Source organism: Typha angustifolia, chromosome 15 (genome assembly GCF_048772165.1).
Source record: "Typha angustifolia cultivar Huaian chromosome 15, ASM4877216v1, whole genome shotgun sequence".
Taxonomy (NCBI): Eukaryota; Viridiplantae; Streptophyta; class Magnoliopsida; order Poales; family Typhaceae; genus Typha; species Typha angustifolia.
Window position 1 is genome coordinate 14,354,904 of NC_133253.1, and position 288,358 is coordinate 14,643,261.

General features: G+C 37.0%; 8 protein-coding genes across 16 annotated transcripts; 6 read left to right on the top strand and 2 right to left on the bottom strand.

Moving 5' to 3' along the window:
• The first annotated feature begins 5,861 nt into the window (after positions 1 to 5,861).
• LOC140779692 (transcription factor bHLH162-like) lies at positions 5,862 to 9,266 on the top strand. The gene is made up of 3 exons (XM_073124905.1): positions 5,862 to 6,221; positions 8,346 to 8,681; positions 8,871 to 9,266. Exons 1-3 carry the CDS (start codon positions 6,081 to 6,083, stop codon positions 8,937 to 8,939), a joined length of 546 nt encoding a protein of 181 aa, XP_072981006.1. The 5' UTR covers positions 5,862 to 6,080; the 3' UTR covers positions 8,940 to 9,266.
• Positions 9,267 to 29,283: 20,017 nt separating this feature from the next.
• Positions 29,284 to 52,057, bottom strand: LOC140777739 (ubiquitin-like-specific protease 1C). 2 transcript variants are annotated; one of them, XM_073122067.1, is made up of 14 exons: positions 51,616 to 52,057; positions 51,088 to 51,139; positions 47,955 to 48,049; positions 47,588 to 47,865; positions 46,521 to 46,569; positions 41,889 to 41,965; positions 41,761 to 41,790; positions 41,574 to 41,669; positions 38,149 to 38,251; positions 36,924 to 37,018; positions 35,291 to 35,413; positions 31,931 to 32,045; positions 30,466 to 30,573; positions 29,786 to 30,382 (listed from the first exon to the last, which is right to left on the bottom strand). In XM_073122067.1, the coding sequence occupies exons 1-14, from the start codon at positions 51,916 to 51,918 to the stop codon at positions 30,236 to 30,238; spliced, it is 1,671 nt and encodes a 556-aa protein (XP_072978168.1). In that variant the 5' UTR covers positions 51,919 to 52,057; the 3' UTR covers positions 29,786 to 30,235. The 2 variants fall into 2 exon arrangements, with proteins under 2 accessions (XP_072978169.1, XP_072978168.1); XM_073122068.1 differs by lacking the exons at positions 29,786 to 30,382; positions 30,466 to 30,573 and adding an exon at positions 29,284 to 29,550.
• Positions 52,058 to 69,698: 17,641 nt separating this feature from the next.
• LOC140779929 (proline-rich receptor-like protein kinase PERK8) lies at positions 69,699 to 75,907 on the top strand. 2 transcript variants are annotated; one of them, XM_073125274.1, is made up of 9 exons: positions 69,699 to 69,905; positions 70,065 to 71,260; positions 71,494 to 71,910; positions 72,017 to 72,103; positions 72,198 to 72,268; positions 72,368 to 72,444; positions 72,538 to 72,685; positions 74,775 to 74,936; positions 75,566 to 75,907. In XM_073125274.1, the coding sequence occupies exons 2-9, from the start codon at positions 70,351 to 70,353 to the stop codon at positions 75,755 to 75,757; spliced, it is 2,064 nt and encodes a 687-aa protein (XP_072981375.1). In that variant the 5' UTR covers positions 69,699 to 69,905; positions 70,065 to 70,350; the 3' UTR covers positions 75,758 to 75,907. The 2 variants fall into 2 exon arrangements, with proteins under 2 accessions (XP_072981375.1, XP_072981374.1); XM_073125273.1 differs by having other exon boundaries at positions 69,699 to 71,260.
• An 11,123-nt stretch (positions 75,908 to 87,030) lies between these two features.
• LOC140779859 (probable isoprenylcysteine alpha-carbonyl methylesterase ICMEL1) lies at positions 87,031 to 123,180 on the top strand. 2 transcript variants are annotated; one of them, XM_073125155.1, is made up of 12 exons: positions 87,031 to 87,410; positions 96,043 to 96,119; positions 96,330 to 96,399; positions 96,751 to 96,831; positions 96,938 to 97,012; positions 97,280 to 97,381; positions 106,765 to 106,905; positions 118,048 to 118,113; positions 118,237 to 118,380; positions 119,982 to 120,072; positions 121,412 to 121,602; positions 122,800 to 123,180. In XM_073125155.1, the coding sequence occupies exons 1-11, from the start codon at positions 87,070 to 87,072 to the stop codon at positions 121,571 to 121,573; spliced, it is 1,350 nt and encodes a 449-aa protein (XP_072981256.1). In that variant the 5' UTR covers positions 87,031 to 87,069; the 3' UTR covers positions 121,574 to 121,602; positions 122,800 to 123,180. The 2 variants fall into 2 exon arrangements, with proteins under 2 accessions (XP_072981256.1, XP_072981257.1); XM_073125156.1 differs by having other exon boundaries at positions 87,204 to 87,410; positions 96,048 to 96,119.
• A 31,199-nt stretch (positions 123,181 to 154,379) lies between these two features.
• On the top strand, positions 154,380 to 161,427 carry LOC140778977 (protein Dr1 homolog). 2 transcript variants are annotated; one of them, XM_073123901.1, is made up of 5 exons: positions 154,386 to 154,592; positions 156,286 to 156,375; positions 158,384 to 158,478; positions 160,834 to 160,902; positions 161,001 to 161,427. In XM_073123901.1, the coding sequence occupies exons 1-5, from the start codon at positions 154,538 to 154,540 to the stop codon at positions 161,154 to 161,156; spliced, it is 465 nt and encodes a 154-aa protein (XP_072980002.1). In that variant the 5' UTR covers positions 154,386 to 154,537; the 3' UTR covers positions 161,157 to 161,427. The 2 variants fall into 2 exon arrangements, with proteins under 2 accessions (XP_072980003.1, XP_072980002.1); XM_073123902.1 differs by lacking the exon at positions 156,286 to 156,375 and having other exon boundaries at positions 154,380 to 154,592.
• Positions 161,428 to 182,787: 21,360 nt separating this feature from the next.
• LOC140778411 (peptidyl-prolyl cis-trans isomerase CYP26-2, chloroplastic) lies at positions 182,788 to 184,200 on the bottom strand. The gene is made up of 2 exons (XM_073123110.1): positions 183,283 to 184,200; positions 182,788 to 183,014 (listed from the first exon to the last, which is right to left on the bottom strand). Exons 1-2 carry the CDS (start codon positions 184,179 to 184,181, stop codon positions 182,912 to 182,914), a joined length of 1,002 nt encoding a protein of 333 aa, XP_072979211.1. The 5' UTR covers positions 184,182 to 184,200; the 3' UTR covers positions 182,788 to 182,911.
• A 25,029-nt stretch (positions 184,201 to 209,229) lies between these two features.
• Positions 209,230 to 224,005, top strand: LOC140777766 (protein decapping 5). Its single transcript, XM_073122107.1, has 8 exons — positions 209,230 to 209,504; positions 212,807 to 212,907; positions 213,338 to 213,406; positions 213,483 to 214,439; positions 215,071 to 215,136; positions 223,014 to 223,211; positions 223,338 to 223,448; positions 223,532 to 224,005. The coding sequence occupies exons 1-8, from the start codon at positions 209,360 to 209,362 to the stop codon at positions 223,679 to 223,681; spliced, it is 1,797 nt and encodes a 598-aa protein (XP_072978208.1). The 5' UTR covers positions 209,230 to 209,359; the 3' UTR covers positions 223,682 to 224,005.
• A 12,413-nt stretch (positions 224,006 to 236,418) lies between these two features.
• On the top strand, positions 236,419 to 243,688 carry LOC140777713 (putative AC transposase). Of its 5 annotated transcripts, none has more exons than XM_073122019.1 (5): positions 236,419 to 236,660; positions 240,797 to 240,981; positions 241,070 to 241,317; positions 241,679 to 242,541; positions 242,632 to 243,688. In XM_073122019.1, exons 3-5 carry the CDS (start codon positions 241,101 to 241,103, stop codon positions 243,520 to 243,522), a joined length of 1,971 nt encoding a protein of 656 aa, XP_072978120.1. In that variant the 5' UTR covers positions 236,419 to 236,660; positions 240,797 to 240,981; positions 241,070 to 241,100; the 3' UTR covers positions 243,523 to 243,688. The 5 variants fall into 5 exon arrangements, with proteins under 5 accessions (XP_072978120.1, XP_072978122.1, XP_072978121.1 ...); XM_073122021.1 differs by having other exon boundaries at positions 240,902 to 240,981; XM_073122020.1 differs by having other exon boundaries at positions 240,902 to 241,317.
• The last annotated feature ends 44,670 nt before the right edge of the window (positions 243,689 to 288,358 follow it).

A 288,358-nucleotide genomic window follows, 5' to 3' on the forward strand; every position in this document is an offset into this window, starting at 1 on the left:
TGGCTTAAAGGGTTATTTTTTGGAATATTGATGTCGAATTGGGATTAGCATTGGGGGTTAATGAAAAAATGTGGCAAGATATGATATAAATTGTTGATTCATTTTTGTATAACTGATCAAACAAAAAGCTGCTGTCCGACTTGCAACTTGTACCGAACGTGTATTTATTATTAGATTCCAATTTGTAAGCCTTACGACCTTCTTTGTCAACCGATAAATTGCGGCATACCAACTCTGTCAGTCTGCATTCATACATTTCTTTGTTTTGTATGCATTCAGACAAGCACCGCCTTTGAGGCGTCTTGCCTTTATTTATACTATATATATATAAACTCATAATTTAAATTCCACACACTTAGTGCAATTTGCATAATTTAAAAGATCTCTTGGTTGGGAAGTACGCCCCCAACTAAACTGTATATGGACAACTGATATTTTCATAGCCAGGATTATTAATTGATAGAAGAATCATAAGTAAAATGATTTTATATACATCCTCTCCATTCTATTAAATAGCAAGGGATATTTTGTCATTTTAAAAAAAATTGTTATGTACAGAATAATTTTTAATTTATAAAATACTATTCTCCAAAAGATCTTATCACTAACATAAGTAGCTAGGACCTAACCTAGGAGTGAAAATGGATTAGATAGTATTAAATTCATATTTGGATCTATATTTTTTGTTCGGATATGGACATTGAACAAATAGTAAAATTTAAAATTATATCCTAACTAAACATATACGGATAATTTCTGAATGCGGATCAAATAATTTTTAGATATAAAATCAAATCTTAAAATAATACAAATCAAATTTTAAATGAAATATGATATTTTGAGATACAATTTGTTATGTTTTGTAATTGACAAATTAGTGATTCAACAAAGTTAGTCGTATTATACTTTCCCTAGTTTTTACTGAATAAGCTATAGTATAGTGCCTATGGAGTTTTGGAATGGAAGATAGCTGGAGTGGCAAAAATTAAAGTTTGGTTGAAGATTGTTCAAAGATTGTTTGAAGCCTATTTAAAGTTTATTCGAAGCTTGTTCGAACAACTTCGAATGAATCTTACTTGAGAGCTCCAGAAGATAAAGTTGAGTAGTTTGTTCAAAGTTTGTTCGACGTTGTTTGAATAAGACTTACCTGAGAGCTCTAGAAAATAATGTTGTGTCGTTTGTTCACAGTTGTTCAAATAAACTCCAAACAAGATTTGTTTGAGAGGTTTAGAAGTCATTCAAAGTAGTTTTTAATAGGTTTGTTCAAACCTATTTGAACATATTGGAAAAGGTTCACCTTTTTCGTCCAAATTAGGTTTTGAAAAGCCTACCTTTTTTTGGAGCTATAAAACGTAAAGTCTTGAAGAAAAAAGACAACTCCTAGAGGCCAAAAATATCTTGGAGATCATTCAAAGAGGGAGTTAGGAGATTAATATTTCATCTTGTTAAAGTTTCACAATATTAAAAATTTCATTAGACATTGTCTCAAGGGTTATAGAGGCAAGCCTATAATCTTAAGGGTCACCAAGGTTAGGTACTAAGCACAGGAAACCAGCGTTGAGAGGGAGTCAAATAGAATGCCATTAATAGAATCGTGAGTAATGACAATTGGGTTGTAAGTATTTTGTAACTGTTGTTTTTATAGTGTTTGGTTCGATCTCATAGAATAGATTCGTGATATTTTACCTTTGGTTAATAAGGGATTTTTTCATGTTAAAATTGTTACGTTTGCTTGTGCCAATGTGTTTCGTATCTTGGTTGTCTCTTATCACTATAAATGAAATAGATTATTTAGAGGTAATTTAGCTAAATCCAATTTTGCGCAGTTTTAAAAAAAAATATTTGTAAAATATTCTACAAATATTCGAATAATATCAAACTAAGATTGCCAACCTCCAAATCTACGACTTTGGTATTCACGACTTCTTCAGATTCAAAATTTGTCTACGGCAAACCAAAGGGTTAATTCAAGAAAATAAGGAAGACTGGTTTAGTTATATTTGTTTTAGAATTTTTTATTTAATCTCTATAAATAGGGTCTTATGGCTTGTGCTTGGAATAAAAGATTAATTGGCTTTTGCCCTAGCATCTCTCTCAACTAGGCCGCTGGCATCTACACCTCCCTCCTCCTTTACCAATCAGCGCTACCTCTTCTAGTGCCACGATCTCGTCTAGCTTCTAATCTCTCTCTGTCGATCCCCATAATCCTATAGGGTAAGCCTACTTCTCCCCGTCGTCTCTCTATCTTAATCGTCTCTACCTCCCGTACGGTTTTTATCTTTACCCACTATCACAGTTGTAGGCTAATCATAGCCTTCAATCATCTATCGCATTCACATCCGCAAATCACCACCACCATCATCTAAGAATTTTTTTTTAAAAAAAAATTTGCATGCCTAATACATATAAAGTTAGCAAATCAAGCTCTACAAGCAACATAAAACACATTATTAATAAGAATATACGTATTCATATCATTAAAAAAATATGCGAGTAAACGGATATCCTTTCAGTATCCATATTCAAAAATTATACCCGATCTGTATCCGTATCCGAATTTCTTTAAAAGACCTACCTGTATTCGTTTTGTTTTCTCGAAGATTCTACCCATATCCGAATATGTTTCTGAGTCAGATAAAAAGTTTTTATCCAAATCGATTAATATAGCGAGTCGGGTTAGAATTAATCCGATCCATTTTTCACCCAGTTCAAATATTTCCCGAATATTCATATTATATAACATTTGTAAATAATGAAATGGAAAAAAAATATTATATAAGAATTAAAGTATCATTATCAAGTGAAGGCGTAAAAAATCAATCAATTATGCGTAATATTACACTATTATAAAAAGTGCAAAAAGAGGAGAGAAAGAAAGAAGTTTCGTAGTGCTGCAGATGGGTGAAACCGCACGTGAGTAATTGTGGTTGATAGTGTTCAAGATCCAATCCTAACAGTTGGTATCAAATTTAACTTTGATGGGTCCCCAGAACCTGCTCGATAAAACTGGAGGTTTCGGCATCATCCGTAGAGACGATCAGACAATCATAATTAGTTTCACCGTCATTGATGCTTTTAAATACCTAAAAGATACGAGACCCCTTGGCCCACTCATGAAATTATTTGCCAATACAAATAGTTATCATCAAATTTCATTTCCTTTACTTTTGTTCACACCGATAGAATTTGTAACAGTGTAGCTGATTGGACTGTCTGTCTACCAATACGTCAACTTTACCTAAATTTGATTATGTCATCTCTGTTGTCTCCTTGTGGGCTTTCACTTCCCGCTGTTTTTATTAAATTCTAGCTAGCATAGACCTTCTTTTTGCAATGAAAAATAACTAGATAAAGTTGATATATATTATGTTAATTTAAAAAAAAAAAAAATATATATATATATATATATATATATATATATATATATATATGAAAAACACCTCAATTTGATTTGATCACTATTCACACCTTACTGTATGTATTATAATAATATTGGACCACTATATTTTGCTTTTAGCACCTCAAAAGTATTGTGAGTTAATTTAACCTAAAGTATTTAGAGGATATTCTATTATTTTTGAAAATAAAAGATTAAAGTATATCTCTTAATTAAACTCTGATTTCTATTCAATTTTTAACCTTAAACAGTTTTTAAGGGTATTATGTTTCTTTTATTAAATGAAGATTTTCTAATACTTTTAGAAATGTTTAAATATCTTTTGAGCCATTCATTTTTGTCTCCATATATTAAAAGTCAAAACTAAAGGAGAGGCTTGGCATACATAGTTGCAATTAAGTCGTAATTATTAGTAAACCATTAATGAGATCATAAAAAACTTAATTATCTCCTCATAAATAATAATCTGATTTGATAATAATATTAATAGTTTGATCGGTAATATAAATAGTTTGGCGCCAAAAAATACCATAACATAAATACTTAAAGTATGATTAAATATTACCGATTTGCCCTTGTTCCTTGGTTGGACCTCAAAATTTATAATTAAACTTTTTGATAAAAAAAGTCTTCACTTTTTTTCATAATTTATATACAAGGATTTCTATTGTCCATCCTCTCACTTTAGACTATCCACTCCTTTATAAATCGAAGGCATTTTTGGCATTTTAAAAAAAAATTTGAGGTAACAATTTTTTACTCGTATAAATTATTTCCCTGCCCAAGCCAAAAGGTTAGAATTCAAATCTTTGACGTGGAGTTAGGTAGAGACTTAAAAGTAGAGCCCTCATAAGTTGGTGTTGAGTACTCGGAGTTGTCTTAATATGGTATGTTTTTTATAGGACCAATTATTCACCCTTGACGCGCTCTTGAATTACAGCGAGAAGAAGAAGAGAAATAAGGAGAGATTATGAAAGAATTAAATCATCATTATCAAAGTGCCGAAAGAAGAACGAAACAAAATACTAAGAAGGAGCTGCTAATACTCTTTCACTCAGAGCTATTTATTATCATCTCTACTGACGCCCCCTGATTATGAAAGAATCAAAGCGTCATTATTAAAGTGTCGTATTAGAATTGTCAAAAGAAGAAGGAAACAGAATACCAAGAATGAGCTGCTAACACTCTTTTACTCGGAGATACTTGTTATCATCTCTACTGATGCTCCTGATATGGTAGTCCTCTACTGACGCTCCTGATTATGAAAGAACTAGATCGTCAGTATCAAAGTGTTGTATTACAAGTGCCAAAAGAAGAATGAAACAAAATACCAAGAAGGAGCTGCTAATACTCTTTTCACTCGGGACTGTTCGTTGTCATCTCTACTGATGATCCGTATCTTGTGGCTCTCTTCTAATTACAATAGGAAAAAAGAAAACTCCAAGGACAAATGTGTAAACGTCTCTTTTTCTTGGGTGAAAATGAAACATATAAAAAATTATTTGGTGGACCACGGCCCATGTGACGCTATATTCCAAGAGAAACCCATGAAGAGAGCGAAGTTTCGTGGGGCTTCGGATAATCGGATGGGTAGAATCGCACGTGATTAATTGTGAACCAAGAATCACTTACTCACTGATCCAATCCTAATAGCAACAGTTGTAATAATCAAATGAAATGACAAGATAAGATAAGGTAGACAAATGTTATATTAAAATTTAGAAAAAATATAAAAAAAACACCAGGAATCTTATCATTTTCACTGTCATTCACACTTTATTTAGCTTTTAATACTTTAATAATATGCTCAGTTAACTACAAGCAGCTGGCAGAACTCTGGTTTCTTTTTAATTCTTTAATTAATGTTATTTTTGTATTTATAGTTAATTTTTAAAAAATCTATATTTAATAGGAAAACTAACATCACGGTGTTTTCGAAATCTAGGGATGAATGATAAAAAGATTGTGTTTTTAATAAATTTTTTATTAATAAATTTCTTTAAAATGTTTAAATATCTTTTGAGCCATATATATATTTTTTTTCCATATGTTAAAATCCACAAAGTCAACTATTAATTAAAACGTAAAGAAGAAGCCTTCAATTATTCTCACAGAAATATAGTCAGATGATATGAATAGTTTAATTATTTTTTAGTTAGGGTGGAAAGCATGGACGCTAGTTTAGTATAAACTATATAGAGAAAGACAGGTGCTTAAACTTGAAGCAGATAACGAATTTTTTTAAAATTATTTATTTTAATTTGTTTGGTAATGTCTGCCGTCCAATACTATGGCTGAATACTATTGATATACACTTGTGCCTTGGTGACTGACCACAATAAGGTCCGTCAACTCAACGGTCCGTCCTGGCTTTAAAGGACTCCTCCTAGCCGCGTACGGACCCCGTCGAGTGGGCCGCCACACGAAAACACGGCTCCTCAGACTCTCCTTTATAAACTCATCTCATAATCCACCGAAGATTAAATCCCCCACAATAAGAAGTAGAAGTAGAAGAAGAAGAAAAGAAGAAGAAGAAGAAGAAGAAGGAATTCTCTCCTCCTTTTCTTTGCCTCCTATCTTTTGATAGTCTGAGGAATACTGAGCTCCTCTTTCCTCTTTGGGGTCCGTCTTAATCCCTTCGAGAAGTGGGTGGTTGATTAGTTTTGTGAGCTTACTGGGAGATATGAAGAGCTCCAGAAATGGTGGTGGTGGGTGTGCAAAAGTGGAGAGGAAGACAGTGGAGAAGAACAGGAGGATACACATGAAGAGCCTCTGCCTCAAGCTCTCCTCCCTCATCCCAAAGGATCACTACACTTCCTCAAAGGTACGTACCTAATTAATCCTTTTTGCTTATTTCGTCTTACTGCGTTGATGCTCTTGCAAGCCCACAAAATCCCAAGATTTTGTTGATAGAGTTGTGGATATCTCTTGTTTAATTTGAATCCATTGATTAATTATCCAAATCCAAGGTGGTCATAACTTCATTACCAAGGGAAAATATTGCCAAAACTTATTACCGCTCTACTGTAGTTTTTAAAGTATTAAACGACAAAGTCTTCTATTTTCTTTGTTTTTTTACTTTAAGCAAGTCACTTACGGAGAAACCCGTGCTTTATTACAAAATTGGTCCTGTCAACTCAAGATAACTTTTGTTTTAGGACAGTAAAATGTTTTATTCAAAAGCTACTCTCTTTTATGATTTTGACCAGCAATTCATCTTGACTCTTATTTGCTAACGTGGTAATCAACAACAGTACCCCTTTGATAAATAATTTAGAAACTACAATACAATGATAATATTTTTTCCATGATAATAAATTAGTCAAACTCTGAAGCCTTTTGAATTTAGTTTCTTAAAATTTTATATAAATTTAAGTGTATATTATATTAGAGTGTACAAATATAATTATATTGTAAAAGCCCCTGTCAAAATATGTGAGTACATGTTTGGGGACTTAATTTATATATACTTAATATATGTTATTATTTTGTTGCCACTTGTTAACCAAGTTTATTCACGGTTAGGTCTGGCGACCATTATTTAATATTATCATAAGGTCCAAAATATATTTTGCGAAGATTCATGGCGGGCTATAGACTTGACTGCTTGGACTCTTTCGGCATTTACTAATAAATTAATTAAAATCCCCTCGTGCTATTTATCAGCTTTGAGTACTATTTAATTTAAGCAACATCCCATGTGGATTGCCATCAAATTAAAGTCTGGTAAAAAAGTAACGTTTTAGAAAGAGTTTCCTTTTACCAAATTAGCTCACTTCCATTTGCTTTCAACTGATATATATCACCCTCAAAGCTTAATATCAAGAGGATCCTGTTTAATTATAGATGTCAATAAGATGCTTAATTTATCGGTGTTTTATTTGCGGCAACAAAAAAAAGTAAAATTAAGGCAAACTTAGTTAAATAAATTCAACCTTTTATATATATAAATCGTTGATAATATTAGTATTTTATTTTGTTAACTTATAGGTAAACATATATTATCAGTATTTTATTGATAAGAAGTTGGAAATTGTTTATTTCAATTAAAAAAAAAAAGATTGAGGCAACTACTTTGGTCCACGTAGATGTGATGTACAAGAGGACGACTTTAATAATTCATATTAGTATAAATAGCTAACTAGTTCATCGGTTTTACTTATGAACATATACAGGATTGCTACTTTCCTAAGTACAACCTCAACCAGTTGGATACATTTTCTGATATATATCCCCAGTTTGCTTAAAAAAATAAAACAAAAAAACAAATAAATAAATAAAACTCACTATCTTCTTAAAATTGATCTGTGTGTGAAAGGTTAAAAGAGGAATAAGGTTTTAGTTCAACCTCATGCTAACTGCAAATTCTACGTAGGAATCCAATTCCAACTTCATTGGAGGGTTCATTTCAGGGAATCACTTTCATGCCCACTCCATAAACATAGAAAAGGAGTCACTTTTCACTTTTCATTATCTTGCATGACATTAGATTCCTTGTGAGCTAGTGGAGAGAGCAAGGATAATCAGAAAAGCCAAGAAGCTGGCAGCCCTTTAAAGTTGATAACTAGTGTGTGATAGTGGCCACACAATTAGATATATCATTCATGTGATAATATACTTAGTTGTTCAATAAATACAATCTGTAATTCATTAATAATGGTGTTGTTGTTTAATTAGGAAGAAACTTACATTGATATATATATATATATATATATATATATATATATATATATATATATATATATATATATATATTACTAACTAGAAGATCTCTTGGTATATGTTTTGAAAACAAACTATAATGAAAAACATTAATCTGTCAAGCAATCAAATTTTGGTAGTATATAGCTACTTAATTATATGCAAATTGTTGTATTTTATGAGCAGTTCTCTATAATAGAAACTTCTACAATCTAATGATTCATCTTCCTTTTTTTTCCCTTATTAGGATGTATTAACACAACAAGATTTCTTGGAGGAAGCTGCATCCTACATCAAGAAGCTGAAAGAAAGGATCGAAAAGTTGAAGCAGAAGAGGGAATTAGGAGCAAGCATCAGAGGAATTAGCAACGATATTAGCAGTGGGATGATGATAGGAACTAAATTGCCCATGATCGAAGTACGACATCAAGAAACCAATTTGGAGGTGGTTCTGATAAGTAGCACTGACAAGAGGTTCATGTTCCATGAGGTGATTGCCGTTCTCGAGGAAGAAGGCGCAGAAGTTGTTAGCGCGAGCTTCTCCGTCGTCGGCGATAAAATATTTCACACTATCCACTCTCAGGTATTCACGTTAAATTTGTTTCTTCTTTACTATATACCTTCAGTAGTTCTTTATCATCCATATGAGGTAGGTCTTGAGAATAGACCAGCAAGCGAAGTTCGAATTTATTTGATTGCATGTCAATTATATCATCAAATATGGATTCCAGAAGGACTAGTTGTAATATTTTGTTTCCTCTTTTCTTTGCAGGCCCTTAGCTCTAGAATTGGCTTGGAGGCTTCAAGGGTGTCAGAGAGGTTGAAGGAGTTGGTTAGATAAAAAAATTTACCACGAGGAAGCCCTAATCTAGTTAGCATAGTAAGAACCCTAATCTAGTTATCTACGTATGGTTTGGAAACAAAGGATTCAATTTTGAGTCGCATCTTAGCTGCAAAAGAGGAAATGATTATGAAGACCAGGAAGAATCATTGCGTGGATTGTTTCACTAGGATAGTTATTAAGTAGAAGTGATTAATATGAAATACTTTTTTCAATTTCTTTATCGGAATTTAATATTAAGAGGTTTGATTGCTATGAGGTCTGTTTTCATGCTTTCTTATGTATTTTCTAGCAAGTCATAATAAAAGCATGTTCAGTCTCTGCTTCTGATGGCATAATTCACAGCCTGAATTTGAAATTATGGCCGGTCATGTACTTCATTAGAACTTGAGATACAAGAAGTTTTAACATTAAGTTCTCAATCCAAAATATAAAAGAATTAAATATATATTTGTCAACAACTCATGTAAGAAAGAAGTTCGATACTAGACGAGCAATGCCTTCTGGTATAGCTCTAAAACAATAGGCAACAAAGTAAAAAACAAAGTCCTAAGTAGAGGTTAAAAGAGTACTTGGTGCGCTACATTCATTTGCCACATTGATCATCATCTAAAAATATTAGAAGACTTTTATGAGCTAATAAATTAGCTTGGTGGGTGAACTTACTCTGTATAGATATAATACGAAATAAAAATCATAATTCATAAAGCATGACCTTGAAATTCAGTATTTGAAATACATGAATAATATACGACACAAAAAGAAAAAAATCAGACATGAACAATAAGGCATGAGTACTAACAGTCAAGTAACAAATATTTTATTACGTGGAACCTCTTGTCCTCCATAAGTGTGATATGACTCTTTCTTAGGCCTACGCTCGTTCTTAGATTCACATCAATAAGAGATCACCCTTAAGATGATGCTTATGTCTTTTCTTAATTGCCAATTCGATTACGATCACTCAGGGATATCACTAAGTGATAAACGCACCTTATCTTTTTATGCATTCTAGTTAACCTTAATTTAATTGTCAGCCGGTTAAATTAGTTAGCTCAACTGAGTTGTTTTGACTAGCCCAAGTCGATTGCGTGAGTTTTAGTTCAACATAACTCTTTGCTTTGATTCCCAAATAATTGTCTCTCTCTCTCTCTAGCTCTCACTATATATAGATATAGTAACAAAAGAGGCGAGGCATGATATAGAATGAATTATTTCCTTCTGTCTCTCTCTCTTCTTTCAACCATTCTCTCTAACCCTGGTCGTCAACAGCTTCAATAGCCTAATCAACAACCATCTTTCCATATTTGCTCTCTGCGGCCAATCCTAAACCCCACCCAACTCTACCTTACGGCAGAGTTGTATTGGTGTTATCTAGGGGTGTTGAATATTTACCAATTTGCTCTATTTTGACATTTCTCTACTATTTTATTAATATCTTTTCATCCAGGCCTCTAATTTTTGTGAAATGAAAGCTATTAGAACTCTAACTCATAAAACTATCACCACAAAATTGTCACAATTTTCTTACATCCATATCAGTCTAGATTTGGTTCATAACATTAGTAACGTAATTGACATTCTTCGAACAATAGTTATCACACAATCCGAGATGAATAAGGAAGGATCAAAAACTCATCCCTATTTGCATTGGAGTTTCTCCGGCATCCCCTCCACCACCAGCAACGACCAACGACAAGCCACCAATGTGGGCGAAGACGACATTAAATATTTTTCTACTAAATTGAAGGAGAACTTAAAAAGATATTCAAACATCCCTCGAGGACTCGATTTAAGTCTTGGTAGAGGTCCTACTAGCTGCCCTCCACTGACTGGCACCGCTAGTTCCACTGGCTATCTCAGAAACTAGTCCCCATGGCGAGAATAATTCAAGCCGTGAGGGAGGGGACAAGCAAGGCCAAACTGTAGCCTCAACCCCTCCTCTAACCACTATGGAGACCCCCACAAGCCTTGCAGACCCTCACAGATGTCGTGCCATATCGGAGCCACCTGTAGTAGTGACGGCAAGGTCATCTTCTCCACCTATGGTGGAAGTTAGGACCGCTTGTAAGTTAGGGTTCTAATAGCTCTTTTTTCATATGAATCGAAGATTGGAATGAAAATATGTAAATAAAACAATAGAGGAAGGTCAAAATCGGCCAGATCGATAAGAAAATTGTGATGTAGGAGAGGAAGATCAGTCCAGATTTAGTTCATAACAAATCCCTTTCATTGGGTCGGCATTTGCTACAAACCAAGTGATGGAGGAGAAAATCTAGTAATTGCGTCCATATGGACGATAACCATGGTAGCCCTTGGACAGAGGAACTCTCTAGCCACCTAAGACTTACCTGTGATTGCAATATCGGCTACTGATGGGGCACGACCTCCTTTAATGGCATCTATAACCAATGGTGGACAACCAACTCCACTTATCTGCCACTTGAAGGCTGCTCAAGTGGAGGATCATCACTTAAGAAGTATTTTGCTTCTATTGCGATGAAAAGTTTGCTTCAAGACACAAATGCACCAAGCCAACCATAGTTATGTTCATGGAACATCCAAAGATAGTGGACGAGGTGGATGATAACCCTGTTGATAAGAACAAGAGCTTGTCACTGAGATATCTCTTTATACATATTCAAGGGTTACAACTTCATGCACCATATGTATTAAAGGATTCCTCAAGTGCCAACAAACCCCGTTCTCATTAACAATGCAACATACAATTTTCTAAATAAGAAAAGTGTCAAATATTAAACATGGAGTCATCCATAGGATTTGATGTGGTGATTGGGGATGTGTCAAAACTGTTAGAGGTAAATCAACTTTGATTTCAACAACGTCACAATAGATTTTCACAACTATGCTAATTAGGTGCACCTTGTCAGACAATTATTAGATTTCACTATATCCTTGTAGCTACTATTTGGCCTACCTAACAACGGCAATCATGAGATCCTCATGCAGCTAATTGCCTCTCCTTTTATCAATCCCTTAACTAATTTTTCAGCAGACTTAGTTACTCTTTTACAAGAATTTACTTCTCTATTTGAATATCCTCATGATGTTCTAGTTGAAAGAATCCATGACCGTCGGATCAAGATTATAACGAGACTAGGGCTAGTTAATGTTCGACCATATTGTCGCCTTCACTCTAAAAGGAAGAGATCACATAGTGATTGAGATGCTAGCCAATGGCATTATTCACCTAAGTCAGAAAACATACTCTTCTCTATCCTTTTGGTACATAAAAAATGTAGAACATTGCGATTTTGTGTTGATTATCAGGTTGAATGTTATCACTATCTAGGAATGGTACCCTATGCTAATGATTGAGGAGTTGCTCAACAAATTTGTGAAAGTGACCTATCGTTTTAAAGTTAGATCTCTGATTTAAAAACCAACAAATCCATCCACTCAATAGATGTCTATGAAATCATGTTTCTTGCGCATGACAACTACTATTAATTTCTGGTCATACCCTTCAGGTTGACTGATTTTGTGACCACCTTCCAAGGACAGATGAAAGACATTTTCCAACAATATCTTCATCAATATGAGTTGGTATTTTTTTATGATATTATTATTTATAGCCCCACTTGAGAGTCGCATCTTTAACATTTGCATAGCATGCCTACATTGCTACAACACGATGTAAAGCATTCCAAGTGGTAATGTTGTTTATCATTGTCGTGTTACAAATTATAGTCATGCTAACTCGATTTATGGTAATGTTGTTCATCATTGTCGTGTACAAATTATAGTCTGCTTGGATGCGAGATAGCTTATTCAAGTTATAATATTATATAACGCTTAATGACATGTATATGAAGTAATACCTTGCATTATTAAATAATAGGGAACTAATGGGGTAATAGAGCTCATAAATTCATTTATTACAGATTGCAAAATTGTCTTAAATATTTGCATGCTAACTTGAATTTAATATTTTGAAAAGCTGAAATTGGGGCCCATGCAACTTTTGACAACACTTATCGATAGCCATACTCGATCTTCTCCATTCATATTTTCTCACTTGTCACTTGTATCACACCAGTGAGATATGTAAAATTACACTCGATGATGAAGGACTTGGTGAAGTCTAGTAGGGCAAGGATTGACACAGACATCAATATTGTCTTTAATAAGTTGAAGGCCAAATAGGCTATCGCCATTCATCTAAACTTGCATAGGAGTGATCTCAAGGGTGTAGAGATTTTCTGTAGCCCTCCATAAAGAAACAGTAATACCTAAAGAGATTGAGGAAGCCTCTCAACATTTTTGAATTCTTAGGTAATATTCATTAATTCATGCTCTTAAGTTTGCAGTAAGTGGGAGTGGGTGGAGTGAGTGAGTGGGACTAGGCGAGGGAGAAAAGAACAAGGAGTTTATTTGACTAGGAGAGTCAAGTGGAGTCAAATTGAGTTACTTAGTTAGATTTATTTTATTATTTTAAATTTTAAATAAATTGGATAATCCTTATATAGATCTGATTTGCTAGGATTTTTACTCCTATAAATAGAGTGAACATGTGTTGATTATTAATCTATTGTGGAATGAAAATTGAATTAAGTTATTTTTATTATCTTATTTTTATCTTTTACCGTAATCATTAGATCATCTTTATCTTTTTAAAAGTAGATCGTAACCATAGAAGCTTTTGATCTTTCAAATCCTAGCTACCATCTTCCTCCAACAACCACCACCCTTGACCGTCCACATCCTCCGACAACCGTCGTAATGTTAGATATTTATCGTTCTGCCCCATTCTGATCTTACTCCACTCTTTTATTTTTATCTTTTCATCTCGACTTCCAATTTATATGAAACCAAAACCATTAGATCTGTAACTCATGAGACTACTACCACAAAATTCCCATAATTTTCTTACATTCAGATCAATCCAGATCTAATTCATAACATTAGTATTAGAGGGAGATCGCTGCCAAGGAGGACCAAGAACTCATCTCCCTACTGACTAGGTCTTCTTTGACGCCATCATCACTTGCAACCATCGATGACAAGCTATCAACGTGGGCAAAGGCACTTTTTAAAGAATTTTCTAACGCGATCACTAAATCTATTGAGAAGAGCGCCGAGCGGATGGAAAAGGCTATTCAAGCCTTGGCAATAGCCATCCTAATTTATCACGACCACCTCGCGTTGCCAGCCACTATGGAACTGGCGCTACTTCCACCTTCAAGCACTAATAATGGTGAAATCATGGATACCATCAAAACCACATCAACCATCCCTCCTCCGATTGCAGTAGAGCACCTTCCATTCTATCAACATTAGAGCATCCCGTAGCAACGGTCGTGATGTTGTCTTCCCCACTCCCGGTAAAAGCCCAAACAACATTAGAGCATCCCCTAGCAACATTAGAGCATCCCCAAAAATTCTAGCTTTCCAACAACGGCGATCTAGGCCCTATCAGCCCAAACAATCATGACCAGTGACGTTCTTGGATCTTCTACACCTGACCATGGCCTAAACTGCATGTGCTAAAACCTTGGCTCTAACCACCTATGGCTAGGACTTGGTCCAAACCACCCGTAGCTAGGACAGACTATGGCTCGAATAAGTAGGCTCTAGAGCAGAACCCACCATGGGCCTATCTATATGGCAAACGAGACCCCACACAAAGATTGAAGACATGCATTTCACGAGTGATGAAAGGTATGGAAACCACCATGGACACTTTGAGGACAAGGTGGTTGGAAGAGTAGAAGATTATTATAATCTGATCACATGGGTTAAGTCAGTCTGGTTTGTTGAGTTAAATTGAGTTAGTTAGATTTATGTTATTGTTTTGAATTTTAAATAAATCGAATACTCCGCATGTAGATCTAATTCAGTAGGAGTTTTACTCATATATAGAGTGAACATGTGTTGATTATTAATCGATTATGGAATGAGAATTGAGTTAAGTTATTTTTATTATTTCATTTTTATCTTTTACCATAGTCCTTAGATCGTTTTTATCTTTTTAAAAGTAGATCATAATCATAGAAACATTTTGATTTTTCAAATCCTGACCACCATCTTCCTTCAACAGTCACCCTACTTTACGTTCATCCACCACTACCCTGGACCATTCACTATCCTTCAACAACTACTGCAACGTTGGATATTTATCATTTTACTTCGTTTTAATCTTGACTTTTAATTTGTGTGAAACCAAAACCTTTAGATCCATAACTCATGAGGCTACCACCATAAAAAATTTCATAGTTTTCTTATGTCCAGATTGGTCCAGATCTAATTTATAACAAAACTCCATAGATTGTAGATTATCTAAAGAAGAAGAGCAGTGTGCTAGTTGACATCCATAAGTAAACAACTGGATAAAATGTCAAATCAAACCCTAATAAGAGTTCTTAGACTCCCATTGTTAAATGACTTAATTGAGGGTTATTTTTATAAGAAGATCAACTAAAATGAGGCAATTCACATATCTTTTGATTACTCTAATCTACACCAATGCTCACAAATAATGAAAATGCAAAGAGAAGAGCAGAAAACCTTACTTTCACTTTTCTATCGATCAATATAGGTATCTTGTTTTCGTCACTTATGCTAAATTAAGTTTATAAACATTAGATTAAACAATACTACTTGGCAGGTAAGATTATCGTATAATTTTGTTTGCAAGCTTATTTTGGCTATAGCATATACCAAGGTTTCCAGTTTTAGTCAACCCGGATCTTACCTTGAAATCAACTAATTTACAAGTTTTGGGTTAGTTTTCAAATCAGCTGGAAGCCAATTTGTACATTTTTGGTGGAATCGACCGAAACAACCCAATTAGAGAGTATGAATTGCACAATATTTCTCGACAAGAAGAGGGGGAAGAAGATTTTGTGTTAGGACAATTTTGATGCAAAAGGGATGCTCAATCACCTACTTGAGCAAGGCACTATCTCAGCGTTCACAACAAATATCAACTTATGAGCAAAAGATGCTAGCAATCATTCATGCCATTACAAAGTGCAACCCTACCTTATCAGTTGATACTTCAATATGCAAGGAGCAGCAAAGGTTACCTTAATTCATCAACTAGGAAGTGCATACTTTGACACAACAACAATGGGTGCCCAAATTCAATGGTTACAATTATGAATTAGTATATAAACGGAGGATGGAAAATGAGTAGTGGATGTGCTCTTACATAAATCAGATCCAGTAAAATTAGCTTCATTTATAGCATCAACCTTCCCTATTCTTTGAAGATCTATGCAAGGTATATTCCACCAACAAGGTAACGACGAACTTGAGTCACTCCTTATTGTTTGATCTCAATAAGCCTCCCTATGTGTTGTATGGCTGATACACAAATTCACTCGAGCATCATTCGATATTTTCATGACTACCCCCTAGTTGGTCATGAAGGAGTCTTTCATATATACAAACAAGTATTCAAAATTGTGCATAGGCCAATTTGTACCATGATGCTCAGCAACAATATTTTGAAAGGTGACTACGGGTGGCAGGCGGCCACTTCACTGTCTAGCGCTAAGACGAAAAGCAGGTCACAACACGATCTATCATTTTATATAAATAATTAAAAAAAATTATATATGATATATTTTATATTTTAATAATAATATAGTATATGTAGAATTTGTAATGATGCACTACACTAAAATATTAAATAACATAATCATAATTCACAGTTAACAACCATAATAAGTTCACAAGAATCACAACTAAATGTCCAAAACAAATAACATAATCAAATATTCAAAATTATCAAATTTATAACAAATTAACAAGAATCACAACCAAATATCTAAAATAAATAACATAATCAAATATTCAAGAATTTTAAATTCATAACAAGTTCATAATCATTGATCTAGAAAAGTAAAAAGAGTCATCTTCTAAACTTCTAGTCTTCTTCAAATTTTTTAGGGGAGCTTCATTTGTCATCATATTATTATCTGAATCATTATTAAGCTCTAGCTCAACATCATTATCATTATCTATTTTCTCTCCCAACTGAATTAATTGCTCATCTAGAGAAATGGAAGGAGTTCTAGTAGTAGTAGCTTGGGCAACTCTAGTGCTCCTCCTTGATGTTAAAAATTCTTCTGCCCCTGATGCTTCTATCACTATCTCCCAAGTTAACCCTTCACATAGGAAAACCTCTTGATAATTATTATCTAATCAATAATGCATTATTCCTCTCTTTTGAAGTCGTATGATCCTTCTTTTTTTGCTATCTTTTAATCTTTTATTCTTGCATTAAATTATACATAAAATAAGTCGTTCAATCTTTTCACTTTTAATCTATTTCTTTCATTGAATAAATCTGAAAGCAAAGACCAAATTAATATGAGTATTATGGTAATAAAATTTATTAGTTAGAATTTAGAATTGACAACTCAATTAATACAATGATACATTACCTATTCAAATAAGCTCCAATTTCTTTTACATCCTAATGAGCTACATGTCAACTTAAGAATCTTAATTGTCATATTTTTTAAGTAAGAGGCACCAGCTCTATATAGGCTCCATCAATGAGCTAATAATCATAAAAATTAGAAAGTAACTTATTATTAACGTACTAACATACATAAGACTAAAAGACATATATTTTATTACATATGTTAAAATATTAATATACCTGAGTTTAATTTATCATTATTAACTTCTTTTGCTAATTTTGCTAGTAGTCTTCTAAAATTTTCAGTAACATTTTTATATGCTTTAATCTCTACATTTGTAATATGTATTTGAATTGACGGATATAGAGTAAAAGTTCTCAACAACACTAAGTACACCATCGGTTATCTTTCTATCAGTCTCTGTTTCATCATAATCTTTATAAAAGTAGCATGGATTTAAATAATATGCAACAACATAAAGATATGTATCAAGTTTTCTATTTGTGTAGTGATCAATAGCATCGAGAAAAAGCTTGGAATAAATCTCAATATTACTAAAAATATTCTTAATTTTTTTTAGCATCTTTCAACCCATATTATATATAAATCTCATTGGCGGCTTTCTTTCACCATCAAAAATTCGAAGCAACTTCACCAAGGGAGTGAAAAATTTAACTATTAACAACACTTGCCTCTAAAATTGATTAGAAATAAACATAAGCTAACATAAGCCTTAAGCATAATATTCATTAGAAGTAAACATAAGCTAATATAAGCCTTAATTTTTCTTTTTCTCTAAAGACTCTGCAATGTAAGAAAAGAAATAAAAAATCTTGTTATCCCGGGTCTCACGATCTTTCTTTTTTTATATATAAATTGACAAATCATACTTAATATCTTATGATGTTCATAAATGAGTACTGTGACTTTCCTCCCATGTTCAATTGCATATTTAATCCTTCATTCTTTAGATATCTTCTCCAACATTAAATTTATAAATTAACGGCACAAGATGCCCATTATATGCGAGAATATTTATCTTTTAGCAATCGTATAGTTGCTAAATTAGCAGCAACATTATCAGTCATAACTTGGAGAATATTCTCCTGTCCTACTTCTTTGATATCATTAGTAATAATATTATGGATGTATTTACTTGTATGCAAGTCTTTAGAGCAACTAATAGAATGTAAAAAACAAACTCTCAACTCACAACTAACACTTAAATTCATAATGTTTCTTCCTTATTGAGTAGCCATTTTTTCTATGTAACCCTATGATTCTCCAAAATCATCATTTGTTTTAGCCACTTTCTTCTTCAAAAATGGCTCACATAACTCATACATAGATGATGGTTTATATATTGGGCTATACTAATCAACTATTTTTATCAGTATATGAAATGCTTTATAAGAAAAATAACTAATATGCCTTTTGAATCTACTAATTTCTTAATTAGTGATCTTCCCACAGAATTTACATTTCATTTTGTTGGCATTATTTTTATTAGGACCATATTTCTACTCTGGATCATTGGGGCCAATAGGCATAAAATATTTAGATGATGTAGACCCAGCCATAGACGTTGTTTGAGAGGAATTAATAGTCATATCTGATTATCTGTACTATATATATAAAATAGAGGTTATTAGGCAATTCACAAACTAATTAGCAAGTATTGATTAATTCACAAACTAACTAGCGTATCAGATTAACATTGAAAGATATCTATATTTCAAAGTTCGAATCAAGATTCAAGACAATAAAAGAATTACAGATAATATTAATTAATTTCGCTAGCAAACTAATTAACAAACTAATTAGAATTGATTCCTCTATCATAATATATTAACAATAATTACAAATTAGAAAACTAATACATCAAATTTGTCAAAATAGTGAAAGAATTTAAAGAAAACTATTATTAACTTACTAATTAGAAAACTAACACTGTCGATTTTCTCCAGCAAACTAATTAGGTCAATAATCATTATTTATTAATCAATTATCAAGAATTAGAACAGTGAAACTATGAAAGAAAATTAAAGTTGGGAAACAAAGCATGCTTGCTGTAATTACCTATTGCTCTTAAGTGTTAATTATTGTTTGATTTTAAGTGTTAATTGTTGTAGCAGTGAAGAAACTAGAAAGAGAAGAAAGCTGATAGTGAGAGGGAGAAAGAGAGAAGAAAAAGCTGCTCAATAGCCTTTCACTCTCAATAGGAAGATGGTTGTCGAGAGTGAAAAGGGAAGAAATTAAGAAATAGAGGAAAGTGAAAAGGAAAGGAAGAGAAGAAGAAAAGGGTTTGAGGGGTACCTTGCTTGCCACTGGTTGAGGGAGTCGATCAAGAGAAACCAAGGGAGGGAGATGCTCAAGAGGAGAGTTTTTAGGGCTCAAATCAAGTGTGATGAGAGAAAAGAATTGAGTTTGCTTTTAATGGTTAACGCGGTTAGCAAACAGTGAAAGATTTGACCCAAAAATTCTAAACCCATTGCTGTAGCGGGATAACCTTCAATAACATTTAGCGGACCACTCAGCCTACTAAGTTTGCTTAGGCTGCTCTCTTACGGCATCCACCCTACCAAAGCAGATGGTTGCTTTTTTATAACAATGCTCAATTGTGATTCTTGTCAAATGCGCAAAGCCCATCTCAACCAAGCCCGCTAGTCTTCTCCAAATTCCAGCATATGTTGGGGATGTAGCCATAGACTTCATTACTACCACTGGCTCAAGAAAATTCCATCATCTTGGTCATGATAGATTTGCTCTCAAAGTATGCTCATTTTTTAGTGTTGTTACACCCATACACTACTCTCAATGTGGCTAATTTACATTCACGATGTAGCTAAACTTTACGACATGCGACATTCAATTTTGTTCGATCTAGATTCAGTGTTTGTTAGCTAGTTTTGACAAAATAAATTTCCTTTAGGGTACCACTTTTCGCATGAGCTCGACATACCATCATCAAACAAACGGACATATAAAAATCCTCAATCGTTGCTTGATAGCAGTATCTCAACTGCTTTATAAGGAGCAACCTTGGCAATGGCTATATTACTTGTCATGAGTTGAATGGTCCTATAATACCGCCTATCGCTCCACTATCGGCATGACTCCCTTTCAAGCAATATAAGAATGGCCACCTCTGATATTGCTCTCTTTTTCATTACTATTGCCCACATGCTCTATAAAAGTTATGAGACTAAGATGAGATACTCCCTCTGTATTAATTACACCTCTCAACGGCCCAACATAAGATGAAACAACTCTATAACTAACAATACCAAGATTCCCATTCACAGTGAGTGACTTGGTTTATGTACGGCTTCAAGCATACCGCTTAAGCTTTGTCCGCCCTATCTATAAGAAAAAGATATCACATTGTTACTTTGGTCCATACCAGAAGAAAGCTTTTTTTTTTATTAATAAGAGCTAAGGACTCAGCTAAGGTTTACATCCCGGGCTATTCCTTTGCCCAATCTATCAGAATATAATATAGTTTTAAGTTCTAGAGGAACTACATCTGAACTATTCCATACTCTCCTCAAGGTTGTCTGTCTCCCTAGTTTGGCTAACCAATCGGCTGCTCTACTCCCTTCCCTGAGGAACCTAATCCTCTTGAAGGACATCAGTATCTTCCGTTTCAACAATCACCTGCTCCCATCTCCTATATGTTTCTCTTAACCCTGCCTGCAGCGCCCATACCTCACTGTAGCTGGCAAAATCGGCAATGATTGGCTCTGTTGCTGCCCGCAAAAGGTCACCAAACTCATCCCTAATTATAAAGCCCCCTCTAATACTCACCTGCCTTCCAAGAGCCATCAACATTAATTTTAATCCACCCCTCTAGAGGACGTTCCCACTGAACTTTAACTGTGTTCTTTTTGAATTCCACCAAAACCTCCCTATCCTTGAAGTATTCTTGAGCTAGCATAATAGCCTTACTAGCCACCACCCTTGCCGTTGCACTCTTCCCTTGAAAAATTCTTAGATTGCGTTCTTTCCAAATCCCCCAAATCATAGCCACCATAATCGACTTAATTCTAATATCAGATTTCGAATATGTTTCCCATTTTTGCTCTAACCAATCTGGACCGATCACAAAGCTTGGCTTTCTACTTGACTCAACCAATTCAGCACAGTAGGCCCACACTTCTTTGGCAAACCTGCAAGTATAAAATAGGTGTGTAGCCACTTCTGGAAAAAGCCCACACATGCTGCATGGGTCATTAGGCTCACAATTGAGCCCATGTAGATATGCTTTCATCGGGACCCGGTTCCAACACAGCTTCCAAACAAATGCACGGATGCGAGGTGCCGTGGTCAGCTTCCAAAGCTCAGCCCACCCCTCCCAATGCTGCCCCTCGCTCCCCCTCAAATATTTATAAATGGACTTAGCTGTTGCTTCCCCATTGGTCGCTGGAGCCCATACCCATAGGTCCTCCATTTGTGCACCCCCTACCTCCAACGTGGCCACGTCGAACGCTAGATCCCTGCTGAATGTAGCATGCACCTTCACCTCATCCCACGTTCCATTCGCCATCAGCGAAGCTACCCGGGATCTGCTCATGAAACTATTCACATTCATTAGACAAAGCTACCGGCCAAGCGGGATCGACGACACCCAAGCCTCATCTAACACTGCGGTGCCGCGCCCATTGCCGATGCTCTTCCGAAACCCTTCCTTACGCTCGGCTGCAGTTTGGCTCAATGTTCTCCATAGCCACAAGTGCTTAGGGGCAGATCTGGCCTCCCATGGGTTGAGCATCTCGTACTTTTTTCGGAGGATATTAACCCACGGCGTTGCTCGTCCGCGGAGGACACTCAGTACGTGTTTACCCAATAGAGCCCTCTTCGCACTACGTAGACACCGCAACCCCATCCCTCCTTCAACCTTGGGTTTGATCAGAGTATCCCAGCTAAGCAAGTGTAGTCCTCGCCGATTCTCCCCTTTTCCCCATATAAAAGACCTCACTATTCGCATGATGTTCTCAAGAATAGAGTCTTGGATCCACATGGACCCCATCCAATAGTAATGGATGCTCATAAGAGTTGCTTGAACCAAAGTGATGTGGCCAACCAGCGACAAAGTATTCCGCTTCCATCCGACAAGTCTGCTCCTCACCCTGTCCACCACTTCCTGCTGCCCAACCACCGTGATCCACTACCCCGAGATCTTTACTCTAAGATACATGAATGGCATCTTACCCTTTGAGTTGCAGAATACCACCAATGTCCTTCCTACCATCTTCATGAATCCAGGGAGGGAGGTACAGTTCAGACTTCTCTATATTCACCTTCTGGTTCGTCATCCCGGAGTATTGATCCAATGCATCCACCAACGCCTTTGCATTCTCTTTCGTCGCTCTCGCCACTAGTAGCAAGTCATCAGCATAAAGGAGGTGTGTAACATCCCCTTGGTCCGTCATGTAGCCTTCCAATAGACCTACCTCCACCTTTGCATTCAGGATAGATGATAGAACTTGTGAACAGATTATGAACAGGTACGGCGATAGTGGGTCGCCTTGCCACAGCCCTCGGTGGGGCATGATCCACTCCGTCAGAGAGCCGTTAATTAAGATACCAAATCTGGGCGACTTAATGCAGGCACAGATCCAGTTAATCCACTTTGTAGGGAAGTTCATAGCCTTGAGTGTCCAAGCCACCGCCTCCCACGATAGACGATCATAGGCCTTCTCCATATCCATCTTCGCCATCATCAATGGAGCCTCCGCTCGGTCGTTCACCAAGGAATGCGCTAGTTCTTGAGCGGCTAGCGTGTTGTCCTAAATGGATCTCCCTGCCACGAATGCCAACTGCTCCGGACCGATGAGTTTGCGCAGAAGTGGCTTCAATCTCGCAACAAGGATTTTGGTGATGACTTTATAAGCAGTGTTGCACAATGATATTGGTCGGTAATCCTTGACAGAAGTAGGAGCCTCCTTCTTTGGGATAAGGGTGATAAAGGTCTCCCCCCACTTATTTGGCAATCTACCTTTCTCGAAATTAGGTCTTATTTGGTTCCCAGATTTGCATCCAAGGGATAGGGCCATTTGCGAAAAAAAAAACATACTTAAGATTTTAGTAATAGTAAGATTGAGCTCTGGAAACTAAATGTGTTTACTATTATATTAGATATTTAGATGCATGCCTTTATATAATAAAATTAAGGCAAGCTACGACTGGCGTGACTTCGACGGTTGGAGAAGAGTCTTTTCATTGGTTGTAAGTAAGTAATCCTTAACCTACCCACCAGTACCAGTCGGGTGGGGTTCCTTGTTTGGGCACGAGTAGGACCCTCGATCTGAAAGGCTATACCAAGCAGCAGAGGAAGAGGCCAACAAGACCCAAAGCAGCTTTTTTGCAGTTGCCGCCCGCTTTCTGTTTCCGGACGTTAGCAGGGCCCCCAACATATGAAGGCTTTTACATAATCTAAATAGAAAAAGCGGTACTCCTGGAAGTGAAATATCCCACTAGTCACAGAGAGTCGTGGTACCAGTCTTATGGGTAATATAGGACCAAGAGAGTAGATAGATATTTGTATTCGATATCAACAATGGAATGGAATATAAAAATATATAGACCCCTTAGTCTGCGTCATAACTATCATTGGCCCTGTTACACCGATGTTAGGATCCAGACTAGTGATAGTTATATCTAGGCCACTATATTGATTTCCGGCGATATGCCCCACTAAGATCATATCTACTATGAAAAGAGAGAAAGTTGACGTGACATACCAAAATAAAGATTTACATAGAAAGAAAGAAAAAAAATAGAAAAATGTGTGCCCTAAAATGAAAAAGAAATAGGGGATTCAATAGAAAAGATATTTCGGCAATAGACCACGGCTAAAGACGTACCGAACAAAAATGTATAAAATTTATATAAGAGATACGCACAAAAATCTATTTTTACTATTTTGAAACCTAAAAGTTTCTTTCTTGAAAAATGCTAATCCTCATTATGATATTATTCCTCAATAATTGTCTAAAAATATTATAAGATCTTGTGGAATTCAAATGTATGATATTATGACTAGTATCACTGGTGGGCTTTGTTATTTCAACAATATATCCCACAAATATCCTCTTATAATAGAAAATGATAAAATGTTATTGGTGGGGATAGTGGGATAAATGCGCCTGTTCCTTTTCTTAATCCCATATTTATTGACCATCATTCAAGCCTACCAACCATAATCATCAGAAATTGTTTGACAGAGTAGAAGGCACCAAAAGCTCAAAATATATCATTAAGAGGTCATATGACAATTGCACCAGTTATTCAAGTTCAATTCCATATTGAAACGTAGATTACACAATTGATTGATTATTAAGTATCTGCACGAATAGATCATCAGAAAGCTCTGAACATGTAAATGAGGGGCACCAATGGGCTTTGCTTGGTTTGATTCCTCATTTTGCTAAGTTAGTAAATTGACAACATATATCATGTGTGGTGTTTAATAACACATTTCACACTAGCCCATGAACACGGTTCACTTGTTAGTAACTAAATAATATCTTATTTTATTCTAATATATTAATCCAATATTTTTTCTCATCTTATTTTATACAACTTTCTAAAATCCAGCATAATCATCAAAATTATAATCATCAAGCGCAAAAGTGGCTTCAATCTCGCAACAAGGATTTTAGTGATGACTTTATAAGCAGTGTTGCACAACGATATTGGTCGGTAATCCTTGACAGAAGTATGAGCCTCCTTCTTTGGGATAAGGGTGATAAAGGTCTCCCCCCACTTATTTGGCAACCTACCTTTCTTGAAAAAAGCTAGTACTGCTTTACAAAGATGGACGCTGATGGACTCCCAGTATGTAGTGTACACCTCTGCTTGCAATCCGTCTGGCCCCAGAGCTTTGCCATGCGGTAAGCTCAACACTGCTTGACGTATCTCCTCGACTGATACTAGCGCGATTAGCTGCAGTCCGTCTCTATGAGATATAGCTGGTAGTACTGGTAAATGGTTCCACAGTTCTTGCTCCATGCTACCCGGCTCCTGATGGCCCCATAGCTCCTTGTAATGGCTTTGGAAACACTTTCTAATCTCCTCTTGTTCTGTAACCCAAACTCCGTCCATCCTCATCACCCCAGCAATACGATTTCGACGGTTCCTAATAGTAGCCGACAGGTGGAAGAACTTGGTATTTAAATCCCCCTTATTGACACATTGAACTCGGGATCTCTGCATCCATTTAATGTTAACTTGCCTGCTCAAGGCGCATTTTTTGTTATACAAACTACGGAGGAGAGGCACCTCTTCACTGTTCAAGCCTTCACTAACATCCTTCTTCTCCATCACTTCAATAGCCTCCTATGCCTCCTTCAACTTTTGCTCCACTGACCCAACACAGACTCTACTCCACGTTCGAAGTGCTTCATGCAGTAGCTTGACCTTGTGGGTGAATGCATGCAGTGGGTTCCCGTTGCTTTCTGAGCTCCAAGTTTGTATCATTATGTCTTTACACTCCTCATATTCCATCCACCACTTTTCGAACCAGAAAGGTCGCCTTCCTAGTCGCGTCTCGCCTCCACCTGCTCCCACCAACAGTAACGGTGCATGGTCAGATCCAGAACGGTCTAGGTGTATCACCTTGCTATGGCAGTTTGCATTGAGCCATCTAGCATTAGCAAGCACTCTGTCCAGCCTTATCCAAATTCTATCCTCCCTAGGCCTGTTGTTGCACCAAGTATAGGGAACCCCTTCACGGCCTAAATCACAGAGCCTGACTTGGTCCACAAATGTACGGAATACTCTGGGCTTCGCCCCAAGAGTCGCCAACCCGCTACACTTCTTTTCATGAATGGAAAGGTATGCGTTGAAATCCCCGGCTACCACCCATGGAAGTTCCGCCGGAGCAATGGCAGCTAATTTACCCCATAGTTCACACTGATTCTCCAGCTCACTACTAGCATAAACAATGGTCATCATCCACGTTAGTCCATCTGGCGGGGTGATGACCATATGAGCAACATATCTGGATGCCGCAATAACATCCACCCACCCCAAGTTGGGTCGCCACAGGATCACAATCCCGCCGAATGCGCCAATTGCCGGAATACATAAATGGCACCACTGTCGCCCCAGTTCTCTAGCCACCTTATGACCCCGATCCCAGTCCACATGAGTTTCCATTAAACATAGTATGTCTAGGTTATGTTCCCTATGAAGATCCCGACACCTATCGAGCACCTCTTTCTTCAAGCCCCTCGACAGTTCCAGATAGTACTCTTAAACATTAATATGAATGAGAAATAATGGGGAGAAGGGTTGCTAATCCCTCTTGCCTCTCTTCAAAGACGGCCTATCCTTTCCCGGAGCCTCATCCTCTTCCATCACATCTGGACCCATCACCAGCTGAGATGTAACTGGTACCAGCACTAGGTTCTCCGACCGGCTGTGTAGCAGTCGCCCAGCCTATTTCTCCATTACCTCCATTTGGATATTGCTTTTGAAGACTACGACTGCATGAGTATGTTCTTTCGGAGTTTCCAGCTGTTCATTGGTTTGTCAACCGATCCTGATAGAAGCGACCCCTTCAGCTACCACTTCCTTCGGGGTAAGCATTGGCAAGAGAGAAAACCCTAGGTTTAGGAGTTTTGTTAGTTTTTACGTAGGCCTTGTTGCCACCTCGATTACGTCCATCCCCACAATGAAACACAAACCCTCCTACTGAGGTAGTTTTTCTCCAGGAGGGTACCACTTTATGGCCACGATCCACGTTGCCAGTTGTCCCATCACCACTATCATCAAGGCTGTCCTATCGCCCGCTTCCATCAACTCTGACAATATCTTCAGCTTCAGCATTTAATACTAAGCCAAGAGTATTGTTGGCTACGTTAATGCCTTCCTTTCTATTTGCTTGGCTGCTCTTCTGATGTAAGTGTATCCTCTCATTCATCCAGGCATCAACTCTCCCCGTCGAAGTTTCACCCTTCTCCCACCTGCCATATGGTGTCTGCTCCCCATGCACCACCTCTTTCCCTTTTTCAGCTTTCCTTGGTAGCATACTACTTGCTCCCCTCGTACCCTGTGCACCTATCTTCTGCATGGATGGTACGTCATATGTGAAGATCTTCACACTTCCCGAGTTCTGGCAATTTGCACCGCCTCGGCCGAGCGGCTCCCCCTCTGACTCACCGGAGCTGGTGTTCTTTGACTCTCTCCACTCAGCCGAGCGCCCAACCCCCTTGGCCACTTTGCCCGACAAATCTACCTTTCATGTACCCCTGCTTAGGCTTCCTAGTCACCTTCATCCATGGACCAAACACGAAGCTATCCATATCCGCCACATTCTCTTTGCCATCTCCCGGCCTCCGGTTTGCCACAGCACTGTGCTGATCCTCCTATCGAACCTCATCCTTAGTTTTTATCTCTGGTTGATGAGCAGTACAAGTGGCTTTGTCATGAATCAGTCTACCACATTTGAAACAAATTGTGGGCACACCTTCATACACCACTTTTTGCTCAAGGTTGTGTTCTCTAGGTCCCAACCAAACCACCTGCTTCAAAGGTTGTCCAAGTCCACCTCCACACACACTCTCACAAACCTACTCCTGGAGTGATCGAGAGTGGTTTCATCAACCCGCAGTGGCTTGCCGAAATATGCATCGACCGGAATCAAGGATTCGAGCTCCCAGTATTCCTGCGGAAAGTCGTGGAGTTGAATCCAGACCGGGGCCGTGGTGAACGCTTCCGGCGATGGTCGAAAATTATCTCTCTATTTGGTGAGGTTGAGCACCATACCCCCTAGCGTCCACAGCCCATTTGTGAGCACATACATCATATCTTCCTCCTTATCAAACCGGAATACATAGAACCCCTCAACCATGTCCGACACCGCAAAGCGATCTATCCCATTCCACAACTTGGCTAGCATTGCCTTCAGCCTGGGTAGTGGGACATAAGCTCCCATGAAGCGTCCAAATAAGGACAACTTCCATCTTTCCCTGCACTTCGCCAATACCGCGGGATCTATTATGACACAGTCGTCTGTTTGCTCCTTAAGTTTAGTTAGGATCTCCTCCGAAATCCTCCCTTTGGTGCCTCCCAGCTTATCTCGGCCAGCTGCCACCTTTGCCCATGACCTACCTTTTGCAGGTTGGTGGATTCCATCCTTGCCCTGGTTGTCCCTTATTTCAGGTTCCGCCGCTTTCGAGGAGGAAGCCCGTCGGAGTTGGACATCTTCCCCTCCCTCAAGTGCTGGAGGTGATCTCCCTCCAGCGCTCTCCATCAGTTCCTCCTTCTTGCAGGGGGAGGAAGAAGTTCAAAGAGTGGGGGTGCAACACCTACCCGCTCTCGTTCTCGGGCGATCATACCAGAAGAAAGCTTGTGTCAAGCCAATTGGTCGAACTCCAAGGCTCATCCAGTTTTTCATGTTTCTAGTCTTTTGCATGCAAGTCCGTGCAACCTAGCCAATCTCTTCCATCTTACCTCCACTCACCAGTTATCTACAAGGGTGCTCTGGCACATATTATCCAAGCGAAGGGTACGACGAGATGGCCCGTTTGATCACTGAAAATTTTGATTGAGTGGGCTAGAACTTTGATTGAAGCTTCAACTTGGATGGACAAACCGGATTTCACAGAGTAATTTTCAGATAATTAGTTAATTAGTTGGCTCAACCGAGTTGGTTTGGTTACAAGTCGATTGCATGAGTTACAATTTAATGTAACTCTTTGCTGTGAGCCCTAAATGATTTTATCTCTATCTCTCACTATATATTAATATATATATATATAGTAGAGAACAACAGAGGCATGCTATAGAAAGTAAACTCTTTCCTTTCCTTATCGATATCTCTTTCTTTTTTTTCTTTATTATTATTATTATTATGGTTATTACAATCAGCAATAAATGGTATTTTTACTTCAAATAAAAGAAGAAGATAAAAGAGAATAAATTCAATGACTCGGAGTGGTGCAAACAAAATTTTACTTTATCTGATATCTCTCATCTATTCTCTCTGGTAAACTATCCAAATAGAGTTTAACAGCAAATAAGAAGAGCAAGGAACAAGCCAAGCTCATTAAATCAACTACACATTAATAAACATTACTCGACGGTGCAGCTTGTAAAACAAATCATACTTGTGAGAGAGAGAGGATACGTAAACCGGGGGGAATACTCCTCACTGCATAAGTACAATTGAATGCACCATCACAGGATGACAGGAAGATCAGAGAGACCTGAATCAAGTGACGAAAAACATGAGATACCAGTCGCAAGGATTTCAAAGCTATTAGATTTAGAAAATATACCGATAAACAAGCTTTCCAGGGAACACTTGGTGCAAATGCACCGTTAAGAAGAAAAAAGACAAATGACAAAAGTAGGTTCATAATCACACATCTTATTCATTAAACAATGTAGATTAGGAAGGAAAATATTGACATTTCAGGAATTGAGGACATGAAGTAGGGCTTTACTGTTTCATGGTATTCCATTTACATCATATAATTGCCCCTTATCAATGTATGAACTACACAGAACTGTACATTTTCAAAATTTCTTTCCACAACCTGTACTCGGTTGAGATGGAGAAAAAGGATAATTCCAAGAATGGAAATAATAGGATTGTTATCATAAGCTACTCAACTCATCCTAAATGAAACTTATCCTCTCTTTCATTACCATAAAATTTTATGCATATTCTGGAAACAGGGTTGCAAGATTCCAAAGCACATCTTCCTATGATTTATGGAGAAGTTATGCAGTTCTCATATTTGGATAGAGCCCTTGAAGCTGGTAATGTTTAGTGATGCTAAACCTCGTATTATCTCCAACCAGTTAAGCATGCAGCCCCAGATTGCGCCCAATAAATAATCACAATAACACCGTCGCCAAGCCTGCTCACATATTCACTTAGCATTTTCAATCATCACCAGAGGATCTTGGGGAGAATGTTAACTCTGTTTTGCCATTCTCTGACTTAGTTGTCTCAAATACTTCAAGAAGCAGTGTGCGTATTCTCTGTCTCAAAGCAGAAGCTTCTTCAGGCTGAAACCACTTGCTACCAAACTGCATTGGTAGAAGGGTCAGGAAATGGAAATTTTCTCAAATCATTGGATAGTAAGATAAGATAGAAGCATATTTTGCCTAACCATGGCGAGATCCTTTCTTCTAAGCCTTTCAGGGGCCTTATCAATAAATCGTTCCATAAAGTAGAGCACAAATAGCCCGCAATCAAACTCATTTTTCTGCTGAGGAACCTGGTGCAAAAGGGTCGGTAATACCACATGGAAGTGTATAGTTGCCACCATCAGAAAGAATGCAAGTTTACATAGTAACTAAAGCAATATATATGGATCTGGTAACAAATATCCTTTCTAAATGTTTGGAGTAATGAGGAAGAGGAAAAGAAAGATGATAATAGAGATATTTCTATTGGAAACTATTATATCACCCAACATGAAAATAAAGGCAGACCAGACAGCAAGTAGGCGTTTGAAAGACAAAAGTGAAAAAGTTTCTTCTACCAAATTATATACAGCTGCAAATTGATTTCTTGAGTTAAAAAAATGTATTATATGAGTTATAAATAACTCTTTAATACTTTTTTCTGGACTTGTTCAATTACCAATATTTGTAGCAATTATCAGATCAGTCGCATCTGAGATCAGAACAGAAGAGTTCAACTCTTATAATACTGTTTACAAAGGAAAACACATGCACAAAATGAAGAGTAACGGTGTCTCCTAATTACAGATTATTTTATCTCCATATGTATCAGCAAGTAAACACATCCTCCACAAAAGAAACAAGAACATCGTTCATTATTTATTTGATTAAAGGATACTCAGCGACAGAAGCAGCTCTAAAATAGTAAATTCTTAATTTCAAATGAGTTTCTGTTAGCCTCTGAATTTCTTGACTGCAAGCATTCATTTGTCAACAGTAAGAGAATATGTATTTCAATAGCTGTCATGATTTGATGGTTTTCAGAAGCAATTCATATATATAAACATTTCAAGACTAGCAACTCCTAAAAACAGCAACAGTCAGATATCAACCCATCGCAGCAAGGCCTTTGCATGTTGAGGAAATGAGTGCTTGCTTTTGGGGAATATGTCCAAAGAAAATATGAGATTCCTCCCCGAAAGATACCTACCTCTCCATTAACAAGTAACAAAGGCGTCTAACTGATGCATACATTTCAACTTACGTAAGAAATTCTGACTTTGCTTCTCATGCGTACAGAGAAACATAAATGAACATGTGAACATGTGCAATTATTCAGAAAAATATTCTTATAGACCACAAAAGTATGTCCCAGTTTCATCCTAATTGAATAGAACAGAGGTATCAGACATGAACAGATATGCTTAATGTCATTCTTGTGTAATGCATCAGATTATGACCTATTAAACAAGTACTGAAGTGAACTGACAGTACAATAACAAGATGTGGGAGATGATGTAATGCTTAGTAATATTTGTGGCATATCACTATGATATGAGATTTTGCAAATAGGGGGGAAAAACCAGTGCAGCATTAACAACCAAGCTGTATCATGTAAATATGTAATGCAGATAGAATTTTGAGCTGCATAGTAAATTAGAGGTTTACCATAATTCTTTTTTTCTCAATCCTACGAGGAAGATTCTTCCATATCCTTTCTGATATAGGGAGTTCTGGGATCGGAGCATTTTGATTCATGTAATCCCATTCTTCTTTTAAATATCTACAATGAAAAATAGAGCATTAGGCTCTAAATAGAGAAGTATATTAATAAAATCAAACAATGCAATCTGGTCAGAAAGTTGAACTTAATATTAAATAAATGACACCAAAATTGGAGGGCAGCAAGCATATATACTTCTATAGCCTAGGAATAAATATCAGACACTGTATCGCAAATGATACTTATTTGATACTTCACAAAATATGTATTGCATACTTCCTTTACATATTTGACGTTATCCAAAATAAAATAGAAAAGCAGACATCATTGTATAGCAAAAGCATGTGCCATGCCGCTGGCAGGCTCTCAGCATGCCTCGACATGTTAGTGACAGTCTTTAACATATTTTTAACAAAATTTTAGAATATTTAGAGATATTTTTAAGTCTTTGACATGTCAATTTTTTTGTTTTTGGTTTAAATATATGTATTAAAACCTACATTGTAGTCTTTTATCTTTAAATTATTTTTATAAATAATCTATTTTGTTAAAAGGTATAGCAGTAGTCAAATATAAATATTATTCAACACATAATATAATTAGATACATTCATTAAAACTAATATTAATAATTGAATATTCTATAATATGATTAAATACTCTATAATATAATCAAACATATAATAATATTCAATAAATAATATTAATTGATAATAGTTCAATAATTAAAACTAATATCTAGTTAAACACATAATGTCAATGTGGATCAAAAACTTCATTTGTCGGCACAAGAATAATATGCGAATATTATATTAAATATTGTCGATAGTCTTAAAAACTCATCTACTGATAGTATTACTCATTGTAACATCTCACATAGTCTTAATATAATATAAATATTGAACATGCACAAAAATGACCAACACCAGTACAAGTACACCATAAGCATATACAAATTATGGATATAGAGTATAATAAGGGTATTGTAGCTCTAATTTGTGTGATTGATATAATAATAATGATGAAAACTTATATCATCCTATGAGCACACATCTTCTAATGTCTCGCTATCTATAGATTCAAGTCCTCTAATCTGACTATAATCATGTTGAGTTTGAGATGGTCATTTTTTATTTCTTGTGTCACTAATAAATTCTATTTCATGGTTGATTGGTGAATAAAGTTGTCATTCTAATAGGAATATACATAATAAAAAAAAAACTAAAGTTGATTGATAATGATTGATGAAAATATTAAAAAGTTCTCAAGAAAATAAGTTTCACATGACATATCATATTTGTTAAAAAAATAATTTATAGTTGATTGATGATAATTGATGAAAATATAAAAAAAAAATAGACTCCACGTCGGCACACACTCATGCCAAACCGACATAGCTCGGCACGGGGGTGTGCCACTGGCATTGGCTAAGTGTCGTCCTACCATCAGCACGGCAAGTGTCGATCGACATAGGGGTGCCGTCCGACACTACCATTTATTGCTTCTATAAGTCTTTTACAATACTTCTTTGATACTTTTGAGAGTTTAAAGTTAAATCGAATTGACGATCTCCTATTAGGTAGAAAAAGTTATTTATATAAATGATGACCCTAAAGGTTTACATATCAAGAATGATCTATAAATTTGGAGACCTATATTAGGATTTCGTGGCATAGCCAACTCATGATTTATAAATCAAATTTCTCCAAATACTAAATGGTTAGTCTTGTAATTAATAGGCATTATAAGTTATAGATGTGCTTATGTACTATCACCTGTCAACAATAATCTTAGTTGTAGAGAAATTTATATTATATATCATACGTATTCTTAACATATCATATCCATGTTGTCAGAATTCACCATATCGGCCTTGTAGATGATTTGCCTAAACCACTGTAACAATTATTTGTAGGCAAAATACTTTGTAGAGTGATGTATATCTTTGTCATGACTATTAGTAAGATCTTAGATATACTCATGCTACAGTATGCAGTATATCCTGATGACAAATACCTACATATCAAGACAAAAGGACCAGTTAATGCTTGATCCATTCTGTCTCATATATCATTTTTGCCTAGTTGCAGAGCTATCAATTGTCTTATTGTTCTTTCTCCAACACCTCCTATTCCATGTTGACAAGATGCTTGGTTCAAGAATTGAGCAAAAAGGGCAGCAGAAGCTGATTGCTAGGAGGAAAATGGAGAAGACAACTAAGATGGGAGGTAGCAGGAGGCAGAATAGATGAACAGGAAAGGATGACAACTGGGGGAAGTGAGGAAGATGATGCATTTGGCTTGGGTCAGGTGAAAGCAAGTCTGAACCCACCTGCAAGACCAGGAAAAACATGTGGATACTTTATTTTGGTCTTGCCTCGACACCAAACCCAACTGGAGACCTATAACTTAAAAACATTAACTAAAGTTTAAGGTCTGAGATGAGTGTGGTATACAAGGTTCCGAAAATCGATATCGGCATCGGCCATCCAAGAAAACAATACCTATCTGCTGTATCGGCCATATCGGCTGTATCAACCGCCTGTATCGGATCGGACTATTTTAATTAAATAAAATTCTAAATATTATTTAAAAATATTGAGAAATTTCTAAAAATTTAGAAAATAATTATAAGAAAATAAGAAATAATAATTACTCACATATAAAGCCTAAAAAGTAAAAAAAAATCTCTGCTGCTACTTCTACAGACTAGTTTCGGCCCGGATTGAGATTGGCCATAGCCAATCCGTTTCGGCTGATCCCACTCGGGATCAACCGAAACTGGAAACTACGGCAGTATATGATAACTATCATTTTCCTCATCTGCAAAATCCTCATAGGAACTCTCCAAGGACTTTTCTCTCTCCCTCTCCCTTTCTTTTCCCCCCTCCAAACACAACCCCCCCCCCACCCACACCCCCGTGCAGGGCACATTCTTCTCTGCATATATAGAATACCAAGTAGACATGATGAATGCAAGTTTGATTATTAATTTTTTTCATACTTCTGCTCTTGATATTACAAGATTTTAAACAAGAAAAATGGCAATGGTGACATTTTACATCCAATTTTAATTCTAAGAATCCTCAAGTTTCTTTTGAAGACAACTACATTTAACAAGAAAAGAATTTTTAATTATGGAACTGATGAACAAAGAGAATTGACACATTACATCCGAAGCACCTTGTTAATTATTATAAAGAGCAACTAGGGATGCACTCTAAGTCTAACTACACAAAAATAAGACTGAAAAATATTGACCATACAATCAGGGTTACAAAAGGGACAATTCTCACAGAACCCATACCTGTCAATAACATCAAATATTAAATTACTGCTGTGAAGACCCAGTGAATCCAAATGAAGTACAATGGGACCTGATTCATCTTCCTGTGATGGTATGCAAATAATCACCAAGCTCCAATGCAAACTGATTAAACAAAAATTATAGAAATTTAGAAACTCAATGGAATATCAATACCATCGGCCAACGGAAAAAGGTTAATGTATCTTCTCTTCATTAATGTACATATCTTCTCTCCGTAAGTGTACCTTGTTCAACCAATTTGAACAAGGTAGAGGAATGAAAGTAAAACTTTAATAAAACCAGGTTTGATTTTAATATTTCAGCTAAATAAGATGATAATCACTGGAATGGGAATATTTATAAGAATTTAGGGGAAAATTAACAAAACAATTTTGGACGATTGATAGAAGGAAGGAGGCTTGTGAAATAGTCTGAAAACATATTTGGTGCACTATGAATAGGAACCTAGTAACTATGCAAGGACAATGTTGAAAGCATCCATGCTTGCTCTACAAGGTACTTCAAGAGAAATAGACATAAACTTTAAGAAACAAGAACCTCCAATTTAGTATAGCTTTGGTAGCATATATTCATTAAAAATCCAAAAGAGACAACGTGGTGTTTGCAGCAAGAGGGTTGTTAAGACATGGGAGAAACTAAAGGAAGTGAGTTCAAATCAATGTGAATAATCTAATAAGGGTACTAGAACAGATGATTTCCTGAATAAACTGCCATTCTCATGGCTAACTATGCAATGATACTAGCGTAAGTATTTCATGAAAAGAATTAACCATAGTTCATGCATATCTGCCAACCATCTAGTTAATGAAAACAATAAATATAATAGTAATGCAATCCATGGAGAACAAACAAAAAAATTGAGGGTTGATAGCTCCAGGAAAAGGATCTGCCGTGACAAAGATTATTTATCCTCTTATTGTTGCTGGTTGGGACATATGGACCAGGGTTGGTGAAAAGACCCCAACCATACTACAAGGTTAGTAATTGATATACTGAACTAAGATACCAAAAGGACCAAGAGGACCTGGATGACAGCATTCCCTTTTCTTGTAAGGGCATGACAAGCCATATCCAGAGCAAGCTTAACAAATATATAGACCACAAGAAGTCCAAACTAAAGTCTAAAGGGTTAAGTTAAACAAGAAGCAGATATATCAAGTCAAGGACTAATAAGAGACGACTTCAGCGGACATCAACCCAACCAGCCAAGGGAAGCCCATGGAACTGTGGTAGTAGCTTAAATCATCCAAGACAGCCGCCAAGCTTAAAATCCACCATAGGGGCAGATACTTGTCTACCTTATATCTTTACTTCTGCTCTAAATCTCATAACAACAAATCAACACTCCTTGAATTATGTTTTATGTAATTATAGTAGAACTATTCACTGATTTAAACGGCAACCACATAAACCACATTTGCTTGCAGCCACATAGGGGGTGGTGGTGAGTTAACTGCTCGGCGTATGCAATATGCAGAACAACCATATATAGGTCGCATATGCAGACCGCATATGCCTATGTGCCCCAGATATTGACTGCCAACAACTGCATATGCATATGAAAGTGAATTGTTACAATATTGAGATATCTACAGTAAAAGAAGAATCATACTCTCCATGAACTGGCAAGAATATATATGCCTTTTGAAATATGTTTACACCTTTCCACCATCTCCTTAGTCTCAAGAAACTTGCCTTCCTATCTCCCTGCAAATACATAACAAAGCAGTTCAAATTAGGATGTATCTTTTTGCAAGTAATGAATAGCATTCACGATGATTATTATAGGGAAAAATAGGAAGTTCAATCTTGGTTCATGATAAAAATGTAATAATTTAAAAGTCAGATGGGCTTATAATCATCCGTGGTTTGATGTTCGAAGAACCAGAAAGACAGCTAGAGGGCTTACTTGAGCAATGAGCATGAATAAAAAGTAGTTCTGATTCCAAACCTAGCTATTCTACAATAACTATGTAGGAACTAGGAAAATGTAAAGTAATAATATGATCCCACAACTAGACTGCTTCTCTGCATGGTTAATGGCACATTACCAAAAAATTATAAAAATCTGCTGTCAAAGGTTGCCTAATATAAAAAAAAAAAGGACAAAAGCACCTAACAATGACCAAATATAGTGTTCAAGGTCAAGAAAATTGACCAATTTAAAAACATCCTCCTATTGAACAAGAGGAACAGTTCTGGACCTATATCATGGAAATTATGTGACAAAAATGATGGTAAAGAATGAAATAAAAAGAACTAAATCCTCAAAAATTTCTCGAAGAATTAGGAAAGCAGACTGATTGAATAGATCAATCAAACAATTATCTCCATGTAAGAACAACAATGCACAACAAATGGAAAATTTTTAATGTAAAGGGCTAATAATATAGAAAAAAATGGAAGAAAATAATTATAAAGTAGGTATACACAAAAAAGATAATATAATCTACACAGGGTAAGTTTTAAAAGAAATAATCTGACACAACTTGGTTTAAACTCTATAGTATGCAAAATTCTAAGTTACCCTAAAAGGAGAAACTTTGGTTATGCCTAAGGATTTAATCCCTAATTAAACATTATACCAGAACCAATCTTCATTAATTTGCATGACTGGAAATTTATAAGAAAATTGCACGCTAGACTTTTTAAGTTAAATTAAAAAACAATAAGGAATAAGGATCAATATGCTAATTGAGTGATTTGTTGAACTATATGTTTACATGTCTTTTCTTACAACTATTCATTCAGATAATAAAAAAATTGGCTAAGAAACTTCATACTATTGAATCGATGCTGCAGAAGTCATCAACACTCAAAGCATTACATTGCCATACCTTGCACGACATAGCTTCTTCAAGTTTCTTATAGAAGTATGTATTAAAAAAGTAATATTCGCCTCTTGGTCTACCTGTCAGAGATTGTGGTCTTTGTAGATACCTGCCAAAACAAGTATTAGCTGAAAAGAAAATAAGCATGCATGTACAAATGCATGTGCAAAGACCAAAATATGGAAGTCTCAACAGAGTAAGCAGCACAGATTCACAATCCTATAAACAATGCTGAGAGCTGACAAACAGAACAACTTTAGTGTAACAGAATTAAGCATCTCATGATATTAATTAGAACTACAAGCACTTAGATTATCTAATAGTTGTAAGTTGGCTTATCACCAATAAAATATTATAATGTGGCATATGCTAACTGCCAAGTTGCCCCAACTCAAGTTTGATATTAATGGTGTGAATTCATATTCTACTCCATAGGCTTGGATGAGTTGGTTTAGCTTCACCTATGGTGTAGAAAAGGAACAGAAGAAAGCACAACTTTTTTCTTAATTTTCCTATTAATTATACCTAATAGTTTATTCCAGAACAATTAGGTGGCATTTGTTTCGATTTTCGAGTATAAGAATTTCCTTGAATTTGGCTAGGAAATACAAACCAGATTTAGTAACCAAATGGTAGTTTATCCCTAACCAAATGCAAAAAGTGAGAGGATAGAGAAAAAGAATATGTACAAGTTTAAATGATGGTAAATGAGTTCATAAATTACAATTTACCCTTGAAATTACTTGCACTTTTACAAATTTAATAATAATATTTTGGTACTAACTACAAAAGGCATTTTGTTTTATTTACATGAGATATCCTCAATTTTTTTTAAAAAAAAATGTTTTTTACTTTTTCATATCACATCAAAAGTAATAATAAAACCCCTATTCAATTTTTCTCTCACATCCTCAATTTTCCTCCATAAGGAAGATTTTTTTCACTTTTTCACACCACATTAAAAGTGACAATAACATTCCCACTCTAGAGTACTCTCAGCATTGCTGCCTTTGGAAGCTTACTAGGGCAACAATGCTATCTTATAAGACCATTGTTATCTTAGAGTTGTGGTTAGCATACTTGGTTCCCTAATCATACAAAATTACCATAATACCCCTTATAATACATTGTGCTATGCCTTCCACGATGAAATCAATGGCATTCTTATCCATGGTTATGGTTACACCCTCTAATTCTCTATAATGCAACCAACCACAAAATGTTATTGCCCTCTAAACAGCACTAATCTTGGATTATCTTATTCTTCAACCAAATGATGCCAATAGTTTTCTTCCCCAGACTATCTTATTCACTAACACGTCTAAAATGGTGCAAGAATTTTAATTACATACTACCACATCCAGGTGAGGCTTGTATTCCACTCTTCATTATCACTTGTTCTGCAAGTGCAACATTGGAGATACAATGCACCGGAATATCCATTGTCCATGAAAACCTGAAAGCTAAATATTTTGTTGGGATCCACAATCATAGTTTGCTTCATGTTTCGCCATATCAGCCAATCCGAATCGGAATTGGCCGAACCCAATCCCAATCCAGGCCCGATCCGAATTCTTTCTCTCTCTCTCTCTCTTTCACTCTTTCTTTTCACTCTCTCTTACTCTTTTGCTTTCTTTTACTCTTTCTTTTTTTTCTCTCCTTACATATAATCATTGTTTCTCTTACGAGAGATTTAGCTCAGGTGAACTTTGACAAACTCCGATATATAAATTTTTAATTTTTCTCTCAGTTTTTTCATTTCTTCCACTTTCTCCCTTTTTCTCCTTTTTCTTCTTCCCAGCATCATGATTTTTTTTTGTTTAATTTTCTTCCACTCACACTCTTTCTAATCTTTTCTTCTTTTCAATTTTTATTGCACCATAGTTTTTTTTCTAATTTTTGGTGAACTTTTTCCTAAATTTTTTGAAGTTTTCCCGTATTTTTAAATAATATTTAGAATTTTATATAATTAAAAAGTCCGATCCGATCCAAGTGACCGATCCAGCCGATACATATTGTTTTTTCAGAAAGCTAATCCCGATCTCGATCCTGATTTTTCAAATCTTAGTTTGCTTAACAAAGGCTTTTCACTAGACAGCAACCAGAAAGAACGGACACTTCAAAGTAGCATGTCGTGTACATGTTGAATACTCGTCAGACATTCATTGGACATATGTAGGACAATTCAAATAAGTATCTGATATTTAAAAAATATAAAAATAAAATGGATTTTTATATAGTTGCCACTGAAAGTTTTCAAATTATCATAATTTGCCACTACATTTTTAAATATATTTTTTGCAATCGAAATCATTGAGCTCTTTCAAAAATGCCATATCATACATTAAATCTAACTAATCACAATTAAAACTGAACTTAGCTTAAAAGAATACCATTTCCGCACATATAAATTGCTTAAAATGATTGGAAAGCTATCTAATATTACCTAATATCATAGTACAAAAAATAATATCTTATCTTTTGCAAGAAAAAACTAGTGACAAATACTTTACACTCCAAACATAAGAAAGAAGGGCAGTTCAGTCATTTAGAATTTTAGATGCATTTTTCAAAGAATGTAGGGGCAATTATGATATTTTAAAAGTTTTCAATGGTAATTATATAAGAAAAAAAAAACTAGGGCACTCATTGGACATTTTCGGACACTGTCAAAACACGTTACAGATGATATTTAGCATATGCTGCAGAAATTTATAAAAGGAAATCATCTATTGCAACCTAAGCTGAAGAAATGTGATGTCGAAATCACATAAAAAATAACCTTAGTGCAAATTAGTGCAAAAATCACAGATTTTCCTATTTCATTTACTGTAATAGTAATTTGCAAACGTACAACCTATGATTGTAATATCCAAAGAGAAAAATTAATGTCAGCCATTTATTGAATCGTATTATACGTATTAGCATAATCATTTGTGACTTGTTATGATATTTTTTTGTGCTTTTGTGCAAACTTGATTATCTCTCATGAATGGACCATGCTAGTGTATTTACATTATAAGTTAGCAAAATATTTCTTTAGATGCATCAATAATATATAAATTTATATAAACATATAAAGTATGCTTTTGTTTTATTCATTCCTTCTGGCATGTCCTAAACATGGTGTATCATGTCATATTTGTGTCCTGTGTATGTAATTGAGCTTCTTAGGACACCAAGCTACCTAACTCAATCTACTTAAATCACTCCCTGGGGTTGATGGTTGGAAGATATGAATTAACTATTAAGCATAAATAAGTAGGCCTTGCCTAATGAAAAGGTAAAATGAAATTGTAGGATATGCATTACATCTTACTATTGAAACAACATGTGATAATAGCCATTTTTGTGTTATTATTAGTTATCTGCAACTTTATTAACAAACTTCCCAACCAGAAAAACGTAAGGAGTTAAGATATAAAACTTACTGAATGTAAAAATTCATAATAGGTGATGATAAGTATGACTCGGGATCTAGACATCTTATGTCTGCATAAGAGAGTTCCACAGAATCAGGAAATTCCCTGTCAAAAAGTGATAGCAAATGTAGTGGTTTCAAAATTTGCAGCAGTGACTAAAGCAAATAAAAGACCAGTATTTAAAGAGAAGGTGCACCTTGAAGGATAATATATCTTCACCTCCTTCCTAAAACAAAGTTTAGTTAATGAACTGATAGGAAGGACAGCAAAATATACAGAAATATGAAAAGGCAAAATAAAGTGACTATATTAAAAGCAAATCACCATTTATTGGAGTTATCCTCATGTTTTGGCGGTGATGGATGCGTGTCTTCTTCATCCAAAAGAACCACTTCCTGAATCTGCAATGTCATCAGAAACATAATTCGAATTACAGGTTGCTATTGTACAAACTTCAAGCAATGCATGCACTGAAAATGCACAAACTCCTGAACTTTGTGAATTATGTATACGAGATACTATGGGCATATTGGGAACTGGTCCTTTGATAGTAAATGTAACAGTAATTATTTTAAATAAGCAAAAATACACAGATCAGAATAATGATGGATATGAAGCATTATTAAGCTTTAGCATGATTTTACATAGTAGCATTACAGAATTTCCGAAAGGAAAATGATACTTCTTCCTAAATCAAGAGATCTAAATTCAAAATTAGCAGCTAAATTGAGGTAACAATATCTCAATGAACCTCAAAACTCTCATACATATGAATATACAGTATCTGATATATGTATAAAACTAGTTTTAAGAAGAGGTCATGGCAGCCACCAATGACAAATTTAGACCCTCCCACTAGACTATGTTATTTGGTTGCCTTCAAGGTTTGAACTTTGAAGTTCAAGTTTTGATTTCAGATTTGGACACTGGAAAAAAAAATGTTTCAAGAGATTTGATCAGTTTCAACATTTCAGATCTCCAAAAATGCTTTGATCTTTTATGTTCGGGTCATTTTTAAATGAAAATAATAAAGCCCTAGAAAATCTAAAAAATAAGCAAAAGTTCAAAAAAAAACATTATAAAAAAATCCTAAACAATGTCAGAAATTGAGTTTTCATAAGTGCATAACCTTATATCCATCAAGATCACAACATAGTGAATTAATTGACAGAAAGATCAAATTAGAGGTCGGACCAACTTTGCTGTGTTGTGGAACAGTGGATATGAGTAAAGGGGTGATGACAGACCAAGGACAAATAAACAAAAGAGATGAGAGGGAAAGAAAAACAGAAAACATTACCTTGATAGCGAACTTCGTTGAAGATCAATGTGGTCAGAGAGAAGGAAGAGAGCAAGATAGAGTCACAGAAGGTCATCACCAACTCGCCGCCGAGATTGCTCGAGTTTTTTTAGGTTGGAGAGGAGAGCGATTCAAGGTTGTGTGTGTCTGTGTGTGTGTGTGTGTGTGTGTGTGTGAGAGAGAGAGAGAGAGAGAGAGAGAGATCATGGCCATTGAGATCATCCAGATAGAATACATGGTAGGGTTTCTCAAGGTGGAGATGTGAGAGAGACATGAGCTTAATCTAATGAAGAGAGAGATGTGAAGTTAATCTAATGGGGAAGAGAGAGAGAGAGAGGTCCCACATGGAATTAGTCAGTAGATTAAAATCATGAGATCCACGGAATTTGTACTATGATGAAATTAGGGTTCTAAAAGGTTACAACCTGTTTCAGCCAAAACTTCCAACCACCCCCCATTTCAGCCAAAACTCTATAGTTTTGACAAAAAAAGAAAAAAATTGTTCCATCTCATACTTTCATATCACCAATGGCCAAAATAATTTAGGAACATTTTCAATAGTTCAGGAAGTTTATGTGTCACAAAATAAAATTTAGAAGAGGTAATAAACCCATTTTTTTGCACCAGTATAAGATGTTGAGAATTTCTTTTTTTTTTTAATGAAAGAAGTCTACAATAACTTATAAGATAGTATTGCTGTCTTAGTAAGCTTCTAAGGCAACAATAGTGAGAGAGGACTAAAGTAGAATAAGGTTGTCATTCTTATCTTTGATATGACATGAAAAAGTAAAAAAGTCGTTCTTATGATTTATCTTACCTTTTAAACTTGGTTAGGGATAATTACGAGCTTGGTAGTAAGTGGATTAAGATGGTTTGTAGGTTTATGGGCTTGTAAGCCCACAATAGTCCATTGAATTTTTTGTGCACTGGTGTAAACTGTTGAGAATTTCCCATTTTTTCATGCTATTTGTTTATACATCAGCCATAGTGCAAGAGGAGCACTTCTTTAAAAAAGACTGAGCACTAGCACAGTTAGAGAGAAAAGAGAGGACATTGATAAGACATGATAAAAGATAAATGTAGACTATTTCAGGGGTAAATTTATAATGTGAGAACTCTTTTACCATTATTTAAACTAATTCAAACTTATACCCTTTTTATTTTTCTCTCCTCTCTCACCTTTTAAACTTGGACATGAATAAACTACCGTTCCCTTCTGTCTCGTCCGCCTTTCCAGTCCGTCCTTCATAGGAAATTGACTCGGGAACGAATTTTGTTGGAAGCTCCATTGTAGAGTTCGGAACTAACCATTAATGGAGAAGCTATAAGAACGACAAAACCTATGGTTTACTAGCTATTCCTTCTAAATATTTCTTTTCTGTTGCCTAAGCACTTACACATCTCGGAGGCCTTCCAATTCTAGGTTTAGATCCATCCTATAGTCACAAAACACGAGCTCGTAAGTCAAGCATGGAGCGAACCTTGTCTACGAAGCTTCGCTTCCTCATCTTGCTTTTTTCTAGATTTGCTTAACGCATTATAACATAGGCATGATGGTATGGTAGGAAGACTCCTTTTAAGGCCGTCGCTGAAATTAAGACACTCTTTCCTAGACCATTCCGTCATATTGTTGGCACAAATGGATCCCCTACCTCTTATCGAAACCTCGGCCATGAATCTCTTGAAAGTGCTTTTGCTTTCCTTTTCACTAAGCCCTCTAAGGAGAACTAGGTGGGGTCTTCCCCTTTTAAAGGGCGGCTACCTAATGCCCTGGCCTATCATCTAAAGATAGAATAGATATGGATAGAGAGAGATTCCATTGATTCACGAAATGGCTTGTCAATCAAAATTCATAATTCTTCTGGTCTCTCTCACACGTGGTCTTGGTGTAATCAGTCTCATGGGAACAGAAGAATCCGTTGGAGGCTGGATAGATCCATGGCTAATTTTTTCATGGTTCCAGCAGTTGGAGCGAGATAGGATCACAAGAACTGTTCAAGCACACATACGCTAACACCCCCCAAGTTCATTCCCAGCTTGCTCATTAATGAAAGGCCCTGCCTCGTCCCTTGGTGAGGATGTCGGAAATCAGTTTTTAAACTAATTCAAACTTATACCCTTTTCATTTTTCTTTCTTCTCTCTCACCTTTTGAACTTGGCCCCCAACCCCACACACACACCACGAGAGACATATAATGAAGAGATCATATCTAAACAAAACCACCTAAAGGAGGAAGAGAGAGAGATCGCTGCAGAAGGGAGAAAGAGAGAGTTGGAAGAGACTGAGAGAGACTATTTTAACTCTTCATATGTCAGTTTTCCTATTTTTCTAGCAATTTGTCAGATTTCTATGATGCTTTTTCTTCATTTTCCTAAACAGCCAATTCCAATTCCAACACCAAAACCTACAACTTTTCCTATATCTCATTTTATTGCTCTGTTTAGCTTTTCTTCTATTTTTAGATATATATTACCCTCTTAGAGCATATATTGCTTCTGTTATTCTCTATTAATTCAGAAGTTGTATTGCTTCATATTGGAATGGCTAGTAAATGTTTAGTGCTTAAAGATCTTATATTCTCCATTGAGTACATGGCAATAATTTTCTTTTAAGAATTTATCAAAAACACCATGTCTTTTACTTTTATTATCGTTTACATTCTACTAGATGGGTATTTATAATTTGACCTCTACATTTTGCTTTAAATGCCTCAAAAACACCCCTGAGGTAATTTTATCATAACCGCTATCAATGGAATAGAAAATATTCCATTACTCTTTTACATAAAAAATGTTAATACCTAAAATACCCCTCTTTTGAGTTTAAACTATAGTTCTCAATTTATTTTTACTTTAATCTAAAAAAACTTATCTAAGGTTATTATGGTCATTTTGCATCTATAATTATATTAAGTTTTTAACTATCTATATGATAACTAACGGATAACAAAATTAACAATATAGTGTTTTTTAATCATTTTAAGCAAAATACAGGAGTCGAATGATAAATATTCATACGATAGGATATAAATGATAACAAAACCAAAGGGTATAGTGTTTTTGATCAATTTCCCTAATTTTTATGATGCTTCTTTACGTAATTGTTATATATTCGGAAGCCCACTTGAGGTTCAAGGCACCCGCCATGTCACCACCAATCATTGAATGTCGTAAGCCCTGGTATCCTCCATGTACTCGGAAAAAGTTCTCTAAAACACTGTAAAATGGCAATAATGAGAATGATAACATAGGTGTCACATGTTGGCATGCATGACATGCCAAGCCAAGTCAGCATGCCTCATTCCTCTGGGATGACAACCTTTAGGAGGCACAACCCCAAAGTAATGGATTAACCATTGAGGACCAATATGTGATAAGACATGCATTTTCTATGTCAAATTGCAACAGACATAATTGCAATGCTAGCTTTTGCAAATAACCATGAAGAGATTAGAGACTATTAGACTAATACACTCCGGGAAGAATAGCATCACCAGCTAGTATCTAATTCCAACACAATAAAGTAGAACATCCAATGTAGGAGCCTTAAGTTTATAAAGCAAATTATTCAAGTTATCCTACTGGATACAATATATGTATCCTGCTAATCAATAACAAAAGGGGCACATATTATATCAGATAGAAAGCAAACTAACCTTTTTAGACTTGAATCCCATTGAATCCCGAACTTCTAAAGATCTCTTCCTACAAAAGTTTTGTAGTTGATAAGCAAAATATATGAGCAATAACATATACCCTACTACATTTATTCTTCTTTAATAAGAATCATGAGCAATGCAATGTAGGCTTTAATGCAGAGCCTATTTAAAGAAAAATACTAAATATATCCACTATATATGATGTCAAGAAATACATAAAGGATAAATTAAGATGTAAAACATAGATATTTAAGTCTTCTATAAATGATAATTTATGAAGTCATGGAAATATGCCACAATTTATAGATCTGCTTCCACCTATCAAACCTTTATGGACTTCCTTCTCTTCTCCCTCTCTTACAACTACCACCCCCACCCACCCAAACCTTGGATGATGTATATGTACATTTCTTGATGAGAAAGAACCCTAATCGAGTGCCTAACAGCAATCATCCTCTTGGACGGAAACCACATTTAAAACATTGAATGAGAACAAATTGAAAGAGCAGAAATTCATTGGTTCACATTTTCTTATTCTATAGCTTAGAAAAGGAAATGTTTGGCTCAAGGCAAACCATAATGTGCAAAAGTTTGCAAAGACATTAGATTGCAAATAGAAATTCCAACAAGAAAAAAGTGAGCAAAGAAAATTAATTTCAACCTAGTTCTTATTCCTTACAATGGACTGAAGTTTTAGCCAATTCTAATTCGTACTGCCGTACTGCCAAACAGATCGGCTGATCTCCGATCTGAGTCATTCAAAACAGACAGCCATACGTATTATTTTAATATATTTTTTCAAGCAACCAATCCCGATATTTTGAACCTTAGTCCTTACTTTCAAATTAACTTGACAAGCAAGATAAAGAAGTTTAAAAAGCTATGACTGAATAATGTTTGGTTGTCTACAGCATTATTTAATCAAAGTGGTAAGCTTTAAACATATCATTAGATATAGCATCAGGAATGATACTGAAAATGGAAGTGATTAAAACAAGTGTCCTTCGAATACCTAGAGAAACCTTTACAAAGAATCCAAGTAGCAAATGACTAAAACGACTTACCTTTTAGCAGAGAGACTGCAACGTCTTTTGCCCACGCTAGAGGAAATGCTGGATGACTCAGTAACCTTACAATCACAATCTGAAGATCTCTTTCTTCTTTCTGTGTTAGAAAAGCTGCTAACACATCTAAAAGGTGATCGTCTGACGGACATTTTCCCCAGCTGTGAACATAGTTTAGTAGGCTCTTTCTCTTCGTTAACCTTTAAATCATTTTCTGATATATTTCTGGACTTGTCATTGCTAGCAACCCTCAAGTCCTCAGAAGATGCAACATCTTCCTGATGAGAAAATATAAATGCCTTTTCTAGCAGAGGTACCAGTGTACCAGAATCAAAGTCTCTCATAAAATTAATTATTAGTTCATTACCTCGCCTTCTAATCTCTGTATAAAGCATACAGCAAAGGAAGACTGTGAGTCAAATTCTTTTGTTGCTTGGTCTCCAGCAGAACCCTTAATTGACCCTGAATGTCAATAAGGAATCAGAAGCTTCAAAACAACAACAACAACAACAATGGCAGCAGCAGAGTAAAAGCTGTACAAATAATAATTATTATTATTATAATAGCTAATGGGATGGTGCTTAGATAGTTAAAAGGACTCATCGTATATGAGTGTTTCCGGGCTCAAATCCCAGCAATATAAGTACACTATTAAGTTCCCGCTTCTCTCAACATGCACAAGATAATTTCAGAAGTTCTGAAATGAACATCAGTAAGTACATCGAAGATTAATGACAAAAGGCCAGACAAAATTAAAAGAGAAGAAAAAGAGATGCAACAAAGTAAAGAAAGAAAGAGAAGAAGAACAGATTTAGTAACACTGGTAACTTGTTCAGTGGTCAGAGGTCTTGGTCAAAGAGACAAAATGGAAATAAATGATATGCTACCTCATTTCAGCAATTTCAAAATCATTGGAGTATAAAACTATGAATAATCATTTTCAGCATTTTCAAAGCAACATGCAGGTTTACAATAACAAGGAACTACAACCGGTTGCACCAAAAAATCATGACCAGCAAGCCAAAGGAAGTAAGCCAGAAATTTCAACATATGTCAATTCCAACAAAGGTACCTAAACATAGAGAAGAACTCATCACATGTAAGAGTTATCAAAAGCTAAGGCTTGTGAAATCTTCATCCAATGAGATACAGGCTCAGATAAAGGTGAGTCATGTCAGATTGCATCATGGCTAGCAAGGGTAGAACTTCTGTCAACCCACAATGATATAATACATTAGCAGGAACAATGTTACCCTAGATTACATTCATTTTCTGTAAACTTTGTTGCTACCAGCGATGGGAGAAAAAAATAATTAACAGAAAAATAACTGTGTTCTCAAAGGATAAGAAAGTATTCTTGTGCTGTGCTTAATTAGTGTGACTAAAGCAGCTAGTTCGTGAAGTCAGGGATAGAGCAGAGACTTCAGAATTTAGATATAGTATTTCTCATCATAACATGTGATGGAGTTCGTTCTGCCATACCTAGAAGGTGAAAATCTGTAGAGCTTAAAAGAGGAAAAATATGGTAGAAGAAAATTTAAGAGAAAAGAATTGAATACAAAGTTCAATGCACTAAAAATGAAGGATTGCTGCAGTGACCTGAAAATAGCATGCTCGTCAGTCCATATAAAACTAGTAGAGTACCGGTAAGTATTAAACAAGAAGAATGCTGGTCGGATGTGTAAATCATCATATCACGTGAACCAGTCAACATCACTGAAATCACTCTTTCTGGTACTGACAAGTAATAAATGTTGATATTGTACACATTTCAAGTCTAATAAAAACAAATTTTGTACGGATAGACAAAGAAAAATTCCACAAATTTTATCTATTTGGATTGAATTTCAGATTCATTTCCAAGAAAGGGAGAATCTACAATTCCAGCCAAAATTTTTGAACTTACAATCATTATGTCATGCAGGATCACATTCTCAGAAATGAAATAGATTGTTAACTTGATCCATTAGATGAGGTAAGATTGGTTTAATTTTTCCAAAACACAAACTATAACATGATCTTTGATCCTTCAACAATTTGACTTTCTTGTGGATATTAATACTTAACAAAATAAATGGCTGAACCACTGAAGTTACAGATAATAGGAAATATAGCAGAAATATTTGGATTTCTGAGGAAGATATTGATGTACTGGTAAGTGATTGGTCAACTCATGCTAAATTAGATGATACCTTAAGATAATGGAATTAAAAAGGTCAACTACAACATATGAAAGTTGTTATCTTAATGGAGAACATTGCACAAAATGAAGTTAGATAATGAAGAAGTTGAATTTAACCTCCTGAATTTTTGGATATAAGCCTTCAATTACTTTTGTTGTGATATAGACCCATGGTAACAATGCTTTAATGTCATCACTCATTCATTATCCATAATTTATGATGTAACCATGATAATACTGTTTCCTAATTTTCTATAAAGTGAAATTTGATCTACATTGGTCATTAATCAGCTTAATCTAGCAAGAAACTCATCCAGTACAATATGTGCATCTTGGGGGTTCTTCCCTACTTTCATCAATACACTGATCCATTGTTTCGACATCTTCTAATGTTGAACTTGAAATGTTATACACCAAACTTGCCATAACTTAAAAACAAAACTGGCACCTTAGTCAAAAAAAAAAAAATTTGCCCTTATATGCTTCACAGCCATCTAATTGAATCAAGTAAAAGATGCAATCTAAACAAATATTGGAAGCACTTCTATATTCTTTACTGGCATCTAGCTCTACATTAATCTACCTTGTCTACTTGCTTCACCTAATAAACCTCCCATCAGAAAAGAACTCAAAAAAATTTTAATCAAAGAGGAATTCAAAGACATCTCATCTCCAAAAAGAATGATAGAAATGTGTCCGTGCATTTCCAAGTATGAGTGTTTACATGAAAAAGAATTTGAAATCCAAACAAGGACACAAGGTCTAGGTTAAGTTGTTTAACTAATTGAGGCCCCATGGTTACCAATTTCAAACACTTTCCACGAATATATTATAACATCAGAACATACAAGAATGCACAAGGCAATAATATGTAGAAACTTGCTCGTGACATGAGTCTTATATGCAATAAGCAAGAAGTGACTGATAATAAAACCTCATCTCTGCCACCGAAATAATGAGTTGAAGATTGAAGTTAATAATGATGATTGAGATGGCCAATACAAACACAAAATGCTGATGTAAAACATATGTAGATCAACAAAACCAGTTGATTAGATTAATATTAAGGAGTATAAAGTGAGAAAGAGCACAAGAGGACATTCAGTTTTTTGACCAACAGAGAATAAATGAAGTGAAGCTCTTATTCTTTTTCCAGTTGGTTATCAATTCAGCAATGACCTCTAATAACATATGGACATCATTCGTTGATCCGCCCACATGACACTTAGCTTGGAGCTTGCTGGGGGGAAGGAATTCATATAGGAGATCCATATAATTAATACTAATGGTCAACCATTTCAAGAAACATAAAGCCCACCAGATGCTTCTGCAGTTCTTGATTCCATGACCCTATCAGATTTCCCAGCATCCTGCAAAACCAGAATTTAATCAATAAAATTTAAAAACCAATTATGACATGACATACAAAGAAGATAGTATGTTTTCGGTTCTATTGCCTAAAGATAGAATCTCTTCACGATTCCCTTTCTTCTGACCTATTTCAATAGAGTTTTCAATATTTATATATTCTTATGATCCTACTTATTCCATTCCATTGAACATTCCACTCAGTTCCTTTGCATCGGATAACACAGTTCACAAAAAACTCCTGCTCTTATGTCCTTTGCTTATTGCCTCCCCAATATTAACTCAAAAACCCTTTTTTCTCCTAAAGGTTTTCTTAACTCATTAAATGGCATAGCCTACTATTCTTCACCCTGCATTTCCTAGAACAGAAGTTTTCTCTCAAATCTCCATCTTGGTATCACCGATTCTGATCCTAATACAAAAAGAACCTTTTTTTTTTCTTTGTCTCTATCTTCTCTCCCTATATATCTCGCCATACCTGTAGCCTCTGCGCGACCTTTCGGCGATCGAGCTCCTCCTGGAACTGCCGGAGATAACGGCGGAGCTTCTCGCCCTTGTCAGAGAGTCTCGATGCGACACCCGAGGATAAGGTTTCCAGAGCCCGTGCGATCTTATCCTGGAGCTGGTTATCAGATAGCTCCGCAAGGTCTTCTCTGCGACCACCGCAATCGCCACCGCCTCCAGCGGCGCCGCCGGCTGTCACCTCCACCTCCGGAGAAGCCGCATCGTCTTTTCCTGGCATTAGCTCCTTCCAGTCCAGGCGGAGAGGAAGCTTCGCCATCTCTCCGCCTCCCAGAAAAATAGAAAACTTCAACACCGACGAGAAAGGGAAAGGGCGACTGGAGAGAGAACCTACATAATTTTTTTTTTAAAAAAATAGAGAAGAAAGAAGGGCTGGGTTTTGGGACTACGGGTTTACTCGGCATGAAGTGGGGAGTAGCACTAAAAGAGGAGCACTGGGTGAAAACGAATACGATTTTATCCCATCCTATCAGCTATCCAACTAGGATTGGATCATACATGCGTTAAAAATATTTTACCTGTTCGAATTCGAATATAGATATGGATAGCTATTTATCAAAAGATTTAGATCCGGATTCGAATATGAATATATTATATTTGCTGGGATACGGATTTTGATATCGGATGTACAAATACTCGTATACTATATAATACTAACAAACATTTTACCCTTAAAAACTAACCCAACTCGTGAACATAAAACCTTCACTCACGCACCACAATTTACTCTAACTTGATAACTCCTAAACCCTCATCTCTTCGCCATCAAGCTGCCGAATTCTCAAAAACTCAAACTAATCCCCATTTCTCTCCCTCACTCTCTTTGGCGATCCATCGACTCTCGCGACCCCGCCTCACCCTTTCCGACAAATTGCATTGGTCTACTCCATAGCCATCATGGTGTCACCTCCTTTCCACTCTCATTCAATATCTTGTAGCAACTCTTGGGGCGAATCGAACCCTCTGATCACCTCCTTTATTGCTGGGTACCTCCACCTCGTTCTCTGCCTTCTAGGCCGTCACACACCGCCAAGTGGTTTTGGTCTAATCATTTCAACAAGAATGTCACTTTCTGTCCTATCCACCGACAAGCAGTGCTCCCCGAACCATCAACTTCGGTGTTATGAACCAAATCTGGGATGATCTGGATGTAAAAATATTATGATATTTTTATGGGAGGAAGCCTCAAAAGTCACAGATCTAATGGATTTGGTTTCACATAATTATGAGGTAAACGACTAAAAAGATAAAATTAAAATAGTGGAAGAAGGTTAAAACTAGACATATTGGTAATTATTCGATATTGCGATGATCGTCGGAGGGTAGTAAATGACCAAAAATAATGGTGAAGTAAGGTGGGGTGACTTATGGAGGTGATAGTGGCTAGGGTTTGAAGGTAAAATTAAAGTCCTAAATTAGATATACTCCTAAAAAAATAAACAGCTATTATTAATTTATTTCTACCCCTAAATTATCTTACTATTAATTCTAAAATAAATTCAAAGCTAAAATAATTTCTCAATATTTGGATGCTTAAATAAAGAAGCTCAACCCCTCTATATATAAATGTCGGATATAACGAGTCATACTCAAACTATCCCTAAAGACTTATATGACTCGAACTAAGATTTGCCTTAGAGGTAGTATACATGGCTTAATTAGACTTGCATCAGTAACTTACATAATTTAACTAAACTTGTCTTAAGAGCTTATATGACATCACTAGACTTGTTTTAAGAGCTTACATCATGAATTCAATAAAAGATAAATAGACTCGATTCATCGAGTTTAATGTCCCCAAGATTCGACCCTATCAAACCTAGATCATATCATCTAGTACTTTGATGCCTCCGACATGCCATCCTCATCTTAGGCAAGCATTTTTATTTAGTTTTCATTTACATCTTATATATACATATTATTTCTTCGATGACTATTTTTAATTTTTAGTAGCAGTTCTAATTTAATCTCATAGGTTGGACTTACTCGTTCTAATATTTAGAAGTAGTTCTTTAACTCTTCTCAAGTTAGATCTCCATGATTCTATTTGATATCAAACTTCATCTCATTCACAAGAAGTATTAGATTCAACTATATTCTATTTACATTATATTATCACCTGTTCTATTGGCATTTATACTATACTTGGACATTATATTATAATTTTCTACAATAGTTGAAATATTTTTTTGAGAAATTTATTTCTAAGATAATGTAATTGAGAATTTTTTTTTAATGGCATCTATAATTTTTTAACATAGTAGAGAAATTTTCAATGTCATCTATATTGAGTATGCATCTCTTGGTAGTGTTAAGGAACTTGAGAAAATTTTCATGTCCTTTGTCCTTTTGGTTGTGATAAGAACATAAGCATTAGTGAAAATTTTCAAAGTAGTGGGGCTGTTCTTGATGAGTTTGATGAGGATAAAAATAGGAAATTTGAGTAATTTTTAATTGAAAGATCTCAACATCAACCTCCTAAGACAGATTTGGATCTATATATTGAGGAGGGCTTACTTTTATAGCAACGTAATAATATTAAATTTGATACACTATCTTGGTGAAAAACAAAAGGTGCAAAGTATCATATATTATCATGAATTGGTCGTGAGCAATTCCAGTTGCCTTTGAATCTGCTTTTAGCACAGGTGGTCGAGTAATAGATGCTTATCATAGTAGATTAGATCCTAAACTCGATCTAGGATTTGGTTATCTAGGAGTTGATTCATGTTAGTTGTTTGGTTTATTAGCTGGTTGGATTTGTTTGCTTATTGTCGTTGGGTTAGTCGGAGTCAGACCAAGCGAGGCTATGTGGTCACCTGAGTCGTTTGGTCAATTGGGTAGCCTCTAAGTACTATGGAGTGCACTCGAGTTGGATTGGCTTTCAATGAATCTACTTTCTCTTTATCTCTCTTCTTCTTTTCTCTCCTCCTCATGCCCTAACTTTCCCATCCACCTCTAGTCGACATTGGCTAGACCCTTCGCTTCCTCTGTCACCACCCTACTTCTTCTAAGAGTGACCCCTTCTTCTTGTCCTATCTCTTCCCTAAGTCGCATTCATCTCCATCTCTTCGCACCCCACCTTCATTTCCTTCCATCACCATTAACCGAGCTACCTTCAATCCAAACACCCGACCTAATCCTCTCCTTAATCTAAGAACATAACACATTCATTTATTTTTGCACATCCTCTTTGCTCAATTGGCTTGATTGAAGATTAGAAATATATAAAATGTTATAAAATTATGGTGGAATTGGTGATTACTTCAGAATATTGGTCTTTTTATTATATCTAAGTTTAATTATTATACTTGCATTATATTTTTAAGTCTTGGTGTAGTAATGTAGTATGGTTATTATTACTATGTGAGTATGTTGATCCTCTTTTTGTTATATCTAAGTATGTATGTCATGAAATATCATGAAATTGTAGTGAAATTGGTGGTCTTATGTTGTTGTAGTGAATTATAGTGTTATCATCTTTTTATAATGAATTGTAGTTAATTGTAGTGCTTTTCTCTTTTTGTAGTGAATTGTAGTGCTATTATCTTTTTGTTATATTTAAGCATGAATATAGTGATCTTATGTTTTGTGCAATAGATGCTAGTTTGGAATTAGTAGCCTTATGTTATAGTGAATTTTAGTGTTATCCTCTTTTTGTCATATCTAAGCATAAACTGGGTGATGTTATATCTTTGCAATAAATGCTAGTTTGTTATGTTTTTGGAATTTGTATCTTATGTTGTAGTCAATTATAGTTTTATTCTCCTTTTGTTATATCTAACAATGAACATGGTGATCTTATGTAAAGATGCTAATTAATAGATTTTCATTTTGTATTTGATAAAAATTTAATTTTTTATCCGATTTATATTTATATCTGATTAAGATTTGATTCGTACCCGATTTGTATTCGTATCCATTTAATATCTGTAACATCCAACAAAAAAAATTAACGTGTACGTGCTCGACGTGCGCTAAGCTTAAGGGCGCGCATGAGCGCAACACGTGTGCCCCTTTTCCTCTCTTCCCTTATCCTGTTCTTTCTTCATCTCTTTTTTTCCTTCTTTTATCTTTTTCTTCTTTTTTCTTTCTTCTCCTTGCGAGTAGACAATTTCCCCATCCTTCTTCTCGCCGTGTCGGAGCGCCGTCGAAACTGTCGAGTAGAAGCTCCCTCTCTCGTCGGGTAAATTTAATTTAAAAATGTGTTGGAGTTTTTTATTTTCCTATCCAAAGTTTCCCCCTCTCGATCTCGCCATGATCTGGCCAGCGACCTCGTGCCTTCCCGCGTTGGTCGGTGAGCTTCCCTTCTTTGTAAGGATGCCCTCAATGGCTTCCTTTGATGCCCCCATGACTGGAGCCGCCGGATGGCCCCTCATCTAGGACGACGGTCGAGGCAAGGTGGATTCTTGCCGCCAACCGCCTCTGGCAACTAGGCTTCCCCTTCACTAGCTTTTGCTTGCTGAGGGGAGCATGTTGATGGGGTCAGCAGGGTTTGTCGGCGATCGGGTTCATCGATAGCTCTTTCCCCCTACCCACCGATTAGGTTCTTGCCATCAGTGGGTGGTCGTTGTCTTCCCACCGCCCAGGTAGGCATCGTGGGTGCCTTCCTTTGTCGGCAAGGTGTCACTCAGCCTTTAGCCATCTTTCCTTCCTCCCTCCTTTCGATCGAGGTAAGGAAGAAGGGAGGGGGTTATCTCGGGCTGGGCTGGATGTGGCCTAGGCTGAGCTAGGTGCAACCCAACCCAAGTTTGGGGTGTGGTTGGGTTGCATGCAGCCCAGCCCGAGTTTGTTGTGGGTTTAGCCTACAGGCCTAGGTTTGTTGGTGGGTTGGGCTATGGCCCAGCCCATGAGACCTTTAGGCCTAGTTTTCTTGGGGCTTTGGGCCTAATTTGATTGGATTTGTACTTGACCTTGAGCTAGCCAAGTTAATTGTTGCACCATAATCATTTTAATTATGCTAATCATCTTATTCTTTTATTTTTGTCAACTTGAGCCTTAATGTTAATTATCGATAAAGAGTGGTTTAGTTAATTATAATAATTGCTCTTAATGGGGATTTAGTTCTAGGCAGCATTTAGCATGGTTGATTTTTAAGTTTGGTTAAATTAATTTTAGCAAATGAGTCGGTGATCTGGATGAATTTGTATTAATTGCTCCTGCTAGAGAATTAATACAAATTTTTGTAGGAAAATTATTCTAAGCAGATTGTCTTATTTAACGAATCAAATTAACTTAGTGTTGCCTATGTGATTTACCTAAACAATAATAATCAATGGAACGAAAATTTGAGGTAAATTATTTTAAATTATTTTTAATAACATGTTAGGTGCTAGTACAGCTATACTAGCTCAACCTAATTAATAAATATGAGAATCAGTAGATGGACCTACCCAAGCCTATAATGAACGTTAGTAGAGTTATTTAATTAATCATAGTGAGCTATATATACTTATATTTTTGTTTACTTTTCTTATCAAGGTAGACTCCACCCGATGAGAATGATTCCGTGGTGTAGTTCTAGCTAGTATTAAGAAAACAGTTCAGGCAAGTGAAACTTCTATAATCTAGGAGTAGTGTAGAAAATAAAATGACTTACCTTATGACATCATCACATTCATAGCATATATGTGCATACGTTTTCCTTACTATTACTATTGCATGTCATGCATGGTAATTTTATTTTATTGTTCGGTAAGATTTCGCATATTATGATTTCTATGCATATTTATTAGGCATGAACATGTGTGTTACATTATGTTTGTTATGTTGTATAATATCATGTCAGTTGCACACGTGCACAACCATAAAGGGAGTGACTACTGCGTCATGACAATATCCAACACCTCCCTAGCCAGGGTTATATTAAGACCCACGCCTGAGGTCTCAATCTATTGATCATAGACAATGAGGTAACCGTTTCGCTAGGCGATAGACGATTTACTATCGATCGATGAGAGTCATACTCTTTATGGTATTTAAGATAGAGAGAGAATAATAAGGTGACGTAGACCTAGCGGTACCTGATGACATAAGGTGAGGGCGTTCGTGAGCGACAACTCATTATTTTGCACGGTGGTGTAATAATGTAGAGCTGAGGGCTCGAATAGTAGTATTGATATGCGATATGAATTTATGTGATGGCTAACGATTGAAGTCCTTAGTCTGCGATGGCAAACAATTAGTCATGCTGTTCGCTAGATGATAAGCTAGCGATTCTATCGCTAGGATCTACCCCCCCTTGGGGGTATGCGTATGGTCAAGTGTGAGTGATGATGTGGCCTATGGGCGTAGCTCTATAGAGCCTAAGTTATAGACTTAGTAATCTGAAAGGATGCATGTTATGTGGTATAGCTTTGACATGACCTTTAGGTGGAGCTCGGCGTGAGCTTGAGTTTGAGGATTGGATAATCTAGATTGATGCATGGTAGGTTATCGATTGCTAATGCATATGCGTATTGAATGAGCATGACAAGTATGTGATATTGATGTATTCTATTTGATCATGATGCACATATTCACATTTACTTATATTGCATCTTTCATTTCACTATTTTTATATTATAACAATGGATACTTGCTGGGCTTTATACTCACTACTGTCTGATAGAATTATTTTCAGATTAGTAAATAACCTCGAGCCCATGGAAGATCTGGCAAAGACTGGTGTTTAGTCTTCTACTTCTTATCTTATTCTATTCATGTAAATAAAGCTAGATGGCATATAGCTCCTATATGGGCCTTGCTTTATATTTTCATGGATATGTATTCTAGGCATGTTGTTATGGGTTTTTTTGTCTGTATTATTTATAAAAATTTGAGCTTTTTATTTGTATATTGTGTTGAAATATTGATCAGCAAGTCACGTGGGTTCTATCCAGGGGCACATATTTGGTGGAAGGTGTTACAACATTCAATCCATATTTGAAAAATACTGTATGTCTTTAGTTAGGATATGGTTCTATATTTTGCACCCATCTAATGTCATTATCTGTATCCGAAGCAAAAATATGGATCTGAATATGGTTTAAGCATTATCCAATTTATATCCTAATAGTTTTCACCCCAAAGAGCACAAAATTACTAGACAACTATTGAGATAATTTCTTTTTCATCCCCCGCTCTTTTCTACAATGACCTTTTGAACTTCTTTTTGGTACATAATAACCTTGTAATTTTTTTTCGTACATAATGACCCCATAATGGAAGAGGCCAAGTGAGTTAGAGAAGCTATTAGCCGCTAAAATCCCCTGAGGGGTGCAATACTCTTTATATAGATAATGCAAAAAATATCTTTGTGATTCTATACAATCAGAATTCTATACAATCAAATCCTTTTATCTATATATAGAACCAATCCCTACAATTATGCTATGCATAGATCGCTATCTACTATAATTATAATTCTCATGCCTAATAGATTGCTATCTACTATATTTACATTCCCCCTCAATCTTAACCGTAACAAGGTTCAGATTGCGTTGTAGACAATCAAGCATATAGCGTGTAGCCGGTTTGGTGAAACCATCTGCTACCTAGTCATTAGATGATACAAAGCGGGCATCAACTGCACCCAATGCAACCTTCTCCCTAACGAAGTGGAAATCCACCTCTATATGCTTTGTCCGTGCATGAAAAACCAGATTGGCTATTAGATAGGTAGCTCCAAGGTTATCGTACCAAAAGACTGGAGGTCGCGGTTGGCATATACCCAATTCTTTTCGCAAAGATTGTACCCATGTTGCTTCAGCTGTGCCATTCACCAAGGCCTTATATTCAGCTTCAGTGCTAGACCGGGACACTGTGGGTTGTTTGCGAGAACTCCATGAGATCAAGTTAGGGCCTAAGAATACTGCAAAGCCTCCCATAGACTTGCGGTCATCTACACAACCAACCTAATCTACGTCTGTGAACACACTTAGGAGGGTGGAGCTGGAACGCCGAATGCTAAGTCCCGTAGCAGTTGTGCCCTTGATATATCATAAGATACGCTTGACTACCTCCCAATGCACATCAATGGATTTGGAAAGATATTGGCAGACCTTATTTACAGCAAAAGAAATGTCTGGCTTTTTTAACGTAAGATATTGCAATTCCCCAACTATGCTTCGATAATTGAAAACATCATCATCACCAAGAATTGTACCATAGTCGCGCGCAAGTTTGTGATATGATTCGGACTTCATCAATGTCGTCTCGAGCATGGATTCACTTTAGGAGTTTTTTTTGTTTCATATTTTAGTGTTTAATTTCCATTAAAATAAGTTTTCTGTAAGTCGCGTTTGAACGCGGGTGGAGTGAGTTCGAACACGGTTTGTGAACGGGGTTGTGAACGTGGGTGAAGAGAGTGCACTGTGCGTTCGAACGCACTGTGAATGCCTGCATCGCGTTCGCAATTACCGACAGGCGCGTTCGATCGCGCGTTCGAACGCCTGCAGCGCGTTCGAACGCCTGCATCGCGTTCGCAAATCCAGATGAGCGAATTCGGTGCGTTCGAATGTGGTCAGGCGAGTTCGAACGCGGTCAGCGAAAATTGTATTGTTAGGGTTAATTTTGAGTTATGGTTAGCCTCTAAAAGGATGTGGAAGGCAACCAAAATTATTATTGATTATTGAGAATTGAGTTTGCCTTCCCTCCTTCGTCGCCTTCGCTCTCGTTCTCTTAATCCCCGGCGACGCTGCTTCTAACCTCCCTCGACCGGCCAATCACCCTAGTCCCTTAGGGGTGGCCCTCTCCTCCCCCTTCTTCCAATCTATCCAACACTTACCCTAACCCTTCCATCAACCATAACCCTTCCACCACCACTTTTCACCGGTATCACCCCATTAACGTCGGTCCACCTTCAACCACCATTACCTAGGATCACATACCTCCATCCACGGATCCAAAACATACCATCCTGACCTTTGCCCATTAATCGGACGATATCTTGAGATCGCCACATCCGATTCGCTTGAAACTAGATTTGTTGGAAAACTCTTTTTTGGGGCTACAATATATCATATTTAACGTTGATCCAACGGTAATATATTTCAGGATCTTATTTTAAATTTCCGTGCCAGATTTAGTCCAGATCAAAAAAATTGGAAGAGATCGAACCTTAGCCTAAAGGGGAGATCGTATCAATCTGGTATCAGAGCTCCATAGCCAGAGACGAGATCGTATCAGTTTGTTTGTAACAGACATAGGGGTTGAGACGCTCTTACAATTCTCCATGTGAGCTCGGTGAATAAGGTCGGAGGCATACTTGTGTTGCATCAAGGTGATTCCCCATGAGTTGTAGGTGACTTCAATCCCCGGAAAATAGTGCAACCGATCAAGATCTTGATCAGAAAAGAGGAAGACAGGGCGCACAACAAATGATCAACAGCCTTCTGGGAAGAACCAACAATAACAATGTCGTCTACGTACACAAGCATATAGATGGTGATGTCCCCATGGCGAAACAAAAAAGGGAAGTATCTGCCTTGGAGGATTGAAACCCAAGCGGATGCAAACGGTCACTGAGATGAGAAAACCAAGCGCTTTCTGAGAATCTTCAAAACCTAGTGGCTGCTGTATATAAACATCCTCATCCAAAAAAATCATGAAGAAAGGCATTACTCACATCAATTTGGCGAAGATGCCATCCCTTAGAGATAGCCAAAGCAAGGATCAAACGAACAGTGGCTGGCTTAATAACAGGGCTGAAAGTATCCTGATAATCGACACCATACTGCTATGTAAACCCCCGAGCAACTAGACGCGCCTTATGTTTATCAATGGAACCATCTGGACGTTGTTTAAGCTTGAATACCCACTTACTACCAACAATATTGATGCCCGGTGGACGTGGTACAAGTGTCCAGGTACAATTCTTCTAAAAAACAGCAAACTCATCCTCCATAGCGGAGCACCAAGTTGGATTTAAAAGAGCAAGCCGATGAGATGTAGGCTCAGCAAAGAAAGCACGACGATTTGGAGTGTACTGAACAGTGCCATCTATGAATTTCTTGGGGAAGATCTTGTTGGCACGAAGGCGAGTAATCCTCTGATGCACGGGTGGAGCATTAGTAGGAGCAGCATCTGGTGCAAGCTCGATATTGGCGTCACCTGCTGTGTGACCCAGCGAATGTGCATCAGGCTCGAGCGCAGTAGGAACTTGGGCCGAATTCAACCTAGGAGCGGGTGCTGAGGTCGCCGCACTGAGCGATTGCTGCTGCGGAGGATTTCCTGGGCCAGGAGTCGAGGATTTCCTGCCACGCTAATCGTCTATCGAAGGCACGAGATGTGGTGCTACTACAACTGCATCAGATGTGTTAGACAACGAGAGCGATAAGTCATAATTTCGCATATGATCATTCATAGTTGCCGGCTCAGACTGAGGAAAACAAACAGCATCAGAAGAAGGGATGGCCGACCGAGAAGGAGTAGAAAAGGGAAAAGGGATTCATCAAAGACAACATCTCGCGAGATATACACCCGGCCAGTGCTTTTGTCAAGACACTTATATCCCTTATGCATGGAACTATACCCCAAGAAGACACACAGTTTGGAACAAAATTGCAACTTATGAGAATTATATTTTCGAAGGCTAGGCCAACATGCACAACCGAAAGTGCGAAGAAAGGTATAATCTAGCATAATGTTGAGAAGACGTGTAATAAGGGTAGAATTATTGACAGTACGGCTTGGCATACGATTAATTAAGTAGCATGCGGTCAAAAATGCTTCATCCCAAAATCTAAGAGGAAGAGAGGAATGCGCTAATAAAGAAAGGCCGGTTACAACAATGTGTCGGTGCTTCCTTTCGGCTACACCGTTTTGCTATGAGGTATGGGGGCATGACACACGGTGAGAAATACCATAACGCTGGAAATACTTATGGAGACGGTGGTACTCCCCTCCCCAATCGGATTGAACAATGCGAATTTTGGAATTCAAGAGGCGCTCAACATGATTTTGAAAAATATGAAAGATTTGCTCAACATCCGATTTATGCTTAATGAGATAAATCCAAGTGTAGCGACTATAATCATCCAAGAAACTTACATAGTACTTGAAACCTCCAACAGAAGCTTAAGCAGGTCCACACACGTTGGAGTGGATAAGTTCAAGAGGAGAGGTGGTGACACAAACAGAATTATTATAAGGAAGTTGATGACTCTTTGCACGTTGGCATGCATCACAAACTGAGGACTCTTATTCAAAGGAACAATCTAAATTATTAGATTTCAAGATAGACCTAGCAATGGATGAAGTAGGATGCCCAAAACGTTGATGCCACTGAGAGGATGACACCTTGACACTGGACAAAGCATGATGAGGAGTGGTGGATGTTGAGCGACCAAACGGCACTGGGTAAAGACCCCCTTTGCTTCTACCGAGTAGAAACGTTTTCTTCGTGGCCTTGTCCTTAATAAAGAAAGCATCGTCATGAAACTCAATGAAAACATTATTATAAGAAACAAGTTTGTGTGCAGAAAGAAGATGTTTATTTATGTTAGGGACATGAAGAATAGTTTTAAGAGCAAGAGAACGATCTAAGCCGGGAATTATAGAATGACCAATATGTGAAATATGCAAACCTGCTTTGTTGGCCACTTGAACCTCATCCTTGCCGTGGTAGCGTTCCTGAATAGTTAGCCAATCAAGATCACTCGTCAGGTGATCTGTTGCATCAGTGTCAATATACCAGTTCGTGTCCAACATTGTATCCTCCTCCAGTCGTGGCGCTGTTGACGCCGTGGTACTCCTCCGGCTAGTACGCATGGTTGAATCTGTTACGACAGTTCAGGGCTATATGTTAGAAACACACTGCACAATAAAATAACATTTGCACTAATGCCTTTGATGACGAGCCACTTTTCAGTAGAATATTAGCAAGTCATTTTTCTAGTGGATTATCATCAAGCTTTTATTTTGCATCTAGACTGCACTACGCTATTTGTTCCATGTGAAAGTTAAATTTTCGAATATGATTTTACAAAGCAATCATGTGAACATAGTTATATAAACTTTTATGCTTGAATTTTTTATTGAAGTTGCCAACCATATATCAAAGATAAAAATGTTGTAGGCTAATAACTCATTTCATCCATTTCTTTTGTCATTGATTATTGCTATAATTTTGGTGTGATATTTAAAACCCAACATCTATCTCTCCTCTAAAATCTAACTCTATTACACAAGAATAAAAGAAACTAATCCTAATTATCAGTATTCTCACTCTAAATAACAATAATATAAGAGGAAACGTACCATCATTTGCTTCAATGACGACAATAATAAGCAAAGTTCTATTGTATTTTTTATAAATGTGTGTGCCATCAATATTTAACGCTAATTTACAATGTGCAAAGCCCTCAATAGAATGATTATGAAACACCCACACCTCCAAATACACGTGTAAACTGCGTGAGTAAATCTCCCCACGCGGTACATTACATGATCTGTCAGTAATAAAATTTCACAAGTCACAAAGCAGCATAAATTCATACCATAAATAAACTTAACCATAAGAGTCCGAATACAAGTTCCACAGGCCACAACAAGTCTTGAAGATACACATCCAAAATACAACTCTAAAGTCCAAAATACAACGTCAATCATAACACTCTCGCATGGGCTCAATACAACTAATAGACATAATTGAAATAAAAAGGCAACTACTCCTCGCTACCCGCACTTGCGTCCCTTAGCTCTGAAATGATGCCACTAAGAGGTGGTGAGCACACAGCCCAGTAAGTAAAATCTATACAATTTATAACAGTGAAATCACAGGTGCATATCCAAATGCATGCATATAGTTGCTAGCAATAATAATACGCTAGTTTTAATAACTTACCATGAGTTACTAAATCAATGCAATCGATAAAGATTATCAGTCACTATCTTGGAACATGCTAGTTTCTAAACGTATTAGGATAAGTCCACACAAATATAAAGCTTGATACAATCTCTTATTCATACAAATCTCAATTATAGTGTTTACATGTTATGCATAGTAATAAAAGAGTAGTTTAGTCATCTCGTGCCTACCAAGACATTAATCATGTTTAACATAGCTCATCGAGCTATTCACCACAGGGTAAATACTCTCAAGAAATAATCATCCATCACATAACCATCCATCATCTCATACATCGAGGGGGGAATATATACACATCTAGCGGTAATGCCACCTATACGTGTATAGCAGCACTATATGTGATCGGTTGTTTATGGCCATCAAACTAAGGACCCCGGTCGTAAGCCCATATCTCACTCTCTCTAAGTCATCACCGCCCTTAGTGGAAGAATCGGGAGCCCTCGGCTCATCAATCGACGCCCTAACCCTACGTCGTCGGGTACCGCTAGAGATATATCCCCACCTCACAATCATGTTCTTCTATCATCATAATCTAGTCTTGACTATATAGTATAATTACCTGAATGCCACACAGGCTCCCGATCTCAGGTGTAGGTCGCTAATAGTATAGTCATATAAGATACACTCTACCCTTAATCCTGAGTTGAGTGATTAAGGGCATTGCCTAGTCAGAACCTGACTACTAATGATAGATAAAAGTGGTGCAGTGTCTATGAGTGTATAAAGCATGTCATAGTCATCATTATCATTACATTCTATATTCACAACAAATATTTATGTAAGGGTATATCATACAGGATATATATAGAGCATCATTACACTAATGCTTATGCTACATTAACATTCTCATAATATTATGATGAGCAAATTATCAATAATTGTATATGTAAAGATATATCATGGTATACTAAATGCATGTATTAATACCGACATTTCCTACAGTGTCATGATAAGTATAATGACTGTAACTACATTATTCTAGACTTGTATAAACTCTACTCGCCTTGGGGGTCTTCACATTACACTAAATCTCGTCAGCTAGCCAGCTCCTCCGGAATCCCAAAATCTTCCTCACGCGGTGTTAATCCTATTAATTCACGCAAGTAAAGTCATACGTAAGATTAGCGAACTAATAGAATTAATTATCTTATTAGAGAATTTATGTTTAGGCATGTATATGAGTTAAGGGTCTCCTAGGGTGAGTCATATATTATCCTAAAATTCACATGATAATAAATTGTCATTACAGGAGTTAGGCTAATTAATCAAGTGAAAATAGATAAACAGAGTTATAAGGTCTAAATGACGCTAAATAAGCTAGGTTGGAGGTATTGGGTTAGGCTCAAACCTAACCCAATAGGCAAAGGGGGCCTTGGTGGGCTAAGGTGGGCTGGGGCCCAACCATAGCCCACCAAGGTTGGATTAGTGGGCTGCAGTCTGCAGCCCACCCAACATTTGGGTTAGTGGGCTGTGGCCTGCAGCCCACCAACACCTATCCCCCCTATCTCCTTCGAGGGAGGGACACAGAGGGTACAAGAAGCGGAGGCTCGGCGCTGCCGGTGGTCCACGCCACCGGCAGCCCGCCCTCGGGTCGGCGGCTTGCGACCCACGCCAGGGAGGGAAGGGAAGGAAAGCAAAGGGGAGGAAAAGAGAAGGGCTCGGCTTGGCTCGACGGGCATAACCCATGTCGTGGAGGAGCCACCGCCCGTCCTCCCCGCCTACGGGGAGCGGGAGAAGCTCGCCCCGCGGTCGTGGTGGTTGACGAGGCAGCGAGGCAAGCTCCATGGCCAGCGGCCATAGAGGTCCCTCCTCCCAACACAAAGGCCCGAAGCCTATCTAGAGAGCCCCTTCCTCGGAGCTCTCGGATCGACGTCCGGACGCGGGGTCGTTGGTCGCCAAGGATGATGGCGAGAGGGAGGGGAACTAGCTACCGAATTTTAACGACGAGGTTGAGGCTTACCGCGATCCGCGCGCTTGGCTTCATCGGCTCTAGGGCTTCGGCAGCTCCGACGTCGGCAACCTGAGAGAGAGAAGAGGGAGAGAGGTAGTGAGGTTGGGGAGAAGATGGGGGTTGGGATGGCTGCGGTGAGGGGAAGAAGGAGATAATGGAGGTGGGGAGGGTGGCGTGCACGGCAAGGGAAAAAGAAGAAAAAGAAAAGAGAAGAGAGGACGGGGGGAGGGTGGTGGCAGGCTCTATGGCACACGCGTTTGGCGCATGCGTCACAGGGGTCTTTTTTTTTAAAATTGGGGTGTTACATATAATAACTGTAACTCCATTATTCTAGACTTGTATCAACTCTACTCGTCTGGGGGGTCTCCACAGTATACTAAATCTCCTCAGCTAGTTGGGTTCTCCAAAATCTCAAAATTCTCCTCACGTAGTGTCAATCATATTAATTCACGCAAGTAAGGCCATACGTAAGATTAGCGAATTAATAGAATAAATTTTTTTATCAGAGAATTTGTGTTTAGACATATACATGAGTCAAGGGTCTCCTAGGGTGAGTTCTATGTCATCCTAAAATTCATACTAATTAGGTTATAATAATGATTTATCTTTAGGGGAGTGGTTAGACTAATAAAATTAGGTGGAATTAAGGAATGGGGCTATAGGGTCCAAATGGCTCAAATGGGCTAGGCTGGGGTTAGGCCCAACACAATAAGGCAAGGGAGGTTTTGGTGGGCTGCAGTCTGCAACCCACCCAAACATTTGGGTTAGTGGGCTGCGGTCTGACCGCAACCTACTAGGGGGTTGGGTTGGTGGGCTACGGCCTACATCCCACCTCGAATCTGGGTTGGTGGGTTGCGGCCTGCAGCCCACCAAAAGTTGAGTTGGTAGGCTGCGGCCCGCCAACACTTATTTTCCCCCATCTCCTTCGAGGGAGAGAGACATAGGGGACGAGAAGCGGGGGCCTGGTGCTGTTGCCAATGGTCCATGACGCCAGCAGCCCGCCTCTGAGGTCGGCGGCTCACGACCTTCGTTGGGGGGGAAAGGCTAGTTGGAGGAAAGGGAAGGGAAGAAAGAGGAGGGCCCGGCTCGGCTCAACGACGGCGGAGGAGTCATCGCCTATCCTCCCCGCCTACGGGAGCGGGAGTAGCTTGCCTCGCGACCGGAGTGGTCGACGGGGCAGCGAAGGCCCCTCCTCCCTACACTAAGGGCTAGAAGCCCGACTAGAGAGCCCTTTCCTTCCACCAGAGCCCTCGGATCGGCGGCTAGATGTGAAGTCGTTGGCCGCCGGGGACTCCGACAACGGTGAGGGGGGCGGGGGGGTTAATCTACTAAATTACAGGGAGGTTTAGGGGCTTACCGAGATTCGTGCCCTTGGATTCGTCGGCTCTGGCGTCGGCAACCTGAGAGAGAGGGAAGGGAGGGAGAGAGAGATAGCAGGGTGGAGGAAGAAGAAAAAAAAGGCAAGGCGTCGGTGGCATGCACGGTAGGGGAAGAAGAAGAAGAAAGGGAGGATGGGGGTGGTAGGGCTGTGACGCACACGCTCGGTGCGTGCGTCGATTTTTTTTTATAAAATTTTCGGGTGTTACATATTAAATGACCAAAATATGCGTTTAAAGAAGTTTGTATTTGGTTGATCTAAATAGAATTTCTTTTACAAGATAATTATACTCGGATTCTTATGTTACAATTCAAATGTAAATGATGGCAATTGGTTATAAGAATCAATCTAACTACTAAATACATTTTTAATGGCCTTTTGTTTTACTTTTCAACCTTTTCGATATAAAATTTGATCGTAGTATTTTTCAAGAATGTGCATTTGCAACCAAGCAATACTAACTACTATGTCGTTACTAACAATTCTTTTAATCTCCTACACAACAAACTTTATGATCATTCGTTTTTAAAGAGGATTGAGGCAAGTATATGGATTATTATATTTAGTAAATTTTAATTATATTTCATGGCTCTTTCTTAATAATGCTCATAACCTTCATTAGCATATATCATCTTATTTGTATTTAACAAATAAAATGTTAGATCAGAAATTTTAACTTAATGATGTATGCTAATCATATTTCTCTTTAGACATTTAAATTCCTCCTTTGCTCATAAACAATACTCTAATATGCAAATCATTGCCCGTATACCTCGAAGGAGTATATAGGCTAGCACATGGATTAATAACATCAATATTTTATGTCAAATCTATATTGTACAATTGAATCATAGACTCAAAACTATTGCCTGTGATGTCTGCAATTCTATCAAATGCATCATCAATTGAATCACCCTTTAACAATACATCGATATCTTCCTTGTTAGATGTTTTAAATGGTTCACTATGTCTTTGTATATTGTATATCACATTATTATTTGTTTGCTATCCTCTGTGTTCACCTTCAATAATGTGCCCAATAGAATAGACTCACAACTTCCATGTGATCGTTGACTAGGGCAGTCAAGAGGCTTACTAGGACCTTCAAGATATTGACTAGAGCATTCATGAATATATCAACAACTTTAATACTAGGGCTTTCAAGCGATTAACTAGAGCTTTCATTGCTTGGTAGACTAAAACTTTCGTTGATCGGTTGACTATTAAATGTCTATATGATATCATCTGTTGAAAAAAATATTAACATTATATAGTGGTACTTTAATTCGTGAATCAGCATAATTGAATCATTATCAATTGTACAATATTACTATCCCAAATACATATAACTGTTATAAACCTCTGAGTCATATTCTAATTTTTTCTTTTGCCTTCACACAACATTTATAATCAATCTAAACAAAATTTAAAAAAATAAATAAATTCTATATGTGGAGAATATTTATTAGGTAAGTCAGTTCATTTCTAAATAAAACACGAAGAAGATGAACGACACAGGAGAAGATGCTAAATTGTTTGGTGTTTTACACCCAAGACTGATAATAATCTTTTATTCCGATAACTTAAAAAAATAGAATTAAAGGAGTTTAATTCATGTAAATAAAACACTGATAATTTTAGCGTTTTAGTCACATATAAAAATACGGAACTTATCGGCGTTCATCTTCTAAACATAATGCTTAACACTTCTACATTTTACGAATGACCACAGGAAAATAGACATTTTTAATTTTAAATTTGAGGTAAGGCCTATTTTACTTAATAAAATTTGGGACAAGGGTAGTTTGGTAAAAGAATTCCGTTTGAAGCTGGTGGCTCTCTTCTCCAACCAACCCAACAACGTTTTCTCAGTTTCTTCCTGTATTCTCTAGTAAAGAGCATCGATGTGCACGTTCCTCTGGGACCCGAAAGAGAAGAAGGATGACTTACGAGCGAGGAGGAGGAGGAGGTGAGGTCTGAGCTCTGCTATTTCTGCAATTCTACTCAAAGTTTTCTGAGGAGGTTGGTGTCTTGAAAGCTGCATGAGAGCTGTACTTGGGCTGGCAGGTGCTGCGTTTCATTTTCTTTTTCCTTTTTTTTTTAAAAAAAAAATCTTTAGTTGATTTGGTTCTTCTTCGGTTTGACTTTATAATACTTAATTTTTGGGAAAGTTTGGATCTTGACTCTTTAGTGCTCTGTGTGTGTACGGCTATGAATGGTTGGAAGATCTGGTGGTGAGTTGGGCTTTTCTTCTTTGGAGATAGTGAGAGTTCTGCAGCTTTGAGCTAATTTAAGTTGTGTGCATCTTTGGTATTTGCTTGTTTGGGTTTTAAGATTACTGCTCTTGTACCAAAAGAGATGGATTTTTATGCGCTAGAGATTTAATGGTTGTACTCATTTGGATCATATTTGGGTAAAGAACATAGCTGTTGGAATTTGGTACCAATTTGGAGATTTTGACACTGAGATCTTTTGAAAGAGAAGAGAAGATCTATGTCATGGTGTTTTGACCATGGCCTCGTCACCTCCCGCTGCATTTGCTCCAATTTCCTCCAATTCTTCCCCACCACCACCACCGTCTTCCCTCGCACCACCTCCTTCTTCAAGCTCTTCACCACCCCTTTCTCAACCAAATGGCGTTCCTGATCAACCCAGAACTTCCAGCACACCGCCTGCTTCATCCCCTCCTCCTTCTCTCCCTCTCCCTCCAGTAGCCTCGCCACCCCTTCCGTCAGCCAATGCACCTCCGCCCGCTTCATCCTCTCCGTTGCCTCCGGTGGTATCATCGCCTCCACCACCTTCTGCCCCTCCTCCTACAATTTCATCCCCTCCGCCACCAGTGCCTTCCCTTCCTCCACCCTCCATTGCCTTGCCGCCTCCTCCAGATACCGTTGCATCTCCACCACCTTCCATCCCTCGATCACCGCCCCCTCCATCACCTACACGACCTAGCATTTTACCTCCACCTCCTGCCACACTGCCCAAGAACTCACCTTCGCCACCCTCTCTACAGTCATCTCCTCCTCCTGATTCCTCACCGCCGGCCCCTTCTCTTCCTTCTCCTCTGACTCCTAATAGCTCTTCTGATAGTAAAACTCCCTCTATGCCTTCTGCACCTTCCCCTATACTGCCAGATAGTCCTCTAGCTTTACCCTCTCCTGCCACTCCAGGTGATCAAACTGCTCCACTAAGTCAAAGTTTGAATAAGTCATTGAGTTCTGGTGATGGACAAGAGAGCAGCAGCTCTCCAAGTGGTGGGCTTAATGCTGGAGCTGCTGCAGCTATTGGTGTGGTGACAGCTCTTTTACTACTTAGTTTGGTAGGAGCAGCTGTGTGGTATGTGAGGAAGCGAAAACGACCAACTGATGGTTATTACTCAGGGTTTGTCATGCCTTCACCTTTTATGTCTTCGCCAACATCAGGTAAAATCCACAGCTTTCCTGTAGGATTTCAAGTTATCAACTTTGTGATTTTGATTTATGATTTTATGAGACTTCTGCTCCTGGAACCCAAAGATTTTGATTCAGTAACCTTACCCAGAAATTCTTTGCAAACTTCTTACCCCTCATACTTGACAAGAAGAAACCTTTATCTTGTTCAAATTACAATAATATTTTGTACTCTGGTCTGACCAACCCAACACGGTTTTCCTCAGGCGAGTCACTGGATCCAAGGTCTTCATCAATTCCTCTTGTTCACAACAAATATAGTACTGGAAGTCGAGGTTTTAAAGGATCAATGAATGACATGAACTTGGGGAAGTCAAATTTGTGGTTTACATATGAAGACTTGTATGATATGACTGATGGCTTCTCATCTCAGAACCTCTTAGGTGAAGGTGGATTTGGTTGCGTCTACAAGGGTCACTTACCTGATGGAAGAGAAGTGGCTGTAAAGCAACTGAAAGCAGGTGGTGGGCAGGGGGAGCGTGAGTTTCAGGCTGAAGTTGAAATCATTAGTCGTGTACATCATCGGCATTTGGTCTCACTTGTGGGATATTGCATAGCAGATAACCATAGATTGCTCGTCTATGATTTTGTGCCTAACAACACACTTCACTATCATTTGCATGGTATGATGTAACTGTTTAACATACTGCAAAACTAATCATTGCTGCAAACGAAAATTACTGACATTTGCAAATTAGAGAAATGTCAGATTTGAATTTCCGTGTACAGGGAAAGGAAGGCCAGTTATGGAATGGGGGACTAGGGTTAAGGTCGCAGCTGGTGCAGCTCATGGAATAGCATACCTACATGAGGATTGTAATTCCTCTCTTGTTCTATTGATTTTGTTTATTGCTCCATAAATGTGAGCTTTCTTTATTTGCTTAGTTTGCTCACTTTTTATTATTCATAGGCCATCCACGAATAATACATAGAGACATAAAGTCATCAAACATTTTACTGGATAATAACTTTGAAGCTCAGGTAATCCTCAATAAGACTGATATTGGAAATTCTCTTTATGCTCCATTTTTTTGCATTTTGTTAGTCTTGTTAATTTACTAAGTTATTACCATGAATTAGGTGGCTGATTTTGGCCTTGCAAGGCTTGCTATGGATGCTGTTACACATGTAACTACACGTGTGATGGGAACATTTGGGTAGGCGACTCATTTGAAACTTGCTAACGAAGACCATAGTAATTCTTCGGAGCTTGTGACTATAAACAACTTTACATGATTTTCTCTTTTCAGATATTTGGCTCCAGAGTATGCATCGTCCGGCAAATTGACTGAGAGATCTGATGTATTTTCTTTCGGGGTTGTGCTACTGGAGCTTATTACCGGTCGAAAACCTGTTGATGCATCCCAACCTTTGGACAATGAGAGCCTTGTTGAGTGGGTGAGTTATAAGAACTTCCAACAGTAATTTATCCCTCTCAAAATTTATATGTTTTTCTTTTAAAGTTCCCCTTTCTATATTACAAGCTGTGAGTATAATACAAGAGAATATCTCCTGATAGATGCTGCCATGCCATTTTATGATATAGTTTGAGTATGCTGTGAATTAGCTAGTCAAGCTTGTGGACTAAAGAGGATTTGCTTATAGAAGTTGTTAATGTGCAATAATTGATGTAAAATTCTTCACAATTCATATAGTAGCAAACTGGAATGCAGGGAAAGATCAGAAATACAATTTGTTTTTCCTTTTAAGTGAAATCTTTCCTCATTATGCTTTTTGATATTGATATATTTTCTTGATTCTAATGTATTGTATAGAAACTTACCTGTTAAAAATTAATTTTTAATTTTAGATACTCATATTGGACAAGTTTGCAGCATCTTTTATTTTTTGCTCTACTATCTGCCGTGGAGTTGTTACACCTTCTTAATGGGCACAGCAACAAACAGTACTAACTATTCAAATAGAGATCTCAGATATAAACTCTAGTGGCATTTTCTCCATGATTCATCACTTTCAATTTCCTCGGAATCCGAATATGCATACTTGTATAGAAGTATCCTAGTAAAATACTATTGTTCTTGTAAAAAGGAATAACTTTTATTTTTTATTTTTGGGGAAGACCTGTGGATGGTGTCTAATGGTTTTCTGTTCAAACTATTAATTCAATTCTAAGAGAAGTTTTCATTGAAGGATGGTTGTAGTGAGGCATGGGTGCTACAATATGTAGGATGGGAAACAACATAGTTTACTTTTCGCTGCATATTACTCACAAATTCTATATTGCATAACTTGATCAAAACTGGAACCTTGATTCCCATAATGATGTTCTGTTATTTTGGTATGGGATTAAGGTTTCCCCAATATTATCTCTTTCTCAGAGTACCCGTGGATCAGTTTGTTATTGGAGTCATAAGTTACTATAGTTTGAATTTTTTATGTTAGATTGGACGTTAGTAATCCCCTAAGGTTTGGAGTGGTTCTGGTCTCTAGAAATCTACCAAGGTTAAGACTTCAATTTTCCTACCATGATTAGACCTAGTTGGATAGCCCCTGCAGCATCCTTTTTACAGAGTTGAGGATCAATCTCTGCAAGTATGATGCACATCATCAGACCTTGTTGCAATTTGGTGGATTTCTATGTTCAACACTGTAATATCTGATGTTTGTTAACACATGAACTGAGATGGCAGAAAGCCAGAAACTAATGGTGGAGTTGTGGTATCATCTGGGAGCTTCATGGATGTTTGCCATATTGTCTGATCAGTTGCTTAATGGCGCACCTTCACTACTCCCATTGATCACAGAAATTGTGCTATTTGCAGCAAAATTTGGTCATTTAGCAGCCCCATGTTGGTCTTGGTTGCTCAGAGAGTTTAATTGCCTCTCGGTCTCTTCTGTCCTTGAATTGTACTATGGTTAATATATAATCCATCTTTAAGGTATCAGAGATTGATGGTCTCTCCTTAGTGTTTCATAGAACATAACATATCTCGTATAAATCAAATGGGATCTGGAAGACATTGAGAAATGATGTATAAAATGAGTAAAAAGCATAACAAAGCCCATTTGCTATTATTAATTTATATAGTAAATCATTATTCTTTGCTGAAGTTCTTTCAGTTGAGGATAGAACATTTGCCTTGTAGATGTTACTGTGCAATACTTCTCTTGCAGGTAAACTGCAGATTTTCCCTTTATTTCTCTTCCACTGATGTTGAATGTGACCTTTAAAATAGATGGAAATTTTGATCTTAGTATGTTTAGCTAAGTATAGCAATAAAGATAATAACCTTAACAAGGTGTTGTGTTTCCTCTTTGTAAAGAAAGTTTCTGAGTTTATATAGAGGAACTTATTGCTCTCATAGAAGAACAAATAGCACAGAATTTGAAAATACCTGTTCCACATCTCCAGTCCCACATAGATACTTTACCCTGTACCTCACATACAGATTCTTCAACCTTTAATGTTGTCTTATCTCTTTCTGAATAGTATTCATTTGTTGACTGTCATTTTAACTTATATTAGGCAAGACCCCTATTGAGTCAGGCACTCGAGACTGGAAAGTTTGAGGAGTTAGTAGACCCTAAGCTTGAAAAGAATTATAATGAAGTTGAAATGTTCCGGATGATTGAAGCAGCAGCAGCATGTGTTCGTCATTCAGCATCAAGGAGGCCACGCATGGGCCAGGTAAATACTAACTTTGAGGAATCAAATATTTGTCGAAAATTTTCAATTTTCAATTGATATCTTACATTTTATTGTTTTGTGATTGACACCCCATCTTTGAGTTATTTGTAATCAGATCCCAATTTTTTTGCCTATCATTCTCATACGACTCATTACTGTTACTTTGACTAACTATTCTTAACCTTTGAATTTAGGTTATTTAATTTTATAAATAAAGTTACAAAAAATACCCCTTAGACTTTCTAATCCCACTCTAACCAGATTTACTAAAATACCCTTGAGAAAAATGTTTTTGAAGAAGTATGGATTTTATAGGATTACTTTAAGCAAGGGTATTTTAGAAGTCAGAGAGAAAAGGAAGACAACAGTATTGCCAGTGCTTTAAAAGGCATTAATGTCTCTAATGGAATATTCTTATTTAGATATCGTTTTATTTAGAGATTGGTTAGTCTAAGTTAACCAGGGCTTGATATGCAAATTATAGATAAATAAGTTCATGCGGGGTTACAAATAACTCAAAAATGGGTTATTAATCACAAAATCACTCAAATGTAGGGTGTTATTTGAAAATTCCTTACATTCATTCTATAATGAAGTTCATTATTAATACACCTTATACTCTAAATCAGGTGGTGAGAGTTTTTGATAACTTAGCTGAAGCTGAAGTTGATATCAGCAATGGTGTTCAACCTGGTAAAAGCGAGCTATTTAATGTGGCAAATACAGCCGATATCAAACTCTTTCAGCGGATGGCATTTGGTAGTCAAGATTACAGCTGTGATTTCAGCCAATCTAGTTTTGATAGTAGAAGAGACCTTTAGATAAATTCTTTACCATGAAGATGATATCTTTTTTTCCTTACTTTTTTATAGCTATTCTTTTATAGCAATATCAGGATGTATCATCTATATGCATTTATGATTCTTTTTCAGTGAAATAAATTTTACATTTTCCTCGTCCAATTATTTACAACTCTTATGACATTGCTTCTGGAATAAGTTCTCTTGTTATAACATATGATCGAAGAATACTACTACTGGCTAATTGAGCAAGAGATTGGGCATCCATCCTCTTCTATCAGATCAAACCATTTATTATACTTTCTGCATACTCTCTCCTTTTTACGAATGATTGTTGAATTATTTCCCCTAACTTTTAGCATGGAAAACTCTGTTATATGCAATTGTTGGCTAGAAAATTTTTCTGGTATGCTGGACATAATCTCTAAAATTCTGTAGGTTTTTCACTTTACCAAGCTTCTCAGTTTTGGTTTTATTTGTTCTGAAGTTTTAATTATTTGTGATAAATATTAAAGTTGTCTCCTGAGGGAGCTGCTTCAGAAAGGCATGCAATTTTCTGTGTTCAAACATAATTATAGTTTTATCTTGCTACATATAACTGCATTATTTTTCTCAATCAGCTGATCTTTGTAGCAAATTAATGAGAAATCATCAATTCCCTTCACGCCATAACCTCTCAAATTTTTGCACTCTAGGTGTAGGCTTTTCCTCTAGGCTTCAAGACATTCCAACAATTATAGTGTCTACTATACAGTTGAGCTATCAATAGTTTTGGTTTGTATTTTGAAATTTTAGTTGTTCTGATTTCTGAAAGGGTTCATGGTTAATAGGGTGAAAACTGATACGAATTGGTTAGTTGTAAAATCATATCCATATCTATATATTTTTTTTTTCTGAATACAGATCCAAATACAAATAGTGGATAAATAGTAAATTTAATTATCATATTCATTAAGGACAACCATAAATGCTAATCGAATATCGGATATATCTATATTCATGTTTTAATACATAATAACTTGTGATATAATTATTGAGATCTATAGCACAATCAGTAAATGACTGAATTTTTCTTCATGTAGTGCCTAATTATATTACTTGTCAGGTATAATAAATGCAAATTTAGATCAGAGATCCATATAAAACAAGAATACAGAACAGTCTCTTATATCTTATTTGCATAATACTTTAAATTATATTGATATTCGGATACCATTTTTCAATTTCATGTCTATATCCTCTGAAATATTTGACTTAATTTGTAATAGAGGTTGTAATCGATCAATTGCACCTGCAACCAAGATGGCTGTAGGTTCGAGCTCGAGCATGGGTAGTAGAAAAACAAATTTATTTGCTTGCAAGGTAGAAGTGTATTGGTTTGGCTTGTGTCAGCAACTCAAAGCGATGCAATGCCTTAAAATTACAAGCTCGCCGGTATTTCGCTAGGAGCTATGGTTTGATAGCATAGCGGCAATGCGATAGTTGACCCATATGTGGTCCGTTCAATGGGAGGGTTTAAAAAAATAGCAGTGTACTGTAGGGACATTCCCTTGTACTTAAAATTAATAATTTGATATATCTTGTGAATTGAATTATAATCAAATTTATCATGCTGCGAGTTCTTCTGCTAGAGAAGAAAGTCATTGTCAAGTACTCAGATTGTAGGAAATTCCTGCCGTCATAGACTCTGTAGTTTCTTGTACTCTCGTTAAAATGATGATAAGAGCTAAATGACTAATTAAAAAGTTAGATCATCAATTCACTGTAGCATAGTGGTCAAGTTCATTCTAACTTCGCAATAGAAGGTGACTTTGTCTGCGCATAAACTTTGCTATTACGCCTTATTTTCCTTGGAAAGGTTGTTCAACGTAAATATCACAAAAGTTTGTTCCATTGTATAGCCTATGAATATAGGCGGATGAATTAACGTTGCGGCAGTTGTTGGAGAATGGTGGACGATCAATCATGGGAGTGGACGACTGTATAGTAGGGTGGCTGCAGGAGATGATAGTGGTTATGGGTTGGAGGTAGAATTCGGGTTTCTAACGTAGATCTACATGTAGGAAAATAAATGGCTATGATTACTTACTTCTACTCTTAGATTATCTTACTTTTACTTCTACGATAAACTCAAGACTAAAATAATTTTTAAATGCTTGGATGCTTATATTCATAAATAAATAAGCTTAGCCCCTCTATATATAGAAGTCGGGTATAATGAGTCATACTCGGACTTATCCCTAAAGACTTATACGACTCGAACTAGGATTTGCCTTAGAGGTTTACATGACTTAATTGAACTTGCTTTTAGTAGCTTATGTTACTTAATTAAATTTATTTTAGTTATTTACATGACTTAACTAGACTTGTCTAAGAGCTTACATAAAAGATAAATATAAATTATTTAAAAGATAAATAGATTTGATTCATCAAGTTAAATGCCCTTATGATGTAATTCGGTTATACCCGGATTGTACCGCATATAAACACACGTATCACATTCACTAATGTGAAAGCCATTTGACACTATATCTATGTCAAAAATTTCATGACATTGTTTAGGTGCTTGCTTAAACTTGTAAAAAGACTTAATTAGTTTACACACTTTTCTCTCTTATCCTAGAACCACAAATCCTTCGAGTTGTTCCATATATATATATATTTCATTTAATTCATTATTCAAAAATACCATTTTCACAATCCATTTGATACATTTTCAAATAATATAATGCAGCAAGAGCAATTATTAATCGATAGAAGTTATTCTCATAACTAATGAATATGTATCAAAGTAATCTATTCCTTGTCAGTTTATACCCTTAGGCGACCCATAAGATAATTGTCTAAATTTATGTCCTAAAAGCTTGCTTTGCATTTTGTCGATCACAAATTTAAGAGAGGGAAATTTGCATATAACATTTTGCCTTTTAGCTAAATTTATATTTATACTCTATATTTTTACTATTTATAAATTGAGCCTATAATTTAGGGAATATATGCAGAAAATACCCTGCTGTTAGATCTGTTAGTTAAATTTAACCAAACCTTTGGGTTAAGTTAACTATACTTTGAAGATTACAAAAAGTAATCAGGGGTCAACCTCAAGGACGTGGTTAAGGCTCAAGGACGCCGATGAGGGGCGAGGGTTGAAGATGCCGACGAGGATTGAGGATGCCGACGAGGGGTGAGGGTCGAGGATGCAAGCGAGGGTCGTGGCCGTGCTCTCTTCCCATGGGTCAACCTCAGGGTTAACAGTCAACCAAAGGGCATTTTAGGTATTTAAGGTATTTTAGAAATAAAATAATTTTAATTAATGAAATATTATAGTGGTGTTAGTTGAAATCTAACTCAGGGTGTTTTTCTGTACATATTTCCTAAATCATAGGTCTCAATTTACAAATAGTGAAAATATAGGGTAAATATAAATTTAGTTAAAAGGCAGGGTATTTATTATATACAAATTTTCCTTTAAAAGATTATATTTTGGATTTAGGCATGAGAAGGGTGCTTTCTATGTATTTCTCACCGGTAGCTAGGGGCTTGACTTTGAAAAGGGAGATGATCAAGCTTTTTTTGGGCTTAGTTAGTGTATATGCTGAAGTAAATAATTGATTTATTTAGATTAATAATTTGGTCGAAAATTAGATCGTACTTATCGATAACGGTTTCAGTGGAAATAAGTTAGACAATAATTTTCTAAATTAACAGTTTTTCACCAGCCTTGCCAAATAACAAAAATTATCAGCAAATACCATCTTGGGGAGAATTTGCCTGAGGAGGTGGGCTTCCGTTTTGTTTAACCTTCAAATTGATCATCATAATATAAATGTAAAGTTTATTTTCATAGGGAGTATCTATTATCACATACAACTAAGCATACGATGACAATGCTATTTTTTTATGTTTTGTATAAATTTAGAGCACTATTACAGAGCCTGTCGATACAAATGCAACCAATATGAATAACCAGTAATAAAGATGTTAAGCACCATACTTCACAATAATTTTGAGACATCAAATACTTCATAGGGCAAAAGAATATTTGATGAGTTCTCATACTAATTGATAGGCTCTGATACCAATGGTAGGTTCTAATACCAAATTGATAGGCTCTGATACCAAAAGATCGGCTATGGAACAATTCTTTAAGATATGAATTTATTGCATTAAGTAGTCCGTACAACCGTGAAAAAATATTTGTCAGATATTCTCTGGTAGTTAGAAAATTACGAAACTAATTGGGTTGGATCCGTAACTTCCTAATCTACAACTTTCTTATTTATGCCCTTCACAGATTCGAACTGTAGTCTAGAAGAAAATATGGAATAACGTGGGTGATGGTGGTGGTGACGGGTGGAGTGGATGTTAGGGTTATGGATGTATATAGAGATAAGGGTGGATTGTGGAAGTGATTAAGGGAAGTAGACGAAGGGAACAAAGTGGTCGAGATCCCAAAGAAGAGGGGTGACTCAACAAACTAGGGAGATTAGAAGCTACGAGAAACCTTACCAACGATAAATGTGGAAGGATAGTGAAGATGGAAGAGGGAGGAGTCTAGAAAGAATATAGGAGGCAACAAATTAAGAATCCAATACATAATGAAGTTGGTTGCTATCCACATATTTATAGAGGCTAGCCAACAAGTTCTAAAACAATATGAAATTCTAATTCTAGAGGATTCCCATCGATCGCGTTCGAACGCACTCAAAAAACCCCTTCTTTGGATTTGCGAATGCGACATAGGCGTTCACAAAGCGTTCACAAACGCAGGCGTTCATAAGTGTTCACAAACGCGGGCGTTCACAAGCGTTCACAAGGGCGTTCGAACGCGACTCCACCTGCGTTCGAGTGCGACCTACAGGAATTTTATTTTAGTGAAAATAAACACCTAATGCAATAAGAAAAAAAATCCTAACTAAGTGTATCAGCCCACCACGCTTTCCCTGCCTTGCCCTCAAGGTGAAAAGTCAGGGAAACGCTCCAAGATATCAGTCTCCAACTCTTATGTCGCCTCATCAGATGGCTTGCCAAGCCATTTAACTAGAATCTCCATCTCCAATCTGGTATCATGTCATCGTCAGCATCTAGCAAGTACTCGAACTGGCTCTACGATCTCTATTTTCTCCAACGGCTCCGGTAGAACCGATCCAACAATCTCATGATCTCGAATGCGCTCTCTCAACAATGAAATATGAAAGACAAGGTGCACTTTCGACCCCTCCGGCAGCTCCAAACGATATGCAACTGGACCAATGCACTCTAACACCTGAATGCATCCGCGGTCTAGTAGCAAACCATCTCGATTCTCCAACTCAGGATGGCGCTCTGGATCCTCCATCAGCTCCTACAATAATCTCAAAATATCTAGGTCAAATGTACATGCATACCTCAGCTCGTCAAGGAAGGGAAAGGTAGGAGATGAATAAGCTGCAAGCTCGTTAGTATCGGTTTGGCGCGATAGTGCATCCGTCGCTCTATTTTCCGTTCTCTTTTTGTATTGAATTTCATAATCATACCCCAGCAATTTTTTGTTCCTCCACTTTGTCACTGCATGCAGAATTGCCAACATCTCTCTCTTATAAGTCGATAATTGCTGAGATTTTTGTGATAAAGTCTTACTAAGATAGGCAATGAGACATCCCTTTTGCATTAGTACAGCTTCTATGCCAACACCCGATGCATCACATTAACAATGAATTCTTTGGTGAAGTCCGGTAGCGCTAGAACGGGTGCCGTCGTTATTGCTATTTTTAATTTTTCAAAGGCTGAAGTGGCTTCATCCATCCATCTAAAGAATCCTTCTTCAACAAAGAAGTGAGAGGAGCAACGATCTTGCCATATCCGATGATAAATCGATGATAATAACTAGTCAGTCCCAAAAGTTCCCTCAATCCAGTGGTAGTAGTAGGAATAGGCCAAGTCGTCATACATGCAACCTTTTGAGGATCTGCCGCTACACCTTCCTCTGAAATGATGTGGCCTAAATACTCCACTTTTAGTAGTCCCCATAGGCACTTGAACTTCTTGATCTTCAATTGGTTTTGCTCCAACAAATTCAGCACGTCCTCCAAATGCCACCAATGCTCCAATTTAGTCCTGCTATATACCAAAATATCGTCAAAAAATACCAAGACATACCTTCGCAAGAAAATCCAAAATATATCATTCATGAGGCCTTGAAAGGTAGCTGGAGCATTAGTGAGACCAAAAGGCATCACTCAAAACTCGTAATGCCCGTCCGGAGTCCGAAATGCAGTTTTGTACACATCCGCTCGGTGAAATCTAATTTGATGATACCCGGCCCTCAAGTTAAGCTTACTAAATATAATCACCCCTACAAGCTTGTCCAACAACTTCTCGATAACCGGAATGGGATACTTGTCTTTGACAGTAATAGCGTTTAGTGCTCGACAGTCGACCCAAAAACACCATGTTCTGTCCATTTTTCGCACCAAAAGCACGGGGGATGAGTATGAGCTATGACTTGGTTGTATGAGGTCTTGCTCCAACATCTCGGCTACCATCTTTGAGATAACTTCGTTTTGCACATGTGGATACCGATATGGCCTCACGTTCGTCGATGCAACCCCGAGTATAATCTCTATACGATGGTCTACCGCTCTCCTCGGTGGCAACTTCTACGGCTCCTCAAACAGTCTAGAAAAGTTATCTAATAAATTAGACAATTCAATTGTAGTACCTGAACTCGTTTGAAGCTCATCTCCTGCTGGTCCTAACTGAAGAAGATAGGCCAAATCAGACGCACCAAGCAGCCCCACCATAGGCTGCATCGCAGGAATCGACGAAGTTCACCATCAAGCCACACATCTTTGTTTCCTTGTTTATATTTCATCCACATGCTCTAGAAATCAAATGTGACGAGTCCCAAACTCTGTAACCACTAAGCATCAAGGACAATGTTCGCTCCTCGCAATGCCAACGGATATAAGTCCACAATGATGTCGTGTCCTTACACCCGTATACCGAATCGGCGACACAAGCTCTGTGCCCTAAGCTTCGTGCCGTCTCCAATAGCAACGTCAAACCTCATAGTTGGTTCGGCATCCAAACCCAATCTCCTCACTAGCCTCTCATCTAGAAAGTTGTGTGTACTCTCCGAATCGATGAGAATGTGCACACATTGCTTTCTAACAAGTCTGTCTACCCGTAACGTCCTCGGAGCGGAAGTACTCGAATATGCATGCATCGATATTTCAGCTTGGATATCTTCCTCCACACCCTCCTCCACAATGGTCTCATCATGGGTCTCCTTTGGATACTCTCCATCATCGTTAATCTCATCATCCTCCTCAGGACCATCGATAAGCATCACACTTCTGATCAATTTAGTACATGACCGGGGGTAAAACGCTCATCATATCGAAAGCAAAGGCCCTTCGCTCTTTGCTCCTCCACCTGGGCAGGTGTGAGAGTTCAAACGGGGGGTCTAATGCCTCCTCTAACATCGGAAGAAGGTCTCAAAAGTAGTCGTGGTTTAGTAGTCGCAGTCGCTGTTTTTGAAACAGCAGAATTTTCAGCCGGCGTTCTAGGTGCAAACCGCTCATCTCGGTTACCCCAATTGGTTTTCGCTGCCAACTTTAGAGCCATATGATTTTGTTTCATCCTCACGGCCTTCTCAAGGCCTCCTCAAGAGTAATAGGACATAGAGCACGAACATTCGCTTGTATCTCCTCTCGCAGTCCTAAAATAAATGTACTCATCGATGTATGTTCGGGTCACGGTGACTCACAATGACTACTAACTCTTTCAAACTCAGCTTGGTACTCTAATACGATAGTTTCTTGAACCATCTTGCTTAATGTGGCAGCAAAATCTTCATAGGTCGCTGTCCCAAATCTGTATGTAGTTCTCCTATAAAAATCAGCTCATCTGGTAAATCAATCACCACGAATAACCGATCTAAACCAATGAAATGCCATTCCTTGGAGGTGAAAGCTTGCCATATGGACTTTTACATCTTCTACTGTATATTAACAATCAAAATATTGTTCAACTTGAAACACCCAATCTGTTGAATCACCGCCTTGGAATTTTGGAAAGTCCAAGCGTGCGGTTCTCTCCCAAATAGCATTGTTGGGTTCGCAAAAGATCCTTGGTTTAGGTCTAGACCTTTGTGCATGTTGATCACATTCTCTAAATCCTCGAGCACGACCATCACCAACTCCATAGGGATCAACCTCATCCTTATAGTGCTAATTCTCCTCATCGACGAAGCGCATCGGTGCTGCACGCTTTTCGGGATCCACCACCGCCGGTTTTAGGTTTTGTAAAGGAGGTGGGGGATGATGTGAAGGCATCGGTAGGAGGGGATCATTAACACTCATATGATGCACCTGGACCTATGGGGTATCGATTTTATGGGGTCTCACCGTTGGTCATTCTTGAAACTCCGTTCGTCGTCAAGGAGATGACAAACCCAATCGATTCATGACATATTCTTTGAATTCATTGTGATCCTTTTGTATGTTGTCAACTCTATGCAACAATGTTTGAAATATGCCCCTTCTTTCATCCATATTCGAACCTATGGATGTTGGTTGACTCAGTCCTACCGTGGTCACGTTAGAATGCGTCTGATCGCTTTCGTATGCACTCAAAAAGCCCCTTCTCTGGATTTGCGAACGCAACACAGGTATTCACAAGGTGTTCGAATGCGGGTGTTCACAAGGGCGTTCGAACGCGACTCCACCTACGTTCGAACGCGACTCCACCTACGTTCGAACGCGACCTACAAGAATTTTATCTTAATAAAAATAAATACCTAATGCAATAAAAAAGATCCTAACTAAGTGTATCAGTATTATACAAAGACATTGTGACTGTCACAAATCATGTCTTATATGTAGGTGTGTAAAAGAGTCAAGCTTAAGTGAGCCAGCTCTAGCTCAGACTGGCTCAGCTCAACTCGACTCGAGTCGAGCTTGAGCCTAAAATGAGCCTATTATCAAGTCTCATTCAAGTCGAGCCATATCAAGCTGGATCGAGCCCAAGCCGATGGAGGAAGAGGATGAGGCGGCAACTTGGCGAAGGAGGAGGAGGACGAGGAAAATGAACACGAGGCAATGACTTAAGGAGGAGGATGAGGAGGAGGAGGAGGAGGTGGTGGTGGGTTAGAGAAGGAGGAGGAGGCGGGCTAGAGAAGGTGGAGGAGGCGGGCTGGAGAAGGATGAGGAAAATGAACACGAGGCAATGACTTGAGTAGGAGGATGAGGAGGTGGCAAGTCATAGTGGAGGGGGAGGAGGAGGAGGAGGCAGAGGAGGTGGGCCACGGTAGAGGAGGAGGTGGAGAAGGCGGGCTGGAGAAGGTGGAGGAGGAGCCGGGTTAGACTTAGAGATGGAGGAGGAGGAGGTGGGTCGAGCGGCGATTGATTTGGGTCAAGAAGTTGAGAATTTGAGATGGGAAAATTGGGATTTAGGGTTTGACAATTTGACTTATCCTTTTACACTGAGCCTAACGAGCCGAGCTTGAGTGAGCTGACTCCAGCTCAGGCTCGGCTCAACTCTACCAGAGCCAAGCCCGAGCTGAGCTTGAGTCACCTGTTTATTTTGACAGCCCTACTTATATGCCCTGCACCATAAAATAGAAGCCCAATAATATGGAGCAATATGCATTTCTGTCATCTATAGGAAGGAAGAGAGCTCAAAGAGCAGGTGATCCTATTTTTACCAATTTAACCTAATATGTTATATATATATATATATATATATATATATATATATATATATAGCACACAAGGAGACTCAATGCTTCTTAATTCTTAAGATGCAGTGATCATTGGATGAAAGATGATTTTACTCAAATTTTTAAGTTGGTTGTCAGCTGCTATAACCTGTACTAATATATCACAGATAGAAACCCAAAAATGAGAATAAACTATAATCACATAAATAAGTAAAGATAAATAAATATAGAAGCTGTAGCTCGGCAGTGAGAACACAAATGAAGAAATCAAACTCCAAATTATTGTATATGCCACTGTCACCATCCAACTTCGGGGAGTCTCGAGCCTAGAAATAAAATTGAAAAATGGAAGGGAGAAGATAAGGAGAAGAAGAGATTATTAAATCTTTGAGGTCTAAAATCCTCATCTAGTACATGGATAGGCAAAAAACAATCTCCCTTCAAGCTCATCTCCTCTTTTACTCGTAAGAGGGAGAAAAAAAATGAGGAAGAAAAGAGGAGGCAATGAAGACAAGTAACGCATAACACTTAACTGGGAGGGCCTCCCATTCCTCTTAACCGATTACTAGATCCATAGGCATGAGGCAACTTAGAGCATTCCTTTCAAGCAGTGAGAAAGAGAAGTTAAGGGGATAGGATAAGATGAGAGATAAGTATGAACTAATCAGATTTATGCTCTTTGGTCTATATTTGTTCCATAATCAATTAATATATGTATTTTATCAATATAAGTTTTCAAAAAGCCCATAAGGTTGGGATTCGTATGCAAAATTTCTCAAAAATCTAATTATCATTTTCTTTGTTACACTTTCAAACTCCACCACTCTATGTTGCTCTTACTCACCATCGCAACACTGATCTATTTTTAGCCTCTTTTTTTTTTTTCTCACTTTGAGCAACTAAATAATGAGTTAGTTTTTATTAAATTAGTAATCTTCTAAACTTTGTTTGCTAAAATAGACTACTCCTCAAATATAATATTAAAATCAATCTATTTTACTGCAAGTTGTATGTAAAATATTGAATTAATCGATGTTTCACTTTTTAGATGAAAACACCAAAAATTTATTTTTAGAAATCTCTAAACTATTAATATTTTACTTTAAAAAGAGCTGAACAATTTAGTATTTTTATCTTTAAAAAATAAGATAAAATATAAAATTAAATCTAGATGAGCTATCATTGACAAATTTAAGTGTAGTTAGCTGCAAGGACCAAAACAACTTTAGCCTACATCCCACTACCGTAGGTCTCAAAAGTACCTTTCGCAGCGGGCACTTGGTCTTTGTTTTTACAGACGCATAAAAAGTATATTTAATAGTTATACCATTTCAATCAGATCTTTTTGTGATTCTAAGTGAGCACAAAGTTATGATATTCTAAGCATTTTATATATATATATTTTGTTTGAGATTTAATTAAGCTTCAATCAAAATTATTACGGTTGTTTATATATTTGTACCGACGTATAATTTGGCCAAATTGAACTATTTGTTAGAAAGATATAATTCGAAAGTGTGGTATATTTTGGTAAATAAAGTTTAGAATGGTGTTAGTTTGGTAAAAAATTCAACAAATAACAACGCAAGTACCCGTCCTCGGTCCTCCCTCTCTTTTTCTCCGTTCGGAGATGCAAACCGAGCTCCCTCCTCGCTCCCCTTCTCAGAGGGATGGAGCGAAAGAAGCGGAAGCACTGCTCTCCTCTTCGTTCTCGTCCTCTTCTTTGCGCATGGCGGTGGTGGCAGAGGACGCGAATCCCGAGGCGCCTATCCTTCATCTCCTCCGGTCGGCGACGACCACCTCCACCGGCGGGGGAGGCGGCGGGAGAAGGATGAGAAGGAGGGCGGTGAGCGACCCCTGTATATCCTCCAGTGCCTCGCACCGCCGCTCCTTCCGCGGCGATGTCACTCGCGCCGCTGCCGAGACTTTCCTCCTTACGCGCCTCGCCCTCACTCTTCTCCGCTATCTCGGGTAATACTCTTCCTCCTCCACTCATTGTAAAATCGGATACGATCTGTTTAGTATTGAGATTGTAATCTTTTTTGACAAATAGCGCTCGTTTCATTGAAACTTAAAAAACATTAATCTCCAACGAGATTAACGCACAAAACCATCACCGCCAGTTTTAGCATAGAAACTCCAAACAAACAAAATACACCACCAAAGTTCCAGGAGTTTTACCACCACCTACCATATCCTAATAGCAACAAAACAAACGTTCACTAATGCTATGACCACCATAAGTCCACACAAACAGACACAGTTACACAGAGATAAATTCCCTGCAGTTATCCCAAACAACATTAACGAGCAGTTAAAGCTAACAACCCTGAAAAACCTTTCATCTAAAAAAAATAAAAAATACAACCCTGAAAAACCATTGAACCCACAGATACGCCTCCGTAGCTCCATCTCTAGCTCAGGTCAACTGGATTGTCCTCTACATCTCCCTGCATTAGCTTCCTTGCTTTCTTCACAGCTTCTTTACCTTGAATTCCTGCCCAGCATAGGAAGAGGCCTGTTATTTTGTAAGACAAATTCTCCCAGGATTTAGAACAATTGTTGAAATTTCTGTTATTTCTTTCTAGCCATATAGACCAGATCAGAGAACTCAATTAAAGTAACAACCATTTAGCATTTCCTTTCTTCACTTGAAATTTCTCTTTATACTATTGGTCACTCCACATACTTTCCTCATTTACTCATCATATGTTTCGCATAGCCACATCTAATGAATAGATGATCTACAACTTCATCCTGAGCACAATAAGCATATTGACTATTACCCGACCAACCTTTCCTTCTCAGGTTGTCCCTAGTCAAAATCCGATTATTACAAACTAGCCAAACAAAGCCTCTACCTTTAAAGGTATTTTCAATTGCCAAATCTTAGCCGACCCTTTTGTGATAACTCCACCATTATTCTAAAACCTATAAAGTGATTTCACCGTGAAGATACCACTCTTTTCAAACCTCTACACCCATTTTCATTTAACTGTACATTACTGTTACTAATCCAGTTGATCATGCTTAATTCTCTTCTAGAAGTTGTTCCGTTAAACATCTCCGATACTTAGACACCAGCTTTGCCCATCCCAAACTTCCTGAACAGTCACAGTCTCCTCCCAAGTGATCTTAAATAGCCTAGGAAAATATTTTGCCAAAATGCAATCTCTAATCCAAATGTTAGTCTAGAATTTGATTCTTTTGCCATCATTCAGACTCCATTGAAGCCCAGCTTTTAAAATGTTACCAGCATAACACCTCTCCAAAACTGAGAAATTTGTGCTGAGTTCTTTAGTTTAAAAGACTCCACCGTAACTTTTTTATAATATCTTTGCATCACTATCGAAGCCCTTAATTGATTTTTTTAATTAAGTAATCTCCACCACCATTTAGCCAAAAGGGCCTCATTCATCTCTTTTAGGTTATGGATACCCATACCACCAAATTCCTTCTTTTATAGACCTTATCCTAGTTCACCGGTGCATAACCACTTTTCTCATACTGTGTTCCATGCCATAAAAAGTTCCTTCTTAGTTTATCAATTCTTTTTCTCACCTAAATTGGTATATTAAAAAAAGTCAAGTAATACAAAGGAACAACACTCAAATTGAGTTAATTAGAGTAATCCTCCCAACCAAAACCTTTTCGGCCTGCAAACCCCAAATATTTAACACCTCTTCTTTACAGTTTAGAATTCTTGCCAACGCTCTACCTTTTCTTTTATTACTCCCTGAATACATCAATGAGCTCTCCTCAAAATTAATCTTTAACCCGGACATAGCCTCAAAATAGTATAGTAAATATTTTAGAATAGCCACTTCTCTTTCCTTGGTTTGCACAAACAGTAATGTATCATCAACATACTGCAAATTGATCACCCTATTGGTTGTACATCACAACCCAAACTTCTTATCAAACTTTCTTGCTTAGTCTTCTGCAGCATCCTATTTAATCCATTCGTAGCTAAAACAAAGAGATAATGAGACAATGGATCTCTTTATCTTAGACCTTTTTTACACTTAATGTCATGACCCGTAATAGGAATCATGAGTGGCCATGTATCTCAATATACTTGAGATACACGAAGCCTTATCAATACTTTCTACATGTATAATTTGTAACAACTATAGCTCAGTGAGTGGAATCCACTCGAAAACCAAATAAAATTCTACATTATATTAATGCTGAAAAAGATTAAACTAACAGCAATAATATCCATAATAGTTTGTAATAAGCATGCTCTTTAAATAATAACAACGATAACAATAGAGAGAGAGAGTCATAACTTGTAACCTTGCATGGTTCCAACATATTAATATCTTTTCAATATTTATACTGTCATATATCTTAATGGGTCTAAACCCTGTGGATCCACATCAACTAGAAGTCACCTCGAGATGACGCTCGGGACTTTTCTTCATAGCTGATCCGGTTAGGATCATCAGATGGTATCACCCTGTGATTAATACACTCTGTCTTTTTCACTAACTGTTGAGAGAAGTTAGAGTCACCTAGAAATTTTTTTATTTATCCTAGGACTGTTTCCTAACCCCGCCGGAGTCACCTAAGAAAGTCACGACAGTGATCTAATTTAGGACTTTCCTCTGGACTTCTAGATATACTTGAGTCACCACAGAAAATCGTAAATGATTTATACCGGGACTGTTGTCACAACCCAAAATAGGAATCATGACCAGCCATGCATTTCAATATGCTTAAGATGTACGAAACCTTATTAATACTCTCTAATATATAAATACAAATGAGAACATGCTTTACTAAATTTTATAAATAATTACAATAATTTAATTTTTACATATGAGGGTGAAATAAATAATTTGCACACAGAAAATTTACATGGTCTGACAAAAATACGAAATATAACAAAATAAACACGTGAGTGAACCCACTCACCTAAGTCTAGGTAAGACAACCGAAATCTCAAATCTCTAGTTCACGTACTAAAATCATCACCTTAAATAATAAATAACAATAACATTTTTAATTAAAACAATTATTAAAAATCTTTCTACAATTTAACCAAAGAATAAATAATTTGGGCTAAAATAAGCCCAAATCAGTTGGGCTGGGCTGCAGTTGGCCCGCAGCCCACCCAACTAATTCTTAAATGGATTGGGCCAAGGCCCAATCCAATTAGCTAATGGAATCGGGTCGGGTTCCTTGGATTCGGATCCAACCCGACCCGAATCCAATTACTAAAAGGGAGAAGATCAGACCCAAAGTCTGTCTTCTCCAAGCCGAAGAAAGAGAGAGAAAAAGAGAGGAAAAGAGAGAAAAAAAAGAGAAAGAAGAAGAAGACGCCGGCGGTCGCTGCGGCGAAGGTTCGCCGGCACACCCTCAGCTCCCCAATACCCATACGGTGCCGCCGTCCTCGCGAGGTGGAGGAGAATCCGCGAACGGTGGTCGATCCCATGACCGACGGTGACCGGAGCCACGAGGGCTCCAACGGTGACTGCCCACGGTACGAGGCCAACGGCAAGGCGCTTCCAGAGGTAGCGGCTGCGACTTGAAGCCGCCGGCCGGCCAGATTTGCCGACGAGGCCGAAAACCCCCAAAATTAGGTATTTCTAATCTATCTCTTTGAATTTAAATTAAACTAGAGGGATGAGAGAGGGCTCACCGGGGAGGAGTGTGGTGGTCCCAATTTCCTCCGGCGACGCTCCGGTGGTCTGATCCCACAACGACGACTCCGACGGTGAGGAAGAAGAGAGAGAAGAGAGCTCGGGGGGGGGGGGGGGTTAAGATAGTTAAGCAGAGATTAGGGTTTTAATTTATAGCTTAGAAGAGAAATCTAGACCTAATCCGATCCGGATTAGGTGTGATTTCTCTCTCTTTGCGCCTCGATGCGTGCTGGAGAGGGAGAGGGGAGGGGCTACACGTGCAGAGCACGTGCACCCTCCTCTCTCAACCCCTCTTTTTTTTTTTTTTAATTTCTGGTTTTGACAACTGTTCTCTAAGTCGTACCAATACTAGTCTCATTTTTTTTTTCACAAATTTCAATATTTGTATGAAGTATGGTGATGCACTGAATATAATAATTAAATGCACACGGGAAATATAACAATTAAATTTTTGCACGTACAGATAAAATAAATAGATTTGCATGCAGGATTTGTAACAATTAAATTTTTTGCACATAAGAGTGAAATAAATAATTTGCACACAGAAAATTTATATGGTCTGACAAAGGTATGAAATATAATAAAATAAATATATGAGTGAACCCACTCACCTAAGTCTAGGTAGGACAACCGAAATCTCAAATCTCTAGTTTACGTACTAAAAATCAACACCTTAAATAATAAATAATATTCAAAATTTTAATTTAAATAATATCAATATTTTCTAAAATTTAAAAAAAAAATGAAAAAAAAACTAAAATGGGTTTAACCCACCTATTGGATTGGGCTGGGCTACTGCTGGCCTGGCCCAATTCAAAAATATAACCAATTGGGCTGGGCCAAGGCCCAAATAAACGGTTCGGTTCGGGTCGGGTTTCTGGATCCGAAATCCAACCCGAACCTGAACCCAAAATTTAATAGAAAAGGGGTTGGCTCGGGTTAAACCCGAGCCCAACCAACCCGTTCTTTTTCCTTCTCGCGCCCAACGCGAGGAAGGGAGGAATCGAGGGAGGGAGACTGGTCGTCGGCGACTCTACCGGCGGTGGTTCACGACCGACTCCCGCCTTCTCTCTCTCTCTCTCTCTCTCTCTTCGTTGTTCTCACGTGGTGGAGGAGAACCCACCACCGACGGCCGACACCGAGGCCGATGTTGGTTGGAGCCACGAGGGCTCCCTAGAAGATATCACCGACACCGGGCTTGGAGCACGAAGCTTCCGGTGACGATGCCATTGCGACCCGAAGCCGCCAGCCGGCCTGATTTGCCGATGAAGCTGAGAACCCCACTTTTAGGTATTTTCGATTTATCCCTTTAAATTTAAATTAAACTAGAGAGATGAGAGAGGGCTCATCGGGGAGGAGTGTGGTGGTCCCAATTTCCTCCGGCGATGCTCCGGCGATCTGATTCCACAGCAACGACTCGAACGGTGAGGAAAAAAAAGAAAAACAAAGGAGGAGAAGAAGGCTGGGGGAGGGGGTTGAGGAGAGAGAGGATTAGAGTTTAATTTATAGATTAGAAGAGGATCAAATCTAATCCGATTCGGATTAGATGAAATCCCCCCTTATCTGTGCCTCGTCGCGTGTCGGAGAGGGAGAGGGAGAGGGGAGGGGCTGCACGTGCAGAGCATCGCCGGCGACCATTGTCGCCGGCAGCCTATCGACCTCGTCGGAGCTTTCCTAGCGACCTTGACGACCTGCATTAGAGGGAAGGTCGATCACGGCGACCAACAGTGGAAGACTTCCCACCCATGGCCAACCACAACTCGAGCCACGAGGGCCTCCTAGAAGATATCATCGACACTGGGCTTAAAGCACGAAGCTTCCGGTGACGAGGCGGTTGTGATCCGAAGCCGCCGGCTTGCCTGATATGGCGATGAAGCCGAGGAACCCAAATTTAGGTATTTCTAATTGACCTTATTAAACTTTAATTAAAATTGAAGGGTGGGAGAGGGCTTACCAAGGAGTTACGTGGTGGTCTCCGATGGCTCCGGCGGCACTCCGGCAGGCCGATTCCACGACGTGACTCCGATGGTGAGAAAGAAAAAAACGAAGGAGGAGAAGAAGAATAAAAGGGAAAAGGAGGCTGGAGGGGGGGCTGAGGAGAGAGAGAAAAAAATTTAAGGTTTAATTTATAAAGCAAAGATCCCAAATCTGACTTGGATTTGGATTCGGTGAGATTTTCTCCCTGCGCCTCGTCGCGTGCTGGAGAGGGAGAGGGGAGGGGGTTGCACGTGCACCCTCCTCTCTCAACCCCCCTTTTTTTTTTCTGGTTCTCACAAAAAATCAACAGTTTTGAAAGGTCAATGAGTTTCAACCTCAATTCTCAATAATTTCTGGTCGGTACTGTTCCATCTTTGGTGAAATTTCAGACCATGTGTTCAACTAGTTCAAAATACTAGGTTCTTGATATGCTTAAACCTAATAGTAATGCTGAAGTGGAATGTAAGCATTCAGACAGGCTCTATCCAGTGAATGCCTAAAGGATACAATTTATAAATGTTAAAATTTCTTTTCTAACAAAAATCTTTTCTCCAATCAGTTTCATCTTTTCCTTCCTCGTTTCCTTTTCCTATTAGAGCAAAATACTAATGCTCCTTTTGCCCATGCAAGATTCTGTTTGGCAATTTGCTTTTCCAACTTCCAAGTTTATCTAGAAAGGAATGCTGCAATCTGCACTTGTTTCTGATGCTTTAGTGAGCCCAAACCTAAGAGGAACTAAGGTTTAATACTTTAATCCAACTATACACATAGTGATTCAGTTCTCACCCTTAAGTCCACTTCTTTTTGTTACAATCTTGCACTTTCTTTCTTGCTTTCATCAGTTTTCTTCTCACACCATTATCCATGCACTTGTCATGTTATTACATCTTTCCTTCTTGCACTGTTTCTCAACAACATCACATTCTTTCTCTGCTACCATTCTGAGGCCTCTCTTTTCCATTCTTTGTACACAATTATTACAACATTACACCTTTTCACCGTAATATTTTTGCTCATTAGTGAAACTGCTCAATTTTGTAAACATGCTTTATGTTAAACTTTTGGAAAAATGATGTTAAACATTTTTTACCATTGAAAGCACCTCTGGATTTTAAAAGGTCAAAATATTCTCCTAATGACTTAATTTTTCCTACCTCAGGATAAAATATTTTATATCTCGAGGGCAGTCAATAGCTAACAAGGTATTAAACATTTTTCCCAAAGATTTAAAATAAGTTGTTAATCCTTAGTCCAGCCTGATATTACCATTAGTGATTTGATGGAATAGATGAAAAGATATTCAACAAGTTCCTCTTTTCCTAAACTGTAAAACAAAAGCTTTTAATTGTCACCCGTATTTCTCCATAAAAGTCTGAATCCATGACCATTGTCAAATTACATGTAAAAGCAATCAATATACAATTGGAACTCACCAGATTAAGAACAATTATCTGCTGATTGAGAAGGATAATATTAGGGGTGGTAAACAGGTTGCGTCTGGTGGATTTGTGTTAGATTGACTACATAATAAGATTCACATACCAACCCGAATTTGACCTGTTTGATAAACAGGTTGGAATGTTGAACACTAACACTACCTATAATCTGCTTAATCTGAATAACACATTTATTCTCCTATAACCCTGTTATATTCAAATATTGAGATGGCAAAACACAATTCAAACACAATCCATGTAACTTATACAGGTTGAACCAGAGTGAAGTGAGTTAATCATAGAAATACAAGCATGACCCATTTAATATTCGTCTTGTATGGGTTAGATCTTTTATAACAAGAAATGTGTATATTAAACCCAAACATATTTGAATGAATGCCTTGTGGTGTTGGGTTACTTGTTGGGTCAAAATTGTCACGCTTAGGTAATATATGCAAATCGAATAAGGATTATAAGATACTCCATCATTATATCTCAACCCCTCGTGAAACTTCGGTTCAAACTGAATTCATCCTATGGGCAAGTTTTTCTCATGGCAAATTGTTTGCCCTATGAGTTCTGTAAACATTGTGGACTTTTATAACCAAAAAATAATTCCATCAAGTTACTCCTTTCTGTCTCCAAGATTAGTTTTTGCAACAGAATTCTTTTTTTTCTTCAAGTGCCCATCATTCCTTAGCTGATTATGATTATGAATGTACAAGAATAAGAAATTGAAATATACATTTCAGAATTATCTCAAGATCGATGCCTGAAATAATTACCTTATTATCTTGTATTATGCTGAGAATTAACGATGCTACAAGAAATTTATAACATGCTTTTACAGAAAAGTATACTTATAAGGATATCCAGCCTGTTTCCTGTTAGGCTTTTCTGGAAGTGTTTTTCCATTTGACTAGTTTATCATATGTTGCTTGCTAAGGAGAATAAAAAGGTTAGATTATGCATTAGTGTGTAAGATCCCTCTTTAAATGAAAATGCTAATAGATACGACAGCATAGAAACATCTGTTTATACCTTGGACAAGGCTATGCAAAAATGCCTCGAGGCTCAAGAATAAGGTTCTGCATGGTGGGCTATTGGCCAATCATGTAATCAATACAAAAACTTGTTTTGTGTATTTAGGCGTATAAGTCTTTAATGAGAGGTAGTTTTTGGTTGATTCAAAGGCTCAAGGAGAGAAGAAATATTGCACGACATGATTCTATAGCCCTATATTGTTATATAAGAAATGTGGCGATATTACTTTTTCTTGCATGACATTTTCCTACGAGACCACACTGTCAAAGTTCAACATAATTTTGTCACATATTAACAGCTGAACACTAACATAAAAGATGTCTAGATTATGTTTTCATTCTAATATAATATTTCAATGATGTAAGTTTTCATTAAAATTTGTGCCCTATGCCATTTCCTTGGTAACTTTTGCTCGTGCATCATGAGTTAGAATGTCTTAGTTTATGCCTGTATTTGTTTATGCAATAGACACTTCTCTCAACTGTTACTTTCATTCAGGGTAGGCTATAGGTGGATCACAAAGTTTCTTGCACTTAGCTGTTATGCAATATTACTTATGCCAGGTTTCCTCCAAGGTGAGTGTAGAGATATTATTTTTGGAACTTCTCTGAAGTATGCATATGCAGTATTGCTTATTCCTCTGTTTTATTTGGCCATATTTAAGATTTTAGGTAATGCATTTGAGATTGTAGGGCTGCTAGATTCTTAAGTAACAAGTTTCATCCATGAGTTTGACAGAACACATGGTGATATGTCTGATGTTTGATTTAATTGTTTCACTACAGTTGGATACTATTATTTCTTCTCGAGTCAAGTTCGTAGGAGTATAGTTTATGGCGAAAAACCAAGGAATAGGTAAGCATTTAGTACTAATTATGGCATATACTTTCTATCTGATAGTTTTTTTTAATGCAAATATTTAGATGAAATTCTGTGGATTACAATTATAGACAAAGCCAAACGTCCTAATTTTTAACCATGCTGACTGGCCTGCTACTAGCCAAGAGGTGTCATGCTTCTGGTTCCTTGATGACATTAATTTGGGCACCTTCCTGATCATAGTTGAGGCCAGAGTTGTTCTATCTGCTGGGTGGTGCTAAACCTTCCCACCCTATGCTCTAGCACATACTTTGCTGTGAGCTTACCACCATGGGAGCATGCTGCTAGAGGCAATCCCTGATCACAATAATAGGCTTTCTTCTGCAGGTTGGATTTGTATTTGCCTGCAGATTTGGATGATGTAAAACCAGTCGCGGCATTTGTCACCGGTGGTGCATGGATCATAGGGTGAGTAGAAATCTAGCAATAAGTTACTTGCATCTAGTTTTCTTTTTCTGAACTATGTATCACAGTATTTGGTTTTCTTTTTGCCCACTGATTTTTGGTCTTGCAGTTACAAAGCATGGGGTGCTCTTTTAGGTAAACGTTTGTCAGAAAGAGGTATTATAGTTGCATGCATCGATTATAGGTAAGACTGAAACCCACACTAGTACAATAGGACTGAGTCTGACTAGAAACTCTTTCTTAGAACTTTGAGAAAAATTTCAAAATTTCCTTAGCGATTGTTTGTCAATTGGGATTGTCAAAAGCCAATCCTAAGTTCGGAGACTGAAAAAGTAAATTTATTTCACCTTGGGATGAGCATTTGCTAATCTCTAGGTACATTCAACAGCTAGAGATGTGATATATGAGACACTGTTCTTATCTGACAAATAAAATGCATTTATCTTTGCAGAAATTTCCCCCAGGGGACTATCAGTAACATGGTGGAAGATGTTTCTCAAGGAATCTCATTTGTCTGCAACAATATTGGTAGCTATGGAGGTGATACTAATAGGTAATTGTTTTTAATTACCTGTTAGAATCAAGTTGAGAGTTTCCATTTTATGATTCTATCATATTTTGATATATATGATTATCGAATGATTATTATGCAATGTCACGACCCAAATTAGGAATCATGACTGGCCATGCATCTCAATATGCTTGAGATGCACAAAGCCTTAACAATACCCTCTACGTATACGATGATAGGATAAATAAATAAAATGAGAATTTGCTTATTAAAAAAAAATACTTTATTACTAAATGCAATAAAAAAATAAACAATGTTAATGTTTTTAAGTCTCTAAACTAAAATAAACTAAAATAAAACTTCTATATCTAAAGCACAAAATCTAAAAGAGCGGAAAGGTAAATGGGTGGATCCTAAGTGGAGGTGGAATCCGGGTACATCACGCTCAGGTGCCCCGCTGACTATTACATGAAATAAATAAACAAATACAAAAAAAACAATAGAACTCGTGAGCCAACAACTATAGCTCAGTGAGTGGAATCCACTCGAACCAAATAAATTTTTACTGCATATTAATGCTGAGTAAATTAAACAAAAAGTAACAATATCATAATATGCAATAGGCATGCTCTCTAAATAATAACAAGATAACAATAGAGAAATGTCACAATTTGTAACCTTGCATGTTTTCCACATATCAACATCCTTTTGATATTTAAAATGTCATATGTCTCAATGGGTCTAAACCCTGTGGATCCACATCAACTAGAAGTCACCTCGAGATGACGCTCGGGATTTTTCTTCATAGCTGATCCGGTTAGGGTTATCAGAGAGTATCACCTTGTGATCAACACACTCTGTCTTTTCCTCTAACCGTTGAGAGAAGTTAGAGTCACCTAGGAAATTTTCTTATTTTTCCTAGAACTGTTCCCTAACCCCGCCAGAGTCACCTAAGAAAGTCACCGCAGTGATCTAATTTAGAACTTTCCCCTGGACTTTCAAATAGACTTGAGTCACCACGGAAAAACCGGGACTGTTCTCTAAGTCATATCAATACTAGTCTCATTTTCTTTTCAAAATTCTCAATATTAGCACGAAGTATGGTGATGCACTGAATATAATAATTAAATGCACACAGAAAATAAAGCAATTAAATTTTCACACGTACGGATGAAATAAATAGATTTGCACACAGAAATTGCAACAATTTAATTTTTACACATGAGGGTGAAATAAATAATTTGCACGCAGAAGATTTACATGGTCTGACAAAAATACGAAATACAATAAAATAAACACGTGAGTGAACCCACTCACCTGAGTCTAGGCAAGATAACCAAAATCTCAAATCTCTAGCTCACGTACTAAAAATCACCACCTTAAATAATAAATAACAATATCATTTTTTTTAATCAAAATAATTATTAAAAATGTTTATACAATTTAACCTAAGAATAATTAATTTGGGCTAAAATAAGCCCAAATCAATTGGGTTGGGCTGCTGGCCCGACCCAATCCAAGAGAAATCAACTAAATCGGATTAGGCCGAGGCCCAGCCGAATTAATTGAATTGGGCTCGGGCTAACCCGTAGCCCACCAACTTAAGTGGTTCGGTTCGGGTTTGTGGATCCGAAATCCAAATCCGAACCGAACCCGACTTAAAAGGAAAAGGTGGTTGGCTCGGGTGAAACCCGAGCCCAGCCAACCCTTTTCTCCCCCCCCTCGTGACCGACGCGAGAAGATGGCTGAGGGAGAGGGTGACCGTCGGCGACCTCTCGCCGGCGACCCCTTTACGACCACCTTCAACCTCTCCTCTCCCTCTCACCCTTCCTCTGTCGTCCTCACGAGGTGGAGGAAGACTCAGCACCGATGGCCGACGCGAAATCCAACGCCGATCAGAGCCACGAGGGCCTCGTAGAAGACATCTCCGACACCAGGCTTGAAGCACGAAGCCTCCGGTGACGATGCGGTTGCGACTCGAAGCCGCCGGCCGGCCAGATTTGCCGACGAGGCCGAATTCCGCAAATTAGGTATTTCGATTTACCTATTTAATCTTTAATTAAATTAGAGGGGTGGAAGAGGGCTTACGGGGGAGTCGTGTGGTGGTCTCTGCTGGCTCCGGCGATGCTCCGGCTGGCCGATTCCACGGTGACGACTCCGTCGGTGAAGGAGGAAGAAAAGAGGGAGAGAGAGAGAGAGAGAAAAGAGGGCTTACGGTTCCACAGAGAGAGAGGATTAGGGCTAATTATAGATTAGGAGAGGATTAAATCTAATCCAATTCGGATTAGATGAAATCCCCCCAAATCAGCTGCATGTGCAGAGCACATGCACCCTCTGTTTTTTTTTTTTTTTTTTGGTTTTGACATGCAACATATGTTGTTACATTTAGAATGTTTATAATGTCACGATCCAAAATAGGAATCATGACCGGCCATGCATCTCAATATGCTTGAGATGCACGAAGCCTTATTAATACTCTCTAATATATAAACAATAGAACTCGTGAGCCAACAATTATAGCTCAGTGAGTGGAATCCACTCAAAAACCAAATAAATTTTAATTCATATTAATGCTGAATAAATTAAACTAAAAGCAATAATATCCATCACAATATGCAATAGGCATGCTATCTAAATAATAGCGATGATAACAATAGAGAGATGTCACAACTTGTAACCTTGCACGTTTTCAACATATTAACATCTTTTGATATTTATACTGTCATATGCCTCAATGGGTCTAAACCCTGTGGATCCACATCAACTAGAAGTCACCTCGAGATGACGCTCGGGACTTTTCTTCATAGCTGATCCGGTTAGGGTCATCAGAGGGTATCACCCTATGATCAACACACTCTGTCTTTTCCTCTAATCGTTGAGAAAAGTTAGTCACCTAGGAAATTTTCTCATTCTTCGTATGACTGTTTCCTAACCCCGCCAGAGTCACCTAAGAAAGTCACGACAGTGATCTAATTTAGGACTTTCCCCTGGACTTCCAGATAGACTTGAGTCACCACGGAAAATCGCAAACGATTTATACCGGGACTGTTTTCTAAGTCGTATCAATACTAGTTTTATTTTTCTTTTCACAAATTTAAATATTTGCACGAAGTATGGTGATGCACTGAATATAATAATTAAATGCACACAGAAAATAAAATAATTAAATTTTTGCACGTACGGATGAAATAAATAGATTTGCACACAGAAATTGCAACAATTTAATTTTTACACATAAGGGTGAAATAAATAATTTGCACACAAAATTTACATGGTCTGACAAAAATACGAAATACAATAAAATAAACATGTGAGTGAACCTACTCACATGAGTCCAGGCAAGATAACCGAAACCTCAAGTCTCTAGCTCACGTACTAGAATTCACCACCTTAAATAATAAATAATATTCAAATTTTTAATTTGAATAATAACAGTAATTATTAAAGTTTAAAAACCAAAAGAACTAAAAAAAATGGGTTTAAAATTACCCATTGGATTGGGCTGGGCTACTGCTGGCCCAGCCCATTCCAAAAAAAGAAATTTAATTAATTGGGTTGGGCCGAGGCCCAACCAAATATTAATTGGGTTGGGCTGTGGGCTAACCGCAGCCCACCCAATAAACGGTTCGGTTTGGGTCGGGTTTGTGGATCCGAAATCCGAAACCCGAACCGAACCCGACTTAAAAGGAAAAAGGGGTTGGCTCGGGTTTAACCCGAGCCCAGCCAACCCCTTTCCTTCTCTCTCGCAACCGACGCGAGAAGAGGACCGAGGGAGAGGGTGATTGCCGGCGACCCCTTCACGACCACCTTCAACCTCACTTCTCCCTCTCTCTCTCTCTTTCTCTCTCGTCCTCACGAGGTGGAGGAGGACTCACCACCGACGGCCGAAACCTAAGTCGACGTCAATCGGAGCCACGAGGGCTCCCTAGAAGACATCACTGACACCGGCTTGGAGCACGAAGCTTCCGGTGACGATGCGGTTGCGACCCGAAGCCGCCGGCCGGCCTGATTTGCCGATGAAGCCGAGAACCCCAATTTTAGGTATTTTCGATTTACCTAATTTAAATTTAAATTAAACTAGAGGGATGAGAGATGGCTCACTGGGTAAACAACTGGATAAAATATTAAATCAAACCCTAATAAGAAGTTCTTAGACTACCATTGTTAAATGACTTAATTGAGGGTTATTTTTATAAGAAGATCATCAACTAAAATGAGGCAATTTACATATCTTTTGATAACTCTAATCTACACCAGTGCTCATAGATAATAAAAATACAAAGAGAAGAGTAGAAAACCTTACTTTCACTTTTCTCTCGATCAATATTGGTATCTTATTTTCGTCACTTATATTGAATTAAGTTTATAAATATTAGATTAAACAATACTACTTTGCAGGTTAGATTAACTTATAATATTGTTTGCAAGCTTATTTTGGCTGTAGCATATACCAAGGTTCCCAGTTTTGGTTAGGATCTTACCTTGAAACCAACTAATTTATTGGTTTTGGGTTGATTTTGACCAAATCAGCTGGAACTAGATCTGTATCAAACATTTTGGTCAAATCTACCGAAACAACCCAATTAGAGAGTACGAAATGCACATTATTTCTCGACAAGCTCTGTAACGTCCCCACCCGGCATGGGCACGTGCATACCCACGCGTCCACACGGCACGTGTGACTCATGCAACAGGAAGGACGGGGCTCGTCATGCACAAATACACTTGTGCACATATAATCATCACATCATGAAATATTATCTGTTAACATATTCATGTTCACATAATCTAACACCATATATATCATACTATCAACCAAATAAATCTGTTAATATATGAATATCAAAATCCACAATAATATACACTAGACCACTACATAATCTGGCAGGACCCATACAGGCAACGATAAACCATCAAGATACAACTAAACAACTGATACACGAGTATACTATAATCTGACATGTATTATACAAATTATCGTCTGATACAATAAAGTACAGATATAACAAACAACGATACAACTCAATTTCTATACAAATTATCATTTATACTATCTCGCACCTATAGCTTATCTCATTAATCTAAAATATCCTCTTAGGATATCTCAAGTCATTATCACGTACCACATATCTGAGGGGGTTAGAAAAAAAAAAGAGTCATAAGCAGAAGGCTTAGTGAATAGACCTTATCCCGAATCAGTGATGCCAAACAGAGAGTAAATCATGTACTGAATAATATGAATAAGAAAGAGCATTATGTCATGGATGAGTATATAAATATATCTTCAATAATATATAAATAAAAAGTAGATAGCATGTCATGACTAATAAAAGTATATAATCCTCGACAATGAATAAACAGATCATCATGTCATACTATTATCATAACTCTCTCTCAAATATGACATATGATGCATGCCGACCATGACTATGCTATTGTACCAAATGCAACTATATATGATGTATATTGACCACTCGATAATCAGGTAATCAGGTGATAATAAAAATCATATGCGTTTCTCAACATCTCAGTCATCATGTCAGTTCTATATGTCATCATCATATTAGACCATTGTGTATAGTCAAAACCCAGTTTCCTGTCTTAACATCATGTTCGAAGGCTTAGAGCATACTCTGTCACCCGCAAAAAGTATCTCAAATATAACTATACTCCGCCACCCGCTAGGGTATCAATATCCATCCAGACCGGGCACCCTTCTAGCTGATAGAAACCTCATGAAGATAACTCACCACATATGCCCTAGCGAACGGTATGTGTTCGAATGTCTGTTGCGCACACAGACTAACGACTGCAGACGTAAGACCAATAGATTCACGACTATATCGAGCGATTAATCATCTCTAGGCACGCCCTAACCCTCATGCCCACTCGGGTATTCTCATGCTTTCTATCAACTATCCTATCAATTATATTTTATACTTTCCTTCTAAATGACAGATCATATTCATATATCCAGTACGATAACAATTCAATACATAACAAGAATTTAGGTGGAATAGGAATTAAAAGAAAAATGATGCAATGTAGTCTCTAATCATGTAGTCAACACATGCATACCCATGCTAATCTATTACATGCATACTCATGCTACAGATCAACTAGACATAAAATTATAACAATATAATCATCTCACATCATCTCTATTTATCACCATCATACTCATATCCAAGATTAACCTAATTATATGTATGATAAAAATATGCTCGACTGTAATCATCTTTAGATAAAGTTATATAATCATGTTGGAGGTCAAAATATGCATGTACATAATATATAATATAACGTAATTTGAGAAAAGCGTCTAGGGAATAAGACTACTCATATCTGATCAGAAGATCCGAACCACGTATCCCTCACATCCGTTATTTAAACGTCAACTCATTTCCATGGGGTTTCAAATAAGGGATTTGAGATATGAAAATATTTAAGTAGTATGAAGTTAGTCGTCTATCTAATTAGAATTAATTCAAGTAAAATATAAAGGTTTATTAGGTTTAGAATCATTTTTTTTTATTTTTGATTACATAACTAGATCTATATTATAGATACGATTCAAATATAATTATACTATTATCATAAAATGCTAATTATAGTATAAGGAGAAGAGGTCTGTTTTCTTTTATACAAGAATATTTCTAAATATATAATTATAAAATAAAATAAAAGGCTAAATAACTATAAGTATAGACAAGGTCTAATTATAGTTAATTTTATAATTCATACTCTATCTAGATTAATTAGGGACTATGCAGTCTTTACTCAATAAAATAATAAATAAATAACTAAATAAGTCTAGTATTTTATTTGTTGCAGAATAATAATAATATATAATAAATTAATAGAATTACTTAAAATGTATATCATAGGAATATTATAATATAAATCTAATAATTATAATTTACAAATCTATTTATTAATCTAATATAAGTAATTAAATAAATAAATATAAGTATTACCTATATTTATGTGTAATAGTTTATAACCTAATTAATCATTAATTAATTATAATTAATAATAATCATATTGATGAATATATATTATTATTAAAATAATTAATGTCTAAATCTATTTGTACTAATTAAGAAAGAAATACCTAAATAAATAAATAATAAAATAAAAATAAGGAGTACTGGCTCTAGTGTTGGGCTTGGCCCAACACTGGTCTACTATAGTGTTGGGCCGAGACCAGCACTGTTGTAGAAAAGAAGAAAAAAGTAAAGAAAAAAGAAAAAAAAGGAGAAGCAGCCGAGGAAGAAGAAGAAAGGAAGAAGAAAGAAGAAAGAAGAAAAGAGAAGAGAAGAAGGGAAGAAGGAGAGGAAAGGAGGGAAGGGAGGGGACTGGGCCGACGGGGAGGGGCTCGGCCGCTGCTGGCTGGCTAGGAACCGACCTCTTGCTGGGGGCTCTGTTCCGACGAACCAGAGAGAGAGAGAGAGAGAGAGAGGAGAAAAGAGGCTCACTGGCGTTAGTGGAGGTGGCAGCGGCGGCGGCAAGCCGACGAAGTGGCGGCGTAGTAGAGAGAGAGAGAAAGAGTGTTTGAGAGAGACCAAGAGAGAGAGAGAGACCAAGAGAGAGAGAGAGAAGTAAAAGAGAGAGGCGGTGGGGAGGGAGGCCGTGGCAGCAGCGGGGCCACTGCACCAGTTGGCCCGGCTAAGTTGGCCGAGCTGGCTGGGGCGCGTGGCGCCCTCCCCTCCTGCCATTGCATGGCACGAGGCTAGCCACGTCGTGCCATGCAATAAATTAATTAATTTTTTTTTTTTTTAAGGTTGGGTTGTTACAAGCTCTCTCTTCCTCTCTATTGTGCAACAAAAAGAGGGGGGAGAAGAGTGTGAGTGGGAGTGGGTGGAGTGAGTGAGTGGGTCTTAGCAAGGAAGAGAGGAACGAGAAGCTTATTTGACCGGGAGTGAGAGAGATAAAGATAGAGAGTATTTTTCTATAGTAGCAATTCATATTTTTTTTATTTTTCTATCATTTTTTTAATTAGGGCTTTTTGTATTTTAAAATAATTTTTATAATTTTATGTAATTAAAAAAATAGTCCAACATTAGAATTCAATACCAATAGCTGAAATGGCCGATATATATCGTTTTCATGTGCAGCTTATTCTAGTCCCAATATTTGGAATCTTGATATATACTATTATTATGGGGGTGTAATCGAGCCGAGCTCAGATCAAGCTTAAATTGATATTTCGAGCCTATATTTGTGATCAAGCTTGAATTGAAATCATTTCAATTTGAGCCAATTTTGAGCTCGAGCTTGAATGAGCCGATCAATAAGTAATTTTAAACCTTAATTAATTCAAGCCAAATTTCAAGCCTAATCAAGCTTAAATTAAATTAAACTTGATTTAGGCTTGAATCAAGCATAAAATAAAGTCTAATTAAAAAAAAACTAATAAAAATATCCATGTATTTAAAAAAGATATGATAGGATCAAAATTCAGAACTAAATTCTATAAGATTAGAGTAAATAGCAATCTACTTAAGTAAATCTTAGAATATAATAGAACTATAGTATAGTATAGAAAGTATTATTTATATTTTATCTATATATTATAATTATTTCGAGCATTGTTGAGCCTGTTTGATCGAGTCGGCTCATGATTAAGCTTGGCTTGAAGTTATTTTCAATCCTATTTTGGAGATCAAGCTCTAATCAACTCATTTTTAAGCTGAACTTGAACCTGCTTGATTATTTTGACAGCCCTAACTATTATTAAACAATAAACTATGAAGTCGGTGAACATGAAAAATCTTAAATTATCTGATAGGGAATCTTTTGTCATATTGGAGCTTCTTATTTACCCATACATTTGGTTATTTTTTTTCAATTTAGGTTAACTTTTTAAATTTTTTAAATTATGTGTTCTTAAGTAAGCTTGATGCTTTTAAGTTGGATTTGCCTTCACTACCTTGCCTATTACGGCTGGTAGAACCATGTACTGACATAGCTTCCCTGCATCATCATTGTCTCATTCACACAATTCTTTTAGTTTTGTCAATTTTTCACTTCCTTGTATTGATCCTAGTACTTCAAACTAAGTATGTGACCAAGCTCTAACATTTGGTCTCTAGCTGGGCCTTCTAGACAAGAATTGCCATGCCGATTGTGTTGACTAAGTTCTGCTGGCCATACTTTCTGCCAACACTATGAAGGGCTCCGTAATAATAGGTTGTGCTGACAGTGCATAGTGTTCACAAGAAACTTCTTGTGGCATGTGTTGCAATGGCTAACAACATACCAACCATGCCAACAACATTGCGATCCTTGATTCTAAGAGCCCAATTTGCATGAGAAAATTTTTCATATTTGTATCTTTGATTAGCTTAGTCCTTTTTGCAGTCAGAGAAGAACAACTTCTGTTCTTGTCTGTTAACGTCAACTTGCATCATGTCTGATTGCAGGATCTATCTAATTGGACAATCAGCGGGTGCACATATTTCTTCATGTGCTCTTTTAGATCAGGCAATAAAAGAATGTGGAGAAGGAGAAAATGCTGCTTGGAGCGTCTCACAGATAAAGGCGTACTTTGGCATATCTGGCGGGTAAATTCTTTTGTTCATTTCATTTTGGATATTATGTTCACTTTGGAAAAAGAAAGACCATAGCACATTATGTTGCAATGGCTACCTCAACTATCAGTGTTCTTTTCAGCTATGTATGTGCAATCACTGAAGTTTAACTTGTGATAACGATTCCAAATGCATGGATACTGTTAGAACTCAATTGTGAGAACCTACAATTTGTTCACACTTTGACAACAGCAATTATTGATGTCTCCAATGTCTAGATTGCTCACCGTTGGACTATTTTTAGTAAATCCACTATTTAGGTCTCCACCATATGCAACATTATTAATATAATTAGTGCTAGTATGCACTAACACAGTGTTAAGTAACCTATGGTTAAAAGATCTATAATTATTTATCACAATCCAACACTAATTTTTTCAAGCTGATTTTGTGCCATAGAATTTTAATTGACAACATAAATAGAAAGTTCACTATGTCCAATAGGTATAGGAGACATTTAGGTGTGGCAATCAGGTTGTGTTAAGCAGGTTCTGGTTTAATTAGATTTGAGTCAAGTCAATTTCACTCTAACACAAACAAAATCTGATTATTAATCAGGTTATATTTGATAGACACGAACATGATCTGTCTATTAAATGGGAAACATGACACAACCTGTGTAATCCGTTTAATAACAGGTCGTATTAACACAACATAATAATCTATTTAACACGACACGATAACACGACGCAATAATATAGTAATATTTATCATATATAAAAATTAATATTTACCAATTTACCCTATATAAAGTCTCTTATACAAACAGGTTGGTCTCTTTTCAAATCAAAATTTATACAACACAAAAATAATAATTCTGAGCATTCAATCATGAATTTAATTCAATGCAAATTCATACACCAACACAAATTCAATTCAGCAATGACCTTCCGCTCGTCAGTAGAAGGATCATACCCCTTGATGATGGAGGCACGTGAGAGGAGTTGCCAATGATGTAGATCTTGTCGGTGTTCGTGGCGATGATGAATTTTTATGGGGGAAGAGTGTCGAGGGGAAGAGATGTGGTTGGTCTAGGTTTTGTCACGACCCGAAATAGGAATTATGACTGGCCATGCATCTCAATATGCTTGAGATACACGAAGCCTTAGTAGTACTTTCTATGTGTACGATGGCAAAATAAATAAATAAAATAAAGATCTGTTTTATTAAATTTAAAACTTGAAAAACCCCTAGACACACGTATGTATCTAACCTCTAGGTAATGATATTTCTCGTTCGCTTAAGTAAAAGTCGGAAGAAATATTAAAAACGAAAGTAGAGATGAACGCTAAGATTTTAACGTGGAAAACCCAAACGGGAAAAAAACCACGGATCCAAACTCGGATCAAAACCAATCACTATGATAGTAGCAGTTATAAGACTGACTCACAAAACAACCCGTCGATCCAAACGACTTTGTTCCTCTCAGTCTTGATCGCTAGAACCCACGATTCACTGCTTCTTGTGATTGAAGTCCAATCTCAGTAGCCCTCGAGATTGATCTTTCGTCTAGATAACCCTTAAGACGAAAGATTAAGATTTGTAGATGCGAAGGGCCTTGTTTGTTGAAGAACCGATGTAGCCTCCAAAAAGTCTCCTTGAATAATCTTCTTCAACACCCCTAGGTTAGGGCAACACTATCCTTATATATGATCTCCAAGATAGAGCCAAATCCAAGTCATAATTGTACTCACGAAAATCCAATAAATTGCAAACTTCATAGGTGCGTTCGAACGCGGCCTGAGTGCGTTCGAACGCGACAGCTTGAATTCTTCAGGTTGCGTTCGAACGCGTTTGTGAACGCTGCTCTCGGTCTGTGTGAACGCAGTACTCGCGTTCGAACGCGTTTGTGAACGCGGCTCTCTGTCTGTGTGAACGCAGTGCCCGCGTTCGAACGCGCTTGTGAACGCGGCTCTCTGTCTGTGTGAACTCAGTGCCCGCGTTCGAACGCGCTTGTGAACGCGACTCTCTGTCTGTGTGAACGCAGTGCCCGCGTTCGAACGCGCTTATAAACGCAGATTTCGCGTTCGAACGCGTTTGTGAACGCGGTGAGAACGCGACGGCTTTTCTCCAATGATCTTGCAATTCTTCACACCAGTGATATTCTAGACTTGTATAAAGCTCATATACATGAAAAAATACACTTAGAATATTTTGTACAAAATTGCCAACAAATAAAAAACCTAACAAAACTAATTGTAATAAACATAAAACAATGTTAATGTTTTAGAGTCTCTAACCGAAATAAATAGAACTTTTAATCTAAAGCATAAAATCTAAAAGAGCGAAAAAGTAAATAGGTGAATCCTAAGTGGAGGTGGAGTCCGGGTACATCTCGCTCAGTCGCCCCGCTGACTATTACCCGAGGTAGATAAATAAATACAAAAAAAAAAAATCCATAAGCCAACAACTATAGCTCAGTAAGTGGAATCCACTCGAAAACCAAATAAATTTTAAATCATATTAATTCTGAATAAAATTAAACTAAAATCAATAATATCCATAACAATATGCAATAGGTATGCTCTTTAAATAATAACAATGATAACAATAGAGAGAGAGTCACAACGTGTAACCTTGCACAGTTTCAACATATTAACATCTTTTCCATATTTATACTGTCATATATCTCAATGGGTCTAAACCCTGTGGATCCACATCAACTAGAAGTCACCTCGAGATGACGCTTGAGACTTTTCTTCATAGTTGATTTGGTTAGAGTCATCAGATGGTATCACTATGTGATTAATATACTCTGTCTTTTTTACTAACCGTTGAGAGAAGTTAAAGTCACCTAGAAAATTTTTTATTCATCCTAGGACTGTTCCCTAACCCCGCCAGAATCACCTAAGAAAGTCACCGCAGGGATATGATTTAGGACTTTCCCTTGGACTTCCAGATAGACCTGAGTCACCACGGAAAATCACAAGCGATTTATACTGGAACTGTTCTCTAAGTCGTACTAATACTAATCTCAATTTTCTTTTCACTAAATTTAATATTTGCACAAAGTATGGTGATGCACTGAGCATAATGACTAAATGCACACAGAAAATATAACAATTAAATTTTCGCACGTACGGATGAAATAAATAGATTTGCACACAGAAATTGTAACAATTAAATTTTTGCATGTAACGGTGAAATAAATAATTTGTACACAGAAAATTTACATAGTCTGACAAAGGTATGAAATATAATAAAATAAATATGTGAGTGAACCCACTCACTTGAGTCTATGCAAGACAACCAAAATTTTAAATCTCTAGATCGCGTATTAAAAATCACCACCTTTAATAATAAATAATAATAAAATTTTAATTTGAATAATATCAATATTTCTAAAATTTAAAAACTAAAAGAAAAAACTAAAATGGGTTTAATTTACCCATTGGATTGGGCTTGGGCTACTTTTGGCCCGGCCCATTCCAAAAATGGAACTAATCGGGCTGGGCTAAGGCCTAGCCAAGAAAATGGATTGGGCTGCGGGCTAAATTGGTTCGAGTCGGGTTCCTTGGATTCGGATCCAACCCGACCCGAATCCAATAACCTAATAGGAGAAGGCCAGACTCGGGTTGCCCGAGTCTGTCTTCTCGAAGCCGAAGAGAGAGAGAGAGGAAAAGAGAAAGAGGAAGACGCCGGCGGCCACCGCAGCGACGGTTCGCCGGCCGCATCCTCAGCTCCCTAACACCTACACATTGCCGTCGTCCTTGCGAGGTGGAGGAGAACCCGCGAACGGCGGTCGATCCCATGACCGACGGTGATCGGAGCCACGAGGGCTCCAACGGTAAACGCCCACAGCACGAGGCCAACAGCAAGATGCTTCCAGACGGAGCGGCAGCGACCCGTAGCCGCCGGCCGGCCAAATTTGCCGATGAAGCCGAAGAACCCCCAAATTAGGTATTTTTAATTTAATTTATTAAATTAAAATTAAATTTGAGGGGTGGGAGAAGGCTTACCAAGGAGTCACGTGGTGGTCTCCGATGGCTCCGGCGGTGCTCCGGCTGGCCGATTCCACGGCGTGACTCCGACGGTGAGGAAGAAGAAAGCGAAAGAGGGGAGAAAGAAGAGAGAGAAGAGGGCTGAGATGGTTAAACAAAGAGAGAGAGGGGATTAGAGTTTTAATTTATAGATTAAAAGAAGATCAAAATCTAATCCGATTCGGATTAGATGAGATCTCTACGCCTCGTCCTGTGCCGGAGAGGTTTTCTGACAAGTTTCGTAGAGGATGGTGGTGCTGTTGCCAATGTGATAGATCAAGTGGCTATAGTGGGGGGGGGGGGGTGGGTGAAGGATCCAAATTTGTTAGAGATCTGAGGAGAGAAGAGTAGGGGGAAGGCGGTTATGCCGCATGAATCTGCAGTGGGTAGAAATGAGAGGGAGGGAAGCGGATGTGGAAGAGGTCAAGGGTGTCAAAGAGGAGAGAGGAACAACGATTGACGAGGGGAAGGAAAAGAGCGAGCTCGATGATACCCTATCAAGGCACTCGAGGAGGTCATCAGGGAGAGAAGAGATTGGGGCGGCATTCGATAAGGCCATGGGAGATGAATCCAGATCCGTCAGAGATCTGAGGAGAGAAGGGGAGGGGCAAGCTAGTTACCTCCTATGAATCTGCTACGGTGGATGCGAGAGGGAGGGTTGCGGAGGTGAGGACAGCAAGATTGGAGACAGAGATGGTGTGAATGGGTCAGTGGAGGTGGCATGGAGGCGACAAAGGTGGAAGATGTCAAGTAGCTAAAATATGGTGTGAGATTGAGGCGACAGGCGATGAGGGTGGCAGTTAAGAGGGTTTTGGGCTTTCGAAAAGGGTGAGACGCAGTGGAATATGGTGTGAGACAGTGAATTAGGGTAAGATTTAGGGTTTGGAATTTAGTATTTATATACTGCGGAGTTGGCAGGTTGAGTCGACCACTGTACTTATATGGGTCAAACAGTTCAAAATAGGTCAATGGTGTGTAAACTCGAACGTGATTTGATTATTAGTTAAATTGGCCCATTTACGTCCCAAATCCTATTAGACTAAATCCAAACCTAATTAAGGGCTAGGTTATCGTGTTAGGTTATTGTGTCGGGTTACCGGATCAAGTCAATTTTTGCTACCCCTAGAGACATCTATATCCTGCATCAAGTCAACAAATCGCATGACAATTGGACGAAGAGCTTAGAGTACCTAGACAAAGCTTGGTTTGTTTACCTGATGTCTTCGCCATCTACATTCAATTTGACATACATTTACCACTTTGTCTACTATAATATTTAGAGTACCTAGATAGAAAGGTGAAAGCTTCCAGAAGTAGAGAAAGGAAAAGATTTAATAGGGTGATTAATGATCTAGATCTGATGGAGCTCAAGTTGAAGGGCAAAAAATTTATATGGTCTAATGAGGGAGCAACCTATGCTAGCTCTTCTAGATAGAGTGTTTTTAATAAATGATTGAGACCAAATGTTTCCTAGGTCAGCTGTTATAGCTCTACCTAGATTTTTTCTGACTATATCCCTTTATATGTGGATACAGGAAAGGTTGAATGGAAAAATAATATATTCAGGCTAGAGCAATATTGATTTTGTAAAGAAGATTTAGTTAAAAAGTGGTGGAACTCTCCTAAGAGAGACAACTTAGCTATGGATGTTTGATCTTCAAAAATAAAGAAGGTGCGTCAAGGTGAGAGGTTGGAGCAAGAATGTTAAAAAATAAGATCTAGCTCAAAAAAAGAGTTGGTTTGAGAGCTTGGATGCTTTGTGCTTAGTTTAGGAAACAAGGACATTATTCAAAGAGGAAGCTGCTAATAGAATAGATATTATTTTGAAGTTAAATCAGTTGTATAAGAAAGAAGAGTTGCTGTGACAACAAAGATCTAGACAAAGATGGTTAGTAGAAGGGGATATAAATACATCTTATTTTTACCAGATTGTAAATGGAGGAAAAATAGACTGTTGATGGTCATCAAGTGAGAGATATTAGGAGAATCAAAGATCATATTATTAAGTATTATTAGAAGCTTTTTGGAGCGGTTGATCACTGGAGGTTGAAGATGATTGAAAAGGTCTGGGAATCTTATAAATTGAGAGAAGATGAAGGGATAAATATGGGTTAGCTTTTCACTGAGATCAAGGTTTTGCAAGGTGTGAGTGAAATGGCTGAGAATTAGGCTCCAGGGCTAGATGTCTTTAGCATGAAAGTTTATCATAAATTCTGGGAGTTGATTAAAATTGATTTGATGAGAATTTTCAGGGACCTATATGATAATAAAGGTGGCTTGCATAGATTAAACTATGTTGGTGTTAATTCCTAAAAAAGTGGAGCTGAGAAAATAGAAGAATATAGGCCAATCAACCTATTAAACTACAATTATCAGATTGTGTAAGATGATAGAGGATATGATTGAAGAGTATTGAAGTGCTTCAAACTATGCAGGCAGTTACAACTGGATGCTCGACTTTCCTTATCAATGGGGAATTGGGCAGATATTTTAGATGTAGAAAGGGCTTGAGATAATGACATCCACTGTCTACATATTATTTGTGTTGATTTCTGATGGATTGCACAGGATAATTGAGCAGGCAAAAAAAGTTGGTTTCTTGAGTGGTTTGAGAAATAATGTAAAGGTTGAGGGAATTATCAATTTACAAATATGCTGATGATAGGTTGATATTTTTAAAGGCTGATGAACATGAAGTGGGATGTTGAAATTTAACCTTTACTGTTTTGAAGCTGTCTCAGGCTTAAAAATTAACTTCAATAAAAGTTCATTGGTTTATTTGGGGAGAAGGCAAAGTACCTGGGACTCCCAATCCATGACAATAAGTTGAGGAAGTGTGAAAGGAAAGTTAATGTCCTTAGGTGGAAAAGTAATGCTTATAAATTCAGAGTTGAGTTTCATTCCCCTCTATTATATGTTTTTCTTAATATGCCGATGTGGGTTAAGATAAGAATTGACAAATTGAAGAGAAAATATCTATGGAGAGGGAGACTAGAAAAGGATATGCTCGAGTCCATTGGAAAATAGTTTATAAGAGAAAAGATCTTGGAGGAATGAGGATTCTTGATTTAACTGATATGAATAAAGCTATGTTGGCTAAGTAGTGGCTTGATCTGAAAATAGTCTGTTGGCAGAGGTGGTAATGCAGAGATGCTATAGAAGGGCAAAAATAGAGTTCTTTCAGCTTGCTAGCTTTACTAGAATTTTCCTTTTTTGGAGAGGAGTGCTTCAAACTAGTAGAATATTTTAGACTGGTTCTGTATGGGAGGTTTAGAAGGGTGAAAAGGTATGATTTTGGCAAGATATTTGGTATGGAGAATGTACTAAGGTGACTAACTTTCCAAGTTTATTTGATATTGTTTGGGATGATAAGGTTACTCTTAAAGAGGTGCGGAATGAGGTTGTTTGGAATCTAAAGTATAGAAGGAACTTAATTGAGCAGCAAGAAAATGAAAGAGATATGATGGATATAATGGAGCCTTGTGGTATAACTATTTCAGATATGAAAGATAGAATAAAGTGGAGGCTTGCGAGTAATGAAATCTGTACAGTTAAATCTTTGTATAGATTTTTGAATCATGTTGGTCATTTCTTACTCTTTACCAAAAATTTGGAAATTAAAAGTTTCTTTAAAAGTGCGAGCTTTCCTATGGCTAATGTGTCAGAACAGGATCTTAACAAAAGACAAGCTTAAGAAAGAGGGAATCTATGTTACATAAATGAATGCAAATATGTGAATAATTTTTTTGTGGGATGCAAATATGTTAAACAGATTTTAGGCAGAGTTAAAACTACGCTGGGTTTGGGCAGTGGACCAAAACATGCCAAGAATTGGATATCCAGGAATAAGGAGCAAAATAAATGACTTGTTATTTGGGCTGTGACCCTGATCTAGAGTGTGTGGCTGGAAAGAAATAATCAAGTTCTTATTGATAAGTCTAAAACCCGGAAAGATATCCAACACAAAGTAACTTCATTGTTTCTTTGCTGGGTGGGGCTGTAGGGAGAGAAAGCGGCAAAGAAAGCAAGGAAGATGGTTCAACAAGTGGATGTAGAGATTCTGGACTAATTTGGAGGCTCCCTTTTATTCTAGATACTTGTTTAGTTCTTCATTTGGACTTTATCTTGATGTTGGCTAAAGTAGCTTTAGTTTGATATTGTGTGATGGAAGCTGATGGATAAACTTTGATGCTTTTGTTTGGTGGTCTCTCCTAGCTTTGGTGCTGGTTTTGCTGATGTGATGGTCTTTTAAGGGAAATGTCAGATTTTTGTAGGACTTTGAACCTAAAAGTTCATATGTTCTAGTTGTAATTGACGTTTTGTTTAATATTTCAATGAGACAGGGCTTTTGCCTCTTCTCAAAAAAATAAAATAAAAAAAATTACTTCATACTTCATATAGATGGCATAAAATTTGTTCAAATGTATGAGTATTTGGATGGTATTGGTCATACTTGCAGTCGCATTTAATACTGTAGCTTGTGTGTTTTAAGAGTCTAGGATAAGTCCAATTCCATGGAAAAGGCTGATGAATTCAATTTCCAAGTCAGAATATTTATCTATCTTTCGCTAATCCGATTTTTGTGTAGAAAATTATGGTGGACTAATTGTATTTACATCTGTTGAAGAAGAGCTCTTATTTTGCTAAGCATGGATGGCTGTGTTAGTCGGCATGCTCGTGCCTTTCGGCACTTGGCACAGGGTGTGCTACACACCCTAGTGCAGACCCGTGTCGGATTGGCATGGCCGTGTGTCGTCCAGCACGACCGTGTGTCGCTTGTTTTCGTCTTTTTCTTTTTGTGGAATAATTAAAATGAATGAATTTGATCATAAAAAAATTTATCTATCTTTTTCTTTCTTTTTCATGGATTTTTACGATAAGGAAAGATAAAAATAATAATTATTACTAGTTATCTTAATCGAGTACAGCAGAATTTGTATTTATTCATATACTACTTTTTTATTTTATCTAAATCAAATTGAAAATTGGATTTGGATAGAAAGGGATAATACTTTTCTACATTAAGGAAAGAAAAAATTTATTTCTATCTTAAAAAATTGTATTTAATTGAATTGATACACCATTAAATTAGTCATTGTCCTATGTGGAGCCATTTTTTAAATTTTTCAATATTCATCAATCATTATCAAATCAACTGATCAATTAATCATTTAAAAGGCTTAGATAAAATTGATGATAATAAGATTAGAGATAATAATGGTGATAGTGATAGTGATAATAACAAGACTTAGTATGGTGGCGGTGATAATGAAGATGAGATATGCCTTCATGTTACACAACCTTCTAGAGATGTATTATTTTTATAGAGGACTTTAATTTGTAGGTAGCAAGATATTAGGAGAGGTATACCTATAGGATGGTCTGAGTTCATTATAATTACCATCATATCAATCACACCTATCAGAGTCTGAACACCATTATTATATTCTATATACATAATCTATATATGCTTATAGCGTGTCTGTGCCTATTCGAGTGCTTGTTCATTTTTTTATATATTTAATATCTATATCATAGGAGAATTACAAAATTTATATTTGTATGAAGACCGTGAGACATTATAACGAGCAATATTATCAGTGAACGAATTTTAAAGAATATTGGCAGTATTTAATGCAATATTTTTATTATTAAATTATTATCAATTAATATTATACGTTCAAGTTTATTATAAAGTGTTCAATTATTAATATTAGTTGTAATGAATGCCTTTAATTAGTATGTGTTGAATAACATTTCTAATTAAGTATTGTTTTCTCTTTAATAAAATATATCATTTATAAAAATAATCTAAAGATAAAACATTATAATGTAGGTTTTAAACTTTTAATACATATATTTAAACTAAAAACTAAAAATTAACATATCGAAGATAAAAAAATATCTTTAAATATCCTAAAACGTTTATTAAAAATATTATAAATGCGTGCCAGTGACATGTAGGGGCGTGCCGAGGCATACGGCTCGGCACGTGCTATGCCGATGGTGGCATGAACATTGTTGCTACTAAGTACAAGTTGGTCTTTAAAACTGTTCAAATCATGGTTTGATCTATTAGCTAATATCTATATATATCGCTTTCCATTTGTTTTGGCCTAGTATTAGTAGGTAAAAAATTTTGATTCTTTTTTTCTAAATCCAAACCAGATGTAGGTCAGATCATAAGTTGGATAAACTAATTATTCCTTTCAGGAGTTTGTTACTGAAGTTTTAGCATATTATACTCCTGCTTTCTGTGGTGTTCTATTTCAAATTTCATAGTTAAAGAATTTACAGTTCTTATATATTGTATCTAAAGATTACTCTCAATTCTGTCTTCCACCCCTCATGAGAGTAATATGTTGGGGTATACTGTTAGTTGCATCTCCTCCAGCAGGGATACATTTCATATTTAGTGTAACCAGCACTTTATCAACCTTACGTAACCAAATTTTTTGTTTAAATAGAATCTAGCGGTCATATTTTTCAGTAACTCAGATTGTTTCATCTGCTCTTTTTTATAATTGGGTAGCATATGTACTTTCAAGTTAATAAGAAGCATCTTGCCACAACTGAATGACCACATTATCTTACTGTTAAAAAATGTGCATACTTCAGAAATTTAAGACTTGACTGGAGCTTTTGCAATTTAATTGCATTTGACCTTTTGATTTAATAAATAAAATTGGGTGCACATTTTGTTACAATGAAGTGCACACACACATGCGTTGCACACTAGAATTCATTATTTTAAATCAAAAAGTCAAATGCAATTAAATTACAAAAGCCCCGTACATGACCATAACAATTTGGTTAATAATTGAATTGTTTCTTAAACAGTGTGTAAGGTACTTAGATATATGTAGGTTATGATGAGATAAGGTGTAACCTCAAATGGTGCAACTTGTCTATGAGAGATGTTCTGTATTTCACAGCTCTTCATTGTGATTGTTAATATGAACTGTATAAAAGTCTAGGTTTTATTAATACCCAATCCAGAATTTTCGCTCTAGCACCGTTGCACAAATATTATTATTCTCCACTCTTTTTTTGTCCATATTTCTCATTTATAGTTCAAGCCTTTAAGGACAATCCTTATAGTTAAATGAATGTTTAATCTATGCCTTTTTATCAGGTACAACATCCTTAACTTGGTTGATCACTTTCATAGGCGAGGCTTGTATCGCTCCATTTTTCTCAGGTACCTAATCTGCAGCTGAAGCATTTGTGTATATACTTATTGCACATGGCTTTTCATTTTATTAACCCATTCCTATCGTAAGACAGTTATCTTTAAATTCTTATGAATACTTTTCCGTTCCAGCATTATGGAAGGGGAACAGTCTTTATGGCGCTTTTCTCCTGAGGTTGTGGTGCAGGATTCAAGTATTACACATGCAGTTTCTTTGCTGCCTCATGTTATCCTTTTCCATGGAACAAGTGATTATTCTATACCGTCAATTGCCAGGTTGGTTGGTTGGAGCATACAAAAGCATTATGAGGACATTATTATTAGGACATCTTCTTGTATATTAATATCATCATCAAATAATCAGGAATTGCATCAGGCATTTTAGTTATGAACTCTAGTATGAAACAACATCATTATTAAATAATCAATTACTCTATCTCAGTGAGGAATTGACAAGATAAAATTTATTGCTAACAACACAGATTGGGTCTATTGTAATTTTCCCTCTTCTAGGGGTTGCTTGAGAAAAAAGAGAACAATAGTTGGAAGTTGTTTAGTTAATACTATATATTTTTGACCTGTACATCTTCATACAACCGTGTGACTTCAAATGTTCCTTGCATTTTATGTAGGACAATCGATGAATGTTCTAAATAGTCATTGTTGTAAACAGGCCCATTTCTTTGTTCCAGTGGCACTGAATCTGTTTTCCTCTCTTTACCGTATATCGACCTTAAAATCCATTTTCTGAGAGAAATGTGATTCTTAAGGAAATTAGTGAAAATGGATTATTTTCATTCATTTTGTTATTCCTCAGGAAGGAGCTCCATGAAACTGAGTGATATCACATCCTTGGTTACTACTTCTACCTAGGTGGTGGAGTAATATCTGTTTCCTAACTGGTCCGATACTCAGAGAGAGGAATTAGACAGTTGCCGTTACATTGGGCTTTCATTATCTGGCACAATTAGCACTTGACACACCTATTGTAGAGTTTCTTTCATTTCTTGGCACCCCTTGAGGGCATGTTGCCACAGCACTGGTTGGCACAGTTTGCACGTGTCATTCGTCATAACAATCAAGAGGGTTATGATGAAGATATGTGGGGGATTGAATGATTTTTACAATTTTGAAGATGCATTAGATAGAATGACTTTTAACTAGCATATCTATCTTAACATGAACTCTTCTGGAGGCTGTGGGATCTTAATGTACTGTGTATTCTATTTCTATGTCTTTTGGCCTTGGAATTATCCTTCCTGAGGTTATTGCTATAGACTCTCTTCAGGGACTATACACATTTATATTTTTATTACTTCTTATTGCTGCTTCTTTCAATCTTTATGTGCATAATGTTTGCTAGCCATTATTGTTTCTTTGTTAAAACTGAATACAGCAAGTCAATAACAACAAAGCCTTTGGTCCCAACTATTGGGGGATGGTCAAAACTGAATGAAGTGTAATAAAAAAATTCAATGGCCTTGAGTATACAAGCATTCCTGCAATTGTTACTCTTGTTTCCCTTTTGGAAACATACTCATACATTGTTATTACTTCTGGTTTGGTGCCTTTTTTGATCTTTATGTGCATGCCTTTTACTACTTTGCTTTTTGATGTTCTATTAAATTTTTTCAGCTCCTTAAATTACTCCACTTTATAGAACAATGACAGTGTAGACATGCTATATGAAACATAATACGATGTGATTGCTTCATTATTCTTTGATCTACACAAGACATGCAACAATTGATCTTGTTTCCTGAGTCCGCTTCTGTTTTTTTAGTGTCACTATTTAATTATTGTCTTGAAACTTTCATGTGAAGCTTTTACATTTAAGCTGGAGAGTACTACTCACCCATTCTGACCTATACATGCAGTAAAACATTTGCTGATGCCCTTCGGAGCAATGGTGCTAGAGTTGATTTAGTCTTATATGAAGGGAAGACACACACAGATTTGTTTCTTCAGGTATAAGAAACTCCTTGTTAAAAATATAATTGCCTAGCTACATGTTTTGCTGCATGCAGTTTTCTTGGCTTATTTCATTTGAATTAGTATTAACTATTAAGTACACTAATGCATCTGTCACTATTAGGTTTGTACTTTGTTGGTGATTTCTTGATGAATTACATTTCTTTTCCTACTATTCATAAGTGAAGATAAGTTTATCAACGAGGGACGTGTCGGTTGGCATATCCTGTGCCGATTCGCATAGGTGCATGCCAATCCGATATAGGTGTGTGGACCTGTGTCAATGTGGATCTTATTTTTTTTTAAAAACTTTTTCATATTTCAATCAATATCATCAATCAATTTTAATATTTAACGCAACATTCTCGTACTGACAAATGAAGTCTTTGTTTTTTTCTGTCATTCTACGTTCAACTAGATATTAGTTTTAATTATTAAACTATTATCAATTAATATTATGTGTTGAATATTATTATGTATTTAATTATACTATAGAGTACCCAATCATATTATTGAGTGTTCAATCATTAATATTTATTTTAATAAATATATTTAATAATATTATGTGTTGAATAATATTTATATTTGACTATGCTATATCTTTAATAAAATAAGTTATTTGCAAAAATAATTTAAAAATAAAAGACTGTGATATAAGTTTTAATATATATATTCAAACCAAAAACTAAAGATCAGTCAAAATTGGCGAGTCCATAATCAATCTTGAATTTGATAGAGTAACTAGATTATTCTCCTGTTTGATGTATTATCAAAAAGATCCTATTGAGTTTTTCTATTCAATTCCCTTATTTTGGTGTAATTTCATCTTATATTATTATTTGCCATTTCTGCCACCAATGATGTATGCTTGGCATTTTTTATCTATTATTTCAATGCATCTTAGTTTGAATTCACTATAAGCTTAACTTGAGCTGTTAACTTCTTCATAGCCTTTACTGTCTGTTGCATGCAAGGGTTTATCATACAGTTAACATTGTGACATTAGTTGAAAACATGCCATTTCAATCTATTGATGGAACAATAACCTCTTAATCTTGTCTTACTATTTCATACTAGATTGCAAATTTTATCTTTATTTGCATTTCCTTTCTCATGATGCGTGTTACTGATCATTTGTCTATAGATACTATTTATGTCATATGTATGTTCTCATTATATGTTATTCTTCTGGAAATCATCTTTCGCTTCGTTATTCTTCACAGTCAAATATATAGAGTAAGTTTAGAAAATTATCAGCCAGTCTAGTTACATCTTATAAAACTGTCTAGCATGCTAAGATTATCTGTTTAACTTCCATGTGTAAATTGTCATTTAGGATCCTCTAAGAGGTGGTAGAGATGAACTGCTTGAAGATATATTCGGAGTGATCCATGCTGATGATGCAGCTGCACATGCCATAGATGTTGTAAAACCTCCAGCACGGCGCCTTGTTCCTGAATGCATGTTAAGTCTTGCTAGGAGAATAAGTCCTTTCTGAAATCTGATTAACTTGGATCCAATATCAAGGTGATATCAGCCTCCATTGCTGCAAATTTTTTTTGTTCCTGTTCATATTGCTTGAAGACAGTCTTCAGTATGTCATTTATAGTGTAGAATTGCAATTTAATCAGAAAGTTCACTGGTCAAGTTATAACTGCTAGAAGGTTAAGACCCTACTTGCATCTCTTTCCGTGATGCAATGTTGGATGACATTCTATCTGAGCCAAATGTAATTGTATTTAACATATTTTAGCATCTTAAGTAGCAAATCATCTATGAATCAATCTTACAAAATCTTGTAACACATGTTATTCTTATATTTCAGTGACATACCAACTCCATATACATAGTCTTGATCAAATTTCTTCCATAAAACAACATGATGAAACCCCTGGAAGGACAGAATGCAGTATTCGTTGTTTTTATGGGTTTAAAAAAGAAAAGAAATGTGGGTTCTCTAGTTCACTGATCAAATTTATGTTGTCCATCATGGAGAAGTACTTGATATAACATATATTATGATATGATGTCTTAAGGAATAAGAATTGAGGTTCAAATATCTAGCATTTACAGAAAGAATATTGCATTAATTAAGTTGTATATTTACATTATTTTGAACTCCACAAATACTATTTTAATTGCTTAATTATTCAGGTAGAAAATTTTGTGGCCATGATAAATCATAAATCATGTTCTACACAGAAGGAAAACCTCCAAAATATAAGATCCTATGTCTTGCCATCGCACTTTTATTTGGTAATGGAGTGATGGTATCAGCAAAGTTTTATAGTGGAATTCCTTGGCAAGTATCATTCCTTAGAGCAACTTTCCCGAAGGGATTTTACATAGCATTATATGTCTTTAGGAAGGTTATAGAACTGATAATTTAAAGGATAAAATTGTTTTATGGAGTACTTATTTACTATCTAGTGAAAGGTCAGCTGACTTCTCTTGAAAGTATGTCATTAAACTAGTATTGTCTCTTACGCGAAGCATCTCTTGATCTTTTCTTTGAAAAGAAGTGTAACAAATTGTTGGCGCCCTCTATGGTCCGTAGTGGATGGCATGTCTAAATTGCTTAGATTATCTAGAATTGTTTTATGGCAAGTACTGCCCTACCCATGAATAGTCTACAGGCTCACAAATTGTCAGAAAAAAAAGAGATTGATGATGCCATCCATTCTACAACAATAAACTTTTGTGTTTTTGGTATGTCATGTGCAGAAGTAGCGGACATTTTGCTATATTTGTCTACTACTTAGATTGGAGACAAACAGGAAAAAGGCTACCCTGAGAACAAAGATATGGTGAATATGGCAGATACAAAGAATGGAATCAAGTAGTTGTTGATACTTCATCAGTTGCACTTCCAGTGCAAGACTAACAGAAGCATGCAGGAAAGGCTTCAATTGCGATATCGTACTGTACATGAGAACTCTTTGCCTAATTATTATTGGTCAAATTAGGTCTTGTTAACCACATCACTTGATTGTTGGCATATATTTCCTCGAAATTATCATTGGCTAATATTGTTACAGTTCTTTGCTTGTAATTATATTTTGGCTTTGAATCTTCTCAAACTAATTGTGTTTAGGTTTTTTTTCTTCTGTTTGAAAAATTCCAGCATCTTTAGTATTGTTTACTCTGCTTTCTGACTCAGTTCCAATACATTTTCATGATTTTTTTTTCACATCTATACCCCTCAAAAGTTCTTTTTTTTTTCACATCTTTAGCCTTTCTAAATTACATTTACATGTGTACCTTCTAAATCCATGATTTTTATATGAGTATCCTTTAGGTTATTTTTTTGACATCCATAGGTTTAAAGGGCTTTTTACAATTTAATTGCATTGAATTTTTCGATTTGCTAGTGGACTCTATTATGCATCACAAATGTAAATTGTGTGCTTGTTAATATAACAAAATATATTACAGAAATTATATGCACTCAGTTTTCTTTTACTAAAATGAAAAACTAAATGCATTTAAATTGCAAAAGCCCTCAAGTTAAAACCTTGTGATTTAACGGATGAAACAACATAAATATATAAGATACTTTATTATTTAGTTGAATATTAGTATAACAAGTAATAATTATATTTGATGTGACAAAATTGATATTGAAATAATAAAGAATAGTGAATTTGTATTGTGAATTAGTGACATTTTAAATCTACCGATGAAAATACTTTTGATTGGATGTAAAGCAGTAGTAATTAGGTGTTATCTAATTTTGGGGCCAAATAGTAATTTTGAGTTATTATTGAATTAATTTTTAAATTTTATATGGAATAAGAGGAGAGAGAATGATGAATTAGTATACTAGAATAAGTTTAGTTGTTCTTTAATACTATACTAGAATAAAGAAGCTTATTTTATAATAAAGTTATTCTTATTCTATAAGTGAACCGAAGCTTAAATAAAATAAATATATACAACTAAGTATACAAGTGCTTTTGCCTTTTAATATTTTAGTTGAAATTTTGTTTTCAGGGTAGCCTATTAAATAGGAGTGGACATGTAGCGATAATAATCATTAAATAAATTGGCATGTGGATTTAATTTGATAAGATTTTTACTCCTATAAATAGGAGTGGACATGTAGTGATAATAATCATTAAATAAATTTGAGTTTAGCCATATTATTTATTTCGTCTTTATTTTTTTATCATAGTCGTTAATTTTTTTTTTAATTTTTATAGGAGTAGATTATAGTTGTAGAAGTATTTTAATCTTCCACCACCAGCAACCACCCTTTTCTACGATCGTCCACCACCACCCTTGGTTGTACACCACCCTTTAACAGTCGCCACAACATTGAATATTTACCATTTTGATCATGCTCAATATTTTTCATAATATTTTTTTCATCCGCACCTCTGATTTAAATGAAATTAAAGCTATTAGAACCATATTTTGTGAGGCTATCATCACCTAAATTTTTATATTTTCTTACGTATGAATTGATCTAGATTTGGTGAGTAACATTGACATTGGTATTATAGTCGATGCTCCTAGGACGATGGTTAACATGTGATCCAAGACGAATAAGGAGGGACCATCCATGGAGGATCAGGAACTCATTTTTGTTCTTGTGGAAGTTTCTCTGACGCCCTTACCACCACCACCAATCATCGATGACGAGCTGTCGACATGGGCGAATGCATTTTTTAAAGACTTTTTTAACAAGGTCATTAGATCTGTCGGAGAGAGCACCGAGAGGATAGAAAAGGCTATTCAAGCCTTGGCAACAGCCCTCCTAACTTAGGACGCCCACCTTGTGTCGCTAGCACCACCAACCACTGCGAAACCAGGCCAACCGTGACCATCAATATGAAGCCGTGAAGGAGAGGATGAGTCGGCCCAAATCGTGGCCTTAACCCCTCCTCTAGCAGCAGTGGAGCCTCCTCTAGCAGTGGTGGAGACTCCTTCGGCTCTAAAGACGTTGCTGCCACGCTGGAGCCACCCATAGTAGTGATTGTAGAGTCATCTTCCCCAACATCGATTGGAAGTAGGACTAAAAACCCTACGTTCCCACTATCGGTGATCTAGTGCCCATCAGTCCCAATCACCACGTCCACTTGCTTCCCCAGACCAACTGCACCCGAGACACGACTATCGTTTGCGTCTGCACCAGTCGGAAGACCTACAATGACAATGGTTTACGCAACAAACTCGCAACTAGTGGCTGTGGGTCTAACTCTTACACGGTCACTAGGGGCCATAGATGGCTTACTCGAGCCAACTACTAGCCAATGGTGGCCATCACAGCCGTCGACAATCGTTGAGTGGCTGAACTTGACGGCTACTACCACAGGGGGTCATCCCTTAGTTGGTACCACTAGGGGTCACTTTTGCAGCTGTTAGGGGTCGGTGGACCCACCGACGACATGCCATGGCGGCCGCTGCACCAGCACGAGCCCAAACTCGTGTTCTGCCTTCCACTGCCGCTTGTCGTTGCTCCTACATTGCATGGACGTCGAATGGCGATTGTTGTTGGCCCACAACTTTGCACAGCCGCCGTTAGTGCCCATCCCACAACGGTACCCCTAGGCAGAAAAATTTTAGCCCTAATCCTATGGGAGAGATGAAATGCATGTTCTTGAGGCGTGGGCCAACTTGCATGAACTAGTTGGGAACCCATGAGCGTGACTTAGAGTGCTAGTATGAGCTTGAGGATGAATGGTGAGACGACTCGGTGGACCCACGTCAGCTAATTGAGTCGTATCTACATGTAGGTCTATGGGCCCACAAGCATAACATGAGCTAAAAGTTCTAGGTCATGTACTAGCCACCTTGAGGACAAGGTGTTAGAAGTATGATAGATTGTTACGATCCGACAACGTGGGTTAGGTTAGTCGAGTCGAGTCAACTTGAGTTTTTTTTTTTTTTTTTTGAGATAAGGAGATGAAATCAGCTAAGGTATACATCAGTGATTGTATGTTCACCACTTTTATCATTCAACATCATAACATTAAGATCTGATAGGACCTTGTTGGACAATCCTAGCAAACAACTTGAGTCGCCTTTTGACCAAAATTGGCCACCTAGTCAGCTGCCTAATTTCCCTCTCGATGCACATGGGTGAATTTGACCTCCGAAAATGTGGAGATTAATGTCCAACATCTCTCTACAATGCCCCTAATTCACCACGGACCTGGTTCTATACCTTTTAGAACTTTGATAATGACCTCCACATCCAATTCCATAATGATCTGAGTCCATCTCCCTTGGGCTGCATTTAAGTCCATTAGCATTGCCCACGCTTCAAAGAAAATAGGAGAATCATTGATAGTGGTTCAGTCCCTGCTACCACTAGCTCCTCTTTCTCATTTCACATTACAAAGCCAGCTCCTGCTTGCGCTTCCCCCTCCTTAAATGAGCCATCACAGTTTATTTTCATCCATCCCTCCAGTGGAGGTTGCCACCTAGCCTTCATTCTCTTAGCCTTCCATTCTACGTCCAACTCTTCACTCGGATTCCCATCAAGTCCTAGCTCGTTCCAAATCTCAACCCACACCTCCAAGGCATACTGGCACCCATAGAACAGATGGCTTATAGTCTCTTCGAAGATTCCACACAGCCTACATTGATCTTGTGGCCTACACTTCAACTTGTACAAGAGCTCTCGTATTGGGATTCAGTTCTAAAACACCTTCCACAAGAATGCTTTCACCCTCGACGCGAGTGGCAGTTTCCACAACCCTACCCAACCCCATCAGCTCTCTTGAATTGGTCCACGTAGGAACTGATAGATTGAGCTGCATCGAGCTTCCCCACTCAAGGCTGGGGTCCACACCTAATTACCCTCCACTTTTGGGCCGCCGGATGGGATGGTGGCAATCTCAAAGGCAATGTCGCTATTGAACGCCAACCTCAGTCTATTCACGTCCCATATACCCCCATGCATGAGGTCTAATACCCTTGTATCCTCATTAATGATGTTCACGTTCACCATGCATGGTAGGTGGCTAAATGGAACAGTAGAACACCATGCCTCCCTGAGAATTTTGGTACCTTCGCCATTTCCAATGCTTCACCGAAATCCTTCGTTCAGGTGCCAAGTAGTTTGACATAGCGCCCTCCATAGCCACGAGCAAGCCGGCGTTGGCTTGGCTGCCCAAGGATCTAAATTGCCGTATTTTGCATGGACAATACCACCCAAGGGGTAGCCCTCCCCCTAAGACACTCATAACATGCTTTCCAAAGAGCACACGATTTGCCATTCGTAAAAAGCGCACCCCCTAGCCGCCTTCCTCCCTTGGTTTGGTAACTGTATCCCAGCTAATGAGGTGTAGTCCTCGGCGATCTGCACTCTTCTCCTAGATAAAGGTCCTTGCTATTTTCTCTATCTCATCCAGCATAGTATCCGGCATCCAAGTTGATCCCATCCAATAATATGGGATTGTGGTCAACGTCAACTTCACAAGGGTTACTTGGCTAGCCAACGAAAGGGTACTGCACTTCCAACTAGCCAACTTTCGCCGCACCCTCTCTACCAGATCTCGATGACCAAGAGCTAGAATTCGATGCCCTGAGATTTTAACACCTAGGTAGTAAACGGGCATGCTGGCATGTCCAAGGTTGAGGCTGGCACCAATCCTGTTCTTTGCCACCTCATCCATCCACGGAGGTAGAAATACTGCCGACTTATCCTTGTTAACCTTTTGGTTTGTGAGCTCTTCATACAGATCCATGGCTTCCTTTATCACTTCCACATTAAGTTGGGTCGCCCTGGCCACCAACAATAGATCATCGGCATAGAGAAAGTGCATGATATGCCCTTCTTCGTTCCTGAAGCCTTCAAGTTGGTGCTCTACAGCCTTAGCATTGAGGGTTGTTGACAGCAGCTGGGAGCAGAGGATGAAGAGGTACGGGGATATAAGATCCCCTTACCTTAGTCAACAGTGCAGTTTGATCCAAGCTAAAAGAGACCTATTGATGAGGATTCCGAATGTTGGGGACTGAAGACAGGCATTAATTCATTATCTCCACCTTAAAGGGAACTTCATCAGCTCTAGCGTCCTCCTTACTGCCTCCCATGACACCCGGTCATAAGCCTTCTCCATATCCATCTTGATTATCATTAATGGTGGGCTCCGACGATCATTCACCAACGAGTTGGCAATTTCTTGTGCTGCAAGGGTGTTATCCTGAATAGAGCGACCAGCGACAAAGGCGGCTTGTTCTACTCCAACCAACTTTTCCAGCAGCAGCTTTAGGCGATTGACCAAGATTCTTGATATGACCTTGTAGGCCACATTGCACATAGCAATTGGCCGATAGTCCCGGACAGAAATCGGGCTTTCATTCTTCGGAATCAAAGTCAAGTAAGTTATTTCCCATTGCAAAGGAAGGGCCCCTCGAGCGAAAAAAATCGCACTACATCACGTAGCTGCTTTCCTCTGATGTCCCAATAGTAGATATACACTTCCACTTGGAGACCATCCAGATTGGGCACCTTGCCTCACGACAAGTTCCAAACTGCCTCTGATCTCCACCTTTGACATTAGGGCCATTAACTGAGCCGCTTCCCTGTCATCAATAGTGGTGAGGTCTTTGATTTCACCCCATCGGTTTGATCATTCTCAATCTACTTCTTAGCCCCCCACAAGTTCTCATAGTGCTTTTGGAAGCATTATTTAATCTCCTCTAGCTCCTTCGTCCAAATGCCTTGGGGATTAAGAATACTTGAAATACGGTTCCTTAAGAATACTTGAAATACGGTTCCTCCACCTCCTGATTGAAGCCGTGAGATGGAAGAATCGGGTATTTTTATCCCCGTCGCTCACCCACTTTAATCGCGACCGTTGGAGCCATTTGATATTTGTCTGTTTGCTCAGCGCACTCTTCATATTATAGTGACTTCTCAGCTGCTGCTCCATCGTCTCATCCAACCCCGAAGTCGCATCTAGCATCTTAAGCTCCGATATAGTTTTTTGCACCTCTTCCAGCTTCTTCTCCCCATCACCCACACAGCGCTGACTCCACTCTCGAAGCTCCTTCTGTAAGTTAGAGATCTTATGAGAGAAAGCATGCATAGCACTGCTATTGGATGTCTTGGTCCACGTCCTCTCCATCACTCCTCTGCAAGACTCATATTCCAACCAGCCAAGCTCAAACCGAAAGGGTCTCCACCCACCTTGCCTATCCTCCTCACCGATAAGAAGGATGGGAGCATGGTCAGATGCAGATCGGTAAAAGTGGGTAACCTAGCTTCGTTGGAATCGGACCATCCAATTAGGGTTAGCTATGTTAGGTTTTTATTATAGTCAATTTTGTCATCTTGTAGTATATTGTTTCAATTTTGATTTTGTCACTCCCTCGACTTCTATAATAATAAAATTTTAATGCACTCATAACGTATGTGTATTCTTGTGTGAGCATGATATCATGAATATTTTTTTTAAATAGCTCACTATTAACTTTGATTTGCACAGTTTGACCTCATACTTAGTTATCAAATATATTTTTATAAAAGATCAATAAAAACGGCTACAATGAGTTAGTGTGAAAGTCGTCTTGTTTCGAGTCCAGTTTGACTCAGTACATTATATGCAAATTCAAAAAAAAAATGATAGATGTGAATTTCTTCTTGCACTTTATTTGATTTGTACTACAAGAAAAGTGCTACCTACTCATGTGTGAAAGCCATCATTGCACCTATTTTTTTTTAAAAAAAAAATACAGGAAAAATTCCTGTTATGTTATGGAGAATAAGTCGAAAAATGCAAAATTTCAATACTAAGTCGGTTTGACTACTGTGTTGCATCATTGTTTATATAGGAAAGTTTGTTTAAGAAGATTGGTTCATGTTATCTATGCTCATCTTGCATATGCGTATCGTTATGATCAATCAAGATTAATTTAATTTTGAGTGATGCATTAGAATTGATTATAATATGCTTTTGATGACTTGATTGATCTGTGTATGACTTATTTCATTTGATTGTCATATTCTATGTCTTGAATATATTTTGAATTTCTAGAAGTGCATCTCCAAAGTCTATTGATCTTGATTGATTTCGTACAGTTTCATGTTTTGATCATGTTAAAGTTAATATCTTAATGGCTTTTTTTTTGTGCGATTGAACGTGATAACTTAGCATTTTTAAGTGGAAGATGGATTTCACTTAGGGTCTTCATAATTTCTAGAATTTTTGGATTTCTTGTTATTTCTTTTGTACTCTTTGGGCATATGTTGAATTTTGCGACTTTTTTCCTTCTCTAGAATGCCTAAAAAAAAGAAAAAGAAAAAAAAAACTACAGTTACCAAGAAACCAAAGCCGCCTTCGTCACCTACCTCAACTTCGTGTTGACAATTCTTTATCGTCAGTTCCCTCCGAGTTCCTAGTCTTTGGCATTTGTGTCAAAAAGGGGGAGAGTGTCTTAGTGTCTAGGTTAGTGTCTAGGTATCTAGGTGTGTAGGGGGAGTATGAGCATAGGGGGAGTTTATGAGAGTCTTAAGTACTTTTGAACTTTGCTTGAAGTAACTGTGAACTTTGTCTGCTTAAGTACTTTTGAATTTATGCTCCATTGATAACTTGTGTTTGAATTGTTTATTCATTTCAAGTTATTTCACTTGATCTTGGATTGGTATATGTTTATTTGCAGGGCTTGATGTGCAAAATATTCTAGACTTGTTGATTGCTCAATTTGAAGTCCTTGTAATATCTTGTAACCTAGGTGTTTTGTCACAAATTGCCAAAGGGGGAGATTGTTAGGTTTTTATTTGTTGGCAATTTTGTACAAAATATTCTAAGTGTATTTTTTCATGTATTTGAGCTTTACACAAGTCTAGAATATCACTGGTGTGAAGAATTGCAAGATCATTGGAGAAAAGCCGTCGCGTTCTCACCGCGTTCACAAACGCGTTCGAACGCGAAATCTGCGTTCACACAGACAGAGAGCCGAGTTCACAAGCGCGTTCGAACGCGGGCACTGCGTTCACACAGACAGAGAGCCGCGTTCACAAGCGCGTTCGAACGCGGGCACTGCGTTCACACAGACAGAGAGCCGCGTTCACAAACGCGGTCGAACGCGGGTACTACGTTCACACAGACCGAGAGCAGCGTTCACAAACGCGTTCGAACGCAACCTGAAGAATTCAAGCTGTCGCGTTCGAACGCACTTGGGCCCGTTCGAACGCACCTGAGATTAAGTTAGGCCGTTCGAACGCACCTATGAAGTTTGCAATTTATTGGATTTTCATGAGTACGATTATGACTTGGATTTGGCTCTATCTTGGAGATCATATATAAGGATAGTGTTGCCCTAACCTAGGGTAGTTGAAGAAGATTATTCAAGGAGACTTTTTGGAGGCTACATCGGTTCTTCAACAAACAAGGCCCTTCGCATCTACAAATCTTAATCTTTCGTCTTAAGGGCTATCTAGACGAAATATCAATCACGAGGGCTACTGAGATTGGACTTCAATCACAAGAAGCAGTGAATCGTGGGTTCTAGCGATCAAGACTGAGAGGAACAAAGTCGTTTGGATCGACGGGTTGTTTTGTGAGTCAGTCTTGTAACTGCTACTATCATAGTGATTGGTTTTGATCTGAGTTTGGATTCGTGGTTTTTTCCCGTTTGGGTTTTCCACGTTAAAATCTTGGCGTTCATCTCTACTTTCGTTTTTAATATTTTTTCCGACTTTTACTTAAGCGAACGAGAAATATCATTACCTAGAGGTTAGATACATACGTGTGTCTAGGGGTTTTTCAAGCTAGCACACGATCAAGTCTCACCCACACCCGTTCAGCTTTTGACGTATTATTACACCACATGAATGGAACCCCAGCAAAGCCAAGGTCGCACAACACTTCCTTGTCCACAAACTTCCGAAACCCCCTAGCCTTTGCATCCAAGCTAACCTCCTCCCCAATTTTTTTTTCTTCTGTAGAGGTGATGGCATTGAAATCTCTTGCCACAATCCAAGGCATGCTCCTAGGGGCCGCCGTCGCAAGCTCACTCCACAAAATTGCTTGCTCATTTACATCATTACTGGCATACACCACTGACATATGCCACGTCTGACTGTTGTTTAGAGTGATGACTAAGTACACAGCATAACGAGATATTGCCATCGTATCCACCCACCCGACTCGATCCTTACATAGGACTAGTATGCCCCCAAATGCACCTATAGCTAGCACGCTGAAATGATTCCAAGTTCTTCCTAGCTCCCTAGCCACAAACCCACTCTTCCTCCAATTAGTATGAGTTTTCAGCAAACATAGAAAGTCCAACCTATGATCCTTAGTGAGGTCCCAAGCTCTATCGTGAGCTTCCTTCTTTTGTGCCCCTCGATAATTCCGAAATAATGCTTTCATGATAACTACTTGGGAGATAGGGGAAGGCTCTATGCATTCCTTCCTCTTTTGGCAGTAGGCACCTCCCTGCTCCCTTCCAAATTCACATCCAAGTCTCCCTTGCCCGATCCGCTTGCAACCTTCACATCATTGGGGCCAGCCCCATAAACGACAATCACTTGGTGCTGAGGACAATCTTGTTCCATCAAGTCCTCCTTGGTTGAACTTTCCTCGCTAGTAAGACTGAGTTTGAGCTGGTCTACTACCGCGATGTGAGCCTCCGAGGGCAGTTCCTTAGAGCCAAGATTAGTGCCAATACTTAGAGTAGCCATGCCATCATGGCATATCCCTTTCGGGTATAGTTCAGTAGGAGAGAAAGCTTTGGTGGGCAAAGGCTTCATCATTTTCACCATTTTGACAAAGGCGTTTCTTGCAACCCTGGGTCTATCGTCATTTAGGTGTACAGTTATCCCATCAATTGTAGCCACTTTATGCTCCTTCACCTTTTTCCCACCCGAGTATACACATGGCATATTTCCCAATCATTGCATGGCCTCGAGAGACTCACCATTTCCTTTCCCTAGTGGAGATATCGTGTTGGCTCCCACGGTTTCATTTAATGCAATCACTTTCGATATGGATGCTAGCTCTTTTTCTACCCTAGGCACCTGCCCCTTTAGAGGCACTTCCACCTCCCTTAGCCCACTTTTACCTTTGCCATTAGTAGGTGTGGGAGCTGGCACTTTCTCGCCCTTACTTGTAGGTTGGTCTCCCTGCTCCATAATGCCCTTGTCTTTCTCAGCTCTAGTCAGTTGGGTTTGGCTAGTAGGAGATTTTCCTACGTAGGCGAATACCTTTTGCATGGGAACTCCCTCAAACCTTGCTTTTGCTCCTTCTCCCAAGATGTAGGGCCTCTCAAATCTTATCTTCGTCTAACCTCGTTGCGACTCCCGAGCTTCGCCTTGTTTCCATGGTTGCCTTGGCCAGGAACCGTCTTCCTTCATCTTGTTATTCATCGGCCTAGTCTTCCTAGTCACCTTCGTCCATGGCCTATAGGTTGATTGCGATACCTCCTGTCTCAAGTCCTCTAGCATCTTGCCTCTTCCACTATGAGCCTCCTTCGACACATGTGGGGTTTTGCTCTATTGGTCATTTGCTTGTCGCTCCACACAAGCTACCTCAACATGCCCTAGCCTCCCATAGCGAAAGCAAAAGGCAAGGATACTCTCATAGGTTACCTGCTGCTCTAAGTTGTTGGCCTTTGGCCCTAGCCACACGTATTGTTTTAAAGGCTTGCCTAGGTCGATCTCTAGACATACCCTTGTGAAGTGGTTGTGAGTGTGATCAAGGGTAGTTTCATCTGCTCACAAAGGCGTGCTGAAATAAGCTGCAACTAGAATCAGTGCCTCTAACTCCCAATACTCCTACGGGAGGTCAAGCAGTTGAATCCAGACCGGGGCTATCATAAAGGCCTCGGGCGACGGTCTGAAGTCATCCCGGCATTTGATGAGGTTGAGCACCCTTCCATTCACCGTCCATGGGCCGTTCGTTAGTGCATATAGCATATCCTCCTCCTTCTCAAAGCGAAACACATAAAATCCTTTCATCATGTCCGACACAACGAGGCCATCTACTCCACCCCATAGAGTAGCCAATGTGGCTTTTAGTCTCGCCAAAGAGATAGGAGTGCCAAGAAACCTGCCGAATAGAATCAACTTCCATCTCTCCTTTTATTTAGCAAGGGTAGTCGGATCCACCACCACACAATCCTCCTCTTGCTCTTTAAGCTTGCACAAGATTTCCTCTGGTATCTTCCCCAATACTCTCTTTTGACTCTCCCTCTCTGCAACGACAAATGCCCAGGAGCGACCTCTGCCATTCTCTTGCGACTGGTTCCCTCCCTGGTTAGCATCTCCAGGTTTTGTAGCTTTGGATGAGGAGGCCCTCCTTTGAAGGACATCCTCGCCACCCGCTGCGTCCAGTGGAAATTTCCCTCCCCTAGTCTCCATGTTATAGTTGGAATCGGAATTAGTCAACTTGAGTTAGTTAAATAGTTTTATCTTATTATTTTAAATTTTAAATAAATCGGATAATCTGCATGTGGATCCAATCTGCTAGGATTTTTATTCATATAAATATGAGTAGATACGTGTTGATAATAATCATTGAATGAATTTGAATTTAGTTAAATTATTCTTTTCATTTTTATTTTTTATCATAGCTATTAGATCGTCTTTATCTTTCTACTTTTATTGAATTCGAAGTTTGAGTCAAATTACTCAGCACTAAGCCCTCGTTCACTTATAAAATATAGTGAAATAGGCATAATTATTTTAACTTTTAATATTAGAAAAAAAAAGAGAGCTAACACTAGTATAAGTTATTCTAATATTTAGTTCAATATTAGTATAAGGAGTAATAATTATATTTGATATGAAATAAAGTTGATATGAAAATATTGAAGAATAATAAAATTGTATTAGGAATTGATGATGTTTTAAATCAAATAACAGAAATACCATTGAGTATATGTTAAAGTAGTAGTAGTGATAGTATTTTCTAAAATAATATTATTTTAATAAAACTGCGAACTTAAAATACTCTGTATATCTATATTATAAAGAAATTACTATGCACTATGAGGTAATGTAGGGCCATACATCTGCACTACAAGGAAATGACCTCATAGTATGAGGAAATAACCCCACACTCTTTATATAAAATAATCATATACTAGAGGATATAAAGAGTCACGATAAGGTAATGCGGAGTTATAAGCCCCATACTCTGTGTAAAATAATTATGCACTAGCAGATATAAATAGATACTACAAGATAATGCAATGTTATAAGCCCACATTTTATGTAAAATTACTATGCATTAGAAGAAGTAATCATGCATTACGAGGTAATGTAAAGTTATAAGTTCATACTCCATATAAAATAATAACGCATTAGAGGTTATAAAGAGACACTAGGGACAATGTGGGGTTATATGTCCGCATATTATGTAAAATAACTACGCACTATAGGATATAAGAGACACTACGAGGTTATAAGCTCGTATTTTATGTAAATAGTAATGCATTAGAAGATATAAACAGGCACTACGGGTAATGCAAAGTTATAAGCTCGTGTTATATGTAAAAATAATAATGCACTAGAGGATATAAGAGCCACAGTAGGATAATACGGGGTTATAAGCCTGCGCGTTATATAAAATAACCATACACTAGATAAAATAAAGAGACACTACGGGTAATGTAGAATTATAAGTCTACAATCTATATAAAATAACAATGTACTAAAAGAAATAAAGAGACACTATGGGTTAATACAGGGTTATAAGTCTGCACTACGAGTTAATATGGGATTATAAGCCCGCACTATAGGGCAATGCGGGGTTATAAGCTCGCGCTATGAAAAAATTATGTAGGGTTAATATTCTCTTACTTTTGTAGAATTTACTAGTCGAAAAAGTTGAAATGTCACTATAGGTGAGATAATTAATAATAAGAGTAGATAGGTGAAAGAGAATCTAAACTTTAGCTGAAATAATCTGTATTAAGAGAATAGATAGTAGAAAGAGATAGAATCTCAACCGTAAATGAGGTGATGTATAACTAAATGTTATCTAATCTATGGTTAAAATAGTAATTATAGGTTATTAGTAAATTATTTTTTAAAAATTGTATGAAATAAGATGAGCGAGAATGATAAATTATTATACTAGAATAAGATAAATTATTATTTAATTACTATACCAAAATAATGAGGCTTATTCTAGAATAAGTTATTCTTATTTCTCAGATAAATAGGCGAGAAAGGTGTAAATATTTCCATCCAAAGTTAACATATTTTTTCTACAATTTCCAAATATCAATATATGCTTTTAGAAATACATCACTAGTTCTTTTTATCCTGCTAGAAACCAAAACAGTCCCTTCCCTAATGGTTAGAGAGAAACTATAATAGATAGGAAGAAAATGCCTTGTTTTCGTATCTACATATAATATGAAAATGGTTTAGGGTTAATTATACCTACATAATCGCCTACTTTTATGTGGACCTCATTTCTTTTTTGTGGCACTTTTAAACTCTTTAATTATACAATATCATCCCCTAGATAGTGTAGATAAATCCTTATTTTTTGCATATTCTATTTTTACTAAAATAAGAGTAAAATGGTCTAAAAATTTATCACATGATCACCACTAAGGGTGTAAACGAGCTGAGCCTAAGCGAGCCTGCTCTAGCTCAGGCTTGGCTCAGCTCAACTCGAGCAGGGCCAGATTGACCTCGAGCTTGAAATGAGCCTTTCATCAAGCCAAGCTGGATTGAGCCAGACCAAGCCAAATTGAACCCAAGCCGAACCAAAGAAGAAGAAGGAGGAGGAGGAGGAGGAGGAGGCGGGGCACCATGTTGGCTTGCCGCTGTCGAAGGAGGAGGAGGTGGCACCGCTCATTCAAGCTGAGCTGGATCGAGTCAGACCAAGCCAAATCGAGGAGGAGGAGGAGACGCACCGGGGCGGAGGACAAGGCGGCATCGGCCGAGTACGAGGCAACACCCTTTTATACTGAGCCTATTGAGTCGAGCTTGATCGAGCCAACTCCAGCTCAGGCGCTGTTCGATACTAATTTCGAACCAGTCTTAGCAGCTCAGGCTCGGCTCATCTCTGACCGAGCCAAGCCAGACTAGAGCTTCAACCGAGCCAAGCTCGAGCTGCTCGACGAACTCGATAGCCCTAATCATCACCTGGTATTTTCTTATTGAGAAATTCAAATAGGCAATGAACGGAAAGGACATTTGAAAACTTTAACATAGTTAAAAGAGTCTACACATTACAAAAAAATAAATAAGAATTTTGTGAAAATAAACAATAATTCAGAAGCTCTAATAGAGGTAATTATCCTAATAATTTAATACATGTATAGCCATTGTTTGCACCACGAGATCGTAAAAAGCTAATCTGTGTGAATGGAGAAAAAGTGCTATCAGCCTTTTGCACCTCGGATGAGCTTCTTAGGTCATAGAGGTATAACAGTGGCTAAAATAGTGTTAATTACAAACTTAGCTTACTAATTACCACTTAACTTAGAAATTTCATTGGACTCCTAGCAGCTAAAGAGCAATTAGTACGAGATTTATTCTTCTTTGTTAGACATATTCACTACAAAACTTTTACGCAAATTTCCATGCCAATGTGGTCCTTTTAACAAAGAAAAATACAAAGTTATTCTTCTTGAAACAAAAGAAAGTTGGAGCATTTAGTTATCTCCAAAATTAGGAATTCCTATCGTTTAATCTAAAGGATAAATCACACAGAATAGTTCTTTCGGGAAAGGCCATCAAGTCCATCGAAGTAAGAGACTACTTGTCAAGTTTACCGAGGTGGCAGTAGGGCTGTCAAGCTCAATGAGTGGCTCGGGCTCGGGCTTGGCTCGGTTGAAGCTCGAGTCCGACTCAGCTTGGCTAGAGCTGAGCTGAGCCTGAGCCGCTAAAACCTGCTCAATAGGCTCGGTCTTCTTCTTCTTCTTCTATAGCAGCAGTGCTGACTCCTCCTTCGGTAGCGATAAGCCACCACGGTGCCGCCTCCTCTTTTAGCAACGATAAGCTGCCGCAATGCCTCGCCTCCTCCTCCTTCTTCTTTAGTAGCAACAAGCCACCGTGGTGCTGCCTCCTCCTCCTTCGGTAGAGGCAAGCAACCACGGTGCCCCGCCCCTCCTCCTTTGACAATGGTAAGCCGCCGTGGTGCCACCTCCTTCTCCTTCGACAGCGGCAAGCTGCTGTGGTGCCGCCTCCTTCTCCTTCGACAGTGGCAAGCTGCCGTGGTGCCGCCTCCTTCTCCTTCAACATCGGCAAGCTGCCACGGTGCCGCCTCCTCCTCCTATAGCAACAAGCCACCGCGAATGCCCCTCCTCCTCCATCTTTTTCTTCTTTGGCAGCGGCAAGCCGCCGCGGTGTCGCCTATTCCTCCTTCAATAGCGGCAAGCAGCCGTGGTGCCCCGCCCCTCCTTCTTCTTCTTCTTTGGCAGTGACAAGCCACTATGGTGTCGCCTCCTCCTCCTTCGGTAGCAACAAGTAGCGATGGTGCCCTGCCTCCTCGTCCTCCTTCGGTAGCAACAAGTAGCGATGGTGCCCTGCCTCCTCGTCCTCCTTCGGTAGCAACAAGTAGCGATGGTGCCCTGCCTCCTCGTCCTCCTTCGGTAGCAACAAGTATCCACGGTGCCTCGCCTCCTCCTTCTTTGACTCAACTTGGGCTCGATTTGGCTTGATCTGACTCGATCCGGCTTGACTTGAATGATGCTTGATGATATGCTCATCTTAAGCTCGAGCTTGGCTTAGGCTCGCCTTGAGTTGAGCTGAGCTGAGCTAAGCTTGAGCCCAATTCTAAGGCTTGAAATTAATTTCGAGTCGACTCACTCAGGCTCGGCTCCTTTACACCCCTAGGTGGCAGACTTCATCCCTAGAGTCTAGGACAAGGGAAGGGTGCTTAATCTCTTTGGGCCTATGCTTAGAAGATCTTCCTCTCAACCCCACTAAGGACTATCGAGATTGGTGGCAAACCTCATCCCTAGGTTTGTTAGTGAGAAAGTGCTTAACCTCTTTGGGCCTATGCTTGATGAGAAGATCTTTTCTATGTCCTTTCCTCTCAGCTCCACTAAGGACCATTTGGATTAGTGGCGAACTTCATCTCTAGGTTTGGGACGAGGGAATGGTGCTTAACCTTTTTGGGCCTCTGCTTAGTTGGAAGATTTTTGCTATGTCCCTTCCTCTCAGCCCCACTAAGGAACATTACGATTGGGTGCCCCATCGACAAGGAGGACAGAGGCATAGGCGAAGGGGGAGGATGAGGCAGAGGCAGTAGACGGAGGCGGAGATGGTAGATGGAGGTGGAGGCGGCAGACAGAGGTGAAGGTGGAGGTAGGAGAATTTTTTTTCCCCTTTTGTTGAGGCGGGCGATTGGAGAGAAGTGGAGAGTGGAGAGGTGCCGTGTTAGGGTAGATATAATTAGATTTAGAGTTTTAGTTTATATATATATATATATTAAACGGGTCAAACAGGTTAGCGAGTTGACCCGACCCGTATACTTAAACGAGTCAAAATGGGTCAGTAGTATAAACCCAAACGACTTGATTACTAAACGAGCTAGGCAGGTTGACCCGTTTACGACTCAAACCCAATTAGGCTAAACCCAAACTTGATTAAAAATTGAGTTATCTAGTCGAGTCAAATTTTATCACCTCTACTCATAGGGCTATGCTTTGGCTAATCTATCTATTCTTTATCTACAAACAAAACCAATATTTCACATAATATCTAGAATTGTTGGAAGGATCTATGGGCTTTACATGTGCCCTCAATGTTAAAGTTTTTTTTGGAAGCTATGCGGCGGAAAATTACCTATGAATGACCTCCTTTCTCATCTACATATTGGTCAAACCTTCCTATTGCGAAGTTGTGTCATCAACCCTAAATTCATCATCCATATCTTTTATATTGCAATTTTCCTACCTCGTTGTGGGCTTTGGTTAAAGCGTTAGTCACTATCTCCACAAATCTGCAAGGTTGGAAGGGAATGGATTCAAGTGGACAATGGTCTCTTAGATGAGAGGAAGGCTTATTTTTGGCTCTCCTAGCTATCCTTCGTCGGCCGATTTGGAAGCGTCGTAATGAACTTTTGTTAACAGCCAAAATATGCCCATAGATACAATTTGGGATTTGTCTCTTTCCCTTTCTAAAGAATACTTTGAGCAGTTAACTATCGATGCCATCAGGACCATGCACACCACTACTCTGATTCATTGGGACCTCCACTTTCTAGGTGGATCAAGCTCAACTTGGGTGACTCTTTTATCGGGCTAGCAGAGTTAGTAGTTAATTTGGGCATTGTAGCCTGACAACCTAATGGTACTTCTTTATCTGCAGGTTGCCGATGTGTGAAATTACATTTACCTAATCCAAAACATATGGATTGAGATTGATTTCTTGTAATTAGCTAACATTCTTAATAGGGTTCATAGACCACCTTAGGTAATCGACTTTGTGGTGGATGACACATTTCACTTATTACAAAACTTTCACAATTGTAAAATCAACTATGATTGCCCAGAAAGTTTTTAAAAAAAAACCTGCTAATTGGCTTACAAATAAGGGTATGATTTTTGAGTTTCTGATATACCCACAAATACACATCTTTTGCGTCTCTTCTGCACTCACAAAATCCCCATTTGACTTGCTCTTAGGAGCTTTCCTGAAGTGAATGTAAGTAAAGTGATGTAGGATGGATATGGGAGGATAAAATTTCAAAAGGAAGAAGATAAAAATAAGAGAAACAAATATATATATATATATATATATGCCAGGAAAACATAAAATAAAATAGAATAGCAAAATAAAAAAAAGAACGTAAGTATCAGATATCAAATCTGATTGAAGAGAAGTTTACTGGTATGGTCCAAACGTCCGCTTCGTAATCTGGATCAAATGCAAAAAAATAGCTTGCGCAATCGAAGAAAAATATTCACCAGATATTCTACCATAGTCAAAAAATTATGAAACTAGGGGTGGCCGATCAATAACTTTCTAATGTAAGTTTTTGGTATTTACATCCCTTGCAGATTCTGACTACGGATAAAAATACGTAAAAGTAGGGGTGATGGTGGAAGTGACAGGTGGTGGTGATAATAAGGTGATGGATGATAAAGGCGATGGGGTGGATGGATTGTGGTGTTTAGGGGAAAATGATGGATGAGGGGGAGAAGGGGTTGAGATCCTAAAGAGGAGGGAGGACTCGATAGACAAGAGAGGTTAGAACTAGGGCTTGAACGAAGGGGAAGAAAGATTAGGATAGAGAGGAAGGAAAGGGGATAGAACTCAATATTCATTCATCATATTACTTTTTGGTTACCATCCACACCTTAAGAGGCTAACCAAACAAGCCAAAAATAACAAACAAAAACCCTAAAATAATGAATTCTCACTGATCGCGTTCGAATGGGGTCGAGCGCATTCGAATGTGCATTTCGCGTTCTCTACTGATGCGAACGTATGCAGGCGTTCACACGCAAGCGTTTGAATGGGGTCTATGCGTTCGAACGCACAAATTGTGTTCTTTATCGATGTGAACACCTATAGGCATTCGAACACACCCCCTCCCGTGTTCGAACACGACATACAAAATCCTTATTTTTCTAAAATAAATAACGAAAATATAATAAAAGAAAACTCCCATAGGGTGGATCCATGCTCGAGATGACTCGTTGAGGTCTGAATTGCATCATGTATTTTGGTTGTTATAGTATCCGACAATACAATTGCTGCAATACTTGATGGTATGAACTGCTATAGTACCAAAATTTTTTTTTTTTTTGATCCACTAGTAAAGATAAAAGAAAACATATCAAAGGAAAGGATATCTAGAAAAAGAAAGAATAACAAAGGAAGAAAATAAGAAAACAATTAATTAGATTAAAAAGATGACTACCAAACTCACATAGATTAATTTCTTCGTAACAGAAACCATCACAATGTTCCAAGATATTATTTTTCTTTAAAAAGAAAGAAGTGGATAAGAATCCTTATAGACTCAAATTTCTAATTAGATTAGGTCAAAAGAGAGCTGATTTGTATAAGTACAACTAAAACCTAACCAAATAATAAGTTATAGACTCAAAATGCCTCACATTAGGCTAAAATCAGATCCAAATACAAAAATTACTAATATACACAAAAATAAATAAGTCAAATAAATGATGAAAATAAAACAATTAACCCATCCAATAAAGATATTTAAAGACATCTACAGACTAGTAATCAACTCTTTAATCTAATAGACGTCTTTAGTCTTCATGTCCTCCATTATAAAGCATTACCATCACTTGCACACCAAAATAATGTTTTGTCGATATATGTGTTAGTCCAGAGATAAGACCAATTGGCAAGCTAACATCTGATGGATTATAAATAAGATAAATTAGACCATAAACTGAACTTCTGAATAACTTAGGATTGAAGGTGTGAGTTCTCTATGTTCTTTTGGGATCTCTTCCTTTTAACCCTAAATTTTGGCTCTTGGCCCAATTCTTTATAGTACTACTAGTTTGTTTGGAGGAGATTGAGCATACATGTCCATCTGCAAGATGCTTGTGTCCACTTTCTCCTGATCTTCAAGTGGCTCATTTGGAAGAAAAATAATATGTGGATCTACTCTTTAGAACCTAGAATGCTCTGAGCCTTTAAATCTCTCTCTCGAATTGGAGGTTCTCCTTCACTCGGGAGTCTTCGATTTTCTTTGACTCTTTCTCTTTTCTCCTCTCCTTATAAGCTTCTAATTATTACTTTCTTTTTAATTAATAAAAATATACAAAAATTTTAACATTGTTATGGACCTTCTATGGTTTCAACCTTATATCATTTTTCTTAAAATGCCCCTATTTTCTATATATAAAAAATTTAATTAACATCATATTATTACCATCACAGGACTCTAATTTTACCAAATAAATGCCATGGATGCCTTCAAAGCCCACTTTCACAAGTTTAAGGTAGAGCTGATCAATGAAATAATAAACAAGTTGCTGAGGTTACTATTTTTGAAGAATGGCAGTCCAATCAATGATCTTAAGCTAGAAAATACTTTCCTTGAGAGATTGTGGTGTGTGGAGGTTCTCTCACGAATGAGGCAATTAGGTTGTGTATCCTAAAGTTGTGAAGGTTCAAAGGCATGTGGGATGCGAAAGAGGTTGAGAACTATTTTTTTTGGAGCATAGAGCGATACCTCAAGGCATTGCAGCTTGAGGACAAGGGCAAAAATGTTCAAACAATGTCTATGTACTTTTTTTATGATGCTATATTGTGGTGGCATCGATGGTCAGTAGAGATCTAGAAGGGTCTACCACATTGACTCATGGAAGAACTTGAATTGCAAGCTATATGCGTAATTCTACTATGAAGAAGTTGACTTCTTAGCCCAGAAGGATTTGTGAAAGCTTACGCATAGTGGGACTTTCATTGATTATGTCAAAGAGTTCCCTCATGTGATGGTGGATGATCATGAGTTATGCTTCCTTGATGGATTCTAGTAGCGGACACATAACGAGTTGGTGGCTCAAGGTGTTAGTATCCTTAGCACCACCATCATTATCGCTAAAAAGTTGTCTGAATATAAGTGGAGTAATAGCCACATTGCTAAAGCAATGCTTATGTCATACGTTAAGGTAGTAAGCATCTTAGATAAGGCGATTCCATGTATGGTGCGAACCAATAAAGACCATCCTCGTGATAATGATGAAGGCTTTATCAACCTTGCAATTGAGCAAGATGGCAAACTAAGGCAAGAACATGTACCTTGTTGATTAAAAATGTAAAGATGGAATCCTTGCAAAACTAGATGTCTTAGCGAAATATTTTGACACCCTTAAAAATTTCAAGAATGCAATGCTAAAGGAGATATCCAAATAAAGGCCATTGAGGCAAGAGATAGATAGACCATGCCATTAAGGCGAAGCTATGTGGTCAGCCAACCCGATGACATTCTATCAAACCACACCTTTAAAGCTCAAGGATTATTAAAGGACATAGATGGTGCCGCTGCATGTAAACATCATTCAACCATTAAAGGCATCACATGAGGCGATGACGCAAGTCCAAAAACATCCAACTTGTCATGGATGTCAAAATACGATGTGTTTGGACCAACAAACATCTAATATATGGCAATAAGCAGTTGCTATTTTATTCTTAAGTGGGGTGACTCATAAAGGAACCTCATCAATGACAGCTATGACATTAAGAGGGCGAGATACTTGTAGCAAGAGTAGATATGGGTGATATTGAAAATTGCAAATTGGAGGCGCAACAAAGCAACACAGTACTACCCATTTGAGCGAGGACTAGGACAATAATTGCTTATGTCACATACCTTTAAGGTGAGAGAATCATGTTGTAGCCAATGCTCACATGGTTTGCCTCAAAGCTAAGGGAGGAGTGATCTTGTGAAGACATTCTTAGAAAATATCTCAACTTTGAGCTAATGTTTAGGTAAATATCTAATGTGTTCCCCGACTGGAGAGGTTATTTTTGGAGGAGAAACTATGCGTTTTTGGGATCTTTGTGCTTCCTAGTTAGAACTTCTAAGGGGTCCCAATGGTTTGGACTTGAGTAGGCTGAAAAAAAAAAGCACACAACTTTGGCAAAAACGACGTTCGACAGAATATATGACTCATGCTTCTTTAGGTCCTTTAAATTCTAAGCATAGTTGAGGCATCCGCACATTAAATCTAGGAGAATATTATATCTTATAAAAATTTTAACCAAAATCTAATTGTCTTAGACAACTAATGATCTAATTTGGTTTTAACTAGGTTGGACTTGAGGGACATCAAGATAATTGTGAAGAGATAATATGATCTCTATCATGAGCACTTTAAAATTAAGCACCAAGGTTCTCTAAGGAATAATAAGACTGGGATTTGGAAGGTTGAGAATAGTTTTGCTTAATTTTCAGCACTTCATTCCTTTTTCTGAAACCCCTTGACTTGCTGCAAGAGTGATTTGAGTCTTTATGGATTAAGGGACACTCAAGTTTGTGGGCTAGACTAGCTACTACTGGACTATAGATAGATAGTAACCTTTGTTGACTCTAAGAGAGCCAAATCAACCTACTTGCAGTCCTCAGTGGCATAGGAATTGATCTTGATGTTAGGGTAGCTAATGAGAGCACAACTTAAGTGTAAGTTGCAAAGAGAGCAGCTCACTCTTTTGAAAATGTGTTTAGAATCAAAGGGACGATATACATATACATGAAAGTAGGTAATTCTATCTTGAGCCCTCCATTACTTATTTTAACACTTATAGCCATAGTCATTTTGTCTCTATATAAAGGGCTGATACATTTACATATAAATGACACAAATTTAAGCCTTATAAATACTTGTTTAACTTTGAGAGTTAAGAAACTCAAGAGTACTTTTACAATGTTTGTAGTTTATAATTTATATAACCTATTTTTTATTCTCTTATTATTTTTGTGTTTTAATTAGGAGTAGACTAGCTCTATCCAGCGAATAAAGTATAATATCAAACATACTCGCTACTAACAAAATGCTAAATTTGTGATAATCCACTATAAAACGTATATTATAATTATCTTATGCTTAACTATAATATTGTCTTCTTTTGCACCATGATGAATAATAATATCACCATCTTCTTATCATATTGTTTAGCATGATAATATTTTAGATTTACATCATCACGACTAGGATATTATGCAACATAATAGAATGGTCTATTTTGAAAGGACTACTTGCTTTCCTTCAAAAAGATCATTTGTGGTGACAGTTAACTATTTTTTAGTACATTGGTATCACACAATATCCATTATAATTCTTCATCATTTTAGATGTTTTCAATCTTATTCCATTGCTACAAGTCTTTCATTAGGGGGGTTTCTCAAGCTTTTTGTAGTATACTAAAATCATGCTTAGTAGTTCAAGTTCTCTTTAGTATCCTAAAGCTAAAAAACAAATATAAGACATGTAAGTCATTTATATGCGCAACTTTTTTCTAGATCTCGCAGTCCTTTTGGGTATCTTAGATAAAAACTCATTATATGCACCTCAAATTTTATCTCTTATCTGTCACAACAGAAGGCCCATATGATAATCATTAACATCATATTGTTCTCTAACGTACTTTTGATGAGGTGCAAATCAGCTACCTTATGTATGATAATGATCTCCTTTTAATCATTAAGGCTTGCCCGATCTCTTGTAAGAATTTATATATATATTTTACTAATTATGGAAATATCACCAATGTGAGGATAAATAAAGAAAAAAAATTGGAGGTTTTCTTACCCATAATTATCCTAATATTTAATGCAGTAATTTTTTAAAAATTCTTAACATACATGCTGGAATGTATTCGTTTAAATATCTCTATTACAAAATCTCCCTTAGTAGGCTTTTAATTAAGGATGATGAAGAATTTTTCTCTTGAGTTGAGAGCAAATTGGCAAGCTAGAAAAGGGCCACTTTTACAAAGTAGACAGAACTATTCTTATCAACTCTATTATGAATGCTATGCATGTATACTTAATGTCTTCTACTTAGATTTTTTTTGTGATTGTCAACCGTATTGCTAAAATTTCTTGTAATTTTGGTGGAAAAAGAGGGCAAATAGAAAAGACATTCATTTGATTGGTTAGGACTAGGCCACTGAGCTAAAGGTTGTTGGCAGCCTTATGATTAAAAACCTATGATTTACTCTTTTCTTGCTTATGACTAAAAATATTATTAAGATTCTGAATCAAAGTGGGAAAACTGGCCTAAATTAGTGAAAGCTAGGTATAGCTTGCCCTATTCTTAATTTTATAAAAACACTAAACTATATTTTTGGTCTTAGTATTTACTTATTTCTGTTATGTCTAAGATCAGAGGAGGCTTCTAAAATTTATTTGCGATGGTTGAGCCACTAATATTTGGTAGAATTCGTGGATTTCCCCTACTCCCTTAAACAAGTGGCTTATCTTTGTAAAAAGATGGACTTTAAGAACTCCTTTAAAGTTGCTAATATGATTATTAATAAACAATGAGATTTTGAGCTTATTAATCAGTGTTTTGATTCTCTTGTTACGATCCTTCCTCGGCTATAGGCTCTGATACCAGATTGATACGAACCCTCTTTTGGTGCTATGGCTCTGATTCAAGATTAATACGATCTTGCACGGAACTTTGAGATCAGATCCCGAAATATCCCGCCGTTGGATCGCTGTGAAATTTTGATATGTTGTAGGCCCGGAAAAGAGCTTTCCAACGGATCTAGTTTCAGGCGAATCGGAGATGGGGATCTCGAAATATCGTTCGTTTAGTGGACGAACATCAGGATACTCTGTTTTTGGATTCCGTGGATGAAGGCACGAAATCCTGGGTAATGGTGGATTGTGGAGGGCCGGTGTTGATGGGGTGGCACCGGTGTAAAAGTGATGGTGGAAGGGTTATGGATGATGGAAAGGTTAGGGATAGCGATGGATAAATTGAAAGAAGGGGGAGAAGAGGGCCACTCCTAAGGGACTAGGGTGATTGGCCTGTCGAGGGAGATTAGAAGCGGCGTTGCCGGGGAGATTGAGGGAACGAGAGAGAAGAAGATGAAGGAGGCAAGGCAAACTCAATTCTCAATATTCAATAATAATTTTGGTTGCCCTACACATACTTTTATAGGCTAACCAACAACTCAATCTTATCCTAAAACACAATCTTATCCTAAAACTCAATCTTATCCTAAAACTCAATCTTATCCTAAAACTCAATCTTATCCTAAGGTAAATCCAAGCTTGAGACGATGTCGGTGAAGTCCGAATCGTATCAATCCACCACGCTTCCGCAACCTTGTCCTCAAGGTTTGAAATTTGGGAAGCGATCCATGATGTCTGCCTCTAGCTCCCATGTAGACTCGTCAGTAGGTTTGCCCAACCACTCAATCAGCACTTCAGTCTCTAATCTGGATCCTTGGCGTCTTCTCCTACGACTTAGGACTCGAACCGGCTCAGTGGAGCCATCTTCCTCCATTGGTTCGGGTAAGGTCGAACCCACTACATGGTTAGGCCCGATCTTGGCCTTCAATGCCGAGACATGGAAGACGGGATGTATCCTGGTTCCTTCAGGTAGGTCCAATCGGTAAGCTACTGGACCGATTCGTTGTAGCACTCGGTACGGACCATAGTACTTGTATCCCAACTTTTGGTTCAAAATGGGTCTCAATGTGGATTGTCGATACGGTTGAGCTCGAACGAACACCAATTGATCCACCTCAAATTCTCGCTCACGTCGGCCTTTGTCATGCGTTTGCTTCATGCGGTTTTGTGCTGTGGCTAGGTGAGTCTTGAGCCGTCTCAATGTTTCATCTCGATCAGCAAGCTCCAAGTCAAGCTCAGTCCTATCCGTCGCCGCGAGTCTATCGTAGGCACGCAAGACAGGGGGAGTGCGCCCATAAACCGCCTCAAATGGGGTCATGCCAATGCTTGAGTGATGAGCGGTATTGTATGACCACTCAGCCCAGGGAAGAAATTTGACCCAATCCTTTGGTCGATCCGCCACAAAGCATCGCAAGTATTGCTCTAGTCCACGATTCACCACCTCGGTTTGGCCATCCGTCTCGGGGTGATAAGCTGAACTAAGATTGATTTGAGTCCCTTGCAATCTGAAGAACTCGGACCAAAACTCACTTATGAAGATGCGATCCCGGTCTGACACGATAGTCCTAGGCATCCCATGCAAGCGTGCCACTTCCCGAACAAAAATTTCAGCAACCCTTTTTGCTGAAAACGGGTGAGACAATGTTATGAAATGTGCATACTTGCTCAATCTATCCACCACAACAAACACCACCGATTGTCCTCGAACTTCCGGCAGCCCCTCGATGAAGTCCATGGAGATATCCTCCCAAATACGCTCTGGTATCGGTAGTGGTTGCAGTAGCCCGCTAGGCTTGAGTGCCTCCGATTTGGCTCGTTGGCAGATTTGACATTCACGCACATACTTCTTCACGTCCGTCTTCATCCCAGTCCAAGTACAGTTTTGGGCCAGCCGCTTGTAAGTACGTAATACCCCTTCATGACCTGCTATAGGAGCATCATGGAAGTGTGCCATCAATAGCCTCCGTAGCTCTTCGTTTCGGGGTACCTTGATTCGCCCGTGCTCTAGTACTAACCCATTGCGCTCCTCGTGCTCGGGGTTGCTTGAGGGGTTCTCTCTCAACTCCTCCATGAGTCGGACCAGATCACTATCCTCTGCACTGGCTCTCCGTAGATCTGAAAAGAAAGGAAAAGTGGGTGCCGAGAAAGAAGCGAGCTCCCTTTCTTTTGAAAGTTCAAGCAGCGGTTTACTTCCATCCAACAACACTCTCTGATCATCTCTCCAAAAGGTCAATGTGAGGCTTGTAAAATCAAAGGTCACGGGCCCCAAGCTCCGAAGCCATTGGGTCCCTAAAACAATATCGGCACCTTGCAAGGCCAATGGATAAAGATCCAATGTGAAAATTTGGCCTTGCACCTTCAATTCTGCACCTCCACAAATAGAATCTGCTCGCAAGGTGGTGCCATCTCCAATCGTCACATCGAACCCTTCCGTGGGTTCCGACTCGAGCCCAATCTTCCTAAGGAGCCTCATGTCAATGAAGTTGTGGGTGGACCCGGTGTCAATCAAGATTCTCACTGTGGTTTTCTTGATTACACCGTTCACCCGCAAGGTCTTTGGCGCGGCTGTCCCCGAATAGGCGTCGAGGGAGATTTCGGCCTTCGTGTCCTCCACGTGTTGTTGCTCCTCAACTTCTTCTCCTCGATGTCCAGCCACATCTGCACCTTCAGCTGCCATGGGTGGAAGATCGTGGCCTTCTCCTTTGAGTGGTAGCTTGGCAGGGAGCTGCAACGTCATCGCTGGTGATGAAGCTGTCGTGGTCGACTGTCGATTGACCGAGGAGAATGGTAGAAGATCGCTGGAGGCCATATGCGATTTCTTCTTAGTTGCCGACTCACTATGGTTGCAAAGGGAGCTAGTGAAAGGCCGCCCAAGTGTCGAAATTCGCGGTTTCGGATCATCTCCTTCACCACCGATGAGGATTCCTAATGAGGGATATCCAGCGACCAGGTGTGGCGTAGCCAGCACTTCGCGATTTGTCGACAAGGTCTCCGGTGCATGGGAAGATGTGGAGGTTCCGAGGGCTGCTACAATGGTTGCAGATCTCATTGTAGTTGGTGGCAGTTCGTTGCGGCTGACCATAGGTCGAGGTGTAGAATCTCGCTCTTGCTGGATAGCCGAACTTTCCCCTATTTTTGTGATGAACGGGGAGGCCGTGGAGGATGTTGGGTATGTTGTGGAGGGTTCCCAATGCTGTCTTGTGATTGCCTTGCTTGTTGAAAAAGGTTTCGTCCATGCCCGTATTTCCTGCATCATCTCCATCATTATTTGCTTGTTGATGGCAATCTGTTTGGAAATAGACCCCAACATGGATAGAACGCTAGGTTCTTCCGTATTCCTATTAGATCGAGTGATCGTCATTGGAAGCGCTTGTCCGAGGAACGGTGGCTCTGATACCAGCTTGTTACGATCCTTCCTCGGCTATAGGCTCTGATACCAGATTGATACGAACCCTCTTTTGGTGCTATGGCTCTGATTCAAGATTAATACGATCTTGCACGGAACTTTGAGATCAGATCCCGAAATATCCCGCCGTTGGATCGCTGTGAAATTTTGATATGTTGTAGGCCCGGAAAAGAGCTTTCCAACGGATCTAGTTTCAGGCGAATCGGAGATGGGGATCTCGAAATATCGTTCGTTTAGTGGACGAACATCAGGATACTCTGTTTTTGGATTCCGTGGATGAAGGCACGAAATCCTGGGTAATGGTGGATTGTGGAGGGCCGGTGTTGATGGGGTGGCACCGGTGTAAAAGTGATGGTGGAAGGGTTATGGATGATGGAAAGGTTAGGGATAGCGATGGATAAATTGAAAGAAGGGGGAGAAGAGGGCCACTCCTAAGGGACTAGGGTGATTGGCCTGTCGAGGGAGATTAGAAGCGGCGTTGCCGGGGAGATTGAGGGAACGAGAGAGAAGAAGATGAAGGAGGCAAGGCAAACTCAATTCTCAATATTCAATAATAATTTTGGTTGCCCTACACATACTTTTATAGGCTAACCAACAACTCAATCTTATCCTAAAACACAATCTTATCCTAAAACTCAATCTTATCCTAAAACTCAATCTTATCCTAAAACTCAATCTTATCCTAAGGTAAATCCAAGCTTGAGACGATGTCGGTGAAGTCCGAATCGTATCACTCCTTAGTAAACAACATCTATAATATTAATATCTTTTTGTGTGAAGACAATATCTAGATTTGGAAATTGCATCTTTCTGGCATTACAACCTCCAAAATTGTTTAAAATTTTCATCACAATAATAGCAAGTCTATAAAATGTTAGGATGGTTTGAAGGCCACTTAGTCCTTAAACATCCCTTTTAAGATTAAAATCTTAATCTATAAGTTATGCTTGGAAAAGCTCCCGACCAAACATCATTTAAACAATATTGAGTTTTCCCTGAATCTTAGTTACTTAGTCTGTTCTTTTGTAACTGAATTCATTCCCTACTTATTCTTCTACTATAGGGTAGCTTAGCCTCTACCTTGCGAACTTTTGTAAAGCTCTCTTATAGCTGTCTTTTAAGTTTTGGGATAATTAGGACCAAGGTTCCTAGCTTAGAAAGAGCGAAAACTCACCTAAGAAATCTAGAAATACCATAAAAAAATTTGCTACAATTCTCGGCATGAAGATTTAGAAAAGGTTTGGATGGTACACTTATATTAATTGATGATTATATGAAGAACATCTTTGTTAGTCAAATGAAACTTGCAAACCTTAATCTTCTAATTCATTGGGAACCACAACCGTGTGGGTGGTTTAAGATTAATATCGATGGCTCATTTGTGAGCTAATGAGAGTTAGAGAGGGCAGGTTTCATGGCTTAACATTCCAATTATGCTCCTTTCCTAGTAGGAGTGAGTAAGGATACTTCAATTTGGCTTTATATGTGGAAGCCATAATAGGCAAGGAGGCATTGCTTTGCCTCCTATTTCACAAACCTATGGATCGAGCTGAACTCGTAGCTTTCAGTCAATATGATGAATGGTCGCTATCTACCTTCTTGGTTAGTGGATTCTCTTATTGATAATATCATTAACTTAACTCACAATTTCAATAATTATAAAGTCACTCACATATTTCAAGAAGCTAATCACGCTATTGATTGGCTTGCAAAATTGAGTAAATCTTTGGGATATGGTTGTAGCTGAGATGGGGTTTTCCTTTTAAACTTATTCAGGTTTTGGTCTCCGACTCTAACATAGCATTTTGCACTCATAGAATTGGTTAAAAATAATGTTAATTCATGATCTTCATCATAAGTTGATAAGACTTAACCTACGGTGATTAGGGATGTCAAAATAATTAAGTCGGTTAGAGCTTGGCTCAATAAGGTTCAATCAAGCTCGGCTCGAAAATGAGTTGAGCCAAGCTTCATCATAAGCTAGCTCGATCAAATAAGTTTGATAAGGCTCGAAATAATTATAATATATATAATATGTGTAATATTTTCTATACTATATTATAATTTTGTTATATTCTAAGATTTACCTAAGTAGATTATTATGTACTTTGATCTTATAGAGTTTAATTCTAAGTTTTAATTTAGCTTATTTTTTTGAATTAGGCTCACAATTCGGCTTGAATTGATTAAGGCTTAAATTGATCAACTCGTTTAGGCTCAAGCTCAAAATTAACTCGAAATTAGCTCAAATTAAAATGATTTCAATTCAAGCTTGCTCGGCTCAATTACAACCCCTAATGGTGACGATTTTATTTCATTTTCCATTCAAGATAGCTTTTCTCAATCTCAAAATTGATAAAATAGTAAAATATAATATAATGGAATGAATGTAATATAATTAATTAGCTTGAAAGTATATATATCATGTCTTTGACACCAACTCAGACCATGCTAGATAACAAGTTAAGTAGGTAATTAACCAATGTTGTATATATCATGCCTCTTTTTTTTTTTCTTCTATTGATCACGAGTTTTTATAATATTAGCGAGATAATGAAATTGGGCTTCTTAATATAGATTAGACAATTATGCCAATCCTCCCCCAAAAAATAGCCACAATGATTTCAATTAATTTATTCATATTGCTCTTATAGAAATTATATTAAATATTAACCCCAAGATAACAATGAATTGATAACAATGAATTCCTAATTCCTCTAAGACAACAAGATAATTTGAAATTTATTTTATTTCCATTATTTTTTTAATACCGCCCAACTAAAATACTAAAAAAATATTTAGTGGGTTTCTCATGGTGTGTATACAAAATCAATTTGATCGAATTCAGCTTGTGTTGAGTTGTCGATGATGACTATAATAAATTAGCTTTGCTTGGTTTTTGTTAATTTTTTCCCTCCCATCTTTCAAGCATTTTCTTCGCCAACTACTTTCCTACGCTCCCCTTCTCTTGCTAAAGTGCTAAGGGAGGGATGGGCTCTCCCTCATAATGTCTTCGTTAAACTCTTGCTCCTCTCTCTCCCTTCTTTCTCCCCTTTGCTTTCTTTCTTCTTCCTCCCCCTGACTTTTCTCTCCATCCTCCCCATTGTTATCATCGTCATCTATAATCTCCCTATCATCATGGGTTCTACAACTACTAGGTTTGCGGTCTAGTCCATCCTTCATTAGCTCCATCAATGATAACTTCTTTGCATAATTACTTCCCTCCTTCGTTTCTTATCTCTAATTCATCTTTTGCGACCAGATTAATAGCTTTTAGCCCTATCTTCGATGTTGTGATGACAGCAATAGAGGTGGTGTTAGATCTGCGCTTATAGGGATAGGGGCAAGGAGGTGGTGTGGGGTTTTGTGGTGGTTAGAGTGGGTTCAACAACTTATTCCTTCTCCCACCTCTTTTTCTTTCTTTTTTATTTTTTGTTTTCATGTTAATTCTTTAGCAATGGGATTGCATATTTGTCTGTTTGGCTATTATATGGTTTTGAATCAATTGAAGGGCTCCCATCCTTCAATTTTTCAAATTTTTGCTTCGAAGGATTGCTGAAACTCATTGAACTTGATAAATCTCTTGCTATGTTTTTTCTACGGTGCTACTGCCGACGGCCTAACTGTGAGACTTGTCTTCAGAATTAACGTACTTTACCTCTATTTCTCATTGTCCTTAAAAACTTATTTTGTTTATCATTTATTTGACAATTTGTTTTATTATTCTCTTATCTGTGTTTAAGCTAAATTTGGTGCCTATATCTAGGGTTAGTATTTTCTCTTTTAAGTATCAACTAATGAAAGGTTTTTATTAATACAACGTTGGACTTTCCATAAAAAATAAAATAAAAAATCGAAGCTCCCGTAATTCGGGCCAAGTCGCGGGTCTTCATCTCTCGATTTCCCTATTTCTCCATTTCTCCATTTCTCCATTTCGTTCTTTCCGTATTCTTCGAATTCGCCGTCCTCTGATCGATTCGGTCGTGGAATCGTCCTCACACCGCCTCCCTTCCTTCTTTTAAACATCTCTTTGGGTAATAATTGGGTCATGGAACCGATGGACATCGTCGGGAAATCGAAGGAGGACGTTTCGCTCCCGAAAGGTGCGATCTTTTTTTCCCCTTTTCTGCTAATGATGAACGGTGTCAAAGTTAATCATTTCAGAAGCTTTCCTTGAATTTGGAACGGAAGTTGTGTGGATTTTGTATTCCAAGGAAGACATGCACAGATTAATCTCTCTTATCTTAGCTTAAATTTGTCAATAGATCTGATAATTTTGGTAGAGAGGGAGGTCGAAATTGAACTGGGTGAGACTGGATTTGAGTGTGTGTTCGAATGTGGAAAGATATACTGCTTTTGTGAATACACATTGAGAGCATCAATCATGAAAATGAAATAAAGTTTTTATGCTTGTACGGTCAATAAATGCTGTGGAGAATGAGTTTGGAGTGTAGTGGATTTTGTATAGGAGCATTCCTTGAAAGCTTTGGCAGCTACTTCAAGTATTTGACAAGATATACATGATAACTCTTGAACGAATAACAAGATGCTTTTCTTTTTCTTTTATGTACTCTTAATCTTTTGATTTATTTCTCTCCCACCTCGTGCTTCCCAATGCATGATGTTCTTCACATCAATACTCAAATTTCTTAGTTTCTCTATGTTTGCCTGTGATCAAAGTTTGATGCTCTCTATAAAATTGGATTTTTAGTGACCATCTTTATGTTTACACCCATCTTTCAGAGGTTTTCAACTATTATATCTCTTGTCTAATTTCTCGCTATAAGCAATTTCTACTTCCCTCTTAGACTAAGCCCGTGAGCTGTCATCAGTCAGTCTCTGTAAATGGAGTATCATTTGAAAGGGTGGAGGTGAAAGTTTACTTGTATAAGACACCCTATTTATAAGCAATGAAGCTTTATGAAAAGTGTAAGCATCTCTGTAATTTGATCAAGTAGTAAAATATTAAAGATCTGAAAGTGAACTGGGAAGTTACTCTAAAGGATAAAATTTCTCATTTTAGTCTTATAAAGGGTGCAACTGAGCCCAAGAAGGGCACCTGAAAGGTATAGGTTTACTTGCCTCTCTTCACCTTGTACAAGGGTGTATATGGGGTACATTATAATGAAGAACCATGAAAAGTTTGTGTGGAGTACTAAGCTTCGGACTGTTCTCAGAAATCTATATTGAATCTTACCTTAAGTCTTGTAAATTGCTATTTCTGTAAACATTGTACCAATGGATCCTGTTCCATTTGAAATAAACCGCAAAAAGTGGAACATTAAGTTTCAGAATATGGCACTCCATAATTGTTGTCCTTCCACTTGGAAAAGTTGGCCTGTCATTTTTGTTCATGCCAATTTCCCTTAGGCATCTTGATCTACATTAATATCTAGTAGGCATATTTCTAAAGGCAACTGGAGTATGTCGGTTTAACAACCATCATCTGGTTTAGCAGAATTCTGCATATTTGACAAAAAAAAAAGTGTAAAGAATCATCTCCAAAATTGTGTACTTGCTAGCACAGCCAAGAGGATAGTTCTTTATATGATGATAGTAGAATAGATGCTTCATTCTAGCATTTTTTTCTTAATACTGCTTATGAGGTAAAAGAAAAGGACTTGAGGTTAAATGAACGATATTTATTCCATATTACAGAGGCAAATAATGTCTATCTGAATAACTATGATGTGCATTCTTATATTCTTTTAATGTTGGTGGCATTTGGTAATTGATGTTTTCTTAGTTGGTATATCTATCAAATGTAACTCATACACAGGATTTACTAATTTTCAGCCACTATGTGTAAGATTATTAAAGAAATGTTGCCACCTGATGTCCGTATAGCTAGAGATACTCAAGATCTTCTTGTTGAATGCTGCGTAGGTAAGAAAATATCTGAGGTTAATCTGTGAATCTTTAGTATTTTACACTTGCTGTAGATATATCAAAAATGTTGTTTTTATGGTTTGTGTGTTATCCTGGTGTCTTTTTAAATATGTCGTAGCCTTTGAAGAAAACATCACTTTGTTGGGACTGTATACAACTTGTTGATAAACATAGGAGAAGATATGCTATAATGAAGTCATCTTTTTCACCTTAAAATTGAATTTACACTAAACTTTTCTCCAATTTTATGGAAGAATAACTCCATTTGATGTCTCTTTTCTCCTACATGACCAGGGATGCAAACAAAAACTGATAGATTTTATGGATATTTCATCTTTTGAAAGATATTCTTGATCATTTTGATGTGCTTGTTGCCCCTTGATTAACAAATCTTGCTATGATTTATATTGACTTTTCAGCTGGTTACCTTTTCAGGTTTCCAATGTGGTATAACAGTGAATTTACTTCGCTCTTTGATCATGTAAAATTCATGTATTTTTTAAAAATATGCTTAGATGTTTAGCTCTGATTAAGACTATACAGTTTGCCCTGCAGATTTCTTTCTAATGCGACGTGTGTTATTAGCCAGTGGTGATGCTGTTATATTAGTCAGAATACTCAATATCATTTTTCTTACAGTTCCAGTTCATGAAGTGATTTTTTGTTTTTTTCCTACCTGTTGACAATCCTCTGTGATCCTGAAGAATGTGATGATATTTTGTCTGGTACTGCAAAATATCAAATAGCTATCTTGATATACTCAGTAGGAGAAGATTTTGCAATCAAGCGGGTTGCGCTCTTAAAATGTTGTTAAATTACGTAGCATGAATCCTTATCTATCTTAAAATTTAGAGTCCAAGAAAGTTTACAGAGACAGCTTATTTATTGATGAGACTACATATTACAACACAACATCCTATTGGTCCTTTAAAATTATAAATTTATGCCTCTCTACTCTGTCATAATTTTCTAAAGGATTCTAAAACTGGACTTCTTGTTGATTTGTCCAAACTTTTACTAGTGACTGTCATTAGTGACCATAAAAAAGAGATTCTATAATTGATAAATATGTTACATTAAAGGTGGATAGTATCTATAGATATGCATAAGTACATCTTTGTGTATGTGTGTGTGTGTGTGTGTGTGTGTATATACCGAAACAGCAAGAGAAAGAAGCATACACATCAATTTGGTATGGTAAAATAATGGAGAATAAAAAGCAAAACCATTCAAATGATATCTAGAGTTTAGGGGCCCTTTTTTTAAGAGACCAATACTACAATACTCCACTGGCTACATATTTGGACTGTGCATGTCTCTAAAAGAAATTGCTATGACATACTCTAACATGGTAAATACAACTTGGATATCTTCCTCCTAATCTAGAGCTTACACTTTTATTGACTCCTGAATATTGAATGCTTCAACTTTGGAACCTCGTCTTCTATTTGGCAACAGTTTTCAGCCTGTACGTATCAGGTTTCCTTTTAGTATACAGGGGATTACCTATGCACTTTTAAGCAGCTTTGTCAAGGATCTTTCCTGTCTCACAATTATCTTCTGGAAGGTAGTATTGTAATAGCTCCAGTCTCACACATCCTAACTGAAGGCTTTAAGATTACTGCCCAGATAAATATGACAGAACTATATATATGCTTAGTTTGCATTCTTGTATGATCAATACAGAATAAAAAGTTTATGTATGCCAATGCTTTTAAAACCCATGTGGAACCGTTTTTTAATCTTATGGCATAAAAATGGTTAAAACCAGAGCTTCTACTTACATGCTATTTCTATATTCAGTTATATAAGAAAGGATTTTGATTGGAATCACAGTATTTTGGTTATTAGTTTTAAACTTAAATTTACCACAAGAAACCAAGTAGTGGATAGTTTTTCTCCATTTCATGTTCATGATTTGGTGCCATTCATGAAGACCATTAAAGTAATTTCATTTCTTTATCATTTATTATCATATTGATTAAAACTCATCTCTTGTTGGCAGAATTCATTAACCTTGTTTCTTCAGAGTCCAATGATGTATGTAATCGGGAGGACAAAAGAACAATTGCGCCTGAGCATGTTCTTAAAGCTCTAGAGGTTAATTATTTATATATGCATTTACAACTCTAATGTTCTTTTTGTACATCTTTTGCACCTTGATTATTTCAAGTCTATCTAGTTCTTCATATCAGGCTCTAGCAGACTTTTGTCTAACAGGTGAAACTATGGTTCAAAAAATTGGGATCGGTCTTCCGAAAAAACAATACGTATCGACCGTATTAGTCACTTGGATCGGAACGGACTTTAATTACATAAAATTTTAAATATTATTTAAATGTAGGAAAACTTCTAAAAATTTAGAAAAAAGTTTACCAAAAATAAGAAAAGAAAAACTATGGTGTAATAAAGATTGAAAAGAAGAAGAGATTAGAAAGAAGTGAGTGAAAGAAAATCAAACAAAAAGAAAAATCATAATGTAGTGAAGAAGAAGAAGAAGAAGAAGAAGAAGAAGAAGAAGAAGAAGAAGAAGAAGAAGAAGAAGAAAAGGAAGAAAAAAAGAGAAGAAAAAGGGAGAGAGTGAAAGAAATAAAAAAAATGAGAGAAATAAAAATTTAATTAAAAGTTACATACTGGAGTTAGTCGGAGTTTGTCAGAGTTAGTTGGAGTTAGCCGGAGTTCACTGGAGTTCGTCGGAGTTCACTAGAGCTAAATCTCTCAGTAAAAGAAACAATGATTATATGTAACGAGAGAAAAAAAAAGAAAGAGTAAAAGAAAGAAAAAGAGTAAGAGAGAGAGTGAAAAAAAGAGTGAAAGAAAGAGAGTTCGGATTAGGCCTAGATCGGGATCAGCTGATATGGCAAACCATGGGTGAAACACAAATTTCGTCAGGCTGAAGTAGGCTAGGTTGTAGAAATCAGTTGGTGGTTTCTCAAAGCTGAAGTGTACTCAGGCCTTAGAAAGAAGTACTTTTAGATGGAATAGCAAACAATCAAGGAATAGAATTTTATGTGTGGTTTTATCCTATTTATATTCGTAATTGTAATAGGTATATGACATGTGCATGGAAAGTGCAAGTCTTTAAATCATCCCTCGCAGCTTGGTTAGGATGCACATGGAAGTACAGGAAAAAACTTCAGTTTCAAAGGTGAGACAAAGAGAACGAGTAAATAGAGAGATTAACAAGGTATATTCGGTTTTCTTTGGAGTGTTGTTAGAAAGCCTTCTAGAGATTTTGAGGGATATTTCACTCTTTCTTTATTTGGTATAGTGATATAGGGTTTGGTCAGTTTTATCTCTCTCTCTCTATTTTTTGGTCCCCAAAGTTGGTCCTTCTGAGGCAAGCATCTGTGGTATAACAATTGATATTTTAGAGCTTATGCTATCACTGGGGGAGGTATGATGAAACTTTACATCAAAAGGTTCGCTAGGAAGAATAATTCAGCTCGTGGCAAGTGAGTTTTTGCTCATTTAGTTCAACATGATTTTAGATCAAACATTGTATGGTAAAAGAAGAATCAGGGAGGAATTTTTGAAAAGTATTCATTGAAGCTGGAATGGTAAGTTTTGAATATGACTTAATTATTCATGATGGATGAGGTCCTGTATAACATCCTCAGTGAGAAAGGTGCGAGTATTCATTATCACATTAATCTGTACTTGTTAGACAGATGATCAACATTAATTTAAGTTAAAAGACAAGGATAGAAAACTGATGCTTGTGTCCTCTTAAATGCTTTCATACAAGCATCTTTTGACAATCTTATTTTACAATAAAGAGACTATTGGTCAGAGAGTGTCATTGTTGCACTCCTATTCAAGTATCTCAAATTGATGACTATTGAGTCTGTACTACAGTGTCAATTATGGGTTTAATGTATGTCCATCATCTAGTCAGTAACCAAAGCTAGCAGTGTATAAGAGTTATGGATCTATCAAATTCTTTGAATATACTTCCCTTCATAAAAGTAGTTAGTTAAAAAAAACAGTACACAAAATACAAATTCTTCTACTTATAGCATTTCTTTTTTGAGTAATGAGCCAATATGCTCTTTGAGACAGTTTATTTCCATTTTTCCCTCTATGTGCAAGGGGAGGACAAATAATTTATCCAGGATACAACATGTAGCATCTCAAGTGTGCAAGCATAGAAAATCACCCAGGATCCCATTCAGACAAACATTTGTGGGTCTATAATGAGCTGCTAATGTGTTACTCAGAATTTTAATATTTCTTTTATGCAAACTTAAAATTGGTTGGTTTCTCGCCACATACAACTTATAAATACTTGACTCAAGCAAAATCTAGAAGCGTGGTACTAAATTCAGAGGTCTTGAATCCAGATATCTGCTTGTAGTATTCCAATATCTCCAATTCTGTAAAGGCAACCGTAGCTTCAGTCTTTTTCTTTTCTTTTCTTTTACATTTAGATATTGACCTGACTAACATTCCCAGGTTCTTGGCTTTGGGGAGTACATAGACGAGGTGTATGCTGCATATGAACAGCATAAGATCGACACTCTGGTTTGCTTATGTCATAGTTCTCTTTTCCAACATTTTTCACTTATTTTTGTCTCCTATTTGTTAATATTTGGACCTTGTATAACCATACTCTTCTACAGGATTCCCCTAAAGGTGGAAAGATTAGTGCTTTAGAGATGACAGAGGAAGAAGCATTGGCTGAGCAGCAGAGAATGTTTGCAGAAGCCCGTGCAAGAATGAATAATGGGTTGAACCCTCAAAAGCAATCTGACTCGGACCCCAGTTTAGAAAGCTGACTCTTCCCTGACAATGTCTGCTGATATCTGGATCTTGTATAACCGTACTCTTCTACAAGATGTGAAATCTTGCAGGTTTGAGTCTCTTTTTTAGATAAATTACATGTGATATTGGCGGCAATTTGTATTGGTAAACAGTGAAAACCAAAACATAGTGATTTAGTTTCTCTTTTTTATCTTTTTGTGTTGAGCAAGCTTACCAACATTAATTTAATTTGCTCTGCACTTTCAAAATGTAAAACAAAGTTGAGTCTTCTATTTTCTTTTGTTATATGTGGTTTAATTGTGAATAGAAGTGCAACTTTGATACAACTCAGGCCAACCCGGTCGTCTCGGGCTGACTGGAAAGGAGTAAAAATTAGGAATTTTTTTTTTTCAATTTCTGCAATTTAGTCCTGAGTCAAATTAGAGTCGAGCTTTTTAAGCTGGTTAGTTAAGTTGAGTTAGGTAGCAACCAACTTATGGTGCACGCCTAGCCCTAGAAGCTTGGTCAGACTAGCAGAACAGACTTTGACTTGATCAACAATGCCATAGAGTTGGCTATTTATTTTTGCTATTAAGTTGAGATCTGTCATAAAATGGGTGCCTTGATTTAATATTTGTATAATGAAAGTAAAAAAAAAAAAAATAACGAATCAATGAAAGGTTGGTTCTCACTAAGGACCATCTCGAATTGGATGCCCGCGAATCCCATTATCAAGAAGTGTATTGACAGCTTCAGAATCCAATTCCTACAGTGATGGATATAAGAGCAATTGAAATTCCTAGGGAATTATACATTTGTGTATTGATGCGTCATAGTTAGCAGCTCCGTATTAAGGTCATCATCAACACGTATGTTTCTTGGGACTCTGGTGGTACTTCTGGACTCATTTTTTTTTCTCTTTTTTCTTTTTTCTTTGGTACTTCTGGATTCAAACTTCGAAGGCACAATATTGTTGTACCAACTTTATATAGAGTTATTAAATCACTGGGGCTATGAGTATACATTGACATGGCACCCATGAAGCCTCTCTTGAGGTTTCTCCTCGGGGTTAGAAAGTTGGCAATCTCAATAACATTTTCGAATCGATGTGCTACTTCGCTTCTTATGTCGCGAACTCATTCACCCCTTCATCTCCACTCCTCTGTTTGGCTTTGACATCCTTCAGAAAGCCTTCCATTCCTAACAGCTCATCTCTCATGAGCTGCACGAACTCCACTCAAAATATGGCTTCTTCAACGGAAACGATATGGATTTCTCCAATCCCCCTCTCTCCAACTAATTTTCAGTTGTGATATTTGTGCATATATAAAGAGGATTTTCATTATTTATAACAAATGAAATGATGAGAATACCAAGGTAGAATTATTATATACGTGTTCGATACATAATATACCTTTCTTAGTAGGTCTCCAAAGAAACAATAAAGAACCAAACTGAATTAGCTAAGTGGGGTCTCGGTAGCAGGCATATGAAAAAAATAAAGCATATTAGTGTGCACAAATCATTCACTTTGGTGAACACTTAGCATGCATAATCTTTCTTTATTCCTTTACAAGAATAAGAAAGAGAGCTCATTTGCTTTTCTTAGGGCTTTGTACTTTTCTTGACTAGTGTAATTCCTCTAGTATGTGTTGTATATTGTTCCTGTTATAACCAAGTGTGAAGTTTGTACCAAAATTTCACCGTGCTACTTCTTTTGTCATTTGGTGTCAATTAATGAATAAATCTGTGCTACTTGGCTTTCCAATAAAAAAAAGTTATGAAAAGTTTCCGAACAAAATTATACTAGTCAAATGGATTTTAGGTGACCCATAGAATCATGTAATTTGACTTATTACTAGAGACTGTGAAACTTATAATAAGCATCCGAATACTAGCTATTATAAAACTTTTTCCTTTGGAATACAGATTTCAAAATAAGCATCCGAATACTAGCTATTATAAAACTTTTTCCTTTGGAATACAGATTTCAAGAGTATCAACCCAAATTCTGTTGGAAAGAAAGATTTGGTTCCAACTTGAGAGGGTTGTTTGTTGGAAAGAAATATCGAAATCAGATTTGGTTCCAACTTGAGGGGGAGTGTTGGAAAGAAATATCGAAATCAGATTTTATTACTATTGTTATTGATTTGGTTAATCTGTTTGTTATTTACTTTCCTTGTATATAGCAACTCTATTCTAATCTGTTGGATAGACAAACTTAATTGTAAGAGAGATTGTTGTAATCTCCTTTTATTTATGTACTTAATTCATCTTAATGAAACACACAATTACCTCATTCTATTTTAATTTTTTTCTTTTTACATGGTATCAGAGCTAGAACCCTATAAATCAAGTTATATTGCAGTCATACTCTAATCCATTGAAACCTTCATTACCCTCAATGGCTGAAGATAATCATTCTTCTTTCCAAGGTGTTGTTCTACCAAATCCATCAAAGGTAAGGAAAGAAAAATCCCCTGCTAACCTCTCCAATCCTTACTTTATCCATCCTTCCGATCATTTCGGATTGGTTCTCATTCCCAAACCCCTCAATGGAGATAACTACTCTAGTTGGAAAAGATCCATGATTCGAGCATTGAATACAAGAAATAAGCTCGGATTCATCAATGGGTCTATCTCAGCTCCTTCAAAAGCAGATGATCTTGAAGGTCACGCCATTTGGTCAAGATATAATGACATTATCCATTCTTGGATAGTCAACACCTGTGATCCAGAAATTGCTGATAGTATGAATTTTTATTCCACTGCCAGAGAAGTTTGGGAGGACATCGACACTCGGTTCTCTTAGGGCAATCTAGCCCGCATATTTGAGATCCAATGGGACATCGCCCTCCACAAGCAAGAAACTACCTCTGTCTCCACCTATTACACTCGATTGAAAACCCTATGGGACGAGCTAGGGATGCATTGTGAAACACCACAATCGGAGCAACAAAAGGTAATGCAATTTCTAATGGGTTTGAATGAATCTTACAGTACAATTCGCAGCCAAATCCTGCTGATGAAACCTTCCCCTTCGGTTCGCAAAGCATACTCCTTCGTTGCTCAAGAGGAGAAATAACGCCATCTAGGAGTTGCTTCCTCCTCCACCGAGCAACGAAGGAGTATGCTTGGCGAATCGAAGGGGAAGGTTTCATCAGGAGGATCTGGCCGCGGATTGCATTGTACAAACCCATTAGAAATTGCATTACCTTTTGTTGCTCCGATTGTGGTGTTTCACAATGCATCCCTAGCTCGTCCCATAGGGTTTTCAATCGAGTGTAATAGGTGGAGACAGAGGTAAACGAAGAACGAGAGGAGCGATCGTCCTGATTCTAATCACATCTAGGAGTTGCTTCCTCCTCCACCGAGCCGACCTCGATTGCTGCCATGGCTATCCACAAGCTTTTTCTGGCATCACCAAGAAAGAACGAGAGGAGCAATCATCCTGATTCTAATCACAGACGCAATGGACCCGATCTGGAAAGGTGTGACCCCACTACACTGCACCTATTGTGATACTGATGGACATTAGGTCCAAAAGTGTTACAAATTATATGGCTACCCCCTGGCTATCCAAAGGCCAAGTCCAATCTGAGCTCAGGTTTTGCTCGGCCCAATTACTCTGCAGTCAACTAGGCAAGCTGTAAAGAAGGCAGACCTAACACCACATTCACAAAGGCCCAATTAAAACAGATTATGAAACTTCTCAATAATCAGGCAGAAGGTACCCCTAATCCCAAGGCAAATATGGTCACAAAACCAGGTTTGTCTCAATTAGCTCATCAAAATTGGATTATCGATAGTGGTGCAACAAATCATATCACCTCATCATCAAAAATACTGCATAAAGACAAACGTTGCTCGTTGTCACCCGTATTATTACCTAGTGGAGAGAAGGCCAAAATTATTACTAAAGGATCCATGCCTTTGAATTCCATCTATAAATTGCATGATGTGTTATCTGTTCCTACATTCAAAGTTAATTTATTGTCAGAAGGGTGATTGACAAAAGGCTTAAATTGTTCAGTGACATTTTTCCCTTATTGGTGTATTTTGCAGGATCTGGATACAAGGAAGATGATTGGTTTGGGTGAAATGCATGACAGACTCTATTATCTGGTGGCATTAGGAGAAGGAAAGTCTACACTAAAAAAGCCACGTCCTCAAACCAACCAACATGCAATCCCACCATCTCACCTACCGACCTTTAGCACAACCGTTTAGGGCATGTATCATCTTTCCGTTTGAATTTTATTGCCCAAAATTTCTTAAATTTTTCTACTAATTCCAATAAATCTTGCTCTATTTGTCCACTTGCCGAACAAAGTCATTTACCTTTTAATATCAGTAATACTTTCTCTATTAAACCATTTGATGTTATTCATTGTGATATTTGGGGTCGCTATCGACATCCTTCCCTTTCTGGTTCTCATTATTTTCTCACCATTGTCGATGATTTTTCACGTTTTACTTGGATATTTTTGATGCGACATAAAGATGAAACACAACTGCTTTTAAAACATTTTTTTAGTTATGTTTCTACTCAATTTGAAACTCGCATCAAAACTATTCAGAGTGATAATGGTGGCGAATTTATCTCTCTTCGTTCTTTTTTTCAAGATAACGATGTTATTTTTCAACATTCTTATGTATACACACCTCAACAAAATGGGGTTGTGGAATACAAACACTGTCACATTCTTTAAGTAGCAAGAGCATTAAAATTTCAAGCTAATCTTCCTTCCCAATTTTGGGGAGAATGTACTCTTATTGCTGTTCACATCATTAATCGGTTACCTTCCCCAATTTTAGTCGACAAGACACCATTTGAATTTCTTTACTCAAAACCTTCTACTTTTTCCCATCTACGAGTTTTTAGTTGCTTGGCTTATGCCACAAACATCCATACCTTTCATAAATTTGACTACCGAGCTACACCTTCCATTTTCATTGGATACCCGATAGGTCAAAAAGGATACAAACATTTTGATTTATTAACAAAAAAAAATTTCACAAGCAGAGATGTCCATTTTAAAGAAGATATTTTCCTTATTCTCCAAATAATATATATTCTCTACCTTTTCCTTTGATCCAAACAACAAGCCCATCAAAGGGAGATGCCGTAAGCCCATATGACCATTCTTTTGAACCCAACTCAACCATATCATCATTATTTGAACCTAACCTGATACAATCTCCCCTTTTGGCTAAGGCTCGATCTATTCCGATTTTCAAATCTAGACAAGATCTGACACGGAACTTTGAAAATAGATCCCAACAGATACCGCCGTCGGATCAATATTAGATTTTGATATGTTATAGTCCCCGAAAAAGAGCTTTTCAACAAATCAAGTTTCAGGTGAATCGAATGTTGGGATCTCGAGATATCGTCCGATTAGTGGACAAACACTAAGAAGTCTGTCTTAGGATCCGTGAATGGAGGCATAAGATCCTAGATGATGGTGGATGGTGGTGAACCGACGTTAATGGGGTAGCACCAGTGAATAAGTGGTGGTGGAAGGGTTATGAGTGATGGAAGAGTTAGGGCAAGTGTCGGATAGATTGGAAGAAGGGAGAGGAGTGGGCCGCCCCTAAAGGACTAGGGTGATTGACCAGTCGAGAGAGGTTAGAAGTGGCGTCGCTGGGAATCGTGAGAACGGGAGAGAAGAAGACGAAGGAGACAAGGCAAAAACTCAATTCATCAATAATCATTCTATGGTTGCTATCCATACCTTTAAAAGCTAACCAAACAATTCAAAAATGGCAATTATTAACCCTAAATAGTACATTTTCGCTGACCGCATTCTCAATCGGCACTTCGGTCTCCAATCTGGATCCATGGCGTCTTCTCCTGCGACCTAAGACTCAGACCGGTTCAATTGGGCCATCTTTCTCCATTGGTTCGGGCAAGACTAAACCCACTACATGGTTAGGCCCGATCTGGGCCTTCAATGCTGATACATGAAAAATCGGATGGATCCTAGTTCCCTTAGGTAGGTCCAATCGGTAAGCTACTGGACCAATTCGTTATAGCACTCGGTACAGACCATAATACTTGTGACCCAACTTCTGGTTCAAAATTGGCCTCAATGTGGATTGTCGGTACGGTTGAGCTCGAATAAACACCAATTGATCCACCTCAAACTTTCGCTCACGCCGGCCTTTGTCATGAATCTGCTTCATGTTGTTTTGGGTTGTTGCTAGGTGCATCTTGAGCCGTCTCAAGGTTTCATCTCGATCAGCAAGTTCCAAGTCAAGCTCGGTCTTATCTACCGCCGTGAGTCTATCGTAGGCACGCAAGACGGGAGTGCGCCCATAAACCGCCTCAAAGGGGGTAATGCCGATGCTAGAGTGATGAGCGGTAATGTATGACCACTCGACCCATGGAAGGAATTTGACCCAATCCTTTGGTCGATCCGCCACAAAGCATCACAAGTATTGCTCTAGTCCGCGATTCACCACCTCGGTTTGGCCATCCGTCTCGGGGTGATAAGCTGAACTAAGGTTGATTTGAGTTCCTTGCAATCTGAAGAACTCGGACCAAAACTCGCTGATGAAGATGCGATCCTGGATTGACACGATCGTCCTAGGCATCCCGAACAAAAATTTCAGCCACTTGAGTCCCATGCAAGCGCACTACTTCCCAAACAAAAATTTCAACCACCTTTTTCACTGAAAACGGGTGCGTCAATACTATGAAATGAGCATATTTGCTCAGTCTATCCACCACAACGAACACCACCGATTGTCCTCGAACCTTCGGCAGCCCCTTGATGAAATCCATGGAGATGTCCTCCCAAATATGCTCCAATATAGGTAGTGGTTGCAACAGCCCGCTAGGATTGAGTGTCTCCGATTTGACTCGTTGGCAGATTTGGCATTCATGCACACACTTCTTCACGTCCGTCTTCATCGTTGTCCATGTACAGTTTTGGGCTAGTCGCTTGTAGGTACGTAATACCCTTTCATGACTTGATATAGGAGTATCATGGAAATGTGTTATCAATAGTCTCTGTAGCTCTTCGTTCCCGGGTATCTTGATCTGCCTACGCTCGAGTACTAACCCGTCGTGCTCCTCATGCTCGGGGTGGCTTGATGGGTTCTCTCTTAGCTCCTCCATGAGTTGAACTAGATCACTATCCTCTGCGCTGGCTCTCTGCAAATCTAAGAAGAAAGTAAAGATAGGTGCCGAGAAAGAAGCAAGCTCCCTTGCGTCCCCTACGTTTGGAAGTTTAAACAGCGATTGACTTCCATCCAGCAGCACTCTCTAGTTATTCCTCCAAAATGTCAATGTGAGGCTTGTAAAATCAAATGTCACGGGCCCCAAGCTTCGAAGCCATTGAGTCCCAAAAACAAGGTTGGCACCTCGCAAAGCCAACGGATAAATATCCAATGTGAAAATTTGGTCTTGCACCTTCAACTCCACACCTCCACAAATGAAATCTGCCCCAATCTTCCTAAGAAGCCTTTTTTCAATGAAGTTGTGGGTGGACTCAGTGTCAATCAAGATTATCACTATAGTTGTCTTGATTAGACCGTTCACCCATAAAGTCTTTGGTGCTGCTATCCCGGAATAGGCGTGGAGGGAGATCTCGACCATCATGTCCTCCAGCCACACCTTCATCTTCAGCTGCAAACTCATCCTCCACATCCTCCAATCCATCTATTAGCTTCACGGATCCCATCGGTTTAGCGCAGCGATGTCCAGATACAAACTTCTCATCATAACGAAAGCATAGGCCTTTGGATCTTTGTTCTTTTACTTGAGCAAGTGTGAGTGCTCGTCCCGGACCTCTAAGTGCAAACTGCACATCTTGGGATGGCTTCAAGGGTGCTCGAGGAGGCACCATTGCAGCAACAATTCTTGGTACTCTAGTAACATTTCCTGCCGCTATGGTTGGTTGAGCTTGATTGCGGCTTCCTTGGCTTGTCCAGTTATGTTTTAGATGTAACTTCATGGCTTAATGTTTTCTTTCATGAGCACCGCATCTTCGAAGGACTCCTTTAAGGTTCTAGGCCTTAAAGCCCTCACGTCGGCTTGTATGTCTCGCCGCAGCCCGGAGACGAAGGTGCTGTGAAGTTGCTGATCCGTCCATGGGGGTTGGCATCGGCTACTTATTCTCTCAAATTCTTCTTGATATGCCCCAACCGTGGTCTTTTGCACTGTCTTTGAGAGAAGAGCATCGAAGTCTTCATACCTCGACGCTCCAAATCGCCGCGTGATATCGGCACAAAAGTCATCCCAAGTTTCAATAGCCTCATTAGCATTGGCTGCTCGAAACCAATGAAGCGTCGTATCTTCAAGGTGGAAGCTCGCAAGCATCACCTTATATTCTTCCGCCATACCTTGGTATGCGAATAATTGCTCCGTCCTATACAACCAATCGATCGGATTGCCACCTTTGAACTTGGGGAATTCGAGTCGCATGATTTGCCCATGAATGTCGTTGTCTCGATTCAGATCATATCCAAGTCCTTGTCTAACCGGAGGAGGATGCACCATGAATGGTTGATGATCCCTTCTTCGATTTTGATTAACTCAATGCGGTTCCGATTCGTATTACCCTGCCCACGGATCTAGATCTCCAAGGTGATCTCTATAGTGATTCGCTCGTCGGATGGGTTCACTTGCAACTGGGCCTAGTGGAACCATCCTTGCTTATCTCTGCCCATAGGGTGGTGGCAACAACGGCCCTTGGGGTTGCAAATTCTGAACCAGTGGTAGTGGGTTTATGAGAGTGGACTCGCGTCGTGGGGTCGATGGTGCATTCTCGTTCGCCATGGCTTCCCTTGTCGCCCGTAATTCCCCCATTCATCTCCATCATCATGTGATTGTTGATGGCCATTTGTTCGAAAAGAGACCCCAACATGGCTTAAACGCTAAGCTCTTCCATATTCCGATTTGGTCAGGCGGTTCCGCGGGTGGAAGTCCCCACAACCGTTTCCCCCTCCTCTATTGGGAGAATCTCTTCTTCCTCATCTCGTCGTGCAGCCATGGCTCTGGTTGTTGTCATAGGAAGCACATGTCCGAGGAACGGTGGCTCTAAATAGTGTGGATTTTCGCAATTCAAAAATGGCAATTATTAACCCTAAATAGTACATTTTCGTCGACCGCATTCGAACGCTCCCAATCGCGTTTGAACGCACATATTTTGCACTTCTCTGGGTCTGCGAACACGATGCAGGCATTCGCAGGCGCTTTTGAACGCGGTGTTCGAACGCATATTTTGCACTCTCTGGATGTGCAAACCTGATACAGACGTTCACAAGCGCGTTCGAACACACTCCACCCGCATTCGAACGCGACATACAAAAAACTTATTTTTTTAAGAATTAAATACTAAAATAAGAAACAAAGACACCATTAAAGTGTACCTATGCTCGAGACGACATCGGTGAAGTTCGAATCGTATCATAACCCACCCACCTCACCACCCTCCACCGTAACTCCACCACCACCACATATACAACCGCCTGAAATTTGTTCACCCATGAACCTTCTTCCCTCTATCGGAACACCCGATTCCTCCCCGCCACCACCACCTTGCCATACTACCACCATTCCCTCTATCGAAACACCCCATCCACCACCACCGACCAATATTCCTCTCCACCGCTCCACTCGACAATCTAATCCACCTGTGAGGTTCAACGATTACCTTTGCTTCGCTGTCACGCCACCTCCCTCTGATCCAGTCACCTCCTCTTCTCCAGATTCGCACAAAGGGACAAGGTACCCACTAACCAATTACCTTTCTTATCATCGCTATACACCTGCACACAAATCGTTTATTGCTTCGTTCAATCAAGAGCAAGAGTCGACCTCTTACAATGAAGCTATCACCAACCCTCAATGGAGTGATGCAATGAAGCTTGAGTTATATGCCCTTGCTGCCAACGGCACATGGAGTCTGACCCCTCTTTCAGGTGGCAAGAAACCCATAGGATGTCGGTGGGTCTACAAGATTAAACGTCGCTCTGATGGCACAATAGAGCGACATAAGGCACGTCTGGTTGCCCAAGGATTTACCTAAATGGAGGGCATCGACTACCATGAGACTTTCTCTCCCACAGCAAAAATTATTTATGTTCGTTGTCTTCTTGCCTTAGCTGCTGCTAGAGGCTGGCCACTTTATCAGCTTGATGTCCACAATGCATTCCTTCATGGTGACCTGACTAAAGAAATTTACATGTCTCCACCACCAGGGCTTCGGAGACAGGGGGAGGAACATCTCGTCTGTCGCCTACACAAATCGCTCTATGGATTGAAGCAAGCCTCCCGCTAGTGTTTTTCAAAATTTTCTTCTGTCATCACTTCCGCTAGCTTTATACAATCACAAGCCAACTACTCCCTCTTCACCGAAAAGAAAGGCAAGTCCTTTACCATTCTCCTAATTTATGTCGATGACATTTTGATCACTAGAAATGATCCAAACAGTATTGCTGCCATCAAGAAGCATTTGCATAAAAATTTCAATCTTAAAGACCTTGACGAGTTGAAATATTTTTTAGGAATAGAAATCTCTGCATCTAGGAATGAGATTTTTATGTCATAGAGAAAATATGCATTAAAAATAATTAAAGATGCAGGTCTATTAAATGCTGCTCCAGTGGACACTCCTATGGAAAGAGGCTTAAAACTGTTAGATAAAGATGAATTGCTTAAAGATCCAGACAAATACAGAAAATTGGTTGGCTGCCTGATATATTTGACAGTTTCAAGACCTGATATCACCTATTTTGTTCATGTCTTGAGTAGATTCATGCATCAACCCAGAAGACATCATATGGAGGCAGCCTTACGCGTTGTTCGATATCTAAAGGGTGCCCCAAGTCAAGGTCTATTCTTTTCTTCAAAAAAATGATTTGAAATTGCGAGCCTACTGTGATTCAGATTGGGGAGGTTATCCTCTCACTAGATGATCCACCACAGGGTTCTGTGTTCCTTGGGTCCTCACTAATTTTATGGAAATCAAAATGGCAAAAAACTATATCATTATCTTCAGTCGAAGCGGAATACCGCACAATGACTAGAGCTTGCTGCAAGTTAACATGGCTTCAGTGCCTATTAGGAAACTTAGGCCTTATTCACCATGAACCTACTTCCTTATATTGTGACAACAAGGTCGCTCTGCGTATAACAACAAACCCAGTCTTTCATGAACACACAAGGCACATAGAAATGGACTATCACTATATTCGAGACAAGATTCAAGATGGTTCAATAATTACCAAGCATATTGGCTTACAAATCAATTGGCAGATTTGTTAACTAAACCTTTGGGAAAGGAAATATTTGTACCTATGGATATCCACTCTCCAACTTGAGGGGGAGTATTGGAAAGAAATATTGAAATCAGATTTGGTTCCAACTTGAGAGGGTTGTTTGTTAGAAAGAAATATCGAAATCAGATTTGGTTCTAACTTGAGGGGGAATGTTGGAAAGAAATATCACAATCAGATTTTATTACTTTTGTTATTGATTTGGTTAATCTATTTGTTATTTACTTTCCTTGTATATAGCAACTCTATCCTAATCTGTTGGATAGACAAACTTAATTATAGGAGAGATTGTTGTAATCTCCTCCTATTTATGTATTTAATTCATCTTAATGAAACACACAATTACCTCATTCCATTTTAATTTCTTTCTTTTTACAAATTCTCTATCAATTCAATATTGTCAGCAAACTTCTTAATAATTATTGGCCTGACTAAACAACCCAAGAGGAGGGATGAATTAGATTTATAAACTAAATATGAAGAGAGAAACTAAGAATGCAAGCATATGTGCAAATTACAATGATAATAGAAAATTCAAATCTCTTCATGCAAATTAAGAAAATATAAATAAATAACATTATGCTTATGTATATAATTATGATATAACAATTAAAACGAGATAAGCAAAGAAAAAATAGAGAGAAAATAAGACATTCACTCCTCAAGGATCCTATCTTAAAAATTCACTATGTACTCAAAGTCATACACTACTAGCTTCTAAAGTGTTTGCAACATTTATAAGAGAACTATCCACCATAATCTTGTTGCTCTTAAAACAACTATTGTTTTGAAGAAAAACTTGTCAAGTGAGAACTTTTATTTTTCTCCAATATGACTAAATTAGATTGCTCTTTTTTGTGTCCTTTGATTTGCCTTTAAAACTAGTACTTTAACATGAGGTATAGACCTTTATTTATAAGTTTGAGAAGACTCTTTCTCATTTGAAATACTTTGAAACAATGAAGATCATTTTGCAAATCATTTAATATATGCAAATTTTGGTCATTTTGCAAATCATTTAATGTATGCAAATTTAAATATGCAAATTTTTCTTGAATTACAACATATTTTTTACAAATAAATGGTTGAAATAAATGGTTGAATTGACTTTGTAGTTATAAAATAAATAGTAGATATTTAAATAATATTTCTAACTTGATAATAACTAATCAAAAGGATATTTGGTCAAAAAGTTATGGTTAAAAGAGTAATCTACCCATAAATAGTGTCAGTTTGGAAAATAGCTACAGTGTGACATCTTGCATAAAAAAAATCCTAAAGTGAGCGCACACGCAATGCCTTCGCATTCTCTTTTCTTCTCTCTTTTCTCCCCCACAGCCACCGTTCTCCCATTTTAGCTTCACACTGCACCAAAGCATCGTTGGAGCTTGATATCACCGTAGAAATGCTCATTGGTCAGTCCTCCTTTATCTTGTGGATCTAATTTTTAGCTTAATTATCTTTGAAGTATCTTCCCTCTTCTTTTCCTTCCCATTGATCACGTCGAGTGATTGGCTAGCTAGTGGTCTCATGCCTTCCTGCACTGGCCTCGGTAGCATCCTCTTATCGTCCCATTGTCGTTGGTACCTCAGTGGGTTGTTTCTCCTCTCGATTGAGGCTATGCATGGTAGCCTCTCCTCGTCGATTTGTGAACCTTTTCTAGCCATTCTTGCCCATGTCTCCCTTCCCCGACTGGTTGAAAAGTTCCCTCTTCATGAGGGTGAAACTTGTGTGATATCTCCCTTCAGTGCCCTCATTGTTCGATTGTGATTTTTATCAACCTCTTTGGCCATCAAGCAAGGAGGGAATGTTTTATTGTTGTCGACCATCTGTGCGTCGTGCACACTCCTATCGACTTCCTCATCCTTCTAGCATGGTTTTTTCGTCGATGCACACCTGTGCGTCATGCACACCTCCTTCTTTGTTGGCCTTCTATCGATGGTGAGATGTGATTGAGCTAGGATGCTAAGCCCAACTTAGGCTTGGGTTGAGAGCAATCCAACCCAAGTTGTTAGTGGGTTGGGCTATGAACCACCCCATGTTGGTTGGGTTGCGCTGCAGCCCAGCCCAAGAGACTTTTAGGCTTAGTAGTTTGGGGCTTTAAGCCTAATCTTGGTGCGTGTTAAGATCTTTGGGCTTCGAGTTGGCCTAAGTAGATTGATTGCTCGCTAATTTATTTTAGTCATTTTATTTAATTACTTTTGGTAGATTTGAGTCTCAATTATTAATCATCTATAGAGTAGTCTAGGTAGCCATAATAAATGAGTCAATGGTATGAGAGCACCACTATGAATTGCTTTTAATGGAGATTTAGCTCTATTTAGAATTTGATAATTATATTAGATTGCTTTTATATGCAATAAAGTAAGTTAATTGAATGTGGTTTATTTTATTTATTTAAGTCAATAGTATTTAGTGAAACGGTACAATGGTAATTGTATTAATAACCCTTAATAGTGTGTTAGACCAGCATAATTAATATACCAACTCTATCTAATTAATAATTATAATAATCCTTAGGTGGACTGTGATACACCTTGTTAGAGTCTTTTCTTATTGCATTAGTTATTTATTTTTATTAGAAATAATTCCCTTTTCACCCTTAAACTATCACCTATTTCTACAATTACTCCCTAAACTTTTTTTCGGTACACACTGACCCCCTGAATTATAAGAAATACCTTACCACCTTAACGCTGCTAACAGAATCAGTGAATTGACCAGATTGCCCCTCCATTTATAATAGTGGGATAGTTACATAGCAAAGCTAAAATTAAATATTAAGATTTTTTAAAATTCCTACATTGCCCTCTGCCCTAAACTCTTTCTCCCAAAACAATTTTCATTCCTCTTCCCTCAAAGAGCTCAAAGCCAGCAATGGTGAATCCCTTGGTCTTCTTCTCGCCAGCGTCTAGACATGTTGTCACTAGACATTGAGTGGTGGGAATGGATAGGGGCGAGTGAGAGCCCTAGCGATGAGCAGCGATTACCGTGGTTGAGTAGGGGATGCGTGGTTCCAGCTTGGCCTCTACATTCAACCTCTTGCATGCAAGATGAAGGAGAGGCCACGCCGCCGTTGATGGCGAAGTCGTTAATGGACCTTGGGGGACATGACGTGCCGCTACTGGCCTCTTTCTCTCGCCTTCTCTAGAGCTATCTACAATAGCTCTCCCTTCTCCATCCTCCTCCGAGCGGGATGCCGAGGGTGACAGCCTGATCGACCGCCCATGTGAAGTGTATGTTAGGCAACCTATCTCTCCCGCCGAGCCCACTTCGATTTCCTCCCCACCCTCTTCCTCCACCGCTCCTTCACCGTCAGACTCAGCATAGGCCCTCACCTCTCAAAATTTGAGGCAATCATCACCGAATGCTGCACGAATAGCAATGGGGAAGAATTTGGAGAGAGAAAGGGCTCGAAGAAGACGGCGATGGCGATGCCGAGCTCGGAGAAGACGATGACGTCGGGCTTGGAGAAGAGGGTGACAACGACGTCGAGGCGAGGCTTAGAAGGGATAGATCTGTCTCGCCTTGATCGACCATAGATGCCATAGGCGGTGGTGTAGCTGTCGAAGCTGCGCCAATCCAAGATCCAGCTCTGACGGGGATGCAAATCTTGCTGTGGAACCGAGCTTGAGCACGCCGAAGAGGGGGAGGTGACGGTGGTCAACATCGTGGACGCGAAAGAGGGGACGACGGTAATGCCATGGAGGCTGCGATGGTCAGCATATTTTTGTCCACCTAAAAGTTTCTCATGACTTAGCATGTGATTTGCACATGTATGAGGGTAAAATTGTCATATATTTGTCAAGTGACTATCACATGACATCTTTTGGATGGAAATGGGTAACAGAACCCTAATAGAAGGGGTCAAGTGAGGTATTTCTAATAGTTTAGGGGTCAGTGTGTACCAAAAAAAAAATTCAGGGGGTCAATATAGAAATGGGTGATAGTTCAAGGGGTGAAAAGTTAATTATCCCATTTTATTAAAATACATTTTCTATAGGTCGCATTCGAATGCGGAAAAGGTCTTGTTTGAACGCCTTCGTGAACGCCTATATCAGTTCGCAAAAATAGAGAACGCGAAATGTGCGTTCGAACGCGGTCGGGCTCATTCGAACACCTGCATCAGTTCGCATCAACAAAGAACGCCTTTTGTGCATTCAAACGTGATCGGGCGCGTTCGAACGTGATTGGTGGGAGTCCACTAGAATTAGGGTTAATAATTATTATTTTGGCTTGTTGACTAGCCTCTATAAATGGGTGGATGGCAGCCAAAATCATAATGCTTAATGAATATTAGTTTCTTTTCTCGTTTATCTTCTCTCTAGTCTCTCTACCCTAATCTCCCTCCTCCCTCTTCACCAACCAGCCACCTCTACCATTGGCAAGATCTCTTCTAACTTCTAATCTCCCTCGTCTGTCGAGTCCTCCCTCTTCCTTGGGATCTTAACCACTTCTTCATTTTCATCTTTATCCCTTAAACTACATCAACCATCAACCTTCATCTCCATTATCATCCATAACCCTAACATCCACTCCACCCGTCACCACCACCCTCATCCTCACTATATCATATTTTTGTCCATATTGTAGTTTGAATCTATGAAGGGCGTAAATATGAAAAATGTAGATCAGGGGGTTACAGACTGATCCAACTTAGTTTCGTAAGTTTTTGACCACAGGAGAATATTTTATGAATATTTTCCCTCAGTTGCACGGACTACTTTCTGTAATAAATCCAGATCTTGAAGGGATTATTCCGTAGACCTACCAAATTGTTACAAACCGGCTTGATCCAATCCGTAATGGTTCTGGACCGATTTGAGGATGTGACTTTCGAAGGGAATTCCAAAATATCTAGCCATTGGATCTTGTTGAATTTTGGATATATTGTCACCCTTAAAGAGAGCTTTCAACGAATCTAAAATCTTAGGGTTTGGATGACTAGATCTTGAGTTATCTGTCGAATAGTGATCGAAGGTCAGATAAACTCTAACTTGTTAACCCTTCAATGGCTAGATATGTGCTAGGAGAATTCCTTTGGAGTGAAGGGAGAGAAGTTGCTACAAAAGAGAGAGATTAGGAGTTAGAAGAGGTCGACCAAGGACTTGGGCAATGGAATAAAGGTGGGATAGAGTGTCAATGGCTAGGGCGAAAATGATGGAGATAAGGGCAACAATGCCGATCCAATTATTAGATAAACTCCGATTAGAATTTTCTCCACATACTTATTAAGGCTCACCTTTTTGAACCAACAACCAAATTAAAACCCTAAAAAATTAACAGTTCTCACTGTGGTGCGTTCAAATGCACAAATATCATTCTCTATCTTTACGAACGCGTGGAATGGGCAAATACCATTCTCTATTTTTGTGAACGCGTGCAAACATTCGCATGGCCATTCGAACATGGGTCCCTAGCGTTCAAACGCCCCCGGTAAAAGGCTTTATTTTTCTCAAGCAAAATCAAACTAGATAAATAGGCTCATCTCAATGAACCCAATGTCGCGAGTGGATCCAATCTAACCGAGTCATATCATAGATATATCCCAAACCCGTAATGGTTATCCGTGGATCATCTAATTAGTTAATTTAGGTAGGCTAGTTCTTATATTTATTACTTTAATTATCAAGATAGATAGTACCATACAAGGATGATGCCATTAGTGCAGTTGGATTTTATAATTTCATGACATTCATATTATATATGTACTAATATTTATTTACTATTCAATAAAATTATATTAATTTTACTACTTTATAGTTTTTCATGAATTGTTGGTGCATGCTTGAGTATGATAACTTTAATATGCATGTCATATGATTGATGATATTGATTACTACACTATTTTGCATGTATTACCACGTAGGTAGGTTCTGACTAGGTAACGCCCTCTACTAACTCAGTCCGAGGTTAAAAATAGAGTTCATGTGCTTATAACATTAGATGTCTACGCTTGAGGATGTTAGCGCATATGGCATTCAAGTGATCATACTGTCTTATTGGAAACTAGACACTAGATGATCTAAAACTATGATTAAGATGTAGGGGTGTTAGACCTAGCGGTACTTGATGATGTAGGGTCAAAGCGTCCATGAGCAATATGCTATTGATTTTGTTATGTGCAACGATCTCACTATGTGCGATGATGATGATGCTGATGATGATAGAGGTTGAGTGTAGGTTTACGATTGTAATCCTTAGTCTAATATGCACATACAACTGGTCATAAGTAGGGGTCCTTAGTGTGAGATAATATGTGAGCATAGGAGAAATAATTTCATAGTTTGAATGATGCATATTTTGTGTTCCTTTATTAATACATGTGAGCTGTAGATATAAACATGATAGGTATGTTGCATGGACGTATTATTATGATCATATATATACATCCTTCTTTACATTACTTTTAGATTATAGAAATGTATATTGTAAGGCTTTATACTCACCATATTTTGGTGAAAATATTTTCAGATCAATAGACAACCCTAAGTCCGTAAAGGAGCTGGCAAAGATTTGTTTACACTTTATTTTATTGTTGTAAATAAGTTAGATGGATTGTAGCTCTTGTATGAGCATTTTCTTTCTTGAAGTGTATGGATATGTATTTTAAGATTTATTGTGCTCTGTGATATTTTGAACTCCTTTTTGCTTGTATTATTTGTTAAAATATTAGACTTTTAGTTTTTTATCTATTATATTGCGTAGAAATATTGACTAACATACCACGTAGAAATCAAGTGAGTTCTAACCCACGTTTAGGACACGTGTATTTGGTGGCGGATGTTTCATATAGATAGTCAACTTGTAGGCTCAATTACACTTGTGTAACTTTTGAATTTCAAATATAATTTTATAAAATTATAGTATATCAAGTGTAATCTTCACGTAAAAAAAATTATATTTATCATATCACCATATTGAAAATTATAACTAAATAAACTAGGTAGGCATTAAGAATCTATTTGTGAGAAATATAGTAATATAATTTCAAATATAGTAATATAATTTCTAAATCATGACATAAGTTTGAAAAATAAAATCTAAGAACTAAAACTTATATATTATAATAAAGAGAATTTTATTTTATCCCTTTTTTTTTTTTGCCTTATTTTAGTTTCAACCCCTGCTTTTCATTATAAGTCTTTGAAAATACCCTCAAATTAGCTTTAATCCGACCAAACATGACCGAAAGCTATTTTTTATTTTTAAAATAGGGATAATTCCTTTTTCACCCCCTAAACTATCACTCATTTTCATATTGACCTCCTGAATTTTTTTTTTTGGTATACACTGACCCCTTAAACTATCAGAAATATCTCACTTGATCTCTTCTGTTAGGGTTTCGTTACATATTTCCGTTAATAAATTATCACGTGACAGTCACATGACAATAATACGATGACAATACCCCTTAAAAGCATGTGTAAGTCATGAGCAACTAAGAGAATTTTTATTATGACATAAATACCCCTATATAACCTCTCTTCCTCCCCCTAACACCACCACCATCTCCTCCACCAAAACCACCACTGCCCATACCTCCTACGCTACTAGCACCAAACCCTCCACCTTGCCCACTGCCACCACTAGCTCCACCACCACCATCGCTGTCGTTGCTAAACCCTCCACCCTCCCTCTAGCAAAACCACTAGCACTAAACCCTCCACCTTCCCTCTAGCACCAAACCCTCCGCCATCGACCGCGAGCTCCACCACCACCACCAATGAGACGGGTGGGGTCATCGGAGAGCTCACAAGAGCTGCCATCAACCACGAGCTCCACCACCACCACCGGCGAGACGAGTGGGGTCATTGGAGAGCTCGCAAGAGCCACCATTGACCACCAACACCCCGCGCTGTCTCGACCTCTTCCGACGCCTCTAGCTTTTGCTTCTCCTCCACCAACCAGATTCACACCCTCCCACACCTCCACGCCACTGCTTGATGAAACCACCAAGAAGAAGAAGGAGATGAAGATGACTACAGTCACCCCCTCCTCCTCGTCCATATCAGCGCCGTTCACCTGCCTCCTCAAGGCTAGCCAATCGCAGCTTTCCCATCAGCCTCAACGAGGCCCACAGCACCAAGCTCGACAATGGCGGTTGCGGCCGGCCGCCCCGGTCGTGCGTCATCCCTTATCGGGGTGGGATGTGATCGGAGAGGAGAGGAATGAAGGAGAATATGGTCTGATTTTGTTTAGAAAGAGGATTAGGGATTTTGTTTAGAAACAAGATTAGGGATTTTGTTTAGAAATAGGATTAGTGCAGAGAGAAATAAAGGAATTAAAAAAAATTAAATATTTAATATTAATTAAGCCATTTAATTATCTCGTCATTATAAGTGGAGAAGTAATTTGGTCAATTCATCAATTCTGTCAACGGCGTCAGGGGGATGGAGTATTTCTGATAGTTTAGGGGATTATTGTGTACCAAAAAAAAAGTTTAGGAGGTCAGTATAAAAATGAGTGATTGTTCAAGGGATGAAAAGAGAATTATCTATTTAAAATATAACTTCTAAATTACTAAGAATGCCCATCATACTTTACTACTTTGGTTGTTTCCCCAATATTTTACATGTAACAAGGAAGAAAAGATCATTTCAACACCTTGTAAGAATGAAATTTCACTTTTGAATGTTCGTAAGATTATTGCCACTCCTTAGTTTCGTGGGTTTCTTTGGGGATGCTTTTTGGAAAAGTAGGGCGAGAAGGAGAGATTGAACTAGTGTTCCAACTGAAACCAAGTTTCATGCTTCACCAGGTCAACCAGGGTATCCTACTCCTTGTGGTCAGCAAGGTTTTACTACTCCCCAAACTAGAGCAGGGTTTTCTGTTCCTCAAGTCAACTAGGGTTTGGAGCTCCTCGAGGCCAACCAGCGTACGGTGCTCCTCAAGGTCAACAAAGGTTTGGTGATAATCATAGCCAGCTAGGATTTGGTGCCCCTCAAGGCCAACAAGGGTTTGGTGCTCATCAAGGCCAACAAAGGAGAACAACTGGATTGAGGAAGAAGGATATGAGAGTTTTTCATTCTTTTTTATTTTAGTAAATGAGTCGGATTTACAATTAGGTATAAATATGAATAATAAAGGGTATACTAATAATTTGAGCATCCTAGGTTAGTTTAACTTAAGTCTAGTTAGTCTCCGTGACGAAAATTAGCGGTAAAGAATTTAGTAAATATCAAATGTAAAATATAAGGGTCGATTTAGATAGGTGAAAAAATAAGAGGTCAATATAACACAAAAGTGAGGGGCCAATAAAATTTTCTCTAAATAAAAATATAGATAAATAAGACTTCTTTTTAAATAAAAAAATCACATTGATATTATATACCAATTAAAAATTATTTCTTAAATACTAACATATGATTAAAATTAATTCAATATTTATGTTTAAAAAGAAAATGTTTGTTAATTGATGATAACTATTATAATTTGTTTGATATTATCAAAATAATATAGTCAACTAATTTGTTCATTATTATCAAAATTAAATAGTAAATTGTCGAAATCACATGGTTATTAATAATTTTGTTTATAAATGTCTTATCTGAATTACTGTTTTCTTTTCGGATCTGACTAAATATCATTTACTCTATCTCACATTATCTCTCCTCATCCTATTTTTCTTGTAATGCAAACCCTTTCTCCAATTTGTAATTGACTAATTAGCACTTTAATCTCTTGTTTAACTATGTTGAAACTTGTACCGAGAAACCCATACTGGATATAAGGAGGGAAAGGATTCGGCTAAACTTGTCACTACAACCATTGGATTAGGATAGCAACTTAAGAAGGGTACGTTCTTATTTGCCAAGATGTAAAATATATGACCTGAAAAGAAAAAGGTCACCTATTGGCACACCCTAGCTAATTAAACAGAAGTCACCGGTTGGTATGATAGTATGATCTAGCGTACAAATAGGCCTGATTCAGAAAAACTTGGCCTAGTTTAACTCATGTCCATATTTATGACTGCTTTGCCTAAATAGTATATATTGACAGGCCAATTTATCTAATAAAGATTAGATTTTTCTATCATAGAATTTCATAATACTTGCCTTTTTAACGTGTTGAAATCTTTCATCCGCATAAATCTATAGAATTTTAAAATAGGTTCGTGCAAAGTTGACTTGATTATTTTCGGGTTGGATTTCAAGCAGGCTTCGAGCCGAGGTGGTAGAAGGGTTAGATGAAAAAGGCAAATAATCATTTACGAAGCATCATATTGGAGAATGTTCTTGAATTTCTTCGTATGTTTTCTCGCTGTATTGTTTAAAGGTATAGGATTTTATGGACCTGTAAAGACTGACGAATGAAGTGAATAATAGCCCCATGAGAAGCACCGGTTCTAATATATCATATCTAGTCATCGGAATTTGGTAAAGCTGATCTTATTATTGAGTCTCAAAAAATCCTTACAAGGAATGAACTTGCTCTACTCTCCCAGAAGCAGAGGAAGTCGACAGAAAATGATATCAAGGCAAAACAGTCCCTTGTTCTACTCTATCAAGCCGCAATTGGTTATGATAATCTTTGAATACGGGCGATTGAACCCTCTCTCCGCAACGACCGCTCTTTTGTCACCAATCAATTTGGCCACCCTGCGATAAAAGAAAATTAAAATTAAAAATTAACTAGGAAAGCATCAGCATTGGATTACACCGTAGGTACAAACTTAGGACAAGCTTGATTTCTAGTTTGATTTATTTTTCCCATAATTATTGTTCTCTAGCCTCTAAGCAAATCAAGCTTGACTAGTTTGATCAGAGCTAGGCTTGATCAAGGTAGACTCATTTACTATTATATAACTAATACTATAATATTAATTAATATATGTGGATGTAGATTAGCATAAAATTTCTCGATCACCTGAAATAAGGGGACCCTGTGTTTTCTTGGACAGTCTTCACCTTAGAGATCCTCTCCACCACATCCATCCCTTCCAGCACTCTGCCCACCACCAATGTCGAGGCATCGAGCTCCGGAGAATCCTTCGTCGATATCACAAACTCCGTCCCGTTCGGATCCTTCCCGACCTCCTCCTCGTCCACCTCTAGCTTCCCTTTCCTTGCCACCAGCTTCAGCTTCGGCGGCGGCTTCGTCGGGTCCCTGATCACGATCCCTACCGATCCCGCCACGTTCTTCGTGGCCGACGGGCACTTATCCTTCGCCGCCTCCCACTCCGCCACCAAGCTGTCCGCAATCAGATCACTGCCGGTTCTATTCGCGAGCTCGACGTCGACGCCGTAGGATCTCACTCCTATGTGTTGGATGTAATTCGGCATGATCTTGACGAACTCTTTCCTTCGGTAGCTGATTCCCGCTCGACCGGTGGCTAATGAGATGAATCTTGAGGAGCCAAAGGGCGCGTCGTCGCCAAAGAGGCCGACGACGACGCGGCCTGCGGGTTCGCCATCGATGGAGATGTCCATGAAGGCTTTCTTGGTGGTTGGAGAGTTGGTGTATATGGTGCAGTCGACATTGGTGTTGGGTTGAGCAAAACAAGGGGAGCAGAAGTAGGGGGGGAGTAGGAGAGGAAGGGAGGAGCCGACGGTGGCAGCCGCGAGGGCTCGGCGCGAGAGTTTCAGGATTGGTGTGGATACTGGAGGTGTGGTTTGGTGCTGAGGAAGAGATGGAGGTGGAGAAGGGGTGGGGAGTTGGGAGGGGGGATTGAGGGAAGGTAGTAGTTGCCTCATTCCTTTGGATGGGATTTGATCTCTTTGTACGTTGAGGACATGTACGTTTGGAGTGTTGAGATTTGATATCATGGAAGTGTTTTGTTTCGGTTAGTGTTTGTGGCACTTGGTTGTGGAAGGTGTGGATAAGGAGAGCAAGCAGGCCAATCACTCTCATGGTCTCATGACGATGAGTTTGTGGCTATGTGTGGGGAATCTTGATTTTTATGCCAATTGCCAACAGCCAAGAGGAGACCATTGGCCTATACATATAAAGGTAGTGCTGACTATTAAGAGGGTTATTAAGAGGGCAGGATGTTGGTGCAAGGGCAGGTAAATATGTTGCCATGTGTTTATAGCGGTGAAAATGGATTGGATAGTATTTAATTCATATCTGGATTTTGCTGATCAAGAAAACAACTTGGGTTCCAGTGATCAAGAAAAAGGTTTGGGCTCAGGCAATCAAGATTCTGATATGGGCTATGATTCAGGGGAGAGTTTCGGTGATCCAGCCTAGAGATTGGCCCATTCTCTCACGGGTTCACTTCATCGGAGCGAACCCGAAGACAACTCAAAAGTGATGTGAATGGGATTTCCTCAAAAGAGATACTATTAATCTCACATCAAAAATAGGAGGGTTATCTCAAGAGAAATTACAACATTGTTCTTCAAATCCTAATTGAGAGAAGGGGGAGAGTAGCAAATTTCTACATAAGGATGTACTTTTAGGGTTTGGCAAGAATTTGGAGAAAGAGAGATCGGCTAGGGTTGCGACGTCTCCAACTGTTGCTTAGCGAAATCTAGGGTGCTTCCACTGAGGAGAGAAGGATCATTAGGCAGTGAATTGCTAGAATCTCAAAGGCACGGATCACTAATGGTGATACTGAGAGCATCAAAGGAGATGAGGCAAAATGAATTCAAGTTAAAACTGAGCATAATAGTAACTATCAAGAATAGGTGGATTTCGGCAAATAACTTGGAGTTAGCAATGGATTCCATGTGGTCATGGGGTCATGTATGGCATGCTAAGGCAATCTCAAACAAGGAATATCTCGTGGATTTTTCATTAACTCAGCGAATGGAGGAAGTGATCAAACTTAGAGATATCGATCTAGGGGTAGCGACAATCAAATGTATTCCTCGAAGAAAGGACAAAAAGATCATAGATGGAAGAAATCCCATATGGATTTATATATCAGGTATACCACTTCAATGCTGGAATTATATTCACTTTTTGAAAATAGTAGAAGACTTTGGATTCCTTAATGTAGTTGATGAACAAACTACTAAGAAAATCAATCTTAAGTATGCTAGGCTGAGGGATATGGTGAAAGATGTTGGTGAGCCTAATTCCTAGAACCTGGTAAAAAGGAAAAAAAAAAAAAGAAGAAGAAAGGGCACCAAATGTTTGTCAAAATGTTTCAAAGAAGGAGCTCCCAAAATGTAAACAATAGGAATTTGTGGATATTATGAGAAAAGAAAAAAAAGGGAAGAAAGTCTAATGAATAAAAGAAAACAGATTATTGATGATAGTGGAAAAGGAACATAAATTATTTTAGTGAATTCTTTTGAAATAGTGGACAATGAAGAAGGTCCTCAGGTAGAGATTGGGTTAGAGAATAAAAAGCCAGAAGTAGTGATTTTGAAAAAAATATGGAAAGGAAAAAAAATTTTGATAGAAAAAAAAAACTCGGAGAAAAATGGAAGAAGGAAGTAATGTGAAATGGGAGGAAAAGAGGACATCTAAGATAGAATCAGATGAAGAAGGCAAGGATTGGCAAATAACAACTTATTTGGAAGAAGATATATTGGACATAAAGCCACTACAAGCGATCAAAGACAAAGGGACCAAGAAATATAAAATGAAGAAGCAAAGCAATTTTCCACAAGAATCTACCAGAAGGAGCATTCATAATATATTAAAACAAAAAACGACAAGAAAGGATAATTCAAGAACGTATTGAAGAGGTCGGCAAGAAGAAGGCTTTAGAGCAATGGAGGAAGAGGGCAAATGCAGATAATGAACATTTTATGCAATGTCTTACATTTTCAAAATTTTCTTCAAGTGAATTAATATTTATAGCCCAAACATGTGATATTCATTTGGAAAATTCTCTAGAAGAAAAAGAAGAGAATCTGAGGATATTAAAAGCCCTTGAAAGGGAAAGAGTAGAAAGATTCATGCAAATATAAAAGAGAAGTATGAGGATAGCATGAGTGCTGAATAAAAAGTCTTTATTGGAATATTAGAGGCATGAGTGGTAGTGAAAAGAAAAGGAGACTTCAAGAGATTATTACTCGGAAAATGTTAGATTTTTTATATTTTCAAGAAACAAAAAAAGGAGTTTAATGATTATGTGCTTATGTCTCTTAATTGTGGAAGAATAAACAGATGGTCTTATGTTCCATCTAAGGGTAGCTCTAGTAGTATGTTGATTGGGGTGAATAATGATAAGTTGGAGGTACTAGAGTGGATGATAAACCAACATTATATCGTTGTTTATCTCAAATGGAAAGAGGACAATTATACTTAGGTTTTATCTAATATTTATGGGCCTCAAGAGGAGGAGGATAAAGATGTTTTATGGGTGGAGACAGAAAACATGAAAAATTGGAAGAGTAATAACCGGTTGATTGGTGGTGATTTTAATGCCACTAGATATATGAATGACCAAAGAGGTATAATAGGGGAGATAGAATAAGGAATTCTTTTAATGGAGTTTTGCATGAGTTGGAGTTAATGGAAGTAAAGACGATTGTGAGGATGTTCACTTAGTCAAATATGCGAGAGCAGGTGGTAATGGCGCTTTTGGACAGAATTTTTGGTACCACTGAATGGGAAAGTCATTTCCCATTGACCAAAGTGATGGCTCTGACAAGGATTTACTCATATCATGTCCTATTATTGTTGGACACTTGTGAGAAGATGACACAAAATAATGTATAGAGAGGAAGAGTTATTGTGGCAACAAATATTGGGACAGTAATGGTTACTGCCAAGGTGACTTGATGAATACAGAGCTTACTTTCATGCTATTGCTAATGGTAGAAGAAGGAGAAATAGTATAAATTTTTTAATGATTGACGGGGTTAAAGAAAGAAATTTCTTGAACAGCAGAGAACATATTATAAATTATTATCAAAATTTATTTGGGGGTAGTCTCAGAATAGAGATTGACAATGTCTGAGGACAGCTGGTATAATGAAAAAATTGAGGAGGGTGAGGCAATTGAGCTAAGTAAGCCTTTTACAAAAGAGGAAGTGCAGTCTGCTATTTTTGAAATGGCTGACAAAAAAACGCTAGGTCCTGATAGTTTCAATATAAAATTTTATCATCATTTTTAGGATTTGATTAAGCAAGACATATTAAATATATTTTAGGAAATTTATGAGGGGAATAGAGTCTTACATAGACTAAATTATGTGATGATAGTGTTGATTCAAAGAAGCAGAGGGCAGAGAAGGTGGAAGAATTCAGACCTATCAACCTGTTAAACTACAATTATAACATAGTAACCAAGGTCCTAACGAAAAGGTTGTGAACAGTTATGGACAACCTTATTGGTGATTATCAAAGTGCCTTCATAAAGAAAAGATACACTTTGGACAGTATGGTGTGCGCATATGAGATAATTTTTTAGATTAAAAAGAACAAAGCTGAAGGAATTCTTTTGAAGCTTGATTTTGAGAAAGCTTACGATAAGGTGAGAGGGGATTTTCTGGAAGATGTTTTAAAATAGAGAGGTTTCCAAGATAACTAGATTGAGAAAGCCTCAAGTTTATTCTTTATTGTTTTGAAGCTATTTCTGGTTTGCAAATTAATTTTGATAAAAGTTCTCTCATTTATTTTGGGTTTGATATGGAGAGAGGTAAGAAGTTGGTGACACTAATAAATTGTCAAGTGGAGAAGCTACCTATCAAGTACTTAGGGGTACCCCTTTATGATAGCAAACTAAGAAAAAGTGACTGCTTACCGGTGATAGATAAAATAGAGAAAAGGTTAGCTAGCTAGAAAGGAAAGCTCCTTCCTTGGGGGGCAAAATTACCTTGATAAATTCTGTTTTGAGCTTAATTCCTCTATACTATCTCTCATTTTTTAACTTGCCAGGTTGGGTTAAAAAAAGATAAATAGTAGGGTGGCACGACTGAGAGAAAAAAAGTTTATTCTTTAGTGAGCTCGAGAAATGTTTGCATGAGAAAAGAGTATGGTTATATGGGAATTATTGATTTAACTAACATGAACAGAGCTTTTTTAGCTAAATGGTGGTAAAGACTCTTAAATTTGGATAATCATTATCTTTGGGCTGAGGAAATTAAGCAGAGATATTATAAGAGGGCAAAATCTAAAAACTTCAATGTGGGGAATTTGGCTAGAGTGTCTCCCTTCCCTTTTGAAATAGGGTGTTGAATACCAGTAATATGTTCAAGACTGGGCTAAGATGGAAGATCCAAAATGGAAACAATGTGAAATTTTGGAAAAACATGTGGTTGGGAGAAAGCAGTTTAGCTATCCAGTCTCATAACCTATTTGAGATAACTACTAATGTTACAATGAATGAGATTTGAGATGGTAAGATTGCAATACCGCAGACAATTGTCTAAACAATTGAGAATTGGTGAGAAGGAGATGAAAACACTAGTAGAGACCAGTGGCGATGAAATATATAATGGGAAAGATAAGCCTCAGTGAAGGTTTAATAGTAATGGTATGATAAGCTCTGATACCAATTGATGTGCTCTAGAACCAAAGATAGGCTACGCTAAGATTCCTTTAAAATCTGAATATATTACAGGAATCAGTCCACATAATCATGGAAAAATATCCATTAGATATTCTCAGTTAGTTAAAAAATTATGAAACTAATTGGGTTAGATCCGTAACTTCCGAATCTACAACTTTCATATTTACGCCCTTCACATATTCAAACTGTAGTAGGGACGAAAACACAGAATAACGTAGGTGATGGTGGTGGTGACGGGTGAAGTGGATGTTAGGGTTATGGATGGGTATGGAGATGAGAGTGGATTGTGAGTGTGATTAATGAAAGTAGACGAAGGGAACGAAGTGGTCGAGATCCTAAAGAAGATGGGTGGCTCGACAGTCGAGAGAGATTAGAATCTAGATTAGAAGAAATCTTGCCAACGGTAGATTTGGAAGGATGGTGAAGAGGGAGGAGGGATGAGTCTAGAGAGAAGATAGGAGGCAAGAAAATAAGAATCTAATAGCATAATAAAGTCGGCTGCCATCCATATATTTATAGAGGCTAGCCAACAAGTCTTAAAATAATATGAAACCCTAGTTCTAGAGGATTCCTGTCGATCGCGTTCGAACGCGCCCGATCGCGTTCGAATACACTTAAAAAGCCCCATCTCTGAATATGCGAACGCGATACAAGCGTTCGAACGTGGGCATTCGAACTCGCCCGACTGCGTTCGAACGCACAATATGCACTCTCTATATTTGCGAACCTAATGTAGGCGTTCACAAGAGCGTTCAAACGCGACCCCTCTTGCGTTCGAACGCGACCTACAGGAATTTAATTTTAATAAAAATAAACACCTAATACAATAAGAAAAGATCCTAACTAAATGTATCATGGTATCTATACTATTCATTCCTTGTATAGATTTCTTAACAATGGGAGTGTTATGCTTAGACAACTTCCTATGATATGAAATATGAAAATTCCATTAGAGGTGAGGGCATTTTTGTGGCTGATGTGTCAGAACAAAATTTTGATTAGGGATAATTTTTTGAAGAGAGGTTGGACCGGAAGCAGCAAGTGCGTTTTTTGTTCAAAGGAAGAATCAATAAATTATTTATTTCTGAGATGTTAGTATGTTAAAAAATTGTTGAAAGAGAATCAATGGGTAGCTCGTGTTGCCAAAATATGTGAAAGAATGGTTTGTGGAGAAGGCTAAGACTCTAAAAAGAGTGGATAACCAAAGGTTTTTTATTTGGCTTGCGGCAATGATTTGGAGCGTATGGCTTGAGAGAAATAATAGAATTTTTAATAATTTTGCTAAGGATTGGGATCTCTTTAGTATAAAATAACAGAGTTGTTCTTATACTGGACAAGTAATCAGCGGGGCGAGCTACCAAAAAGGCTAAGGATCTTGCACCGAGCTTGATTGTCAAACTAGACAAGGAAACCTATGTAGAAGACTTAAAGTTAGGATCGAAGAAGAATCTTTTGTTTTGCTTTATTGTTAAAGCAAGGATATTTTGCTATTTGTAATATTTTGTTTGTTGGTTATACAAATGCTGTAGTAGCTTGATTCCAATTGTTGGATGGTCACTATGGCTATTTCCCTCGGATGGAGTTGATTTCTACGGTTTGTAATACTTTCTTTGGTAGGGGGAACATTGTGTATGGGAAACTGACGGTTATGTTCCATCGAACATTGTAATACTGTTATTAGGGTGTTTATGGTTTCAATGAAACTGGCCTTTGGCCTTTTGTCAAAAAAAAAAACAAAAAAAAAGAGTTCATATCCGAAGAAATAAATCTATAATACTAGAAAATAGATATGTAATGCAATTAACTTTATAAATATTGGTTTATTAATATTTATCTTTTTTTACATTTAATCATACATATTTTATAGTAAAAAATAATAACTTAAATATTATTACATTTTATAATAATTTAATTCTTAATATATTTTATTATATTTTTAATATTATTATATTTTGTAGTAAAAAATAATAAAATTTTATTTTATATGGAACATATATTTTTAACAATCTTTCGAAAATTAGATTATTAATAATATTAAAATATTTACACTTTCATATGTTTTATTTTAGCTTAAAATATGAGATTACTAATAATATTATATTTTTTTTTTCTAAAATTACTTATTTTATCATTTTAAAGAAACAAAGATTTAATTAATTAATACATAGTTTAAATAGTAAATATATTATTTCATTTATGAGTTAATATTTAATTTGATAAAATATTTACTTTATTAATAATTATATTTTTTTATGGTATTAGTACATATAAAAATTATTTTAACAATAATATAATTTATAAAAAATTTATTATATCAATTGAATATTATATTATTAAGAATTTTATAAATTTATATTTATATTTAAGTATATAAAATTAAAATAATATTTAATAATAATAATACCTTTTAAAATGTGCTTACTTTTATGAAATATTAAATTATTAACATTTATGTTGTTTAAATAAAATTTTATTTATCTACTATAAAATAAAAGAATATGATAAGTGTAACATTCCACCATGCCATGTAACCCAAGAAAATAATTCCAAGAGACACGAATCCAATAAAAGCAAAATTTATTAATATGATACACTTAGTTAGGATTTTATCTAATTAGCTAAATTCAACTCTACGCAGTTTTAAAAAATTATTTGTAAAATATTCGACACATATCCAAATAATATCAAACTAGTTGGATAAGGTCGACAACCTCTAGATCTACAACTTTGATATTCATGATTTCTCAAGATTCAAAATATCTATGACAAAACGAAAGCTTAATCCAAAAGGTATTCGGAGAAGATAAGGAATAGTGGTTTAGTTGGTTTGTTAGGATTTCATATTGTTTTAGGATTTATTGGCTAACCTCAGTAAATATGTGGATGGCACCCAACTTTATATTATTATTGGATTTTTGATTTCTTGCCTCCTATCTTCTCTCTTGACTCCTCCCTCCTCCCTCTTCACCATCCTTCCACCTCTACCGTTGGCAAGGTTTATCCTCGCTTCTAATCTCCCTCGACTATTGAGCCACCCCTCTTCTTTGGGATCTCGATCATTTCGTTCCCTTCGTCTACTTCCCTTAATCACTTCCACAATCCACCCTCATCTTTATACCCATCCATAACCCTAACATCCATTCGACCCGTCACTACCACCATCACCTACGTTATTCCGTATTTTCATCCCTGCTACAGTTCGAATCTGTGAAGGGCATAAATACGAAAGTTGTAGATTAGGAAGATACGGATCCAACCCAATTAGTTTCGTGAATATCTGAAGAATATTTTCCCACGATTGCGCGGACTGCTTCCTGCAATAAATTTATATTTTAAGGATGTTAGGTTTTTTATTTATTGGCAATTTTGTACAAAATATTCTAAGTGTATTCTTTCATGTATTTGAGCTTTACACAAGTCTAGAATATCTCTGGTGTGAAGAATTGCAAGATCATTGGAGAAAAGCCTCGCGTTCTCACCGCGTTCACAAGCGCGTTCGAACGCGGGCACTGCGTTCACACAGACAGAGAGTCGCGTTCACAAACGCGTTCGAACGCGGGCACTGCGTTCACACAGACAGAGAGCCGCATTCACAAACGCGTTCAAACGCAACCTGAAGAATTCAAGCTGTCGTGTTCGAACGCACTCGAGCTCGTTCGAACGCACCAACAAAGTTTAAAAATATTAGACTTTCATGAGTACGGATAAGATTCAGATTTGGCTCTATCTTGAAGATCATGAGTACGGATAAGATTCAGATTTGGCTCTATCTTGAAGATCATGAGTACGGATAAGATTCGGATTTGGCTCTATCTTGAATATCATATATAAGGATTATGAAACCCTAACTCTAGGGTGGTGGAAGAAATATTATTGAGGGTGACTTCTTGAAGCTACATCGGTTCTTCTACCAACAAGGTTCCACTCATCTACAAGAATTTAATCTTTCGTCTTAAGGGTGATCTAGACGAAAGATCAATCTCGAGGACTACTGAGATTGGACTTCAATTACAAGAAGCAATGAATCGTGGGTTCTAGCGATCAAGACTGAGAGAAACAAAGTCGTTTGGATCGACGGGGTGTTTTGTGAGTCAGTCTTGTAACTGCTACTATTATAGTGATTGATTTTGATCCGAGTTTGGATCCGTGGTTTTTTTCCCGTTTTGGGTTTTTCCACGTTAAAATCTTGGCGTTCATCTCTACTTTCGTTTTAAATATTTCTTCCGACTTTTACTTAAGCGAACGAGAAATATCATTGCCTAGAGGTTAGATACATACGTGTGTCTAGGGATTTTTTTTTTTTCAAAGGAATTGTTCTGTAGCCGATCTTTCGGTTCTAGATCCCATCAATTTGGTATCCGAGCTTTAACAAATTGGTATCAGAGCTCATCAATTGGTATCAGAGCCTATCAATTAGTATCAGAGCCTATCATAATACTTGAATAAAGCCAAATATTTTAATTCAAAAATTAAACTAACTAAAATAATATTTAAATCATTCATAAGGTTCACAACTACTAATCTGATATGAAAAAAAAATCTAAATAACTAGAACTAATTCATAGACTCTTAATGGGGAGGATTTCAATCTTGAGCTTAATTTTCAAAGTCCAATTTTGAATTATTCTGATCCACTGTTAAAAAAAATAGATGTTTAATAAGCTCGACGCTATGAATATGTCTAATGATAAAAAAATCAATAAGTAATAAATATAATATAGTGCACAAGGAATGATAACTTATATATAACAATTTTCTCAAAATAAATATATTTTTCAAAAAATTTCAAAATGCATGAATTATGAATATTGTAATAACTTGCAAATCTGAATAAATCACTTTGAAAACAAAATCTATCTTTGTTGAAATTAATATCTTGGATACCTAACAAAACTGATAAAATGCCATATTTTCTCTTTAATGGGTGACTCGTAGCCACATTGCACTATCCAGTAATCATCGGGATGGAGCCCAAAAATTTTCTAGATAGCCGATCCGTCTAAGGTCAGAGTATCTCATAGTAGATACTCTACAGTACCTTATCGTCTTTTTCACTAGCCGTTGAGTAAGATTAGAGTCACCAAAATGAAAATTTAGAAATCTTTTTCCTAATCCTGCTAGAATCACTTAGTAGCATGCTGCAACGTATATTCCAAGAATCTTTTCGCTGAACTTATCTATCAAGATAGGTTACAAATTTGAAAATCTCTTATTCTGATCCAATCCAATCATATACTTCTAGATTCATAATTTTTATCACAAATTTATTATACATAAATTAAATAATGCATAGATGTCAATGTATTTTAAATCAAATAATTTAAAATTCATACAACACTCTAATATCATGATTAACTTTTATATCCTATTTACATAAAAACAAAATAGGGTAAATATCTACAATCCAATCTCTCTCATTATCTAAAAGAGATTATTCTAAAAATAATATTTTAATTCTTAATCATGAATACTAATATTAAATAAACATTTACATGAACCAATAAAGATTAATGAATCAATAAAATACAATCATGAATATCTAACTTATCACTGTTTCTAATAAACTAATAAATATACCTAGAAAAGAGATCATTGAGGTTCAAAAAATTTTAAATAGATTTTATCTAATGAAAGAAAATTACTAATTTTTTTGAATTAATAAAATAAAATATGAATGAGAAAACTTACCTCTCACGCTTATCCAAATAAATTCTAATTTTAAAATTTACTTTAAAAATCACTGTTCTTGAAGCCGTCCTTTTTCTTCCCTTCTATTGATTTTACTGTTGTATTAGCAGACCCCTTCATCTCCGCCAAAGTCCATACTCTCTTTCTCTCTAAAGTTTGGGTTTTTTTCTTTATATATATATTTTTATTGTGTAGTATATATATAAGGAGATAAATTCTAAAGAGATGCGGTTTTAGTTTTTTTCTTTCTTTTCTAATAGGATTCTAATACTGATTAAGGATAAGTGCATTATCATCCTAATCGTCATTATATGTTTATATTTATTTATCTATATATTATTTTATTTTATTTTCGGTTATTACAATAAGAGAAGAGAGAGTAGATAGGAGTGATAAATTATGATAAGATATTTAAAAGAAAAGAAAAGATGAATAATGAATTATGATAAGATATTTGAAAGAGATAAAATATGAGTGATGAATTATAATAAGCTACTTAAGAGAGGTTGTAGTTAAATCAAGGGTAAATTGGTAATTGGATTAGTGTGTGGTATAAGATATAATTTTGATAAATAGTATTTATATTTTGGACTATGTCTATTATGGTGTTTAGTTGTTATTCTGAAATAAGCCTTAGTCTATGGCCGGTGCCCATTATCATCTCGGGCTCGAGCAGGGCTTTGCCCGATTGAAACTATGCGGGTTTGGGTGGTTCAGGCCTAATGATAATCTCTTATTCTGTATGATTATTATTTATTTCTATATAAATTATTTAAATATATAAATTCTGTAGTGTATAAAAAATATTACAAAAGTTGTTTAAGAACAATGAAAGTTATTATATATTTATGAAAGTTGTTAATATATTTCTTATATTCTTTTGTTGCTTTGTTGCGGTTCTTGATTTAAGTGCATAGTGAAATCGCTTCAATTTGTATCAATTTCTCTATTATACTTTAGGAAAATAAAATAGTTTCTAGCAGGTGCATTCGAACGCAAATGGATTGCGTTCGAATGCCTAATTCGCGTTCGCACATATAGAGAATATGTTTTAGCTGTTCGAACACGATCGGGGTGCGTTATAATGCATGACAAAAAAGTTGAGTTGTAATAGGACTTGTTTATGGTTTTTGGATGTTTGGCTAGCCTTTATATATATGTGGAAAAGCAGCATATATTGATTATTGAATATTGAAATTGGTTTTCATCTAGCAATCCTTCTCCCTCCTCCTTCCTCCTCTTTTGTATCAAAGCCAAGTTCTTGTGTACGGTCGAGGTTAATCCTTCGTCACTTCTTCCTCCTCTCTCTAGCAACCAGCCAACCTAGAAGCTCCCTTCTCCTCCCTCATCTAGTTCCAAGCACTAATCCATCTACCATTCCATAATCATCTTCCATAACCCTAACCACGTATTCCATATTCATCGCGCTATCCCTTGATCTTCGATCATTGTTTCATACGTAACTTTCAATCTACTCATCTGATCGTTGTGATTTTAATTGCATTGGATTTCTAACTCATAGAGAACAACATATCCAAATCTCAAATCAATCTAATAGTTAGATCGATCCTAGTTATCTTTACAAGTTTTGTACTAAATTCTGTCCAGATTATCAAATCGGATAAAAAGTTATCTTCACCAAAAGCGATCGTAACATGCCTCTTTTTCCATTTTTTTTTCTTCTTCTATCAATTAGTTTTCTTTTTCATTCTGTACAATTCTCTCTAATCATTTTTTAATTAATAAAGTAAAAGATTAATTAAAGATAGTTGTGACAATTAGAATTAGTTGAATAACCAAAAACATGATTCTATATAATTATCATTTCTTCTATATAAATTGTAATGATAAAAGATATAGATTTTGTAATGTATAAAAATCCAATGAAAATTGATAAAAATAATGAAAATTGTTATTATATTTGTGAAAGTTGTTAATTTATATATTTACAACTTATTTTATGCTGCTTTTTCTTCTTCTTATTTTTGTAATGCCGTTACTTTGTTCTTTTATCTTTTATTTATTTTTTCTATATAAATCTTCCTAATTGCTATTTAAATTAATAAAGTAAAAAATTAATCAAAGATAGTGGTAAAATAATTAGTCACTTATTAATCTTAATTAATAAGAAGCAGCAGTAACAAAAGAAGAAGTATATGTCACTTCTCTCTATCTTACATTGTCCAATATGTATATAATGAGCACTGAATTTGAGAAGGCCTTTCTTGGAAGAAGAGGAGGGAAAATGCAAATAACCCATCAAGATATCAATAGTTTCTAATATATATATATAAAACTCTCCTTTATAAGTCATGTATAGAGAAACATGAATTAAAAGTTATCTAATATTTTATCCCATTCATCTCATAATATTTATTTAAGATCTTCTAAAAAAATTTTATTAAAGATTTTTTATATTTATTTATAGTTACTAAAATATATGAGGATAAAATTTTCATTTTATATCTTATTTTCTAGAACAAAATAAGTACTAAATATTTTTATAAATCCGAAATTCCTTTACATTGAAATATTTCTAATATTTTGGAAATTTAATATCATAATTTCTTTCTATTCTAGAAACATAATAATCTAATTTTTTTTAAATATAAAAAATAGTATTTAATGAAAAATTTTAAAATACTAAATTTCTTAATTTACTATACATGTAGCATAATTGACATTTCTTATCTCATAAAATTGGGCGCGATAAGAATAAATAAAAATTTAATTCATCAACTCTATATTATTTAGAATGATAAAAATTTTAGAAAATATGAGTGGAGATTTGTCTTCATTACATAATCCTAATTTATCTGATTTTTGAATCTTAATCATAATCTACATGAATTTCAAGATGCCCATTAAATTATTTTTTTTCTTGACCTTTTCTCTTTCTCTCATTCTCTCTTTCTTTTTCTTTTTGTTTTCCTTTTCCCAGTAGTACGATTTGTTCTCCATTTTTTTCCAATCTTCTCACTACTGTAGCACTGCTACAGGCCAACGTCAAAAAGCTTAGATTTTGTTTTTCTTTTTAAGCCCCCCTTTTATAAATTAAAGATATAAAAGTCCTAATAGGATAGAGATTAATATATTCTTACTTAAAGATATACATAATGTGGATTTAATCCATCCAAAAATATAACGGATAAAACTAAATCTTTCATTAACTAAATAATTATCTTTAATTTTTTATTTATTTATTTTCAAAATTTTGGGTTGTTACACCCACCATCTCTCTTTTTGAATCTCTCTTTTCGAATCTCTCTTATTCTCCTCTCTTTCTCAAACTCTCTTCAACTCGTATTGCCAATGTCAGTTACCTCGGACTATTGCCATTGTTTCCACTATCATCCTACCATATATAGTGTGCCTCCTCTATCCGCCTCTCCTTTATTCTCTCTTTTTTCCTCTCTCTCTATCTCGGGTTCGTCGGAATCGAGCCATTGACAAGAGGTTGACTGTTCACTAGCCAGCAGCGGTCGATCCCCTCTCTGTCACCCCATCACTTTTCTTCTTCTTCTTCTTCTTCTTCCTTTATGCTCTTTACAAAATATTCTAACACATTTGCTATAAGATTTTATTCACTTAATTGCCAACAAAATAATCTAACGAAGAGCTAAAACAATGAGAAAGTTGGGCCAACGAGTTAACAACTACAAAGATGCAAAGTTTTAGTTTGAGGGTCTGTGATTGGTAAGTATTTGTTCCTAAGGTCTTCCTTTGACTTACCATTGAGAGAGGTCTATCTACAGTTAATTAGCTGGACAAAAGATCAGTCATTCTCGTGACTTAATCATATATGTACCCATTGATCCGTTTAATGAGAGAAGAATTAATGGCCGAAAATTATATCATATAAACCAATTAATTATATGAAATAGTTAGTTACATTCTACAGTCTTGGTTGCTTCTAGTAGGCACAACTATTCTTTTATTAACGGAGAGCTTGTAGACTCTATTATACGTTAGATAATTAGCTTAATTCTATATAAACCAACTCCTTTATAAAATATAATATAAATGGATAGATAAAAAAAAACTGGAGACTAGTTCCATTGGCAAATTTGGCATGCCTGAATATAATTTTGGATGTCTCACTTTAGCCAAACCTAAGTGTACTTTCGGGTGAGCCTTTTGTAGGTTCTGAAGACCCTATCATGGTCCACTAAGAGTATGTCATGGAAGTGGTGAACCAGCGTTATTCGCAACTCAGACTTGACCGACACCATAGCCTAATTTTCATATAACACGAGTCCATTGTGTAACACATACCCTAGTCATGTAACAACCAGAAAAAGGGTACGCATGTGCGGGGCACGTGCGCCCCTTTCCCCTCTTCCCCCTCTCTTTTCTTCTTCTCCTTCTTTCTTTTCTTTTTCTTCTTTCTTCCTTCTTCTCCATTGCGTAACACGTACCCTAGTCATGTAACGACCAGAAAAAAGGGCGCACACTTGCGGGGCACGTGTGCCGCTTTCCACTCTTCTCCCTCTCTTTTCTTCTTCTCCTTCTTTCTTTTCTTTTTCTTCTTTCTCCTTCTTCTCCCTGCCAGCTCACTCCCCCCCCACATCTCCTTCCCATCACGCCGGAGCATTGCCAGCACCATCGACCCTGTGGATCGAAGTGCCGAAGCTGCCTCCACCCTCCCAGTTAGTCAAATATGTAATTAAATAACTATTTTGAGTTTTCTCTCCGAAAGTTTCCCCTCTTGACCTCACCGTGATCCAGTCGGTTGGCGGCATCGTGCCTTGCCGCGCCAGTTAGGTGAGCTCCTCTTCGCGAGGATGCCCCTAGTGGCTCCCTTCAACACCATCATGGTCTGTGCCATTGGGTGACCCCTCACCTTAGCCGACGGCCAAGGCAAGGTAGGTGCTGGCCGTCGACCACCTCTAGTAGCTCGGCTTCCCCTCAACTGGCTTCTGCTAGCTGAGGAGAGTGTGTCGATGCGTCTTGTCGAGTTAGCCAGCAACCTACCTTCCTCTCTTCTTTCAATCAAGGTGAGGAAGGAGGGGGCGATCGGGCTGGGTGCGGCCTAGCCTCAGGCCCACATGTCGGGCCTGGATGGGTGTAGCCCAACTTGGGTGCCTGTGTTTCGGGCTGGGCCGGGTGCGGCCAAGCTCAAAGCCTACGTGTTGAGTTGGGCATGGCCCAGCTCGTGTGTCGGGTTGAGCACGGCCCAGCCCATGTGTCGAGCTAGGCTGGGTGCGCCCCAGCCTGTGTGCTGGTTTGGGTGCTACCCAGCCCTAGTGTCAGGCTAGGTTTGGGTGCGGCCTAGCCCAGCCCAAGCTTGTGGTTGGGCTACTTGTAGCTTAGCCCAAGTGTGTGGTGGGTTTAGGGCTGCAAGCAGCCCAGCCCAAGCATGGGCTACAGGCCGCCTAGTCCTAAATTGTGGGTGTAGCTTGGCCCATGTGGCTTGATAGATAGTGTGGGCTTCAGGTCCATATCTTAGTAGATCAAGTTGGTGGTCTTTAGTTGGTTGTAGCCCAACCCCTTTTCATTAAGCTTGATCTAAATAGGTTAATTGCTTTTCATCTATTTTAATATAATTTCAAATCCTTGGTCAATGTCAATGGAAAATATATTTAATTATTTTAGAGGGTCGCTTGCTAGACATATCATGGATGTAAATCAATATTATTGAATTAGACTATGAGCATTAATCAATGTTTTTAGTTGATAGTAGTGTTCGCTACATTAATTGTTTTATAAAATAATCTTAATGAGCTAGACCATAGCTTGAGAGTGTTGTTATAAATAACACATATCGGGAACTAGCTCCAAGTGGATATTAACTTTTGTTGATTATAATTTTGGGCTAATTCAATTTCATCAAAGGAGTCGGTAGTCCGGGTGTATCTGTATTGATTGCTCTTATCAAAAAAATTAATACAGATAAATGTAGAAAAATGATATCAAGCAAGTTGTATTATTTGACGAAGCTTATTAATTAAATATTGTCCATGCAATCTTCCATAAATTTAATAGTAGTTATTAGGGCAATAATTTGAGGAGAGTGTTTTTTATTACGTTTAATAACGTGCTAGGCCTTAATACAGCTATGCCAGCTCTACTTGATTAATAAAGGTAAGAATTACGAGATGGACCTACCCAAGTCAATAATGAATGTCCATAAGATTATTTAACTAATTAGTGGTTGGAATATTATGCTCATGCTTTTTACTTACTTTTCTTATCGAGGTGAACTCCATACCCTATGAGGATGATCTCGTGGCATAGTTGCAGCTAGTATCAAGAAGACAGTTCAGGCAAGTGAAACTTCTATAATCTAGAGTAGTGTAGAGAATGAAATATCATGCTTTATGAAATCATCACATCCATATCATGCATGTGCATATATTTTTCTTTCTGTTATTATTGCACGTCATGCATGGTAATTATATTTTGCGGTTCGGCAAAATTTCACATATTGTGATGTCTTCGCATACTTATTGGTTATGATCATGTGTTTAGCATGCAGAATATGATAATGATGGGTGTTACATTATACCTGTTGTGTTAGATAATATTATGCCACTCGCACACGTGCAAGACCATAACTGGACTGACTACTGCGTCTCGATAGTACCCGACATCTCCCCAGCCAGGGTTAAGGGCAAAGGATATTTTTATACTTATATATATTAGGGCCCACACCTGAGGTTTTAGTTTGTTGATCCCAGACAATCAGGTTGCCGTTTTGTCGGGAGATGGGCAATTTACTATCGATCGACAATAGTCATACCCTTTAGGGTATATAAAATAGAGAGAGAGAGAGAAAGGTAGGATGACGTAGACCTAGCGATACCTGATGACGCAGGATGAGGGCGTTCGTGAGTGACAGTTCATGATTTTCGCACGATAGTATAATGATGTGGAGCCGAGGGTTTCGATAGTAGTATCGATGTGCAATACCGACCTTTGTGGTGAGCTTATGACTAAGATTCTTAGTCTACGATGGTAGACAATCGGTCATGTTATTCACCAGGTGATGAGTTGGCGATTCTACCGCTAGGGTCTACTTTCCTTTGAGGTATGTATGCGGTCGGGTGTGAGGATTGATATGACCTTCGAGCGTAGCTCTGCATGAGCCTATGTTGTAGACTTGTTAGTCTGAGATGATACAAATCATGTGGTGTGGTGTTAACATGACTTTTAGGAGGAGCTTAGTGTGAGCTCGAGTTTAAGGACTTGATAATCCGAATTGATTGCATGGGAGGTTATTGATTGCTGATGCATTGATTTGATCATGATGCACATATTCATATTTACTTATTGTTGCATCATTCATCGTACTACTTTTAGACTATAGAAGTAGAAACTTGTTGGGCTTTATACTCACTACCTTCTGGTGAAAATATTTTCATATTAGTAGATGAGCCGAAGTTCATGGCAGATCTGGCAAAGATTGTCTTGAGTCTTCTTTCTTTTTCTAATTCTTAGTTTATTCATGTAAATTAAGCTAAATGGTTTGTAGTTCCTGCATGTGCTTTATCATATTTTTAGTTATGGATATATATTTTGGGCTTGTTATGGCCTTGGTGTTATAGGCTTCTTGTTTGTATTATTTATGGAAATGTGAGCTTTTCGTTTGTATATTGTGTTGAGATATTGACTAGCAGGTCATGTAGTAATCACGTAGGTTCTACCCACATGAGGGGCACATGTTTAGTGGTGGGTGTTACAATTGGTATCAGAGTTAGGTTTCACTAAATAATCCGGCAAGTTTCCAAAATACTATCCATATGAGTTGAATGTAGGAAAGGCTAGAGACTACGTATGGATGGATGTATTTAATATTAGCGACATCTAGGATTGTATTTCAATATATATATAAATAAATAAATAAAATAAAATAATTAATTAAAAATAAAATAAAATAAAAGAATTTCTATAAATTGATTGAGTAAGAATTTGAAAATTGTGTTGATAAATAAGTAACGTGTTGCTGGCCAATTAATTTGGGTAATTTGTTGATCAATTATTCTTTGGGAAGTCATTTGTGTAACCAGACTAGGAAGTAAGAGTTGAAGAATTACACTTTGTCCCTCAGGTGTCGTGACTCATGTAGAAATTGACGCAAAGTGCATGCTGAGGTCTAATCATTGTTAAAAGCGGTTTGATGATGTTGCATGTTCTAAACATCATATGTGTCGTTATAATGGTTCCTCGATAGGGTGTAGACCTTATTTTATTTGCAGAGATTCTAGTAATTAAGTGGATCTAAACTACCTCACGTAATATAGTGAGTGATTGTGGTACAATGATTAGTTTAGTGCTCATATTCTTGAGTTTTGATGTTAGGAATGTTAATTGTCCTGATCAGCATTGGTAATTGACCCTTATTATGCCCTAATGTGTTTAGCTCTTTATTCGGAGGTTTAGTGAGTATCTTTTTGGTAGAGTTGTATAAGTCATCCATTGTGAGCCGAGTTGGTTGGAGAGAAAATTAGGTGGTAGACTGATTGCCGGCATAATCGTCACTTGTCTCATTTTCATGGTGCACCATATTTGTTTTAACACAATTTTTGTTTATTACTTGCTTTTATGTTTTTACATTTATTTTCTTTCATTTTGTTTTAGAAAAAATGTTGTGTATTCTTACAAATTGGGTTTTTATATCAAGTGACTAAGTGCATGCATCAAGATTACCGGATCAACTTAGATGTTGGCTATAAGTGAGTTAGTGATGTTAGTGATCTCTTTGGCATAGGCCTATCATCAGTACCTGTCACCCATCCATTAAGGAGTGTGCGTCCAATGCCTTAGCTGTCAAAAGGTTAAGTCACGTGATGATAAATGTTTAAATGCTTAATTAGTTTCTTTTACATACCTTTATTTTATTTACTTATAAGAATGTTAGAGGAGTTATCCTCAAGCTATCTAGTATTAAATTAGGATTGCATAATTCTACCGATGAATGAAAGCAAACTAGCAACAAATTTAGATTTGTGGGTGAAATTAACCCCTATGTGGCTGAGTATTTTGAACCCTTGATCATTACCCTAAGTGAAATTTCTAAGTATTACATCATTACATTGTTATACTTTTATTCTTCTAATAATTGAAGTAGGAGGCTATGAGGAAGTAAATAATGCAGTCGTGATGGTTAATCTGAGCTCCTCGAAGGCTTGAGTATCTCTTTTGATCTAATGGAATTCTCCCTTCCTCAACAGGGCTATGGGAAGTCCAAATCTTGCCATAATTTTTAATAAATTGGTAGTACTAACTCTTGAAACTAAGGAAGTCACAAAGCTCTCATGGGTTCTTCGAGTATGGACCAATGCACCATATTGCCAATCTTTGTTGGATCAGCCTCCACACACATGCTTTGAATATAATATGGCTAAGGTACTCCATCCTCTATTGCCCCTACCATAAGAATTTGGACTCTGTAAACTTTAGTTCATGGCGATGCAATAGCTCCAAAACCTCTTTTAGGTGCCATAGATGCTTCTGCCATGTCATGTTGTACATCAAAATGTCATAAAAAATTACAAGGACATGACGACATAATAAGGGCTGTAAGATGTTATTCATCAAGGATTGAAAGGTTACTGGGACATTACTGAAGCCGAATGGTATCACTAAAATCTTGTAGTGGCCATCATATATCCAAAATTCCGTCTTGTGTATAGCAACCAGGTTACACTTAAATTTGGTAGTAGTTGGCCCTCAAATCAAACTTGCTAAAGTATGAAGAACTAGTAAACTTGTCTAGCAACTCCTCAATAAACTAAATTAGGATACATGTCCTTTACTATAATGGTGTTCAACGTCTGGTAGTCAACGTAGAATCAATAAGAGTCATCTTTCTTGCACACTAGTAACATGGGAAAAAAGTAGGCACTCAGTTGGATGATGCCGCTATCCATCATCTCCTTCACCAACCTTGTGATCTCCTCCTTTTGCATGTATGAGTATCGATAGGGTTGTAAATTTGCTAGTTTAACTCTTGGGATAATCTTGATTCAATAGTCATGCTCTTATACCAGTAATAGCCCTTGTAGTTTTTTGAATAAGTCACTAAATTCTTTCAACACCAAGTCTAAATCAGCGAGTGAAATCACCATTTCTTCAACCTTATGATTGGTCTGGACCAACTGCATCAATAGCCCTTAACATCTAGCCCGTGGTAAGCTAATCAACGGCTGAAGTGCCACAATCGAGTCTGGTCAAAATTAGTCAAACTGCACTCATCGTCACTTCCTCCAAAAGATCATACTTACGTTTGTGAAATCAAATGTGACTAATCCCAAGCTTTGCATACTAGGAACCTTAAGGTGAAGATCCAAGCTCTTAAACACCACCCTTTTACAAATTCCTTTAGCTTGGAGTATGGTTCTATCTCTAATAGCAATGTCAAAGCTAAGGATGGGATTTGATGCTAATCTCAACTTCTTCATCCTTTTTTCTTCAAGGAAGTTGTGTATACTTCCCATATCAATGAGGATACAAACTGCACGTTTCTTCATGATATCTTCTAACTGCAAGGTCTTAATTGACGGTCTCAAAGTAAACGTGTAGCGAGATCTCAACATGAACCTCCAAATCCTCATCCTTCTATCCTTGGACTGCATAATCTTTAACTTTATTAAACTCTATTGGATCCTCTTCCTACTTTTCTTCAACCTCTTCTAAGAATATGATCGTTGCTAGAACATTTGCGCACTTATCCCTTAGCACATACCGCTTGTCGTAGTAAAAGCATAACCTTTTAGGTTCCACTTAGGCAAGGGCATTTTGATTCAATAGGGGTTGTAGTTGGTCTCGGTGGAAACTAAGGCTCAATAGAGCATAGCATCCGAAAAACACCATCAATAAGTACGGGTGGCCGAGGTTGAGACCTTATGTCATAGTGATCTAGTGAGTCTTCATCACCATCTGTAACACTCAAATATTCTTTATATTCTCTTCCATCATTTATGTGGTGGAGAAGACCTCTAGAAGTGCCAACAATTGGACAACCTTTAATTCAGCTTATATGTCTCATTGAATGTTGTTGATAAAAGTACTTTTCAAGGTCAAGTCCCACCCCAGATTCAATTGCAAATGCATTCAAATTATTTTTGATAGGCCCGTATTATGGGCTTTTGGGTCAATTTGGTAAGAATGACTTGAAAATATTCATAAGGAAAGTTCAAATCGAATGCACAATACTTCCACAAACTCATCTCATAACTAAAATGGATAGGTTTGATGCATTGCTTGGTACCACCTTATGTCCATCTCTTTTAAGTGAAAGGAGGGCAAGAGGAATTTCTAAACCTTTGGTGTGTGTTAGTATTGGAAGAATTATTCAATCGCACGATTTCTCCTTGGGTCCCTATTTCTTGTTCTTTGTCTTGAGGGGATGCTCTTCATCTTCTGAGGTAGTCATTAGTAGCCCTTAGTTTGAGACTATCGAGGTGCTTCATCCTCAAAATCTACCCACAAATCTTCTTCTTGGAAGTGTGGAATCATTGGTAGACGGTAACGGTTTATCGCTGCCCTAGTTCTCCTTGCGAGCATGGGCAATATCATGTTTCTAGGACATGGGCCCTTGGTCTGCCATATATCTTTCTAAAATTCCATGAATGCGGAGGCAGGAGGGGGAGAGGGATGCTCAGATCGTGGCAACTATGATTGCGCCTTAGGTTTGGCTAGATCTGGCGGCTGACCTAGATTCGACGCCCATGGTTGATGGGGTTCTTGCACTTAGATCTTATGGCAGTCTTCATGTGATCTTGCATGATCTTCACAAGACTGCTATGAATGTCCAATATTGTGATATGCAACATAGTGAAGAAAATCGACATTTATTCGGAGTTTGCATGACCAATTGAGATTTGGCCTATCACGTCGGTAAGGCAGACGACGACAAAAGCCTTGTCTTGTTTTCCAAGTGGCAGACCATAGTTGTATAAATGATACAGTCCTATCCTCGGGGTATATTTGTGGTGATGGTGATGGGTAGTGTAGTGATGGTAATGGTGGAGATAGTGGGATCTAGGAGTAGATGGAAGGGATAATGGTGATGAGATGGTAGATAAAGGGTATCTCAGTGAAGAGAAGGGCGGATGAAGGAGAATTAGGCTAGTCTTATGGAAATAGGAGAATCGGTAGTTAAAGAGGGAGGAAGAGGCGTCGGCTTGGTGGGCATTGGCTAGGGGTGAAAACGAGTTGAATTAAGTTCGACTCGACTCGCTACCCTATCCGAATCAGATCAAATACGGATAATGAAATCCTATCCGATTCGGATTCAGATACAGATCCTGATATTCTTTTAGCAAAATATTCGAATTCAAATGGTTTTTTTAGAAAAAGTTTAGATCTAGATACGGATACGAGTATAGGTAATTTTATCGGATTCGGATTTGAATAACGGATATCTGTTTAATCGCATATATATACCAACCTAATCCTACCCCAATCTCCATCTCTTTTCCAATCAATAGTCACTCTTAATTTGCCTCCTCCACCAAAAGTGAGAAATCTCCATTGCCATCATTATCTTCAACTCCGACTCTCTGTCGCTATCATCTCTCCAGCCCTCCGCCGCCATTGCCTCTTCACTGTCACCAAGCTCTGCCGCCATCACCACTCCATCGCAGCGTGGCTAAGCTTCACCTCCTCCCTCCTTGAGCTTTATCGCTATCACCACTCCATCGCAGCATGGCTAAGCTTCACCTCCTCCCTCCTTGAGCTTTATCGCTATCACCACTCCATCGCAGCGTCACCAATCTCCGCCAGCATTGCCATCTTCACGGTCTATACAGTTGGCCACTGCCCCTTCCTGCTCAGGGTACAAATTTATTTGTTCGTTCATTCTTAATTAATTATTAATAAAAAATTAAAATTAATTTAACCTTTACTCCTCTGGCTATGTCATTGTCAGTTCATTCTTGGAACATTAATCGCCATTAAGTTCGGTTTCAATGGTATTCCTGCCATATCATGTGGGTACACGATCTAGGTGGTGGTGTTCATTTGCCTCACGGCCTTTGCATGGTCGTGGGACCGTTGGGATGGCTTGTCCTCTAGAGATCTGGTTAGCGGCTTAGAGTATAACGGTGTCCTTCAACACGGTCTTCAACTTCATAGTTGCAGGGGGTTTCTGTTGATGCCTCGCCACATTAAGTTCTTCATCTTCTACTTTTTTGGGGTGTGCGAGATCATAATGACCATCTTCATCTATTTCTTCCTCCCTGAGAGGAAGAACGTACTCATTGAGGAGATGGACTGAATATGGAAGAAGCATTGGTTCTGGTCCACATACGTCACTGCCGATGGAGATGATCTAGAGATGAGGAATACCACCACCACAGCTGCTACCTCCTCCCACAATGTCATCTGAATTACAAAGGGTGGATGCAGAATTCAATGCATATATATAGTCTTTAGAAGAGTACTACTTATTGGGCAATATTCTCTGTATTAGTATGGTAACCCTTGTTAAGCTTGTATTCAATTACAACTTGTTGTTTTTGCTTAGATTTTAATGATAATGATTTCATTTAATTTGTTGGAAGAATTACTTGTAAGTGGATGGGAGTTGGGTGATTGGAAGCACATTGATAGTGCTGAATTTATTTTAAAATCTTAGCTTGTAAGAAGTAGAATATGATTTATTACTAATGATGTGTTCTACCATTTTCTATTATTTGTAGAGATTAACTTTACTAACTTTATATGTATTTGACATGCAAAAAATTATTTTTTTGAAACTCTTAGTATTTTGTGTTAATTATGTCTAAAATATAATTCAATCTGTATTCGTTTAAGATCTAATATGTATTTGTTTAAGATCTTATCTGTATCTGTTTAAGATTCGATCTGTATTCGAAAATTATTTAATTTGCATCCGAAAATTATCCGTATCTACTTAATTAGGATACAATTTTAAATTTATCAACTAATTATACTGAGTTGGTAGGTACCTTTTTTATAATTAAAGAGATCATAAGTTCAACTCCAACTCCAAACAATATTGCGAAGAAATATTTGGTGATTTGGCTCGACTCGGTTAATTACTCGGCAGTGGGCTTAGCTTGAGGAAGAGTTTAACGGTGCAACGGCTTGGCGTAGGTCTTGGCGGCGTTTAGTTCGAAGCAATTATTCGGCGACGCATATAGCTTGAAATCTAGACTAGGCAGCTAAAAACTCGGCGGGTCTAAATGCCTCTATATCTAGAGAGGGTTAGTCTTTTGTCGAACTCATATCTAACTTTTGGGCTTATAAATGATAAAAAAGAGAATTTTAAATTTTGCTATCTATCTAATATCCATATTTGAATTCGTATTCGGATTAAAAATATGAATCCGAGTATAAATTGAGCACTATCTGATCTGTATTTGATATGTTTTCACCCCTAACATTGGCATACGAGGGAGGAGATGCGAGACAAACGGAAGGGAGTTGGATACAGAGGTAGGCAAAATATTTTTTGATGTGATATAAAATGAAAAAAATAAAATATATACTTTATTTTTTTAATAAAATTATGATAAATTTTTTAATTTAATATAAAGTAGATTGATGGGATGCATATTGAGAATAAATTATTAATTGAGTTAGAGTATGATATAAGATATAATTTTGATAATTTGTAAAATAAGGCTATTATGACTGTTACTCTAGAATAATGGTTACATTTTAGCGCAAAAAAAATCTTATCTTCGAAGAAAATTAAGAAATAAAAACATTTAAGAAAAGAAGGGAGGCATCAAAGGGTAGAGGAACCACACAGGCAGTAGATTAGAAAAGAAGGGAGAAGAAAAGCCAAAAGGTGTACTCTCCCTGCTCCCTCTCGAAAGATATTAGAAGAATAGTTCTTGGTGGCGGCGACTAGAAGAGGCGGCGGTCATGGCGGCGGAGGCGTCAAGGTCCGGTGCATCGGCCGATTCGTACATCGGGAGTCTGATTAGCTTGACTTCGAAGAGTGAGATCAGATACGAGGGCATCCTCTACAACATCAATACCGAAGAATCCAGCATCGGGTTGCGCAACGGTAATTCGAGCTACTTGGTTATTTTCTTTTTTCTGTTCTATTCCATGGTTCTGATGCTTGCAAAGTTCAGTCTTTGGAGGTTCTCTGGAAGATTTGGTTGTTGGGTATTCTGCTTTCAGGGCATTGAAGATGTGGCTTATGCTATTTCGTACTTCCCTTGGTTTTGATTAGGCTTTAGGAAATTTTTTAGGATAGAAGTTCGTGTACGTTGTTATGCAAGTGGAGTTCACTTACATATTTTGTTCTAGAAGTCGTCTCTCAAATGATGCTTTTGTTTGATAGTTTTCTTGCTGATGTGGTGCATTTGGTTGGTCCTATCTTTCGTTAGAATGAAGTCTTATGAGAAGTAGTAGCAAGGTTTATTTGCATTTTATAACTTCTTGAGATTGTTCTAGGTGTTGGAGTAATTGCAACTAGTGTATTTGTTACAATGGAAATAGGTATGAAGGCCTACTTATTTTTTGATTTGATTATTTGTAGGGTTAGACTTAATATTGAAGTTAGCCTGTATGTGTAGGTTGTCCAGGTATAGTATTAATGTTGGATCAGGCACTAATCTCAGGAATTGTCTAGAAATTGATCAGGGACGGTCCTTAGTTTTCCTTTTCTCCAATTTGGACTGTAATTGGTTTCTTAAGTGAGCGTTTGTTCACTTCCTTTATCCTTATTTCCTAATTGGGACATCTCCTTTTCATTTTGGAATACAAGTTGTTTCATACTTTCATAGAAGAACAACTTAAACAACTTCCTTGTGAGCATTGAGTATCTTTATGGAAGCGTTAAGCTATAGGACTCTTAATGTTTGAGTTCTAATATCTATCTCTTCGTGTACCAGAAAGAAGTCAAGAACCATCTGCCAAAATTATAGCAGTTGAATATAGGCTAAAAGAAGTTATGGTAAAGCCATTCATGTGATGGAAGTATTTACAAAGGAAGAACTCATATATGATCCTGTGCCACCAAAGAATCTTCGGCACCAGTTTTAGGGTTGAAGATCTTTTAGTACAAGAGGCCAAAGTCAATTTGCGTACACAGTTAGAGCTCAACTAAACACCAGAACATCGATAACCAGGGTTGATCTGTTTGCCGCCTTCAAGAAATTCTTTTGTCAAAAATAAGATGCACCAAGTTTGCTATTTGCATGCAAAGCTGAGTTTTGTGTAGAACTTTTCCTATATGCTTTGTAATATTCTAAATATCTAATGTTGTCAATTGTTTCATTTAGTTCATGTTAGCGCTGATCATGGGATTGTAAAACCACCAGTCAAGGACTTGATTGAAAGAACAAATCATGTGAAACTACATCTTAAAATTTTGGGGAGTCCATGATCGATTCAAGATATGTTAAAAGATTGTGATGGTACCTGAATCAGCATGTACCACATTATGATGACCGTGAATGGATTCAAGATTTTTCTTACTCTGATGGAATTGATATAGGCATGACCAAATATATTGGTGGAAAAAGAGATCCTAGGATTTTTCATGATCCTTTATTATCTCCCCCATGACATGGATCAATGTATCTTATTACCGATGCCCTCCACGAATGTAATGTTGTTGCTGAAATGTAGCATTTGATGGTCAAAAGTGCCACCTTTTGGTGTAATAAACTTATGTATTTTCGTTACTTCATATGTCTATTTGTTTTTTTGCTTTGTGAATAAGTGGTGCACACTTTTGATTTGCCTTTAAATGTATTGTACATATTTTTTGACAGTAATTGAAACTAAGCTTTGTTTTAGGCTTTTAGCAACTTAATTGCATTAAGTAGTTTCTGATAAATAACTCAAATATATCCATCCTTCTTTTTATTGCTTTGATAGAAAAGTTGCTTATGAATTGGTTCTGTGAAAATTTGGGTGGGTAATATAGACATATGGAGAGGATCGAAATTATTTTTTGCATATGCTACAAAATATAATGCAAAAATCACAAATTACTTGCTTAGTGTATCAGCGAAAAATTAATGTTAGTGCAGATTAGTGCAAAAATCACTGATTTGCCTATTCCAATGACTAGTTATTTGCAATCTTACAACCTGTAATTGCAATATGCAACATGTAAATGAAATTTGTAAAGAGAAAATAATATTACTTATATATTCTCATAATCTGAATTGTATTGTCATGTATTAAAATTATCATTTGTGACTTGCTATGACTTTTTTGTGAATTGTCATGTATTAGCATAATATGAATTGTATTCATGCACACTTTGATCTTTTTGCACGAATAGATTATGCATGCTCATATATTTACACTATAAGTTATATATATATATATATATATAATTTATTGATGTTCTAATTGTGTCATGTCCTATCTTTATAATTATTGGCATTGTGTCTGTATTGTGTTATATCTATGTCCCATATCTATGTCCATGTTTCTTAGTGTGATTCATAATTGACACTTTACCTATTTGTGTACATCCAGTAATTTTGTCACTCCATAATTATAGGGAATATCTTGAAATCTGTGCAGAACTTGATTTCCATTGAGCCTTTGATGTTGCTTTGAACAGAAAGCTGTTGCACTTTACTTATATAGTTTCTTGTTATTGCTATACATTGTCAGATCCTATGTAGTATGTGCTCTTGTCTTTCTTTATGAAGCTGCAATAGGTTTTGAAAATTCTGCCTAGTATCAACCATTTGATAAATTTTGCAGAGAACATGTGCATTGCTAGGTTAAACCCATCATTGCAGAGAACATGTAAAGTCCAGTATATATTTTTTCAAGATTTCTATGCATCATTTTAGGTTACATAATAGGATTGAGCTAGCTAATTTAAGTATCAAGGATCAGGAGTGGCATGCAAGACTTGCTTTCTTATCAGATAAATAGTGGCATGCAAGACTTGCTTTCTTATCAGATAAATTATTTATGTTGTTCTTTGGTCTGAGAATGCAACTTTCTCATGGCGAAGAAGTTCCAAATGTGCAATGAATTATGCCTTGCCTTGTTCATCATAATTCCTGAAATAAAATCTTGTTTCTCTGTGTCACATAAAATTTTAAACTCTTTCCAAAAGCAGAATTACTTGTTCCATGATTGCATGAGCTTAAGGCCTTGAGCTAGTAAATGGTTGAGAATGTCTTTTTATTTGACAAGTCTGCTCTGTTTATTGCATAATTTCTGTAAATTTGTTGTCTTTTTTGTTAGTCCTCTTGTAATTATATCCTGTTAGCTATTTTTCTTGCCACCTTACATTATGATCTTGTACTAAAATGAATCTTCATCTTACTTAAGAAAATGTTTGCTCTTGTTAGCTTCACTAATATATTTTCTATATTGTAGTCCGATCATTTGGAACTGAAGGACGAAAAAAAGATGGCCCACAAATTCCTCCCAGTGACAAAATTTATGAGTACATACTCTTCCGAGGAAGTGATATTAAGGTCTTGACAAAAGAAAGACATTTTATACATACTTGAAATGCTTAATTAAGTCTATGTAATATGCTGCTTTTGCATGAAATTCACTCATATCCATGCCAAATGTTATCTGTTTTTGCCCATATTGCACCTTTCTGGACATGAAGTACATTAACCTCTACGTAGTACAGATAGACTTCATTAGGTACTTTGGTCTTCATTTAATAGCTTGTGTTGCCATATTGCATCGTACAGCTGTGGTTAACTGGTTAGAGACTGATTAGCTATATATCTATTTATGTACATTGTTCACTTCTAGCATCTTGATTTTTTCTATAGGTTTGCTGACTTCATTTAATGTCCTAACATCTTGCAGTATTGACGTGGGGTTAATTTTCCTAGTCTTTTGTTTTGCTGCATATTTTAATCAGAATTTCTACTTGCATTTCTGCAGGACTTGCAAGTTAAGTCCTCACCACCAGTTCAAGCTACTTCCATACACAATGATCCTGCTATCATTCAGGCAAGGTCCTTTGACGTTAAAGGATATTTATGGCAGCCTTATCCCTTGCTTATTATTTTTATAATCTTTCTTGCAGTCACATTATTCTCGTCCTGCATCTACATCTTCAAGCTTACCTTCAGCTGGAAGTGGGGCTATACAAGATCTTAATTCTCACACAGCACAGCTAGGATTTGAGAGGTCAACATTTCAAAGTAATTTGCCTCTATATCAGCCGGGTGGAGGCTTAGGATCATGGGGCACCTCAAATCCACCTCTGTCTGCAAATGGCTCCGGACTTGCAATGCCACCTATGTACTGGCAAGGATATTATGCACCACCTAGTGGGCTACCTCATTTGCAGCAACCACCTTTGCTTCGGCCACCACCTGGTCTGCCAATTCCACAATCCATGCAGCAACCTGTGCAATATCCTGGAATGGATGCATCTTTACTATCTGGATCTCAAAATAGACCCGAGTTTCCTTCTCCATTAGTTCAACCTGCTAGTACCACTCAAGGTCTAAATTCTACTACATTGCCCTCGACACCAGCCACTACTTCAGCTAGTATATTAGCTACGGAAACAACTGTAAATCTGTTGCCAAACAAATTATCTTTAACTTCTGCTCCAACTCCATCTCTTGGTGTCAGTCTTCCCTTTGTGACTCCATTGCCATCTAATGCTGAACCCAGCATAGCAATGTCCGAAAACATGCCTTCTCTTGTTAGCAACAAACCTGTAGCTGTTTCTGGCCCATCAATGGCTTATCAAACTATGTCTCACGCACTGCCCTCAATTGTTGCTTTATCTGGTTCAAAGCGACTTGAAGCGTCAGTACCGTTGGTCACTCCAGGTCTACTTCTGCAGAGTGCTCCCTCAACACTTCCTTCATCTCAGTCCTCGCAAAAACCTTTGGAAGCAAGTCATAAAGACATAGAAGCCAAAACATTAGAAACTAAAACTAGACCACTATTACCTGAACCATCAGTGAGTGTTGCTGCTGAAATTAAGGAGCCGATATTACCATTACCTAAATCGACTGGTCAGAAGGTATAATTTTACATTGCCTCATTTATGATTGTGAAGCAGGGACATTGCATTTACTCAATTCTTCTTGTTACTTGTATGATTATATATGCACACATATATTTGTTCTATTTAATTGTTGAATCTTGGTTATGGTATTATCAAACAAATGTTTGCAATGTTAGTGGGACTTATAAGTAAGGGTTATTGTTGAATCTTAAAATCAAATTATTTGGGCAGAATTTTGTGCTTCCAGTCACTGCTTCTGATTTGCCATGTGCATATAATTGACAGAGCCTCTTTTCTCCAGACACTTTCTTTTGCCAAAATTGTGTCCTAAAATTGGATGATCTTTTCCTAGTTAACTGATATAAAGGTAGATAATGTTTTGATATTCCTCTTTGTCAACTGTTATTTTCATTTTTGAATAAGAAAATATTGAAGTTCATGATGCTATTTAAGGATTAATATGCAATTTGAGTTTGTAGAGTCATGTATATTAAGTGAACTTGGCTCATTTTGTAGGTTATTTTGAGGTTCCCTTAAAATACTCGTTCATTTTTCTATCCGGCACTTTCTACATTTGCTTTAAAAGTGTTTAGCTTTTCTTTTTATACCATTAGTGTTTTTTTATAAATGTCCACTTGGTTTCCAGGCTAATGAATCTGCTTCAAGCATCCAACACAACAATCGGGGACGCGTAAGAGGAAGAGGGAACATGGTCTGTCACTCTTCCTGTCCTCTTTACTTGAATGATTGAGGTTCTATCTTTCTTGTTATTGCATGATCTATGAAGCATGGATAGAGATATGTGACATGGATCTGACACCATTAGAATACAGTGATATGGAAAATTTAGAAAACAATGATACAATATATATAATAAAACTTTGAAAGTATATTTGTGCATGCTTGCACTAGATTTAGCTACAATGTTATTATTATAAACTTGTGATATTATATACGTAAGCTGTTAAGCACATCTTTGACTTATTCATCAACAAAGTTAATTATCTATAACAAATTGTTAGACACTTATATTAAGAGAAAAGTACATTGATCTATAAATTACGAGTTGATTATACATTTGTGGCATGAAATTCTAATACTGATTCCCATCAACTCATAGATCACGCACAATACAAATAACATCTAAGGTTAATGTTTTGATGTAATTGAAAACCTCTAATTTGACTTGTCTTTGAATTTTAAAAGTATCTAAGAGGTATCTTGAAAGTATCAGAGAGTATCCTTTTTATAATTTTTTTGTTTAAAAAAATTTGGATATGCCAAGTAAGTATCTAGCTCGGATTTTTAAATTATCGAATGAGTATCATATCTGATAGAGTATTTGATATGCTGTGGCTAGAGTTTTGAAGTATCCATGTTTCCTACTTCCTAGTATGGTATATCGAATTGGAAATACTTTTTTTTTTCTTTGTTGATGGTTTGTTGATCTTAACGTTTTTGCTCAAGAGGGCGGCAGGACTTCCTTTCTGGAGTACCTACCTATTTTGAATATAGGAGCTAAATTATTAAAGTGCAATGGCAAGAAATTTGAATTATTCCATTTTCTACTAAAGATGGTGCTCTTTTACTTATTATACCTATTATAGTAGTAAGTAACATAAGATTGTCTATGCTTCTCTAATATTAATCACGATCATGTTGTTCTCATACTTTTCATTATAATTTGCCCAACAAGTATTAATTAAATTATTTTTCTCTTCACCCTGATCTTACATTTCACCATATTGATTAACCTAGCAAACATTGATGGAAGTATTTTCTACTCTTCATTCTATTGCATGTCTTGATTATTTCCAAAAATTTCCATAGAAGTTTGTTAAATGGTAAAGCATTATTGTGCTAAATTATGTTGACATAATTAATCATCATCAAAATCTAGTTTGTAACGTCCAAATAATTTTGTATTTTATTTCGTTTGCATGACTTTTATTAGGATTAGATTAATCCTAGGATTTTCTCCGCATCATCCAAAATTGGTTTTGCCCTCCTAGTCTGTCTCTTGCCGAACTGGTTTGGAAGGATAGAATAGAGGTGTTCGCTTGAGCTATGCAGCTAATAAGATTTTATGTGATGATTGTGTTGATTTTATCCTTGAACACTAGCTTGAGCTTGGCAACTTTTTCTGTGTAACTAGCCAAGCAAAGACAATTACAAGCAAAAGTAAATGAATCATATTTGAAATGTAAGGCAAAACTGTTAAGAGATTTGTACACTTGTTGTGATCTTTGGTCATCACCTTTGTGTTACTCATTCTCTTTAGTATTTGCTATTCGTTTGTTCTCTATGAATCTCATGTCTTCATTAGTTATCTATGAAGCATAGACACTTCAAATAACACGCAGTGTCCATATCCGACATTTGTTGGACACTGATACTCGTTGGACACTTGTTGGACATCAATACTCGTCGGACACTTGTTGGACACATGTCGGACACTTCTACAATGTATCAAATATTTAAGAAATTATAGAAAAAAATTTGACACTCCTTGGACATTTTTGGACACTCTTGACACACTTTTTGAACATAAGATTTTTCATATGCCGTGAAAGTTTATAATCAATGTGTATGGTATTATACATTAATTTTTCACAAACCATTGACTCAATTTATTGTGTAGATTATTTATCCTTTTATTTGTCAATTACATGAGCTAACATCTGTTTTCTAATTTTCAAGGACGCTTGAGTGTAAGTTGCTATATTTGTTTATTTTTCAGCTATTTTTTTTTTCAAACGGTTGACATCATCACTCATTTTCTTTCCACACTAGTTGCATTTAATAAATTTTTATCTTGCCCAATAGTGCTATAATGTTGTCAGCCAATATCCTTAATTGCTATCATGACTTCTCTTTTTGAGCCATTGATATTTTATGTTTTTAACTATAACCCCGTAACTAAAAAAACATAAACAAAAATCAAAATAATTGATATTCCCTAGGTCAGATCAGATTTGTTTTGAATGGAATCGGCTGAAACAGTTGATCCTGTTCGAAACGGATTAGGTATTGATACCCCAGTTGAAACTAGCCAACCAATTGGTTTTAGCCAGGATCAAGATCAACTAGGGCCAATCCCGATCCATTTCGAAATGGATCCCACTCGAGATTGGCCGAAACTTAAAACCTTGGTTTAAAGTAATATATACTTAATTCGTAGTGGCACCCATTAGTATAAAATCTATAGATAACCATAAGGGAGCATCGAGGTACTCCCTTATATCGGTGCCAATAATTCACTGGTATGATATGCATGAACTCTTGTTGATAATGCCAATGGTCACGACAATCCATCAGTGCAGCCACAACGAGTGTTGTTGATCGTAAAGTTTAAGATTTTTGGTTAACAATGTATATCGTACTTTTAAGGATGTGTGACTCTTCACATTACACTAGAATATATAATATAAAATGGAAATTAAATGAGGTTTGAATCATAGATCCCAGTTTCGCCGATACCGATCTGGGCACTGTAGCAGGCAGGCTACAGAAAGAGATTTTTAGGCTTTATATATAAGTAATTACTATTTTCTTATTTTCTTGTAATTTTTTTTAAAGTTTTTAGAAATTTCTCAATATTTTTAAATATGTATCGTTTTTCTGGATGGCCGATCCCGATCCTAATCTCGGTACCAATTTTCGGAACTATGGTTCGAATTCAAGATCTCTAGAAAACTATAGAAGGATATCATGTTAGATAACCAGTTAGATCTTAAGGTATTAGATAATAGACAAATAATATATATTATACTTTTAAGAATAGGGATAGCAATAGTGTTGTGTTAACCATAGTTCGAAAGATTGGCTGATCCGGATTTGGATCGGCCATACCCAATCTCGATCCAAACCCAATCCTAATTCGGATTTTCTCTACTCTTTCACAATTTATCTCTCTCTTTCATTATTTCTCTTTTTCTTTCTCTCCTTATCATAGCTATTGCTTTTCTAACGTAGAAATCTATCTCCGGCAAACTCCACCGATGCAGATCCAAACCTGGCGATCTCGGATATGTGATTTTTAGATTTATTTATTTATCTCTCTTCTTATTTCTTCATTGTACTTTTTTTTTTCTTTTCTCCTTCACTACAGTAGAATCTTTTTTCTTTTTATTTATTCTACTCTCTTACATTTGCACCAATTTTGACTTTTGAGTAAATTAGTATTTTTTTTTTTAATTTGTAGGCTTCATATGTGAGTAATTATTATTTTTTTTATTTTTGTCATTCTTTAAAAAAATTTAGAAATTTTTTTGCATCTTTAAATAATATTTAGAATTTTATGTAATTAAAAATAGTTTGATTTGATCTAAGCAGCCCATATGACCGATACATATCGTTTTTTCAGGAGGTTGATTCCAATTTTTTAAATCTTAGTATTAATTACAAAACCGACTAGCAAACAAAACCTTACTTGCAACTATTGTTTTGAAAAGCAACAACAGAGGCAATAGCAGTGTTAAATGTCCCGCACATGCAATATACAATCCTTTATGTGACAGCCCCACCATATATAGGCTGCATATGAAAACTACATACACATATGTGTTGGACATGCATGTGATCTCATATGCATATGAAAGTGATATATTGTAATAATGTAATATTTAGCGTATCATAATAATTTTTTAACGTTCACTTGTGGAATAAAAAAACTCTTATCTAAGTCTTCTTATATTAGTATAGCAAGTAAACAATCACTATAGTAATATCTACTATCTTATCTCATCTTCCATCTAATATTTTTATATTTATCAATTACTATTTTGCTTTTAAAAAGACATCACTATAATTAACTATTATTTCAATCGCTCACTATTTCTCTCTGTCTTATTTCTTGTCTCCTATCTCCTTATCCATCTATTATAAAGGCTTTTTTAGTCATTTGCCAAACTATTATTTTAGCTTTATGTCACATCATATATAATTTTTACACATTATACTAGTTTATGAAGAATAACTTGTACTAGAATAAGGTCTCTTATATTAGTATTAAAATTTAGCATAGCTATATTAGCATCAAACTTATTCTACAAATGAATGGGGCCTAAGGGTTAAGGAGAATTCTTAAAGGGTTTTTGGGAATGCAAAAGGCTTTAGTCCACTAATAGCTTTAGACAGCCCACTAACCTAAGACTGATTTGACTATCTACCTAATAATCGATTCAGTGGCCTAGCAAAAATGGTGCAAAATGAAATTGTGTGGACATTCCCCACACATTAGGCTAACATAATAATTGTTTCAGCACAAACAAATATAAGTAAATAAGTAGATCAATGCATAATTGATATTAATGTTTACATCAATTCTCTCAGATTGAAACTCTGTTGAGATATGTTCCATGCTTGACATTATTGGAATGCTTATTTGGCAATTGACTCAGACATTGATGGTGATATCCCATAAAAATTTTCTTGCAATCTAATGGTAGCTCAACAATCCTGGACCAATTGTCATAAAAGTCTGGATGACTACTCTAATATTATTTGATAAGCCTGGTGTCGTGAAGAAAAGAACTGCATATGTTTCATCCTTGATGATCATTGAACTTGGCAACAACTTTTATTTTACAAACAGCTCTTCTTCAAGGCCCTTCGAGTTGTCTGATTTGACATACATGCCTTCTGCATATTTTTTAAGTTAGAAGAGATGCATGAAGTCATGATGAAAATGTTAGAAAGATGAAGCTGGTAAAAACAAGTGTCAAAGGCCCAAAGTCAAACTTGCCTTTTTACTGATGTGGTGCAAAAAGAATTTTACTGTAAAGATAATAAGGTGAAAAAGAATTAGATTTAATAAAACGTTCAATTGCACCTCTTTATTGAATACTGATAAATAATTTTATTGTAATTATTTATAGTTGGCAATTTGTGAAGAAAGCACATGTTTCTTTACAGTATCAACTCATAAAAAAGTGTTAAGAGACAAAGCACAACTTATAATAATAGTAGGTGAAAGCTTGAAGTCAAAAGAAAGTGTTTTAGATATTTTTGTTGGTGTTCAAAGGGTGTTCAAACGGTTCTTTGTGAACACCATCAAATCTGTTCAAACAGATTTACATAAAAAGATGTCGTTTGGTGTCGTTTGAATGTTTGTAAAATAGATTTTCTAGAGAGCAACCATTCTAAAGCGTTTGAAGACCGTTTGAACCTAAAGGTCTCAAGAGCTGTTTGAATGCCCAACAAAGCCATTCAATGCACACGGATTTTCTGGAAAGTTTAGTGCCGATTTTGTAAAAGTTTGAAACCGATTTTGTGGTTTTCTAGGCCTATTGAAAGAGGGTATCGTCACCTATATAAGAAGAGCGAAGGCTATTTCATTAGAAAGCTCTTTTGGAGAACTCTTCCATATTAAAATTCTAGGAACTTAAGAGAGAGGAGAAGAGATCATGATTGTCTAAGATCAATTTCATCACCGGAGCTACAATGTGAATATCTTGGAGGTTCTACGATTGTTACATCAGCATCTCGAGGGAGTACTGAGGTGTTTGCTTTTGGACTCCGTGGTCCTAGTAGAGTTGATGATCTAGTGCAGGATGAGTAGTTCATCAAGGTTTAATGAGCAAGAAAAGCATTAACTAGTGACCCTGAGTGTTGAGCGAGAGGATCCATTGTTTTTATACTTGGTTGATAGGGAGTTTTTCGTAATAAAAAATTATGTGTTTGATTTGGTTTATTATCGTCTTCAGTTGAACTTTGCTTGATTGACTTAGGCTAATGATATCCTAGACTGTTCATAATTTTTTATTTTATTTTCCAAAGATGGAACACTTTGAATCAGAAAATAAAGCCAAACAAGTTTACTTCACAGAACCTCTAATTGGACCTTTCTATTTTGATTGGAGTGTCTATTTGCTTGAATTCTGCAGCCGTTTGTCCTGCAATCAGCAGCAATAATCATTGGAAAACAGGGCAGCTGGTATTAAAATTTGTAGCTTCCTCTTTCCAGCAGTAGGATTGTATAAGCAGCAGGAACAATGAGTAAACAAAACCTATTTGCAGCAGGTCTGGAGAGATTAGAATCTGACAAGAATCATGGGAGGTTTTACTAGATTTCTAGGAAAATAGTAGTTTAAAAAGGAGGGAGTAAATGAGATTTGTGGAATGAGAGGAGAGATTTCTTTAAATATGAAATAGTACTTGGCAGTCCTAAAACTGCTTCTCCAGGCAACAACTTATAAAGAGGAGGTGAAGACTAGGTGTTCAAAGGAGTCTAAGCATTTATTTTGGGAAGTTCAAAGGTTTTCCTAAGAAGTCTAGACGGCTTTAGTATTGCACTAAACTCACCTAGGCAGAAAATGTCTACCTAACCTCACAATCGGTCAAATGGCCTACAAAATGGTGTGAACATTGTTAGCATTATTAAGCTAACATAATAAAAGAACAAACAAATCTCCAATAGAGTAAATTATTATAAGATAGAGTATTTATGCCCAACAATGAGATCTGTGAGCTAGCCATGATAGATTTAGGGTTTGCGATTAGTCATCTGAGCTATAATGGATTTTGTAAGCTCTAGGGTTTTTTCATCTCATTTTCAGACTAAGCAGCCGTTCTTGTGAGTACATAGCAGTCCTGGAGTTTCTTATAGTTATGGATCCAATACTGTCTTGCTGTAATTCTTGCCATGTGTGATCATGAGTATGGTTCAAAGGACAAAGGCTGATCTCATGGCAATGCAGATTGTTAAGTAAAATAACATTTAGTGCAAGACTGCAAGTTGAGAAACAAAGTTCACCTTTCTCTCATGGCAATATGAATTGTGAATTGAAATCATCGAGCAGGAAGCAAAGTGAAAATCTAATCAAGTCCCTTAAGTACTTATATAAGAGATAAATATGTGAGACTGACTTTTTTTCATGCTCTTGTTTGTGTGCATTGTTGTGAAAGACTATCCAGCTTGCATTTCTTATACTTGTCCACATATAACACAGAATTGATTTATTCTAGGTTTGGCTTCAAGGTATATCTCATTACCTATTTGCATTTTGCTGCCTTGTATCACTCGTTGCCAAGATGGTGTTGAAAATTTATTCAGAAATAAATACTACGTGGTCAGAACTCATAAATCATAATTGAACTTGAAAGTGAAACTCACTGAGAACCAGACTTCCAATTAGTGGATGTGTTTAGTATGATGGACCTTTATTTCAAGCAAATAATAAAACAATAACGACTTTAAATAACCGAGCTATTTGTTTTAATAATGTGCAGTTGTTTCTTGTATGCACAAATGGGATGCCTCTTGCTTATTAACTATGTTGGTTCACCAATGCTCCTCAATTTTATCTTGCTGCTACAAATTTGCTACTATCAGTTGTAGTACATTATCCACAAAGTACCCCATTTCTTAACATATTCTAATGTGCTGGATTATTGTTCACCCGACATACGTATGCTTTCTGTCACCTCCGCAGACAGAAAAGTGACATATCATATAAAGGCATGCTAGCCTGTCATTTGCAACAAAAGAAATGTGTACTCGTCTTTAGCATCATCAATATTGGTAATCCTCTTGATGTTGAATGGAGCTGCCTTGATGACAAGGGCATTTTTCTCTTTGTTTTGCAGCATCCACACACTGTCACCAAATTTACTGAGGAGTTCGATTTTATGGCAATGAACGAGAAGTTCAAAAAAGATGAAGTCTGGGGCCATCTTGGTAAAAGTAAAGCACAGTTAAGTGACAAGGATCAAGAATTAGAAGATGATGAAGCTGATTATTCTTTACAGGACAATGAATCAGAAGGTGTAAAGCTGGATACTAAGGTAAAAATTATTGTTAGATTTGTCACATTGATGACATGTTTGATTATCTTTACTGCTAAATTTGTTTTTGTTTCCCTTGTTGTCCTTAGTAATGCTAGTTTGTTGTTTTTCTCTTCTTTTTTGTAGCCTGTTTATGTTAAGGATGACTTCTTTGATACACTCTCATGCACCACACTTGATCGGGGGACAAGAAATGGAAGAGCTAGATTCTCAGAGCAGTTGAAACTAGACACAGAGGTATGAAGGGGGCCATCTTCATGGAATTTTCTTTTCTCGCTTGATAGATGTCCATATCTAGCAGATTGCTTTCCTTCTTGCAGACTTTCGGTGATTTTCCGAGGCATCGACCGATGTGGAGTGGGGGACGGGGTTTTCGAGGTGGCGGTCGTGGTCGAGGCTCTTACAATGGTAGAGGGTATAACTACACAGGCAGGGGCCGTGGCTATTCTTTCCCATCCCGTACTTCCTAGGAAAGGATTGTTTGCACAGATAGGAAGGGAGTCCTGATTGATACAGGCTATGCTTTTACTGCATGGGGTATGAGGTGTTTCTGATCCGTGCATGCCTATAAATCGGGACTGCTAAATAGACTCATTAGGGGCAAAGCACGGTGAGTCCCTTTACAGTTGATGGATATCATCTTTCTTTCAGCAGCTATTTGGATAGAGCTAATTTAGTTGGGAAATCTTTTTTCTTGTCCTGGATTTACCACTTTTTCTTTCTGTTAAGGTTGCCTTTGTTGACACATCAATTACCAGTTTGGTATAAGCATGGTTGGTTTGATCTGCGTAGTATATATATTGCAGGATTTGACTGTATCATCTAGTATTTATTTGGAGTATAATATTCTGCCTTTTCTCAGATTAGGCTTTGCACTAAATGTCAAAAACTCTAAATGTGAGTTTTTGTCTTTTTAATGTTGGGCCTTCATTTTTTTATGTCTAATTTATTTTGAAATAAAAATATGAGATTAGCTGTATTTGAAAATCCGTAACTTAGCGAGCAACTTTAACTTTTAAATATAAGTCATAGTTGATTAATCAATGATTTATATAAAAATTTTAAGTTCTCTAAAAATTTAATAAGATTTAGGGAGAAATTTTTATAGATGTTTTTATTTTTCTAGTTTAACGATTTTTAGATATAAATTGCCGATAGATGTTAAATTTTTATATAAGTTGTCGATCAAGCTAGTGATTTATATTTGAACCACTAACTAGATAACAATTTTGAAACACACTTAAGCTTGTATTTGAAATATACTAGACACAGAAAATAAGTATTTGGGTGTTAATTTGCCAAAAAAAATATTCATTAGTCTTGTTCACTTATAGAGAATAAGAATTCAGTTCTTTTGAAATAAGTCTCCTTATACTAGTTTAGCAATAAAATTGTATAGTAATTGCTATATCTCTCTCCTTTTACTTCATGCACTCAAATTATTCTATCCTAAGACAACACTTAATTACATATCACTTCTTTTATAATTAATTTTTTTTCTCTCTCCAAAGCTTGCCATTAGTAACCCATAGTGCAAAGAAATAAAACTGTTGTGCAGACGAACTAGTCTGTAGGGTAGGCTCTTAATTATTTCTCCACAATGTGGGGTTCTTATTCGTGCTAGTATTGCTGTGATGTGGGAGATGTTGTGATAGTATGAGAAAGAATGTATGTTATGTTGTGCTGGTATATTATATATATTGTCTGCACTTTTATTAACTAAAAATAACCACGAGTATAATTTATTTAATATTAGTACTTTTTTAAATCTAATTAAGAATAGTCTGGTCATTCTGTTTAAAACATCACTAATTTTAATATAATTTTTATATTTTTATTACTTTAATATTGTTATATCAAATATATTTATTATTTTTTATATTAGTATATAATTAAATATTAGAATAGCTTATATTGATCGGTATTAACTCTTTCTTTTAATATAAAAAATTTGCCTAATTTCACAATGTTGTCGGTAATCATCAGATATGAATGGACCGCATGCATGTGAATCAAATGAGTGAAATCTGTGTTTGGAAGAAGCATGTCGGTGGGATACTTTGCCTACTGAAGGACATTTTGACATTCTCCCTAGTGTGATTTTTTAGATATCTACTCCTTTTATCTTCTTCCCTCTTCGTTTTTCATTTTTTTTTCTCTCATTCTTCTGTCATATTTTTCCTCTCATTTGTCTTCCATATTTTATTTTCAATAGTAACAATTCAAATACTTTTTTTCCTTTAAATTGATCTCATTTGATAACCTAGAAGGTAGTTTCTTTATTCAACATATCTCTTATTTTGTTCACGTTCATCTTCCATATCTTGTCTTCGGTCGGTGATTGAAGTATTATGAAAAACTGTATCATTATTTTACTAAGAAATGAAAAAGTAACATCATATTAAATGAAAATAGAAGTCAATCTATTTAATAAATTAATAATCATAAATTGTAAAACACAAATATTTAGGATATGTAACTGATATGTAGTGAGATATCATAAAAAGCACTACGCAGCGTTTATGTAATTTATACGTATCAAACTATGTAAAATGTATCATGCAATTTTTAACAAGATGTGGATCAAAATTTTATAAAAAAACACCACCAATTGCTTATATAATTTTTAATAAGATAAGGATCAAAATTTTATAAAAAAATACCGCACAGCGCGTATGTAATTTTTAATATATGTTGCAATTTTTAACAAATTACACCTTGAGATTTCATAAAAAACGTAACACATTGCCTATATTATTTATACGAATTGACTATACAAAATGTACGCTACAATTTTTAACGAGGTACGCATTAAAATAAAATAAAATTGCTATGCATTGCCTATGTAATTTACATGCATCGACTATACAAAATGTATCCTACAATTTTAACAAGGTATGTATTGAGATTTAATAAAAATGTTATGTATTGTCTATGTAATTTATATGTTGCAAAATGTACGTTGTAATTTTTCACAGGTTACGCATTGAGATTTTATAAAACACACCATGTATTGCCTATATAATTTATATGGATCGACTATGAAAAATATTCGCTGTAATTTTTAATAAGGCATGAATTAAGATTTAATAAAAGATGTCATACATAGCTTATGTAATTTATACGCATCGACTAGGTAAAATGTATGCTGCAATTTTTAAAAAGGTATGCATCAAATTTTTATAAAAATTTGCCACGCATCACATATGAAATTTATACATATCAATTATGTAAAATATACGCTATAATTTTTAACAAGGTATGTATCGAGATTTTATAAAAAATGTCATGCATCACCTATATATTTTATACGTATCGATAATTTAAAATGTACGTTATAATTCTTAATATGGTATGCATTGAGATTTAATAAAAAAAAACATCACGTATCACTTATTTAATTTATATGTATCGATTATGCGAAATATATGCTATATTTTTAATCAAGTATACATCAAAATTTTATAAAAAATGTTATGCATTGCCTATATAATTTATATACATCGACTATGCAAAATGTACGTTGCAATGTTTAACAAGGTATGCATTGACATTTTATAAAAAAAACTCCATGCATCGCCTACATAAGTTATACACATCGATGATGTAACATGTACATTGCAATTTTTAACAAAATATACATTGAGATTTAATAAAAATTGTCACGCATCGCCTATGTAATTTATACGCACTGACTATGCAAAATGTATGCAGTAATTTTTAATGATTAAGATATATATCGAGATCTCATAAAAAATTGTCATACATTACTTATGTAATTTATATGCATCGATTATGTAAAATTTATGTTGCCTTTTTTAATAAGATACGCATCAAAATTTTACAAAAAATAATATTATGCATTGCCTATGTAATTTATATATATTAACTATACAAAATGTATGTTGCAATTTTAATAAGGTATGCATCAAGATTTCGTAAAAAATATCACATCGTTTATATAATTTATATGTATCGACTATGCAAAATGTACGCTGTAATTTTTCACTAGGTATGTATCAAGATTTCATAAAACACACCACGCATCGCCTATATAATTTGTACGTATCGACTATAAAAAATATTAACTGTAATTTTTAATAAAGTATGCATCGAGATTTAATAAAAGAAGTCACTTATTGCCTATATAATTTACACGCATGGATTATATAAAATATACGCTGCAATTTTTAACAAGATATACATTGAAATTTCATAAAATAAATGCTACACATCGCATATGTAATTTATATGTATCAGTTATATAAAATATATGCTACAAATTTTAATAAGATATGCATCAAAATTTGAAATTTCATAAAAAACGTTAGACATCACTTATGTAATTTATACGCATCGATTATACAAAATGTACATTACAATTTTTAACATGGTATGCATCGAGATTTAGTAAAAAATATTACACAATACCTATATAATTTATACACATTGACTACGCGCAATATACGCTATAGTTTTAACTAGATACAAATCAAAATTTTATAAAAAATGTCATACATCGCATATGTAATTTATATGCATTGGCTATGCAAAATATACGTTGTAATTTTAACAAGGTACACATTGAGATTTCATAAAAAAACGTCACATATCGTCTATGTAATTTATATGATCGATTGTAAATGTTTGTTATAATTTTTAACAAAATATGTATCAAGATTTTATAAATAACGTTATGCATTGCCTATGTAATTTATATCCATTGACTATACAAAATGTATACTGTAATCTTTAACAAGGTATGCATCAAAATTTTATAAAAAAATATTATGTAACGTCTATGTAATTTACACGCATCAATTATATAAAATATACGTTGTAATTTTTAACAAGGTACGCATCGAGATTTTATAAAAAAATGTCACGTATCGTTTATGTAATTTATATGTATCGATTATACAAAATGTACGCTTTAATTTTCACAAGGTATACATCGAGATTTCATAAAACATGCCACTCATTGCCTATATAATTTATATGCATCGACTATGAAAAATATTTACTACAATTTTTAATAAGGTAAGCAACGAGATTTAATAAAAGATGTTACGTATTGCTTATGTAATTTATACGCATCGACTATGCAAAATGTACGCTGCATTGACTATGAAAAATTTTCATATACTTTTGAATAAGATACGCATCGAGATTTAATAAAAGGTGCTATGCATTCCTTATGTAATTTATATGCATCGACTATACAAAATATACGCTATAATTTTTAACAAAGTACGCTTCAAAATTTTATAAAAAAATGCCACTCATTGCGTATGAAATTTGTATGTATCAATTATGCAAAATATATACTGCAATTTTTAACAAGGTATTCATCGAAACTTCATTAAAAATGTCACATATCACCTATATTATTTATCGTATCGATTAGGCAAAATGTATGCTACAACTTTTAACATAGTATGCATCGAGAATTTATAAAAAACGCCGTGCATCACTTTTTATATGCATCGACTATATGAAATGTACGCTATAATTTTTAACTAGGTATGCACCAAAATTTTATAAAAAACGCCACCCATTACATATGTAACTTATGTGCATTGGTTATAAGAAATGTATGCTACAGAAATTAAAAAATAGACATGTATATGTTTAATAAACTAAATGCACTCATCTTTAAAAAATTAATGTATTAAGATTGTATAAAATAGATTGCAGAAATTTATATCCATTTTCTTAGCAATAAAATATTAAAAAGTAACTCAATATGTTACACCATAAATGAATGCGCTCATCTTTTAGGAATTTGGATAATTTTCTAGAACAAAATATGAAAATCATCACTGAGTATGTTACACCATAAATCATTATTAAAATTATCATACTAACATAAAATCAGATGAAGAAGATAGGAGTAATTTAGGTATTTATAAATTATTTTATATATTATAATGGAATATTTATTTTAGTACTGTCTAAATAACCTAAGGTATTAAATAAAAATTATAGAAGAAAAAAGGAGGGGTCGGATTACAAAATTCTCAAAGACGGATGTAAATCGCAAAAATAGGTAAAATATAGGGTGTGATCTGTAAAAATCCTAATAATGAATCATAATAGCATTACTATACAATATCACAACATAATTATAATAAGGGTTAATTCCCTTATCACCCCCTAAACTATCACCCATTTTTATATTGACTCCTTGAATTTTTTTTGATACACACTGACCCCCTAAACTATTAGAAATACCCCACTTTACCTCTTCCGTTAGGTTCCGTTACACATTTCTGTTCAAAAGATGTCACGTGATAATCACTTGATTAATATATGACAATTTTACCCTCATACATGTGCAAGTCACATGATAAGTCATCAAAAACTTTTAGGTGGACGAAAACACCCTCTTCATTCTCTCCCTCCATTACTACAGTCACAACCTAGCCGATCGCAGCCTCCATAGCTTTACCATCGTCGCCTCTTTCGCTTCCACGACGTTGACCACCGTCGCCTCCTCCGCAGCCTACCGTTGCCCTCCTCTCTAGCGTGCTCGAGTTCGGATCCACCGCAAGATCTGCATCCTTGTCGGAGCTGGATCTTGGATTAGTGCAGCTTCAGCAGCTATGCCGCTGCCTCCGGCGACTACGGCCGATTAAGGGATAGATTCGCTCTCTTCTCCGAGCCCCACCTTGGCATCGCCATCGCCCTATTCTCCGAGCCCGACGCCGTCATCGTTGTCTTCTCCGAGCCTTTTCTCTCTCTCCAAATTCCTCCCGTTCGCCGTCGCCCTCTTCTTCGAGCCCTCTCTCAAAATGCCTCATGCCCTCTCTCAAGGCCTCGAAAGGCTTACTTCAAGTCTTTTCTCTTTATTGAATTGCAGGGATACTCCTTGCAATGGAATATCTATACATGCTTGGAATTATATACCGTGACCTCAAGCCAGAAAATGTCCTTATTCGAGAGGATGGCCACATCATGCTCTCCAATTTTGATCTATATACCGATCAAGTCTTCCAACGTAGACTCCAAACCATTTCATAAGAACAACACAGCATACTGTGTTCAGCCCACATGCATTGAGCCGTCCTGTATCCAGCCATCATGTGCTGTTCCCACCACATGCTTTGGGCCTTGCCTATTCTCCTCCAAAACTGGGTGCTCTGAGTTGACGGAGTTCGCAAAGAAGAAGAACCCATTTGGGCAAATCCAGAGCAAAGACAAAGACGATGGTGGGCAAAGGAAGTCATTTTCGAGTGCCTTTGTGCGGCATTCGACGACGACGTCATGCTCCTCTTCCAACTCATCCTCCTTCTCCAGTGCGAGCTCGACGGGTTTAGTACCAAACCGGCATTGAAGAGGAGTAGCAGCGCCAACTCGGAGCTGGAGAATTTGATCTAGGGGATGATAGCTTATTGCAAGAACCCGACGTCCCTCTTCTTTGAGTCCAATGTCGTTGTTGCCCTCTTCTCTGAGCACAACATCGTCGGAGAGGTCGCAAGAGTCATTGGGGGTGAGGGGGAGGGATCGGGCGAGGTGGGATGTGGTTAGAGAGAAGAGGAAAGAAGGATTGTTTATAAAGGGGATTAAGGCAGAGGGAGAGGGTAATGAAGGAATTAAAAAAATAAAATATTTAATATTAGCTAAGCCACTTAATTATCTCGTCATTATAAGTGGAGGGGTAATTTGGTTAATTTATTAATTCTGTCAACGACGTTAGGGGGTGAGGTATTTCTGATAGTTTAGGGAGCCAGTGTGTATCAAAAAAAAGTTCAGGGAGTTAATGTGGAAATAGGTAATAGTTCAAGGGGTGAAAAGAAAATTATCTCTTATAATAATAATAAATCATCACTGAATATGTTACACTACATATATTACAATTATAGTCGAATTACACGATATAATTTTATAATTTCTTGCTACTGCCTCCTTTACACTCCAACCTATCATAGACAATCTCAGCAACTATCTTTGCTCTGATTTTTATAATATCTCGTTAGTGAAAAGTCACACTACAAAAGTTGTTATAAGTAATCTTCATATTATAAGATAAATATGTCACAATCTTGTCTGTTCATCTAAAATTATATAACTAATGAGTTTATTATAAATAATAATAAAAACTTGGATGAAATAAAAACATACACTCCTCATTGTTGTGAGATATTTTCAACAGAAATTATTTTCTAGTCCTCTTTTTCCATCAACTTTGACACATACCATAATAGATCTCATCAATCAATCATCTAATTACGATATTGAGTTATTTGATATAATATGCCCTTAAAATAACTAATTTTAAAAAATATATATAACCATAAATATTTAGAAGTATTAAGCTAAAACTTAAATAAATTGTATTACATCTACTCAGTACATTTAGGAAAATTAGTTATATATTGGGCTTCTAAATCAACAAACTCTAATTACGCAAAAATATATATATATATATATATATATATATATATATATATATATTTACAAAAATCAATTACACTAAAAATGTATTTTTTACCCCTAATTACAAAAACAATGTAATATAGAAAGAAGAGTAAGAAGGGCTTCATGCGTGAAAATAAAAGTTGGGTTTGATAGTGAATGAGAGAAAAACCAAAGACTAAGAAGAAGGTGGTTTTTAGCAGGTAGATATTTAATTAAATGGTTGGGTTGAATTAGAAAAATGATAAATTAGGTGTTATAGAAAAAGAGACCCAAAATATAATTCAAAAATAAAGGAGCTCATATTTGCCAATATTAAAACTAATAGGGCTTTTTAGTACAAATCACTCTTTCTAAACTACCATAGTTTTTCTGAATAATTTTATATCTACATAGAATATGTGAACTAAGAAAAATACCTATATAGACCCCTCAATTAAAAGAAAAAAAATTATATCAACTCTCCGAAGTAAGAATTTTTTGTAAATAAACAAGTTTAGGAGGTGTATACTGAAAATGGTGATATATAATTAAACCTATTTTTAGATTTAAATCTCAATAAAATATTTTAACTAGGGCATTATTAAGTCACATAAGAAAATATGGGGATGGGTAAAAAAATATTAGAATTGAGCTTTTCGGGAAAAAAAAGTTTACATTTTTTGGGCAGCCTTGCATGCAACACGGAGAACTGAGGGTGTTCTTTTAAACAAATTAAAATAAAACTGAAACCTTTATTAATGTAGACCATTTAGAAAATTTTATGGCTAGGGCTATGAATTTTAACTATTTACAAATTGCGTCACACATTTTATCTATTAAGATGCATTCTATACCATTGGATTTCCCTGAAACATTGATTTTATATGTTTTATGACACCCACATTTTAGAGTTTCCATGCATACATTTACATACTTTAGTTCACTACTCTAGTGTCCACCCTATCTGCCTTAGTTGAACATTTCTTTTGATTGTATATATTATCTATCATGTATGATTTTCCTTGTTGGAGGAAATGAGAATTTTATCTAGAATGAAACTAGACTGGATACCGTTAAGATTTTTTGAAGTCTAAAATGATTTAATGGGACCCACAAAATTAAAAGTCTAAAATGATTACTCCAGATTTTTTGAAGTTGCATTTTTACGTGAAAAATCGAAACATTTAAAATTTTTAAATTTCTATGCTTGAGATTGCAAAACGAAAAATCCACTATACCGGTTAAAATTCAGTTTAATTAGAATTTGAAAATAAAAATTATTCTATGTTTTGTGATTCTTTTAATATTAAGCATAAATTTTCAGCACTAATAACTTTATAATAGAACAATCATGTATATTTTTGACCAGGTATGAATGACAAGGGTAATGTTGCATGCTAAAAATATTTTTCAAAGTTTTGGTCCGAAGTAGTAAACAAAGTTTTGATCAATCATATCTATTTTACACTAGGTATGAATGACAGCATATGAACTATAAAAAGATAAGAAACATAAAATTATATATTTTCATGTGTTTGGTAGTAAATGTTATATTTTAACACTTAACAAAATTTGATTCCAAAAGCGAGTGTATATCCTTAGGGTATTCAAATAATAGTAGAGCATACAAAATATTCAGTCTTGATATGTTCTACTATTATGGAATCTGTAAATATTATTGTAGGTGATAATTTTGTTGAAAAATTTGAAGTTCCTCTTATTGATGATCCTACGTGTACATCCAATGACAACAATAAAGAAAATGTGATTACTATAACAACTTTGAACATGAATAAAGATAAAGTGGAAGAGGAGAAAGATGATAATGACGAGTTGGAACCATCGATTAGAGTCAAATTAAATCATTTGTTGTCTCAAGTGATTGAAAATGTGACTAAACTAATGAAGACAAGAAAACAAATCCAAAGTGAGATATCTTTTGTGTGTTATACTTCTACTTTTGAATCAAAAAATATAGAGGAAACTCTTATGGATGATTTTTGGACTTATGTTATGCATGAGGAATTAGAGCAATTTATTAAAAATAATGTTTGATACTTAGTTTCTAGACCTAAGAATGTGAATATTTTTAGAACAAAATAGATTTATATGAATAAGAGTAATAAACATGCAACATAGTTAGTAATAAAGTTAGGCTAGCAGTATAGTGATATAAATTTTGATGAGATATTTGCACGTGTTGCTAAACTAGAGTTTAATATTCGTATACTTCTTGTCATTTGAAATTTAAATTATGTTAAATCAAGTACTTTCTTAAATGTTGTCTTAAATAATGACATGTATGTCGACAAATTGAATAGTTCATTATGGTTCACATGTCTAAGTCTTTGGTACCAAAAATCTACAATTTCCAAAGTAGCATTGTTACATTTTTAAATTATTTGAAGTTTCAACCATATAGTAATTATCAGAGGATCTAGACACACAATATATAACATTGCCTTCATGATATAGAATAGTACAACCATTTTTGAAGAATTTACCTCAAAATTTTTATCATAAATTGATTAATACTCAAGAGATTTTCTTTTATAGAAAATATTTTTAAGAATACTTATCTTTTCTTTACTTAGTTGAATTTTTGTCTCCAAAGGTCACAACTCCCCTTCATAAGTTTTCTGAGTTTAAAAAATATGGATTTATCATCAGACATATGTATTAAATAATCACTATCAAAATACCACACATTTGATTTTAGAGCTTTCAAAACTGTATGTATGACATAACATTTCAAGTCACTTTTCTTTTCTTAAATATATTTTATTTTCACACCATAAATGAAAGCACTTTTAGGTTTTTGTAAGAGTTTATAATTATGTCTAGTATGCTTTAAAATACCACAATGATAACACATGGGTATGGAATTTTCTTCTTTTTACCTTTTCTTGAGGAGTGTGATTTATGTTTATCTTTTTCACCTTTGATGTCTATTATGATGTTGATTCAGTTTTGACTTATATATATTTGTCTAATTTATTTTGGAGGTTCAATTGATGATTTTATATTATCTCCCTTTTGAATGCCTACATAAACAAAGATAATCTTTTTATTACTTGAATTACCAGTGTATTCAAGTCCATGTCTGTCTTTTCTAAAAATTTGAGCTTTCAATATCTCGTCTAGTTTATTCTTCCCTTTCAACAATTGCTCTTGTTTAATCTCTTCAATCCTCATTATTATTATTTTTTTTCTTTGCTTAGTTATTATGTGAGAATTTTGATTAGTTCAAGTTCTACACTGTATTAATAAGGAATGACGAACTTTCTCTATGTAATTGCTTGGTTTAAATTGTACTTTTATGATATAATTGGGATATGACCTAGTTGTCTTGAGCTGAATTACTTCTGTTTTCCAAGAATAGAGGCTTTGGCTATCGCATTTGAATGCTTGCATATGTTTGCAAATACAGATAATATGATTTGCTTATTCGAACGCGGGAAAGTCGCATTCGAATACCTACATACGTTCTCAAATATAGAGAACATATTTAGCTTGTTCGAACACACTCGACGAGAATGCATTGTTTCTAAGATTTTTTTTGATTTGTTTTACTTGTTACTTTAGCTTTTAAATATGTGGAAGACAATCTTATTGTCATTATTGAATGAAATAGAGTTTTATCCACCATTATTCTTCTCTCCTAATTCTTTCCTTCCTCGGCTATGCCGCCTCTAACCCCGTCAACCAACCTACCACCCTAGACCTTTAAGGGAGACCTTCTTCTCCCTCTTCTTCTACTCTCCCTACTCTCGTATTAACCCAATCCATCACTCCTAACCTTCCATCTCCATCAACCCTATAAGTGCCACCCTATTACTATAGGTTTACCACCACCATATGTCACCTAGGAGTCCGTGCCCTACCTACGGATCTCAATTCCTTAGATCTTTCGACCTTTATATACTACAGTGATGATATCTCTAGATCTAACCATTTGATTCGAGTGAAATTAGATTTATTGGAAAGCTTTTTCATAGGATTACAGCATATCAAAATTTACGTCGATCCAACAATTAGATCTTCAGAAAATATCTTAACAACTCTATACAATTTTCTATGCAAAACTAGTTGGAGTCGGATCAACTCTTTTTAAGCGAGATCGAATCATTTTGAGATTTCACGAAATACTCTGTCGGATGCTTCGAAAAAAAAAAATTGAGGAAGAAGGAAGGAGTACCAAAGTCCAAAATATCTCTATCCCTCTCAAACAACAAGTACATCATTATAACTAGACACGTAACATAAAAAATAAAATAAAACTAGACACGTAACATGCCTGCCAGCTTTTCTACGGAATCCTAATAGAAGACCGAATATTATAACTATTTTCAATAGTTATTTACAGAGAAAAAAAAAAGAAAAAAGGAAAGTGAAAAGAAGCTATCAAGTCACCAATAAAAAAAAATGTAATTATCCCTTTAATTTTATAATAGAATAAAAAATGTTCGTAGGTTCAAATAGCTAAAATACTGAAGAAACATAATATTTGGTTTTCTACATGCTATCCACTCAAACAGTGATAATTAATTATCCCTCGTGCAGAACCGGCTCAAATCAGCTTCTTGTTTGGTTTGATTAATTAATTAATTAATTAATTCTCAAAGTTTGATCCGGTTCCTGTTGGATAGGATAGGGCAAGATTCAAGTCTGCAATTACCCAACCCAATCTCGGAAACATCGGGCTAATAATTTGAACTCAGATCCGAACCTGGCTGGCTCAGCGCCGAGCCAGGGGTCGACCCTACGCACTCACTCACACTCCTTCTTAAGCCGAGCCGTCCGATGGAGCACAGGAACAGAAAAGAAGCTAGGGCTCCTCTCCCGTCTCCCGGCGTCGTCCGCCACTCGCTCGGCTCCGATCCGGCTCGCGTCGGCTTGACCGATCTGGCTCACATCGTTTTCCTCGCCGATTCGTCTTCTCCTCCATCCGCACCGCGCCGGTGCCGTTCTCCTAAGCTCGCGCCGGAGATCGGCTCACTCGGGCCGGGAGACGAGTTCGAAGCCGTACGCTTATGGCTGCCACATGAGGTAAAAATAGATAAAAAGGAGAAAAAAAGTCTTTTTATATTTCCTATTTTTCGATTCCATTTGTTTAACTGAGAATTCGATCTGTGGTTTGTTTAACTGAGGATTTGATCTGTGGATTTATTGAACTGCGATGGAAAAATTGTTTCTTTCTATTATTTTTGGCGTATAGTTATTGCAGTTTGTATGGGCTGAACAATTTTGAAAATTATTAAATTGCTTGAAGAAGAATTCTCTTCGTTTGAGAAAGAAAATCTGTTCATTAGTCTGAATTGGGAACTGAGTGGAAGTTCAAAGTTGGTTTAGAATGGATGTATAATGTATTCTTTCTGATTGCATGGGACCTATCTCTTTCTGATAGTAGAGAAGCTAGATAAGGATGCATATATGAGACTAGTAGGTACTTTGAGGGTCATTTGTGCAAGACAATGATGTTTTGCTTGTATCGAAATACTATTGCTAATTGAAATGTCTTGAAGACAGCCCTATAATTTAAAAAAAAAAATAATGGCCTAACATCTGAGTATGTACAATTAGCTAGCATAAATCAATATATCACATCAAGAGTAGGAATTGTAGCATGTTGTGCTAATAGTCCTACCATTGACAAAGTTATCTGTAATTTTGGTTGTGAACAATTTACTAATATGGTTGATAAATTACATCTACTTCACAAATTGTTGCAAGAAACTATGTGTACATCTACTTCACAAATTGTTGCAAGAAACCATGTGATTGACAGTAAAATAGAACATATAGGAACAAAATCATATGGTCTCTCGGGGTGGGCATTGAACTTCCCTTAAGATGGCAAATGTCGTCTCATGGTGAGAAGGTCATAGTGTTGGCTCCAAGGTATTATTCGGTCCATGCCTCATGATTTGCCGCTAAAACTCCACTAAATATGTTCCCGTTGCATCTCTGAATAATTAAATTCCAAAATCAAGATGAACCTTTTAGATAGTGTTTTCACTACTCGAGTCTATCTCAATCTCTTATTTTGATTGTGCCTTACAAGAAAAACTAGGCTAAACACTTATCTCAAGTCAGCTTCATTTACCTACAAATGATGACCTTGGAATTTTTCTTTTTGGTAGTTTCCAAACACACTCTCATGGAATATTGATAACCGAAAAGCGGTATTGAACCTTTATATGTTCATCTTGCATACTTCTGAATTTGTTTTGTTTCCATCTACTACTTCACAGCACAGCTTTACTAATATAAGCAATGCCCTGTGAGCCCTTAAACCTCTGTCCTGTTGAAGTGAAAGTCACACCTTTACTTATGAGTTACCTCTTTGTCTTGCTGTAACATGAAAATATCCATATGCTTACCATACCAGAATAATGGTTGAATATAGTATCTTCTGGGCCTTGCTTCTGCTCCTTAGAGACCTCTGTCACCTTCATCACTTCACTTATTTCTATGCGTGGTATGTATCTACAAATTTTGGAGTCCTTTTGACTTAAAATAAGATATCAGATCTGCGTCATCGCATGCACATACTTGGCATAACTGTTGGATGAGCTCAATGAGTGTATTATTTATTTATATCTTCAAGTTCCCAGTTCCAGCTATCTCAGGGGTCATTTCATTTTATCAATTAATGGGAACCTTGAGCATGAGTAACTTGAAGAACTCTCACTGTTGGTGTGTATGAGATGAGCAATCCAAATAAGAAAGAATTCTTCTAATTTTATGGTGCCTATGATAGTGTAAAGGTGATGAGGTACGATATACCCGAGTTCATTGAAACTCGGATGTTGAACTTAAAATGTTGATAATGCTGCCCAGACATTAAACAGGTGTCAGAACTGAAAAGAAGTTCCCTTTTATTAGATCAATTGGACTCTATAGTTTTTGGCACCTTTTCAGAAGAAATTTTGTTAAACATTGCCATCTTTAAGGTCACCTTTAAGCCACATAAGTATGGGGATTCTTTTTCTCAAAATATTTTTGTTCTCGTGTAGTTGGACTTGTATGGTTGCTAAAACAGATCTTTTTATGGGCATTGGATGTTAATGGAATATGTGATGTGGGTTGAAATAAATAGACATTTAGATTATCTAGGACAGTCAGTTCCTCATACATGTCACTGCACCTTCAGGTTTCCTCCTGTTTCCTGGGTACACTTGTGAGATTTTGATGCAGAATCATGATAGATTTTTCCTTTTTCTTCAGTTTATTTTTGAAAAGAAGGGTAGATACTACACTGTTTCATTAGAAACATAGCAAACTGATTGTATGCTCACACAAGAGAAACAAACAAACTAAAATTTTCAAACAGGATACATCCAAATCCATCAAAACTGAAAAGAAAATACTCCAATTTTGAGTTCTTCTTCTTCCTCCAAAAACTGATGAAGACTAGTACAGTTCTTTCCATTAAAATTGCAAAAAATACACCTATTCTCATTCCAGACTACATAAAGATTAACGGTTAAGCTTGAACACCTGTTCTGTGAGAGAATTCATAATGCCTTTCTCATCACATGCTTTGCTCAGGATAGCCACCACATTCCTAAAACTCCTCGATTGTATAAGCAACTTAGATTCCCGCTCTTCATTTCATGTTACATTTGGATTCATAACACCCACAAGTCTACCTTTATGCAAGTTAGATGCAGTAAGGTAAGAGTATAATTTCACATGCAACTTATGTGCAGGTTCTTCCTAATACATGTAGACATAGACATGTGGCTGATGGATTCTTTTAGGGAAACTTGTTCTATGATGACAAACTTCTTGTTGAAAGTTTGTTCTCATAGTTTATTGATAAATACCTATAATGCTATGATAGTTATAATGGTTAATTATGTCTACATCCCCTAAACTATACTTGGTTTTCACGAGAACCCTTTAAACTTTTTTAAGTTATAATGTTCTCTCATAAATTTTAAGAAAATTTTAATGTCACCCTTCCGTTCGTGTACTGTGAAAAAAAATTGGGCAAGTCAACTTACGTGACAATCATATCAGACATAATTAACCCTGAAATGACCTAGATGTCCTCGTGCATTTCAATCAAATTAATGGAGATTTAAATACAACTTAATTTTACCATTTAATTAAATTAGGAAAAAAGAGATAATTTAAAATTTTCTTATCTATCATCTTTGTTCCAACTTCCCCTTCACCATCACCGACTTCTCCCCCGAAAGCCGAGATCGCCGAGATTGCTATTGTCAACATTGCCTCCCTACCGCTGGCTTGCGACAACCTGGCACCAGTTGGCTAGGACTCTAAGCTGATCCCCACCTTCCCCTTCTCCCCTTTCATCTGTCTTACCGTCGGCAACATCGGCGACTACGTGCGGTGAGGGCGTGGGTGTTCATCTTCTACACATGGTGAGGGCAAAGGTGGAGTCGTCCACGTCGTCGCTCTACTAGGGTGAGGGCGGAGTCGACGGCCACCTTGAAGGCAGATTTATTAATTTTATTTCATTTTGCTGGCTAAATTTATTGAGCTCGTTTACATATTAGGGGTATAATTGCCATTAGTTATTTTTCGTCACCCGTTTCATTTTGTTTTAAAGTTTAGGGGAGAGATTGTAACTTAAAAAAATTTAAGAGATTCCCGTGAAAACCCGGTATAATTCAGGGAGTGTAAACATAATTAACCATAATTACAATGTATTGAGATTTATGGAAAAATATGAAAATGCAATATTCTTGATTCCAGTGATCAATAGGAAATGCCACTGGCTAAAGATTAAATGCTGGAATTTGGTCTATCTTAATGAATACTGTTACTATTATTTATTGTATTTGTAGAGTTTGATGCTATACGGCCTCATGTTATCTTGATCTTTTTTGCATCAGTTGTCACTATTAATTATTAAAATGTTCTCCAAGATTGCAAGTGATGAGGGTACATTACATAGGAATTTCAGGAAGTTCCTACTTATTACTTGTCCTGTCTGTTTGTTGGCAATTGTCTTTTTCCAAGTTTGCAATAATTTTTAATTGTGAACAATTTAAATTGGATTACTTTGCCATTCTGATTTCAATTACTTTTCTTTAAAATAGTTTAAGTGGTGTAAGGAGTTTGTTATATCTGGTATAGCTAAAACTAGTCCACTGAATTTTTGCCTTTGGATTCTTTGAGTCTGTTTTCTAATGTGAGAGTTTCTGTAGATTCCTGTAGGGCATTGGTAGAAACACAATTCCTATTGAAGGGTTATTCTGCTAGGGCAATATGCAAAAATAAAAGCTGCTGAGCCATATCTGACTTCTTTGCAGCTGACATAGCCATCAGCATTACTATGATCTGAACGAGTACTGCATTTGAATTCTTAATAGAAGATTATTTCTCAACATCTGGAAAGTTTTCTGCTCTCAGATGACTTGTGTTGCTAATATCTTAACAGATGTATCAGTAAAGTTAAATTTTGTTCATTTCTTCAAACAGCTGTCTGTACAGGTATATTGCTTATAACAGATGGAAAAGAGAACCTTAATGGATATGACCTTTGTACCCAGCATAGAACCTATATCATCTGCAGGTCCTTCTGAGAAAGCAAATGCTGGCATGCCATTGAAGCAGAGGAAAAAGTCGATGACCTCGCTCTATCTCAAATTTTTCGAAACAGCTCCAGATGGAAAGAGTCGCAGATGCAAATTTTGCAAGCAAAGTTACTCTATAGCTACTGCAACTGGTATTGATGTTTTTTTGTAACTCTTCTCTATTAAAAAAATACCCATATCTTGCTGTGCATGCTTAAGCTTTCCTGACATGAACAATTTCTAGACAAGTTCGGATGAGCTCTGTAGTATCTCTCCAAAAATGGATTTTCTGAAGTCACTTAAAATTTTAAAGTAATTATACTTCTGTAGACCATTGACAGTATAAAACCTGAAATACTCGTCTAGTTGTATGCCCACTTTTGTTTGCAGAAGTGACCCAAAGCATTGGCCAATACACAAGAGACTTTGCATGCACTCATATCATATTTGAAGGGAGTCTATTATCATTTTCAGAATATTTTCTCATGGGTGTCATAATTTGGCTCTGTGAAGGGAATCTCGGGAGACATCTTAGCCACCGTCATCCAGGTTATGATCGCCTTAGTGATACTGGAGAACAGATGCAACAGGCTATTGTGACGAGCAAGAAATCTCAAGTTCAATCTAAACCTGCAATTGATCATGATCATCTGAATTGGTTGTTGCTTAAGTGGCTGATCGGTGCCTCCATTCCTCCTGCTGCTCTTGAAGATGAGATGCTCTCCAATTCATTTAAATTTCTCAATTCATCAGTCATGGTCTGGTCAAAGGAGAAGGTTCAAGCTGTCACCCTTGAAGTTTTCAGAAGTATGCGGGAGGATGTAAGAGCATCACTTGAACATGTGAATTCTAAGGTTTCCATCACTTTAGATTTTTGGACTTCCTATGAGCAAGTATTTTATATGTCTGTTAAATGCCACTGGATAGATGAGAACTGGTCCTTGCACAGAATTCTTCTTGATGTTTGCCATATTCCTTATCCATGCACCAGTTCAGAGATTTTCCATGCCCTTATGAAGGTTCTGTTGACATACAATATTGACTCTAAGGTCCTCTCTTGCACAAATAATAACAGTCAACAGGCAATTCATGCCTGCCATGCACTGAAAGAGGAGCTGGATGCTCGTAAAATTCCTTTCTGCTATATTCCTTGTGCTGGCCGCACACTGAAATTAATCATCGAAGATGGCCTGCTAACTGTAAAACCAATATTGTCGAAGATTCGAGAATTTGTGCTCGAGCTGAATTCATGTCCAGAGATTGTTGATGATTTTAAGCAAATGGCTGCACTTTATCAAGAAGGTCAGTGGAAATTTCCCATTGATGCTTCAGCAAGCTGGAATGGTGATTATTCCATGCTTGACCTTGTTCGGAAGGTACTATATACCATTATTAAAAATTGAATGCATACCTTCATTTATCCTTCATCTCATCATAGATTACTCAGTTTAAGTTTCATCCTGCAGGCCCCCAATGCAATGGATAGCACTATTAAGAAACAAGAAGAAACTTTTGGAAGTCGAAACTTGACACTAAGCGCCACAGAGAAATCTGGGGTCAACATTCTGCATTCATACCTGGAGCCATTCTATAAGACGACAACAAACTTATGCACTTGTAAAGTACCTACAGTCGGTCTAGTACTCTTCTTCATGGACCATGTCTTTGAATTGATCAGTGGTTGCAGGGAGAGCTGTCGGCAAGAATGGCTCAAGAATGTAGCTGATGAGATGGCCAAGAGGGCTAGGAGCTTTAGCACTCAAGTTAGCAACCTTTTTACATTTATGGCTGCAGTTCTTGATCCAAGGATTAAGAAGGAGCTTATCCCTGAAAATCTTAACTCTGAGAAGAACTTAGAGGAAGCAAGGAGCCATTTTCTGAGGGACTACTCCAGTGGCCAATTCTCATCAGTGACTAATGGTTTTAGTATTCAGGATACCACTGAAGATACAGATGTTTCTTTCGCTGAAGAGATTGCACGTAAAAGGCGTCGCATGAGCATGAGCACCACTACTGATGAGCTATCGCAATATCTATCAGAGCCTCCTGCACCGATTGCTACAGATGTTTTAGAGTGGTGGAAAGTGAATGCCACACGGTATCCACGGCTCTCTCTTATGGCTCGTGATTATTTGGCTGTTCAGGGGACTTCAATTGAGCCTGATGAGTTATTTACGAGCAAAGGTGACAAAATGCATAAACAGCAGTACTGTTTACCTTTCAGCAGCATGCAAGCTATAATGTGCATAAATTCGTGGATCCCAAGTGGGTATCCTTTCAAATTTCGATCAACAGAAATTGACTTCGAGAAATTGATACAATCTGCTGCTGCTTCAGTTGACATTGCCAAGTCTTGAGAAGATACAAGTTATTGAGGAAGTAGATTAGTGTAACCTGTTGTCAAATTCCATTGTATGTTATAACATCATGTTGTAATTTCTAGTCTCCTCTGTACAGGTTGTTTTCTAATCCTTAGAATTGCAGTGGTTAATGAATTATACAGATGCCACAAGTCCCTATTTCTGAATGCTCCAACTGCATGTATTCTTTGAAATCATGCTTGCTATCTTTACGATATATGTTTATTATGTTATCAAATTCTGTTTATCTCCTTGAACTGAATTTGGACAGGAAGATGCTTAGTTTAGGCTGGGGACGTGGATGGACATAGGGTTCTAATTCTGGCATATATCTTCAACTAGTAGAGTGGCTAGCGAATAGGTGCTCTCTATTATCGGAACCTTACATCTTGGCTAATCTTGCATCCTACTTTGGAAATATATATATATAATGGGATTTTTCATGATCTAATTTTTTAGTAACTAAACTCACCGTTACATTATAAGATTGGATATATATATTATACAACTTTTAACAACATAATCTAAATGTTGAATCTCAATGTCAAGGCTGTGTACCATTGTGGTTGTTTAGTTGACAAGAAGGGCCATCATAATCCTAGAATAACCAAAAGATAAATAAAATAGTGGAGTAACATGTCTTAATAGTGTATGGACTATGGAGACAACAAATACGAGTCCGATAATAGTATGTATAAAATACCTTAATCCTCCATGTATACTAAGGTTGACAACGGATTTGCATAACACTTTATACTTAGCTTTACCTCTTGTTTTTTTGTTGAATAAAATGCATTATTTAACAACTGCAATAAATATAAAAAGAGCTGTTAATATCAGTGACAACAAAGCATATATGTAGGTCAAAAGAGGCCCTTATCAGGTATACCCATAACTCATATTACAGCTCATATTTACAAGACAATTGATGGGACGATTGGCTATGTAGTATATATAGGAGATAGACACAAAAGACAAAAAAAGAAAAAAAATATAATCATAACATATGGAAGTTTATGTGCATGGTGCAAACCTTTTACCGTGTTGATGATTTGTGTAGCATCAATTTTGATGGCTAAGGCTGTGATATATCTATTTCAAATGTAGAAGAGTGCTTCACAAAAGATAAAAGTTCTGCAACAAACGTAGAAGAGAAGTCACCAAAATGACTATTGGCTACAAATGGGGAACTTGACTAGGTTCGCAAGATGAAGTCCATTCCACCTTGCTCACTGGTATCCGAAAATGAATTATTAGTGTTGAGCTTCAAGAACTTTAGTAAAGAGGATTCCTAGTGGATGAGCAGATCAAGATTTGGAAGAGTGGCTCACTTCGAGTAGAGATGCTCATAATATTCATACGAGTGTAACAATGCATTCACAAATATAGAAGACAATTTTAAGAGAGTTGTTGAAGGCCATATTTTTGCGATATAGCCATATGCCATAAAGAAACCACAATTAGAGAATAGAAAAGGGCTATCTCACGAGGAGCCAATTACCATTCTGGCCATCTCAGCCCCAAATTCTAGTAAGCTGAGAAGTAAGCCCAATTTATTCTCAGTTGTTTTATCGTGGAGTCCACAGTCTGGGACAACACTAGCACCTCTATTTGCTAGATCAAATAGACACTCTAAAGCGCTTCCACGAGAGACAAATTGACTTTGCAGGACTTATCACAAGAATATTTTTTTATTAGGATGATAACCCTAAAAAGACAGATTTCCCATCTTTTTTTTCAACTCGAGAGAAATACAATCGGGGGGCCTAATTCGAATCCCTCAAGTAAAATAAAAACAACACCCACATTTAAACCCCATTTTTTTTCTAGTTTAGTTTCAAGAGGAAGATTTTTATCTTAATAAAGAGATGGATGTCTTAGATAATCTTCTATTCGTTATAACTTGGGGGTATTGAATGGTTAAGCTAACACAAGAAATGATACACATTCTTAGGGGTTGCTCACCTTGAGCGCAAGGCCCACAAAGCCAAGAGTCATAGTCACCTCTTAAGAGGAGAATAATTTCATAGACCTTTTCAATAAGACAAGGGTCAAAGAGAACATAGAGAATATCCTCCCTCTAAGTGCACTGCAAAATAAGATCAGAAGCATTATAAACCCTATCAATTAGTTTCATATTCAAATAAGTGAGCCACACCTAGAGGGGCATAAGGAGGAGATCTATAGATCAATAAGAAACAAAGTGGAGTTTCTATCTTTGATGATTTTAACAAACCCTTATGAGCATGCTCGAGAACTACGACGGCAACTGTAGGCCACATTATAATTGTAGTTGGGCCACCAAGGGGCTTGAACTTGGCTTGGACTAGTTGAGTCCAAGCCCCATCCTCCTGGTTGAGCATCGTAAGCATATTCTTGGTCACAAGGGCTAACCTGCAAGCCCATAAATCTCTAATTGTCATGCCAACCCACCTACCACTTTGGACTAAGTTTCTTTGTCATAGATAAGAAGGTGTAGGCTACAATGGCTTTGACTAGGGCCTAAAAAACATGCATTCTAATTTAGAAATTTTGTCCACTACAGCCAAAGGTGGACAATAACAAGTGCAAAAGAATAGCATTAATGACAGAATTAATAAATATTAGATGACTCTCTTGGGTGAGAGAGGATTGCTTCTAACTTGCAAAACATTGGTGAATGCGGGCAAGAAGGTCTTCGTGATCACAAATGAGGAGGTATCTAGGAGAGATTTTGGCTATCATATATTTGAAGGAAAAGCTACCCACATTTCATTCTAAAACAAATTTAAGCTCTCTAACAAGTCTACTACTAGGCAAATTAGAAGGGAGAAACATCTCGGACTTAGAATTGATGCGCAAGTTAGTAATTTTCTCATAAATGTTGAAAATATCTATAAGAGAGAATCAATATAAGCTTTTAGAATAATAAGCAAGTCATCAGGAGAGATGATCTCATGTAAGTTGACTAATGTAAAATTTGCTTTATTTCACAAAAGATTTTATCCAATTAGCACAGATGATCTCATGCATGAGACTAAAGAAAATTTGCGAGACGATTATGAATAAGAGTTAATTGCACTTTAACTCCTTGTGGTTTGGCTCAATTTCACAAAGTCTCCATATTTTTAATTTAAGTATTTAATTCTCATATGGTTTTGACTAAAATATAATTATTATTTTTAATAATATTTAACCATACTAGAGGTCAAATTTGAAGATTGTCATTATATATAAAGTTGTAGAGAATTAAATAAACTTTTCAAAAATACAATCCGACCACATAAGTCGAGTCAATCAAGTCGAGTTAAGAATGGATTCTTCCCATAAAGATTTTCATAAATGTTGGAAACTCGTTCATATGGTTTTTCAAAACGTTGTTTGTTTGAACGTGACACATGCTTGAAGAAACATATCAATAAAGAGCAAGTAGCTATCCAACGTGGGAAAGATAATCTAACGAGTTGTTCCAAAAAGATCATTGTATACAATGTGGAAAGACATTCGAAGAGCGGTTTGAAAACTTCAAACATTGGGTACCAGTTCGAATGAGATTTGTAAACCTGATAAAGTTGAAACCTCAACCCGTTTAAACGATATTAAGTCTACCCTCATTGGACCAAATTAGGTTTTTCTAGACGCAATCTTTCTGGGATATTTAAGAGGGGCAACTTGAAAAGGTGAGTAACACCTCTAGAGGTTACATTGAGTTACACTTGAGAGAGGATAGAAGTGCTTTTGGAGATGCTAGAAGCTTAAAGACATTGAATTCATCTCATGCTTATTTAGTCCAAGATTGAATAAGATATTGGAGATTGCTTCAAGGGTCGAGGTTGAGCTACAACCTTAAGGGTCAACGAGGTTGGGAAGCAAGCATAAAAGACGATGTATTAAGGAGGAGTCATGCAAAACACTATTGTGATGATTACAAGTAACAACAATTAATTTATAAGTGTTCTTATAATTGCTAAACCTATAATTCTTGGTTTTCCCTCGTAGAAGAGGTACATGATTTTTCACGTATGTTAAATTTGTATAAATACTTGAGCTACAAATCAACTCTCAATTATTATATTGTTGCAGTGATAGATGTTAATGTAGATAACTTGATTAAACTTATTCGGTGCTCGATGATCAACTTTTGTTATAAACTAGTACTCAGACATATGTAGATAACTCTCCTCATATGATGAAAAATATACTTTGTGAGAAAAATTGAAACATCACAAACCCGTTACATGCATTTCACATGAGGTTGCCCTCACATGACACTCATGCATAGACTGAAAAAGCTAGGAGCATACATATCGTCACCAAATAAAATCAAGATAGTGAAATAATAAAGCCCATAGACCATAACCAAGCCCATAAATATTAGAAAAGCAAGGGAATCCCTTAATACAATAATACAAGCTAAAAATAAGCTACAATTAGGGAAAACATACTCATTTACGTTGTAAACAGTAATAGACAAAAAAATTGTATAAAATAGAATTTTCCTAAGAATTTAAAGATTGATTATATAAGTAGCTAGGCAAGTGGTCAAACCAATACACTAACATGTCAATCCTCTTAACTATTATAAATAGATAATAAAAGAGGCCTAATGCCCCGATTAAGTGAACTGCTACAAAAGCTCTTGCCATATGCCCTTCATATGAAGTTGCCTTCACGTGAGACTCACGAGTAGGTTGGAAGAGCTAGCAACACACATATCGACACAAGATAAGACTAAAATTATGAAAATAATAGTAAAGTCTATAGGACATAATAAGTGCATCAATAATACAAAACCAAGTGAATCCTCAAATATAAGTGCACACCTTGAAAATAAGATACAATAAGAGAAAAATATTCCCCTTTACTACAAAATAAGTAATAAGAGAGGCCTAATGTTCCCATTAAATGAACTATTATAAAAGCTCCTACCGCAATTATAATCAATCTATATCATATATTAAATATAAATGAGTCTAATGATTAGCAAATAACTCTATCTCTAACATAATAATGTGAAAATGAATTACATAACATGGCAAAATTTACGCATTTACATCTAACATAATAGGCACATAAATTGTCAAGAAAATATAATAGCAAACAGTCTCAGACTCATCTCTATATTATTTGCATATCATGCTAAAGATCAACCCAAAATAACATACGAACGATGTACTCATCTTTAATAGTCTCTAGGTATGATATAAGGCAAGTATCAAGTTATATTAATTAGCACATCCAGCCAACTCTTGTACTACACTCAAATAAATGCTACTAAGAGGAAGGATAAACGCTAGTTAGCAATAAAGTTATTTGTCTTTCACCCAACAAATAGCTAATTGATTGTTCACCGTCGTAGACTAAGTATCTCAATCGTAGGGTCATATCCTCATTTCTTGTCATCGTTGCTACCACGGGATCATCCTTTTAGTGGAAATTATGTGCCACCACTCAGGGAGCCCAACCCTATATCATTGGATATTGTTAGATCTATTATATCATACTCTCAAACCTCTCACTTAAATATTCGAAATAGTTTGATCAAGATCAATCAATTATTTCTGTAACACCCGCCACCAAACACGTGACTCTCATATGGGTAGAACCCACGTGACCTGCTAGTCAATGTTTCAACACAATATACAAACGAAAAACTCATATTTTCACAAATAAAATAGACAAAGAAGCCCATAACATCAAGGCAATAATAAGCCCAAAATACATATCCATAAAATATAAGCCAAAGCTCACGTAGGAGCTACAAGCCATCTAACTTAATTTATATGAATAGAATAAAAATAAGAAATAGAAGACTAAAAGCATATCTTCGCTAGATCCTCCATGAGCCCGAGTTCATCTACTAATTTGAAAATGATTCTACTAAACGATGGTGAGCATAAAGCTTAGCAAATATTTACTTCTATAGTCTACAAGTAGTATAGACAAGAATGCAATAATATGTAAATATGAATATGCATATCATAATCAAATAGAATGCATTAGTACCACATACTTATCATGCTCATCCAATGCGCACATACATTAGCAAACAGTAACATGTCATGTGCCAATTCGGACTAATATGTCCTCAATCTCATGCTCCCACTAAGCTTTGCATATAGGTCATGTCAATACTACACCACATAATATGCATCATCTCAGATTTTCAAGTCTGTAACTTAGTGTCAAACAGAGCTATGCTCGTAGGCCACATCAAATACTCACACCTGACCACACACATACCCCTAAGAGAGGGTCGACCCTAGCGGTATAATCGCTAGCCCATCACTCGGCGAACAGCATGACCGATTGTCTACCACCGCAGATTAAGGACCTTAAACGTAAGCCCCTCACATAGATTAGTATTACATATAAATATTATCATCCAAGCCCTCGGCTCTACATCATCACTTCATCATGCAAAAATTATGAGCTATTGCTCACAGACGCCCTCACTTTATGTCATGGGTACTGATAGGTCTACATCATCCTACTCTTCTATCTCTTTATCTTAAATATCCTAAAGGGTATGACTCTCGTCGATCGATAATAAATCACACATCGCCTAGTGAAACAACTATCTGATTGTTTGTGATCAACAGACTGAGACCTTAAGCGTGAGCCCTAATATATATAAGTAAAATAGTTCTCCTACCCTAACCTTAGCTAGGGAGGTGTCGAATACTGTCGAGATGTAGTAGTTAGCCCCTTTATCGTCATGCATGTGTGCAAGTTGGTGATCTTATGTAGCACAACAAGTATAATGGATCATTATATTTTTGTGTGCTAACAAATATACATAGAAATCATGATATACAAAATCTTACCGAACATCAAAATAAGATTAACATGCATGACATGTAATAATAAAGAATATGTATACACATACGTGTTATAAATGTAATGATGCCATAATGTAAATTATTTCATTCTCTACACTACTCTTAGATTATAGAAGCTGCCACTATGCCATGAGATCATCCTCATAGGATACGGAGTCCACCTCGATAAGAAAAGTAATAAAAAGTATAAGCACACAAATACCTCCCACTAATTAATTAAATAACTCTACTAGCATTCACTATAGTCTTGGGCAGGTCATCTACGGATTCTCATATTTATTAATTAGGTTGAACTGGCATAGTTGTACTAGCTCCTAACACATTATTAAAAGTAATTCAAAATAATTTACCTCGAATTTTTATTCCACTAATTATTATCGTTTAGATAAATCACATAGGCAACATTGGGTTAATTCGCTTCATTAAATAAGACAATCTACTTAGACTAATTTCTCTTCAGTAATCTGTATTGATTCTCTAGTAAGAGTAATTAATACAGATATAACTAGATCATGCTAAAATTAATTTAACCAAAGTTAAAATCAACCATAATAAATGCTACCTAGAACTAAATCCCTATTAAGAGCAATTATTAAAATTAACCAAACCACTCTTTATCGATAATTAATATTAAGGCTCAAGTTGTCAAGAATAAAATAATAAGATGACTAGCATAAATTAAAAAAAATTATGATGCAACTAATCGGCTTAGCCAACTCAAGGCCAAGCACAAACCCACAAATATGGGGCCCAAAGCACCAAGGGAACTAGGCCTAAAGACCTCATGGACTAGGTCGTAGCCAAACCCATGGGTTGGGCTGCCTACAGCTAGTTGCTAGTGGCCCAAACCCACCACAAACCTGGGCTGGGCTGCATGTAGCCCAACCACACCGCAAACTCGAGTTGGGCTAACCCAGCTCGACCGGATACTCGGGTTGGGTCGCACCCAACCGGACCAGGCAATCGGGCTGGCTACACCCAACTCGACCCGACACTCAGGCTGGCTACACCAAGCCCAAGTCTCGGACCCCTCTCTTTCCTTACCTCTACCGAACAGAGGAAGGAAGGTTGGCTACTAGTGGCCACTATCGCCTGCAACTAGGGCCAACGGACCGACCGATGCCTCGCAAGCAGAGGAAGGCACCCACGGTGCCTATCCAACCGATGGGGAAGATAGGGACCACGCATCGACAAGCAAGAACCCAATTAGTGGGAAAGGGGAAGGGATGCCGATGAACTTGACAGCCGGCAATCCCAGCCGAACCCACCGACACACTCCCATCGGTAAGAAAAAGCCAATCGAGGGGAAGTCAAACTGCTAGAAATGGTCAACAGTAAGGGACCGCCTGGCGACTCCGGTCACGAGGGCGCTGAAGGAAACAACCGATGGTATCCTCGTGAAGAGAGGAAGCTCATCGGACCGACACAGCAAGACACGAGACTATCGGTTGGCCGGATTATGGCGAGACTGCAAAGGGAAATCTTCGGAGAAGAAAACCCACAATTCTAACACTGTTTTAAATTAAATTTACCTGATGAGAGAGGGAGCTTCGGCACTTCAATCTAGGGGGTGGGCGGTTCTGACGGCGCTTCGGCGTGGTAGGAAGATGGGGGAGATTACTGGCGGGGAGAAGAAAGAAGAAAGAAGAAAGAAGAAAGAAGAAAAAAAGAAAAGAAGGAAAGAACAAGAAGAAAGAAAAGAGAGAGGGAGGGAGAAGGAAAGGGGTGCACTTGTTGAGCACATGCACGCCAATATTTTTATTTTTTTAATTTTGTGTGGATGTCACAATTCATCTAAGCATAGGCTTTACTATATAATACTATAATATAATTCGATCATTTCTTATCCTCTCTAGTGAGGTGTCAGCTGTTGTTGAAACGCATAGATTATACCTCTCAAGATAATGCACATGTGCTAGTGCATGCTATTATGTAAGCATAATATCTAATGTAAATCAATAGTTATGATAGCAACAACATCATCATAGAAATATAAATTATCAATATAAATTATGTCATTATAAGGCACACAAACATTATAGCTAATGCAAGTAATGTGAAATATCATACCTTGTAATGATCTTAGTGAGACCAATAAATCTCATAGGAGATATTATATTATATTACATTATATATGATCCACCACCACACTAAAATATTAATTAATAGTAAGGGAAGATAGTCCACTTGTTTAAACTTGCTAAGTTTTCGACGATGAGAAGGTTTAGCTAGCCACAGTTTGCTTAAGTACCTCTGCAAATATGTAGGAAAACTGTACCAAGCCCTAACATTAAAACAAGGGCAAAGATGCACTTAACCAACTATTTGAAATTAATAAAAAGGAATAAATGAACCCAAATCTTGAGTCGACCCACCCATTCCCAAAGTTGGCCCTAAACTGGTCCAGCCTAACTCGGCCCAAATAATGGCCTTGGGCTTGGACTTGCGCTTGCCTAGAAATGGCTCAGGTTCGAGCTACCACTATCCATGTCTCAACTGAGCCAAGCATGGGCACTGGCCTAAATTGGCCCTGCACACCTACATGTAGGGAAGGAAGGGAAGGAAGAAGGTGTGCGGTGAGAAATATATAGTCAAACAGGGAGGAGAGATCACAACCAATCAATCACCAATCAACAAAGCTCAACATACGTGAGGATTGTAGGGAAATTGCAGGGAAAGAAAGGATGATGTAGGGGACGGGGTTATCATGGCAAGTAACCAAGAACACACGCTCTATCAAAACTAACTTAAAATAAGAGAGGAGAAGAGGGCTCAATAGGGATCTCGAGGGCAATCTCTAAGGGGGAAAGAGAGGTTGGGTCATGTGAGGTGTGCTTGACCCAAGATTTAGTCATCCATAGTTCATTTCATTTTTTGATTTTTTGGGTGTGATAAAAATTGAGAACTTTCTAAATTGAAGCTTGATCTTTCTTGTGTTCTCCTTTAGTTTAGTTGGATTCCTTGGCTCTAAATCTTAAGATCCATTAAATAGAGATGAGGAAATACTAGGAGAATAACCAAAGAAAAAATATTGTCTAAATCTAAAATTTGAATTTTCCTTTTCAGTTCGGCAAATGTCACCTGGTTGCCCTTACGTGTCATTTGGAATCATTTAATTTTCTTAAGTGATGACATGCAAGCATCCAGACGCCATTAAATTCCCTCCGGATTGGTTTTTGATAAAAACATGTTGATTTTGATTTGTTTTTTCTTCACATTTGAGCTTAATCTTTTCACATGATACTTCCATAATGCTATGTGACTTAATCATATACTTGAATCTAATTTGGACATCTTTAATGCATATGATCTTGTTCACAAAATTTGTGATAATAAAATAATTAACTCGCAAAGTTATTTGTGTCGACTTAGTTGAAATGGCCTACTCCTCGGCAGCAGACCATGTTTTGAAAGTAGTAGTTTGATATATATCTCTAGCTAGGAGAGGTTATTTGCTTTATATTTACTTTATTTAATGACTTGATGTTTCTTATGGTTTGTTATAATTTTGAGGCAAGTACTTGGTAATGTTTGCTTTTGCTTATATCACATTACCTATTTTAATATGTTTGACTTGATTGTCTTGTTCAAGTTTGGAGCATTCTTGCATATTTATGATAATCTTGATCTTATATTTGTGCTGGGAGTTTGTCATATATAATTTCATAGTATAATAAACTTCATGTGACGGATCTACTAAATTACTAAAATTAATCTATAAATATTGATATATATATTTGATTTAAAACTTATGTTCAAGTTGATTTTATATTTTACACATTTACTTTTCATGTGGTTTCTAGTGTGTTTCATCATCTTTGCAAGGATTAATCTTTTTAGAAATTTGAATAAGTTTATGAATCTTTATCTTAGGATTTTGGTAAACTCTAGAGATTTGTTTAAATTTTATATTTTGTTATGAAATTGCCTATGGCGAGATTGTAAGTGTAATTATTTAGGTAAGAAAGAATTTACGTTCCCATTAGATGGTCATATAGCACAGTATTGTTTGTACCGCAACTATATTGTCATTTTTTATAATGGTTTTTACATAACTTATTTACTAATTAATAATTATAAACTAATTCCAGATTGTTTTAAATTGTTACAAATTTTGATAATTATAGCGGGTAATGCAAATTAATTGTGATAATCATGCAAGGTAATTAAGGCTCAATGACAAGCATATGTTACTAAACAATGTTCCAGAAGATAGCTGGGGCCAAGAGTGGATCCCCTGACCAAACTCACAAAGAAATAGCTATAACAACGCATTAAACAAACTGAAGACAGAATTAAAGTACATGGTTAGGTAGGGATCTTTGAATTTCTCATCCTATCAATTGTATAAATAAGTATGGTGAAATTTAGGATATCTTTACCAGTTCAGCTAGAGATGAAAAATTCCATCATCTTCTTGTTGGCGTTGTTGGTGTTAGCTTTCTATGTGTACGCCATTGCAATTCATGGAGTGTGGTTAAATGGAGGTGAGCTAACTTTATTTGGATATATATAGCTTTGGTTAGACGAGGTTTCTGTATGTCTTTATAACAACTGTTATTAATTTCCTTGGCATGGATGCAGAAAAGAAGGGAAGGGTTCTTGGAGGGAGACAAGGATATCCACCTCCAGCTCCATCATCCTGGCGCTTCTTTCCACCTAAAACACCATACCCATGCTAAGCTTTTGAGCGATGGAGCAAGGAGACGATGAGGAAGAAGAACAATCTGCTTAATTTCTGCGTTGATAACTATATAGTATATCTATGTTATTTGACAAGCACTATACTTGATATTTAGTAGCCCTGTCATAATGGAATGCAGCTTAGATATTAAGAGTGTTAATTGGTTCTCTCTTGTTGTTCGTTGCTACACTGTTTCTATTTCTATTTCCAGTTCTTCAATTTCCCAAGGGAAGGATCTATTATTCAATTCATTGTTCCATTATAAATGAAGAGTAAATTAAGCCTTGGCACGAGATGGGCTTGTCCAAGTGCCTGGGTTCAGACACCCTAGATTGGGCCAGGCCTAAGAAGCTCATACTCATGCTTTTCTTGGGGTTTTGGATCAACCAACACAACGAAGAGGGTGAACTGTACACAGGTGGGGCAAGAAAGCACAACCCGGAGAAGAAGGGCTAGGGTATGTTTGGAGGCAATTCCATATGCAATTCAATTAATTTAAGGAAAATCGCATGCTCACAAACACTTCACAAATGTATGATATTATTCTGTCCATTATTATAATAATTTTGAGGTACTTTATAAGAGCATGGCTATAGAAGACTTGAATTTTTATATACCACATACTTTATAAGAAATTGGAATGAGTTAAAATGTCTTCTAGATTATTAGAAGGGTGTTCGAACATACTCACTACATTTTAGGCAATACAAAGATTGAGTTTGAAGCTTCTAGATTATTAGAAGGGTGTTTGAACATCCTCACTTCATTTTAGGCAATAAAAAATTGTGTTTGAAGTGTTCCAATAGGTATCATGACATTTAGAATAGTACAAAAAAGTTTTATATATGATATGATCCGAGTCTAATTAGATTGAATCATGAGGATATTGGGCTCGATAGATCAAGTTTATTTATTTTTTAATTAATTCATGTTTATTATAAGTAAGCTCTTAAGACAAATCTAGTTAAGTCATGTAAGCTACTAAAGCAAGTTGAATTAAGTCATATAAGCTATTAAGACAAGTTCAATTAAGTTATATAAGCCTCTAAGACAAGTTTAATTAAGTCATATAAGCCTCGAAGACAAATCCTAGTGCTAGTTGTATAAGCCTTTAGGGCTAAGTCTGAGTAGGACTCACTGTACCCAATTTCTATATATAAAGGGACTAGGCTTTATTTATGCAAACATCCAAATATTGAGAATTAATTGAGTTTAATTATTTTTTTATTCTTGCATTTACCATTTTTTTTAAAAATAGCTAATAGATCATCTTATTTTCCTAGGAGTATATCTATGTTAGAAACTCAAACTTTATCTCCAACTTATAGCCACCATTACCTCCAGCAGCCACCCTACGTATGGCCGTCCATCACCGCCATGGGCCATCCGCCATCCTTCGACGACCGCTGCAACATCAGATATTTATCATTCTACCCTTTTCTATCTTGCTCTACTATTTTAATTATATTTTTTTCATTTAGACATTCGATTGATGTGAAACCAAAGCCATTAGAACCCTAACTCAAGAGGCTACCACTATTTAAATTTTCATAATTTTATAATGTTCGAATTAGTCAAAATCCGATCTGTAATAATTGGTATTATAGCCGACATTCCTTGGATAATAGTCATCACATGATCCAAGACAAACTGAGGAAGGAGCAACCATGGAGGACTAGAAACTCATCTCTATTTCTGTGGTAGTTTCTCCAGGCCCCCTGATACGATCTCCCTTTTAGGCTAAGGTTCAATCTTTCCCAATTTCTATATCTGGATAAAATCTGCCACAAAACTTTAGAAATAGATCCTGAAGGATGCCATCGTCGGATCGACTTAATATTTTAATATGTTGTAGCCATGGAAAAGAGCTTTCCAACAAATCAAGTTTCAGGCAAATCGGATATTGGAATCTCGAGATATCGTCCGATTATTGGACAAACATCGGGAAGGCTGTCTTAGGATCCGTGGATGGAGGCACGAGATCCTTGATGATGGTGGTTGGAGGTGGACTAGCGTTAATGGGGTGGCACCGGTGCATAAGTGGCGGTGGAAGGGTTAGGGTAAGTGTGGGATAGATTGGAAGAAGGGGAAGGAATGGGCCGCCCCTAAGGGACTAGGATGATTGGCCGGTCGAGAGAGGTTAGAAGCGACGTCACCGGGGATAGAGAGAATGGGAGTGAAGAAGACGAAGGAGACGAGGAAAAATACTCAATTCATCAATAATGTCTCCATGGTTGCCATCCACATCCTTTAGAGGCTAACCAAACAATTCAAAAATAACCCTAAACAATACACTTTCGTCGACCGCGTTCGAATGCGCCCGATCGCATTCGAACGCACCTATTTCTCTCTTCTCTAGATTTACGAACGCGATGCAGGCATTCGAACGCGCGTCCGAATGCACCTGTTTACCACTTCTTTGGATTTGCGAACGCGATGCAGGCGTTCATAGTGCGTTCGAACGTGACATTCGAACGCACAATTCATACTCTCTAGATGTGCGAACGTGATGCTAGCGTTCACAACCGTGTTTGAACACACTCCACCTGCGTTCGAACGCAACATACAAAAATTTTATTTTTTTAAGAATCAAACATTAAAACAAGAAACAAAAACACCCCTAAAGTGAATCCATGCTTGAGACATCACTGAAGTCCGAATCGTATCAATCCACCATGCTTCCGCAACCTTGTCTTCAAGGTTTGAAATTAGGGAAGCGATCTTTGAACTCTAACTCAAGCTCCTTCGTGATTTGATCCTCTGCATTAGTTTCCCACATATCTGAAAATAGAGGAAAGGTTGGTGCTGAAAAGAGGCGAGCTCACTTGTGTCCGATTGGCGAGAAAGGGCATCGGCCACTCGGTTCTCGATTCCCTTTTTGTAGACTAGTTTGTAGTCATATCCAAGGAGTTTCGTGACCCACCGTTGCTGTGCCGGGGTGTGCACACGTTGCTTCATGAAGTAGGGTAAGCTTCGCTGGTTCGTGCGGATAGTAAACCATTGGCCAATCAAGTAGGGTCGCCATTTAGTGACGGCGTGCAGAATTGCTAGCATTTCGTGCTCGTAGGTGGATAGCTGTCATGACCCATTTGATAATATCTTGCTCATATATGCCACTAGTCTGCCCTCTTGCATCAAAACTGCTCCAATGCCCTCACCCGAAACGTCGTATTCCACCACAAAGGGTTTACTAAAATTTGGTAATGCTAGAATTGGAGCGGTAGACATAGCTATCTTCAAGGCTTCGAAGGCCTCTATCACCTTGCCCGTCCATTAAAACCCACATTTTCTGAGTAAGGAGGTCAACGGGGTAGCAATTTTGCCATAGTTGGCAACGAATCGCCGATAGTACCCCGTCAACCCCAGAAATCCTTTCAATTCTCGCTTATTAGTGGGAATCGACCAGTCCACCATATTCTTGATCTTACTTGGATCGACTTCCACTCCTCTTATTGAGATTATATGTCCTAAGTACTCCACTCGTGGCTCTCCCTAAAGACACTTTCTCATCTTGACTTTTAATTGGTTTTGTCATAAGATATTCAACACCTCACGCACATGCCGCATGTACTTGCTTCAATTCCTACTATACACTAGAATATTATCAAAGAAGACGAGCACGTACCAACGCAAGAGCGGGCAGAAAAGGTCATTCATCAGCCCTTGGAAGGTGGTCGGTGCATTGGTGAGCACAAACGGCATGACTCGAAACTCATAATGGCCATCGTGAGTTCGGAACGTCATTTTGTGTACATCTTCTAGGTTGACGCGGATTTGATGGTACCTCGCTCTTAAGTCAAGCTTGCCAAAGTAAACCGACCCTATGAGTTCATCCAGCAACTCCTCGATCACCAGTATTGGATACCAATCTTTGACGGTAATCGCATTCAAGGCTCAGTAGTCGACGCAAAATCGCCAACTCCCATCTTTCTTCCGAACCAACAGCACCGGCGATGAGTAGGCACTTCTACTTAGTTGAATAATCCCTTGCTCGAGCATTTCCACCACCAATTTACTGATCTCTTTCTTCTGAACATGCGGGTACCGATAAGGCCGGACATTTACTGGTTCAGCCCTTGGAATGATCTAGATGCTATGGTCGTGCCGACGGGTCAGCGACAGTCCTTGGGGTTCCTCGGAGAGATCCTTGAATTCCTATAGAAGCTCTTGCATGTCAGTGGCCATTTCTCTTGGTGGTGGATGTTCTGGTTCAACGACAGCCATTTGCAATAGTAGAACTCGGTTCCTTGCACAAGGAAGGCCCAAAAGTGGTTGCAATGTCAGCCCTTATCGCAGTTGATTTTCATCCAGCAGCACCCTTCGACCATTCCTCCGAAATGTTAGTGTGAGGTTTAAGAAATCAAATGTTACGAGCCCCAAGCTTTGAAGCCATTGGGTCTCCAAGATAATGTCGGCACCTTGCAAGGCCAACAGATAAAGATCCAATGTGAAAATTTGGCCTTGCACCTTCAATTCCACACCTCCACAAATAAAATTCGCTCGTAATATGGTGCCATCTCCAATCGTCACATCGAATTCTTCCGTTGGTTCCGACTCGAGCCCAATCTTCCTAAGGAGCCTCTTGTCAATGAAGTTGTGGGTGGACCCAGTGTCTATCAAGATTCTCACTGTAGTTTTCTTGACGACACCGTTCACTCGCAAAGTCTTTAGCGTAGCTGTACCTGAATAGGCATGGAGGGAGATTTCGGCTATCATGTCCTCCACGAGTTGCTCCTCTGCTACTTCTCCTTGATGTCCAACCACACGTTTATTTTTAGCTGCAAACTCATCTTCCACATCCTCCAATCCATCTATCAGCATCACTGATCCCATTGGTTTAGCGCAGCAATACCTGGGTACAAACTTCTCATCACAACGAAAGCATAGGCCTTTGACTCTTCGTTCCTCCACTTGAGCAGGTGTGAGTGCTCATCCCGGACCTCTAGGTGTGTTCTTCACATCTTGGGATGGCTTCAGGGGTGCTCGAGGAGGCACCATTGCAGCAACTATTCTTAGCACTCCGGTAACATTTCCTGCCGTTATGGTTGGTTAAGCTTGATTGCGGCTTCCTTGGCTCGACTAGTTTTATTTTAGATGTAACTTCATGGCCTTGTGTTTTTCTTCCATGAGCACCGCATCTTCGAAGGCCTCCTTTAAAGTTCTAGGCCTTAAAGCCCTCACATCGGCTTGTTTGTCTCCCAGCAGCCCGGAGATGAAGGTGTTGCGAAGTTGCTGATCCATCCATGGGGGATGACATCGGCTACTTATTCTCTCAAATTCTTCTTGGTATGCCCCAACCATGGTCTTTTGTACCGTCTTTGAGAGGAGAGCATCAAAGTTTTCATACCCCGATCCTCCAAATCGTCGTGTGATATCGGCGCAAAAGTCAGCCCAAGTTTCAATGGCATTGGTTGGTCGAAACCAATGAAGCACCGCATCTTCAAGGTGGAAGCTCGCAAGCGTCATCTTGTATTCTTCCACCGTACCCTAGTATGCGAAGAATTGCTCCACCCTATACAACCAATCAATCGAATCGCCACCCTTGAAATTGGGGAATTCGAGACGCACGATTTGCCCACAGATGCCATTATCTCGATCCAGATTATGTCCAAGTCCTTGTCTAACTGGAGGAGGATGCACCATGAATGGTTGATGATCCCTCCTTCGATTTTGATTAACTCATCGTGGTTCAGGTTCGTATTGCCCCACCCACAGATCTAGATCTCTAAGGTGATCTCCATAGTAGTTAGCTCGTCGGATGGGCTCACCTGCAACTGGGCCTGGTGGAACCATCCTTGCTTGTCTTTGACCATAGGGTGGTGGCAGTAGTGGCTCTTGTGGTTGCAAATTTTGAACCGGTTGCGGCGGGTTCATGGGAGTGGACTCGCGTATGGTGCATTCCCATTCACCATGGCTTCCCTTGTCGCCCGTAATTCCCGCATCATCTCCATCATCATCTAATTGTTGATGACCATTTGTTCAGAAAGACACCCCAACTAGGCTTGAATACTAGGTTCTTCTGTCTTTCGATTTAGCTGGGTGGTTCCGCGGGTGGAAGTCCCCATGACTGTTTCCCCTCCTCTATTGGGAGAATCTCTTCTTTCTCATCTCACCGTGTAACCATGGCTCTGGTGGTTGTCATAGGAAGTGCGTGTTCGAGGAATGGTGGCTTTGATACCAGCTTGATACAATCTCCCCTTTAGGCTAAGGTTGATCTCTCCTGATTTCTAGATTTGGACAAAATTTGCCATGGAATTTAGAAATAGATACCGAAGGATTCCACCGTCAGATTGATCTAAGATTTTGATATGTTATAGCCCCAAAAAGGAGCTTTCCAAAAAATCAAATTTCAAATGAATCGGATGTTAGGATCTCGAGATATCGTCTGATTAGTAGACAAACATCGGGAAGGCTGTTTTAGGATCCGTGGATGGAGGCACAAGATCCTTGATGATGGTGGTTGGTGGTGGACCAGCGTTAATGGAGTGGCACCGGTGGATAAGTGGCAGTGGAAGGGATTATGGATGATGGAAGGGTTAGGGCAAGTGTGGGATAGATTGGAAGAATGGGGAGGAGTAGGCCGCCTCTAAGGGACTAGGGTGATTGGCTAATTATGGGAGGTTAGAAGCGGCGTCGCCAGGGATCGAGAGAACGGGAGCGAAGAAGACGAAGGAGACGAGGAAAAATACTTAATTCATCAATAATGCCTCCATGGTTGCCACACACATCCTTTAGAGGCTAACCAAACAATTCAAAAATAACTCTAAATAGTACATTTTCGCCGACCCCGTTGAAACGTGCCTAACTGCGTTCAAACGCACCCGATCGCGTTCGAATACACCTATTTCTCTTTTCTCTAGATTTGCGAACACGATGCAGTTGTTCGAACGCGCGTCTGAACATACCTATTTCCCACTTCTCTAGATTTGCGAACACGATGCAGGCGTTCACAACGCGTTTGAAAGCGACATTCGAACGCACAATTCACACTCTCTGGATGTGTGAACGTGATGCAGGCGTTCACAACCACATTCGAACATAGAAAACTTATTTTTTTAATAATCAAACATTGAAACAAGAAACAAAGACATCCCTAAAGTGAATCCATGCTCGAGACGACATCGGTGAAGTCCAAATCGTATCACCCCCACCACTAGCAGCCGTCATCGGCGAGCCACTAGCATGGGTAAAGATATTGATAGAATCTGTGGAGTCGTTAACAGAATCATCGAATGAGGACTCCAAAAGGATCGAGAATGCGATCCAAGCCTCGACAGTCGTTCTCCTAGCCCTGCACGACTAATCTGCATTGCTAGCACCACCATCATTGCCGACTATGGCCGTAATTGGCCCTTACAGCATGAACGGTCCAAGTCATGAGAGAGGGGACAAGCCAGCCCAAGCCGCGGTCTCGACCCCTCTTCCAACCTCGATGAAACCCTCCCTCCATCACCGTAGAGCCTCACAGACATTGTTGTCACACCAACGCAGCCCGCAGCAATGGTCGGGAGGTCTTCTTCCCCACTCGCGGTGGGAGCTAGGGCTAAAAACCCTAGCTTCCCACCAGCGGTGATCTAGCCCCCACCGGCCCCAACCACCATGTCCACTTGCTTCCTTGAATCAACCACAACTAGGATGTGGCTTTTGTTTGTGCCAACAATCGCTGAAAGATCACCAACAATAGCGGTTACCGCTGTAGCAAACCTACACTAGTGGTCGCAAGTCTAAGCCATCCCACGACCATCGGCAGCCATGGTTGGCTTCCTCGAGCCAACTATCGACTAGTGGTGGCCGCTACAATTGCCAGCGACCGTCGAGTGGCCGAAGCCGATAACCACCACTGTAGGAAGCTATCCCTATGTTAGGGTGGCTCCGCCACGGGTTCCCGTCGATGCCGCTGCCCTATATTAGGGCCACCGGCCCATTCCGCGATCGCTAGCGGCTGGGGGACCATCGGTGATGCGCCATGGCCACAACTACACCAACTCGAGCTCGAGTTCAGCCTTTCACCGTTGCTCACCGTCGCGTGGACCTAGTAGATAGTGACTGCTGCCAACCACCTACCCTACCCACCCGCCACTGAGGCCAAAACAGCCAAGGGTTAGGGCTAGGACAAGTCAATGATGATGATGAAGTACACAATTTTTGTGAACTAGTTCGACCATTCGTGCAAACCAGCTTGGAACCCATGAACATGACCCTGAGCATGAGTACGAGCCGAAGGATGAATGGTGGAATGACCCGGTGGGCCTGCGCCATCATACTGAGTTGAACTCGCATGTAGCCCGCGGGCAATATGAACCAGACCCGTGGCCCCATGTCCCACGTGACTAGCCTCGACCACGAGGTCACTTGGCCTGCAATGACATACCACATTTTGGGATCCAACCTCGGAACGTTAAGCTTAATTTCCCAAAATTTTTTAAAGGAGACCCGCTAGACTGGACTTATATAGTTGAGCAATTTTTCACGTACTATGGCATGCCCGACCACCAAAAGGTCCAGCTAGCCTTATTCCACTTGGATGGTGTGGCGATTAGGTGGTACCAGTCGGTTGAGCAGACTAGACCATTCGAGTCTTGGCAAGACTTTGTGGATGCAATTTGTGCTTGGTTCGGTCCGACCCATTACGACGACTTTCAGGCTATCTTGACTAAACTGACTCAGCCAACAATAGTTTAAGCTTACCGGGAGGAGCTTGAGCAAATCTGTAACCAGGTCACTAACTGGTCTGACTCGGTCCTAAAGAGTTCCTTCATTAGTAGACTCAAGTCTAACATTCAAGCTGAAGTCAAAGCTTTGAGGCCCACTACTTCTAACGTGTAACAACCATTTTAAAAAAAAAAATGGACACGCACGTGCTCGGCATGTGCGTTGACTTAAGGGCACACACGTGCAGGGCACGTCCACCCCTTTCCTCTTTTCCTCATCTCTCTTTTCTTCTCTTTCTTCTTTCCTTCTTTCCTTCTCTTTTTCTTTTCTTCTCCCCACCCATAGCTACCTTTAGCCACCTTTGAGCTGCCGTTGCGCCGGACCACCACCAAGCTTGCCGACCCAGGGATCAAAGCACTGGAGCTCCCTCCATTGATAGGTATGTTCAATTTAAAAAATGTGTCAATGAGTTTAGTTTTCTCCTTTGATTTTTTACTCCTTCAGCCTCGTGCCTAGCAACGTTGATCCGATGAGCTTCCCTTCTTCCCAAGGTTATCCTTAGTGGCTTCCTTCGGTCGCCCTTGTGGCTAGAGAAGCAAGGCGAGGTGGATTCTCACCGTCGGCCGCCTTTGGCGGCTCAGCTTCCCCTCTGCTAACTTTTGCTTACCGAGGGGAGCGTGTCGATGGGTTCAATTGGCTTGTTAAGGCTCCTCCACCGATTGGGTCCTTGTTGTCGATGGGTGGTGCTTGTCTTCTCTATCGACGGGGTAGGCACCGTGGGTGCCTTCCTCCGTCGATAGGGGCGTCGGCCGACCTATTAGCCCTGGTTATCGGTGGCGGTGACCATCATCCCTTCCTCCCTCATTTCAGTCAAGGTGAGGAAGGAGGAAGAGGAGTGGTGCCTCGGGCTCAGGCTAGATGCAACCAGCCCTAGTCTGTGTTGGGCTAGGTGCAACCTAGCCCGAGTGCTAGGTCGAGCTTGGGTTGGGTGCAGCTAACCCAAGTGCCAGGTCGGGCTAGGTGTTACCCAACCCGGACCCGAATTCCATGTTGAGCTAGGTGCGGCCCAACTTGGGGCCTGCATGCCGAGTTGGGTGCAACCGAGCCTAAGCCCACATTCAGGTCAGACTGGGTGTGGCCCAGCCGAAGCCTATGTTTCGATGTCAGGTTAGTTGATTCATGTTTTATGTCTTATCTAAACCCTTAAGACAAGTTCAGTTAAGTCATGTAAGCCACTAAGATAAGTTCAATTAAGTTATATAAGCCTCTAAGACAAGTTTAATTAAGTCATGTAAGCTTCTAAGATAAGTTTTAATACGAGTCATATAAGCCTTTAGGGCTAAGTCCGAGTAGGATTAATTGTACCCGACCTCTATATATAGAGAGACTAGGCTTTATTCATACAAGCATCCAAACATTGAGAATTAATTGAGTTTAGTTATTTTCTTATTTTCATATTTATTATTTTTTATTATAGGTAATAAATCGTTTTATTTTTCTACGAGTAGATCTAAGTTAGAAACTCAAATTCTATCTCCAATCTATAACCACCATCACTTCTAGCAGCCACCCTACTATACGGTCGTCCACCACCGCCCTTGGCCGTCCGCCACCCTACTGCAATGTCGAATATTTATCATTTTACCCTATTCTAACCTTGGTACACTATTTTAATTAAATCCTTTAATCCAGACATCCGATTGACGTGAACCTAGAACGATTAGAAACCTAACTCATGAGGCTACACCATCTAAAATTTCATAATTTTATTTTATCCGGATCGGTCTAAATCTGATCTATAACAATATATTAGAATAACCACTAAGGCATTTGAACGGACACTCAGAATATGAAATACTGAGTTGGGAAGGTTGAGTTCTAAACTGACTTAAAGTGGGTTTTGGTACTTTTCTCCTCAATTATGTAAATCAAACAACCTTAGATCATTACCTAATGCTGAAAAAGATATTTGGAACTCTTAAAGCGTTTTGTTTACGGTGTTTTTGGCAATCTAAGCTATTAAAGAGATATGATTTATTAGAGATTTATAACCACTATTGGTGCTTTTTTTCTTTGAGCAAATTACAGTCTCGATGGTCACCGAGATGGTACGGTTAACCTTATTACTAAGATTAGTTAAAGTAATTCATTACGGATTTTAGCAAGCAAAAAACTTCATATTAGAGCTATGGGATTCAAGGAGTCATATGTAAGTAGTTATTTTATTTTCATGTTATTAGTAGTTGATTTAATCCCAGAAAATGATATGTGATTTTTATTCATGTGTTTTGTGAGATTTTTCATATAAGAATATTGCCTGTTTACATTGCTTTTATTTTATTTATATATTTTCATATTTATGTGTTTTCAGAGTAGGTGGTTATCTCCTAAAATAGGGTTACCATTAAATTGTTCACATTCTCCAATTAAATGGATTAGAGGAAAGGGGCCTCATGATACCAATCATAATTAGGTTAGGGATTTCACATAACAACATCAACATCCAGCATGGCGCCTCAATATCACATACTAAGACTAATCTTAAAGAATGCAATAGAATTATATACCATGGTTCATACATTCAATGAGTGTCTATGCCTGACTCTTTTTACAGAATCAACCATAATGTTAGAAGCAATTGCCCTACTCGATAAACTCCAGTCTCTTCTTGAGAGTACATAAACAGATGCTTTGATGCCATCGAATCCATAGCACAGTTAAGGTTTCGAGTTGAGTATTGAACTTCTAAGTCATGGTCTAGACCACTTATCCTCTAGCATACACTCTACAAGTTCATCCATGAGGTTTACACCCTGAGTCCCTAAGGCAAGACTACGACACCATGCACCAAGAATGCTAGGCCTGGTGGGTTCAAACTTTGGAGTTTAAACTTAGGACATCCTATTCGAAAAGGAGATTAGAAGCTTAAGCTATCTTAACTTCTATTTCAAAACAAATTATAACTGTTAGATTTTTTTTAATTTAAACTAATGGTATAAATTGCATAGTACCCAAACCATCATTGACACCTATATTTTCCGCAATAAGCAAGTTATTAAATAACCCAATTATCCGAATCATTTTCAAATCAGACTGTATTTCTGTAGGATTAATTAAATGTTTAAGTTTAAAATACATAGGGGTTAGTTGAAAATTTCAACTTGAAATCAGGCCATTTCTTAAAAAAGAAATAGAGAGTTGAAATCAAGCCAAACCATAGAGATTAACATGTAATTTACCCATTATTTTCTATGTTATCGTATGTATGGCAAAATCTTCCTCTCCTCGAATAATAGAAGGCTCTAAGAATACAATAGGGATTGTCTTAGACACAAACTTTTAGGGGTTCCCAAAGGTTCCAATCAAAATGGGCTGGATAAAATCTGATCCAACCTATTAGTATGAATTAAAATTTTCCTGACGTCTCGATACAGATCTGAATACAAATTTAAAAAATTGAATACAAATCTAGCTAAAATTGAATATAATAGATAATTTTTTTTTTATCCTCTAAACTACTACAATTTTCTACAATGACTCCGAACTATTAAAAATATCTCACCCATATGATGTCATAGACAGAATAAGAAAATGACTAAATTGCCCATTCATTTTAGTAAATATAAAATTCTCTTTTGAGTTGCACGTGACTTGCATGAGCATATGAGGAGTAAACATGTCATAATTTCGTTGCATGACTATCACATGAAAATTTATAAACAGAAATAGTTAATGAAAACTTAACAGAAGAGGTGGGTGAGGTACTTTTGATAGTTCAGAAAGTTATTGTGTACCAAAAAATAATTCATAGGATTATTATGAAAAAAATAATAGTTTAAAAGGTGAAAAGAGAATCACCCTAAATATAATTCATTTGGATCCAGATTTAAAAATTGGATATCCATTTACCCATTTAAGAGATGTCAGAAATTTTGTGACTTTGCATGGTTTGGGCGGACCAAGACATGCTTTACACTAGAACAAACACTTGATGGGAAGAATAATGCCTTTGCAATAGGATGATAGGAGTTGTTTCAATCAACACTTAGGATCATTGGGCCATCATTGCCTTTTGAGTCTGGCAAGTTTTGAGGAGTTGAAGGCAGCAGCAACGAGTGGTGTTAGTGCCGTCACATAGAGGAGGTGAAGGATGTGGAGCCGCAAGCCATCTTGGTGAGCTGAAATCTTCTCAGGTTGGGGAAGATGGCTCTCAACCAGTGACTGTCATGGTTAACGCGTAATTTGGTCACCATTAATTGTGTGATTCAAGTTTTGTCCTAGTTTATTGGAGATTATTCCTTTATGATATTTAATCTATTACAGCTTCATTTTTAAGGACTTAACCTATCTATTAGAAAGGAGTTCTCTTTTCCACTCAAGAGATCTATGACAATGAAAGCTAACCAATAATGCTAATTAAGAAAGATATACAATTAAAAAGCTTTCTGATTTCCCTTTCAACTTTTGTATAAAAGTGCTTGAAAATGTTAAATACTTTATTCTTGTGTTTTATTGTATATGCACACACCTTTCTAAAAGCATAATCTACAAAAATGACAAAGTAAAATGTATCGCCCATAAATTGTTTTCTCATGGGCCCACATACATTGGAATGCACCAACTCCAATAAATCATACTTGAAAATAAAATTTTATTTTGCTTTCTAATAATACAATAAGAACACCGATTTAATAGCATACCTTTGATATTAAAAATCAGTGCTTTCTTTGTTAGTACTTGAAGGCCTCACTCGCTAATATGACCGAGTCGCTTATGCCATAGATCCATAGACATCTCTTTTTCTATGGTACTAATTTGTCCATTGTACATCTTAGCTTGCCTCTAGTAAAATAAACAATATTTTTTCCCTTACTAAGATAAGTGCACCTTTGAGTAGCTTCCAATTTCTATTAACAAACTGACTTTCAAAGCCATCATCGTCCAATTTGCCGGTGGAAATTAAATTCAAACGAAGATCTAAAATATGCCTCACATCCTTGCTATTCACATCCTTGAGTACTAACTTATTGCCTAAACTAGTCTCAAGATGAACATCGCATAAGCCCACGATTTTTGCAACTTCATTATTGCCCATCTTCACAGAACAAAAGTCTCTCGCCCTATAAGAAGTGAAAAAAATCCAACCTTGAGATAGCATGACATGAAGCTCCACTATCAATAATCCAATCTAAGTCTTAGTTTACAATGGCAACACAAGTTTCATCACAAGCGGATAATATAATCAATTCTTCATGTGAAACCACGGTGGTATCATTATCCTCTTATTTGCCTTCACTTTTCTTTTCATTCTTCTTTCTTGAAAACTTGCAATATCTCTTCATGTGGCCGAGTTTACCATAATTGTAATAATGTATACCTTTTTTGACTTAGATTTACCTTTAGATTTATCACAGTTATGAGAAAAACAATTTTTGCTCCTCTCTCTATTTTCCAAAATAAGAACTTATGAGTGTGAAGGATCCATATTCTTCTTTTTGTCTCATTATCAAGCAAACTAGTATTCATCATGTTCATTTCACTACTCCGTTCAATGTCGTTGTTGTGAGAGTAACCACCAACGTTTCATAACTTTCCGGAAGAGAACTTAAGAGTAGAAGTGCTTGAAATTCATCATCCAATACCATTTTCATGATTGCAAGCTCATTCACTAAACTTTGTATCTCATTCAAATAATTCGCCATTAGTGTGCCCTCATTGTATTTCAAATTAACAAATTTCTTAAAGACATAGAGTTTGTTATTTGCACTTTTCTTCTCATGCAAGTCTTTTAACTTCTTTTAAAATGTGCTAGCTAATGTCTCATTCTCCATATGATGGTAGATATTATCTTCCAACCACTACCTAATGAAACCAACACATTGCCGATTCAAAAGCTTCCACTTGTCTTCCGACATATTTTTTGGCTTAGCGTTATCACCTTCTAATGTTGCATGCATTTCTTTGCAATAAAGCAAGTCTAGCATCTATCATTCTACTTGTTTTTACTTCAATAGCTCTCTAGGGAATTTTATTAAACAACTTATGTACACCAATCAAGGCTCTAATACCACTTATTGGAAAAGAGCTCTCTTTCCCACCTAAGAGATTTATAATAATGAAAGCTAAACAATAATACTAATTAAAAAAGATATACAATTAATAACACTAAGTACCAAAGAATGTCATTCATAAGAAAACTAATAACCTTATCAAGAGAAAAGAAGATCACAACAATAAGTCTCTCAATATTACAAGAATGTTATCCACAAAAAATCAAATAACTCTAGCTTCAAATTTCAAAGTTTAGAGGACACCTCCAATAGAGAAACCCAAGCCTTCTTGAAGCAAGAACACATTTATAGATGTGAAGAAGAAAATTCTTGTATCTTGATCCCAACCAAGAAGTTTTCTAGTTGCAAACCTTTATTGTATGTAGAGAAAACCTCTCTTGTCTTCTTTTTCCTCTATTTTCGCTAAGTGGCATGAGCAAAAATACCACATTAACAAAAGTCTAACTCAACCACTTATTAGTCAAGTAAATCATCTCATGGGGCTAGCCCAAACTAACTTAGTTAAGTAAAACCCAACACGATCAACATCTCCTAAATTAATGTAAGATGGGTAGGAGTGTGCTTAAGGTGTGTCATGCTTTTGTTTAGTTTTATTTTTTCAAAAATTATTCAAAATTGATTCAACTTGAAGCCATATAACAATCAATCAAAGCTTACTGGACGGCTAATTCGATCCTTATAAATATGGTATTTAGCTACAAAAAACTTAAGATTGTGAGCAATAGTATTCTTACACCTATTCGTAAAGTAACACTTAAATATGAGAGTACATAGATCCAATGTTTACATTCAATAGAAGAGTTAGAGTTTAAAAGATCATACATCAATGAAGAAGACTTTAAAGATAAAGCTAAAACACCAAGATCATGAGAAGTTTAATTGGAGTTCTTACGTCCTATGAACAAAAGCAGAACTAAAGATAGCTCATTGACCAATATGACGTAAAAACTAAACAAAATTTTATTAAATATATCTTACATTTTTTTTATTATCATTTACATGCTACCATACCATATTGATCAATGTGTATCCGTCAATTCCTGCTTTTTAGATTTAATGCGTTAAAAACACTTAAACTTTAACCTAATAACAATAATGGATTAGAGAATATGCATTGATTTTGAAAATAAAAATAAAATAAAAGAACCTTAAATACACTCATTTTACTTTAAAATTTGGCTTACCTTCTATTTTTCCGGTAACTTTAAAGAAACTTGTTTAAGGGTACTAAGGTTATTTTATATCTATAATTAATTTAACTACAACAGAGTGTTTTTAAAAGTTAAAAGAAATATATAAGGGTTAAATGACAAATATCTCTGTACTAGATTGTAAATGACAACAGTGACAAAATGTGGAGTATTTTTGACAAATTTCTCGAAAGTAAATAAAGTGGTATGTGAAAGTAGATAATAATTGAAAGGGTTTAGATGTAATTGACCCATTTAACATAATGCTTCAGTGATAAATGCCGAGCTAGAATTTTGGCAGGGCAAAAGTTATCAAATACATTTTACATTAAAAAAAATAGTAATCAAATTTAAAGTATAGCGCCAAGTTTTGTTTGAGAAAACCTATGACTAACTTATGTACATTCATCATGTTGCCTTCTATAAAACTTACTCGAATATAGTTAGTACAGTGTCTTTGGTTGTTAATCATCCTTGGATTAATAATGTTCCTCTTAACAAAAAGTATTGTTATATGAATGTGATTAGTTCCTCACAAATATTCTTGTTGGTTGCTTTATTTCTAATGGATTTGGAACGAAGCGGCTGTGGCCAATTATCTTAGTCGGACGTTGCATGGAGGGGTTCAAACGAAGGCGGTGCAAGCCTCATCTTACTAGAGTTCCATGTGAACATCAGCTTGGGCAAAGCGGTCCTTCTGAATAACTATCGTAATGCATTGCATGGAGAAACATTGCCAATACACTTGCTAGTCAAGAAAGTTTATTCTAAAGCAAACATGCAAACTATTGGGCTGTTCAATGACTGCCAATCCTTGGTAGAAATGTTGAATGAGAAAGGAGATACTCATATTCATTGGGAATTAGCTCCCCTAATCAATGACCGTCTTAGGTGTATTAAGGAATCTAATTTCCTCATAATTTGTTACACTAGTAGAAGTAATAATTTTGTTGAAAACAGCTTAGCTAGTTATGCCATAGTACACCGTGTTAGTGAGGTGTGGCTCAATCCACCAACTGATTTCTACTATAATTTTCCTTTGATTCAATGAGCAGATTTCTAGATCCGTTTCAAAAAAAGAAAAAAAAAAGAAAAAGAAAAGAGAGATAGAGCTCAAATGCATGGTTAAATAGTCTCATGTTGTATGAGTGTTTCTATATTCGAATCTTAGTGGCATAGGTTTAACTAAGATACTATTAAGTTTTTGTTTCTCTAAAAAAGTATAAATTATCATTAATAAAAAGTTTGAATATATAATGAAATACACGATTCAGTTTTTTTTTATTATTATAGCCCTGACCTAACTCTTCTATTTCAGTGCCTTTGTCCCAATTAAATAATTTATCCTTGTGTGACCTAAGCATCTCTAGAGGTAAACAATTGGCCTGACCCGTCTAGGCCCGGCCTAAATCCGTTTTGTTTTAATAGTGTTAAACCTAGCCCAAGCCCGATTTGAGCCCGGCCCGGCCCAAGCACAAACTATCAATGAGCAGCATGAGCTAAGCCTTTGCCTACCCAACTTGGCTTGGAAGCCCAACACAAAAGCCTAATTTATGAGCCCGGCCCGATACTGTGCTATTGCTAGCTTCTCAAGTTCTTGAAATTCTTTACATAGTTCATTTGCTAGTTGAAAATTTTCTTCTTTTCCTAGCTTTAGAATCGCAGCTACTGTAAGAACACATTTTGGTCGCTGCAAGGGCAGCATTCGAGTTTCTTCTTTTCCTAGCTTCTAAGAAAAGGAAGGAACTCATTTTCTGAGAGTTCAAAACAACAATAGCAGCAAGATTCAGATCATACAATCCCAAAGCAATGTCATAAATAGCTGTTAGATTTCACAAATTTAGATTTTTATTAATTGATTTATATACATTTGGAAAACTGGGTAGAATATTAATTTTTGAGACATATGATTAAGTCATATTGTTAAGTGATCTCTAATTGAGCTTATGAGCACTTATTACTCTACAATGTGGTTGGGCGGCCCAGTGTAGGTCTTATTGGGTCCAACACAAGCCCATAATGGGTAGACCATTAGTTTATTATATATATAAATAATAGGTCCCCTCTCCACTCTATAACCCTAATTTGCTTGCCCCATTAAAAGCCAGCGGTTGAACTAGAGAAGAAGAGGAAGACCTACCTAATCATCTGTTTTATTTGAAGGTCAAAAAGAGAATAGAGATGAGTCATACAATGATGTGATTTGGGTCTTATTGGATCGATTCACAAGAACATTGGGCTTAATGGATTAAGTCTATTTATCTTTTAATTATTTTAGGATGTAAACTTTTAAGAGGATCCTAGTTTAGTCATATAAGTTATTAAGACAAGTCCAAATAAGTTATGAGAGCCCTTAAGACAAGTCTAGCTAAGTTAAGTAAACCTTTAAGGCAAGTCCAATTAAGTTATATAAACCTTTAAGGCAAATCCTAATTCAACTCATGTTAGTCTTTAGGGCTAGTCCTAGTGAGACTCATTGTACTTAACCTCTATATATACAGTGGTTTGGTTCCTTTTTTAATCATCAAAGTATTGAGAAATTAACTTAGCCTTAAGATTATCTTAGGAATAAAAGTAAGATAATCTAGGAGTAGAAGTACAATAATTCTCTCTTCTCCACCACCACCGCCAATTGACTCTCTTTTTTCTCTCTCCACCATACTCCATCTTCTTCCTCCCCTACCACCACCGCCATCATCCCTCCTACAACCGAGATCACCATCTTACATCATCTCCATCAATCGTTATTCGCCATAACCAAAACTAGATCGCTTTATTAAGAATCAACTCTAATCGATCTGTAACATATATGTATAATTTTTATTTTAATTTGTATTCTAGATTTTGTACAAATATCGATTCAGATTTTATTCTACATATGGTATTAGAGCTTGGATGTGTATAACTTTAGAATAGTTATGTTCTTATATTTTATTTTTGATTAAATCTTAAAAAAATTCAGATCATGAAATATAGATATGAATTTCGTTGATTTGACAGCGATTTATTTTATGGTTCTTCTTTTATTATTATTAATATTCGTTCATGAATTATAATGAGTTGTTTGGCTTCAAGGTTAATGAATTATACTGAGATGGCTTCAAGTTATTAAAGTATGATGATTCATAATGTTAATTTGATATCGATTTATTAATAGTTCTTTTATTGTTATTACTATTTGTCAATGAAACCATCTTGTTTGTCTTCACGACTTGGTTTTTAAAGAAAAGAACGACTTGATATAGTAAGGATGATGCGACCTGTATTTGATCTAAACTCTGCGAAGATTTATTTTATAGTTTTTTTTCTTTTATTGTTTATTGACGAACCATACAAATGTGATCACTGTAATGTGATCTTACACAGTTTTATAATCTTGAATAATTGGTTAAATTTTCTGCTGGTTATTAATCAACACTACTAACGGCCATTTGTTGGTTATTAGTAAATAATTATTTTTTCATACAATATTTTTGGATTATGTAATTATTAAAAATATTATGTTGTTGTTAAATTATAAATGCACCGTGTATAAATGATCGAAAAGGTGCATGTTGTTTAGTATCTTATCTTGAATGATCGTGTGCATACGTGTTATTTTAATATGTGTTCTTGTCTGTCACATTCCATTTTAAGAAATTCTATGAATTGAGATAAATGGTTGCCGCCAAAGTAGCCCACATATTGAAATTTATAGATATTCCTAATGGTTTCGCTACAAGATCTCTGGTGTATTGCATACAATCACCTGCCCAAAGGGGGTTATTGTGTGTTATAATTTGGAGTGTTTATAAAGATTGGGTTTAGAGATGTGCTAGTCTAGAAGAGTCCATCTACCCAAAAGAGAAGAGTCTTTAAAATTAGTTATATTCTCATACACCAATCTCATGAACAGAGAACCTACTGTATGTTGCATTCTCTGCCCAAAAGGGGAGTTTGTAATGATGTATTCATCTCTCTGTATAAATGTCTTATTTTGTCTAAAGTATATTGGAAAACTACTGAATGATCTGAGGAGTATGAAATATGCGGACGCCAATAGGGTCGGGGAGTATATTGTTAAAATGGTTCATGTTCAAACTAAACTTAAAAACGTAGTTGTTGATATACCTAATAACTTCATAGTACATTGTACTCTTAATTGTTGTCTTCTGAATTTAGCCAAATTAAGACATCTTACAATACCCAAAAATGAATCCTAGAGTGTAAATAAACTTATATCCAAAAGTGTTTTAGAGGAAGAAAAATAAAAAAATAAAAAAAGTAAGACTGTAATTTTAGTGTCACAGCTTAAAGACAATTTCACCAATATAGGTCATTGGTGATCTACTAGAGACTTCAAGAAACATGGTATCGGTCAAACTCAAAATGTGAGAGGTACTAAAACTCTATTCGCAAATAAATCAAGTGCTTCTCTTGTAGTTGAAAATGTTGGTACAGGATTAATGTTAGCTCATTCTTTTACAAATAGAATTCGACCCATTAGTTTTAAAAAGCATGTCGATAATATGGGTATTTCAGAATTTTTTGATGTGCTTGATTAAATGAGGGTTTATTCTATTACTGACGTAGTATTGATATAGTTTCATTTTATTATTGCTATATTTATGATATATGCAATTTGAATATTCTGTGCTAGTAATATCATTGATATCATTTAGTATTGGATTATTTACACCAAAAATCCAATTGATTTTCGATTTAGTAAGCCACGGTCATTTTCAGTTTCTCTTGCACTTGAGACTATTTTCTTACTTTTTTTCCAATTTTGTCATTTCTATCATTTAGTGCCTCAGTAAATATTGACGAGACATTATAAGAGAGAGAAAAATGACCCGTACTTATCTTCTTCTTTACCTTCTTCATCTTCTTCATCTTGCTGCTAATTGTTCTTCTTCATCATCATCATCATCTTCTATTGTTCTTTCTTCTATCTCTTAATCCTTTTTTTATACAAGTTTATAATCGCTTTTTAATTAATAAAATAAGAGACTGATTAGAGATAGTTAAACTGTGAATTTTTGTCAGAAATTTATATTTAAACTACGAATTCTTCATTCCACTATAGATATATTTCGAATATGAAGAAACTCTGAATAAAAAAGTTCTAGATCATGATATCATGGATTTGATCCAATTAGTTTTATAATTTTTAGATTTCAAATGATTATCTTATAAATACTTTTTGAAAACTGTGCATAGTTGAAATTTCATAGTTTATATACGAAATTTGTACTTAAAGTATGAATTTCATACTTAAACTACGAAATACTAATTCTACATAATTTAGCAAAATATTCAGAAGATATGCATCTGACATCCAAAAGATATGAAACTAAATAGATAAAATCTATGACATCATGATTTAGAACTTTTGTATTTGGAGTTTCTTGATATTTGAAATTTATCTACAGTGAAAGAAAAAATTTGACAAGAAATTCATTTTATGTATGAAATTCATAGTTTAAGTACGAAATTCATAGTTTAAGTATAAAATTCTGACAAAAATTTATAGTTTAAACTATCTCTAATAGTCTCTTACTATATTAATTAAACAGCATTAGAGAGATTTGTATAGAAAAAATATCTCTAATTAGTCACTTTCTTAAATACAATAACAACTTTCATTATTTTGTTATATTGCAGAATTTATATAGTTCACCGTTACAATTCACAAATAAATAAATTAGATATAGTTTAAATAAATAAAAACTCCTTAATCAATATTTTAAAAATATAACTTAATATAATATTACAAGTAAATTACAATATATACTTAAAAAACTATGAATTATTGTCAGAATTTTATACTTAAACTACCAATTTTGTACTTAAATTATTAGTTTCTCATTCCGGTGTAGATATATTTTCAATCTGAAAAAACTCCGAATAAAAAAAATTTTAGATCATGATGTCATAGATTTTGACCAATTAGTTTCATTATTTTTGAACTTTAAATGATTATCTTGTGAATATCTTTTTCAAAACTGTGCATAGCTAAAATTTCGTTGTTTAAGTAAAAAATTTGTACTTAAAGTATGAATTTCATACTTAAACTATAAAATTTTAATTTTGCATAATTTTAGTAAAACATTCAGAAGATATGCATCTGACATCCAAAAAATATGAAACTAATTTGATAAAATTCATGACATCATGATTTAAAATTTTTGTATTTAGAGTTTCTTTATATTTAAAATTTATCTACAGTGAAAGAAAGAATTTGATAAGTACGAAATTCGTAGCTTAAGTATAAAATTATAACAAAAATTTGTAGTTTAAGTATAAAATGATAAAAAAATTGGTTTTCAAATTATGACATGTTATATAATGAATTAAATAAAAATCTTAAGATATGATATCTATCTTAAGTATGACTATTTCGCCAATAGTGTATGCATGCCTTTATTGACATTATTATAAAAATCTCTGAGATTTGTTTACAGGCATACAAGCTTATTATTGTAGCTGATGGATTTCTCAAACTTATTGTTAAAGTAGGTTGTGAAAGAGAAATCATTTTGAGGACCAACAATAAGAGTAGCATAATTAAATATCACAATTTGTAATGCTAATTTTTTGCTACAAAATTGCATCTTAATCAATGTCAATAGAAATTATTATCTTTATAATCATGGATTGTCCTATGTCAATTGGAATATAAGGACCGTCATGGTTTGTGGATAATAACTATATTGAACCGGATTGTGACTAACATGTTATCTTTCGATCATATTTTTTTATTGCCTCCACACTCTCTGTTTTAATGTTCAGCCCGAGATATTATTTTATTTTATTTTACTTTATTCTTTTCCAAATCAATATTAATATTGCTATTATTATTTTCTTATATACAATTAATTTCACCAAAGTGGGAGGATATTAGAATTTCATAAATTTCAGCTTTTATTAATTGATTTAAATATGGATTTAGAAAATCGAGTTGAACATAAATTGATTTTGAAACATATGATTAAGCTATATTGTTAAGTGATATCTAATTAGGCTTATGAGCACTTACTATTCTATGATATAATTGGGCAGTTAGTGTAGGTCTTATTGGATCCAATATTATCCCATAATAGGTGGGCCTGTTGATTTATTATATATATAAAGACTAGGTCCCCTCTCCACTCTAAAACCTTAATTTGTTTGCCCCATTGAAAGCCGCTAACTAGAGAGGTGACGAAGACCTACCTAATCATCTATTTTATTTGAATTAGAAAGAGATAGAGATGAATCATACTCGTTTATGATTCTTATCTTAATATGTATTCTAGATTTTGTATACATATATTGATCCAAATTTTATTTAATAATAGCTTCTAGGTCTATAGGTGGGTGTTCCTCAAGAGGCTACGAAGCTAGTCGAATTGGGGTCGACGCACTATGGAGGCTTGCCGAATCTGACCTCATGCTAGGAGCATGAGCGCAATGGATATAAGATTGGCACCTAGGCCTTGGAGGTCGTGCAAGCTCAGAAGGAGGAGCACAAGTTGCGGAGGCCTACGAGGTCTGCCGAATCCAATCTCATGGTAAGAGCACGAGCGTGTCGGGTGTGGGATCAGCACCTAGTCATTAGCCTTTTTGAGGACCTTGGGTTTCTAATTTTAAATTGTGAATGGTTTTGCCGAGATATGCTTCACCATTTCATAAAATTTAGATGCAATAAATATAGAGAGAACAAATGATTTCATTAGTAGAAAAAAAAATTGGAGAAAATATTAACAAGGTTGCAAATTAGGGTTCCAAGAATAGGTACAAAGATTTTTGAGTATTTAGAGGCTAATGATGTTAAAACTAGAATTGTATAGACAACTATGCTAAAAGTTGATACCGACAAGCATGTCCACTCATGGGTTGGTGGGTGGCAAAGGGCTGGATTATTCTAGCTCGACCCAAACCCAATGTAGCCCAACCCTAACTCTCTCACGAGCGGGCTACAGACAGAGTGCCTAGCTTGGTCTGCCTGATAGGCCCAACCTACATGATGACTACTTCTAAGCATCTCTCGAGATGACTTTTGTATGTTGGTCGATGTCTCTTTTAGGGGGTCACATAGATGGAGCCAATTTAGTGATTCTAAAATTTTCTACCTCTATTCGTTTAGAAAAGCAGTGATTTTAGACCACTCTTAAAATGCATCGGTCAGTAAAGCAAAGTCTCTAAACTAAATATAAAACGTTTCGAGTGCCTAAAATAGATCATGTAATAATCACATGACATAATTTAAATAAAAAAATCAAATAAAGATTTAGTAAAACATTTTACAGGTTTTACATAGTTGAATAAGTTAATATGCCACAATTCTTTTAAAAAAATTAGCAGATAGTGTAAAAATGAGCAATAACTAATTTAGGGGTCTATGTGTAATAATCATTCATTAAAGCTGGGATCTATGCATTGTTTTAGACCCAACCTTTCCTCAAAATCTTTGCACTGTATGATCAAGCTGTATAAGATACTGTGATTCAATGAAATATATATACTGGCAGACGTTTGAAAAAAATCGAACACGTCACGTGATGCAGCTTCTTTTTTTATTTTTTTATTTTTTTATTTTTTTTATTTTTTATAGGACGTGATGGAGCTTTGAATTCAAAAAGCTAATGAGATATATTGCAATGATGCTTCGCTTTTATAAGCCTTTTGGCGAAACGAATCTCTTCGCCATGTGGCCGCACCGACGCCCAGATAGCCTTGTCTGTTATCGATGTTTCGAGAGCAACTGCAGCAACCATACTCACTCATAAACGGCAGACACCTATGTTACCCAATCACAAAATTGAGCTACTTCAAATGTACAGCAACACTTAAAACAAAGAAATTAGTCAGAGTGAGAAATGAGCACTCCTAGGAAATATGCTGCTTGGAACAAAACAGCAATATGTACGGTCTACTCTACCACAGTAATGTTATATTTATATACATTGATAGTGACGATTATTAGATAGAAAGAGAAATTATTAAAAATATTTATAATGTTAGTAAGCATAATATAGCATTACTCCGGTGTACCCAATAAGCCACCACAAAATCATTCCACAATAATCCTAAAGGAGTAAGCAAGTCGACAAAAAGCTTCCCAGAAAAAGCTCCGCATTTGTTTGGACGGCCAACGGTTGTCTGATGCGTGACCTACCGCACTTCCCTCCGGTCAAAAGCGACAACCGCCAGCATTTTAGCACAAAATTACGTTGAAGGAATCGGTGAAAAGAAAAATTAGTTATGAAGTATTTTGTCTTATGAAGTTTAGAAGATAAAGAAAGGTGATGCAACAAATATATAAGAAGAAAAGTGTCGCGTATTTAAGGTTTGTTCAAAATTTATCCAGAATTTATTCAATTTTCTTTGAACGAAAGTTTTCTAAGGGCTCCAAAATATATTCAAGCTAAGAAGTAATGGTGTTTGTTCGAACTTGTTTAAACATACTTCAATCATTCAAAGTTTGTTTGAATGTCTTCAAACAAAAATTTACGAGAGCTCAAAGAAATATTCAAGACGGCTTTGAAAGTGTGTTCTTCTAAGACATTCGAATATGTTAAAAATGGTTCACCAGATTAGGGTTGAAAAGCAGCCTACATATTAGAAAAATCTTGGGTGAAAAGCGGCACAATTCCTAAGACTTTGTGATGGCTAGAAGAGCTTCAAGGAGGGGGAGAGATAGAGAGAGAGAAGAGTTAGAGAGTGGATGGCCATTAATGCCATATCTTCTTAGAGTTCTATTATATTAAAGATTCCATTAAATGTTTATTTAAGCATTACGAAGGTAAGCCTACACCTTAGGGGTCACCAATGTTAGATATAAAATATGAAAAATGGTGCAATCAACTAACAAAGCATTATCAAGATGATTGTGAGTAACAATAATCGAGTTGTAAGAATTTTGTAACTATTATTCTTATAATTCTTGATTTTAATCTCTAGAAAAGATATATGTGACTTTTTATCCTTAGTATTTTTTTCACGATAAATTATTGTATTTCTATATGCCCTTATGTTTCATTTCTTTTTCTTTTACTACGTGTGGTTCTTAGTGAACAACATATTCTACACCAAGTCACCCTAGAATTAATCACTCTCATTTTCATTAAAATAGGTGAGATCTTTTTTTATGATTTCCTTATCATTTTTGGGCAAGTTAAACCATTTACTTTCATTTGTTTGAAAATGGAACTTCTTAACTTCTTAGAAAATGGCTATTGATTATTAGACTTCCTTTGCTCAATAGATCAAACTATCCATATTAGGTTTTTTAAAATCGATTGATGAACATGTTTGACTTTCTATTCTTCATGGTTTTAAATCTTCTATTACTAATAATACTAAAATGTTATTAAAAAAATATATTACTTGATGGGACAAGGTAGATTATAAAAATTCTGGATAGAATAGCAAGACGGTTAATGTCATATTTAATAGAGTCACTTCTAATGAGTATCCTTGGATTTCCACTTGGGAGGTAGTTAGCAAAAGATGCATGAGATATTTTTGAGACTACTCATGAGGAGAATATTACTCTTAAACTCTCAAAGTATTATATGCTAACTACTAGATTTGAGACCCTCTACATAGAGGAGAATAATATTTTGAAAAACCCCTAGACACACGTATGTATCTAACCTCTAGGCAATGATATTTCTCGTTCGCTTAAGTAAAAGTCGGAAGAAATATTAAAAACGAAAGTAGAGATGAACGCCAAGATTTTAACGTGGAAAACCCAAACGGGAAAAAAACCACGAATCCAAACTCGGATCAAAACCAATCACTATGATAGTAGCAATTACAAGACTGTCTCACAAAACAACCCGTCGATCCAAACGACTTTGTTCCTCTCAGTCTTGATCGCTAGAACCCACGATTCACTGCTTCTTGTGATTGAAGTCCAATCTCAGTAGCCCTCGAGATTTATCTTTCGTCTAGATAGCCCTTAAGACGAAAGATTAAGATTTGTAGATGTGAAGGGCCTTGTTTGTTGAAGAATCGATGTAGCCTCCAAAAAGTCTCCTTGAATAATCTTCTTCAACTACCCTAGGTTAGGGCAACACTATCCTTATATATGATCTCCAAGATAGAGCCAAATCCAAGTCATATTCGTACTCACGAAAATTCAATAAATTGCAAACTTCATATGTGTGTTCGAACGCGGCCCGAGTGCGTTCGAACGGCCTAACTTAATCTCAGGTGCGTTCGAACGCGACAGTTGAATTCTTCAGGTTGCGTTCGAACGCGTTTGTGAACGCTGCTCTCGGTCTGTGTGAACACAGTGCCCACGTTCGAACGCGCTTGTGAACGCGGCTCTCTGTCTGTGTGAACGCAGTGCCCGCGTTTGAACGCGCTTGTGAACGCGGCTCTCTGTCTGTGTGAACGCAGATTTCGCGTTCGAACGCGTTTGTGAACGCGGTGAGAACGCGAGGCTTTTCTCCAATGATCTTGCAATTCTTCACACCAGTGATATTCTAGACTTGTGTAAAGCTCAAATACATGAAAGAATACACTTAGAATATTTTGTACAAAATTGTCAATAAATAAAAAACCTAACAATCTCCCCCTTTGGCAATTTGTGACAAAACACTTAGGTTACAAGATATTACAATGACTTCAAACTGAGCAATCAACAAGTCTAGAATATTTTGCACATCAATCCCTGCAAGGAAACATATACCAATCCAAGATCAAGTGAAAATAACTTGAAATAAAAAAAATCAAAACACAAGTTATCACAAGAGCAAAAATTTAATTAGACAAAGATTAAACACACGTTATCACAATTACTTCAAGTTAAGTTTCAAATGCCAAGTTCAACCATCAAGTAAACTCCACTAAACTCCCCCTATGCCCATACTCCCCCTACACACCTAGACACTTAAACACTGAGACACTCTCCCCCTTTTTGGCACAAATGCCAAAGACTAGGAACTCGGAGGAAACTGACGATGAAGAATCGTCAACACGGAATCAAGTATAGTTCCCTGATGGACTTGCTCAGTACGTAGATCATTCACCGCGGAATAGAGATCCTGCACTTGAGTACTAAGTTGATCGAACCGGTCTGAGTACTGTGGTAACTCCCCCTCAGTAGGAGATGAGTCATCGGCAGAGCTATCATCAGAACTGTCGAGATGCGATAACCGACCAGCGGCGGAAGAGGACGACGGTTTGAGAGGAGACGTCTGGTCGTGAGCTTGACTCCGCTTCAGAGTAATCCGATCCAATGGTTTCTGCGAAGTAAGTGAAGGTTCCGAAGAATCTACTCGCACCCCACTCTGAGTGCACAAAGTGGTAAGAAAAATGCCAAAAGGTAATCCCTCATGAGGTGCTTCTTTCTGTGCAGCGGAGAGAATGGAATCATAGATCACGGCAGCTAAGTCAATAGAGACTCCCGATAACATGGCATGAAGAAGGAACGCACGATCCAAACTAATGCTGGAATGTCGAGTCTTGGGGGTGACATTGTACAGACAAAAGAGGTGAAGCATGCGAGCCACAGATGTCAGCCTTGCATGCGGCATCATGTTACCTTTCCAACGTTCCCCTTTGATCAGGACTGTACCGGCATAGTCATTTATATCAGGGAGTGGAGCAGACGTCGGATACTGAAACTCACCATCAGGCAAACTCAGTTCAGCACGAATAACATCGGAATCTAGGTATATAGATACACCACGAACAGTAGAACGTATACAGTGATCGAAAATCGTGGCATTACTAAAGAATTCTCGAACAACTTCCACATAAGCAGTCCCGCTCATCCGACACACTGATAACCATCCACGTTCAGTAAAGATCTGTTCAATCCCCAACTCAGAAAAATCAGATATAACTACGGGTCTTTCACAGATAACAGGACGGGTGCCAAAATTATGCTTGTAACGACCCTCAGCCGTTGTTGAAGAAAACTTGGGAGCCGAGGATGGCGAGGAAGGCGGCCTTGGTTTCTTGGTCACCGTCGTTTTCTTAGGCATTCTTGAAAAGAAAACATGTTTCAATATTCAATACATCTCCGAAAGCAACAAAAAAAAATAGCAAGAAATCCAAAGAAAAATGGTAAAAACCATGAAGCCCCAAAAGGAAAAACATCTTGCACGTGAAAAATGCTAAGATATCACGTTCAATCTCACAAGAACCATCAAGAGTTGAACATTAACATGATCAAAAGTTGAGAACGCACAAATCACTCAAAATCAAGCAAGTTTATTAAAAAAAATTAATGGATGATCATACCTTGCAAATGTGGGGAGAAACTCAAAATTTTGGTTGAAAGACACTAGATCCGGAGGAGATCGACCCCCAAAAAGGATTTGAAGTGAAAAATTCGATGAAAAACACCAAGATCTTGAAGATTTGAGAAGGGGAAAATGAAGGGTTTTTAGGGTTTGGAGAATGGAAGATGAAACCCTTGGGTTCGAACGCAATATTTAAAGAACCCACGCGTGCGTTCGAACGCACCAGTTCGCGCGTTCGAACGCGCCGCGTTCGAACTCAACAATCCTCGTTCGAACGCCCTTTTTTTTTTTTAACTAAAAACAAGGTAAAAATATTTTTGGAGATGCACTTCTAGAATTCCAAAATATAATCAAGACATAGAATATGACAATCAAATGAAATAAGTCATACAAGATCAATCAAATCATCAAAAGTATATTATAATCAATTCGAATGCATCACTCAAAATTACATTAATCTTGATTGATCATAACGATATACATATGCAAGATGAGCTTAGATAACATGAACCAATCTTCTTAAACAAACTTTACTATATAAACAATGATGCAACACAGTAGTCAAACCGACTTAGTATAGAAAGTTTGCACTTTTCGACTTATTCTCCATAATACAGCAGGAATTTTTCCTGTAATTTTTTTTATTGAACCATATATGTGCAATGATGGTTTTCACACATGAGTAGGTAACCCTTTTCTTGTAGTACAAATCAAACGATGTGCAAGAAGAAATTCACATATATCATTTTTTTTTAAATTTGCAAATAATGTACTGAGTCAAACTGGACTCGAAACAAGACGGCTTTCACACTAACTCATTGTAGCCCTTTTCATTGATCTTTTATAAAAATATATTTGATAACTAAGCATGAGGTCAAACTGTGCAAATCAAAGTTAATAGAGAGCTATTTAAAAAAAAATATTCATGATATCATGCTCACTCAAGAATACACATACGTTATGAGGCATTAAAAATTTATTATTATAGAAGTCGAGGGAGTGACAAATTCAAAATTGAAACAATATACTACAAGATGACAAAATTGACTATAATAACTCATAATCAAGAGAAAAATCATATTTTTATGTCAAGAGGATATTATTGAATCTAGGAGTGCATCAATTTTTTTTTTTTTTTTTTTATTTTTATTATTTATAACAAAAACTCTCGATAAATCTGAAACTAAAACCAAAGAAAATTTCAGAGTAAATGAAAAAAAAAAACGAAACAAAAGAAACTCTCAAACTAAAAAGAACACACATCTCAATAAAATCAGTCCAAAGCACAAATCCCTAAAGAAGTACGAAGATACTCAAATCTCTGTAAATCCAAAGGTTTTGTAAACAAGTCACCCAATTGTTTCTCCGTCTCAACATGTTCTAGTGCTATTGTTTTATCTTCAACTAACTCGCGTATAAAATGATGTCGGATATCAATATGTTTTGTACGCGAGTGTTGAACAGGATTTTTCGATATATTAATAGCACTCATGTTGTCACAATAAAGCACCATAGTATCTTGTTCAATGCCATAATCCTTGACCATCTGTTTCACCCATAGTAACTGAGAACAACAACTTCCTGCTGCAATGTACTCGGCCTCTACAGTAGATAAAGATATCGAGTTTTGTTTCTTACTGTGCCAAGCAACCAAATTGTTTCCAATATAAAAACATCCACCTGAAGTATTTTTTCTATCATCACATGAACCTGCCCAATCAGAATCCGTGTATGCTGATATGATAGCACCCGAGTCATAAGTAAACCAGATACCTAAATCAACTGTGCCACTGACATATTTTATGATACGTTTCACAGCAAACAAATGTGACTCCTTGGGTTCAAACTGAAACTTAGCACACACACCGACACTAAATGCAATGTCAGGTCTACTAGCCGTTAAGTACAAAAGGCTACCGATCATGCTCCTATACACTGTCTGATCAACACTTTTTCCTGACATGTCCTTACCTAGTTTGGTAGTTGTACTCATAGGAGTTCTAGCATGTTTTGCATTTTCTAAACCAAATTTAGTCACAAGATCCTTAGCATACTTGGTTTGAGCGATAAAAATCCCTCTCTCCAATTGAGTAATTTGAAGCCCTAAAAAGAACTTCAACTCACCCATCATACTCATCTCAAAATGACTGTGCATGAGATCAGCAAACTCCTTAGCTAATAATTGACTCGTCGCCCCGAAGACAATGTCATTTACATATATTTGTGCCACAACTAAACTCTTGTTTTCACGTCTGATGAATAATGTCTTGTCCACTCCCCCTCGAGTGAACCCCGCATCCACTAAAAAGTGGTCAACTTCTCATACCAAGCTCTTGGAGCTTGTTTTAGCCCGTAAAGAGCCTTTTTCAATTTAAAAACATGAGAAGGAAATTTTTGATCTTCGAAACCCTTAGGTTGTTCCACATAAACATCTTCATTCAGGATACCATTTAAGAAAGCACTTTTAACATCAATTTGAAACAATTTAAATTTTAAATGACAAGTAGTATACGAATAGACTCTAATCTAGCAACAGGAGCAAATGTCTCATCAAAATCTATACCCTCAACCTGAGTGTATCCCTATGCTACTAGTCTGGCTTTATTTCGAACTATATTGCCATGTTCATCACTTTTATTTTTGTAGATCCATTTTGTTCCAATAACGTTCACATTCTTAGGTCTAGGAACTAAATACCAAACATCATTCCTAGAAAATTGCTCTAATTCCTCATGCATAGCATTTACCCAAGAATCGTCTAACAATGCTTCCTTCACATTTTTAGGTTCAAAAGAAGATGTATAACAAGTAAATGATACATCACTTTGGATTTGTCGTCTTGTCTTAATTGGTCTATTCAAGTCTCCGATCACTTGTGATAGTGGATGATTTGATTTCACTCTAGCAGATGGTTCCGGTAGGTTGCAGTCATTTTTGTTCATTTCAACTTTGTCCTCGTCCTGATTCTCCATTTCCAGATCAAGCTCCTTTCCTATTTCTTCGTAATATGTATCTGAAGAAACAGAAATAGAAGTAGCTTTAGTTAAGTCAGTCGAGGATTCATCTATCATAACATTAGCAGATTCCATAACAGTAGAAGTTTCAAGGTTAAATACTCTGTAGGCTCTACTATTATTCGAGTACCCCAAGAAGATGCCTTCGCTACTTCTAGTGTCAAATTTAGTCAAATATTCTCGATCACGCAAGATATAACATTTACTACCAAAAACTCGAAAATACTTAACACTAGGTTTCTTACCTTTCCAGATTTCATAAGCAGTCATATTTGTACCTGGTCTTAGATAAACACGATTTATCACATGTACCGCTGTATTGACCGCCTCTGCCCAAAATCTTTGAGTAACCTTTTTAGCGTGAAGCATAACCCTAGCCATTTCCTGCACAACTCGATTTTTTCTTTCAACAATCCCGTTCTGTTGTGGAGTTATAGGAGCTGAAAACTCATGTTGAATACCAAGAGAATCGCAAAATATAGAAAAATTTTCATTTTCAAATTCTCTACCATGATCAGAACGAATCCTAACTAGGGTTGTAGATTTTTCATTCTGCAATTTTAAGCATAATGATTTAAAAACTTCAAAGGTTTCAGATTTCTCACGTAGAAAGGCAACCTAGGTATATCTGGAGTAATCATCGACCATTAAGAATATATAGCGTTTACCTCCAAGACTTTCAGTTTTTGTTGGTCCCATCAAGTCCATGTGAACTAATTGTAGCACACGGTCAGTGGTAGCTGTATTTACCTTCTTGTGTGAGATACGAATTTGTTTTCCAATTTGACATGAACCGCACACTCTTTTTGACATTTCTTTTATCTTAGGTATTCCTCTTACCACTTCATGTTTGGACAGAGTAAATAATTCCTTGTGATTCACATGTCCAAGACGTTGATACCAAAGATCTGCAATGTCGAAAGACGCACTGTTACATTTCAGTTTATGTGAAGTTCCAACGACATAGCAATTATCAGATGTTCTAGATCCATAACATATAACATTACCATCATGATCTAGAACAGTACAATCATTTTTGGAGAATTTTACCTCATAATCTTCATCAAAAAATTAACTGATGCTTAGTAGATTTGCTTTCAAGCCCTTAACATAAAGAACATTTTCGAGACTAGGAATCCCTAGAGTACTTACCTTTCCTTTACCTATTACCTTTG

What these genes read in the sequence shown, in the direction of transcription:
- LOC140779692 (XM_073124905.1), top strand. Translation starts at nt 6,081, where the DNA reads ATGAAGAGCTCCAGAAATGGTGGTGGTGGGTGTGCAAAAGTGGAGAGG. An exon ending in ATCACTACACTTCCTCAAAG is followed by an intron (nt 6,222 to 8,345) that starts GTACGTACCTAA and finishes TTCCCTTATTAG; the next exon opens with GATGTATTAACACAACAAGA. An exon ending in TTCACACTATCCACTCTCAG is followed by an intron (nt 8,682 to 8,870) that starts GTATTCACGTTA and finishes TTTTCTTTGCAG; the next exon opens with GCCCTTAGCTCTAGAATTGG.
- LOC140777739 (XM_073122067.1), bottom strand. Translation starts at nt 51,918, where the DNA reads ATGGCGAAGCTTCCTCTCCGCCTGGACTGGAAGGAGCTAATGCCAGGA. An exon ending in AGGTCGCGCAGAGGCTACAG is followed by an intron (nt 51,140 to 51,615) that starts GTATGGCGAGAT and finishes CTGGTTTTGCAG; the next exon opens with GATGCTGGGAAATCTGATAG. An exon ending in TACAGAGATTAGAAGGCGAG is followed by an intron (nt 47,866 to 47,954) that starts GTAATGAACTAA and finishes TTTTCTCATCAG; the next exon opens with GAAGATGTTGCATCTTCTGA.
- LOC140779929 (XM_073125273.1), top strand. Translation starts at nt 70,351, where the DNA reads ATGGCCTCGTCACCTCCCGCTGCATTTGCTCCAATTTCCTCCAATTCT. An exon ending in TATGTCTTCGCCAACATCAG is followed by an intron (nt 71,261 to 71,493) that starts GTAAAATCCACA and finishes GGTTTTCCTCAG; the next exon opens with GCGAGTCACTGGATCCAAGG. An exon ending in GGAGGCCACGCATGGGCCAG is followed by an intron (nt 74,937 to 75,565) that starts GTAAATACTAAC and finishes ACTCTAAATCAG; the next exon opens with GTGGTGAGAGTTTTTGATAA.
- LOC140779859 (XM_073125155.1), top strand. Translation starts at nt 87,070, where the DNA reads ATGCAAACCGAGCTCCCTCCTCGCTCCCCTTCTCAGAGGGATGGAGCG. An exon ending in TATGGAGGTGATACTAATAG is followed by an intron (nt 97,382 to 106,764) that starts GTAATTGTTTTT and finishes GTCTGATTGCAG; the next exon opens with GATCTATCTAATTGGACAAT. An exon ending in ACACAGATTTGTTTCTTCAG is followed by an intron (nt 120,073 to 121,411) that starts GTATAAGAAACT and finishes ATTGTCATTTAG; the next exon opens with GATCCTCTAAGAGGTGGTAG.
- LOC140778977 (XM_073123901.1), top strand. Translation starts at nt 154,538, where the DNA reads ATGGAACCGATGGACATCGTCGGGAAATCGAAGGAGGACGTTTCGCTC. An exon ending in GGACGTTTCGCTCCCGAAAG is followed by an intron (nt 154,593 to 156,285) that starts GTGCGATCTTTT and finishes ACTAATTTTCAG; the next exon opens with CCACTATGTGTAAGATTATT. An exon ending in ATGTTCTTAAAGCTCTAGAG is followed by an intron (nt 158,479 to 160,833) that starts GTTAATTATTTA and finishes TAACATTCCCAG; the next exon opens with GTTCTTGGCTTTGGGGAGTA.
- LOC140778411 (XM_073123110.1), bottom strand. Translation starts at nt 184,181, where the DNA reads ATGATATCAAATCTCAACACTCCAAACGTACATGTCCTCAACGTACAA. An exon ending in ACAGGGTCCCCTTATTTCAG is followed by an intron (nt 183,015 to 183,282) that starts GTGATCGAGAAA and finishes CTTTTATCGCAG; the next exon opens with GGTGGCCAAATTGATTGGTG.
- LOC140777766 (XM_073122107.1), top strand. Translation starts at nt 209,360, where the DNA reads ATGGCGGCGGAGGCGTCAAGGTCCGGTGCATCGGCCGATTCGTACATC. An exon ending in TAAGAGGAAGAGGGAACATG is followed by an intron (nt 215,137 to 223,013) that starts GTCTGTCACTCT and finishes TTTGTTTTGCAG; the next exon opens with CATCCACACACTGTCACCAA. An exon ending in GTGTAAAGCTGGATACTAAG is followed by an intron (nt 223,212 to 223,337) that starts GTAAAAATTATT and finishes TCTTTTTTGTAG; the next exon opens with CCTGTTTATGTTAAGGATGA.
- LOC140777713 (XM_073122019.1), top strand. Translation starts at nt 241,101, where the DNA reads ATGGAAAAGAGAACCTTAATGGATATGACCTTTGTACCCAGCATAGAA. An exon ending in CTCTATAGCTACTGCAACTG is followed by an intron (nt 241,318 to 241,678) that starts GTATTGATGTTT and finishes GGCTCTGTGAAG; the next exon opens with GGAATCTCGGGAGACATCTT. An exon ending in TGCTTGACCTTGTTCGGAAG is followed by an intron (nt 242,542 to 242,631) that starts GTACTATATACC and finishes TTCATCCTGCAG; the next exon opens with GCCCCCAATGCAATGGATAG.